Raw genomic sequence first — 288,358 nt, forward strand, 5'->3', positions numbered from 1 at the left:
AAAGTTTTTTTAAATGTTATTGATTTTAGAGAGAGAGGAAGGGAGAGGGAGAGAGAGATAGAAACATCAATAGTAAGAAAGACTCATTGATCAGCTGCCTCCTGCATGTTCCACACTGGGGATTCAGCACGAAACCCAGGCATGTGTCCTGACCAGAATTGAACCATGACCTCTTGGCTCATAGTCAATGCTCAACCACTGAGCCATGCTGGCCAGGCTCTATTTCAATATTTTATTTGATGTCAAAGCATCTTAACTTTGATTTGTATAAGTAAGAGTAATTTCATTAATTTTAGGAGAAATAGTTCTAACAAATATCAGTTATGCTATTAGAATTAAATTGAAAAGGGAGTTAACTCTTGGATTAATTTATTGAAGCACTTATGTAATCTTTTTCATATCCACTTAGGTACAAAACTTTTGTAAGAAAGAATAAGATTTTATTGCATTATATAATTTTGTATTTTACAGTCATAATGCAAACCCATAAGCATAAATATACATGATAAACCAATTAGCAATGTAACTATTAAAAGATTTAAAACATAAAACTAGAATTAACAGGCAAAATACTTAATATGGCTTTTAATGGAAAGTAATTGTTTAGAAATGATTAGTTATTGCCTCATTCTAAGTCATTCCTTATCAAGTGAACATAAAATTATGATCTCCATTTAAAATGGTACTTTATCAAAGCCAACACTACACATTTTGTGACTTTTAGGATGCAATATGATTCCTTGACTTTCTTAAATATATACATATTTATATATACATATATAGGTATACAGTACACACAGTTTTGTTTTAATACTCCCTGAACATGTTGATTAAAACTATTACAATAATTCTATTATAAAACTACTTGGAAAGTTGGCATTACTTCTTGATATTGAAGTTCAATCTTACAGAAATGAAAAAAAGCAACAAAATATTGGTTATAAATACATTCTTTACAAAAAATTGAATAGTGGTCCTGCACTCATACTTCATATTATAGTGAAAATATTTTATTCATTTAATGGTATTTACATCTTGTTGTCCTTGGTTTCTGTTTGAAATTTACAGAACTTAAGAGTGAGAATATTGTAGGCAGGCCTATTTGTTAGATTTTTCCATGTGTTCATTTTGTGTGTAAGTTCCAAATCTTGTTTTTTGAGTTGTTGTTTATTTCTATTTGCCTTGTATTACTGCTGCTGCTGCTTCTTTTGGTGTTCTGGGAACACTGTGTAACTTTACTTCTAGGAACAGGAAGAAAAGATTTAACTCTTAAAACACCCAACTCAGTCTTTGATTTACTGTTGCTGCATTCGGTGGTTTGATGGCTGCTGAGAGGACTGACCTCCTGTCAGAGAAAAGAAACAAAAGAAATTTGTCACATTTGACACTGATACCAACTTTTCTTACCAGGCGGAACACTTTCTCCTGTCTCTCTTTCTGAGGGCCCAGGTAGAAGCTTCTCCCTACACAAAGTTCTCATGGAAAAAGGCGAAGACAACGGACAGAAGCTGAATGATTAGCTTCCTACAGATTTTCATTAGGTCCTTTGTGCTGTCACAAACAAGATACAGGAGTCAGCGAGTCAAGTGCCAGGGTCTGAGATCTCCTCACCAACAGGAGCTTCATAGAAACGGTCAACTGGGACCAACTATTGGTAGGCAGCCGTACAAATCACCTCCCTTTCCCGAGGGAGTCGCCTAACTTTTCTGCTTTCAGATCTGTGAACTGAAACCTGACTACTACTCAATAATCAGCCAACCAGCAAACGTGAAGGGGGTTGCTAAGTGAGCTGCTCCAAAGGCCTCTGAAGCAGTTGACACTGATTATTTTCCCTGTTTTTAAGTTTAAAAGCAATAACACAACCAAACAGCAAGGTCATCTTTAAAAGATTTAACAGGTAAAATACTTAATGGAAAGTACAATTGGGCCTGAGCTGGGAGTTGGATTCTCCTAGGTGTCTTCTGAAATCTGTAAAATGTGACTTAGTTTTGGGCCTAGTTAAGGCTCATCCCAATTTGTAAATTGGTCTAAAACACCAGCAAATTCAGCACACAGAGTATTCAGAAGACAGGGCACATCATAATACAAATAGTGGTTGGTTGGTATACAGAACCCGTGAGGAAGAGAGGCAGGTATAACTATAAATAATTTTGCTACTATCTTTGACCTCCCTCTGGAAGTCCAGAGGTAGTGCCAGGGCCCAGGGAGAGGGAAGGCGCACAGTGTATCCTTGTCTGCCTCTTCAGCTGCATCATGAGGTGGAGGTGGGCTTGGGAGGGGGGTAAGGGTGGGTGTGCATCTTTATGGTCTGAGGCAGGAAATGCCCCCGTGAAATGAAGTACCAAGAAGCACCCACAACAACTAGAAATGTGGTTTGGGTGTTGAAGCTGGGCATAGGAATGTGGGTCTGCGTCAGTCGTTGGAGGTGTGAGGACAGAACAGGAGATGTGATGAGAGCGTGGAGAACCACTGGCTTAGTGAAGCTAATGAATCCATTCAAGCTGAGAGTGTAAGACCAGAACCCAGAGCCTGTTCCTACCACTCTGGCAGCCGAGCACAGGTTTCGAGGTGTTTTCCCCAGAGCTAAGAAGTACCAGAGCCCAGAACTAGGAAAGTTCAGTGTTTAATGCTTCCTGCACTAAAACCCAAGAGTTCTCTGTGTGAAACATATAAAGTTACTGTCAATATTGTGCTCACTAGAAAGGCACTGTCCATAAAGAGCCTTAACGAAATATTGTTAAATCAGAACCATTCATTCCTTCAATACTGAGCATCTGCTGAAAGCAAAAAGGATGCTATAATCTCTGCTTTCTAGAGGGGAAAGTTGGGGGCAGGAAGTAAAGGAAAATACTGTAGGGCAAAGGGCATTGGCGATGGTGCTTCAAGGATGTATAGGGCTGTGACAGGTGAAGAGCAGAGGAAGAGTTCCTGGGTAGAAGGGTAAGCAGATGTGGAGAAGTGTACGTGTGGGAAGAGTAAATTACAGGTAGAAGTAAGTCATGAAGGTATAGCAACCTTCTAAAGATGCATTTCGGAGGAAAGGAATGGAGTGGGAAATAAGGATAACAGATCAGAGCTATGCTTTAGAGCGATGGATCTAACCAAGCGCCCCAGCTGCACGTAAGAATCACCAGGGAGCTTTAAAAAATCCATGTCCAGGTTGTACCTCAGATCAATTACATCAGAACCTTTAGGGAACCTGGTGGGCACTGCGGATTAAAAGCATAGCAAGTGGATTTCCTTATGTAACGGCTGTAAGAACTTTTGCTTTAGGGGGATTTATTTGCATTTTCATGAGAAGAAAGTATTTGTTAATATATGCTTGTTCTATTGATGATTTAAATGTTTGTATGTAAAAAAAAATTTAGAAGGGTGGCCAACATGCCACACAATTAACGAGGCCCACTGCGCTCTCTTTGTTGGAGCAGTAGTGAGTTATATTACAGCAGATGAGGAGTAGGAGGGTGATTCACTCATTCATGTCTTTCAGTGTATAATGGTGGCCACACAGGAGAAACGATTTCAAGCAAGCCAGAGAGCTCTTCTAAAGGGAATTGCTTCCTGATAACAGAAGAAACTGGGCCTCTAACCAAGAAATGCCAGCTGAGGATACAAAGGGAGTGAGCCTGCCAAGCTGTCAGAAGAGCGGCTACTCTGCCCTCTGCTGTCAGGTTCTGAGAAACACATCGTCCAGCCACTGGGGAAGTCCCTCCAAATGTGGTCCTTGGGTCGCTGCCCTAATGCCCACATCAAGTCACATTTAAACAACCACATGGTTCTTTTTTTTTTCTTATGAGTCCAGAGAGTATAAAAGGATACTCTTCAAAACATATTCCTTTTAAAACAAAGCTGTCCTGAGCTGCCCAGAACTTATCCCACTTGCAGTACTATTTTTTATGGATAGTACCTTATTATAGCAACTGAACAGGGTCATGTGACAGAGAGGCAGAGGTACAAAACTGGGTCTCCATTCGACATTTAAACAAAGGCAGCCGGTCACTACCAGTCAACATGTTTATATGGAAAGTGACTTGGCCTGTGGAGAAACAGTGACTCCTTGCTTCTTTTCCTGGACCTGCATGGCTCCTTCCACTAGCTATTTATTGCACAAGGAATCCTAAAGAGTGGGCCTGGAACCCCAAGAAATGTGCTCTCAGCCAAAGCTCAGGGACAGCTCCTGAACACAATATTTTCTAGTTAGAATTCTCAGCAGTGCCTCTGACTACCTCCTCAGATCATCCTTCCTTACGTGCTCTCCAAATCAAGCTTTTGCTGTGCTTCCAAACTGTTCCCAATTGAAGACAAAGAAAAAAGCAGACAGATGATGAGGTGAGTCAGAAAGGACGTGTTCATCTTTACAGGTCACCATGTTTTGCATTTTTATGTGGGACTCAGCCTTGCCAATACCTCCTGGCCCCCTCCTCTTCCCCCAACGCACACAGCTCACATAGTTGCACATATAACTCATCAGGACCGAAGCCTAGTGAAGCAGTGAGAGAACAGGGGCCCAGGCTGCCAGGTGATCAGATAAGGATTCATAATGGAATAGTCTCACCGCCCTCACTTTATAATCCCGCTCTCTGCACTCCCCGACAGGCCTTTGGAAGCCACAGGGGAGTGGATGAGAACTGGGTGTGAGCCACATATTACTAAATGCCTCTGCAAGACCTGAACCCTCACAAAATAGCTACTGGCTAAGAAATAGTTTTATTGTTTCTGTTCACCCAGGAGTACCATGCTGGCCCGCCTCTTGGAATTTATTAACCAATATTGTGGAAGTTATTTAGAGAGCTTAATGATGAAGTCTTTTGGAATCCTGGCTCTTCTATGTCACATTCTGACTTATTTTTAAAGGAAAGTCTCTCAATGAAACATAATGCATGTTCGGGCAAGTTAAGAAACTAAGCTAAAAATAAGATTTTTTAAACATATAAAATATCTTTATATTAATCGCTCAGCCCTTTGCTGTAATTAACTTCAAAATTCCAAAATGCAAGAAATCATAAAAGTTCTCAAATGAAAAGAAAAACAATACATTTTAAAATGAACCCATACACAAATAATAACAAATGAAGACCTTCTCAAAAGACACCCCACATTTTGGAATATAATTTTAGGTAACAAAAAGTACTGCTGCCCTGGCCAGTGTGGCTCAGTTGGTTGGAGTGTCCTCCCATACACTGAAAGGTCAGGGGTTCAATTTCCAGTCAGAGCATAGACCCAGGTTGCTTGTCTAATCCCCAGTCTGGGCAAGTGTGGGAGGCAACCGAGCAATCTTTCACTCTCGCATCGATGTTAAAAAGTCTCTCTCTCTCCTCCCATTTCTCTCTCTCTCCTCCCATTTCTCTCTCTCTGAAGCCAATAAAAAAAGCATGTGCCCTAGTCGGTTTGACTCAGTGGATAGAGTGTCGGCCTGCGGACCAAAGGGTCTCAGGTTTGATTCCGGTCAAGGGCAGATTGCAGATTACAGGGATGATTTAAGGAGACTTGATAGTCTAGGAAACAACCCTACAAGGACAAGGGTATCTGGGTTGCAGGCTCCTCCCTTGCCCAGGTCCTGGTCAGGGCTTGTGCAGGAGGCAACCAATTGATGTACTTCTCTCACATCGATGTTTCTCTCTGTCTTTCCCTCTCTCTTCCACTCTCCCTAAAAAAAATGAATGGAAAAATATCCTCGGGTGAGGATTAATAAAAAAACAAACAAACAAAAACGCATGTTCTCAGGTGAGGATTAAAAGTAATGCTTCTCTGCTCATTCTTTCAAGTTATTATCTAAACAGTAAGCTTTAACAACTTTGCTTAACTAATTAACATATTGACCTCTATCCTATTTCTCACTTCATAGCTGTGCTTTAAAAATAACTTGGTGATTTACATCGAAAGAAGGTTTGTGAAGTCAGTTCCAAAGCTATCCATGTTTGTCTGATTTTGGGGGCAAATGAACACTTACCTTTTGTGACACTGGCATTCTTAGATTATTAACAGTTGGTGAAAATGTAGGGTTGTTTCCTGGACTATCAAATCTCCTTAAATCATCCCTGGAATCTGCAATCTGGAAAATATACTATTAATCAAGCCGTGTTTTCACAGTTATACTGTAACACTCAAGGCACAATTTAAAGTCACTGGAAAAGCAGCAGCAGAAGTGTATCTTTCTCTTCTTTCATCTGCGGACTGGAGCTCTACAGAAAGTACCCTCAAGTCCTATAATGTTCACATGGCAGACTTGAAGCCTTCATGTGAGTTAACAGCAAATGCATGAGAAACATTCCCTAAGGGAAGAGCGCCTATTTAAAAAGTACAAAAATGACCAAATGAGCCCTAAAGAAAAATAAAATCACTTGGCAAAAAAAGAAAGGATATAAAAACTGCAAAATGTTAATCGTTACCTTATTTTTCCAGGGCATAAGTATTTCAGTTCATTTTCAGCAAAGTTAAATAAGAGAGTCAATTCTACTTTGGCCTAGAGATTACAACTCACAAAATATAATATTCTGAGTCTTTCAGTGGAAGCTGCTCAAGTTATGCTCCCCCTCAAATTAAAGGCATTTATCAAGGAACTTTGGTCCAATTTGCTGCAGATAGCATGCCGAAACAGGCTGCACTTTATGCCATTAATGCCTTCTTTCAGATTTTGGGTCACTGATACATACCCATACCTGGATCTCACTTTTCCCAGCATAAAGACTATGACTATGGACATGATACAGGCCAATTATGTTTCTTTGTAAGGAAAGTTGTTGCAGTTGCTCTGCCTCCTGTGATGCTCTTACTGATAGATGACTTGCTGCCAACGTTAGGTAAAAAGCCCAAGGAAACGAACAGACTTAAACCAACGCTGCATGAAGGTGCTGGTGTGATTTGAGCTAATATAACGAACACATGCAATTTTAGCTTCGGGTTTTTCAGAGGAGTTTAGAAAAGCAATCTGTGCTTAAATAGAGATCCCTGTTGCATAAATAATATTTTGGAAAAAAGGGCTTTTCTAAGCAAGGCGAGCGCTGCTCTGATCTAAAGCATTAACCATGCTGTTCCCTAAGGGACGTCTTTCAGGGAAGGAGCATTATAATGTAGCTCCAAGAAGTCTCCACTGCTGGATGGAGTCACTTAACGTCCTCCCTGTTTGTGCTGCTTACCTTGCTTATATCAGACTCAGATTTGCTGGAGCACATACTCTGAAGTTCCTTGACAAGGTCTGCTTCATCATCTGAATCCAGACAGAGTCTTTGATCCAAGTTCAGCCTCAATGACAGATCATTCCCTAAAGACCTAACACAAAGTTCAGAAAAGAGTTTTTAAAGTGAGAGCCACACCCAACCCCTAATATGGAAATCTAGACACCGTACCTGTTTTGAGATTTGGTGTGCGGTAGAAACATTGTTTAAAAAAAATCTTTTAAATGTCATTTAACACAAAAACCCTCTTTCGCAGGATTTTGATACCTCCTCCTCACAATTCTCAGCAGGATCAAATTTTATTCACAAAGAAGTCTTGACTGACAACGTTCCAGTCTCCTTACTCCTCCCTTTCCTTCTTGTCTCCAATGCCGGGTAAAGCTAAGACACTATACACGGTGGCGCAGGGGGCAGTGTGATATAATGGAACAAATCAGAATTTCAAACTTGGCTCTACTACTTACTGGCAATGTAGCTATGGGTCACATTTATTTTCTGCCTTTCCCCCTCATTAACACCTCAGTTTCTGGGTTTCCTTCTGTGATGGATTCCTATGGCTGCGTTACAGAGTTACTGGGAAAATTATACACAACAGGCTAACAGCGGACCTGGCAGGAAGAAGCATGCGATGCCATTCCCTTTATCTCTCTTCTCTCTCTCCACTCTCCTTGCTTCTGTAACCCTGTGAACCAGGGACAGGGTCCTAACTGCTACCTGCAACATTTTAATCGTTACCTTATTTTTCCAGGGCATAAGTATTTCAGTTCATTTTCAGCAAAGTTAAGTAAGAGAGTCAATTCTACTTTGGCCTAGAGATTACAACTCATGAAATATAATAGTTGAGTCTTTATAACATTGTAATTAACTGGTAATAAATGAACAGAAAGGAACAAGGGAAGGCCAGATTTTATAGGCGTGACACTTGTGCAGCTTTGCCAGGAAGCTGCAGTTTAACACACGCCCAGGGAAGTCTGGGTGACTTAGGGAAGTGCTTGCTTGTTAGTCACACCTGGGAACAGGTCATTGGCCTGAGAAGATTTAAGATATTTAATCTCCTAAACCCATTCTCAGCAAACTGCGGCTCGCGAGCCACATGCGGCTCTTTGGCCCCTTGAGTGTGGCTCTTCCACAAAATACCACAGCCTGGGCGAGTCTATTTTGAAGAAGTGGCGTTAGAAGAAGTTTAAGTTTAAAAAATTTGGCTCTCAAAAGAAAGTTCAATCATTGTTCTGTTGATATTTGGCTCTGTTGACTAATGAGTTTGCCGACCCCTGTCCTAAACAAAGGAGTCTGCCCTCTTGCTCTTGGTTTGTAAGCTTTTCCTTGCTTGCGCTTGACTCCTGGCTTGTGGGACTCTCACGCTCCTGCACTTGCCCATGTGGCTCACGGCCATGTGGACCCCGTACAATGGGCTAATGGACTGCAACCAGCCTATTGCTAAACCAGACCCAGCTCCACCACGGAGCGGAAACTCTGGACGCTGGCTTTGCTTCTAGCTCTACTGAATCCCCAGCTGCACCTTTTCCAGGACTAGATTAAGGAAATGGGACTTTGTAAAGACATAACTCTATACAAAGAAAGAACACTCATCCTCCTATGTGAGTCTCAAAGTTCTTTTCTTGAGATGATAAGGGCCCTATTCCTGCTAGCAACAGAGAAAGGCCATCCACGCATTTCTCTGATAACATCAGTGCACACCATTTATTGGGCTACAATGAGGAGCTATTTGCAAACTGCCCAACATTTCTAGTATGTGATTAACCAAATCATTCTTTACCTCAAAATTTGTAAGCTGTAATAATCAACAATTCTCTAAGAGCAATTAAGAAAATAATATTATCACTGTAAACATTTAACATCTGAAAGCAAATGTCATATTATGTTTCTGTAATTCCAGCATTAAAAAAAATCAGTAGGAGATGATATATGTAAATAGTGATTCTGACAAAGGTTTAATCTCCAAGATATAAAAAGAACTCATAAAACTCAATACCAAACAAACAACCCAATCAAAAGTAGGCAGAGGACCTGAAAATACACCTCTCCCAAGAGACATACAAACAGCCAATAGATATATGAAGAGATGTTCAACCTCACTGGCAATTATGGAAATGCAAATCAAAACTACAACTAGATAGCACAGCTGGCATGGCTCAGTGGTTGAGCATCAACCTATGAACAAGGAGGTCATGTTTTGATTCTCAGTCAGGGCACATGCCCAGGTTGCGGGCTTGATCCCCAGTAGGGGATGTGCAGGAGGCAGCTGATCAGTAATTCTCTCTCATCATTGATGTTTCTATCTCTCTCTTTCCCTCTCCTTTCCTCTTGAAATGAATAAAAATATATTTTTAAAAAACTACAATGAGATACCTCCTCATACCTGTTAGAATGGCCATTATCAACAAGACAAGCAATAACAAGTGTTGGAGAGGTTGTGGAAAAAAGGGAACCCTCATTCACTGCTGGTGGGAATGTAGACTAGTACAACCACTATGGAAAGCAGCCTGGTGATTCCTCAAAAAATTAAGAATAGGGCTACCATATGACCCAGCAATCCTTTCCTAGGTATATAACCAAAGAACTTGAAATCATGTATTTGCAAAGATATATGCACCCCTATGTTCATTGCAGCATTATTCACAGTGGCCAAGATATGGAGACAACCAAGGTGTCCCATGCTAGAGGACTGGATAAAGAAGATGTGGTCCATATTCACAAAGGAATAGTACTCAGCCATAAGAAAGGATGAAATAGTGCCATTTGCAACAACATGGATGGACCTTGAGAACATTATGCTAAGTGAAGTAAGTAAGTTAGAAAAAGCTAAGAACCATATGATTTCACTCATATGTGGCATGTAAAACTGAAACTCCTGAATAAGAACAGCAGCGTGGTGGTTGACAGAGGGAAAGGGATAGGGGCTCCTAATATAAGGTGACAGGAGAAGATTTGACTTTGGGGGGACATATGTAATACTTTCAACAATAAAGATTAAAAAAATTCAATAGGTTTCTGAGGGTTGGAGCAATGAAAAAATTAGAAATCAAATGGAAACTGGAGGAAAATGGAGCAATAGGCCTAAAATTCCAAATGAAAATTATTTCCAACCCACAAACATCCTATCTAATAAAAGAGTAATATGCAAATTAACCATCACTCTGCTACACCCACCAGCCATGCCCACCAGCCAATCAGGAGCAAATATGCAAATAAACCCAACCAGAGATGGCTACGGCTACAGAGAGCAGGAGGGAGGCTTGGGTTTCCCAGGCAATGGAGGAAGCCAAGCTTTCTGCCTGCCCTTGCCGGCCTAGGCCTCCACTCAAGGCTACAAAGTTTCAATGATAGAAGATACATAAACCCAAACAGAAATGGCAGCAGCCACGGAGCTGGAAAGAGCAGGAGGCTAGGGTTGCCCCCGGCGATGGAGGAGGCCAAGCTTTCCGCACACCCTGGCCGGCCCAGGCCTCCGCTTAAGGCTACAAAGTTTCAATTATAGAAGATACATAAATCCCAACAGAAATGGCTGCTGCCACGGAGTGAGCAGAAGGCTTGGCTCCGCTCCAGGCTACAAAGTTTCAATTGTAGAAGATAAAAAAACCCCAGATCCCAGGGCCTCCGCTTAGGTTGCCAGGGGGCGTGGCCGGCCTGCAAACCACCACAGGCCCCTTGCCCAGGCCACCCCATGCCCCAAGGGAACCCCCACCCTGACCTGGGACATCCTTCAGGGCAAACCAGCTGGCCCCCACCTGTGCACCAGGCCTCTATCCTATCTAATAAAAGAGTAATATGCAGATTGACCATCACTCCAACACACAAGATGGCTGCCCCATGTGGTCAAAGATCCTGCCCCCATGTGGACACAAGATGGCCACCACAAGATGGCCAGCAGGGGAGGGCAGTTGGGAGGGACCAGGCCTGCAGGGGAGAGCAGTTGTGGGTGATCAGGCCAGCAGGGGAGGGCAGTTGGGAGGGACCAGGCCTGCAAGGGAGGGCAGTTGTAGGCGATCAGGCCAGCAGGGGAGGGCAGTTGGGAGGGACCAGGCCTGCAAGGGAGGGCAGTTGGGGGCAATCAAGCCTGCAGGGGAGTGCAGTTAGGGGTGACCAAGCCGGCAGAGGAGGGAAGTTGGGGGGGACCAGGCCTGCAGGAAAAGACAGTTGGGAGGGACCCAGGCCTGCAGGGGAGAGCAGTTAGGGGTGACCAGGCCTGCAGGGGAGGGCAGTTAGGGGAAAACAGGCTGGCAGGGGAGCAGTTAGGCATCAATCAGGCTGGCAGGGGAGTGGTTAGGGGGTGATCAGGCTGGCAGGCAGAAGCAGTTAGGGGCAATCAGGAAGGCAGGCAGGTGAGCAGTTAGGAGCCAGCAGTCCTGGAATGTGAGAGGGATGTCCAACTGCCCGTTTAGGCCTGATCGCACCGGGATCGGGCTTAAACGGGCAGTCGGACATCCCTCGAGGGGTCCCTGATTGGAGAGGGTGCAGGCTGGGCTGAGGGACACCCCCCCACACAGTGCACGAATTTCGTGCACCGGGCCTCTAGTATACTATATCCTGATAACATAAACTAAGAGTGGAATCATAAAAAAAAAGACATGTCTGGTCTCAAGAAACAATGTACCTCCCAAATTTTTATCTTCAATGATAGCAACAACAGATACTATCTAAAATGGGTAAATGAAGGAACAGCAAGCATATGCATTTTATTCAGAAACAGAAATATATTCCAGGGGAAATAAAACACTATTAATTTAGAAATAGTTTGCTTTTGGGGATAAAACTCAGTGTTTGTTCTTGGGGTCAAACTCAGGTGAGGAAGGTGGGACAGTGGACAGTTGTAAAAAAAAATCAGTCATCTAGAATTTGTTTAAAATGTAAAAATACAGGGTTTTACCATATCTTTATGTCAAAATTTGATAAAAATGAAGCTAATAATATTTCTAACCTTTTCAACTAATTGCTTTAAAATTATATTAATAGTATAATAGTTGCACAACTAAAATGAGAGTGTGTATTGTTTGCTCTGAGTTAATCTGGAAGGGGAACTTACTTTTGTTTTGACAGAGAAGCACTCCTGTTACAATTCAGCTGTGATCTAGCCATATTTTTGATACCTGCAAGGTAAAATGTTATAATTTCAATGGCATGAATCCTTGTCCCTGTGCATCTTGAACTCTGTATTTGAAAGAAACAGACCATGGTCTATGCTGCACTTCTATACTGTTTTTTAACTGAATCCATCTCCTGAGGGGTTTTCCTTCGGGAAGAGTCTGCAGATGTAGCTTCTTGCACAGCCACTGGGGGAAGGTTCCCTAAATTAAGTCCATCTAACACCAGCTGAGGCTCAATTCAGGATCCTGAATTTTGCTTTTATCAATGGTCCTTCTCACTAGTCAAGCCCCTCCCTCTCTATCTTTGCCTTCTAGCACTGACCAGGCAGATCAAGTGCGGTTTCTGATGTGTGGGCCCCCATAATGTATTACAGTGGGTGTGGCATGAGTAGTATACTTGTAGAAACTTAACTTTTAACTGCTATGCATTATTCAGCAAAGAAAGTATGAACTGTGTACAAAAAGATATAAAATAGAAAATATCTGATTGCATTGCTTGCAGTAAATATATTGACAGTATCAGTTATATATACACACAAATGCATAGGTTTGCATATACTGGTAATGTTGTAAAACGTATTTCTTACTGTGGGTTATGGTCAAAAAGTTTGAGAAAATACTGTTAAAAACTATTACAGACTTAAAAAAAAGTCTGTTTTTATAATACACTAAATTTTGTAAGCTTTATAGTTGCTTCTGATTGAATTAAAAGTTGTATGAATATTGCTAGTATACATTATTTCTAAAGCAGTGGTCGCCTACAGGTGGTCCACAGGCCTCTGGTGGTCTGTGAGGTCTGAAAGGTTGGCGATCGCTGCTCTAAAGAATAATTTGGAAAAGTAAATTGAAGATATCCTCATTAAAAGCAAATAATCAAACATAATCTCTGTACTAGTTTCTTTACTCATACTTTTGTCATTGTCAGAAAGCACTGACTAGTGCCTTTCTCTAATGACCAAAAGTGCCCAGACCTGGGCCCTGCAATCCATTAGCCTATGACCTGACATCATGCTTTTCTGTTTGAGGTCAGGAAAGAAAGAGGCATCTCTACTAAACTTTATGACCTTCCATGGTGATCTGCATGGAATGCAGAGTAGTTCCGATTTTGATTTTTTTTTTTAACAATGATGTAAAAACCCCCACCCCAAAGCAATTGCACTATATCAAGTGCAATTATTGGGAAACAAATTTCTGTTATAAAAAAATACAATAAACAGAAAGATATGTCAATCTTTGGTTTATTCATCTAATCATGATGTGTGGTTAAAATTCAAGGCCCATGAATTTCACTCTGTAAAATTAGTTTTTAAAAAATCTTTATTGTTGAGCATATTACAGATGTCCCCTCTGCCATCCATTACCCCCTCCACCCAGATCCTGCCCCATCCCAGGACTTCAGCACCCTATTATCTGTGACCACAGGTAAAGCATATATACATATAAATTCTTTGGTTAATCTCTTCTTGCCCCTCCTACCCCCTTCCCTCTGAGATTCATCAGTCTGTTCCATGTTTCCATGCATCTGATTCTATTTTATTTGTCAGTTTATTTTATTCATTAGATTCCTTGCTCATTTATTTTGATTTTTAGGTTCAATTGTTAATAGATATGTATTTATGGCCACTTTATTGTTCATATTTTTGATCCTCTCTTCCTTCTCTTTCAAGAAGACCCTTTAACATTTTATGTAATATTGGTTTGGTGGAGATGAACTCCTTTAGCTTTTTCTTGTCTGTGAAGCTCTTTATCTGACCTTCAATTCTAAATGATAGCTTTGCTGGCTAGAGTAATCTAGGTTGTAGGTCCTTGCTATTCATCACTTTGAATATTTCTTGCCACTTCCTTCTGGCCTGCATAGTTTCTGTTGAGAAATCAGCTGACAGTTGTATGTATGCTCCCTTGTAGGTAACTAACTGCTTTTCTCTCTCTCTGCCTTTAACCTTTGGCACTTTAATTATGATGTGTCTTGGTGTGGGGGTCTCTTCGGGTTCATCTTGTTTGGGGCTCTCTGTGCTTCCTTGACTTGTATGTTTATTTCTTTCACCAGGTAAGGGATGTTTTCTGTCATTATTTTTTCAAATAAGTTTTCAGTATCTTGCTCTCTCTCTTCTCCTTCTGGCACCCCCATGATGCAAATATTGGTATGCTTGAAGTTGTCCCAGAAGCGCCTTACACTATCTTCATATTTTTGAATTCTTTTTTCTGTTCTGATTGGGTGTTTTATGCTTCCTCATATTACAAATTGCTTATTTGATTCTCAGCGTCTTCTACTCTACTATTGCTTCCCTGTAAATTAGTCTTCATTTTAGTTAGTGTATTCTTCATTTTTGATTGGTCCTTTTTCATGTTGTTGATGTTCTCTCTAAGCTCCTTGAAGTTCTCACTAAGTTCCTTGAAATTGTCTTTAACTTCCTTGAGCATCCATATAACCATTGTTTTGAATTCTGCCTCTGGTAGTTCACTTGCTTCCATTTCATTTAGTTTATCTTCTGGAGATTTCTTCTGTTCTTTCCTTTGCAACATGTTTCTTTGTCTCCTCATTGGTTGCTTCCATATGTTTCTTTGTCTTCTCATTGCTGCTTCCCTATGTTTATTTCTTTTTTTTTTTTAATATATTTTATTGATTTTTTACAGAGAGGAAGGAAGAGGGATAGAGAGTTAGAAACATCGATGAGAGAGAAACATCGATCAGCTGCTTCTTGCACACCTCCCACTGGGGATGTGCCCGCAACCAAGTTACGTGCCCTTGACCGGAATCGAACCTGGGACCCTTCAGTCCGCAGGCTGACGCTCTATCCACTGAGCCAAACCGGTTTTGGCCCTATGTTTATTTCTATGTATTAGGTAGAGATGCTATGTCTCCTGGAATTGGAAGAGAGGCCTTGTGTAGTGGGTGTTCTGTAGGGCCCAGTGGCTCAGCCTTCCCAGTCACCTGAGTTAGGCACTCTAGGTACACCCCTGTGTGGGATGTGTGCACTGTTTTATTGTAGTTGAGCCTTGGTTGCTGTTAGCATCACTAAGAGGAACTGACCCCCAAGCCAACTGGCTATGAGGACCAGCTGCGACTACAATGCGAGCTGCTGTGCAGGAGTCATCCCTATGTAGCAGGACTTGCTTCAGTGGGGCTTTGGTGCTGAGTGTACCCCTTGAGTGTGTCATTCATGGATGTGGTAGGGTTGTCATTTGGTTTAGTCTGAAGCTGACCACTGCGTGCACTGGCTCTGAGGCCTCCTGGGGGGTGCAAAGTCAGCTACTTCTAGTAACCTGCCCTGGGCCACTTGGCAAGAGCTATCAAGCAATCTGTAGATGGCTGCTACTTGTGTTGGGCTTGGAGGTGCCCAGGAGAGGCCAAGCTGTGAACCAAGGCAGACTGCTGCTAGTGCCAGGCCTAGGGTCACTTATCAAGAGGTTTGGGGCATGCTGTCACCAGTTGCTGCTTGTTTGAGAGATTTTATGAAAGTCTGAAGCCTGGGACAGGACAAGCCATTCATGTAGAAATGTCACTGCAAACAACTTGGGTGGGGCTGCAAATTGTGTGACATGGGGTCTCAGGAAATCACCAGGGCAGGATGAATAGTGTGGACCAGGTTGATGGAGACTCAGATATGGTGTCTGCCTATCAGGTCTGTAGCGGGGGGAGGTCTCAGCATAGGAACAATGACCTCTGCCAGTACTTCTGTCTGGGAGAAAGCTGGTCACTAGTTCTTGCCCTGATGCCAGACAATTTAGTTCCTTCCCATATGTCCCTGGATCCTTTCAGCTGCTGCCCCAGTGCTGGAGCTCAGAGGGAGTGAGTCCAAGTAAGTCCATGCAAGGGCCCTTTAGCAGGAACTGCCTGGGACTCCAGCAGTCTTCATGTCATTCAGCCACAATCCCCACTGGATTTTATTGCCCAAAGTTATGAGGATTTCTCTTCCCAGCACTGGAGCCTCCCACAGGGGGGTTGGGGCTGGGACCCCTTGCTCCTCATGTAGATTTCCCCAGTCAAGATATTATTCCTGATTAAAAAAACGCCACATACAGGTGGTGGGCCAGCCCTTTCCACACCTCTGCCCCTCCTACCAGTCTCAATGTGGCTTCTACTTCAATTCTCTACCTCAATCAGCCAGATTTCAGGTAGTTCTGAATGATGGTTCCATAATTTAGTTGTAATTTTGATGTGGTTTTGGGAGGAGGAGAAAACTTTATCTATGCCATCATCTTGACCCTCCATAAAATTAGTTTTCAGATTTTCTAAAACTTTATGTTGAAATCCATGTAAACTATACAATTTTATAAATCTTTCAAATAAGGTTTCATGTTTCAAAGCATATCATATTATGTCAAATACTTTAAAACTATAATCATCGAAAATATAAATAAATTAAAAAATCATTTATAATTCAGTTTTCTGAGTTAGACTTATTTCCATAATATTGCTTTAAATTCATTTTATTGATTTTGTCAATAGCATATACATTGACAATGATTATTGTTTAGGTAATTATTTAGCTCAAGAAAGAAGTTGGTCCTAAATCCTATAGAAATTGTAATAAACTTGGAAATGATAATAAAAAGTCTGAATGGGCCCTAGACAGTTTTCTCAGTGGGTAGAGCATCGGCCTGCGAACTGAAGGGTCCCAGGTTCCATTCCAGTCAAAGGCACATGCCCAGGCTGTGGGCTGAATTCCCAGTAGGGGGCATGCAGGAGGCAGCCAATCAATGATTCCCTCTCATCACTGATGTTTCTCTCTCTCTCTCTTCCTCTCCCTTCCTCTCTGAAATCAATAAAAAAATAAGTTAAAAAAAAAAGTCTGGATACGTGTTTACTTATCTGGGTGCTTATGGATTACACATGTGCCACAGGATTAGATTGTCAGAAAACAGCATTGCACTGGCAAGAAACAAAAACATGGATAGAGAACTCTGTCTCCAGGAGAGGGGATTTTGAGCAGGTAGCCAAGGGTTTCTGAACCTCCTTGTTGTTATCTATAAATGAAGGTAATAATCCTCATCTTAGAACTCTTTTTTATACTATACTGGGATAAACAAGTAAAAGGTATAATTCTTGCTGCAGAAAGTTACTTGGGGAATCTCTGTAGTATACTGGGGGACTGGAATCTAATGAGTTTATTCCCTGACTTAAACATTCTTTGGGAAGTAACAACAGATCTTGGGATCAGAATGTATCCTATAATCAATACATAAAACAAAAAAGTGTAAGTAAAAGTCTCATTTTATTCAGTGACTTTCTATCCAATCACTTTTTTAAATTGTATAAAGCTTTACATAAGTCTCCTTTTTCCCAAATGAGCACCCTCCCCCACCCGCCCCACCACAGCCATTCCCACCCTGGGCAAGCCCCCACCACCCCAGTGTCTGTGTCCATTGGTTTTGCTAATATGCATGCATACAAGTCCTTTGGTTGTTCTCTAACCCCTATCCAATCACTTTTTTAAAAAAAATAATCACAATTTACTAACACACTATTGGGATAAAACTCCAGCATGTATTACCATGGTTAAAAACTGTACTAATTTTTTTTCTTAAAAATCAACAAAATATAAGCTAAACTATGAAAATATATTAATGAACAAAATGTTTTAATTTTAAATTTTAGGTAGTGTATTCTCCTATTTAGCAACCCTGCTACTGTATAGTTGGCACATAATGACACCAAACAGGATAGTTGCAGGTGGCTCCTCAAGACCTAAACTTAATTATATGTGTCAGAAACCCACCATGCCTATGATGTTGGAACATCCTTTCATTCTTTTTCAAATATGGATTTTCTTTAGGGAGGACATTTATAATTTGTGTAATTATTATCTTATTATCAAAACCAAAAGAAAGAGGTCTAACAGCAGAGATAAATGTGTTATCTCTTCTTAGATGAAAACTTAGGTATTTCTTTCTTATATATGACATCCCATTATATAAAGTCTGTTTAATGATTCATTAGAATGTAAACTCAATGAGGGCAGGGATTGTCGCTATGTTTTGTATTCTATTTCCACTGCCTAGAATAGAAGCGGGCAAATGGTACACATTATATATGAAAAAGAAATATGTAAAACAATTCACATATAAAGGTCTTAACTGGCATCAAATATGTCTGCACGCATACTTTTAAAAATTTAAGGTTGGCTTAGAGGTGACATGTAAAAGGAAAGAAATATGCCAAAGTGCAATTATTGCATTACAAAAATTTAAATGTGGACACCACAAATATAAAATAATTTTAAAAAGATCATTAACACAGTAAAGATAAATTTAATATCAGAATTCTAGTATGAAAAATTATTTTCAGGTAAAGGGCTCCAAAATATTTTTGAAAATGTACCTACTACATACTTTTTTATTCTATGAAAATGTGCTTTGAGATACTCAGAATTTTGTTGAATGCACAGTGAATAAAAGAATAAAAACACATTTACATTCAGAAACTAGACCCCAGTGCCCTGGTACCTTTGGACAGCATGCCCGCCCCTCTTACCTTTCTCACTCAGGACCGGCTTCTTCCAGGTGGGTGGAGAGAAGCGGCCAGACTTCTTGTGAGGACCGGTGCTCACCTTTCTCCAGGCACCACTCTCTCCTTTCTTCTTGCTACACTGTTACAACTTGAAACTAGGAACAAAGGGAAACTTCCTCCTTTGAAATCAACTGCATGTTGGTGTAGCTCTGAAACAACACAAATCATGTTTTGCCAAAAGGAAGGTAGTGATAATGCAGTTTCATAGAGTCAAGCAAAATTCTCAAAGGAAGAGACTTTTCAAAATCATGGGCCTGCTTAATACCCAAGCAGGAATTTTGTGAACCAGCACACTTTACTTCGAAGTCTACAATTTAAACATGAGCCAGTAATCGCAAGACAGAGAGACATTCCCGGGGCAATGGTGTGAAATGTTTATTAATGCTGAGATAATTTCTCCATTTACAAGGAGGAAAAACAGAGCTCCCTAGTAACAAAGTAAACAAGTTTACCTAAGAGTGTGAATTTCCTCTCCTCCCAGCAGGAACCCACATACCTGCTCTCTGGAGGGGACAGCCAGGCAGAACAGCTTCATTGAGCAAGATGCTGAGAGTAGCTTTCACCACAGTCTGCAGTCCTTGGCTAAGGTGCTTCTTGGTTGTTTGCACAAGGCCAAGTTGTCTTTTCACCGAGGCTCTTGACAATATTGCTTCTTGAACTCTGGGTGCAATGACAGCATTCCACAGCTTAGACATCCACCTTGCAAGAGAGGGGTGGACTCCTAGTTAGGACCAGGCCTTGCAGGAATTATACACAGCTCTAAAAAGGACAGTTTGAAGGCTATCAAAAAAACATAAGTTTTTCTAAAGACATGCTTCATTTCCCAGGTAAGTTCTGGGACAAGTGTAATGATCTAACCCCAAAGTAGTTGGACTTTGCCTCATAAAAACAATGCATTTCAAATGAAACTGACTGTTTACATGCCCCTCTCCTTTTACTTTGTAAGATCCTGTCATCAGGAATTGATGCCAAGTGTGCACTGGATGAATGCATGAATAAAATACATGGAAAGAGATTTGACTTTAGATTGGGTAAATACACAATGCAATATACAGATGATGTATCATAGAACTGTACACTTGAAAATGACATAATTTTATTAACCAATGTCACCCCAATAAGTTAAATAAAAATATTTTTTTTTTAAAAAAGAAAATAATACATGGAAAGGTAAATTTTTAGACAGAAGAAGTCTGGAAAAAATATGCCTGAAGGTCTGTGTTTAAATGCTAAAACTTATTTGCTTTATTTCCTTAATAAGACACACATATTTTTATATTTTAGTATTTCTGAAACTGGGATCTATCTAATAATCACTGGCAAATTATATCTGCCTGTCCCAAGGCCAGGGCTCAGTCTCTGTGCTAGGGTGGGCTTAGTCCTGCAGAAAGGGGTCAGGTCAACCAGCCTCAGGCAGACCTTTGCATTAATGACTGTAGCAGTGGAACAAGTTTGGAGTAACTAATACCAATTAACATTTCTTCAAAAAAAGATTATATTTTGCTGTAGCCTTAATTGATTAAAGTTATAGAGCCAAAACCACATCTTCCAGAAGAAGAAATTTTTCAAAGCCTTTTAAGACTGTTAAAACTTACCCATGTATCAAGCATCTATCATAAGCTTCTCTGTTACTGCCTGGTGATATGTAATTCAAGGAAAAAAACCCAACAATACAGAATGTAGAAAAAAATCTGGTAGTCAATCACATGAGTCAAACTTGCACAGTTACTTCTAAAAGTGCTAAAGGGGTACAGATGATAAGCTTTTTTTTTTTTTTAAATGAGTTCTTTCATATGGCTGTTGGGAGACATTTCTCCACGACATACCTTCACATTGTATGTCAGCTTTGTTCTGGACTATCTTTCCAAGGATGTTAGTAGAGCACGCAGCCTTGGAAGACAGAGCCAGTGTCTCCTGGAGCAGTTGGCAGGTGTGTGTCCTGGCCAGGATAATAAAAGGAATGCATCCTTCCAGGGCAAAGGGTGGGCCGGGTCTGACAGCACCCCTTTTAGAAGCCTGGGGATTCTCAAGCTGAGAGCTCTGCAGCTGTGACTCCTGCAAAGTCAGAATCCACCTGGGTTACTGTGCACTGCCCAGGGGGACTTGACGAGTAGGGGAACCAGTGAAATATAAAGCCCAGGCTGGGCTGTGTTGTGAGGAATGAAGTCTTTGGCCTCTGACCCCAAACCCTGAACCTGTGGCAGAATAACTTGTTAGCTTGCAAATAGGGTACAAATCTCAGAGCCTCAAAAGTTCTGATAGGAAAGGCCAAAGTTGGCTCCTAAGAATCTCGAGACTCTGGATGTGAAAGGCTTAAATGTAATTGTAATATTGATGAAAAAGGGCATAATTAGAGGAATAAATGTATTTTTGCTCCTTTTTTAAAATCCTCACTTGAGGATATATTTATTGCGTTTTAGAGAGAGAAGAAGGGAGAGAGAGAGAAACATTGATCAGCTGCCTCCTGTACGCACCCGACCAGGGATCAAACCCGAAACCTTTTTGGTGTAACAAGACAGGATGACAAACAGGAAGTACTTTGGCCTCAGAAGTGCTTCAGGTGTGCCAAAGCGGGCCAGGCAGGAGTTGAGCTGGTGCCAGAGGCCAGGGCCCAGTTGAAGGCCTTGCACACGGGGTGGCGGGAGAGAGCACCTGACCTCTGAGCCAGCAGAACATGAGGGCTTGGGTTAGAACGGTGCTGCTTTTCTTACTGAGCTGCCTGGCTGGGGCTGTATTTGTGCTCTTTAGCAAGGGAATGCTGGGTATATATTAAACATGGTAATTCTTCCTTTCCCCCAATTGGCTTTGATTAAATTGACAGTTTCTCTTATAATGAAGAAGATATATTATTTGCATCCCTGCTTTCTAAAACGGGTTTCTGCCCAGGATGCCAGAAATTGCAGAATCAAAGCTGACAGCCAATCACAGAACCCTTACCAAGCTGGAGTGTGACAATTTTTTTCTCCTTTTCAATTTCCTCCTGATTTTCTATTTCATTAACCTTATTATTTATATGTCTGTTCTCATAAGCTGCTACTAAGAAAAGCATGGTAAGTATGTAAGTCTCATTAATATAGCAGGAAGCTTTTAATTCAATAAAATGTAAGGTTTTGGTTTGGTTACAGGATACTTGACTGAATTCCTCATGTGGGCCTTCCCTAGCGAGTCACACGTGACTTTGATGAGAGTTTTATAAAAGAGGGAAACTGCTATCTAGCTCTTAGTAAAAATAGTTTCCTTAGGAGTTAGCCAACGGACAAGTCACAGCTGTCCTCTGACGCTCCATGCTGATGACAGGAGGTAGCACAAGGTAGCACCACCAGCATTCTCACTCTCAAACAAATTAGCCACGGCTCTAGGTTAAAAAGGCAAGTAAGGTGAAATGACACTTACTTCACTGTCACTTGGGCATGTCCTGGGACTACAGGACACGACAGGAAATACTTTGGCCCAAGAAGTGCTTCAGGTGTGCCCAAGCGGGCCAGGCAGGAGTTGAGCTGGCGCCAGACAGCCAGGGCCCAGTCCACTGTCTTGCACATGGGATCGCAGGGAGAGGGCACCCGACCTCGGAGCTAGAGAGGCAGGGAGGGGAAACACGAGGGTTGGGTTAGAACAGTGCTTTTTTTCCTTTATTTAAAAAAAAATGTTTATTGATATCAGAGAGGAAGAGAGGGGGAGAGAAATAGAAACATCAATGATGAGAGAGAATCATTGATTGGCTGCCTCCTGCACATCCCAGACTGGGAATCAAGCCTGCAACCTGGGCATGTGCTCTGAGTGGGAATCAAATTGTGATTTCCTGGTTCATAGGTCGATGCTCAACCACTGAGCCGCGCCTGCTGGGCCTTTTCCTTTTGCTTTTAACAAGTCCAAAATTAAAAATGTAAACATTGAAAACTACTAAGTAAAATTCTACAAAGTATAATTCTATCTTTACTTGGAGTGGTTGAAGAAGGGATCCTACCTAATAAAAGAGTACTATGCAAATTAACCATCACTCCACTACACCCACCAGCCATGCCCACCAGCCAATCAGGAGCGGATATGCAAATAAACCCAACCAAGATGGCTATGGCCACAGAGAGCAGGAGGGAGGCTTGGGTTTCCCAGGCAATGGAGGAAGCCAAGCTTTCCGCCTGCCCTTGCCGGCCTAGGCCTCCACTCAAGGCTACAAAGTTTCAATGATAGAAGATACATAAACCCAAACAGAAATGGCGGCAGCCATGGAGCTGGAAAGAGCAGGAGGCTAGGGTTGCCCCCGGCGATGGAGGAAGCCAAGCTTTCCGCACACCCTGGCCGGCCCAGGCCTCCGCTTAAGGCTACGAAGTTTCAATTATAGAAGATACATAAATCCCAATAGAAATGGCTGCCGCCACGGAGCAAGCAGAAGATTTGGCTCTGCTCCAGGCTACAAAGTTTCAATTGTAGAAGATAAATAAACCCCAGATACCAGGGCGTCCTCTTGGGTCACCAGGGGGCGTGGCCGGCCTGCAAACCACCACAGGCCCCTTGCCCAGGCTGCCCCACGCCCCAAGGGAACTCTCACCCTGATCCAGGACACCCTTCAGGGCAAACCAGCTGGCCCCCACCCGTGCACCAGGCCTCTATCCTATCTAATAAAAGAGTAATATGCAGATTGACCATCACTCCAACATACAAGATGGCTGCCCCCATGTGGACACAAGATGGCCACCACAAGATGGCCAGCAAGGAAGGGCAGTTGGGAGGGACCAGGCCTGCAAGGGAGGACAGTTGTGGGCAATCAGGCCAGCAGGGGAGGGCAGTTGGGAGGGACCAGGCCTGCAAGGGAAGGCAGTTGGGGGTGATCAAGCCTGCAGGGGAGGGCAGTTAGGGGTGACCCGACTGGCAGAGGAGGAAAGTTGGGGGCGACCAGGCCTGCAGGGAAAGGCAGTTGGAAGGGACCCAGGCCTGCAGGGAAAGGCAGTTGGGAGGGACCCAGGCCTGCAGGGGAGGGCAGTTAAGGGTGACCAGGCCTGCAGGGGAGGGCAATTAGGGGCTAATAGGCTGGCAGGGGAGTGGTTAGGGGGTGATCAAGCTGGCAGGCAGAAGCGGTTAGGGGCAACCAGGAAGGCAAGCAGGCAAGCAGTTGGGAGCCAGCAGTCCTGGATTGTGAGAGGGATGTCCAACTGCCCGTTTAGGCCTGATCGCACCGGGATCGGGCTTAAACGGGCAGTCGGACATCCCTCGAGGGGTCTCAGATTGGAGAGGGTGCAGGCTGGACTGAGGGACACCCCTCTCCCCCGTACACGAATTTTGTGCACCGGGCCTCTAGTAGTTAATAACACATTATTATGTGTGTTAGCATGAGAAAGAGACCTGTAGCTTATCATATGAAACAAAAAGGTTCAGACACAATGGAGAAATAAATAGGCTAAGGAGAAACCTTGGATGAATTCATCAACAATTCTGGAAGACATCATTATTCACATGGATATAAAGGACCTCACAGGCCTTGCAAGTAGTAGATATTCATAAAAGGATTTTGAATTAATGAAATAAAAAATGACATTAAATATTTGAATATTTTGGGTGATAAGATCTACATGGTACATCAGGATCTGTCACGTTCACCTTGCATTAATTTAATTTCCCTAACTAAAATGTTAACTTCCTCAAAATGTACAGAGCTTGACTGATATAAAGAAATTTGTTTTCAAATGTTAAAATGTGTAAATTTTAAATACTATGTAACACACATGGTCTGATAAGAAGAATTGTATCTATTCAGGTCCTTTGCCCATTTTTAAATTCAATTGTTTGTCTTCCTGGTGTTGAGATGTATGAGTTCTTTGTATATTTTGGAAATTAAACGCTTACCAGATATATCATTGGCAAATATGTTTTCCCATACAGTAGATTCCCTTTTCATTTTGTTGATGGGTTCTTTTGATGTGTAGAAGCTTTTTAGTTTGATGTAGTCCCATTTGTTATTTTTTCCTTTGTTTCCCTTGCCCTCGTCAGTGGTCGGCAAACTCATTAGTTAACAGAGCCAAATATCAACAGTACAACGATTGAAATTTCTTTTGAGAGCCAAATTTTTTAAACTTAAACTTCTTCTAACGCCACTTCTTCAAAATAGACTCGCTCAGGCCGTGGTATTTTGTGGAAGAGCCACACTCAAGGGGCCAAAGAGCCGCATGTGGCTCGCGAGATGCAGTTTGCTGACCACGGCCCTAGGTGATGTATCAGTGAAAATACTGCTATGTGAGATGTCTCAGATTTTACTGCCTATGTTTTCTTGTAAGATTTATATGGTTTCACAACTTATATTTAAGTCTTTTATCCATTCTGAGTTAATTTTTGTGTATGGTGTAAGTTGGTGGTCTAGTTTCATTTTTTTTGCATGTACCTGTCCAATTTTCCCAACACCATTTATCGAAGAGATTATATTTATTCCATTGTATGCTGTTACCATCTTTGTCAAATATTAATTGGCCATATTGGTGTAGGTTGATTTCTGGGGTCTCTGTTCTGTTCTATCCTACATAATAAAAGCCTAATATGCAAATCGACCGAACGGTGGACTACCAGTAGCTATGATGTGCACTGACCACCAGGGGGCAGACGCTCAATGCAGGAGCTGCTCCCAGCCCTCAGGCCCCAGGCCAGCCAAGGCGGGTGCCAGTGGGGGCCCCCGATCGCCCCACAGATCGGCCCTGATCGCTAGTCAGGCCTAGGGACCCTGCCCGTGCACGAATTTCATGCACCGGGCTTCTAATAGTTCTATACGCCTGTTCTTGTGCCAGTACCAGGCTGTTTTGGTTACAATGGCTTTGTAGTATATGATATCTGGTATTGTGATCCCTCCAACTTTGTTGTTTTTTCTCAATATTGCTGCAGCTATTTGGGATCTTTCTTTGTTCCATATAAATTTTTGGAATATTCTATGTAGATCTGTGAAATATGCCATTGGTATTTTAATAGGGATTGTGTTTAACCTGTAGATTGCTTTGGGTAGTATGGACATTTTAATGATGTTAATTATTCTAGTCCATGCACGCGGTATATGCTTCCACTTTTGTGTGTCCTCCTCTATTTCCTTTTCCAATGTCCTATAGTTTTCTGAGTACTGGTCTTTTACCGCCTTGGTTAAGTTTACTCCCAGGTATCTCTCTTTTTTTTTCATACAATGGTAAATGGGATTGTTTTTTTAGTTTCTCTTTCTAAAGGTTCATTATTGGTGTATAAAAATGCCATCAATTTCCGTTAATTTTGTATCCTGAGGTATCACCTCACACCTGCCAGAGTGCATATCATCAATAAATAACAAACAGCAAGTGCTGACTAATACAGCCACTGGGAAAATAGTATGGAGGTTCCTCAAAAAGTTAAAAATGGATTTGCCATTTGACCCAGCAATCAAACTTCTGGGAATATACCCAAGGAATCTCAAAGCACAAATCAGAAAGAATACATGCACCCCTATGTTCACAGCAGCATTATTTACAATAGCTAAGATCTCAGAACAGCCCAAGTGCCCATCAGAAGATGAGTAGAAGGAGGGAATAATGGCGGCGGAATAGACAGACGTGTTCCGAGCCTTGTCCCGGAGCAGAAAGAAAGAACAGCTGAGGGTCGCACAAGGAGTGTTTGTTGGCTGGTTGGGAGACAGCTGAATTCCAGAAGGAGGTGGGGGACTGCTGAACGGGGTTCCCCTGACTTGGCAGCACCAACTGCGGCTGGGTCCCCTCCCGGAGCTGCGGGCTGGGACGCGGAGTCTGCGCCATCTTGATCCGGAAAGTGGAGCTTATCGGAAGCCTGAGAATCCACAACTGCGGCACCCACGGAACAGCTGCGAGCCCCAGAACAACGCTCCCCAACTGGCGCAAGCACACGGGTTCAGAGGAGCTCTACACTCCACCACGGAAAGGTCAGATTTCGCCTGAGATAAGGTGAGGTCTCTGGTCCCGGCGGGAGAGAGGAACGCGCGTTTTGCGGGAGCTGGAGGACCAGGGAAGTCTGTGCCTAGAAAAATCCGTGGCTGTAGGGGCTGGCGTGATCTGTGATTGTGGAAAGGGGTCCTCAGAGCTGCTAAGAGAAGGGCACTCTAAAAAGCAACCCATTTTGATCTGAAGTGCAGGGACACCCTAAGAATTTCAGGCAGTCCAGACTTACGCGCAGCCCGTGCGCTCCCTGGGTGCCTGGGCTTACTCGCAGTCCTGGAGTTCGCACACTTGGGCTTTTTCCTCTTCAAATCCTTGCTTCTGATTACTAAGCCCAATACATAGGATCACCCAGTTGGGGACACCCTGGGAGACTGCAGGGGAAGGTTGTTTTTCTGGAACCTGGGGATCGGAGCGGGGAATGACCATCAGAGAGTCAGCTCTGAGGCAGACCACTCCCACAGGCCGGTGGCGAGTGCCACAGGGAAAGAAGGCTCTAACACTGCCTAGAGAGGCCATAGATAGACCCGGAAGTCAATCCAGAAACACTGCCACCCAGGGGCTGAATCACAAATTGACTCTTGTGTAATCAAAAATAAAGGAATACGAGAAATTAAGACACACCGCCTGCTTAAAATCAGGACTGGCTTACAACACCGAAGAGCAGTGGATCGCAGGGAACTGCAATACTGTCTGGACTGAGAAACAGGCGTGCCAAACAGAAAAACAGAGGAAGTGAATGACCTTCACTACTTCACATTTTATTTTTACCTTTTATTTTTTTATTTTTTTTTAAATTTTCATTCTTTGCATCTTTTAATCAAGAAACTTTTTTTTCTTTTTTCATCACTTGATTTTACCTTTTTAATGATTACATTTTTATTTTCAATCCGTATTATTACTACTGCTATTTTATCTTTTTTTTTTTTTTTAAAGTGTCATTTTATTTTCTCTTCATTTTATTTTGGGATTAGGGTTCTACATTCTATTTTTTATCTTTCCTTTAGCATCGTTTTACTCTATCTCAACTCTACCTTTAGGCCATCACTCTCTTCCTAACCTCCCCCTTTTCAGTGTCCTGTTTGTCTTACCCTTTTACTGCTTTAGATTTTCCCTATTCTTTCTGTTTACCCCTTGTTAAAATTTCACCCTACTTACATATCTAATCTCCAATCCCCTGCTCCAAGTCCACATACACCTCTCCCTTCGCTGTCTGAGCTATCCATAAACTTGTCCTTCTCTCTGTTCTTTTGTTGTTGTTTGCTTGAATGTAGATTATATCCAATTTTTATGCTTTTTTTGTGAGATTGTTTTGCTTACTCTTCTTTTGTTTATTTTTTTGTTTGTTTTGTGCTTCAGCTTTCCCTTGCCTCACTCCATATTAGTTGGTGTTGTAGTTTGTACTAATCCCCAGGCACTTGTTGCTGGCATTTTCTGGGATTAGTGATTGTTCTATTGGAGTTTTATCCCCAATATATATAGTCTGTTCCCCTTTCTCTCTTAGTCACTTTCTTGTCTCTCTTACTTTTTTTTTTTCTCTTTACTTTCCCTTTTCCCAATTTCATTTTCACACTCCTTTTTTCTTTTTTTCTTTCTTTCTTTCTTTTTTCCTCTTCTTCTTTCTCTCCTATCACCTAATTTGCCTTTCTCTGGTGGTCACCTTTATTGGAGGTTATTAATATCGTGAATACATTCCTGTTCAGTGCCTTGTGAGTTGTACCTGGTAGGGCTGTATTTTGTGCCTTTAAATCAACCCAGGAGAGAGAGAACTACATAACCAGACACCCAGAGAAGAGAGACCATGGGGAGACAAAGAAGCAGCCCGCATATGAAAGAAAAGCAGGCATCACCAGAAAAGGAAGTAAACGAAATGGAGGCAAGCAACCTTCCAGAAAAAGAATTCAGAGAAATGGTCATAAGGTGGCTGAAAAGAATGGAAGACAAATTCGACAATATGAGCAAGAACCAAGAGGAAATGAAGAAGAACCAAGAAGAAATGAAAAATGACATCGCTGCTGTAAAGAACTCAATAGAAAGCATCAAGAGTAGACTAGAAGAAGCAGAGGACCGCAACAGTGAGCTAGAAGACAAGATGGAAAAAAATACCCAAGAAAAACAACTTCTAGAAAAAAAAAATTAAAAGGCAGGAGGAGAGTCTAAGGGAACTTTGGGACAACACGAAACAAAACAACATCCGCATAATAGGGGTTCCAGAAGGAAAGGAAGCTGAGCAAGGAATAGAAAACCTCTTTGAAGAAATAATGACAGAAAATTTCCCAGATATAGGGAAGAAAAAACCCACACAAATCCAAGAAGCTCACAGAGTCCCAAGCAAAATGAACCCCAAAAGACCGACGCCAAGGCACATTATAATTAAATTGGCAAACACCAACGACAAAGTAAGAATCTTAAAAGCAGCAAGAGAGAGACAGAAAGTTACATACAAAGGAACCCCCATCAGACTAGCAACTGATTTCTCAACAGAAACTCATCAGGCCAGAAGGGAATGGAATGAAATATACAAAGTCATGCAAAGGAAGGGGCTGAATCCAAGAATACTATACCCAGCAAGGCTGTCAATCAAAATTGAAGGTGAAATCAGGAGCTTCACAGACAAAAAAGGACTAAGGGAATTTATTACCACCAAACCAGCAATGCAAGAAATGCTAAAGGGTCTACTGTAAAAAAAAAAAAGAAAGAAAGAAAGAAAGAAAGAAACAGGAAGCGAAGAAGTAACACAGGGGTAAAGAATAGGAATGGCGACAAATAAGTACCTATCAATAATAACTTTAAATGTAAATGGATTAAATGCCCCAATCAAAAGACATAGGGTAACAGATTGGATAAGAAAACACGACCCATATATCTGCTGTCTACAAGAAACCCACCTCAGAAAAAAAGACGCACACAGACTGAGGGTGAAGGGATGGAAAAAGGTTTTCCAGGCAAATGGAACTGAAAAAAAAGCTGGGGTAGCAATACTTATTTCTGACAAATTAGATCTCAAACTGAAGGACATAACAAGAGATAAGGAAGGCCATTTCATAATACTAAAGGGAGCAATCCAACAAGAAGAAATAACTCTGGTAAACATGTATGCACCCAATACAGGAGCACCCAAATACATAAAAAAACTCCTGGAGGATATCAAGGGAGACATTGACAGCAATACAATCATAGTAGGAGACTTTAATACCCCACTATCACCATTGGACAAATCCTCTAAACAAAACATCAGCAAAGAAACATCAATCCTAAATGACTCACTAGACCAGATGGAATTAATTGACATCTTCAGAACATTTCACCCCCAAGCCACAGAATATACATTCTTCTCAAGCGCACATGGGTCATTTTCAAAGATAGACCATATGTTGGGACATAGGCAAAGTCTCTTCAAATTCAAGAAGATAGAAATCATATCAAGCATCTTCTCAGACCACAGTGGCATAAAACTGGAAATCAACTACAATAAAAACAACCCAAAGAAATCGAACACATGGAGACTAAACAGCATGCTATTAAACCATGACTGGGTTACCAGAGAGATCAAAGAAGAAATAAAAAACATCATGACAACAAATGACAATGAAAACACTACAATCCAAAATCTATGGGACACAGCGAAAGCAGTCCTAAGAGGGAAGTTCATAGCTCTACAAGCCTACTGCAAAAAACAAGAAACAGGGGTAATAAATTACCTAACCCAACAACTCAAAGAGTTAGAAAAAGAGCAACAAGAAAAGCCCAGTGTAAGCAGAAGGAAGGAAATAATAAAGATCAGAGCACAGATAAACGACATAGAGACCAAAGAAACAATACAAAAGATCAACAAAACCAAGAGCTGGTTCTTTGAAAGGATAAACAAGATTGATGAACCTCTAGCTAGGCTCACCAAGAAGCAAAGAGAGAAGACCCAAATAAACAAGATCAGAAATGAAAGAGGTGAAATAACAACAGATCCCGCCGAAATACAAAGGATTGTTAAAAAATACTACGAACAACTCTATTCCAACAAACTGGACAACCTGGAGGAAATGGACATATTCCTAGAAAAATATAACCTTCCAAAACTCAATCAGGAAGAATCTAAACAGCTCAACATGCCAGTAACTATGGAAGAAATTGAAGCAGTCATCAAAGAGCTTCCGGCAAACAAAAGCCCGGGGCCAGACGGCTTCACAGGAGAGTTCTACCAAACATTCAAGGAAGAACTAAAACCTATCCTCCTCAGACTATTCCAAAAAATTCAAGAGGAAGGAACACTTCCCAGCTCCTTCTATGAAGCCAGCATCACCCTAATACAAAAACCAGATAAAGACAACACAATGAAGGAGAATTACAGGCCAATATCCCTCATGAATGTAGATGCCAAAATCCTCAATAAAATTCTAGCAAATAGGATCCAGCAGTACATCAGAAAGATCATACACCATGACCAAGTAGGATTTATCCCAGGAATGCAAGGATGGTTCAATATCCGCAAATCAATAAATGTGATACATCACATAAACAAATTGAGAGATAAAAATCACATAGTCATATCAATTGATGCAGAAAAAGCATTTGACAAAATCCAACACCCTTTCTTGATAAAAACTCTCAACAAGGTGGGAATAGAAGGATCATACCTCAACATCATAAAAGCTATATATGATAAACCCACAGCTAACATCATACTCAATGGGCAAAAACTAAAACCATTTCCCCTAAGAACAGGAACAAGACAGGGATGCCCACTCTCACCACTCCTGTTTGACATAGTACTGGAAGTATTAGCCACTGCAATTAGACAAGAAGAAGAAATAAAAGGCATCCAAATTGGAAAAGAAGAAGTAAAGCTGTCCTTATTTGCAGATGACATGATATTGTACATAAAAAACCCAAAAGACTCCATCAAAAAACTAACAGACTTAATAAATGAATTCGGCAATGTAGCAGGATACAAAATTAACACCAAGAAATCTATGGCATTTCTATACACCAACAATGAACTTACAGAAAGAGAGACTAAAAAAGCAATCCCATTTTCCATCGCACCAAAAAAATTAAGATACTTAGGAATAAACCTAACCAAGGAAGTAAAAGACCTATATGCGGAAAACTACAGGACACTGAAAAAAGAGATAGAGGAAGATGTAAACAGATGGAAGAACATACCATGTTCATGGATTGGTAGAATCAACATAATTAAAATGTCCATACTACCCAAAGCAATCTATAGATTCAATGCACTCCCCATTAAAATACCAACGGCGTATTTCACAGACCTAGAAAGAACTCTCCAAAAATTCATCTGGAATAAAAAAAGACCCCGAATAGCCACAGCAATCCTGAGAAAGAAGAATAAAGTAGGAGGGATCTCAATACCAGATTTCAAGCTGTATTACAAAGCCACTGTCATCAAAACAGCCTGGTACTGGCACAAGAACAGACATATAGATCAATGGAACAGAATAGAGAATCCAGATATCGACCCAAACCAATATGCGCATTTAATATTTGACAAAGGAGGCATGAGCATACAATGGAGTCAAGACAGTCTCTTTAATAAATGGTGTTGGGAAAATTTGACAGATACATGCAAAAAAATGAAACTAGATCACCAACTTACACCATACACAAAAATAAACTCAAAATGGGTACAGGACTTAAATATAAGACGGGAATCCATAAAAATACTAGAGGAATCCACAGGCAGCAAAATCTCAGACATATGCCAAAAGAACTTTTTCAGTGATACTGCCCCTAGGGCAATGGAAGCCAAACAGAAAATAAACAAATGGGACTACATCAAAATAAAAAGCTTTTGCACAGCAAAAGAAACCATCAACAAAACAACAAGAAACCCCACTGTATGGGAGAACATATTTGCAAATGGTATCACTGATAAAGGTTTAATTTCCAACATCTACAGGCAGCTTATACAACTTAATAAAAGGAAGATAAATGATCCAATAAAAAAATGGGCAACGGACCTAAATAGAATCTTTTCGAAAGAAGACAGAAGGAAGGCCAAGAGACACATGAAAACATGCTCAAAGTCACTAATTATCCGAGAGATGCAAATCAAAACAACAATGCGATACCATCTCACACCTGTCAGAATGGCTATCATCAACAAATCAACAAACGACAAGTGTTGGCGAGGATGTGGAGAAAAAGGAACCCTCGTGCACTGCTGGTGGGAATGCAGACTGGTGCAGCCACTGTGGAGAACAGTATGGAGTTTCCTCAAAAAACTGAAAATGGAACTCCCATTTGACCCAGTAATCCCACTCCTAGGAATATATCCTAAGAAACCAGAAACACCAATCAGAAAGGATATATGCACCCCTATGTTCATAACAGCACAATTTACAATAGCTAAGATTTGGAAACAGCCTAAATGCCCATCAGCAGATGACTGGATCAGAAAACTATGGTACATCTACACAATGGAATACTATGCTGCCGTAAAAAAGAAGGAATTACTACCATTTGTAGGCACTTGGATGGAATTAGAGAACATTATGCTAAGTGAAATAAGCCAGTCAATGAAAGAAAAATACCACATGATCCCACTCATTTGGGGATAATGAAAAACATTATAAACTGATGAACAAAAAGATAGTTACAGAGGCAGTAAAGCATCAAACAGACTGTCAAATTACAGTGGTAAGGTTAGGGAGAGGTGGGGGAAATAAGAGATCAACTGAAGGACTTATATGCATGTATATAAGAGTAACCAACGGATGCAAAACATTGGGGGGTGAGGGCATGTATGGGAGTGGGGTGGGGGTGGGGGGCAATGGTAAGATATGTACACATATAATACCTTAATAAAAATTTGAAAAAAAAAAAAAAAGAAGATGAGTAGATAAAAAAAGCTGTGGTTGTGTGTGTGTTGGGGGAAAAAGGGATTGAAAAAGAGGGGACAGGAAGGGATTAGTCAAAGAACATATGAGCATATATGCATAACCCATGGATACAGACAATAGCATTGGGGAAGACCTGGGGTGGGGAGTGAGGCAAGGGGTTGGGTGGACGGATGGATGAAGGGAGAAAATGGGAGACATCTATAATAATGTCAACAATAAAAATTTTTTTAATATATTTTATTGATATTTTACAGAGTGGAAGGGAGAGGGATAGAGAGCTAGAAACATCGATGAGAGAGAAACATCGATCAGCTGCCTCCTGCACACCCCCTACTGGGGATGTGCCTGCAACCAAGGTACATGCCCTTGACCGGAATCGAACCTGGGACCCTTCAGTCCGCAGGCCGACGCTCTATCCACTGAGCCAAACCAGTTTCGGCTCAACAATAAAATTTTAAAAAAAGGAATTTAAGAAAAAAAACAACAAACAAAATCTAGGCCCTGGCTGGTGTGGTTCAGTTACTTGTGCATCGTCCCATGCACCGAAAGTTTGCCAGTTTGATTCCCGTTCAGGCACATGCCTAGGTTGTGGGCTAGATCCCCTGTAGGGTGAGCTGGATGCGGCTAATCAATGTTTCACTCTCCATTGATGTTTCTCTTTCCCTTTCTCTCTCTCTCTCTCTCTCTCAAAATTAATAAAAAATATTTAAAAAAACAAAAAGAAAAGAACTTGGGTGTCTTGTGATTACTTATGTGATTTTTTCTTGGGAAAAGACTAAGTATTAATAATGTTGAGTTAATAGAAGTATCAGTAATTTGAAAAGCTAATGACTTTTCATGGTCTTTACCTCGCCTTTTTTTCCTACTTGTTGAAGACATACAAGGGTGTGCTTTGGCCAAAAGCATCTATAATAACAAAAGGGTAATAATATGCTAATTAGACCAGACATCTTCTGGACGTCATTCCAGACATCCTTCCTGACAAAGCCGGGGCCCAAGGGAAGCCAGCCTGGGTCCCGGGTGCCTGCAGGAGGCCCGAGGGAAGCCGCCCAGGTGCCGGGTGCCTGTGGGCAGCCGGAGGAGGGAAGCCCAGATCCCGGATGCCACAGGGAAGCTGGTGCCGGCAGCAGGGGGAAGGAAGGCCTATTCTTGCACAAATTTTTGTGCATCGGGCCTCTAATCTATACTAATAAAAGGGTAATATGCAAATTGGTCACGACACCCTCACAGTAACAACCGAACAGCAGGCTGCGTGGGGTGACCAGGCCAGCAGGGGGGTTAGCGAGGGACGACCAAACGACTGACCAGCAGACTGCGTGAGACAACCAGGTCGGCGGGAGGGGGTGGGCAGTGAGGGGCGACCAGGCCAGCAGAGGGGGACAGTGAGGGGCAACCAGCCAGCGGGGGGGGGGGGGGGGGGGAGGGCAGTTAGGGGCAACCAGGCCATTGGGGGGCAGTTAGGGGTGATCAGGCTGACAGGCAGAGGCAGTTAGGGGTGATCAGGCTGGCAGGGGGGGCAGTTAGGGGCGATCAGGCAGGCAGGCAGGTGAGCAATTAGGAACCAGCGGTCCTGGATTGTGAGAGGGATGTCCGACTGCCGGTGTCAGCCTGATCCCTGGGATCAGGCCGAAACCGGCAGTCAGATATCCCCCAAGGGGTCCCGATTGGAGAGGGTCCAGGCTGGGCTGAGGGGACCTCCCTCCCCCCAGGTGCATGAATTTCATGCACCGGGCCTCTAGTCCCATCTAATAAAAGAGTAATATGCAAATTAACCATCACTCCGCTACACCCACCAGCCATGCCCACCAGCCAATCAGGAGAAAATATGCAAATAAACCCAACCAAGATGGCTACGGCCACAGAGAGCAGGAGGGAGGCTTGGGTTTCCCCGGCAATGGAGGAAGCCAAGCTTTCCGCCTGCCCTTGCCGGCCTAGGCCTCCACTCAAGGCTACAAAGTTTCAATGATAGAAGATACATAAACCCAAACAGAAATGGCGGTAGCCACGGAGCTGGAAAGAGCAGGAGGCTAGGGTTGCCCCCGGCGATGGAGGAAGCCGCGCTTTCTGCACACCCTGGCCGGCCCAGGCCTTGCTTAAGGCTACAAAGTTTCAATTATAGAAGATACATAAAACCCAATAGAAATAGCTGCTGCCACGGAGCAAGCAGATTTGGCTCCACTCCAGGCTACAAAGTTTCAATTGTAGAAGATAAATAAACCCCAGATACCAGGGCCTCCGCTTGGGTCGCCAGGGGGCGTGGCCGGCCTGCAAACCACCACAAGCCCCTCGCCCAGGCTGCCCCACACCCCAAGGGAACCCCCACCCTGACCTGGGACATCCTTCAGGGCAAACCAGCTGGCCCCCACCCATGCTCTAGGCCTCTATCCTATCTAATAAAAGAGTAATATGCAGATTGACCATCACTCCAACACACAAGATGGCTGCCCCCATGTGGTCAAAGATCCTGCCCCCATGTGGACACAAGATGGCCACCACAATGGCCAGCAAGGGAGGGAAGTTGGGAGGAACCAGGCCTGCAGGGGAGAGCAGTTAGGGGGGACCCAGGCCTGCAGGGGAGGGCAGTTAGGGGTGACCAGGCCTGCAGGGGAGGGCAGTTGGAGGGGAGCAGGCCTGCAGGGGAGGGCAGTTGGGAGGGACCAGGCCTGCAAGGGAGGGCAGTTGGGGGCGATCAAGCCTGCAGGAGAGGGCAGTTAGAGGTGACCAAGCTGGCAGAGGAGGGAAGTTGAGGGCAACCAGGCCTGTAGGGAAAGGCAGTTGGGAGGGACCCAGGCCTGCAGGGGAGGGCAGTTGGGGGGGGACCCAGGCCTGCAGGGGAGAGCAGTAGCGGGGGACAAGGCCTGCAGGGGAGGGCAGTTAGGGGTCACCAGGCCTGCAGGGGAGGGCAGTTAGGGGAAAACAGGCTGGCAGGGGAGCAGTTAGGCATCAATCAGGCTGGCAGGGGAGTGGTTAGGGGCTGATCAGGCTGGCAGGCAGAAGCAGTTCGGGGCAATCAGGAAGGCAGGCAGGCAAGCAGTTGGGAGCCAGCAGTCCTGGATTGTGAGAGGGATGTCCGACTGCCCGTTTAGGCCCGATCCCAGTGGGTGTCCCAGATTGGAGAGGGTACAGGCTGGGCTGAGGGACACACACCCCCTCTAGTATATTTATAACCAGCCAACTGACTTTAACATAGCTTGGGGTAGAATATTTCTCTGATTAAATTAGGAATTTCAGATGCCAATTCAAATCACTAGTGGTACCCATTGTCCACTGAATTACCATAGTCATTCCCACCCTGCACTTTCCCCCCACCCATCTCCCCTGACCCTCCCACCCACAAATGCATGCTCATTCATATCCTCTAAGACAATAGACACAATTTTGTTCAGAAAAAAGTGCTTTCCTCCCCGAGAAGGAGATTAACAAAACTTTTTATCCGCCACATACCCTGCTTTCTATCTTTGAATATGTTTGAGGGAGTATGTGCCTGAAGTCCTACAGACAGACATCCTGCACTCTTGAAGGGAGATCAGGAGACTCCCCCAGGCCCAGCACGTGACATCATGAGGTGCTTAACTGACATCAGCAAAACCTACCATTTGACATTTGGTTATGGTGAGGGAAAAAAGCCTCTTCTTGTGGAGCAGCTAGCATTGGGGTACTGTGATAGTTACAGCTTAAAAATACTGTGCTGATACAAGGAGACCCAGGGTGCAGGATTAAATGAACAAAATCAGGCTAAATCAAACTTTTATTTAAAATCCACCTGGACACTCAGCTACTGACCAAACTTAAGAATATTAAATTAAATAGTTATGTACTAGATTTGGTTAGCCTTAAGCTATTGGGGTGAATGCAGAATATTTAAATATTCCGAAAAATCACTAAAAGTTATTATTACTCTTAAAAATGTGCCTAAAGAGGCTCTGGTCAAGATGGCAGAGAAGGTAGATGCTGTCCTCACCTCCTCCCAACCATGTCAAAATTACAACCAAATCACAGAACCACACCATTCAGAATGCCTGAAGACTAGCTGAACAGTTCTATAACTAAGGATATACAGAAGCCACATTGACACTGGTAGGAGGGGCGGAGACACAGAATGAGCTGGTCTCACACCCACGTTTGGTGGTGGTAAAAAATCGGGAGGGATAGCTGAGTTGCAAAGGTCTTCCCTGAGGAGTGAGGAATCCCCGCCCCATACCAGGCTCCCCAGCCCTGGGTTCTAGTGCCAGGAAAGGAAGTCCTCATAGCTTCTGGCTGTGAAAACCAGCGGGGATTGTGGCTGAGACCAAGAGCTCCTGGAATCACAGGCGTTCCTCTTAAAGATCCTGCGCACAAACTTACTCACTGACAGACTCACTCACTGTGAGACACAGTGCTGGGGCAGCTCAAAAGGAGCCAGGGACATATGAGGTGGAACTGGCTTGTCTGGCTTTAGCACAATGGCTGGCTTTAACGTAAGTGCTGGCAGAGGCCATTATTCCTCTGCTGAGCCCTCCACCTGCACGAGAAGGTGGGAGCCGTATCTGAGTCTCTATCAACATGGCTAACACTGTTTGCTCTCCTTGGTGACTCCCTGAGACCCCACCCCACCACACCCAACTTGTGGGCCCACCCATGCTCTTTCCAGTGGCTTTTCCATATAAACAGCCGGTTTTGGCTCATGCTCCAGGCTTTCCAAAAATCATTCAAAGGATCACAACCTCAAACAAGTAGCATCTGGTCTCACATACCTCATACTTCTTACTAGTCAACCTCAAGCCCAGCAATAGTGGAAGCCACCTTCAGTTCACAGGTTAGCCTCTCCCAGACACCTCCAATCCCAGAACAAGTGGTAACCATCTCAGAACACCCTATAGCTCATACCAAGTGGCCCTGGGATAGGGCACAGGCAGCGGCTAACCATGTCCTATACCAGAGCCACTCTCAGAAAGTTCTAGAGCTAACACACCTGGTGGCCGGCTTTGGATCATGGCAGAACACCACCCACCACTTCCACAAATGATACACCCAAAGGGCAGACTCAGCATGCACCAGAGCCTGCTAACGCAAATCTTGCTCTGTAAGGTCAGCCCCTGTACAACAGCTCCTCCACTGTGTAGTCACGGGCAGTCCTACTACCAATCAGCCTGAGGATCAATCCCTCTCAACTATGGTCAAACAGCAGTAACAGCTCTATGTCTCTCATATAATCCACATGAGGGACATAGCTGGAGCACCCAGTTCAGGGGACCAAGGTGATTGTGTTACTGGGCCCCACAGGACACCTAATACATAAGGCCACATTTTCAAGACTAAGAGACATAGCAGCTCTACCTAATTCATAGAAACAAACACATGGAGGCAGCCAAAATGAGGAGACAAAGAAACATGTTGCAAATGAAAGAACAGAAAAAAACTCCAGAAAAAGAACTAAATAAAATGGAGACAAGCAATCTACCAGATACAGAGTTCAAAACACTGGTTATAAGGGGGTTCAATGACTCAGTGAGAACTTCAGCAAGGAGTCTGGAAACATAAAAATCTATAATATCAAACGTGTAATATGCTAATTAGACCAGACATCCTTCCAGATGACCTTCCGGGAAGTCCAACAATAGGCTGCAGCTGTGGGTTGTTACCTTATTCACAACTTTCCTTCTTAAGGACCTCTGCAGCAGGCCCTGCATGGGCTCGCCATCCCACCACAGCTGCACCCAGCAGAAATGCTGCTGCACCAGCAAGTCGGAGCCCTGGAGGCAGGCCTTGGCAATGGTGCCCATCAGAAAGCAGTTCTCATGAAAGCAGTAACATTCCGACATTCTGTTTCCTAAAACAAGCCATATTATGGGACACATACAAATTACAATAAGTCAAAGAAAGAATATGAAGTCTAGCATATATTCTGGGGAACAGAAAAAGTAGAATGATCTCATGGGAGCTTGCTTCTCAGCACGCTCTCATCTCACCACAACCTTTACCTTTTGAAAAAGTACAGGGGCTTTCAGTGCTGCGATTTTCCAGAGGTGCCAAGAAATCTCCCAATAACTCAGACAGTGAAGATTTTTCCAAGTTCTCTAAGATGATGATGATTTTCTTATTAACAGGATATTGTTTCACTGGGATCAGATAAGCTGTGGCCAGAAATGAAATGCAGTGATTCAAGCTTTTACAAAAATCTCTATGAATGGGGAAAATTTACCAAGTCTGAAGATTTTATCAATAAAAGGCCCAAGACCCAGCACTAGCACCATCCTGCCTTGCTTCACAGCTGGGCTTTGCCTGGGCACCTCCACACCAAATACAAACAGGAAATAGCAATCTGCAGATCTCTCTGTAGCTCCTGCCAGGTTGCCCCAGAAAGTGGCTAGCTTTGCACCTCCCTGAAGGCCCTAGAGCCAGTGCACCTGGTGGACAGCTTCAGATCATAGCAGATTACAACATTACACATCCACAAGCGACACACTCAAGAGGCAGACTCAGTGAGCACCAAAGCCCAACTGAAGCAAGTCCTGCTCCATGGGGATGTTTCCTGCATAGCAGCTTTTCCACTGTAGTCACAGCTGGTCTTCACAGCCAATTGGTCTGTAAGTTAACTCCTCCCAGTAATGCCAACAGCAATCGAGGCTCAACTACAAAACTGTGTACACAGCCCACATAGGGGCAGACTTACAGTGCCCAGTTCAGATGACTGCAGAGGCTGAGCCACTGGGCCCTGCACGACACCTACTACACACGGCGACTCTACCAATTCCAGGAGACATAGCAGCAGCTCTACCTAATCCACAGAAACAAACTCAGGGAAGCAGACAAAATGCAGAGACAAAGAAACATGTCACAAATGAAAGAAATGGAAGAAAACAAACTACTGGATACAGAGTTCAAAACCATGGTTATAAGGTTACTCAAGGCTCTTCATGAGACTTTCAAGGATTTTAGTGAGAATGTCAAAGACATAAAAAAAATCAGAAACTAAGCATATACTAACTGAAATAAAGAATAATTTACAGGAATTCAACAGTAGAGTAAAAGTTCTGAGAATCAAATCTATGATTTGGAATATGAGGAAGCAAAAAACACCCAATCACAGTAGCAAAAAGGAAAAAGAATCCAAAAATATGAAGATAGTGTAAGGAGTCTCTGGGACAACTTCAAGTGTACCAATATTCACATTATAGGGATGCTAGTAGGAGAAGAGAGAGAGCAAGGTGTTGAAAACCTATTTGAAGAAATAATGACAGAAAACTTCCCCAACCTGGTGAAAGAAATAGACATACATACAAGTCCAGGAAGCACAGAGAATCCCAAACAAGAGGAACCCAAAGAGGCCCACACCAGGACACATCATAATTAAATTGCCAAGGGTTAAATACATAGAATCTTAAAAGCAGCAAGAGAAAAGCAGTTAGTTACCCACAAGGGATGGCCCATAGGACTTTCAGTTGATTTCTTAACAGAAACATATCAGGCCATAAGGGAGTGGCCAGAAATATTCAAAGTGATGAATAGCAAGGACCTATAGCCAAGATTACTCTTCTGAGACTGAAATAGCTTTTCTGTATGCTATGAAACTTTAAAAATTAGACTAGAAACAATAACAGCCACCTCTCAATTTAGTTGTATTTGTGGGAGCTGTTACACTAGTGCCTAGTGTGTGCTGGATTCCCTTCAACAAAGTTATTCAGTAAAAAATGTTAAAATACTGTGTGTCTCAGTGTTTAAATGTTCTCTCAGGAATACATTGATTATGGAAGTATGATAAATCTATAGCTGTTAAAAAGATGAAAAACTAACAAACAAGTAATAAAAAATAGACTAGGTTGAGTGATTTGTTTATCCACTTTCCTGTAACTAAGGAGTAAAGGTTTTTCTTTGATTAGTGTTAGTTGTCTGGCTAGTTCCAGTGGCTCTAAAGCTTCGATATCCAGCAGCCAGAATCCATCTTCAGAAACATGTAACTACATTTCAACAAATGTTTACCCAGTGCTCCCTCACTATATGTCCCATGTTAAGTATTATGTCTTATCAGAGGTGACTAATTCTAATTGGGAACGTGGCATTTTAAACTAAACTATTATGAGGAATGACATCTTAATAGGTTAGGAGAAGGCTTTCTAGCTTTAAGAAATGGCATACATAGGCAGAGAGTGGAGGATGGGCAGGGCTCAGTTCAGGAAAGTGAGAATAGCTGCATGGCAGTGACTAAAAATTGATACTTCTCTCTAGTCAGGACTGGCTGGGAGCTTGGTGTGGTGCCACATTGGTGGAATGGGATGTAACAGCAGCACAGCAGGCTTCCTTCCGGGGCTACACGTGGGACAATCACCTGGGACCCATTCCCAGAGGCTATGATTTAATTGGCCTGTGCTTGGCCTGAGCACTTTGTGTGCAGCCAGGGTGAGACTTGCTGATAAGATCACAACCCGACCACAAATCAAAAGTGGAATGCCATGTTGGGAGGGAGAAACTACCAGCTCTGAGAATCAGTGGAATTCTTTAAGGAGGAAGATAAACAGGATTTGATTCCTGCTTTGAGATCTCAGTTTGTCTTTTTTTTATTTTTATATAATTACTAGAGGCCCAGTGCATGAAATTTGTGCACGGGGGGGGGGGGGGGGTGCGGACGGGAGGGGGATGGTGGGGATGGTCCCCTCCCAATCCAGGACCCCTTGGACATCCCCCTCCTAATCGCTCACCTGCCTGCCTGCCTGGTCGCCCCTAACTGCCCCTCTGCCAGCCTGATCACCCTAACCACCTCTGCCTGCTGGCCTGATTGCCCCTAACTGCACCCCCCCCCCGCCAGCCTGGTCGCTCCCAACTGCCACCCCTGCTAGCCTGGTTGCCCCCAACTGCCCCCCTGCTGTCCTGGTCGCCCCCAACTGCCCCCCTGCTGGCCTGGTTGTCCCCAAATGCCCCCCTGCTGGCCTGGTCGCCCCCAACTGCCCCACCCTGCTGGCCTGGTCGCCCCTCACGGTCCCTCTGCCGGCCTGATTGCCCCTCATTGCCCCCCTCTGCCAGCCTGGTTGCCCCTAATTGCCTCCCCCTGCCGGCCTGGTCACCCCCAACTTCCCCCTTTGCTGGCCTGGTCTCCCCCAACTGGCCCCCCCTGCCGGCCTGGTTGCCCCTCATGGCCCCCCCTGCCAGCCTGATCACCCCCAACTGCCCCCCTGCTGGCCTGGTCACCCCTCACTGCCCCCTCTGTTGGCCTGGTTGCCCCTCACTACCCCCCTCTGCCAGCCTCGTTGCCCCTGCCTTCCTCTGCCTGCCTGGTCACTCCCAACTGCCCCCCCTGCCAGCCTGGTTGCTCTCAACTGACACCCCTGCCGGCCTGGTCATCCCCAACTGGCCCCCCTGCTGGCCTGGTTGCCCCTCACGGCCGCCCCTGCCGGCCTGGTCACCCCCAACTGCCCCGCTGCTGGCATGGCCACCCCTCACTGCCCCCCTCTGCCGGCCTGATTGCCCCTCACTGCCTGCCCCCCTGCCAGCCTGGTTGCCCCTCACTGCCCCCCTCTGCCAGCATGGTTGCCCCTAACTGCCTCCCCCTGCCTGCCTGGTCACTCCCAACTGCCCCCTCCCCACTGGCCTGGTCGCCCCTCACTGCCCCTCCTGCTGGCCTGGTTGCCACCAACTGCCCCCCTTGCCAGCCTGGTTGCCCCTCACTGCTCCCCTCTGCCAGCCTGGACACCCCTCACTGCCCCCCCTGCCGGCCTAGTCGCCCCACACAGCCTGATGTTTAGTTATTTGGTCACCCCTCACTGCCCCCCCTGCCGGCCTGGTCGCCCCACCTAGCCTGCTGTTCAGTTGTTTGGTCATCCCTCACTAACCCCCCTGCTGGCCTGGTTGTCCCTCACTAACCTCCCTGCCAGCCTGGTTGCCCCACGCAGCCTGCTGTTCGGTTGTTACTGTGAGGGTATTCTGACCAATTGCCTATTACCTGTTTATTAGTATAGGTTTTTTTGTTTTCTTTTCAATTATAGTTGACATACAATATTATATATCACTCCAGTGATTAGATATTATAAAACTTGAGTGATTATCCCAAAAAATCTCATACCAAAACACATCATAATTAAAATGCCACAGGTTAAAGACAAAGAGAATCTTAAAAGCAGCAAGAGAAAAGCAGTTAGTTACCTACAAGAGAGCTCCCATACAACTGTCAGCTGATTTCTCAACAGAAACTATACAGGCCAGAAGGGAGTGGCAAGAAATATTCAAAGTGATGAATAGCAAGCAACTACAACCAAGATTACTCTACCCAGCAAAACTATCATTTAGAATTGAAGGCCAGATAAAGAGCTTCACAGACAAGAAAAGCTAAAGGAGTTCATCACCACCAAACAAGTATGACATGAAATGTTAAAGAGATCCTACTTTCACATGAAGAACTGACTGGAGAGGAAAGATACAGGAGAATGCACCTCCAGGCTTTTATTGCTGAAGTGAAGGAAAGAAGAAATGGGCACCTCATCCAAGGCAGAGGATGAAAAGGCATCTGGAGAGAGGTCAACAAGGCTCAGGGGTAGCAGTCTAGAGAGGGGGTTAGAGAGGAAATATCAGTGACAACCGGGGTTCCCACCAGAGAAGAGGTTGTGCAGTGAATGGAGGCAGAGAGCACATGAGCAAGAGTGTACTCGGAGAGGGGGTGGGGGTGCTAATTTATGTTTCAGGCCTGATGTGCTTGAAAAGTACAGAGCCTCTCTGAGATGTCCAGCAGGTGGTGGGACGTGAGGATGGGAGCAGCAAGTGAGGATTCAGGCTGCAAATGAAATAAATGAGTTTACAGGAAAGAGACGGCAAACTCATTCTCTTGGATTCACAAGCAAGAACTGAGTTGCTAATGACTTCATTAATCCCACGTTTAATGTACAATTCATGTCCTAAACAGGATTGCTGTTCATAACAGTTGGGGTGGATTTCGCCCTCATCTTTGTTTACCGTGGTCTCCCAGGAGGTACCAACAAGGGTCAAGCAGACTGGGTTTCTCCAGAAAGCTTTGTTTTTAACACTGCCAGCCTCATTTCCTCCATTTTTCAGTACCACCCATTTCTCCATCTGACCATTTTAGTTCAACATCCTCAAACAACTTAGCCCAGAGGCAAATTTTATTTCAGTTGAGAAACAGCATGCGTCTAATTCAGGTTATTTAGCATAGTTTCAGGTCTATTATTTTAACCAACCACAGAAGCAGGAAGTCATTACAGTTTCCAGTTTGAAGGGTTAAGCCTCTCTCTGATCTGGGTTTATGGAGACAAAAGTCTACGCACTCCGTGTTGGAACTGGAGAGTCCTTCTGGCCTGGTGCCAGAAAGTTAACCGTTTGGAATGCCTTTGCCTTATGCTACTTCAAAGTCCTATTTCAGAATCTTATCTACTTTTTTGCCCCCCTTTTTACTCCCAACATTATAGGCTATGTCAGCCCTGCTCCTCTCCCGCAGGTTGATAATCGTAAACAGACACCCCCTGGGCTAGGTCAGGGATACACTGCAGCTTTGAACACCCTTGTATTAAAAGTTCCAAAGAGTCAGTCCTAGAGCAACACTCATTGGTTTAAAAATATTTGACATATCATTTATAGTTAAACTCAAACTCCTGTGTCTCTAGAGTGACTCTAAGTCTACAATCTCCGCCTTGGGAAGAGAAAGCAGTTGTCTTTTACACTGTCTACTTAAAAGAAGGGTTCGGCAGGAGGAGGCTCTGAGAGTTCAGATGAGGAGCCAGGGACAAGCCTTGGAAAAGCCTTCTGTATGTAATGCAGGATCCAGGGAGGTGAACTCAGTCATAAAGATGCCAGTGAGCACACTCTCCTCCTGTTGTACATTATTCCATCTTCATTACTTCTAAAAAGGAGAGTTCACTTAGGAATTCAAAGTATTATTTTAAAATATTAATCTAGGGCTTAATTTTTTTTAAACTTACTGTCACATGTAATTTGAAGAAATATCTGTCTTGCTAACCTAACTCCATACCTTACACTGAGGCAAATTTTGACCCAAGTCTAGTTCGTGTTCACAGCCTCCTTACCATGCAACAGAGGCATGTGGCATGACTATCTCTCACGAAAGGCAATCTGAGAAGGAAGATGTTATTTTAAAAGAAACACAGAATAGCTCTTGCTAGTATAAGTGCTATGTCATTCTTTTTGAAGTATTCTTTTGTTCTACCTTCTTTTCTTCAATGGTAGCATTTTTAATCTCCATATAAATTTTAAATTCTTTAAAACTAATTATTTACAATACACTTGCTACTTTTCCTTCTTATATTTTTTGCTTGTACACTTTATTCATTCTCTGTCCACTGGCTTTCTTTTTACAGATTCACAGAGAGGAACAAAGAAGGTAATATAAGTGCTGTGCACAGTGGAAGATGAACTTCAGCGTTCTAACCTTAGCCCAATCCAAGTTGCATAAATCTCTTTCATTAAAGAAAAAAATAAGGTTAAAAATCAGGAGTAAGCATAGCATACCTTATGAATAAGTGTATTCCTTACTTGTAGTAATATAATTTGATCAATTTAATTTCTTATTTAAAAAAGCAAGAGAGTAACTGGTAGATAATTCCCATCCCCTCATTATTCTCAAAGCTTGAGTGGAACAGCCCAGGCATATCTTTTTCTTCTCTCCTCTCTGTTCCTTTCCATCACTTCTTGACCACAAGAACACCCTGCTTTGTGCTTTCTGCACTTTAAGAGAAGTGACACCACACCCATTGATGGGTCTTACCCGCCTAGTTCATGAGATTCCCTGGCACTGCTCACAAGCATTTGGTGTCCCCATCTATAGGACCTAAAATGTACGTTCTCTATGAGCTCTTTATTGGTCAACAGAAAATGAAGGTGATGGTGGTAGGAGTTTTAGGAGATGAGGATGGACATCAGCAAGAGCAAGGTCAGACAGAGGGACAGACCACAGTGTTCTTGACAACGTAACATTCAGAGAACTTGAATTTTTACTCTGGAACCACTGGAATATAATAGAAGAGAACTGGAAGCCCATGAAGGGAGGGAGTCTAGAGCAAACAGGAAAGGTTAGTGATGAGGCCTCCTTAGTTTCTTGGGTAAGAAGTGAGAATTGGTAAAGGGAATGTAGAGCAGGAGGAAGAGAGGGGAGATATGAAGCAGATTCAACAGAACTCAGGACCGACCAGATGTGGAAAATGAGGCAAACTGAGGAATCGACGATAATGCTCAGGTTGCTAATTTGGGCAACTGCATTCAAGGTCTTAGCAATGAACGTTATGTCTTAGTTTTGTTATTAAAAAGAGAAGGAAGGTATTTGATGCTTATAAATTACTGATCTTTTACTTATTTATATAATGACTTATCTTCAAATAGAGAACAAAAAACCTTTCATATTTGGAGATGACATACCACTTGCTACATAATAAAGTATTTAGAGTGGAGATTTTTTGGGCCTCAGTCTACTATTCAAAAACTTAATTTTTCATGTATTGTACAGCATGGTGATTATAGTGAATAGTACTGCACTGCATATTTGAAAGTTGCTAAGAAAGTAGATTTTAAAAGTTCTCATCACAAGAAAAATTTTAAACTATGTATGGTGATGGATGTTAACTAACTAAATTTATTGTTGTGATTACTTTGCAATATATACAAATACTGAAATGTTGTATACCTGAAATTAATGTTATATATCAATTATATCTCAATTAAAAATAAAATAAAATTTAAAAAATATGGCATTTTCAAATCTAATTAAACTTTATGTCCTATCATTAACTACTCCCTGATCAACTCCTGTACTCTCTAATCTTACTTCTTTTTGCCTCCACTCCAAGCAAGTTCTTCTAATTGCTGCACCTGAATATGACTAGCATTTTCTTTTTCTTTGACCATGCTATTTCCTGTATTAGGAGATTCACCCATTTATTCCCCATAAGAATTCAAAAAGTGTGCAAGGTGAAGTTAAAAAAAAAAAAAAGCTACATGACTAGTCTTCAAGGAGCTCACAATATAATATGTGTTTGGGCCAAGGCAAAAGCCCAAAGAATACCTTCAGTGCCTTGACCTATAGTTGAGTGGGGCCCAGAGGTATAAATAGAGTCTAATGCTATTCATTAAAGGGAGTTGTCATACTGGAGGGATCAGGTAAGCTTTCATTTGAGATGTCCTTAGAAATTTTAACAGGGACTTTTCCTGTCATTTCCAGAAGGGCAGAGACCATATCTATTTTAATCAGTACTCTATATATAATACTTGGCATAGTACCTGCCATGTGGTAACTGTAGTGTGTGCTGGGGTTGTATGTTCACTCTAAAATTCTAGATGAAAACTGTAGCTTGAACAAAGACACAAAGAGTGGAAAAACAAAAAAGTGTAAGGAATGAACACCATATTTTGCTGGAGCATAGACATCTATTAAAAAGTCAGATATTCCAAAGAAGACTTACAAATGGCCAACAGGTACATGAAAACTCAACTAATCTTCAGAAAAATGCAAATCAAAATCACAATGAGATCTTGACTCATGCCTGTCAGATTAGCTAGCTATTATAAAAATGATAAGAGGCAAATGTTGGCAAGGATGTGGACAAATGGGAAGCCTTGTGCACTGTTGATAGAAGTTCATGTGGCTACTATGGAAAACAGTATGGAGGGTCCTCAAAAAATTTCAAAATAGAACTACCATATGACCCAGCAATTCTACTCCTGGGTATATATCCAAAGGAAATTAAATCAGGATCTTGAAGAGATATCTGCACCCCCTTGTATGCTGCAGCATTGTTTACAATAACCAAGACATGGAAACAACAGAAAATGAAACACACACACACTCACACACAGAAGTATTATTCAGCCATAAAGTAAGAAGAAAATCCTGCCATTTGTGATGACATGGATGAACCTGGAGGGCATTATGCCAAGTGAGATAAGTCAGACAGAGAAAGACAAATACTGTATGATATCACATATGTGGAACCAAAAAAAGCCAAACTCATAGAAACAGAGTAGAATGGTGGTTGGCAGCACCTGAGGGGTGATAGGGGAAATGAGGAGATGTTGGTCAAAGGTACAAACTTTTCAATTATAAAATGAATACATTTTGAGCATCTAATGTATAACATGGTGACTAGGGTTAACAACATTATATATCTGAAAGTTGCTCAAAGGGTAAACTAGTATGTTCTCACCACAAAAAAAGAAAGGGTAATTATATGACATGGTGGCGGTATTAGCAAATGCTATGGTAGTAAGCAAATCAATGCATTACATTATATACCATAATCATACACAATGTTATATCTAAGTAAAAAAATAAATAAAGTTCAAATAAGCAAATCAGGCAGATCAATGTTCTATGATGAAAGGCCTTGAATGGCATTGGCTTAATTCAGTGGGCAATGGAGGGATATGGGAGGCAGGAACCACAGAGAGCTTTTAATTAGGGTCTGGTGGCCTCTGAGGGGCGTTCAGGGAAGAGAAGCAGTAGGCAGAGCAGCCATTTATAGAAAAGAAGATGAGATGTAGGAAAGGAGGCAGAATGTAAGATGATGTCACTGGGGATGGGCACTGAGGCCAACTTGGCAAGATATAACCTTGGACTGGCTATGAGAGAGGGATGAGGGGTCCATGAATGAGAAGACCATGGGGTTCTATGTGGCCCTCATATTGCTTTAAAAATGGAAATAGTTGAGCCCAGCCTGTGTGGTTCGGTGCTTGAGCATTTACCTATGAACTAGGAGGTCGCTGATTCCATTCCCAGTCAGGGCACATGCCTATGTTGCAGGATCGATCCCCAGTAGGGGGCGTGCAGGAGGCAGCCAATCAGTGATTCTTATCATTGATGTTTCTATCTCTCTCTCCCTCTCCCTTCCTCTCTGAAATCAATAAAAATATATTAAGAAAAAACTGAAATGTTGACAACACTGAGAGAAACCCTACATTTTTATATGAATACCTAGACTTCTGGCTTTTTCCTAAAAATTATAAGACTTCAGGACACTGAAGCTACACTTCCATCAGCAACAAGCTGCTGGGCTGAGAGCTGCCCTCAGGTAGATGGCGATGTCCCTCCTCCTCCCCTAGCCCCACCCACCCAGCCAGTTCACCCCTTCCTGTGGCTTGTTGGGGTCATTCAGGTTTTTAAGCTTGTCAATAAAACCTGAGTTTCAAGTCTGAGAGGCCACAGGACTTGTGCCACTCAGCAAATTTGGAAGCCAAGAAGAGGAGCTCTTTTTAAGAAGCAGCTCCCCGGAGATTTAGAAATGCTGAGCCATCCACCTGAGGTCACCGCCTGACCTAATGCACTGCTCTCCTATGTTCTTAGCTCGCTAAGCTTACGCAGAAGTCAGTCTGTAGTTGCTATCTATCTAACAGGGAGAGAACAGAAGATTTTCGCTTCTATCTTTGAGATGAAAAAAGACAAAGTTGAAAAATGTAGGGGGCCTTTGTTACATAACTAAGGGGGAAACAGACATTTTGGCACAGGTGTTTTTAAGGGACAGTGCCTGGCAGTGATTAAGGTAAGATTCAGGAGTCAGATGCTTGGGTTTGAATCCTACTCCTCCTTTGTGTACTAGCTGTGAGATCTTTCGGTCAAAGTATTTACCCTGTTTTGTCATGATTCATGTTTATAAATCAGGATGTTTAGATTAGGGCCTATCAGAGGAAGAGTTTACTCAATGTTAGCTATTATTAGTAGCATCTTCAGAGAAAACAGCTTTCTGTAGCTAACTTTCACTAGTTTCTGACCAAAGGCTAAGCTGGGTACTACAGATTTTAGTGGGAGTTTCTTATGCCCACAATGTGCTTCTAGGTTTGGAAATCATTGGGCCAGCCCCAAAGCTGCTGCTTAATTTTATTTCTTGATTTAGGAACTGTTGGTTATTTCCTTCTTCCTGAGCATGGTCAACAGTTGCCCTAGCCATAAGATCTCACCCTCGATCACGGCTCCAAAGATGAGAACCACCTCTCCTCCAAAAGGGAGATGTGAATTTGCTTTTCAAAGCATCCTCCATGGATCTTGCAACTGCTTCCCTCCTTTACTCCCCAGGGCTCTCTGTAGCTCTAATTGAGTGGAGACTAGTTCTTTCAGTTTTGTGTCATAGTCACTAGACATGCTATGCTATGCAAGGCTATGCTAATTGCACCTGTGGTGAAGCTTAGGGTCTTAAGCTCTGAAACCTAACATAGAAATTCATAAAAATGTTATATTAATAAACACATTTAATCCTGGTTCTGCCACTGTGTAGTTGTGTCAAGTCACTGAACTTCTCTGTGCCTCTTTCCCCACCTTTGAAATGAAGATAATTATACCTACTTGCATCCCATAGCTGTCACAGAGATGAAATACGTGCAATGTGTTTAGCAAAGTGATGGTCAATAGCTTACTAAAGGTGATGTGGAGAAAGTAGTTCACCCCTGGTACAGCAGTAAAGGGTGTTTTGGTTGTAGAAAATTTATAAATAATAAAATTACCATAACTGATGCGTTTTTTCATGATCACTATGCAATTCTAAACAGCAGCAGTGATGTCCTACTCAGTCCCACTAGGGCGGACTGCTCCCACCATCTCCTCCCTTGGTATACCTCTGGTGCCAGTAATACAGTATACTCACATCAGATGAGTTATAAACAAAAGATAAAAAAAAGAAGGAAAGAAAATGCAGGAAATACAATAAGTGCAATGATATAATATATATACACAAAAATAATTTTTTGCGAATATTCATTTGAGTTCCCAATTTTCATCCCATAGCTGTTATTGTTGTTTTTTAATCCTTTTCTGAGGATATTTTTCCATTGATTTTTAGAGAGAGTGGAAGAGAGAGGGAGAGACAGAGAGAAATATGGATGTGAGAGAGACACATTGATTGGTCGCCTCCTGCACACACCCCGATCAGGATCAGGATCAGGGTCTGGGCCGGGGAGGAGCCTGCAACCGAGGAATGTGCTCTTGACCGTAATCGAACCCAGGACCCTTTGTTCCACAGGCCGATGCTCTATCCACTGAGCAAAACCAGCTAGGGCCCCATAGCTGTTGAATAATTGAAAAGTTGACTTAAATTTACCTCCAAGCAACAAAGTTCATTTCCCTTTAATGGCATCATTGAAGAGCATGCCCTTTGGTTATCATAATTCAGTTTGCTGAAATGGTCTTACCGCTACTGATGAACAGGTCTACTAGCTGCTCCTTAGAGAAATCAGCGTCCACTTCAGCTCTCACTATCTCACAAGAGAATCCTGCAGCCATTTGTCTGTGCTGTGGCAAGGGAACAGAATGGTTAGTTCTACGCACATTCAAGTTTTCAAAAAAAGGGAGAGGGTCTGCAAGTCATCGACACCTTCATGCAGAGTGCAAGCTGATGTGCTATGTAATCTTGCAAGCTTTCTTCTGGGCCATGGAAAATGACAGTATGATATTGCTCAACCTATTGATAAACCAAGAAGAGAACTTAGATGGAAATGCTAAGTTCAGAGGAAAAATAAAAGTGGTTTGATTGTCCTCAGCCTTTCAAAAGATTAAAAATCATATTTTAATTAATTAGTTTTATGCATTCAGCACGTCATGTTTTAATGTGAAACACTGGCAAATATTGTATTTATACTCTTATATAGTATTTTACATAGTGTTCATATATTTAAAGCAAGAGATGGCATTTTATGAAAAAGTAAACTCCTTGTTCTATTTTCTACATTAGGTTCAGCATATTAGCTGGGAACAGGATTCCTAGCGTATTTTGTCCCTTGCAGATGTTCTATAATTTTTAGATAATCTTTGAGTTGTCCCAATGCTTATTTTACTTTTCAGTGATTAAAATAGCAATGAATCTCATTAAGGGAATTTTAGAAAATATAAAATAACACCAAAGAGCAAAATAGAAATCACTAAAGTAACCACTGCAAATACCTGCTTCCTTCTCACTTTTTTCTTTGCACAGTTGATGTGTGTATTTGTATGTTTTTTAAGAATCCATGAGTAGCCTGGCTGGTGTGGCTAAGTGGTTGGGCAACCGACCTATGAACCAGGAGGTCACAGTTCAATTCCAGGTCATGGTCCATGCCTGGGTTGTGGGCTTGATCTCCAGCATGGGGCATGCAGGAGGCAGCTGATCAATGATTTTCTCTCATCATTGATGTTTCTATCTCTCTCTCCCTCCCTTCCTCTCTGAAATCAATAAGAATAAAATTAAAAAAAGAATCCATGATTGTAATTTTTATAACCATTGTATATCAGAGAGTATCTTTGACTGTTTATGTAAATGATATCTTGATGAGTATAAATACATTCTTTGATCAACTATCTATATTATTCCATTTTGGAATTCATTGTTTCAAAGAAATTTAGGTAGAGGCTGATCACGTTTACTTGTAAAAAGGAAAATATCCTACCTGGATGCCTACAGGATTAAAAAAAAATCTTTATCCTTACGTATAAGGATCCTTCATCTGAGAACATATAGAGACATAGCATATACTGGAATGGAAAGCCAATGACCTTCTACATAGGGCAAAGGCAGTGAAGTCTGGAGTAAGATGAGGAGAGCAGGTCAGTCTCCCACCTTCATCACCCCAGGGATGAGCTCCCACTCCCAGCCTAATACCTGGGAGAAGCTGTCTTCTTGGAAAGGTCTTACAGTAAAGGATCTGGGCAGGTGAAGTGCCAACCTAACTGATACTACTGGAGGAGCTCATGTATGAAGACTGAGCCACCCACACTTAGAGAAATCCTATCTAATAAAGAGGGAATATGCAAACTGACCATCACTCTGTCACAAAAATGGTGGCGCTCAGTCCCCTCAGCCCCGCTGGAGTCGTCCTTTTAGCCCTCGCCACGGTGAGGGGCAAGCAGGCCCCCGCAGTGAGCAGACAGCAGGGCCCTGCTTATCCCTGGCCACAGCGGCAAGGGGCAAGCAGGCCCCAGCAGAGAGCAGACACCAGGGCCTGCGGCGGCGGCGACAAGCAGGCAGGTCCGCAGAGAGCAGAGAACCATGGGGAGTGGGCCTAAGCTGTCAGTAGGACATCCCCTGAGGGCTCCCAGATTGGAGAGGGTGCAGGTTGGGCTGAGGGACTCCTCCTGCCCCCCGTGCACAAATTTCGTGCACTGGGCCTCTAGTGTTAAACATAAAAGGCTCTGTTTACTCCTTATAATTTGGAATGGAACGATGTAAGGATACACATGCACATGTATCTTTGTGTTGCTGTTCTATTGTGCTCTGATGAAGTTGTCCCTTTGAGATCACTGAAGGCCACATCTTTTGAAGGTGTCTGGGATGGACTTCTGTGAAGACAGTGACTGTGCCCCTGGCTCAGGGAAAGGCAGATTCTGGGATATGAAGGGAAGGCTTGAGGGAAAGGCCTTAGCATGGAAGGAAGAGGGAAGTCCTTCCTACCTAGGGCCTTTAAGACTTGAGCTTTGGCCTCTGAGGAGACCAAGACATGCTTAGAGGAACTCCTGGAAAATGGAGAAAAATGAGGCTTGACTACCAGGTGTCAGACGATGAGCTAAACAGGGAAGTGGTCCTTTAAGGGGCTCCTTATATTGGACTTGGGACTGGGTTTTAGGCTCTGAAAAACAACATATCTGGCAGCCACCACTGATTTTTCTCTAGGTTTGAATACTATTCCACTATTGCCAAACCTTCAATTTTCTAACTAGTATAAATCTTGATTTATTATTTTAATATTAGTAAGATGATAATGGTGTAGTAGGCAGTTAGACAGGCATTAGCACAGCAAGAACAACAGGCCAGGTACCCATGAGTGCCTAGCAATGGACAATTGTAGGGTGGAACCTCGCCCCCAGGGCAATCTTTCCTCCACTAGTATAAAGCTGACCATGTGGTATAGACCCCTGACCTTTCATATCACTGGTCTTGTAGTGTGGACCTCCCTTAACCTGTGGTAGACCTGGCAGGTACCAATCAGTAGAGACCACAACCCTGAAAGGACAGGGACACACCCAGGAAGCTGATGAATATTCTGTTGAGGTCCTCCCTTGGGATCTCCAGATAAATATCCTCAAGACAAGGGACTCAGCACTTGCTCTTGGTCTCCCTTGAACACCCCTCGCCTTTGCCCACCTCCTTCTTTCCCCAAGGTGCTCCCTCTCCCTTTGCCTCCCCAACCCACTCTATCTCTTGTATTTGTCTTGGTTCTGGATTCTTTCTTAGCCAGAACTCAAGTACTGAGGTTGCTGAACTGAGGTTCAATTGCCAGTAACAGTTTCACCAACATTAGAAGGGTATTAAAAGTGTTTTCCTACCTATTTTCCAGTTGGCTGCTAATAAGTAGGCCTAACAGTCTCTTGCCCCTATAATGGTAGGAAAAAGTTTTTCTAGATTCTTGCCAAAGGGAGACTTCAGTTCTATTTTTCTGTTTTTGTGAAGTTTTGTCACTTTTCAAAAGTACTTTAGAGGGAAATAGCATGTTAGGTACTGCTAGCCAGGTCCAATTTTAAACCATAAATCCTGAGCTCTCCAAGTTAATCTCAAACTGCCATGACTTATTGGGTGGAACTTCTCTCACAAGGAACAGACTGTTTTGCACCAGCGAAACTAAATACAGAATTTCAAGATCTACTGAATGTGCTACTCTGAGATTTTCAAGTAGTATTGCTCTTTAATCTTGTCTTATTTCTGAAAACAAGAGTGCTCTCTGTTTATTATAGCTATCCTGTCAAACTGCCTGTACTTTCTTAAGATTGATTTTGAGATCATATAACAGCTAGAGACCCAGCTTCACAGATAAGCTGCCTTCAATCTCAATACCTCATCTGTTCTCAGACTGTGGGGGTTTGACAAATATAAGCAGGAAACATTCCATTTAAAATTTCAGCCATTCACTAGGAGTAAGCATTTTGTGTTCACATAGACTAATATCCTTTCTGGAAAAAGGTAAACTATAAATAAGTGAACTAAGTAAGTAAAAATAAAGGGAAAAACAAATGTATAAACTTCCAGGTCATTCATACTAATACTTTATAATGAATGCCATTAGTAGGTTTCTTCTCATTTCGGGTATTATCAGTTTTTTTTGTTAATGTTCTTTTGTCTATCTCATCAAATGATATAATTGTGTTGGTTACCATATAAGATTTGAACCCCCCCAAAAAATAATTGCTGGGAGCCTATTGTTCTACCGAGACTGGTGAAAACATGCAAAGCTATGCCAAGAAAACATTTATCTATTCTAGCATTATCATTTATATTTCTCTAAATAGCAAGGTCTGAGGTATAATAAGTATACATGCTACGTGCTTCCAGCAGAGGGCACTAAAGATAGACAGTAGGTAGATGGAAAGTAGACAGATTTTTGGGGGTGGGAGTTAAATATTATAATCGTGTTGAAATGAGATATGTTCTTTGAAAAATAAAATCAAAGTTAACTTCTAAAAGGTGAATTGCAGTTGTCAGAATTATCCCTAAGTGCATGCTTACAGTGTGGCCTTTTGGCTTATTCGAAAAGGGACACGCCTTATTATCACAATTGGTACCAATCCCTTTTATTATTGTCTTCACAGCCTATTCAGAAAGCTCTTACCACACATCAATTAGTGCTTTGTGAGGCAAATGAATTCTGGATTAAATGGGAACAATGACCTCAATAAAGGCCCATCCATACTTTTATTTTTTCCCTCCACAGTGTTTTTCTGCAGAAAGGAGTTTACCAGAAGAGCTAGAGTTTCCACTATGGTCAATGTGGCACCTGTAACGTGGCTTCAGACTAGTGGCATAATTTTAAAGCAATAAACTTAACCTTTTATTTGAAGTTTTATTTGTCAGAGTCTGAGGAAAAGCTTCTACTGTCTATTTTAAGCCAGATTGTGGCAAGATGTTGAACTCAAAAAAGAATGAAAAATAAAAGGTCTTCCCCAAGCCAATAAAATTGGAATGGCTATAGCTTAAGGTATCATGCTTTATAGCTAGTGTTGCTGATAACATTGTAATAATCTGCCTATTTTTAGCAGGAAACGAGTAAAGGAAAGACTAGATGATATAGGCATGCTATTTATACAGCTTTGCTAATTTAACACTTTCCAAATCTGTTCCCCACTGATTAATGGGGGAAGGGACTGGACAAGGCCACTGCAAGGGTGCCAAACCTTAATATGTAAACTCCTAGACAAAGGAGCATATGCTCTGGGCTCTTGGTTTTTACCCTCTAGTTCTCTTGGAACTCCTGATGCAGGGGGTACGCTCCTCTGCATTCGCCCATGTGGCTCATGCCCATGGGGGACCCACACAATGGACTGATGGACTTTAATTAGCCTGAATGCTGAACTAGACCCGGCTGCAACATGGAACGAAAGCTCTGGACACTGGCCCTCTTTTTGGCTTTACTGGAATCCCAGCTGCCCCTCTTTCAGGACTGGGTTAAGGGACATGAGACTTTTTAACCCGAGGAATGTAACTCCATGTAAGTAAAGCCTTTCACCACATCTCATTCTCTTGTGAGGGCTTCTGAAAATGCTTACGTCAGTGATACCCCAAGAACCTCACACCTAGTCATGTCAGAAATCTGGCCCATAAATTTCTCCAGCAACATTACCACTGTTATTAGCTAGTTATTAATGATAAGAAAGGAGCAAAGGGGAGGCCGGACATTATAAGCATGGCCACCTGGGCAGCTTCAACAGGAAGCTGCAATTTCATACTCCCCATGGAACCACTGGTCCATTCCCTGCAGACCATGGGGGAAGGGGAAGATGGAGCATGCACAGTGAATCCAGGTGATGTAGGGAAGGTGCCTGTCAGTCTAGCCTGGAACAAAAATAACTGGCCAGAGGGGGTGGAACCATGGCAAGTGTGCAAAATCTTAGAAAGTTAAAATTCTGTGACAAAGGAATTCTCTCACTCTTGGCTCTCTTGTTTCTCAGGCTTTGCTCCTGCCTATGTTCCTAGAAGCCACATGGCAGACCCCACAAAGCAATGGACTGATGGACTGCAGCTGGGAACACAAGTAAGCTAGCTTGATGCTGGATTGGACTATGCAAACATGGGATGAAAACTCTGGGCAATGGCCTTAATGCTAGCTCTGCTAAAAGCAAAGTGGGACTTATTTCATTGGTGGGAGGGAAGGAAATAAGACCTTGGAAACTCAGGGGTCTAACCCATGCAAATAAATATCACTCATTTTCCTGTGCGAGTCTCAAAAAATTCCTTTTTTCTTGTGACATCGCAAGGAGCCCATGGCCCCTAGCAACAGATGGGGACACGGAGAGCTCCCCACCGATAACACTAGGACTGTAATTCTGACATCTTTGACACTCAATTTTAAACAAATAGTTCACATATGACTTTACAGTCCCAGATGACAGTTACTACCAGTTTATTAATATTAAATCCCCCAAACAATATTGGCACATTCAGCATCAGAAATCACAAAACTGGAGTCCTTCTTGTTAGAACAGGTTTTAACCATTTGCTAAGGTTCCTCTTAATAAAATAGGTATAAGAGAATAAAATTCAAGAGAAATTACAGTGCACACATGGGCACACACATATTTTCTGTTTTTAAAACTTACTTAATTGAAACTGTAAAAGCCAAGCTCAGACTTGGCTACTAAAATCAAATAAAGCTAGGCCCTCATTTATTAATACAGTCATAATAATTTGGGTATGTATTATAGCTATTTAAAAAGAACAATCTAGAGATATCTTGAACATAACCCTCCCTTGTCACCCAGGCTCCGCTCTTATGAACTCCTCCTGCTCCAGCCCTCCTCTGGGCTGACACTAGCCCAACTGGCCAGAATCTTCCACTACAACCACAGGAACCTAAAGATCCACTGGTGTTGAAGCCACCTCTTCTTCACATGAAGAAACCAGCTTCCTCCTTCCACTGGGACCTTACCCAGCCTTGCTCTTCTACACCCTGAAAAAAATCAGGCCGGACCTTGCCATTTGCTACAGAGATTGATGGAGCTATGGTGGGCTTAGATACAAAACCATCACTAATGACCTTATTTTTATGGAAAAATAGAAACTTTATCTTGGAATGTATGAAGATTAAGTATAATCTCCCAGCAAAGATTGGAGTGGACAGCCAATAGATGGAAGAATCTCATGGATTATGTCCTGAGGGATTCAGAGCCCTACATGTTAAAATAGGGCTTATATTAGGGTGACCTAATCAAGTATTTTTCTAATATAATCATTAGTAGTCACTGAATTATTAAAATAAAAAATTAAGAATAAGCACAAAAACAAACAAACCATCCAATTGGAAAATGGGCAAAGGACCTGAATAGACACTTCTCCAAAGAGAACACACAGATGGCCAACAGACATATGAAAAGATGCTCAACATCACTAATCATCAGAGAGATGCAAATTTAAACCACAATGAGATATCACCTCATGCCTGTCAGAATGGCTATCATCAATAAATCAACAAACAAAAAGTGTTGGTGAAGATATGGGAGCCTTGTGCACTGTTGGTGGGAATGCAGATTGGTGCAGCCACTGTAGAAAACAGTATGGAGTTTCCTCAAAAAAATTAAAAATGGAACTGCCTTATGACACAGCAATTCTACTTCAGGGTTTTTATCCACAGAAACCCTAAACACTAATTTGAAAGAATATATGTACCCCTCTGTTCATTGCAGTGTTATTTACAATAGCCAAGATTTGGAAGCAGCCCAAGTATCCATCAATAGATGAGTGGATAAAAAAGCTGTGGTACATTTACATAATGGGATACTTCTGGGCTATAAAAAGGAAGAAAATTGTACCCTTTGTGACAGCATGAATGGACCTGGAGAACATTATGCTAAGCGAAATAAGCCAGTCAGAGAAATACAAGTACCATATGATTTCACTCATATGTGCAATTTAATGAACAAAGTGAACTATCAAGCCAAATAGAAACAGACTCATGGATAAAGAGCAGGCAAACAGCTCTGGTAGAGAGGGTGTTGGGGAGGGGGGTTGAGAAAAAAAAAGAGAGAACTCATGGACATGGACAAAAGTATGGTGATTTCCAGGGATGGGGTGCAGGGGGTAGAGGGTAGGTAGAGGTAGAAGAAGGCATAGAGGGGATACATGGTGATGGAAAAAATAAAATAAAATAAAAAATAAAATAAAAATTAAGAATAAGCTAATTAAAATTACAAATTGGTTAAGAGATACATTTGAGCTAATGCAAAAAGTTCAACTGTTATAATTAGTGATTAAAAACTCAAATAAGTTAAATGTGTCCTTATTAATTCAAGCATAGAGATTTAAAATGTATTTGTATTTATTTAACTATTTAATGATTTAAAAATAACATCATTTATTTTAAAAGCCTGACTTAAAGTCTTCACTCCATTTGGTTTTCTGCGTAAGGCTTTAATACATGCATTTTATAGAACACATTTACATACATAGTGAGAACTGGCTACTGCAATTCTTTCTTAACCAACAGGTTAATAACTAGTATAAATTATAATTATATACATGAGAATGGAAGACAGCCTAAGTTCAACTCCTTAGGTTCCACCACTTCCTGAGGTTCTTAAGCAAATTATTTTGCATCTTGGTTTATTCATCTGTAAATGGGAGTAACTGGTATAAGTACTCAGAGAATGGGACAATCTATATACTTAAAACAGAACTTGGCATATAATAAATACTCATTAAAAGTCAGGTATCACTAGGCTTGCTTTTTATTGTACAAATTTTCAACAATTCAAAGACATATCAGTGTGCCTATAATTACTGTGGCACTAAGTGGCTATGTCACTCTCTGGCTCAAATCCGACCAGTGGCTTCCTATCACACCTGGACTAAAATTCAAAGTCCCTGCCATGAACAAAGTGAACTACCAAGCAAAAACAGAGACAGACTCATGGATAAAGAGCAGGCAAACAGCTCTGGCAGAGAGGGTGTTGGGGAAGGGGGGTTGAGGGGAAAAAAAAGAGAGAGAGAACTTACGGATATGGACAAAAGTATGGTCCATGACCTAGCTTCTGGTTCCCTCTCAGAGCTCATTGCCAGGCTAGGTATTTTTGTACCTGCTATTCCCTCTGCTTGAAACACCCTCCACAAGGCCTTCACTTCATGTGGTCTTCCATTTACATGTCACCACAGAAAGGTCTTTCCTACCAACTCCATCCAAAAGCACTTTCTGCCATTCCTTCCACTAGTGCTTTATTTCCTTTCCTGCTTTATTTTCCTCTATAGCTGTAATTTGTGCTGGCCTCACATTATATGTATGTATGCATTTGTTTTTTTAATATGTCTTCCCCACTAGAATGTAAGGTCCATGCATTTAGGGAATGCATCTTATTTACACATAGCTATATCCTACATTCCTAAAACTGCCTGCATTTAGGAGGCTCTCAATAAATAGCCATCAAACAACTGAATTAAATAACTAAATAAGATACAAATATGCATAACATATGGTCTATCTCCTTAAGGGGTTTATACTCTTTTATGGTAGAAGAAACATTGATAACTATTATAATATACTAGTGGCCTGGTGCACGTGCACGGGGGGGTGGGGGGGTGCGGGTCCTCAGCCCGGCCTGCACCCTCTTCAATCTGGGACCCCTTGAAGGATGTCCTACTGCCGGTTTACAGGGATTGGGCCTAAACTGGCAGTTGGACATCCCTCTCACAACCCGGGACTGCTGGCTCCAGCCGCTCACCTGCCTGCCTGCTTGATTGCCCCTAACCACCCTGCCTGCTGGCCTGCTCACCCCCAACTGCCCCCCGCCACCAGCCTGCTCGCCCCCAACTTCCCCTTCTGCTGGCCTGCTCGCCTCCACCTTCCCTCCCCACTGGCCTGCTCACCCCAACTGCCCCCTGCTGGCCTGCTCACTCCAAACTGCCCCCTCTTGTCCTGATCACCTCCAACTGACCCCCACTGAGGGCCTGCTCACCCCCAACTGGCCCCCTGCTGGTCTGCTTACCCCCAATGGCCCCTGCCATCCCATCCTGGCCTGATCACCCCCCGGCAACCCTTTTTTTTTCAGTGCCTCCTTGAGTGGAGGCCAGGGCTGGCTGGAAGCAAGTATTTAGGATTTATTTATCTTCTATAATTAAAATTTTGTAGCCTTGAGCAGAGGCCAGGGCCGGCCAGGGTGGGCAGGAAGCTTGGCTTCCTCCGTCACCGGGGGCAACCAAAGCCTCCTGCTTGCTCCAGCTCCGTGGCTGCTGCCATTTTTGTTGGGATTTATTTATCTTCTATAATTTAAACTTTGTAGCCTTGAGTGGAGGCCAGGGCCGGCCAGGGCAGGTGGGAAGCTTGGCTTCCTCCATTGCTGGGGCAAAAAAGCCTCCTGCTTGCTCCAGCTCCGTGGCCGGCCGCCATCTTGATTGGGTTAATTTGCATACTTGCTCCTGATTGGCTGGTGGGTGTGGCTTGTGGGCATAGTGGAGTGATGGTTAATTTGCATGTTTCTCTTTTATTAGTGTAGATTATTGCCTCACTTTAAATTTTGAAGTGATTGCTAAAATGAATTTAGTTTTTATCTTCATCCAAGAGTTAATTGTTAGATTAAAAAAGCCCTTTCTGTATACTCATTAAATTGAGAACAGAGGTAACAACAGTATTCATCTAGTCTCTGGTTTGTTGGTCACTGATAGTCAAACTATATCTTATGCATCAGGAGGTACATGCTTAATTGCAATTGGAATGTGACTAGCAAATATTTCATTTGACAGCTCTACTCAGACAAGGCTAATATGCACTTGTAATTCAGCTGCATTGCTTTTCTATTCATTTAATCATCTAAACAGGTGAATGAGAAGCTCTGAGTCATAATCTTGTCTGGTACAGAGATGCTGAGGAGGAGGAGGTAGGAGGAAGTGGTTGTAGGAACTGACTCCACGGAGAGCATGAGGCTCACATTCCTGAAACTAGTTGGTGACACAACTCCACCCTTCATTTATACAAAGGAATGAGACAGATCTCCTTCCCATCTGTATAAAACCCAAAGGCTTACTTGTATGCACTAGAGAAAGAAGAACAACTAGCAAAGAAAAAAAGTGAAAGTATCAGATTGAGATGACACCATCTCTCCTAAATTGTAAGGCTTTTGAATGTTTCCATTCGACTGTAGCTGCTTTTACAGGTAATCCCAACCAGATCAATAAATGGCTTTCAATGCTTGTCTTCCTCAGGACTTCTGGCTAGTCCTGATGATCAAACAGCAGGACTTATACCTGCTAATTATGTCAAAATTCTTGGTAAAAAAAAAAAGAGGTAGAAAAACACTGGAATCCATTATGATTTCCAAAGCAGCAACGATCTTTGACCAACACACCACCAATTAAAGGAGCCACAGCTGCTGATTCTTTGGAGGCTGCCTTTGAATCCATTTTTGTTGCAATTAGTAAGGATCCAGTTGCACCTGATGCCAATAGGAAACGTGGAGATAAATAAAATCTTTGATATCTTTCATGTTTGCTTGCACTTGAACTATAATTTTTTGAAAAATTAGAAATTTATAATTTCTTACAAATAAATTATTCTACAATCCAATGAATACATTTAATAATTGCTATTCCAGGTGTTTTGCTGCTAGAAATTGTTAAAGTTGTATGCTAGTATGTTGGCCCAGTGACCTGGTGATATTTTACAAATTACTGGACACAAGAATGTTTGTTTCACCTAGATTTTAAGATTATAAAAACTGGTATAGCTTCATTTTATTTAAAATCCTATGTTTACTGAAAGAGTAAGAGTGATGAACTACAAAATATACTATTTGCTCCAGTAGGGATTATTAATGCTTTTTAAAATTCTATATTAATTGTCTTAGAATCCTCAGAAATTGAGTGCTAACATATGAGAACAGAAAAAAAGGCTAACTTTTTACAACTTCAATTAGCCTATCTAATAAAAGGGCAATATGCAAATTAACTATCACTCCATCACAAAGATGGCGGCACTCAGCCCTGCTGGAGTCCCCCAGTCCCGGGAGGGAGGGGCAGCTGCTGAGAGCGGGCAGCAAGAGCGGCCTAGCGGAATGCTTGCTTCATTGCTGCAGCGACGAGGCAAGCATTCCAGCTGCGGATGGGCCTCTGGGCCACGGAGAGCCTCTCTGGGCAGCGGGTGTGGAGCGGCAAGGCCCTGCAGAGAGCTACTGGTGCACAGATTCGTGTGCAGGGCTACTAGTATTAAATAATAAAAATTTTCTGATGACACACACAATTTCTTTTCATCAGGAGCAAATATACCAATTCATGGTCAATGAACACAATTTTTGTAAAGGGTCATATTCAAACCCATTCATTGTTTTAAAAAAGCCTTCCAAATTAAGGCAGTAAACAAAATGATTGTTTAATGTTTTACACCCATCAATATATCTTAGTTTTAAATAGATCTCACACACACAGACACCACCTATATCAGGGAACACATAATCCTGGCTTCATCACTCACTAGCTATGTGGCCTTGTAGCTATTTTACCTCTTTCTGCTTCAGTTTACTAGTCTATAAAATGGGTGATATTATCTACCTCAGAGGGATGTTTTCCGGAATAAATAAGACATATTGCCTGGCATGTAATGAGCACAGTCAAACCTTGATTCTCAAATGTCTCCCATCCTGAACAATTCAGTTCTCAACCAAGTTGTTTACGGAAAACATGTCTCCGTTTTGGAACACAACTTCAGTTCTTGACCTGACAATCCTTTCATGCTGATGTTATCAAAAAGCTTCTCTCAGGTCACAAATAAAGGGGAGAATGTTTGTCAGTTTACTGCTAAATCTTATGTTGTTAACATCTCAGAAAATTGTGCTATGAATATTTTTGTTTTGTTTTTTCCTTTTGTTGCTGGTGAAATGGATGATTAGCACGATTTTGAAACATAAAAAGCCATCAAGGGTGCTGATATTGGTAAGGGTATGCAAGTGCTTACCAAACAAAGATCACGGGCAATAGAAGAGACAGAAAAACTGTTGATTTGTATAAACAAAAAGCAGTTAGCTGGTGGCAGTATTTCGGAGGCAATGGTATGTGAACAAGTGAAGCTGCTGCACCCTTGGAACGAGGGCTGAAAGTGATTTAAGGCCAGTAGGGAGTCGTTTAATAAATTTCAGAAAAGAAGTGTTTGTTTATAGATTAAATGCTACATTAGACATGTACTGTATATAAGAAAGGTTAAAGCAGGGAATGATTTGGGGGTCTCGAACAGATTAATTCAATTTACTTTATTTCTAATGGGGGAAAAATGATTTGGTTTTTGAACAAACCGCGTCTCAAACAGCCTTCCAGAATGAATTCGAGAACCGAGGTTCCACTGTACTAAACAAAGCGTTACATTTATCCACTTTGTATTGAGAATATGCTACTTCCTCTTGATAACCATACTCCCTACTTCTGCCTTTCAGTACTAGAGCTGCCTAATATTAACAGGGCTGTGCAGCCAAAAACCACATGTGCCAGTCCCACCTGGACATGTGTCTAAGTTCTGGTCCGTGGGTGTGGGCAGGAATCATGTGTGCAACCCCCCTGAAAGGCAGAGGCTTGCCCTCCAGGCTGTCTTCCCTTGTGCATGAGCCTGGTTATGCAGTGGTGACTCTCAGGGGATACAGTAGCCCCAAGAGAAGGTCTCCCAGCACCTTCACCCTCCCCGGATCTGTCACCTGCTAGGCCTTCGGTATTTGAGAAAAATAAACTTCTCACACTGTGTAAGCTGTAATTTTTTGATTTCTGTTAAAGTGGCTACATCAATACACTAACTAATGCTTAGACATTTACTGATTTTTCAATTATAAACGTTTATAGCAAGGCATCTTGATATTTACAGCCATTCTCTTCCATATTGATTAGTTATTTGAAGTCAAGTACTAGTTAGGGACAGACCATTTCCTCTTGCTCTTATTTTAACACTCACAGATGGGGAAATGGAGACAGGACAGATAAAACAAGGCCCAACAGTGTGGGCAATCTGCAGCCAGTTTGTAACTAACATCTTCTCCAGCCAAGGACACAGAATAAATGGTTAAAGAAAACCTCCCTAATGAGAGAATGCAAAAAGGGAGGGGAAAAGGGAAAAAAAAAAATAAATAAATAAAAGAGGAGGCAGTTTTACTCCCTAAGCAGAGAAGCCAGCAGTCTCAAGGCTTGGCAAGATAAAGTTGCCAGGTGCTTCTCATGAATTCTGGGGAGGCCACAACAAAGTTAAAAGGGACCTTGAGAATAATCTGTACCAAAATAGTCAGCAGAGGAATTTTGAGACCTATAGAGAGGAGGGTATATAACGCCTCAGACCCCCACCCAACTTGCTCCGCAGATTAGTTGAGAGCCCGTCTGTGCTTCATAAGCCAGATGTATAGGTTTGTTTGCTTTGCTTTTTCAATTAAGGTACATGTTTAATTGCTTTAATAAATTGGCTTTTCACAACATAGTCATGGTCTCTTGTATAAATTCATTTATATGAGAAGACAAGGATCAAGGTTGAGGACAGCCCTCTCTCACTAGCTCAGGGGGCTGAACTGTCCGGTAATACCTCTCGGGTGTTGGTGAGAGGTGCCTGTAACACATCCACCTACCAGCCTTAGGTAGTTCTGCAGCATCTGAAGAGGGATCATAGATGTGTACGTCACACTACTGAGGCAGCCTTCCTGAGGACCTGCAAGAAGGAAAAACACAGAGGAACATTGGCTCTGATTGCCAGATTCAATATTTTACTATTTATAAGCAAATGTTAGCAGAGCTTAGTTCCAATCCTCAGAAAGTTCTAGCCTTGCCCGACATTAATGCACAGGTCTGGGGTCTCCCTTTATTTATTTATTTTTAAAATGTATTTTTATTGATTTCAGAGAGTAAGGGAGAGAGAGAGAGAGAGAGAGAGAAACATCAATGATGAGAGAGAATCATTGATTAGCTGCCTCCTGTATGCCCCACACTTGGGATCAAGCCTGCAACTCAGGCATGTGCCCTGACCAGGAATAGAACTGTGACCTCCTGGTTCATAGGTTGATGCTCAATCACTGAGCCACACTGGCCAGGCTGGGGTCTCCCTTTAGGTCTCTTCTCTAACTCCCTCCCTCTGAAGACCCTCCTGTAAGTTCTGCTATTCTCTCAATACATTGCTTGAGCCCAAAGGGATTTTTTAGGAGGGTCTCACACTTTTTTTTTTTTAACTTCAATAAGTATAGTTAAAACAACAAAATCAAACTTTATTACTTAAAATTGTAAAGACTCCATTCCCAAGTCTAGGAAGTACATGATGATATCTATAGCCTTCAATCTCTCTAAGCTTCAATTTCCTTGTATATAAAAATGAGGATAAACAGAAATATGTATCCCCTTGGGTTGTTACAATAATTTAGTGAATTTATACTTTTAATGTGCCATACACAACAGGGCTTAACACATAGTAGATACTCACTAAACACTAACGTGTACCATTATAATGATATTAATCATACACTGTACTTGACAGTAACAAACTTCTTTTAACTTTCTGTCACTCTCCTATCAGCATACCAGTTTGGCCTCTGGTTTATTCCTAATGAGATGCAATCAAAATCATAGGAATCAGCAATCAAAACATCACCACAGGTGTCAACATGGCTTTTGATTTTTCCTCTCCTTGTTCCAACAAACACTGATTAGTTAGCAGTCATATACACATGGCTAGAGAATGCAGGATAAAGACATGCAGGTTTAAGAACTGGTACTTGGAAACAATCATAAAGCAAACGCTCAGTCAACGTTATCTCAATTTAGAATATCTGTACCTGACAAAAGCACAGTGACTTGCTCTGCTTTATTCTTTTTCATAAAGTCCCAAAGGGGCAGGGTGACGCTCTGACCCACTGACCATGGCACATTTCCTAGTTCAAAAAAATGAAAATGTCAGGAGAAGATTAAAAGGAATTTTTCTTATAAGGGTTGATGTATGATCTCCTCTGTGAGAACTCTAAGGAATCCAAAGGCACGTAGAGAATTTGTGAACGGTCATAGGGAGTTAACTTTTGTTGAAGGTCAAGAGGAAGACCCTCAAACTACAGGCTTCTCCAAAGCTGCCCTAAGGAGGGACTTTCGTAGTTCTTCCAGTGCCTGCTTCATAAGGTCAAGCACTCTGAACCAGGTTCCTGCCTCCCTCTCCAGCAAATTTTTAGATTCCAGAAAGAACACACATATAACCTCAGGTGCTCAGGATAAGACAAGCCTTCCCAGAGTCTGGGCCCTCTTGAGAACTTGTTTTCATCTCTTCCCTTCCACAGATCAATTCCTAAATACCCATTCTCAGCATGCCCTAACATACAGGTGCCTACCCCACCTGTAACTTTCTGTTATCTGCTGGCCTGGGTCCTTTTAATCTAGCTTGGGTTATCAACACAGTAAAATCACTTATAGACATGTATTAATGACAATAACAATGTAGTTACCAATTATAAGTGTCTATAGCCAGGTGCTCAATTAAGCCCAGTACCCATAAAAATCAATGGTTTTAGACCTGGAATTCTACTGGAGTACCTCACCCTCAATGACGAGTATGAACAGAAACCATTGCTCAGAGGTAAATCTATCCAATGGTTATGAATACCCATTTGCCTTTGTCAGTTTCCAGATTAACTGGATGAGGGCTGATGTAGAGAGGCCCATTGCCTTCAAAACATGGCTGTGCTGACTTCATTTAGACCCCTAAGGCTGACCTACCCCTTGAATAACACTCCGTTTAATGGGCAAACTGTGATCCAGAGAATCATTTCTGACTTATTTTCTTAATGCAATTATTTAACAATATATGTTTTGTGATAGTTATGGTAATTTTAATGATAATGCTAAAGAGCCATAAAATGAAGTTGTGAATAATTTGCTTTATTTCTTCTTTATATATTTTTATTGACTTCAGAGAGGTTGAAGGAGAGATAGAAACATCAATGATGAGAGAGAATCACTGATTGGCTGTCTCCTGCAAGCCCATACTGGGGATCGAGCTCACAGTCCTGGCATGTGCCCTGACCGGGAATCAAACCGTGACCTCCGGGTTCATAGGTTGACGCTCAACCACTGAGCCATGCTGGCCTGGCCATGAGTAATTTGCTTTAAAATCTAGCAGTAATATATGTTTTGAAAGTGCATTAGCATTTATGAGTGAACAGAATAGGACACTTTTTACTATAAGCAGCCTACACATTAATAGCATGGTGAAAAGGACCCTTCCCTCAAACTGGACCATGCTTTTGCAACACGGTGCTGTTGAAAGTGTACAGGCTTTCCTATCAGATAGACTGGGGTTTGAGTCCTGCCTGCTTTGCTTGTTAGCTGTGCCTTCAGGCAGGTCATCGTGTAACTTGTCTAGCTATCTGTAAAACGAGCCTGTTGTAGGGATCCACTGAGGTGCTGATATAAAGCGCCTAGCACAGTTCTAGCATAGTGGCAGCAGGTTCCTGTAGATGTTCGTTCTCCTGGTTTAAGAGGAAAGAAACTAACCAGGGATAACTAGCTTTTACAGAGCCCTTATTATGCTCAGGAGAAAGCAAATGTTACCTTCAGAAGGTCCTCAGAGGCTGTTTCATGGAGCCTATTGAATGGGAATAACCAGTTATCACCCTGATTCATCCCATGTGGGAGCTTTGAATATATCTTCATTAAAATGCTTTTTCCGATTCTAGACTTCATTAAGACTCCTGTCCTTGGAGGTAAGGTGTTAATGGGTTACAGATATCCTGGAATAGCCCAAGCACAAATTGGGAGCTGTGTTCAGAACCTGTGCATTAGCAAGCAGCTGCAGTGTGGTTAGTTTCGTGCATTTATCTAGAAGAGCAAGTGCAATCACAGAACTGCACCAAGGGCTTTCATGTTCTTTACTCTCTGAGTATCATCTGAGGCATTAAAAGCACTTTTATACTAACGTTATGTAATGGCTGCATTGTGAATACTCAAGTGTCAGCACCAGCAGCTGCCACAAGTGAGTTTTTAATGTGTTTAATCAGTAAACTAAGCCTCAGGTTAAGAAGCCCATAAACATAAATGAACCTGAAAATATAACTTTCCCTTCACTGCAGGATTGTTGATACCTAGCATTATGGATTGCACACTGCTTGCACTGAGGCCGATGCTGGAGTTAGTGGTGTTATTGCACATCACATCTTCCAGACTCCACCATTCATCAGAAGAGATGGCTTTGAAATGATTCGTCAGAGCTTGACTCACGGCTTTTGAAAAATCATCCCAGGATGTCTGTTTGCGGATACTTAGAAAACATACTGTGTTTTCACATTCAAAGTCATCGGAACCATAGTTGCCTGGTTGAATCTCACCCACTGAAATCCTTAAGGGTATTTTAAGAGCATCTGTTAGAAGAATAAGAGAATTAGAAATTTTAAAAATCCTGATAAAAAAAAGCAAAATGATTCTATAAAATAAATATGAACATTTTATAAACAAACAGAAGGGCAGCTTCAATACTTCTTTAAATAACGTTAATTCAATGTTCTTAATACTGGAGTAAACTTTGGTCTTTCATCTATATCTTCACACTTTCTTTGGAACCAGGTTGCTTGAACTGATTATCTTTCCTCGTATCTTTAGCCTTTTCTACTTCATTGACTCTTTCCCTTCAGCAAGATTCTCAAGTTCTTTCAAAAAATCTGAGAAAATTAGGGCCCTCTCTGGACCCTGAATTCTCTGTATTGTCCGTTCTCTTCACCTTCATTGAGGCAGGTTATAGAAACATAAACAAACATGTATATAAAAGAAACTATAGCGTGAGTATACAGGGCATAGCAGGGCTGTTGAGGACAGGACATTGTGGATACCACTCATTCATAGGGTTGCCAGGAGTAGGAGCTGACTCAATGGCATGTAACATACACATAGTTCTATAGGTCAGTGTGCTTAGGATGGTGGCTTTGGTCATACAACCTGGTCTCAGCCTCAAGGTCAGCCTTCTATTAGCTGTGAGAGCTTGCCTTGATCTCTCTATACCCCAATTTCTTCTATAAAGTGGAAGGAATGTACAATCAAGGTGTGTACATTTTAAATGAATTTAACATACAATTACATGTTAAGTACTAGTAAGAATTTGATAAATGGCAGACAGTGCTTCTAAAATGATTTTTCTAATCTATGACACCAACTGATTGAGGTCCCACCTAGGTGGGCAGCACTCCCATGGTGGGAAGCACCCCATGCATTTCCATCCTTACGAATTAAAATTATATGCTTAGTCACATGTGATTATTCCCAAACCCTCTATGTCTGCTTACAAATATGTTTAAGTCCTCAAACACTAGACATCATACGTGAAGCATTAAAGGTGCTGTTCAAACAAGAATAGTATGTGGAACTTCAATAGTAGAAACATACTAAAATGAAGACTTCTACCCCCAAATTAGTGAAATATTACTTTATATGCTTTAAATTAAAATAAAATGTACATTTCCCATGATCCCTTTCTTAAACTGGCTTCTTCCATTAACTGACCAACTAGTGGATAATTTTATTTTCAGGTTGTCAATTTTTAGTCCTCATCTTATTTACGACCAACATCTGACACAATTGATGTCTCTGTGCTCACTGATGTACACTCCTACTGGATGTCCTCATGTCATACCTCACTGGTCACTCTTTAACGTTGTCCCTTTATTGGTCCCTCCACTTTTTCCAGATTTCTTAATGACAGAGTGTTGGAAGGCTCATTTCTCTTATTTTTCTCTATCTGTGTTCACTTCCTTGGTGATCTCATGCAGTCCTCTGACTTGAACTATCTATAGACTGCTGACTCTTAGATTCACATATTGAGCTCATACTCATCTCTGCTGACTTGACATCTCCACCAGACAGCTCAGATTCATACACCCCAACCTGAGCTTCTGGTCTTCACTAGCAAAAGCTGCTTCACCTGCAGCCTTCCCCTGGACAGCTGACAGCAGCTCCATCCTGCCAGTTGGTTGCTCAGGCTGAAAACCTAGAGTTTTCCACAAATCCCTTCTCTCATACTTTAAAAAAATAGTTTTCAATTACAGTTTATGTTCACTATCATTTTATATTAGTTTCACTCCCCTTCAATTTCATACTTCAATTTCAACCCAGCAGAAGGTTCTCTTGGCTCTATCTTCAGCTATATCAGAACCAAGCCACTTCTTGCTAACTCGTCGGCTACAATCCTACATTGAGTCCTCATTATTGTCTCTTACCTAAAATGTCCATCAGTGAACTAAGAAGAACCCTGATTCTACCTGTGACTTCTTACAGTCTATTCTCAACACAGTCAGTGAGACTACTAAAACGTACTTTAGATCCTGTCACTTCTATACTCAAACATTGACATGGCTCCTCCTTAAGTCCCTATGATGCTACATTTTCAACAAGATCAGGATCCTAGCCCCACCACATGCTGGAAATTCTCTGGCCTGCTTTCCTTCTTCTCTCCCCTTGCTCATTCTAACCCAGTCACCCTGGCAGTTCTGCAGACATGCCAGTATGACCCTACCTTAGGGCCTCTGTCCACTGGGATGTTTGGAGATGGAAAGTTTCTCATCTCCTTCAAGTGTTTGCTTAGATATCAGTGAGGCAACCCTGTATATCATTTTAAAAACTGAAACTTCCAAACCCTTTTTAAAAACTCGCATTCCCAACCCTCCCAACCCCCTTAATGTTTCCCATAGTGCACAATACCATCTTAAATACCCTAGAATGAATTATTTATGTCTACTGGATTGGGTGATAATCTCAACATAAGAGGTCATATATACTATTTTGTATGTATGAACCCACAAATGAACCTTTCATAAAATGTGCGGAGAGCACATATTCTTCAAGTTGGAAAGAACCAAAAAGATCACCAGTTATCTTCATAGACAGGTAGGCAAATAGATGTAAAGAGACAACCGACTTGCCTGGGTTCATACAACCAGCTAATGGCAAAGTATCCAGCCATGATTTCTCATACCCTGTTAGACTCATGTCTACAAAGACAACCTAAGTCAGAAGAGTAATACCCTAAGTCAGAAGGATGACTTAGAATGCTTTCCTAGGTAAGTAAAACACAAGGAAAATCTTGCATTATTTGAATAGCAACTCATTCTGTAAAAACCCATTCTACATGGAAAAATAATTACCACATTTGTAATCAATAAAGTATTTTTGTAACAGCTTGGGTTCAAAGAAAGCTAAGCAGAGAATGAGAAACTGATTTGCACTAATATTTTTCCCATGGTCCCAGAGGCCCTGCTTTGTGGATGTGGGATGAACAGTAGGGCTGTGAAGGCACTCACTCAGATTCTCCAGCAGATGCTTGCAGTCATCAGTGGCCACATCATGTGCAGTCTGACTGCACTTATCTCTCCTTTCTGTCTCAAGCCCGCCATGCCTACACAGAATTTCTAGGCAATTCTGGAAAGACAAGAGCTCTATTACCTTCCGTCCAAATTAAGAAACTTGATCTAAAACCCCATGGGAAAAGTCATTTGCCCACAGCAAACAAATCAGGAATTCTCCAGCAACCCAAACTAAACAATGTCCCAAAATGAAAAGCAAAGAATGCTTCATTGAACTGTGAATCACAGGACCAAAACAATGTTCCACAGAACAGCCTCTTAGGTTTCAAGAGAAAAAAATCAGTTTACTAATCACTCAATTTGCAGAGTGAAATTAGGAAAGAAATTGACTTCAGCAGACAGTATCCCTCAATGTTAATTTCACAACATAAGCAAAAGGGCTTTTGCTACAACTGGATGCTGCTTGCTAAATACTGGACTATGAACTGCTTTCCTGATCATGCGAGTCTGGGACTACAATTTTAACAATTATGTCCCAGAGTCCTCATAAGCACTTTTTTATTTGAGATTTTTATTTGTGTCTGTTTTGCTTTTTTATTTTTAAATATATAAAGACCATGTTGGTTGAATTTTGAGAAAAACATTCCCAATAGATATTGAAGTTATGTTCCCTCTCTTTTTCAGCTTTTCTTCTTTTGTGCTGCTTAAGGAAATCTTCACTCAAAAAATATCAGTAACCTACAAACTGACAAGTCTTATTTTCCAAACCAAAGTAGAAATAAATGCAAACATTTTCTAATAAATAACTGCCCGGCAGGATGTTACCTTCGGATATTTACCAAGGAACTCTACTAGCTCAACTTTTACCACGTTATGTTTTGTTTCCTGATTTCCCACAAGAACAAGCACAAAACTGAACAGACCAGAATCTATGGCAAGGAACTAACAACCCAAATAAGCAACATCCTTCTCATCCCTTCCCTAAACACACACACACACACACACACACACACACACACACACACACACACACACACACACACACTTTCTGTTTGGCAAAACACACTTTTTTTCTTTTTATGTGAATATTTTACTGAAGCATATAGTATTCGCATAGAAAGTACACACATATGCAGCTTGAAGAATGATCACAAAGTATAATACTTGTGTAAGGAGCACTTTGTAAGTGTCCATCTCAATATCTAGCTCCCTCCCTTCTCTCCCCATCTCCTCCCCCCGCCCCCCCCCCCCGCCACCCCATCCCCCCTAGGTATCTACTATTCTATTCTGATTTCTAGTATTAGAGATTCGCTAGTCTGTTAATGAACTTTATATAAGTGGAATCATACTGCAGGCACACTTATATATTTGGCTTGTTTCAGTCAACATAATGTCTATACAATTTATCCATGTGTTGGGAGTAGTCATTGTTCATCTTTTTGCTTTGCACTTTATAAAATTACCATGTGGCATTCTCTAATGTCAATATACCACAATTTACTTACCTAATCTCTTACTGATGGACATTTGGGTCCTACTATGAACATTCTAGCACAAGTCTTTTGGTAGATACGTGCCCACATTCCTGTTGAGTATATGAACCAGAGTTGGACTGCTGGGTCACAAGGTATGCATATGTTCTATGTTAGTATATACTGCAAAGCGCTTTCGGAAGTGGCTATAGCAATTTCCACTCCCCAGGAGAACATGTACGTTCCAACTGTGTCATATTGCCCCCAAAACATACTTGAAATGCAACCAGAATTCACAAGGAAGTACAGGAAATCCCTAAGGGCTAGAAAGAAAACCAAGGAGTAAGCTGAAACCACCAATTAAGTGAAATTTGAACAGGAAACCAGTGTTGGTTGAAGAGCTAAGCTGATATAGAGACTGCTTTTGGACTCTGTGGGGATGGGAGACTAGGCCTTGGGACCCACAAAATGGAGAAGCTGAACCAGAGGACCCACAAAATGGAGAAGCTGAACCAGAGGACCCCTTGGTAGAGACAATCACCTGCCTGCAAAGGGAATCAGCCAGGACTCCTAATGCCCACCGTCCCTCCCAGGTGGGAAGGATTTCCTCTATGATCGTAATCAAAGTCTGGGGCTGGGGTTCAGATTTAAGAAGTCACTAAGTCAAGAAATTATGTGAAAACAAAGTCAATATATAAATAACAATTCTAATAAAACTGTTTATTAATTTTCACAAAACCTGTGAATGCATAAGATAGCAAGAAATTCAGAAATGCCGATTTAGAGATTAGCTCTAAAATAAGGATTAAGTAGAATGCAGTCTGAGCACTAAACTTTGTGAATTCCCAGATTATAAAAGAGAAAAACAATACATTTCTTATGCAAGTCAGCACCTGCAGCAAAAGCAGGTAAAAGACAATACAGACTTGGATTATAACCCTGCCAATATAAATTATTTCATCTATGTTTTTGGCAAACCAATTAACATTTTTTTGCTTCAGTTTCCTTATCTATGTTTCAAATATTTATATTTCATAGAGTTGTTATGTGACTTATAGGAAAGATGCATAAAAAGCTCTTATATTCTCAGCACTTACTAAACTCTCGATATTTATTAGCTGCTGTTATTATAAGCAACATAACATTACCAATTAGAAAAGAGCCTGAATATTGATCACATCAACAAATGTCTCTGATCTTAATATAATTATGGGTGATGTTATTTTAAATTACAAACAGAAATGATAAAAGATGTAACCCAAATCTGCAAGATTTTTATTTCTGATCCATAAAGAATGTTATATATAATTTGTATTATGACTCAGTTAAGTCAGCGGGCAATATATACAAGCAGTGACTTTCTCTTTAATGAAGTAAAAAATGTCAGAAAGGTAACAGGATATCACATATCCAAAAACTGCTACAGGTGTGAATTCTATAGCAATCCGCTGGGCTCAGTGGGGAACACAACTGCTGGGTGACAACAACTACAACTACTTTACAAGCACCTAGTGCTCATCAATCCACACAACTTGATGAAGAGGTACTAAGCATGTGCCAGGTGCTATGTTGGAGCCACGGACTGTGGCAATGAATAAGATAACAGTTCTCCTTAGGGAGGAACACAAAATGTAGTGAAGTTAGACATGGGGAAATTGTACACAGGAAAGGGGGCTGTTGCAATGATGGACAAAACTTTACTATGTGGAGGGAAGGTGAAGAAAAGAATCTAACGTCTTTCTTAATAGGTGGCATTGTGTGAAGAGGATCAATGTTGTGATGTCAGTCCCTGCTTCTGGAAATGGATTCCCCAGGGGCCTAAATGGGGCAGGGTGTCCTACAGAAGAGCAAGAGATCTAGATGAGTTCAAGCCAAAGTCCTAGTTACCATACAGATACATCTGCAATAACAGGGGCTTAAAAAAGCAGCAGCATAGGCTTCAGCTTTTAATTCCGCTCACATCCCATTTATCCCGACTTAGGTAGGTGGCTACCATTACCTCAGTGGAGGCTGCAGAAGGTAAGTCTTCATTTCAGGTGGTCAGGGGCCCCTCTGAAAACTGCACGATCCATTATTACAGAGGAAACGTAGAAGAGATGGTGAGGGCCAATGAACCAACTCTACCGTGGTCCTTTAAGGAAAGCTGAGAAATAAGGGTTGGTGCCAAGGGACTAAGTAGAAACCCCTAGTCCAAAGAGCTAGAGATAAAGTCAGAGTCATGGCAGAGAGCTGAGAGTCTGAGATCGGACAGAGGGAGCAAACGTGAAAGCAGTTTGCAGATGTCCAGGAGGTAAGGTCCAGTGCAGGTTCTGGGAACAACCTTGAGTGTGAGTGTACCCAGGTTTGCAGGGCAGGGGAGCTGAAGGCTGCAAAAATGGGAAGTGATGGCATAAGCAAAAAAGTAGATTTTTGGGTGAGTGGTCAGAAATGAAGATGGCTGGAGTCAGCTGTGGAGGACTGAGTGCTGAAGAGTTTGGATGCTTCTCTATAGGCATGAGGATATGCTCAGGTAGCCGGTGCGACGGTCGGCTCAGCTCTGAAAACCAGCTGGTGCATTTGGAAGATATATTGGAAAGGAATAGGGTGACAGGAAGAAGACCTGTTAAAAAGAATTAATTGATTCAACAAACATTTAGTACTTTTTAAAAAAAATGTTTTTTATTGATTTTAGAGATAGAGGAAAGGAAATGGAGAGACAAAACTATCGATTGGCTGCCTCCTGGACACCCACTACTGGGGATCGAGCCCACAACCCAGGCATGTGCCCTGACCACAGCCCGAGAATCGAACCAGCAACCTCTTGGTGCATGGGATGACACTCAGTCCACTGAGCCACACTGGCTGGCAAACAATTGGTACTTTGGGGCCAGAAAGTCTGCTAGGCACAGATATACAAAGACGGAAAAGTGATTTGGGGAAGGAGGCAGAAAGGGAGAGAGGCATGCAAACAATTACAGTGTTAAAGTTCAAGCTCTCTAAGTGAAGTGTCAAGAGGTGCCCTGGGAATATCTCACTCCTGGAAGCCAAGACTTCAGCTGAGATGTTTTCCAGGCAGGGATGGGTCAGGACAGGAGAGGAGGCCACTTGAGGTAATGGGAACAGCAGATGCAAAGGCCAGGAGAGAAGAGAAAGCACAGGATGTCTGCACAGCAGCCAGCGGCGCATGGTTAGATCACAGAATGCATTAGGGAAGGAGACAGGAAGTGTGCTCGAGGAGGCAGATTGAGGCCAGGCCAGGAAGGAACCTATCTGTCACGATAAAGGTCTGACATTTATCCTGGAAGTGACAGAGCCTTGTAAAGACGTTAAGCAGGTAAATGACACGACCATGTTCCCTGTTAGAAAGGCCCCTTGCATGGCAGTGTGAAGAGTGGAAGTGACTGGTTGAAGAGACCCCACTAGGCGCCTGCCCAAGTCCAGACAGCAGATATGAGGGCGCTCCAAGGACAGTGCTCATGGGGCAAGGAGGCGGCAACATATTCAAAATTCATTTATCAAAGAATAAAATCTAGAGTTGTATTGATCAATTGAAATCATTAAATTAGGAAGACAGAAGAAGTAAACATAATGGCAGGCGATGTTTTTAGATTCAGAGGAAGAACAAGAGATGCAGCACACTGGCTAAGGAGCATGAACATGGGGGCCCAAGGATTCACCCACTTGGAGCTGTTTGGTGGAAGCAAAAATGAATTTGGTCATCAACAAGGTTACCATATAATTTTCTAACTGGGACACTTTTAAGAGTAAAAACTTAATAATAACAGTTATTAATAACACTGGGATGACAGGCATAATAAAGGACTGTACTGGCCAGACCAGGAAGTCTGTCCCTCTAGTTATTAAGGAAATGCCCTGCAAATTGGCCATCTTGGATAGAACTTTCCTGGATGGATTCAGGGAACAGTAAGTTGGGCCAGAGGTACGATTTTGGAATTTCTAATAGATTGTATCTTGGGGATCAATAAGATCATTCAAGGGAGAAAGTACAGAGTGAGGAGAACAGGGTCAAATTCCAGGTCAATGGAAGGCATGAGGGGAAACACTGGAAAGTCCACGTCCTGGGTGAAGGGTAGAGTATGTTAGAAGTTTATGTTAGAATAAATTAGTTGACTAAGTTTATGTTAGAATCCGTTAGGGGTCTGTCAGTTAACCACTGTTGCTCAAATTAAGCAAGAATACCATTCTCTGCTCTGAACATTGTGGAATGTGTGTTAAAAAAAATAGCCTTCCCTTTGCTTACACAGAGCTAAGTGAGTCTGGTCTTTCAAAAATAATTTTATAAAAATTAAGGAAATAATCATGGAGAATCAAAATCACAAAAAAACAGATTCAAAAGAAGAGATTCTATTTATCATGATTTATCATGGTTCAACTTCATAGGTATCCTGTCTTTCTCCTCTCAGCCAGTTACCCAACTCTATGTGACAAGGAAGAGATTTAGTGACTCATAATCATCATTTTCTCTGTTCAGCCATTTCCTATGAAGAGGGAACAGAAATCTTGGGGCCGCATGTTGGCCTGTGCACTTGAGACACACACTTCTTCCAGACCACCCAGCTGGGTGGATGCCACAGCGTGATAGGAAATGACTGACACTCACCTGATTACAAGAAATAATGCATCAGGCAGACCACCATCCTAACACAATACAAGAATGGCCCGGAGAGGGCAAGAAGAGGGCCACCACCTGACTAGAGGACACTGGCCTGCCCAGAGATGACTTCTAGGATGCTGGAAATAAATGTCCACAAGACAATTAAAAAGCCAGGTGTGGAGATCTGTGTTTGGGACTAGTTATAGCAGAAGCCCAGTTAAAGCTGAAAGACTGGGTGAGTTCTTAAAAAGCAAAACTAGCCAGCTGTGAATGCAGCTTGGAAGCTGCTTATAGTGAAACAAAAGAGAAAAAATCTGGAAAAACAAAGAAAAAGCCTTGTTATCAAAGTCAGAGTGGAAACAAAGAATGGAAGAGTTTTGGGGGAGGAGTTGGCATTATACAGTTAACCCAGAGAGAACACATAAGAGGATGAGTGGTAAGAAGCCACTGCTTTGGCAATACATAAACTATACAATCTACTCCTGCAGTAAAAAAGACACACAGTCCCCCAAATAAAGAATTGCCTGGCTGGTGTGGCTCAGTAGTTGAGCATGAACCTATGAACCAGGAGGTCATTGTTCAATTCCTGGTCAGGACACATGCCCAGTTTTGCAGGCTTGATCCCCATGGGGGGTGTGCAGGAGGCAGCTGATCAATGATTCTCTCTCATCATTGATGTTTCTATCTTTCCCTCTCCCTTACTCTCTGAAATCAATATATATATATATATATATATGTATATATATATATATATATATATGTATGTATATATATATATATTTTTTTTTTTGAAGACTCTCTTTATATGAGAGCTTCAACAGCAAAGATGCACACAATCTCCCTAATATGTTTCTCTGCAGGACCTTGACATGTCAAAGTTCTCATGACAGAACAGTTTTGCTAAGAAACTTTTCTGCCTGCTCACACTAAGTGATGAAAACAAAGGTTCAACCTCAGTGATTCGTTCAGCTCTGGAGTCGTCATCAGCCAGCTTTAGTGTGATGAACTCCTATTACCAAACACTAAATCGTGATCTGCATAAATTGCTTAACCTTTGGGAAAAGGACCAAGGACAAAAATGGAAAAAGTATTGATTTGGGAATCTGATCTTCTATGAATTGACCTTGGAGAATGAGTTATGCTATTTTCCAAGACTTAATTTTTTCATCTGTAAGACGAGGTGATTAGACTGGATGAGCTATGTATCTTTGAACTCTGAAATCCCACGATGCTTTATTGAAAAACAGTGGAAACTGAGGTCATCTTCTTGGGTGATATGTAGTCTGGACACATATACACTACCATAGAGAGGAAAAATATTTGCTTTCTTGAGCCTCAGCTAGTGGTCAGTGCAGAACATTTTTACTCACATGATTACTTCAGACTTTTTTTTCCCCCCCACAGAAAACTGGTCTTTATAACTTAGTTGCAAATGGATTACCTCTATGGAGAGCTACCTCAGTCAGAACATAAACTTTGTATTAGGCAAATGATTCAAGAATATTTTCCAATGCCTTTCACTAGGAAGGAAGGCAGCATGGTAGTGTGAAGAGTAATTAAATTAGGCAATCTGGGCTTCCTTCCCAACTTCTATCTATTAATCTCTCCAGAGTTTAAATGTACATACTTATCATCATAAAATTCATAAAATGAAGTTAGACTGGAAGAGTATGTATCTACTCCAGGGCTAAAATAAATCTATTATTGTAATCTATTATTTTACTTAGAGGTGTGTGAATATTGTCAGTCAATCTCCTTAAAAATCTTTCTTTTCTTATTCAAAATTCATCTTATACTTCTTAAAGTAAGAGAATACAGGGTGAGACATCTTCTAAGTGAGAGGTTACAGTTCCCTTATTCAACAATGACAGAGCACCCACACTTGCCAGGGCCTGGGTAGCTATATGCCATCCTTGATTATCAAAAGCACCAGGCCTAACAAGGAGTCCTAATTAAGGAGCTGAGCTGCAACACTGCGCCCTACACTGCAGGGTGATGCAAGTCGGGGAGCAGGTTCCTCTCTCTGCCTACCACGAGGCTCGTTAGCTGAATATTCTAGATCAGTCATGCTCAGGTTCTGCTTCACTCTTTTGTGTTTGCTTTTTGCCTTTAGGTTGAGCACACGTACACCCCCTCTTATCAGTAACATATTGTTTTATACTCAAAGATTTTCTTTAAGGGGTGAAGACAGGTTGCAAACTATTCCTTTCATGCTCCTTTCTGGCATCCAATGCAATTCACAATAACAGAAGTTATCCAACAAGGAGCTCCAAGTACATATTTTTAGCTATTCTTGATGTCTCCATCTGGATGGACATAACACAGCACTTAAATTCAGCATGTCTAAACTCATTCTATCTTCTTGATCACAATGACGCCTCTTTTCTCTTTCGGGGAACATCACTGTTATCCTTCTATTCAGCACCCTCATTTCCCATATCTAATCTGTCTTCAATCCTTAGGGTATTTCTAGCCTGTAATATCTCTTATTATTTCTACCATTCTCATCATCTTTAACCTAGTTAATTATTTTGCTCCTTTCAATGGCTTTATTCTGACTAGGAGATAAAGCCCAAACTTCTTAATATGTCATTGAAGGTCCATGACATCATATAATATTCCCAGTCCAGTCATTTCTTCTCATTACTCTTCATTAGCTCAATTGGAGCTGTTACCCACGTGCCCTTCCCACTCTCTGTTGCTATTGCTCCCTCCATCTGAACTACTCTTTTCCCCAGTGATTTTGGCAAATCTAACTCACTCTGCAAAGCTCCAAATGATTTCCATCTCCTCTAGAATGAGTCATTTATGAACCCAACATGCCTGCAACTCTGCTCTCTGAAATATATGCATTCTCTCCCTTTTTTCCAAAAAAATAAAAATGTCCATTATTATACTCTTCTAATCACACTTATCCTACTTTTTAAGAAAATTTATTTTCAATTATAGTTGACATTGTATTACCTTGGTTTAATTTTTTGTACTTCTCTTATCCTACAGTTTTCTTGTACCCCACACCCTTATCACTGGTCTAAGCATTACCTAATGGCATAAATGATCCCTATAAATGATAGTACACACAGTGCCCTACACTCAGAAGTTTTCTAATAACTTATTATTGCTAGAGCATATTCTTTCCAAAGTGGCTTAACTAGAAAAAAAAAGCATAAATAGATGGCTCACCATATTATGTTATTTCCTTAATAATCAGAATCCAGAGCTCTCTCTATGAGTAGGCCAGCACATACAGGGTGTAATGAGGCTGTTCTTGTTAGAGGGCATGTATTTGAGACGTAGCCTTCCCTCTAACTAGTATCATGGCCTTGGTACTGAATCAAACAACCCAGCAGACTAAATCAATACCAACCATTTTCCCCCTAATTTTAGATGAGATAAAATATCTAAAATTACTCCCACATTTCTTGTTAACAAACTCCAAACATATTTTTTACAAAAAGTCTCATATACTCTTGACCGTATCTGCTGGACAGAAAAAAGTCAGTTCATGTAGGTAGCTAATCATCTCCTGCAATGGTGCCACTTAGTCTTCTATTATCCACTGACATACACACAAGTCAACAGCAGACAACTTTGCCACTCATCAAATTACAGTTGTGTGATGAGGTCAGCTGCTATCTGACACACCTTAAAACCCTCTGAAGCAGCAATATGGGCAGCAGTCCCGCCTTCTGTGCCGGCATGGTTAATGAGGTCTGCAGAAACAACAGGTTTGGCTGTGCCTCAGGACTCTCTTCTTCTCCATCCAAGTCCAAGACATCTGACTTGGTCTCCTCCTCATGCGAGGATTTTCCACAAGCTGGTGCTCTATGGTACATAAGAAGCTTGAGGCTGTCCACATGACAGTGTCCACAGCTGCGTGAACTGGTGTCCAGCCATCCTGAAAATAAAGTGACCAAGGGAAATAGTTAAATTACAACACTAATATTGAGAACAGCATTACTTGAAGTTCACCTCTAAATGTTTCTGGGCTTGGACCTCTGAGCTGGAAAAGCAGGCGTTTCAATCCTGAATATCACTGATGAGTTGAGTCAAGTTCTCTGACCTGTCAGTTAGTGTATTTCTCATTGCTATGACGCATGTTTGCTATTTTGTAAGAATTTCCACTTAATATTAACCACTTGAAGTGAGTAGATACTACCCAAGCCAGTAATGAAGTATTATGTATGGAAAACCCAAATCTCAATTTAATACTACAAAACAGAAAGAACTTCAGTATAAAACAATTTTTTGAAATGTATATCTAATTACAATGTTGTTAGCAATGTACTAAATGAATTATAAGCCAGAATCCTAATTCTAGAGATCTTAACATTTTATGTCAATGATTCCAGAAGATTCTCAATAATAGGGAAAAGCTAGACATACAGGAAAACAAAGCCAAAGTACTTCCTAGGGTGCCCATAGGCCTCTATCGCAGTGGGTCATCGATACATGCAAACTTACAACATTTCCAACTAAAATGACTGGGCCTATTCTCTAAATGTTACCTGGGAGCCTCAATCATTCACCTAGCTGGCTGCTGGAGTAGACTCAAGTCTTTTCTAGGGCAATGGTTCTCAGTTGTGGTCCCCAAACCAGCAGCATCAGCATCACCCAGAAACTTGTTAGAAATGCAAAATCTTGAGCATCACTCAAAACCTACAGAATCAGAAACTCTTTGCGGGAGGGGGGGGGGGGGAGGGCGGGCAGCAATCTGCGGTTTAACAAGCCCTCCAGGTGATCCTGATGCACTAGAGTGTGACAAGCACTAGTCTAGGGAAAATATGGTCCCCTGTAGAGCAAAACATTTTTTATATAGAGATGGGTCTCCCTTCTACTCATGTACCTATCTTCATTAAAATTTTAAGACTTTCATTACAAAAAATAATACTGAGGTTTATTGTGGTGATCTGTGTTTTAGCTTTATTTTCCTATCTTTATTTTCCCTTGGGCAAGTTTTTTTATATATAGCATTTCATATTGCTAAATATCTCTCAGTGAATTTCAGCACTTAAAAAAAAATAGGATACAAGATAGGGAGAAGAGGAAGAAAAAATGGCAGCCAAATAGGCAGACGTGTAGTGCACCTGTCTCAGGGCCAGACTGGAAATACAACTAAATCAGAGAACATCCACCCGGAAGTAACAAATTAGGCCCAGTTCAGGAGGCAATTTTAAGGTAGGACAGAAAACGCCTGGAGACTGGTAGGAAGCGTGGCGAGGGCTTGAGAGGGGTGGCGGAGAGGCGGGCACAGACTTGAGGTTCCTGAGGAGGGAAGCAGGGCTGGGAGATGTGGCCAGGAGGATGTTCTTAGGTTTCCAAACCTAAATGGCCATTTCTCTCCAAAGGAGGTAGCTGCTCTCAGTAGCCTAAGGGCAGGAGATACAGCCTGCCACACCCTGCAATTTGAACTTTATAGAGGAAACAAAGGCAGAGACCAAGCTGAGGGGTTTGAAGAACCAGACTGATAAAAACTCCAGGTTGCCAGCCAACCGCATTGATTGCCATACAAGGATGGCTGTCCAAACAAGGACAGAGTAATATTTTGGGCCACTTGCGGAGGAGTAGCTCTGGGACAGGAAAAAACATCCATCATATTCCCTAAAAGTGAAACAGCACCAACCCAACCTAAAGCCCTGTCAGAAACAGACAAACAGGGCATATTGGTCCCGCCTACTTGCAGCCTAGGCCTGTGGAGACAGACACAAGCAGAGGACGGTGGATCACCTGGAGCTTCAGACAGGGAGCTAAAAGCCAAAGACAGGACCTGACAGTAGTTGGCACCTAAGTACCTAACAGGAAGCCCAGAACTGGCAGACAGAACAGAAGAGTGGGGACCTAAACCAGCTCCCATGAGGCATTAAAACTCGGTTGAAGCGAAGGCCCCTTCACTTCACTTTTTTATTTTCATTAAAAAAAAAAAATTATTTTTTATTTTTTGCACCTTTTTCCTTCTTCTCTTCACTCCCCCTCCCCCCTCACATTTTCCTTCTTCCTCTGTTTTAGGATTTCTCTTTCCTTCCCCTCCTTTTAAAAATTTATCTTCTTTATCTGCTTTATTGACCTGTTATTATGCTACTCTCTGTTGGTTTATTCATATATAATTTTCTCCTCCCTGCTCCTACTCTGTTTCCCCTTCTCTTTTCTTTTTCTTCACTAGTCAATTTTTTTCTCTCTTCTCTTGCTCTTCTCCTAATTTTTAAACTTGTTTCACTTCCTAAATTCAGGTGTATATGCTCTCTCCTCTATTTCTTTTAAAAAACATACTAATTTTCTTTTTATCTTCTCATTTCTTTTCTCCCTCCTTTACTCTAAACTGTGGTCCTTTCCCTATCCCTCCAATTCCTTAACCTTCTTTTTTTTCCTTCCCCAAATTGGAGATACCATTTTTTTTAACTTTAATTAAATTATTTCAAATCACAAATTCAGAGACTTATAAACATGCAGTTCAATCCCACCCCCAGGCAGGGGGAAAGGGAGGAAAGAGGATTCATTCTGATATTTACGGCTCCAAACACACAGAACAAAGCTATTAACTTCTTGCTACTATAACAAATACTAACAGTTCAGTCCAGGTTACTGTGACCTCTGACAGATCAAGGAAACAAGTTATTTTCTCCTCCTGTGATTATAGCACACTGCCAGATATATTTGCCTTACTATTAAATGTCCTGGAATTCAAGTCATGTAATTTCAACAGTTTGTCAAAAAAGAGCCAATGAACAAATAATGAATTACATTTTGTTGGGTCTTTCAAACCCTCAAGCTTCAGACTATAAAAAGATCTATGTGTCTCCCACCCTGACCACCTGACTACTTTTCCAGATAGCACTGACCACCCACAGATACAAAGCCAAGGGTGAAGCTGACATGGTCTATTGGAGCCAGTAGACAGGAGGGCGATGAGAACTGATGAAGCACTATGGACAGACTATAGTTCACTGTGGGGTTGAAATTCTTCAACATAAAGAAGGATGCAACAATGACCAAGACCAGGAATAGGGTGTTGTTATAAAAGATGGAAAATGTAGCTTCATATTCAGCAATTTCATTCTTCTCCAACAAGAATCTTTCATCTTTTTACTTCGAAGACATCTTTGCATTATCAGCTTCAGAAAGTTTTCAAGTCACTTCTTTGGAAACAGCATCTTCCCTCTTATGTGCTATTTTGTGGTAGAGTACAAATTTCAAATTTTTGTAGGCAAAGGCTACCAAATAAGTGCTTACTAAGGTCATCATGCTATACAGAACAGCAGACTAAATAAGATCCATATGCCATATTTGCCAGTATAACCAGATGGGGATGGTGGATACGATGAAGGCATTCCCAAAGAAGAGTGCAGAGGACTTGGCTAAGAGGATGCAATTGAAATCCTGAAGGAGCAGGTCCTCCTGAGACTGCTGCTTGGAGCTGCCTTTGAGAGCAATGGTGGAGCAGGAGCTGGGCCTTATTTTCTTCATTTAAGCTCTGCATCTATACAGATTCTGCACTCCTCCCCCCTCCGTTTTCCCCCCTCCCCCCCTCATCTTCTGGGTGTTCTCATTTATGCTTTTTGGTTTATTTGTTTTTGGTTTATTTTGTTGTTTTATTCCCATTTTCTCTCTCTCTCTCTCTCTTCTCTCTATCATTCTTGCTCTCTTTTATCTTTTCTAATTCTCTTTTCTCTGGTGGTCACTTTTGTTGGGGTTACAAGTGTCTTGTGTATATTCGTGCACGGTTCCTTCTGTGTCATGTCTTTTCGTGTTACATTTTGTGCTGTTCAGTCAGCACCTCCACAACGGCTAGCACAATGTGGTAGGGAGTGAGCCACATAAACAGACACCCTGAGAGGAGACTCTATCCATGAAAGGGATAATAACATTCAAGACCCAACTACATCAGGAGAACCCAAATATCTCATGTAGGAGGCCTCCCTAGAACACCCAGCACAGGGTGACCTGAGAGACTGCACCACTGGGTCCCACAAAACATCTACTACATAATACCAATCCAAAAAACTCTGAGTGGCCTATCAGTTTGATATAATACATAGAAACAATTACAAAGGAGCAGCAAAAATGGGGAGACAAAGAAACAACCCCCAAATGAAAGAAGGAATCACCAGAAAAGGAACTAAATAAAATGGAGGCAAGCAATTTGTCAGAGAAAGAATTCAAAGTAATGGTTATAAGGATGCTCAAACAACCGGATGAGAAATTCACCATGTGTAAGAATAAAGAGGAAATGAAGAATGACATAGCTACAATAAAGGACACAATGGAATGTTTCAACAGTAGACTAGAAACAGCTGAGGACGGAATCAGTGAGTTAGAAGACAAGGTAGAAAAATTCACCCAAGCAGAGCAGCAACTGGAAAAAAAAAATTAAAAGCAGGAGGAGAGTCTAAGGGAGCTTTGGGACAACATGGAATGAAACAACTTTTACATAATAGGTGTACTAGAAGAAGAGGAAGGTGAGCAAGGAATAGAAAACCTGTTTTAAAAAATAACGACAGAAAACTTCTCTGACTTTGGGAAGAAAAAGGTCACACAATCCAAGAAGCACTGAGAGTCCCAAACAAAATGAACCCAGAAAGACTGACACCAAGACACATAATTAAATTAGCAAAATTAAAAGTCAAAGAAAGAATCTTAAAGGCTGCCAGAGAGAGACAGAAAGTTATCTACAAGGGATCTTCCATTAGACTATCAACGGATTTCTCAACAGAAACACATCAGGCCAGAAGGGAATGAAATTAAGTATACAAAGTGATGAAAAGCAAGTAACTGAATCCAAGAATATTCTATTCATCAAAGCTAGCATTCAAAATTGAAGGTGAAATAAAGAGCTTCACAGACAAAGATAGACTAAGGAAGTTTATTACCACCAAACCAGCAATGCAAGAAATACTAATGGGACTGTTGTAAAAAGAAGGAATAGAAAGACAAGAAGAAATATAGGCATAAAGAATAAAAATGGCAACAAACAAGTACCTATCAATAATAACCTTAAATGTAAATGGATTAAATGCTCCAATCAATAGACATAGGTAGCTGAATGTATAAGGAACATGACGCATATATATATGCTGCCTACAAGAGACCCACCTTAAAGTAAAGTACTCACACAGACTAAAAGTGAAAGGATGGAAAAACATTTTTTAGGCAAATGGAAATGAAAAAAAAGCTGGGGTAGCAATACTTATATCTGACAAAATAGACCTCAAAGTGAGGGCATAACAAGAGAAAAGAAAGCCACTTTATAATACTAAAGGGATAGGTTCAACAAGAGGCTATAACTCTAGTAAACATATATGGACCCAATACAGGGGCATCTAAATATATAAAATAATTTCTGGAGTATATCAAGGGAGAAATCGACAGCAATACAATAATAGTAGGAGACTTTAATACTCCACTGACATCACTGGATAAATCTTCTAGACAAAAAATCAACAAGGAAACAGCAATCCTAAATGATACTCTAGAAAACAGAACTAATTTATATCATCAGAACTTTCCATCACAAAGCTACAGAATATACATTCTTCTCAAGTGCACATGTGACATTTTCAAAAATAGACCACAATGTAGGACACAAGCTAAGTCGCTACAATTTCAAGAAGACTGAAATCATGTCAAGCATCTTCTCAGACCACAATGGCATGAAATTAGATATCAACTACAATAAAAACACTCAAAAACAATCAAATACATGGAGGCTAAATAGCATGCTATTAAACAATGAATGGGTTACCAAAGAGATCAAAGAAGAAATAAAACACATCCTGGAAACAAATGAAAATGAACACAAAACAATGCAACATTTATGGGACACTACAGAGCTACCTAACAAAAAAACAAGGAAAACTGGTAATAAGTTATCTAACACTACAACTTAAAGAATTAGAAAGAGAACAACAAGAAAAGCCCAGAACAAGCAGAAGGAAGGAAATAATAAAGATATGAGTGGAAATAAATGACATAGAGACCAAAAAAAAAAAAAAAAAAAAAACAATACGAAAGATCAATAAAACCAAGAGCTGGTTCTTCAAAAGGATAAACAATATAGATGAACCTCTTGCCAGACTCACAGGCAAACAAATAGAGAGGACCTAAATAAACAAAATCAGAAATGAAAGAGGTGAAGTAACAACTAACCCCATAGAAATACAAAGGATTGTAAAAAAACAAAACAAAAAATACTACGAACGACTTTATTCCAACAAATGGGACAACCTGGACAAAATGGACATATTCCTAGAAAAATACAACCTTCCAAAACTCAATTAGGAAGAATAAGAAAACCTGGTTAAACTGATAACTATTGATGAAATTGAAGCAACAATAAAAAAACTTCCAGCAAATTAAAGCCTTGTCCCAGACAGATTCACAGGGGAGTTTTACCAAATATTCAAAAAAGAACTAACACATCTACTCCTCAAACTATTCAAAAAAATTCAAGAGGAAGTAACACTTCCAAACTCTTTCTATGAGGCCAGCATTACTGTAGTTCCAAAATCAAATAAAGACACAACAAAGTAGAGAACTACAGGACAATATCCCTGATGAATATAGACGCTAAAATCCTCAACAAAATTTTAGCAAATAGGATCCAGCAATACATTAAAAAGATCATACCTCACGACCAAGTGAGATTTATTCCAGGTATGCAAGGTTGGTACAATATTTTCAAATCAATAAAATGGGATACAGCACATAAACAAAACAAGCAAGACAAAATTCACATGATCATATCACTTGATGCAGAAAGAGCATTTGACAAAATCCAACACCCTTTTTTGATAAAAACTCTCAGCAAACTGGGAATAGGGAACATACCTCAACATAATAAAGGCCTTATATGACAAACCTACAGTCAACATCCTACTCAATGGGCAAAAATTAAAACCATTTCCCCTAAGAACAGGAACAAGACAGGAATGACCTCTCTCACCACTCTTGTTCAACGCAGTACTGGAAATCCTGGCCATAGTGATCAGACAAGAAGAAATAAAATGCATCCAAATTGGAAAGGAGTAATTTAAACTCTCATTAATCGCAGATAACATGATACTGTACATGGAAAACCCTAAAGACTCCATCAAAAAACTACTAGGTTTAATAAATGAATTCATAAACAGCAGGATACAAAATTAATATCCAAAAATCCATAGCATTTTTATACACCAATAGTGAATTCTTAGAAAGAGAAACTAAAAAAATCCCATTTACCATTGCAACAAAAATAATCAGATACTTAGGAATAGACATAACTAGGTAGGTAAAAGACCTGTACTCTAAAACTACAGGACTTTGAAAAAAGAGATAGAGGAAGATATAAAAAGTGGAAGAATACAACGTGTCCATGGATTGGTGGAATCAACATCATTTAAATGTCAATATTACCCAAAGCAATCTATAGATTCAATGCAATCCCTATTAAAATACTAATGACATATTTAACAGACCTAGAAGAAACACTCCAAATATGTATATGGAACCAAAAAAGGCTCCGAATAGCTGCAGCAATTTTGAGAAAGAAAACTTTGCAGAATCACAATACCAGATATCAAGTTATACTACAAAGCCACTGTACTCAAAACAAGTTGGAAGGATCACAATACCACATATCAAGTTATACTACAAAGACACTGTAATCAAAACAGCCTGGTACTGGCATATGAACAGGCATATAGATCAATGGAACAGAACAGAGAATCCAGAAATCGACCAAAGCCACTACGCTCAATTAATCATCCGAGAGATGCAAATCAAAACAATGACATACCACCTCACACCTGTCAGAATGACTATCATCAACAAATCAATAAGTGACAAATGTTGATGAGGTTGTGGAGAAAAGGGAACCATAGTACACTGCTGGTGAAATGCAGATTGGTGTAGCCACTGTGGAAAACAGTATGGAGTTTCCTCAAAAAATTAAAAAAGGAACTCCCATTTGACCCAGTCATCCCACTTCTAGGAATATATCCTAAGAAACCCGAAACACTCATCAGAAAGAATATATGCACCCCTATGTTCAAAGTAGTGCAATTTACAATAGCTAACACTTGGAAACAGCTTAAGTGCCCATCAGCAGATGAGTGGATAAAAAAAGTATGGTACATTTACACAATGGAATACTATGTGGGAATAAAAAAGAAAGAACTCTAACCATCTGCAACAGTATGGATGGATCTGGTGAGTATTATGCTGAAAGAAATAAGCCAGTCAGAGAAAGATAAGTATCACATGATTTCACTCATATGTGGAATCTAATGAACCAAATAAAGTGATGATAAAAAATAGACCCAGTCATAGAAGCATGAACAGACTGTTGAACCTCAGAGGGAAGGCAGGGGAGGGTGGGTGGGAAGAGATCAACCAATGAACTTGTATGCATATATGCATAACCCGTGGACACAAACAATGGGGTGATAAGGGCCCCCGGGGAGGGGAAGGGAGTGGGCTGGAAAAGGTTAATGGCGAGTAGAAGGAGGACCAATGTAATACTTTCAACAATAAAATTTTTAAAAAAGAAAAAAAACAAAACTCATATAATTTGTTCTGTCATAAAAAATAAAAATAAAAAAAGACAGGGAGAAAACTAGACCATAAATGGTAACAATCAGATCATTTGTTAATGCTGTCCTTTGATAATGTGGCTTTTTGTCTGGTTCTGCACCACATACCAATGAAGTCAATTTGGCTGAAACAAGACCACGGCTGGGAGGCAACTGAAATAGCATGTAGTCGTCCTATGGTAGGTAGTTAGAGCAAAGACGATGGGCCAGTTATAGACGGTCACCAGGGCAGAACGTCCTGGATAGCTAACAATGGGAGAAATTCGTACAGCAAGTATTGGAGATAAATATTGTTAATGGGGACCTCAACCCTAAGGCATCCTTCTCATCCTCTAGAACAGTGGTTCTCAACCTTCCTAATGCCGCGACCCTTTAATACAGTTCCTCACGTTGTGGTGACCCCCAACCATAAAATTATTTTCGATGCTACTTCATAACTGTAATTTTGCTACTGTTAATGAATCGTAATGTAAATATCTGTGTTTTCCAATGGTCTTAAGCTCTACAGCAGCGGTTCTCAACCGCTAGCAGGGTCGCCTAAGACCACCGGAAAACACAGATACTTACATTACGATTCATAACAGAAGCAAAATTACAGTTATGAAGTAGCAACAAAAATAATTTTATGGTTGGGGGTCACCACAACGTGAGGAACTGTATTAAAGGGTCGCGGCATTAGGAAGGTTGAGAACCACTGCTCTAGAATGTCTCCAGGCATGCAGGTGAGATTGTCCCCCTGGCATATGGCTAAGTCGTGTGGTAGACCTCCACCTTTAGCGGAGAACAAGGGGGCTGAAGGAAAGCCCCATCCAACTTTCATACCAGGACAGCAGATGACCCGACAGGCCGTGATAGGTCAGCTTTAAAAAGAAAGCATTAACCACGCTCCCCTTATGCCCCCAGTTGCCCAGGGGTTAAAAGGAACCCTAGCCCACACCCTAGAGCAGCTCTTTGAGATGCCCACTCAAAATTTCTTTGTGAGTGTACCTTTTCTTTGCTTGTTTAAGAAATTTTCATTCTCAAAAAAAAAAAAAAAGAAAAGAAATTTTCACTCTCGAGTTTGGGTCCTGTCTCTGAATTCTTTTCCTAGCCAGAACTCAAGTACCAAGGCCTACTTTCTCCGTGGCCCTGGAGGGCTCCTGCGAGATAAAGCATTGTAAGGCTTGGCTTGCTCTGTGCTGGGCTGAGGACACCTTTACTTGGGTACCAGCCTCATGCAGGCACCAGAGTGTAAGTGCTCTTACCCATCCCTAATTTACATTACAAAGGTCACACAGCTGTTCCTGAAAACTTTCCATCTTCCATTCTCCTTTGATTTCTTATTAAAAGTCACAAGAAATATTGCCTTAAAATACTCTATCAATTATACTGTTTACCTCTATACTTTCAACAATTTTGTTCAAAAACTTGCTTGAGAGCATGTAGTTCTGGATTCTCCAACTTACAGGATGTGATAAATTTTTATGTGGCACTACTTATTTTTCATTCAGCTTTGTGTTGTAAAATTTATTTTCCACATGTAAGGCAGAATTTCATCACTTCTTAATGAAATCCATGTGTGTAACACCACAGATTTCTTAGATAAAATATATTTCTTAGATAAAATATATAAAATAACATGAATAAATATAACACTGGACTATCTTCTCAGATTTTCAAAAAACAGATTTTTTTTTTAAACTCTAGCAATAGGATTCAATGGAAAATGTTTATACTTAACTTATATCCCTGGTATAACCATTAATTGTTGGTTCTTTGGAAATTACTTAAGAAAGCCCAGGATCTAAGAGTGACCTATAAAATAGGTACTGGACCTCAGTATCCTAAAAAATTTTAAGGATGTTTCCTGTGAAATGGTTGCCCAGTATAGTCAATTCTCTATTAAGAGAAGAGCTCTATGGCACAGAAATTACAATGTCTACACTTGCCTTTCATCAGGACTATGTTGGAGGGTGGTGATTATTACAACTTTAACAAAAATAAAATCCTGCCTAGCTAAGCCCAATGAGGAGTGGATCATGGTGGAAGCCCCTTCACTCCTCCAGCCCTTAGCCAGGCCCCGGTCAGAGAAACTCATGTCAGTGGACACTGAACTGATTTCTCTGTCTTCAAGTGTATCACAATAGCTTGATGAAGACAAATTTCAGAGGATCCATTGGGAAGTTTTATTTCAAATGCATATCCATGTGGCAGAGCCTTTTAGGTCTCCCTTCACCTGTGCAGCTTGTTACAGGGCTGGCAGAACTGAGCCAGGTGAAGTCAATAGTTACATGAGCCTGCTGGGTTCCACAGTGGATTTCCAGAGTGTTTCAAGTTCTGAAGCAAATTAGACAGGGACCCTGAACACTGTGAGGTGCTGCACAGCTTAGCAATAACAAACCTCAGTCCTAGGAGAAATAGTCAACACAAATAACCGGCAAACCTCATCACAAACTCCCTTTCATTTACACATTACAACTCATCAACCATCTGATATAGACAGGCTTATTTCATTTTAATACCCCTAATCATGGCTGCCATTATTTGCCTTATTTTGAAGAGGGATAAATCAAGGAGCAGAGAAGTAAGATAATTTGCCCAAGGTCACAGTGCATCGTGGAGGCAAGGTTCAAGCCACAAGGTCTTATTTTGGAGCCTGACCTCTCAGCCATCATGCACCACTTTTTCTTTCTATTATGGTCATGGCCACCATTGCCATAGTTTATACTTCTACAGAATTTTATAAAATATATAATGCACCTTGAAAATACATCCAGAATTGGAACATTCCTCACTCCACCCCTCAACCTTGATCCAAACCATTACTACTTCCCTGGATTAAAACAACAGATTTCTGACAGGCCTCCATGTATCTGTTCTGCCCCCTTCCCCTTACAATTTCTTATCATTGCAGCCAGAGTGATTCTTATAAAAATGAGTGAACTCATGCCCTGACCAGGTGATTCAGTTGTGTTGAGAGTCATCCCATACACCAAAGGGTTGTGGGTTCAATTCTCGGTCAGGATGCATATGGAAGGCAGCTGATCAATGTTTTTCTCTCATCAATGTTTCCCTTCCTCTCTCTAAAAATCAATGAAAACATATCCTCGGGCAAGAATTAAAAAAAAAATAAAAGAGTTAGTCCATATCCATGTTCTGTTCAAAACCATCCAGTTTCACCCTAAGTCCTCCTCACGGCCCATGCCTCACTGAGGTGTGCTGAGGGTGCCCCACTCTCCCACCTAAGGGCTCTGCACTTCCTCTTTCTCAGGCCTGGCACACAGCTTTCCTCGTCTTTCATGGACTGTGCTCTTGCTTCCTTTAGGTCTGGGTTCAGTTGTCACATTTTCACTGAAGACTTTTCTGATCAATTCTTATGACCCCAGGTACTGTCATCTCCTAAACATCCGACTACTATCTAGTCACTTATTTGTTTATTGTTGCACCCCCTCCACCGCCCCCAATAATGGAATATATATAACATGGATGAGGGCAGGGGCTGTTTTGGCTGCTGCTATCTCTCTAGTCCCTAGGACAGCTGATACTTGGGAAATGTTTGTTAAATGAATAAAAACTTACACCTTCATTATCTCCCCTAATTCTGAAAAAAGTCAGGACATAGGTATTTATTTTCCTGTTTTAAAATGAATAAACGGAGGTTCAGAGGTAAAGGTCTGGTTAGACAAAGCTTTTAGAGACTCTAAGAACAGACACTGTCCTTATCCAATATCCTAAAAGCAAAACAAAGCAAAGCAACCTCCATTTTAACTTACTTTATTTTTCTAGCTATGGAATTTGTAGACAAATTATAAAACAACCCTCCCCCCAAAAACACACACCCCCCCACACACACAAAACATACAACAACAACAAAACAAGACTGGTACTTACTCTGGTTTTTACACTTCAGTCAGTTCCAGCTTCCAACAAGAGTTTAATGCATTCTTTATTTCCATTTTTACAGGCCAGGTATAGAGGTGTCTGTCCTCCATCAGCAGCATGATTAATGTTAGCATCATATGCAATTAGTAATTCTACATACCTAAACACAAGATTATGATTAATTACACAGGAACTGGGTTTGATATCTGAAGTGCCACCTAACCAAGATATTAAATATAGATAATAATGCTAAAGTCATTCTGTATCTATATGTATATAATAAATAAACATATGTCATAAATTATTGTGGATCCTATTATATAGGGTACTGTTTTTTTAACAAGGCTAGAAGATATATTTTAATCACAAACTTAATTACTCCCCTGAAAATTTAAAACAGCAACCTTAGTCAAGTGCTGAAACTTGGGTTATGACACTTCTCTGTAACCATCTTGTAAAAGTGGAGTCCTTGGAATAGTTTAACTTACTGGAATGAATGATTTAACTGTGCTTGACATATATATTATTTGTGGTTTTTTGAACCACAAATAATATATATGTCAAGCACAGTTAAATCATTCATTCCAGTAAGTTAAAAAGTAAGGCTGCTGAGTCATTCTGAGATTTTTCACTTGAGAAAATAATTATAAATAGCACAGACAGCAGGGCACCATGCGCCTCCACTATAAAAAGCAGCAGGGAGGCAGGGAAAATGGCTGCCTGGGGGAAAGGACGGCAGAGGCTTCTTGTCTCCTGAAGGGGTGCTAGTTTGCAATGAAGAAGCCACAGCTAAGCAGAAACTCATTGCCATAAAAATCAAGATGGAAAGAAATGAGGTAAATTCAAGACACAGTGGCTCTTACTAACTAGCTAAATACCAAAAGCTTGAGTTTATAAAATTAGATGAAAATAAACTTAGAAGAGAGGACTAAATAAATCATAGTCAAATTGGGAAGCAATTCACATCATCTTAATTTTTTTTTTACTTCAGATGAATGTTTTCTTTTTTAAAATTGAATTTATTGGGGTGACATTGGATCTGTAATACTTTCAACAATAAAGATAAATTTTAGAAAGTACAGGTTTCAAGTGTACAACTCAACAAAACATCATCTGCATACACCATCATGTGCTCATCGCCCAAAGTAAAGTCTCTTTCTGTCCCCCTTAGCCCACTTCCACATCCCCACCTATCTTTCTCTCTGGCTATCGCTATACTGTTGTCTGTGTCTATGTGTTTTATATATATGGTGGGTGTTTTTGCTTAATCCCTTCACCTTCTCTCATCCAGTCCCCAGGCCTCTCCCCTCTGACAGCCATCTGTTCCATGTATCTTGGCTTTCCTTCAAAACGTTTGGTTTATTTATACATATTTGAAAAATAACTTACATACTGATATGTGTGTGTATCTCATACACATTTAAATTAATCAACCCCAGCATTCTTCCTTTTTGTAAAGCTATCCATGCCTCTACTCCCATGACTGTTATACTACCCAAGTGAGCGGCCCTACAGATTACCTGGTGACAGCAAAGGGAAAGTATAGCCCAGAAGAAATCCCTCTTGGAGGACTCAAGACATGCAAAAAATAATAGCAAGACCTATGGTCCTCAATAATAACTCAGGGTGATAACATGCAGAAAAAATGAAAATTGTATACTTTAAGGATGCATTTTGAAAAGTTTCCATTTATTATGGATAACATTAGTGTGAACCTTAAAACCTCTATTCCAAGAATTCTGAAATTTGTTAAAGAACATTTCTATCAGGATAGTTATGTAAAAAGTTGAAAAGTTGAAAATAGCTTGTAATTATCCACTACCTTTCAGCACAGAGAAAAAACTTAGCTATATTCTATTTTAGTAACATATGACTCAATTTTTAAAATCATTACTATGTTCAACTGCCTTAGTAAGCTAATAAAGGAATCATTGCTGAAGTTATGTACATCTTAATCATTGCTGAAGTTATGGCTATTTTGGTTTTGTGCTCTAATTACTTTCAACATGTAAAGTTTCTGCTTCATTTTTTTAAAAAAAATGATCAGGTAAATAATTGAGATTTAATAATGAATAAATTGCTACTAGAAAGCTAAGACTGTTACAAATAATATAGTTCTATGTTTTACTTTTAATGTGATCTTAAGTAAAAAAGCTTCTTTGTGTTGGGGTGGTGGAAAATAGTGAAGAACAAAGTCTAACGGTTCATTTTATTGTTGATATGTGATCAAAAGATTATCTTCTTCAGAATCAAGTACATTTATGTGAGGTTTGGACACAGCATATTTCTCTTTCTTCACTCCCCTCATTTACAACTCTTTACCAATTATTAAGTAGAGCAAATTTAGGATCCTACTTTGTGTTTAAATCTTAAAAAATATTTATTAAGTTTATTTGCCAATTGATTTTAAGCACTAGTTTGCAACTTCAGCCAGAACTAAGATATGTAAGCAAAATATAAAGAATCTCTTTTCATAGTAAAATAAATTAAGAGGATCTCTTACTTGAAATGTCCCTGAGCAGCTGCAGTACACAAGGGTGTGAAGCCATTTCTATCAGCAGCATTGACTTGGGCTTCTGCATTCAGCAGCAATCTCACACAATCTATGGGTTTTAACAGAAAGCCACTTGAATCCCTCATTTAGAGCATTGGTGAGCCAAATTCTATAAAAGCTGTAGACAGATACTAATTCCAAAGGACCTTTCCCGCGCACAGTTCACCTCCACAGACTGCTTCTGGGGAAAGCAGCCGCTCTTCCTGAAGACTGTAATACCCCAGGCTCACTAAGATGTGGTTTTTATTCCTGTTGGTGCTTTGGGAAGAGTTGCTGAGGAGTGAGAGAACTGTCTGGAGTGTGCCAGAAAACACTTTACCAGATTTTCTTACCAGACTATTCCAGAGAATGTTATTGGATGGAGAACAAAATCCATTTACCAAATTGAAATACCATTCTTTATATTTAGTTAAATTCTTACTTTATGTTTTAATCTTTAAAATGTTTTTGTGTAGCAGTCATCCTACACTTAACTCCATGAATGAGGATACAGGTGAAACCATAGTAACCTGACTCAGGCATAAATAGCACACGGACCTCATGTTCCTCTTATGATTTACCAGATTTCTCTATATTAAAAAAATTCCCACCCTAACCGGTTTGGCTCAGTGGATAGAGCATCGGCCTGCAGACTGAGAGGTCCCAGGTTCTATTCCGGTCAAGGGCATGTACCTTGGTTGCGGGCACATCCCCAGTGGGGGTTGTGCAGGAGGCAGCTGATTGATGTTTCTCTCTCATTGATGTTTCTAACTCTCTATCCCTCTCCCTTCCTCTCTGTAAAAAATCAATAAAATATATTTTTTTAAAAATTCCCATAGTGCTTTTGAAGTAAAAAAAGAAGTCCAAAGTACTTTTAAAATAATGAGCTCCTTTATTAGCTCACTAGAATCTTCCATTTCATCCACCTGAACACAGTAAAGCTCTGTAGACTTCCAAGGAAGCCGCAAGACCTGAATTACTCCACAGCCATACGGCTTCCATAGGCAATGCTGTTTCACTTCGCACATGCAGTCAAATCACCTTGTTCTTCACTACCTTGTGTTTTGGTATATTTGACTATACGATTTGCTTGTTAAGGAACAAAAGTAATTCCTACATTTCATCAATATGTCATTTATAGTTGTACAGTTTCTTAGCTTTAAAAAAAATCCAAATAACTATAAATTGTTTCAACTTCAGAACAATTTCAGACCCTTGATCTTTCCTAACTACTAACACTTTCCCTCTCTGACTTTCACACACATCAGGTATTTTTAACAGACAAATTAGGGTTATTTTGTCCTGACCAAAATGATCACAGATGGAGGGCTTTATTCTAAAATGGCTGAACAGTAACTAAACCTAAATTTCCTATCTACACAACACATTCCATTGTATATAAAACAAAGATTACTTTTTTTTGCTAGCTGCCCAACATTTTATATCGCAGAACTGCACAATTTGGATTTTTACAAATGTTTACAAAATCTTTAAATCATGTTTAAAAAAATTATCCACTACCTGTAAGGGAAAACTGAAACCAAAGTAAACTTTTTGCTCCTGACAGTGGTTCCAAGGGCTTTGACGCTCTATCCTTTTGCAAGTGGGTAGTACAGTGAGGTGATATTATCCCCATGTTTACCTGTATGTCCATTCTTAGCAGCAGAATACAAGGCAGAATGGCCATCTTCACAGGAGTAATTAATGTCCAGTCCTTCTTCATTAAGCAGCATTGATAATAAAGTGACATTTCCCTGGGCAGCAACTTGCTGAAGAAGGGTGGGCCTGCCAGCCAGGGGGGCAGGACCACCACTCATTAGCAAAGGGGTTAGGGAGGGTGACCAGCCTGTGGGTTAAAGTGAGTCTAGTTAGAGAACAGGAGCAAGGACAAGTGATAGACTTACCCACTCCTTCCTGAATGACACAAACACAGACATATGAACATGTATTCCTGGAGGATTATGTGGTTTCTAACATTATCAGTCTGTTAATATTTACTTAGCACAAATCTGTACTGTCATTTCAATTTTATATCTGCTAATTAGGTTAACATGCATGGTCACAAATTATTTTTAGATATCAGTCTTGCACAGATAAGGGTTAAAGTGGGGATTGGATTTAGGAAACTAAGATGGCTGTCTCATTTTAAAAGTTCAAATTCATCTTCAAGGTTTCAAAACAACTTGCTTTTTAAAATTATGTATGAATTTTCTCATTTTCAATATCAATCTAAAAAAGTTAACTGGTATCTTCAGGTATAAGATAGAAATAGTTGTAAGAAATATAAATTTTCCTTTCTTGACAATGTTTCCAAGGTATTTAATTTTACATAAACCATTGAGATGGACCAAATACTGTCAAGGAATCTACTTATACTCCTTGAATTCCCTTATTTAAGAATAAAAATAATGGGACCAACTACTATTCGGTATCAACAGCTAATAGAAGCATTACATATATGATTGGATCTAAAGTATACCACTACAAATAACATAATTTTGAAGACTGTATCATCTGGCCATCTTTATAGCATGTGTTCCAGAAAATTTTAAGCAGCCAACAAGACAGGACACTGTACATATAAGATTTAACAAAAAGTTATCATAGTTAGATATTTTTCATCAGTATTTAGCAGCTTTAGAAGAGAATCTGTTAAGTGTGTGAAGTCGGCTGCATATAGCATGGAAAATTTTCTGAATTCTTCCTTGATCAAAAAGCTGTAAAAACAGTAAAGTAAAAACATTTATTTAATGTGACATATAGGTATTTTGTCTATTTTTGGCTTAAATACAATTCAAAACACATCATTTTATTTTCTTCCTTATGGAGCCTCAAACACCTCTAAGCAATGTTGGTGTGCATATAAAGGCATATGTGCACATTGTCACTCCTCAGGGCATAGTTTCTACAGATATCTGCTAACATCCCATGTAGTAACATAATAGATGAAGCTTTTCTATTCTTTACACAATGGCCTCAGGATAACATTTTAGGTATATGGGTATTACATTATTATGTATGTAATATTCAGTCCTTATAATTGAATCTTAATTATTGGCCTTACATTATTTTAATAAATATTAAAACTACATATCAAAGGATTTCTCAATATTTAAAAAAATTATTTGTAATAGACAAAGCAGTTTATACAAATGAAACTAGAACTGCTCATTAAAAGCTGAGCATTATATCTTCATAATTTATCTGGGTCCATAAATAATTTATTGCTGTTACCCTATTAGATTGCAGTGACATACAGAATTCATAAAATTAAGTATTTATCTAAACTTTGTGATATTTTCCCATTGATACTCATTTTCTCTTCTTACAAAAGTAGTATTTGTACTTCATACTTACAAGAAGGCTCCTCTCTGGTACATTTTACCTTGTGTATTTTCTTAAAAACAAACAAAAAACAAGCCCACAAAAATTAAATCAGTACTTATCGGAAATGGATGACAAACAAAAATTGTAAACACCAAGGTATGAAACCTTGACTGCAAAGCAAACAAAAAGCAATATGAAAGCATTGTACTGTGGTCCTCCATGGAATAGGAGGGAATGTGGCTTACTCTTTCTCCCTCCCTCCAGCCCTCTTTTCCTTCCTTTCCTCCCTTTCTCTTTCCCCTTCCTTCCTTCCTTCCTTCCTTCCTTCCTTCCTTGCTTCCTCCCTCCCTCCCTCCTTCCCTCCCTCTCTCCCTACCTTCTCTCTCTCTCTCTCCTCCCCTCTTCCCTTCCTCTCTGTATTTCCCTCTAACTCATCCAAGGATTCTTGGTTATTGATATCCCTTTAAGAATATCAACAGGTATCTAATAAATTATTTGTTATTCTTTGGGGATTTGTTTTCATTTTTTTCCATACGATTCTAGCCTTGGGGGACAATTTTAATATAACTATATTTTAACTTCTTTATATGGAAATATTCAACTATGGATATAATTTCCTGGGAAACTTTATTTTTACTAAAAAGCTATCCATAAGATAAAATATTTTATTCAAAAATGTTTTCAATCTTTAGACTACTGAAGAGTCTTATAGTTCTATCTCTATTACACAAATCTGCAGGAAAATATACATTAATTACCTTATTTTGTTAGAGGTTTGCAGTACATTTAAAAAGATTTACAAAGAAAAATGCTTTATAAATACCAAGTATTGTTAAAGTTTAAATAAACCTTTTTTGTCTGCACTATCATTTCCAATTTTCTCTAGCACAGACAAACTTAAGTTATTGTAATAAATCCTTCTATAAGCATGGGAAAAATAAAACCTTACCATAATCATTTATTCCTTATTTTAGATTCCCAACAATGATAAAAATGATAACAGTTACCTGACTTTTTAAGTAATGGTGAAGCAATGATAGAACAGATCTGCGGTCATACAGTTACTTTAATGATGTTAGAAAAAGGTCATTCAGCTTCGCAGTGCCATGTGCACACATCAGTAAGGGTGAGCATCTGACAGACATGCAGTGACGAGGGGCAGACATTAGGTGCCATAGCAGAAGGAAGAGTGGAGACCAGCTTCTGGCATCAGCTTCAGGGTGTGGAGAAGGTTAATGTCATAGCTCAGATCAATCTTGTTTTCTGATGTAGCCTTTAAGCCATTCATACACGGGGAATAACTTTTAAAATGTATGCTTAAATAAGAAAAAAAAATCTGAACCAAATTAAATAAAATGTACCAAAATTAAAAATATTTCCAAGGGTATGGAAACTCAGCTGCCTGGGGCGATTTCTGGTTTAGGCTTCTATTCATCTAACAATTAAAATGTGTTCACTTGACAAGTTCATGAGGAACAAAAAAACTAATTTCCTTATAACTTAAAAATATTATTTAAAAATTTAGCATTTGGCCATAGAAATTGTTAATAGGGTTAGAGTAATTTATAATATATTCATTGAAGTGGTATCTTTTGTCACTGTAATCTCCTCAGTGCTTTATTAATCAGAATTCTTTCTCACGGATATAAGCTGACACAGAAACACAGAATTTTAGTTTGAAAGATCATGGGATCTAGTGGTTCTCCACGGAGGGAGTGGTAGTGAACTTTTGTTTGAAAATTCAACAGGCAACTTTAACAAATCTCTTTGGTTTGGAACTACTATTACTTTTTGGTTCAATGCTTTCATTTTTAGATGGAAAAACTAATGGCTCCGAGTAAATGTGCTCTTTAGGGTGATACGTAGAAAGGGACTAACCCTGCCTTCTTATACTCCGTGTTCTTTTCACCCCTGAAACGAGCCCACATCTACCATGCATTTGGCAGGTGTGCTGTCCCCAGGCCCTGCCCTTACCAACCACAATGCATTAGTGGCTGCTTAGAAGATTCATACCCTTCGATGAGCTTCTGCTCTGCAGAGGCAGGAACTCACCCAGGCACAGATGGGTTAAAAAGCAGGATGGAGGGAGCTCTGGTGCTTCCTAGTTGCAATGAGTGGGGGGGGGGGGGGGGGGGGGGCAAAAATAGGAGCAATCTAATTGGAAAACAGAGTCCAAATCCTATACCTCATTTAGAAACTTCAGGCTAAGCTACACCCATGGGGGAGTTATGCACCCCCCCACCCCGCCCAACTGCGTAATATTAACGTTTCCATTCCCTGAATACACTGCAGGATCAGTAAACACTTGCTGAATGACTACCTCCACAGCCTCCATTTCGACTCATAAACCACATCTTCTAATCAAAGTAAATAGAAACCTGTTATCCCACCAAAGGTAAAACTGCAGTTCTGAAAATATTTTGGGCAAATTACAGAATCAGAGAACAGAAATTAAGGGACCAGTTTCATGCATTTTCAGTGGCTGCTATTTCTTTAGTTCCAGTATTTATTCTCTAACTCTCTAGACACAAGCCAAGGGCATTTTTTAGATGGATCTTTTATCTAAAATTCCACTGTATCCTATGCAGGTCATTCTGGTGAATATACAGGGTTGGGTAAGAGTAGTTCTGCAGTTGTTTGCATGGAAATACAATCATCAATAAATGATAATACAAGAATAAGCCCTATTTTGCATACTCACAACTGTAAACCTACTTTTGCCCAGTCCTGTATCATGGACTAGAATTCTCTGTCTTTAAAGGTTAACTTATAATCCTCCATTGTGGATCCTGGCTTTAAAGCTTATCTACTGAAATCAAAGGCCTTTTGCAGTTGAACTCCAAAGCACAGCCATGACAAAAGCAACTACAGGCAAAGCAGCAAGGTACAAAGTAAAGATAGCTTTGCATTTTAAAAAAAACCAAAAAACTGACTAACTTTATATATCCTAGGAAGTGTTTTCTGTTTTACAGTGTGTGCATTTATGTCAGTAACACTCCACTGTCTGAATGTTTTTGGAACTTCTGTTTTGCAACTGCCTTACAACCATGCAGCACATTCTCTGATTCTCCTGAATGGTAGCAAAAATCCCTCCTTTGAGGGCGAGTTTAACTTGTGAGAAACAGCAAACATCATTTCAGGCGAGGAGAAGGCTATCCAGCTCTGTAATACCATTTTGGATAAAATATATATCCAAATATATATCCCCATAAAGACATACGAAGTAATACTGAAGTCAAGGCTAAAGCAAATTTTCAAAAATGCTTTTAGCAACGATATCACCGAAGCAGTAACAGCATCTCTATTTTTCATTCACTCATGCTGTTCTAAGCTCAGTACTATGCTTCTCATACGTTACGTTAAATCCTCCTAATAGCCACCCTCCCCTCATTAGTAGCATAAGTTCCAATAAGAAAACTTGCTCAGTTCAAGAACATGCACCCCAAACATACAACTGTAAATGGCAAAGCCCATATTCCAACACAAATCTGACTGATATCAAAGTCCCTGCTGTTTCCAATTTTGCCCCTGAACATAATTCTGAAGGGAACTTAATTTCAAGGAGACGGTTTGTAATTGTATAGGTAGTGATGTACTGCTCATTCCCTGATGATTACCAACCGACCTGTTTTCCTATTTCCACTCTTCTCCCTAAATTTTAAATAAAACACTACTCAAATCTTCCTTTAACTCTTGAAGTTTCCTCTCATTAGAACAAGTAATCTCTGCTAACCATTAAGATCCTGAGATAGGCAAGACTTCTCCGAAGTTTCAACTGAACTATGAAACATAACAGTATCTTAGATGCTCATTTACTCGTAAAGTAAAAACGAATCCAGTTCATGGCAATAAAAACCCAGTGCTTCCTCTAGTACTGTAAAACAAATGGGGGAATAAGGACACATATGTAATACCTTAATCAATAAATTTTTTAAAAAATGTTAAAAAAAGGGGAAAAAATCCAGATCTTTATCGACTTCTTTGTTCAAGAGTCCCATATTCTGTGACTTCATAAAGCACGTCTGCAGCGGACACCTTCCCTAACATAGGCCACAAAATTTAGAACATACCAGTTACAGAACAAATCTAATCAATTTTATAATCCAAGTTGGATAGCAGTGTTAATAACTACTTGAAGGGATTGCATTTATGTCATCTCAGAAGCGGTAGAACTGAACACACACTGCCTGGTGATGACCCACTGATATTAAAGTCTGTGAGATAAATTTAATAAGAAGGAACAGTCTTTCTTCCCATGGAAATGCTTTCATCTCTCTAAATTTATGGTCTCCTTGTGCTCCAAACCACTACTTTCAGGTTACTAAGAAAAAAAAAGAGAGAGAGAGAGAGAAAGAAAAAGGAAAAAAGAAAGCACTTAGCATAACAACACCTCAAGATGAATCACCATACCCTGGAGTCATTAAAAAAAAGGAGGAAAGAAATATATATTAAAAAGTATCAAATTTAAAAAAAAAGTTCCATGGCAATGCGAAAGAAATTAAGGCAAGTAAGAGAGCAGGCCACATTCTTAAAAAGGGTATAACATGACAATCCCTTTACCTGATGCTGTTACCAGGAGGATGTCTGAGACACCTGTTCTACAGATTGAGGCACTAACAGGGTTTATGGAAGAGCAAAAGGCAATGGTAGTGGGAATGACAAGGGAATGCTCTGCACATGCAGGCTGGTTCAGTCCAGGGGTTTCAGCAGGCCAGGCACCCACCTGAGACGTGGCCAGGGCTGTCGGTGTCACAGTTAAATCTATGGACGGTTTTGGTGGCAGCTGAGGAGAGGAGGATTTAGGGACATTCTCCTCGGTTATGACCCTGCTCCCTTGCGGTAAACTGGAAGGAGGTGAAGCCACAGTTTTGTTATCTACTTTGGCCCCAGCACTGGAGGCCCTGCTGCTATCCATAACAACTTTGAGTTGGGGGTGGGGTGGAGAAGGAGCTTGGGAGAGCCCTGGCTTTTTTGGAGGGATAGGAGGAGGGTTTCCTCTGTCCACTCGTGCTACACCGGGAGTCTTTAAGCTGGTCCGACCAACAGGAGGGTAGGTGCCAACATCCCCTACTGGGGGCGCTCCAGGCCTTGGGGGTGCTCCTGCTTGAGGGCCTGTAAATCTTGACAGTGCTTGGGTCACAGTATTCCGAGCCAGTTGTTTGGCCACTAGGTTTTCACGACTTGTAGGAGAGACATCTCTTGATGGAGGACTCTGGGTAGTATTTCCATTTTGGTCTGGGTCATTAGCATTGCCCTGGAACCTAAATCTAGCTGCTTGGATGCGTGGGTTTAGACTTGGATGCAGGGACGCATTGGCACACGGTGAGTGTAAACTGTGCACAGGCGGAGCTTGTGAATAGCTCTGGGGAGCTGTGCCTAGTGTTTGCAGGGTAGGAGGGACAGCGTTATTGGGATGTGGGGGTGTGCTACTTGTTAAATCTGGTGTCGAACCAGTGCTGGGTCCATTTTCCTCAATTCTATTTGCACTTGGAGATGAGACAGTGGGCAGAGCGGAGCCAATCAAGTCACCTTGGGAAGCCTGCCTGTCAATACCTGGTCTGACCAAGGTGGCATTGCTGCACACATTCCCTTTTGCATTTGCAGAAACTCGGGGGCTCCCTGTGGAAGGCTTTACAGGCACAGTCAAAGACAACTTCTTCATGTGGTCAGCGCCTTCTATCGGTAGGTCTGTCTGGCAAGCAACAGATCTTGTCATAGGTCCTTCTGTTCCCACAGATATAGAGGCCAAATGCCTATCTTTCGCCTTCCGAGGCAGAGAGAGGCTTGGTTTGCTGTCAGTTCCCCTTTTCAGTTGCTCAATCATTTTCTTCATCTTGTCTATCTCCTCTTTGAGGTCAGTAGTGTGTGCTTCTTCTCGGTGCAGCTTGGCACGAAGCTGTTCCCGTTCAGTGTCAAACTCAGAGAGCTGTTTTTCCATCTGAGCTTCCATTTCTGTGCTTCTTCGTTTCTCAGCAGAGAGTTCCTCTTCCAATGCACTGGTCTTTTTCTTTTCCTCGTCCAGTTTGGCCATTACTTCTTCTAGCTTTTGGGCCTCATCTATGACTTTGCCCGAGAGCTGTTTGCACTCCTTGACCAGCATCAGGACCACATGCTTATTCTTGCCGCGTTCTTCCTCCAGGCGGGAGGCCAGATTCTTGTGCTCTTGCTCAAGGGCTTGCAGCTGAAGCTTTTCCATCTCCAGCTGAAAGACATTCACAGGACAGCTCTATTAATATGCAGAAAGTTCTTTTAGCCAAAGAAGTGCTTCTTGTGAGATTTTTCTTACAATTACATGATTTGGGTTAGCTAAAATGCCACATTTCCATTAAGAAAATTCTCTGTTGGTATAATTTAGATGTTTTTCATAAAATTAGTTACATCTATTTTCTTATTTTAATGAGTCTAAAGTAAGTTACACCAACAGAGAATTTTCTTAATCTACTAAAGTTAACTATAGAAGAGAATAGTAATCTTGTCCTTCTATTCACAGCACAGAGTTCAGTACATTCTATTTTTGTAAAATCAGAGCTCTGTAAAGGAACTACTTTTTTTAAGGTTTAATGCTTTAAAATTACTAACTAATCTTTGCGGTACAGTATAATAAAAAGTGCCAGTAAATAAACACTAAGTTCCTCTATTTGCCAATTGTATTAGATAGCATGTTTTTAACTTTGAGGTTCTTGCGATGGGTTGCTATAGAAATCACATAAAATTATATATGAAAGTTCTTTGAAAACTACAAAGAGCTAAAGAAATACCTTATTAGAATTATAATCAATGTCAGTGAACCCAAAAGTCTGACCCCATCTCCTACGTCAGCCTCACTTGCTCACTTAGCTCCCACTCTATTGGCTTCCTTTAAGTTTCTTGAACACTCATAAACGTGGTCTTGTCTCAGGGTCTTTGACTTTGCTATTCTCTCTGCCTAGAATGCCAATGCACACCTTTATGTGGGGCTCCTGCACTAGGCAGTGACCAAAAGGAGAGAATGGTTCACTGCCCAGCGAGGGCTCTGGCATGTTATTTATTTACTTTGGATGTTTCCTGCTTTGAAGAAGTTGTTAAGTAACATTGCAATGGGTCCTATAAATAGGTGAAATAGGTGATTGGGAATACACATAATACTCCAAGAATAATTAGAGACTATTGTTTATTCATACACACTCTATTCTACTGTATAAAATTTGTAGGGGTGACTTTATAAGTAGATTAGGTAAGATTTGGAGAACAATAGTACTGTCATTATATTTACAGGCATATTTTAGCCATCATAAAAAACATTTATAGTTAAAGCTATGGTGTAGCATTTAACTTTTTTAAATACATCAAATAATAGGTTGCTATGGAAGGCATACACAAAATTAGTTTAAAATATATTTTATATTAGCATCCTCCCCCATTATAACAATGTAGAAAAAAGCAGAAACTAGGTCAGTTTTCAGCTTATATTTAAAATATGAGTTTCATAATTTAGCTCTGAAGGTAGAAAAATGATGTCTTGCAGAACTCTAAGGACTACCTTCATTTTACAAAACAACTACCTACAGGCTAAATTAGTGATTTTTCTGTTGGTATCCAGTTAATCAGTGTCAGAATCAAGACATTCACTCAGGGTTCCACTTGTCTCAAGCTTTTCTCACCATATCACACATCTTGCCCATAGAATTTCCTTACTATGGGTCATCACACTTCATTTTTTAAATAACTTTCATCTTATAATTCAGAATCCAAGTGAAAACTGACTTCCAACAGAAGATTAACTCAACTTATCTCAAATATTTATACAGAAAACTATACTACTATATGTCTCCCATAATTCATTTGTATCTTTGTCCTGCCATCATTCATGTCTATGAATCCTATCTCAGCCTAACATGGGTCTTTTAAAATCTCATCACAGATAGCAGAATACAGAGTAAACCACATAAATGAGGTACCTGCAGAGACATGACTCCAAACTCATTTGCACTTTGAACCCAAATCATCAATCATTCTATCTACCTTTGTTTAGCTTCCTCTACAATTTACCTCATTCATGGGATAAACTTCTGCAACTCTCCCCGAAACTTTAACCAATGACCACTTAGCTGACTCTCAGTCTATCCTAATAGATTCTTTTAACAAGAAAATTCAGACTAACATACCTCTTCTGTATTTGTTTTTTAAAATATATTGTTGAGAGTATTACAGATTTCCCCTTGTCTCTCTCCATTGCCCTCCTCCACCCGAATCCTCGATCTTCTTCCTTCCTCTTCCCCTTCCCCTTCTTCTTCTGCTTAATGAAGACCCTTCAACATTTCATGTAATACTGGTTTGGTGATGATGAACTCCTTTAGCTTTTTCTTGTCTATGAAGCTCTTTATCTGACCTTTAATTCTAAATGGTAGCTTTGCTGGGTAATCTTGGTTGTTGGTCCTTGCTTTTCATCACTGAATATTTCTTACCACTTAATTCTGGCCTCCAATGTTTCTGTTGAGAAACAAGCTAACAGTCGTATGGGCGCTCCCTTGTAAGTAAATAACTGCTTTTCTCTTGCCGCTCTTAAGATTCTCTGTCTTTAACCTTTGGAATTTTAATAATGATGTGTCTTCGTGTGGGGTCTCTTTGGGTTCATCTTGTTTGGAACTCTCTGTACTTCCTGGACTTGTAAATATATTTTTATCATCATGTAGGGAAAGTTTTCTGTCATTATTTCTTCAAATAGATGTTCAACTTTTTACTCTCTCTCTCTTCTCCTTCTGGCACCCAAATGATGTGAATGTTGGTATGCCTGAAGTTGTCCTAGAGGCTCCTTACGCTATCTTTATATTTTTGGATTCTATTTAATTTTTGCTATTCTGATTGGGTGTTTTTTGCTTCCTTATATTCCAAATTGCTTATTTGATTCTTAGCATCCACTACTCTACCATTGATTTCCTATAAATTATTCTTCATTTCAGCTAGTGAATCCTTAATTTCTGACTGGTCCCTTTTCATGTCTTTGATGTCATGACATTCTCACTAAGTTCCCTGACATTCTCAGTAAGTTCCTTGAAGCTCTCATTAAGTTCCTTGAACATCACTATAACCATTGTTTTGAATTCTATATGTAGTAGTTTGTTTGCTTCCAATTCACTCAGTTCTTTTTCTGGATTTTTTTTTTTTTTCATTTTTCTTTGTTTTTACATTTTGGCTGCTTCTCTGTGTTTGTTTCTATGTATTAGGTAGCTGCTACATCTCCAGGATTTTGTAGAGTGGCCTTGTGTAGAAGGTGTCCTATAGGGCCCAATGGCTCAGCCTCCTCAGTCTCCTGAGCTAGGCACTCTAGGTGTGCCCCTATATGGGCTATGTGCACTATCCTGTTGTAGTTGAGCCTTGATTGCTGTTGGCATCACTGGGAGGGATTGACCCCCAGGCCAACTGGCTGTGAAGACTAGCTGTGGCTACAGCAGAAGACACCCTATGGCACAGGACTTGCTTCAGTGGGGCTTGGGTGTTCACTAAGTCCTCCCCTTGAGTGTGTCACTCATGAATGTGGTAGAGTTGTAATCTGGCATTGTCTGAAGCTGTCCACCAGGTGGACTGGCTCTGCGGTCTCCTGTGAGGTGCAAAGTCAGCCACTGCCAGTGCTCTCATTGGGGCCACCTGGCTTGAGCTACTGAATGATCTGCAGATGGCTGTTACTTGTGTGGGGCCGTGGCTGCATGGGCCGAGGCAGCTGGGGCTGCAGAGGCCTACTCTTGCATGAATTTTGTGCATAGGGCCTCTAGTCAATAATAATCTTAATATAAAAGGCTTAAATGCTCCAATCAAAAGACATAGGGTACCTGAATGGATAAGAAAACATGACCCATATATATGCTGTCTACAGGAGAACCACCTCAGAACAAAAGACTCACACAGGATGAAAGTGAAGGGATGGGGGAAAAATGTCCATGCAAATGGAAATGAAGAAAAAAGAAGGCAGCAATACTTATATCTGACAAAACAGACTTCAAAATGAAGGCCATAATAAGAGACAATGAAGGCCAGGCCACTTCGTAATACTAAAGGGATAAATACAGCAGGGTAAACATATATGCACTCAATATGGAAGCACCCAAATATATAAATAAAACTTCTGGAGGATTTTAAGAGAGAGGAGGAGAGCAATACAATCATAGTAGGTATAGTAGGGGACTTAAACACCCAACTAACATCACTGGATAGATTTTCTAAACAAAAATCAACAAAGAAACAGTGACCCTAAATGACACACTGGATAAAATGGATTATACTGACATTTAAGGAACATTTCACCCCAAAGCTGCAGAATATACATTCTTCTCAAGTATACATGGGACACTGTCAAAGATAGACCACATGTTAGGACACAAACTAAGTCTATACATGGTCAAGAAGACTGAAATCATATCAGTAATCTTCTCCGATCATAATGGCATGAAACTAGAAATCCATAACATTCAAATACATGGAGGCCAAAAAGCATGTTATTAAACACCAAATGAGTTAACAATGAAATCAAGGAAGAAACCCAAAACTTCCTGGGAACAAATGAAAATGAACACACAACAACCCCAAATCTATGAGACACAGCAAAAGCAGTCCTGAGAGGGAAGTTCATATCACTACAGGCCTACTTCAAAAAAAATTTTAATAAACCTTAAAATTTAAGGAATTAGAAAGAGAACAACAAGAAAAGCCAGGGATAAGTAGATGGAAGGAAAAAAATAAAGATCAGAGTGGAAATAATTAACATAGAGATGAATAAAACAATACAAAAGATCAATGAAACCAAGAGCTGGTTCTTTGAAAAGATAAACAAGATTTATGAAACTTTAGGCAGACTCATCAAGAAACAAAGAGAGAGGACCCAAATAAATAGACTCAGAAACAAAAGAGATGAAGTAACAACTGACAGACAGAAATACAAAAGATTGTAAGAAAATACTATGAATAACTATATATGAACAAGCTGGACAACTTGGATGAAATGGAAAATTCCTAGAAAAATACAACCTTCCAAAACTGAATCAGGAAGAATCAGAAAACCTGAATAGGCCAATCACAACTGATGAAATTGAAGCAGCAAACAACAATAACAACAACAAAAAACACACAAAAAACTTCACAGCAAACAAAAACCATGGTCCAGAAGGCTTTACAGGGGAGTTTTCCCAAATATTCAAAGAACTATCATCTATCCTCCTCAAACTATTCCAAAATATTCAAGAGGAAGGAACACTTCCAAGCTCTTTCCACAAGGCCAGTATTATCCTAATTCTAAAACCAGGTAAAGACACTACAAAGAAAGAGAATTACAGGCCAATATTCCTGATGAACATACATGTTAAAATCCTCAACAAAATATTAGGAAATCAGATTCAGCAATACATTAAAAAGACCATACAACAAGAACAAGTGGGATTAATCCAGGGATGCAAGGCTGGTATAATATTCGCAAATCAATAAATGTGATACATCACATAAACAAATTGAAAGACAAAAACCCCATGATTTTATCAACAGATGCAGAGACAGCATTTGACAAATTCCAACCCCCATTTTTGATAAAACTCTCAGCAAAGTGAGAATAGAGAGATCATATCTCAACAAAATAAAGGCCATAAATCACAAACCTACAGCCCACATTATACTCAATGGGAAAAAATTAAAACCATGTCTAGCTGGTTTGGCTCAGTGGATAAGAGCATCGGCCTGTGAACTGAAAGGTCCCAGGTTCGATTCCAGTCAAGGGCACATTCCCGGGTTTTGGTCTCGATCCTTAGTAGGGGACTTGCAGGAGGCAGCTGATCAATGATTCTCTCTCATCCTAGATGTTTCTCTCTCTCCCTCTTCCTTCCTCTCTGAAATCAATAAAAATATTTTTTTTAAAAAACAAACCACAAATGCATATAAAAAAACAATTAAAACCATTTTCCCTAAGAACAGGAATAAGACAGGGTTGTCTGCTTTCACCACTTTTAGTCAACATAGTACAGGAAGTGCTAGCCACAGTTATTTATGAGAAGAAAAAAAATAATAGGCATACATATTGGAAAGGAGGATGTAAAACTATCATTATTCTGAGATGACATGATATTGTACATAGAAAACCCTAAAGACCCCCAAAAAAGTGCTAGATTCAATAAACGAATTCAGCAATGTAGCAGGATACAAAATTAACACCCAGAACTCAATGGCATTTTTATACACCAATAATGCTCTCTTAGAAAGAAAAACTAAAAAAAAAAAAAAAAACTAAAAAAAAAAAAAAACTAAAAAAAAAAAATCCCATTTACCATTGTAACAAAAAAATTAAGATACTTAGAAATAAACTTAACCAATGAGGTAAAAACCTGTACTCAGAAAACTACAGTACATTAAAAAAAAGAGAGATTTAAGAAGATATAGACAAGTGGGAGAAAATACCATGTTAATGGATTAGAATTATTAAAATATCTATACTACCAAAAGCAATCTGTAGATTCAATGCCATCCCTATCAAAATACCAATGGCATATTTCACAGATCTAGAAAAAATACTCCAAAAATTTATATGGAACCAATAAAGACCCTGAATAGACTCAGCAATCTTGAGAATAAAGAACAAAGTTGGAGGGATCACAATACCATATATCAAATTAAACTACAAAGCCATGGTAATCAAAACAGCCTACTACTGGCACAAGAACAGGCATATAGATCAGTGGAACAGACCAGAGAAGCCAGATATCAACCCAAGCCATTATGCTCAATTAATATTTGACAAAGAAGGCAAGACAGTCTCTTCATTAAATGGTGTTGGGAAAATTGGACAGATAAATGCAAAAAAATGAAAGTAGACCACCAACTTATACCATACCCAAGAATAAACTCAAAATGGATTAAAGACTTAAATGTAAGTCATGAAACCATAAAAATTCTAGAAACAAATGTAAGCAGGAAAATATCAGACATCTAACGTAGTAAAGTTTTCTCTGATACAAATTGAGGGCCAGAGAAACAAAGAAAAAGAATAAACAAATGGGACTACATCAAAATACGAAGTTTCTGCACATCAAAATGAATCAGCATCAAAATGAAAAAATACTCAATGTCACTAGTCATCAGAGAGATGCAAAACAACAAGGTACCAACTCACACCTGCCAGAATGGCTATTGTCATGTCAATAAATGAACAAGCAACAAGTGCTGGAGAGGATGTGGAGAAAAAGGAACTCTAGTACACTGCTGGTCGGAATGCAGACTAGTACAACCACTATGTCAAACAGTGTGGAGTTTCCTCAAAAATTAAAAATGGAACTGCCATCTGACCAGGTGATCCCACTTCTAGGAATATATTCTAAGAAGCCAGAAACACTATATGCACCCCTATGTTCAGAGCAGAGCAATTTACAATAGCTAAGATCTGGAAACAGCGTATTAATCAGTAAATGAATGAATGAAAAAACGGTGGTGCATTTATTTACATAATGGAATACTATCCGATCTAATAAAAGAGTAATATGCAAAATGACCATACCTCCACTACACCCACAAGCCACACCCACCAGCCAATCAGGAGCAAGTATGCAAATTAACCCAACCAAGATGGCTGCGGCCACAGAGAGAGCAGGAGGCTTGGGCTTCCCTGGTGATGGAAGAAGCCAAGCTTTCCACCTGCCCTGGCCTGCCTTGGCCTTCACTTAAGGCTACAAAGTTTCAATTATAGAAGATAAATAAATCCCAACAAAAATGATGGCAGCCACGGAGCTGGAAAGAGCAGGAGGCTTGAGTTGCCCCCAGCGATGGAGGAAGCCAAGTTTCCACAGCCCTGGCCTGCCTTGGCCTCCGCTTCAGGCTACAAAGTTTCAATTATAGAAGATAAATAAATCCCAACAAAAATGGCTGCAGCCACGGAGTGAGCAGGAGGCTTGGCTCCACTCAAGGCTACAAAGTTTCAATTATAGAAGATAAATAAATCCCAGATACCAGGGCCTCCACTTGGGTCGCCAGGGGCGTGGCCAGCCTGTAAACCACCACAGGCCCCTCACCCAGGCCGCCCCATGCCCCAGGGGAACCCCCACCCTGATCCGGGACACCCTTCAGGGCAAACCAGCTGGCCCCCACCCATGCACCAGGCCTCTATCCTCTCTAGTCCTATCTAATAAAAGAATAATATGCAAATTGACTGCCATTCCAACACACAAGATGGCTACTTCCATGTGATCAAAGATAGCTGTCCTCATGTAGACACAAGATGGCCGCCACAAGATGGCCAGCAGGGGAGGGACCAGGCCTGCAAGGGAGGGAAGTTGGGACCAGGTCTGCAAGGGAGGGCAGTTGTAGGTGATCAGGCCAGCAGGGGAGGGCAGTTGGGAGGGACCAGGCCTGCAAGGGAGGGCAGCTGGGGGCGATCAAGCCTGTATGGGAGGGCAGTTAGGGGTGACCAGGCTGGCAGAGGAGGGAAGTTGGGGGCAACCGGGCCTGCAGGGGAGAGCAGTTGGAGAGGACCAGGCCTGCAGGGGAGGGCAGTTAGGGGTGACCAGGCCTGCAGGGGGGTATTTAGGGGCAAACAGGCTGGCAGGGGAGCAGTTAGGCATCAATCAGGCTGGCAGGGTAGTGGTTAGGGGGTGATCAGGCTGGTAGGCAGAAGCGGTTAGGGGCAATCAGGAAGGCAGGCAGGCTAGCAGTTGGGAGCCAGCAGTCCTGGATTGGAGAGGGTGCAGGCTGGGCTGAGGGACACCCCCTCCCATGCACGAATTTCATGCACCGGGTCTCTAGTGTGTCTATAAAAAGATGGCTCTCTTACAGTTTGAGATAGCATAGAGGGACCTGGAGAGTATTATGCTAAGCGAAATAAGCCAGTCAGAGGAAGAAAAGTATTACATGATCTTACTTATATGCGGAATCGAATAAACAAAATGAAATGAGGAACAAAGTAGATTCAGAGATACTGAAGCATGCAACAGACTGATATATTTCAGAGGGAAGCGGGGGGTGCAAGAAGAGAATAACCAAATAACTTATATACATACTAGAGGCCCAGTGCACAAAATATGTGCACTCGGGGGGGTGGTCCCTTATCCCAATCTGCGCCCTCTCGCAGTCTGGGAGCCCTTGGGGGATGTCCGACTGATGGCTTAGGTCCGCTCCCCACGGAGAGCGGGCCTAAGCTGGCAGTCGTACATCCTTAGTGCTGCCACGGAGGCAGCAGAGGCTCCTACCAGTGCTGCTGTGCTTGCCAGCCATGAGCCCAGCTTCTGGCTGAGCAGCGTTCCCCCTGTGGTAGAGCACTGACCACCAGGGGCAGCTCCTGCGTTGAGCCTCTGCCCCCGGTGGTCAGTGCATGTCATAGCGACTGGTCATTCCACCAGTCGATTTGCATATTAGCCTTTTATTTTATAGGATATGCATAACCCATAGACAGACAGTAGCAGGGAAGGCCTGTGGAGGGGGTGGTAGAGCAGTAGACAGTCCATTGGGGGGAGGGCTGGAATGGAGGGATCTATAATACTTTCAATAATAAAGATAAAATTTTAAAAATGTAAGAGATATAGTAATAAGTTCTGATCCCAAAGTTCTTAGTTGTGTGACTTTGGTATGTTTTGTCTCTAAAGATCAGTTCTCTTTGGTTCCTTATCTGCACAAAGAGGAATATCAATGATTATAATATTAAATGAGGCAGCACATATAAAGCATGCACCCTTGTGCCTAGCACTAAAAAAATGTTCAATTTATAATATAATAACAATTTGTGCTATTTAACAATGTGTCACTTTGGCACAATGTTCTTCCTCTGAAGATAAATATCTATATACTAGAGGCCCGGTGCACGAAATTCGTGCACGGTGTGTGTGGGGGGGTGTCCCTCAGCCCAGCCTGCACACTCTCCAATCTGGGACCCCTTGAGGGATGTCCGACTGCCCATTTAGGCCCGATCCCAATAGGATCGGGCCTAAAAGGGCGGTCAGACATCCCTCTCCCAATCCAGGACTGCTGGCTCCCAACTGCTCGCCTGCCTACCTTCCTGATTGCCCCTAACCACTTCTGCCTGCCAGCCTGATCACCCCCTAACCACTACCCTGCCAGCCTGATTGATGCCTAACTGCTCCCCTGCCAGCCTGATTGCCCCTAACTGCCCTCCCCTGCAGGCCTGGTCCCCCCAAACTGCTCTCCCCTGCAGGCCTGGGTCCCCCCCAACTGCCCTTCCCTGCAGGCCCGGTTGCCCCCTCCCTCCTCTGCCGGCTTGGTCACCCCTAACTGCCCTCCCCTGCAGGCTTGATCGCTCCCAACTGCCCTCCCTTGCAGCCTGGTCCCTCTCAACTGCCCTCCCCTGCTGGCCATCTTGTGGCGGCCATCTTGTGTCCACATGGGGCAGCCATCTTTGTCCACATGGGGGCAGCCATCTTGTGTTGGAGTGATGGTCAATTTGCATATTAATCTTTTATTAGATAGGATAGAGGCCTGGTGCATGGGTGGGGGCCAGCTGGTTTGCCCTGAAGGGTGTCCCGGATCCGGGTGGAGGTTCCCTTGGGGGGCGTGGGGCGGCCTGGGTGAGGGGCCTGTGGTGGTTTACAGGCCGGCCACGCCCCCCGGCAACCCAAGCGGAGGCTCTGGTATCTGGGGTTTATTTATCTTCTACAATTGAAACTTTGTATCCTTGAGCAGAGGCCTGGGCCGGCCAGGGTGTGCAGGAAGCTTGGCTTCCTCCATTGCCAGGGAAACCCAAGCCTCCTGTTCGCTCCATGGCCGCAGCCATTTTTGTTGGGATTTATTTATCTTCTATAATTGAAACTTTGTAGCCTTGAGTGGAGGCCTGGGCCAGCCAGGGTGTGCAGGAAGCTTGGCTTCCTCCATTTCCAGGGAAACCCAAGCCTCCTGTTCGCTCCATGGCTGCAGCCATCTTGGTTGGGTTAATTTGCATACTCACTCCTGATTGGCTGGTGGGCGTGGCTTGTGGGTGTAGTGGAGGTACAGCCGATTTGCATATTACTCTTTTATTAGATAGGATATAAAAGGCTAAGCGACCAGCCGACTGGCCGGTAGGTATGACATGCACTGACCACCAGGGGGCAAATGCTCAAAGCAGGAGCTGCCAAGTGACAGCAACTTGCAGAGTGTCCTCTCGCACTCGGGGACCCCTCGGGGGATATCGGACTGCCGGTTTCGGCCTAATCCCTGCAGACCAGGCTGAGGAACCCCACCTGCCCGCAGATACCTTTTGAGCCCTGGCGCCGCCCAGGTGCGGCCAGCCGGGGAGGGACTGCGGGAAGTTGGCTCCAGGGCATGTCCAGCCCGTCTCTCCCAGTCCCGCCCCGCCAGCCACCTTCTAATTAATTTCCTTTCAATGTGCACGAATCTATGCACCAGGTCTCTAGTATATAGATATAGGTATCTATCTATCTATCTATCTATCTATCTATATACGGACAAATTTGGATCTAGAGAATTGACCATATTTAACATATAGATGGATGTTTTTATTAGTTAGACAGCAGTTGTAATTCAACAATTGCCAAGTACATCAGAGAACGTTCCGCTACTAATAATGGTGAAATAACTTTTATTAGACTATCTCTCCTGCAGATAATAATTATGAGTCTTTGAAAAAAATGTAAAATATAAAACCTAACTATTTGAAGGCTCTCAAGAGTAATAAAAGTAGTAGGAATGAGAGGAGTATATCTTCCCATTAGAAAGGAGTCAACGGCATAACATGAGATTTGCCCTGGTGTAGCTTTTCAAGCGAGGGCAATTCTCTGTCCTGACAGTACTGGCAGCAGGAGCTCAAGCACAGAGCACCCCTTGTATTGTATTGAGAAGGCAGAGGATGAAACTGGGGATGCCACAATGAACCCACCAGTATCTTTGATCCTTATATTACACATTCATCAGGGAGACTCCACACTGAATGACAGGTGGGTGCTGAATGGGTGAGAGAACTCAACAAATATTTTAGTTATTGCCAACTGCAAGGACAGAGTATGGAGTATGAATCTAACCAGGTTAACTGCTTACTAAAAAAATACAATACATTCTTCAGAAGATAACAGAATCTAGGTTCTCTGTGCCATAATGTCTACTATACAATAAAAAATTACAAGACAGGCAAAGAATTTATTTTTTAAAGTGATCCATTGTCAAAAAAAATGTTTTCAAATATAAACTATGTCCAAGGTGATCCATATTAGCATTAGCAGACAAGGACCCTAAAGCAGCCATTGTCAAAGAAAAATATGGTCACAATGATAGAACAGAAGGGGAATCTTGGCATAGAAATAAAAACTAAAAAAAAAAAAAAAAAAAAAAAAAAAATCAAATGAAAATCTAGAACTAAAAAGCATAATAAATAAAATGAAAAGATGTTGCTCAGCTGGCATGCCTCAGTGGTTGAGCGTAAATCTATGAACCAGGAGGTCACAGTTCGTTTCTCGATCAGGGCACATGCCCAAGGTTTTGGGCTTGGTCCCCAGTGTGGGGTGTGCAGGAAGCAGCCTATCAATGATTCTCTCTCATCATTGATGTTTCTGTATCTCTCTCACTATCCCTTCCTCTCTGAAATAAGTAAAAACTTTAAACAATAAAAGTAAAATAAAAATAAAATGAAAAAAAGTTCATTGAATGGGCTTAAATAGCAGACTTGAGAGAGTAGAATTATAAAGGACAATGAATTTGAAAATAGAGCAAAAGAAAATATCCCATCTGAGAGGGAGCATAAGACACGTCTCCAACTCCCTCTTAACACTCACTGCAATGTGCCTGGGAAGTCAAATACATGTTGAAATGGAACAATGAATCATACAAAAAAAAAAAAAAAAGACTCAGGAATGAGCTAAAAACAATCACTAATTTACAAAATGTCCTAAATACTCTTTCTAAAAATGTTATTTTAGATGGTTCTCAACTATGTTGTCCTTGAATGAAAGTCTAGGAAGCAATTTAAAATTAAATTGTATGTTATAAACCGTTATGTAATGAAATAGAGAGCACTGAATACAAGTGGCAGTACAGTACAATTAGCTATAATAGGAAGACGAAGCATATGAAAGAAATTAAAACAACTTGATTATTCTTTTCTGGCTCAACTGTTATTTCTTTGGTTGTCTAGCACCTGAAACTGCTTCCTGTTAGGAGAATTCTCCACCATATTATTCTCCCCCACGGAAGTGAAATATGTCCAATGTCTGGGAGCTTTCCCAGTCTTCCTTGTAGCTGAGGAGAGGGTGTGGAGCTTAAGTTTGACCAATGAAATGCACCTGTTCTTAGGCTTCCAGTGGGAAATTAGGGATGCAAAGAAGCAGGGCCATGGAGGCATCCCTCAAGACCCAGAGCAGTGATGGCAGTGGTGCTGTCTGGAGTCAGCAAGGTGCAGTATCCAGCTCTCATGAGCAAAAACACCCACTTCAGACTGGATCTATAATGAGCATTTGTTGGTGATGCTGGCTGGTAAGAGCTGGTCCCCTAACTGTCCTGGCCAGGCTTTACCATAATGTAAAACAACCAATAAACACTTTTTCTGCTTAACTCAATAAATATTGGCTCCATTTGCTCACAACTAAAACCCTGCATGATACATCTATTGCCATACAACTGACTTCATTATGCTGAGCTACCACCTAGAAGAAGCTATACCCGATACACAGAGCTACTTTTAGTTTTTCACTGGTGGAAAAAATATTGCTCCCTTCAGAATTTCCGAGTTATTATCTTGGCTTCTTACTTTTAAAGGCTCTGCTCAAGTTATAAGGTCCCTCCTATTTTAGGGTTAGAAATTATACTTTCTAGTGTGAGTAAAATGATTGAAAATAAATTAAGATAGAAACTCTATTAACAGATGATGTACACGATAAGTAATAAAAAACCCAAATATCATTCTAACCTACCTAGGTTACAGGCTCTAAATGCGGAGTAGATTACTGGAGGCAAAGTTTCCCATGATGATTACTTATTAGCTTATTCAAAACGGCTTTAAGCGCTCAGTCTGTTACCAAATTTATTCTTGCCCAAATTTTCCTGGCACGCAAATGACCAGTTAACCCTCCTATCAGGAGTCTCAGCAGGAACTAATGCTTGAATGAGCAAGCAGCCACCTCCTCTCCTCTGGAGAGGCCAACCAGAGCAGCGTTCAGGCCAAATGTGTTAGACTCACTCACAAATTGTGCCTGGTGTCTGGTAATAAACACTTGAATTGTAGATAATAGGGCCTTTAATTTCCCTGGCTTTTGTTCTGACAGTAATTTAAAGAACCGGACTGATTGAGAGTAATGGATTTTTTTGTCTTACTGATTTTAGATTTCTAAAGCTGCAATTTACTTTATATGCAAGGGTACTGAAAACGCCTGGTTAAAATACTTTCGGGCCCTGGCCAGGTGGCTCAGTTAAGAGCATCATCCAATACGCTAAGGTTGTGGGTTTGATTCTGGCCAGAGCACATACAAGAATCAACCAATGAATGCATAAATAAGTAGAGCAACAAATCTCTCTCTCTCTCTCTCAATTCAATATATAAAAATTTAAAAAAAACTTTCAAAACTAAAGGTGACAGGTAGTTTTGTTGCTAAAAAGATGACTGCTTTGTTTTGTGGCCTCATCACTTGATGTGATATTTTCTTTGTAAGATTCAGGATAAGAGTAGAAACTGTAACTCTTTTTACATGCTACAATCTACCAGAACAGAATATCCTTTAGGGACAGAAGATAGCGCTGCCTGTCAGAGCAACCCTTCACTGAGACTACACAGCCAGTGAATTCAGCCATAAAGAACTCCTGTATCCCCGTTATATGTGAGCGACAGATCACTGGCTCATTTCATATTAGCCTGTCAGGACTCACAAGACAGAAACAATTTCCTTTCACTACCAGCCAGGTTGGAAATGACCCAGTCATTCAGAAACAAACAGGATGTAAGCTGATTTAAAAAAGTAAGCTAGATAATAAAATCTTTGATTGATCTCAAAATGAGTTTCTTCTTCGTTTTCTACAAGAGAAATGATAAGATGCAAAACTGATGTAAAATTTAGGAAAGCATGCATTTTTTGTATATTAAGTGCAAACTACAATGAAAACAAAATATTTTGACTTCTGATAACACAGCAGAAAAAATTTATTATGAAATAGCTCATTTGACATGTTAAGAACAAAACTGAAATGTGTCTCATCCAAGAAATACAAATGAGCTTCAGTGACATCAGCTTAAATACATTAACTCTTGCTTATGTGGTTTATGGGGATTTTTGACAATTTCTGGAGGTCTCAGTGGTTGTCTGCTGGGCTTTGTAGAGGGTTTGCAAAGTCATAAGTAAAACTGTTTGACTCCATCTCACATCCATGGAAAGCCTTCAATTCTTTCTTCTTTACTAATTTACCCAGTGCTTTATTTTCTTACCATTTGACATTCTGATGAAAATGTTTGCTTTTACTCAACACCCACTCCATAACACTGGCATGCATATGTTAATGCAAAGATATAACTACAGAGAAAAGACATACACATCAATGACAGTATCATAAATATTTACAATATGGCACATTCAGGCTGATTATCAAGCAGGTGTTACATGTAAGCTATAACAAGTTCTCTGAAAAGGACAAACAGAAAAATTTTAATTTATATTTTAATGATGGTTAAGAGAACATATTGCTCTTAATTCTAATTATACTAGACATCATTAGCTTCTACAATTTCCTCACTCTCTTTTCTAAAGGGAATTCGTAGCTTGTCTGTATACTGGAAGGACAAAATTTAAACTTCTATTTCCGCATGGCTGATGATAGTAAGCTTTTATCACTCAGGACTCTGAAGCATCTACTCATGCACAATAAATACGTGTGTGCTGGTGGGGGAGGCACAGGGTGGGGAGGAAGTTGGTTTAAATGAAACACATGTGAGTGAGCAGGAGCCTGGAGGTCTGCAGCATACACAGCTATCAGACCCCAGAGGCGAGCCTGAGACTAACCAGGCCTGCACGATGACACGTAGTGAGATTGCACGCAAACTTTCATTCTACTTCTCCTCATGCTAGTTTCACTTTCCAAAGAAATAATTTAAGCGGTTTTTAATTTTAAAGAAATATTTGAGACAGAAGCTGGATAAAGTAAGTCGGGGATACCACATATGATCAGAGTCCTGGTTGCATTACTGGTTCACCTCCCTAGCAGTTAAGCATGTCTCGTAGCTATAGAAAAGAGAAATTCAAAGAAGGAAAATTATTATTTTAAAGAAAGTATTAAAGTCACCTTAATGAGAAACATAACTTCTTTATCAAACATCCTTTCTGGTTTAGTGTTTTGTGTCTGTTTGTTTGTTTGTTTGTTTGTTAATTTTGAGTGACATTTCAAAAAAACCACCAGAATCAGTCACAATTTTGCATTTCTAAGTACTTATTCCAACTCTTCATGAAAATACAATATTTAAGAACAAAGGATAACCTCAGAGATCGTTTCTGCCCTCTACACTGCATTATGGGGTAATGACCATTTGAAAGTCTCAATACCTTCTTTTGTCTGCTCTCAGCAGCAGCCAGCTGCGCGGACATCCTTTCCTGCATTTTTCTGCAGTGGCCCATGACTGCCTCCAGGATGGAGAGGGGGTTGGTACAGACTGGCTTCTTCTCTTTATCGGCAGCACCTGCTTCGTAGTCTCTCTGCAGTGCCAGGAATGGGTCATTTAAGTTAAATCTTCCATAGCGTTCCTGGACAAACACCTCCTTCCTGCGAGCCTAAAACAAAATCAGAGGAATGCACTGAAGAAAGGAATAAAAAGGTAAGATATGGATAAGAAGGTTTTGTGATTGCTTTTCCAAATGGTATCACAACTGTTCTGAGTAGTGGCTAAAGTGTGATGTCAGGTGGTGAGCAAGATGGGAGGGGAATGTGTCGCCAATCCCTGATAGCCTGGCATGCCATTGCATCTATAATACTTTTAAATTGTCTTTTAAATTACAAATGATACAAATATATATTTTCCCATGACGTCCACTGCTTCAATGAACTGAATTTTAGGTTCAGCCTTCCCTAATTTAAAGTAAAATCAGAAAGATCAACAGTTAAAATAAGTTTTAGCAAAAGTTCAAAACTAATATTATCTCTACATGCATATAAGTAATACTTCACATAATATTTACCAAGTCAAAAATATAAATCTCCTACAAGTTTTGTATAGCCAGAAGAATTGATAAGGATATCTGCCAAAGAAGAAATCATGTCATGAAATTTTTTAAGTCAAAAATCCATTCACATTTTGTAAAGTTTGAACAACTACAAAAAACCTCCAGAGCCAGGCTGGTGTGGGTCAGTGGTTGAGCACTGACCTATGAAACAAGAGGTCACCAGGACAATTTCTGGTCAGGGCACATGCCCAAGTTGCAGGTTTGACCCCCAGTAGGGAGCGTGCAGGAGGCAACCAATCAATGTTTCTCTCTCATTGATGTTTCTCTCTATAATATCCCTCTCCCTTATTTTCTCTCTAAAACAAATCAATGAAAACATATTTTAAAAAATAAAAATAAAAAGACTCTAGAAAATTTAAGAAGATGTAAATATCTTGCTCTGGCCAGGTACCTCAGTTGATTAGACTCTCAGCATCCCGATACGCCAAGGTTCTAGGTTTGCTCGCTGGTCAGGGCACGATTAAGAAGTAACCAATGGGGGGGAAATGGTAGCGGAATAGACAGACGTGTCCTGAGCCTTGTCCCGGAGCAGATAGAAAGAACAACTGAAGGTCGCACAGGGAGTGTCTGTTGGTGAGTTAAGGGACAGCTATACTCCAGGAGAAGGTGGGGGACTGCTGGACGGGGCTCCCCTGATCGGGCAGTACCCACTGCTGCTGGGTTCTGTCCCGGAGCCACTGGCTCGGATGTGGAGACTGCGCCATCTTTAAGGGGAAAGTGGATGTTATCGGAAGCCTGAAAATCTACAACTGCGGCACCCACCAAAGAGCTGTGAACCCCAGAGCACCGGTCCCCAACTGGTGCAAACACGCGGATTCAGAGGAGCTCTACACTCCACCACGGAAAGGAGAGTGAGAACTACATAACCAGACACTCGGAGAAGAGAGACCATGGGGAGACAAAGAAACAGCCCACATATGAAAGAAAAGCAGGCATCACCAGAAAAGGAAGTAAACGAAATGGAGGCAAGCAACTTGTCAGAGAAAGAATTCAGAGAAATGGTCATAAGGTGGATGAAAAGAATGGAAGACAAATTTGACGATATGAGTAAGAACCAAGAAGAAATGAAGAAGAAACAAGAAGAAATGAAAAATAACATTGCTGCTGTAAAGAACTCAATAGAAAACATCAAGAGTAGACTAGAAGAAGCAGAGGACCGCATCAGTGAGCTAGAAGACAAGGTAGGAAAAAATACCCAAGTAGAGCAGCTGCTAGGAAAAAAAAATTAAAAAGCAGGAGGAGAGCCTAAGGGAACTTTGGGACAACATGAAACAAAACAACATCCACATATTAAGGGTTCCAGAAGGAAGGAAACTGAGCAAGGAATAGAAAACCTGTTTGAAGAAATAATGACAGAAAACTTCCCTGATATAGGGAAGAAAAACCCCACACAAATCCAAGAAGCTCACAGTGTCCCAAGCAAAATGAACCCCAAAAGACTGACACCAAGGCACATTATAATTAAATTGGCAAACAGCAATGACAAAGTAAGAATCTTAAAAGCGGCAAGAGAGAGACAGAAAGTTACATAAAAAGGAACCCCCATCAGACTAGCAACTGATTTCTCAACAGAAACTCATCAGGCCAGAAGGGAATGGAATGAAATATACAAAGTCATACAAAGGAAGGTTCTGAATCCAAGAATACTGTACCCAGCAAGGCCATCAATCAAAATTGAAGGTGAAATCAGGAGCTTCACAGACAAAAAAAGGACTAAGGGAATTTATTACCACCAAACCAGCAATGCAAGAAATGCTAAAGGGTCTGCTGTAAAAAAAAAAAAAAAAGAAATAGGAAGCGAAGAAGGAATACAGGGGTAAAGAATAAAAATGGCAAAAAATAAGTACCTATTAATAATAACTTTAGCCAAAACCAGTTTGGCTCAGTTGATAGAGCGTCGGCCTGCGGACTAAAAGGTCCCGGGTTCGATTCCGGTCAAGGGCATGTACCTTGGTTGCGGGCACATCCTCAGTGGGAGGTGTGCAGGAGGCAGCTGATCGATGTTTCTCTCTCATCGATGTTTCTAGCTCTCTATCCCTCTCCCTTCTTCTCTGTGAAATATCAATAAAATATATTTAAAGCAAAAAAAAATAATAACTTTAAATGTAAATGGATTAAATGCCCCAATCAAAAGACATAGGGTAACGGATTGGATAAGAAAACATGACCCATATATCTGCTATCTACAAGAAACCCACCTCAGAAAAAAAGACGCACACAAACTGAGGGTGAAGGAATGAAAAAAAGGTTTTTCAGGCCAATGGAAATAAAAAAAAAAGCTGGGGTAGCAATACTTATATCTGACAAATTAGATCTCAAAGTGAAGGACATAACAAGAGATAAGGAAGGCCACTTCATAATACTAAAGGGAGCAATCCAACAAGAAGAGATAACTCTGGTAAACATGTATGCACCCAATACAGGAGCACCCAAATACATAAAAAAAAAAAACTCCTGGAAAATATCAAAGGAGATATTTACAGCAATGTAATCATCGTAGGAGACTTTAATACCCCACTATCACCATTGGACAAATCCTCTAAACAAAAAATCAGCAAAGAAACATGAATCCTAAATGATTCACTAGACCATATGGAATTAATTGACATCTTCAGAACATTTCACCCCAAAGCTACAGAATATACATTCTTCTCCAGCACACATGGAACATTTTCAAGGATAGACCACATATTAGGACAGAGGCAAAGTCTCTTCAAATTCAAGAAGATATAAATCATATCAAGCATCTTCTCAGATCACATTGGCATAAAACTGGAAATCAACTACAATAAAAACAATCCAAAAAAATCAAACACATGTAGTCTAAACAGCATGCTATTAAACAATGACTGGGTTACCAGAGAGATCAAGGAAGAAATAAAAAACATCATGGCAACAAATGACAATGAAAACACAACAATCCAAAATCTATGAGACACAGCAAAAGCAGTCTTGAGAGGGAAGTTCATAGCACTACAAGCCTACTGCAAAAAAAAAAAAAAGAAAAGAAAAGAAAAGAAACAATGGTAATAAATTACCTAACCCTACAACTCAAAGAGTTAGAAAGAGAGCAACAAGAAAAGCCCAGTGTAAGCAGAAGGAAGGAAATAATAAAGATCAGAGTGGAGATAAACAACATTGAGACCAAAAAAACAATACAAAAGGATCAACAAAACCAAGAGCTGGTTCTTTGAAAGGATAAACAAGATTGATGAACCTCTAGCCAGGCTCACCAAGAAGCAAAGAGAGAGGACCCAAATAAACAAAATCAGAAATGAAAGAGGAGAAATAAGAACAGACCCCACAGAAATACAAAGGATAGTTAAAAAATACTATGAACAACTCTAATCCAACAAACTGGACAACCTGGAGGAAATGGACATATTCCTAGAAAAACATAACCTTCCAAAACTCAATCAGGAAGAATCTAAACAACTCAATAGGCCAATAATTATGGAAGAAATTGAAGCAGTCATCAAAAAGCTTCCAGCAAACAAAAGCCCAGGACCAGATGGCTTCACAGGGGAGTTTTACCAAACATTCAAGGAAGAACTAAAACCTATTATCCTCAGACTATTCCAAAAAATTCAAGAGGAAGAAACACTTCCAAGCTCATTCTATGAAGCCAGCATCACCCTAATACCAAAACCAGATAAAGACAACACAATGAAAGAGAATTACAGGCCAATATTCCTCATGAACATAGATGCCAAAATCCTCAACAAAATTCTAGCAAATCGGATCCAGCACTACATCAGAAAGATCATACACCATGACCAAGTAGGATTTATCCTGGGGATGCAAGGATGATACAATATCCTCAAATCAATAAACGTGATACATCACATAAACAAATTGAGAGATAAAAATCACATAGTCATATCAATTGATGCAGAAAAAGCATTTGACAAAATCCAACACCCTTTCTTGATAAAAACTCTCAACAAGGTGTTAATAGAAGGATCATACCTCACCATAATAAAAGCTATATATGATAAACCCACAGCTAACATCATACTCAATGGGCAAAAACTAAAACCATTTCCCCTAAGAACAGGAACAAGACAGGGATGCCCACTCTCACCACTCTTGTTCGACATAGTACTGGAAGTATTAGCCATTGCAATTAGACAAGAAGAAGAGATAAAAGGCATCCAAATTGGAAAAGAAGAAGTAAACCTGTCCTTACTTGCAGATGACATGATATTGTACATAAAAACCCCAAAAGACTCCATCAAAAAACTAAGACTTAATAAATGAATTTGGCAATGTAGCAGGATACAAAATTAACGCCAAGAAATCTATGGCATTTCTATACACCAATAGTAAACTTACAGAAAGAGAGACAAAAAAGCAATCCCATTTACTGTTGCACCAAAAAAATTAAGATACCTAGCAATAAACTTAACTAAGGAGATAAAAGACCTATAAGCGGAAAACTACACGACACTGAAAAAAGAGATAGAGGAAGACATAAACAGATGGAAGAACATACCATGTTCATGGATTGGGAGAATCAACATCATCAAAATGTCCACACTACCCAAAGCAATCTATAGATTCAATGCACTCCCCTTTAAAATACCAACGGCATATTTCACAGACCTAGAAAGAACTCTCCAAAAATTCATCTGGAATAAAAAAAGACCCTGAATAGCCACAGCAATCCTGAGAAAGAAGAACAAAGTAGGTGGGATCTCAATACCGGATTTCAAGCTGTATTACAAAGCCACTGTTCTCAAAACTGCCTGGTATTGGCACAAGAACAGACATATAGATCAATGGAATAGAATAGAGAACCCAGAAATCGACCCAAATCACTATGCTCAATTAATATTTGACAAAGGAGGCATGAACATACAATGGAGTCAAGACAGTCTCTTTAATAAATGGTGTTGGGAAAATTGGACAGATACATGCAAAAAAAATGAAACTAGACCACAAACTTACACCATACACAAAAATAAACTCAAAATGGATCAAGGACTTAAACATACGACGAGAAACCATAAAAATACTAGAGGAAACCACAGCCAGAAAAATCTCTGACATATGCCGAAGCAATTTCTTCACTGATATTGCTCCTAGGGCAATGGAAACTAAAGAGAAAAATAAACAAATGGGACTACATCAAAATAAAAAGCTTTGCACAGCAAAGGAGACCATCAATAAAACAACAAGAAAGCCCACTGCATGGGAGAACATATTTGCCAATGATATCAATGATAAGGGTTTAATCTCAAACATTTACAGGGAACTCATGCAGCTTAACAAAAAGAAGATAAACAACCCAATCAAAAAATGGGCAACTGATCTAAATAGACACTTTTTGAAAGAAGATAGAAGGAAGGCCAAGAGACATATGAAAACCTGCTCAAAGTCACTAATCATCAGAGAGATGCAAATCAAAACAATGAGGTACCATCTCACACCTGTCAGAATGGCTATTATTAACAAGTCAACAAATGACAAGTGCTGGTGAGGATGCGGAGAAAAAGGAACCCTCGTCCACTGCTGGTGGGAATGCAGACTGGTGCAGCTAGCCACTGTGGAGAACCGTAAAAATGGAACTCCCATTTGACCCAGTGATCCCACTTCTAGGAATATATCCCAAGAAACTAGAAACACCAATTAGAAAGGATATATGCACCCCTATGTTCATAGCAGCACAATTCACCATAGCTAAGATTTGGAAACAGCCTAAGTGCACATCAGCAGATGAGTGGATTAAAAAACTGTGGTACATCTACACAATGGAATACTATGCTGCGGTAAAAAAGAAGGAGTTCTTACCATTTGCAACAACATGGATGGAGATGGACAGCATTATGCTAAGTAAAATAAGCCAGTCAGAGAAAGATAAATATCACATGATCTCACTCATTTGTGGAATATAATGAACAATATAAACTGATGAACAAAAATAGATCCAGAGACAGAGAAACATCAATCAGAACATCAAACCTCAGGGAAGGTAGGGGAGGGTGGGGGTAAGGAGGAGAGATCAACCAAAGGATTTATATGCATGCATATAAGCCTAATCAATGGACACAGACAACAGGGGGGTGGGGGCATGAATGGGAGGTGGGGGGTAATGGGGTAATAAGGACACATATGTAATACCTTAATCAATAATGAAATTAAAAAAAAATGATGTAACCAATGAATTCATAAATAACTGGAAAAACAAATCATTGTTTCTCTCTGTTTCTGTCTCTTTTTCCTTCTCTCTCTCTCTCTCCCTTCCTCTCAATTCAATTCTAAAAAGTACATATTTTTTTAAAAAAAAAAAAAGATGTAAAAATCTCATCATTGAAGAGTATTAAAATATAGTTCATAGAATCCCAGGAAAGAATGCAACCTCATTTTACTCTGTCAGTCTATCAGCGTCAAAGTTAATTGCACATCCACATGGCACTAAATGCAATTTTAGATAATTAGCCTACAACAGACTTCAAATAAAACTGGAAATAGCAGTAGAAATATATTGAGAACTAGCCACATTTCCCCAACGCAGGTCATTTAGAAGAGCCCCTAGAAAAAAATTATTCTATGTCACTGCTAGTGGGAAATGAAATTACTTTATTATAAAGCAAGCTTAATGTCCAAAATGTTACGCGTGTTTTCTAAAGATATAGTACATACATTTCTCCACGTTGGAAGCAACCACTTTGAACTAAACTCTTCCATTTTCAGACCACTGTCAGAGAGCCAACAACTAGACAAACACAAGTCCAATGACCTTGTTTTTTCCTATTACCAAATTAGATCAGTTAGGAGATGTTGTTTACAAGAAGTCCAATTTCACCATTAAATCTAAGCTAGCTTTCAGAGCATCATTTGCAATTTAAAAGTTAACATGGTTTATGAATCAAAAAACATTTGATATTTCTAGATTCTTATGTAATCAATACACCGATTAAGTATCACTTCAGAGATGCAATTTCAAAAGCAGTTTCATTTTGTCTTTCACTTGTTTCTTAATTTGTATTAATGTAAGTAACTCATCCCTCAGCCCTGGATGAAAACCTGAGAAAGCCCCATGGTTTTTCTAATTACTTTTATCAAATACAAGTCTTATAGTCACTTTAAGACACAAAACAGTCTCCACTTGGTTATTAGAATATCCAGCTTAGTGCTATGCCAGCTTCCCTTCCCCAGCCAGCTAGGCTGTGCAGCAGGTTTAACATGCACCACTTGGGAAGGAAGAGTTTATGAAAACGGCTCTCTTTTTATCCAAATCTTCTCACCCTTTCTAAGTGTTTTAGCCCTTTCTGGGTTGGAAGGGACTGGAGGTAGATTGTGAAGATGGAGGTGAGAGGAGCAGGAACATTCCACCTGACTGGTTTGCTAGCCTTACTAAGGAGGGTGCTGAATATTTAAAGACTGCTCTTTCCCTTTGGAGCGCTTGGTAACTTTAGAGGACCATGCCTTCTCCCACTGCTGAGGTCCCTTCATCCATAGTTTCCTAATGTACGTCATACATTTAGGACAGGAAACATAATCTGTGGGGGTCCAGTAAAAAATTAAAACACAAAGTTGTTTGTTTAAAAAATAAAGAATTTCAAGATGGTGACAGCACACCATTTAACCAACCAAACATGTAACCCTTTGCCATGACATAGGCTGCACACCCATGAAGCTAGCCTTGCACACACTCCTTATGTATAACGTCTAGAAAGCAGTTTTAGTGGGCTGAGGTCTCCATGTTCTCTAACAACCAATTACATTTACTTGATGTCTCTCTATGAAGTAGGACCTGAATCAATCTCATTTCAACTTTTTGGTGTCCATGGCCCAACATAGTCTATAGGTAACACTCATGAATCTTCATCTAAACAAAATCTGCCAGTTCAAGATGACGTTGAAATCAACATTCTATCATTTTCACAGGATTCCTGCTTTTCATCTCCACCCCCATTCAGCCTACCAAGGCCTTTAGGAAAAACTTAAGTCATAAATTTGTGTCCTTGAAGCCCTTTTCTCTCAACTTGAAATGAAGGGAGAAGCAACTGGATGGGGCAGGACTCAGCACAATTCTCTCCAAAGAAAAGCTCTTTCATAAGAACCTTTCTCTTTAATCTCCAACAACTAGATTCTTTTATTCCCTCAACTAGAGGCCCAGTGCACGAAATACGTGCACTGGTAGGGTCCCTATCAGCTGGTGGCAGCTGGCCAGGGCCTCCCTCCCATCCCCCAGCTAGCCCCGCCCCCTGGTCAAACTCCTGGAAGAACTCCCAGTAGAGGGGACAATTTGCATACTACACTTTTATTATATAGGATGTGGGCAAGGACTTTAAAAAGCAAACCTAGATTTCAAAATTTCTTCTGAAAATTTTGTGTCTTTGTCCTCAATTAGTATCCGATATTTATCATTATGGGTCCCCTGCTGAAACTTATATTTTAACAACCAATTATAATTACTGATGTCTACTCACACATCCAACCTATTTTATGATGTACAATACTTTTAACACATTCAATCCATTTCTTGATCACATACGCTCTTCTTAAATCAGAGCAAACTTTTGATAAGTAGGTTAAATCATGGACCTATTTCCAATTTAAATAAATTTTATGGTCAGAACATATTTAATACTTTTTTTTTAACCAGTGTGAAACAGTTGTGTGTTATGTTTTGTTGGGTTTTGTTTTGTTTTAACTTTAACTGATAGTCCCAATGTGAGACTGTCAAATGTGGGCAAATTTTTTTTCTGCTGGAAATGCTGAATTGTGTTCAGGATCATCAACACAAAACTGTCAATGATTTTCTTTGCAAATATAGATTGACATTTAACTTTTACTACAAAGTGCAAGATACACACATTTGTCTCTTTTAAGAGAAGTAGTGGCTCTGTATTTGCTGCCATTCAGTTCAAATTATTTTCTGAGTTCCTTGTGATTTTGTGTTTGACATATGAATTACAGAGAAATGTTTTTCAAAAATGTCCAGATATTTAGAGTTTTCCTAAATAGCTTATTGTTATTGATTTCTCATTTAATTCTGTTGAGGTCACTGAATACATTATTCAAATACAAATGTCAATTATTTAAGATGATTGATAATGTTATTCATACTTTTTTACTATCAACTACTAGTTGTTTATGAACTGATGGAGATATTAAATTTTATGCTTATGAAATTGTCTGTTTCTCCCTTCAATTCTGTTTCATACATTTTGAGGTTTTGTTACTACTCACATAAGCAATTATGTCTTTGTGATGAGTTCTCTTTTTTATTTCTGTAATATGGGGTCTGTTTTCTATCTGTTTCCTTTATGTTTCTATTCATAATTCATTAGTACAAATACTTTGTGTTATTAAATGCTACCAACCGGTAGGACAAGCCTCCTTCACATTATCAGTTCCAAAACTTTCTTTGCTAAGTTACCAGCTCATTATTTTAGATAAAATTTCAATTCATTTTATCAACTTCTAAAAATAAGCAATTATAACTTTGATTGGAATTATGTATAAATTAGACACACATTGGTAGAAAGAAGACATTTTCATAAGATTGAGTCCTACTATTGGGAAATAATCATTTTTAATTATTAGAATTTGCTTTTATATCTTATAAAGGTTTGATATTTTCAAATCTGTTAGCATAAATTTAAGAATAAAGGGATCCTTTTTACATATCCTTGGCAACATCCTCACTTTCCTAGTCATCTGTGTACAGTACATATTTTATTAAAGTTGGTAGAGCAGTGGTTCCCAATCCTGCCTGCTCATCAGGATCACCTGTGTAACTGCACACACTCAGCTCTGTCCAACACTCAATCGCTAAATCTACCAAGTCTCCTAAGCACTTAGATGCCCCAGCCAATGATAAGAATAACCAATTTCTTGCTCCTCTTTGCATTTTTATACCATTATTTTTATGCTGATTTCTAACTAGGTAAGTCTTTAGATCATTTATTTTCAAGCAGCTTTTGAATGCAAATATTTTATACCTTTGTCAATCTGAGGATGATTTTTTTTTCCTTCTTACATGAACGCCACTTTGTCTGGGTAAAAACATTTTGAGGTGGTATCCTTCCATAGAAATATGTATTGTTCAATCACCTGTGTCTGGCATTTTACATAGTGCACAGGAGCAAGGAAGTCTGAGGCCAGGCAGACTTTTCTTGCTTTCAGGTAAGCCTTCTGCTTTTCCGCCTGATTAAATCAATTCTTTTTCTACCCTTAAAATTAATATATAACATTTAAGGTTATTCCTAGTGTTGGCTGGTATTGTCCTGGCCTGTAGCCTTTTTAATCTAAAGATTCTGCTACATTTTGTTTGCAGCATCCATCATTCCATTTGTTCTAGTCTCTTTCAAAAACATCAATTTCTCTCCTAGTGGATCTCCATTTTCTCTTGTCCACACACACACACACACACACACACACACACACTAGTGGCCTAGTGCACGAAATTCATACACATTAAAAGGGAATTAAGTAGAGGAAAAATTTTAATATTACTATTTGCCCTTTCTCTAAAATAGAAGTGTCAGAGATGAAAGAAAATTAGTAAAATGTATATGAAAATCTCCCTCCTGTCAGAGTCTGGAGCGCACAGTGGGACCCAGAGTCAAGTCCCCGCCCACCGCATGTGCTTCAAAATCGCATGAGACCCAGGCCTGGCCGGCCCCCGCCCCCATTGGGCAAGACCCAGATCTGGCTGGCCCTATCCCAGTCAAGACCCGCCGGGCAGGGGGCGTAGCCTCAGGTCCCCCGTCAAGCCCCGCTGGGCAGGGAGCACAGCTTCAGGTCCCCCGGTGCAGCCTCAAGTCCCCCGGCCCGGCGCCAGAGCAGGAGGTGCGGCCTGAGGTCCCCCAGCCCAGTGCCAGGGCGGGGGGTGTGGCCTGAGGTCCCCCGTCAAGCCCCACTGAGCAGGGGGCATGGCCTGAGGTCCCCCGCCCTAGCCAGGCACCACGCAGCCTCAAGTCCCCGCTGATCGGTCGTTACGCATCATGGCGTGATGACCATTTGCATATTAGCCTTTTATTATTAGGATCTTATTTCCTACTCTATCACTTTATGCCAGAAGCCAATTCCAGCATGTCAGCAGGGCTGAATCATCTGGAAATGGCTGAGGGCATTTCCCCAAACCTGAAAAGGATGCATAAATTGATTGCTTGCTGCCAGACAGCTAAGGGCATTTCAATCTACATGTTATTGCCTCCTCCTGGCCAAACACCTGGACAGCTGGAGGTAATTTCACCAATCTGACAATGGATTTGTGTACCAAACCCTGGCCTTTGAAATGTATATCGACCTTGCCTTAGGGCAATGTGGGTTAATAAAAAGCAAGGGGTCCTGAGACAAGGAGAACTTGGTTTCTTTAGCCAAGCTCCTCTGGCTCCCCATAATGCCTTCCAAAATTATGTTTTGTCTCTGGACTCTTATTTAATTTACACACAGAGCTTCTCCAGATTCCTGAACCCTTCTAGATGCTGGATCAAGAACCCCAGAAACTTTATTCCTTTCCTTTCGGTTCTGGGAGATCTTAATTTTGTTATGGATTCAATTTTTTAATGGTGTTGATTTTTCATTGTTACTTTAATATATGCTTGAATTCTCCTAGTTCATTTTAAATTCTTACAATAACCCTATTAGGTAGGCAGGCTCATACTATAGAGAAGGAAACTGAAGTACTGAGAGGGCAAGGGTTTGTCCCAGGTTGTACGGCTAGAAGTGGTGGACCTAGGAGGCACTCCAGCACTCTGCCCCCAAGCTCTCGCCCCCTTCTCTGCTTTCTTTCCTCAGTATTGCAGATAGTCCTCTCTCTTCATCACGATATGGCTTACTCGGTCACTTCAAAGTCTGTTTCCTTGAATTTTAAGGCACAAAACAGATGCTATCTAAAAATTACTTTCTAAAATTTACTTGTTTCTCATAATTTCGTCAGATGTAGGTTGTTTCCTTGCATCTTAAGTGTTATGTCATTTTCCTTTTTCTAGGCTGTAAAATCTTTCAGATGCCTTTTTTTTATTCTTTTTTTTTTTTTTTTCTGTTTACTCCATCTTTGGACCAGTAAGAGCCAACCCATATCTGGTGTTTACCCATAAGCAGGGCAGGTAGAGTCTCCTCAAATATATTTAACTTTTCACCTGGTTGCCATTAATATGCAAGGTATTTAGTGGGCTGACTGATGCCAATTTACATGGCTATGTTCCTTTCAGCTGAGAGTAAGAGGAAGTTAGAGCCACAGTCCCTGCAAAGGATTTGAATATAGACTCTGCCACTTCCAAATTATGTAAATTTAGGCTGATTACTGTATTCTCCTGGGTCTTCACTGGTTCCATGAAGATAACAGCTACCTAACCCAAGGTTTTGTTGTTCTTGTTGTTCTGAAGGATTAAAGAAATAATGCATGTAAGGCACTTGGCTGTGCCTGAACAACCATGAACATGTAGTGATCATTTCCATAATGATGACACTCTTTCTAGCTTGTCTTTGCCTATTTTTATATCCTTTTGATTATCTCACAGAAATGGGAAGTTGGGGATCAGAGGCCAGTGCCAAAGTCTCCATGTTATTTAGAGCTCCCAGAAGTCTGTCAAGCCTGTAGTGTGCTGGGAGATGATTTTCAGGTGTGTGCCCACATGTGTACTACTCTTCTGTCTCTCCTATTGCATCACATCCCTTAAGGGAAAAGGCTGTGCTTCTAAGGTCCATTATTCTAGAGCCCCCTCTGTGTATGTGGGAGGCCAAGCCCTGGGGGTGCATGCATGAATCGCTACACAAGAGAAGAATCAACATGCCTGTGGGTGGAAATGAACTCATTATCATCCAACAGTTACAGAAACATGCGTGAATATGACACTCCATGGGTAGAGAAAATATAAATAAATTATTTTGAGAGATTTTTTTAAAAAAAGATTACAGAGCAAAAAGCAAAGACTTAGAACAAAATAATACAGAATCCTATTTCAACACCACCCTTTAATACATAAAATCAATTCTAATGTAAATCAAATGATGTGCTCTGAAGCACCACATGTAGAGAAAGAAGATACTGTTATGCCATTAACTTTAGAACCTTTGCCATTAATAATGGGTGTAATTTGGAGCTTTCAGGGTGAATTTTCAGGATAAATATTCTGTTTGTGGCTCTAACAAAAATGTACTTCATTTGCTTAAGTTCTAAGTCATATGCTTCATGCTAAGTTTTCTAAAGCTTCTAGATACTGAGTAAATTGGTAGACTTTTCCAACAAAATAAGTAACCCCATCAAAAAGATATCAAATTTTATGACATTCTAGTGAACCAGCAAAGTAACAGCTCCCGGTAAAAAGATGACTTAGAACATGTGAAAGAAAACTTGTTTCCAATTATTAAAAAGAGAGTAGAATTTGACTTGCTCATCGATTTGTAAAATAAATGTTTGAAATAAGAGGCTTTTGTTGAGTGGTCACATATTGTGTAGAGAAGCAGTGACCACTTCTGGGGGCTGAAGAGTCCTGTGCCAAGCACACTCAGAGGGATTCTGCAGGCACCCCTTCACAGGTGCTGGACCGAAGTCATGTTCTAACAATCCCCAGACAGGTTCTCCCCCACCTGCATGTTATTCACATCATCATGACTACACAGAACTATTTTCTTATTTGGCTTTAATCACCTAGGACTTTGAAGCCATAACAAGAAAGAAAAAACAGCACTAAACATCTTTCCTAAAAATGAACATATAAACGATTATCCAAACAACCAACCAACCAAACCTCAAAAAAAAAAAAAAATGCCAGGTAGCTTCCTTGAAATGTTTCAATATTTCAGGAATAATGTAGTTAGCTAATATAATTTCAGAAATATCTACTTATTTGTGACTTGAAAAAAAAATGTGTGAACAGTTTTAACATAAGCATCCCCACACGCTAATTAAAAAGTGAAAAACAAAGAATTAAAGGTAGTCTCTTGTCCAGTGGGGATAAAATAACATAATTTGTGGGGGCAGAGGTTGTAATGAAAAATTTTAAATATGCTCCCTTTTATAGCAGCAGGAAACGTAAGTTCTCTTAATTAAAATTGAAAGTTCCCAGGACACAAAGAGAGAATGATGGAGACAGTTTTGCTCTTGGTGTTGTGCCCTCCCCCAAACCCCTACCACCCCTCCAACCTTGGACACTGAGGAGTAACTCACCAGTCACAAGAACTGCTGAGCATCTGGAAAACATAGAAAGACCTTACCACTCTCACCTTCCACCAGCTGAAATGATTTACTTGCTATCACCAGCAATCAAGGGAAAAGGAATGCCAATAGTTTGAAAGCAGTCTTTATTCAAACCCTGCCAGCAATTTTTACCACCATGAAATGTTCCCCAGTTCTTGAATGCCTACCTGCTGCTATGCCCCACAGCAAACCAGAAAATGGCTGCAGTTGCTAAGAGAGATTTGCTACACAGACCACAGGGAATCCCTGGGAAGCACAGTCCCTGGAGGGTAACTTCATCAAATGCCTGCAATAAAGATGTGTGCCCCTGGGACAGGATGCAGATGTGTGAAACGGGGGTTGGAAGCTCCTAAGCTATTCTTAAGTCAGAGGCACAGGGACCTCTAAGGCAAAAGGTGAGAGCTGATCTTTTTCAAGGAACAGACAGATCTCAACAAGACAAGTGTCATTAGCAGGAACAGGGTAAGAAGCTATTTCAGATCATGCAAATTTGTCTTCCTTTATTGTATTTGATGCAAGGATAGTTGTGAAAATGCTTTGTAAACCATCAACTGTGGTGCACAGGTTAGCTGGTATCTATATATATAAAAGCCTAAGCGACTGTTACGACCGGTCAACCAGTCGCTATGACACACACTGACAACCAGGGGGCAGACGCTCAACGCAGGAGCTGCCCCCTGGTGGTAAGTGCGCTCCCACAGCCAACCTCCCGCAGTCCCTCCCCCTGGCCGGCCCCCCAACAGGCCTTGATCACCGGCCAGACCGAGGGACCCCATCTGTGCACAAATTCGTGCACCGGGCCTCTAGTTATTAGTATAAAACTGGTCATTTATCAAGGCCTGTTTGTGTTGGTTCACATCAGTAAAAATGCTCAACTACTTGTGTTTCTGCTAGACTTCCTTTTTACATTTCATCATTTATTCAAGAGAGGTCTACACATGGGCCATTTTTCAGCAACCAGCTGCCTTGTCTTCTTTATTCTGCTGGGCATTTGTGAGCAGAATGCGAAGGGAGTACTTGACTAGTCTGTAATAGAGGATACATTATAGAACACTGTAAACATGTGTTATGCATTATGAAACAGTGAAAAGTGGCATATTCTCCGAAGGAGTTTAGGCCCAGATGAATGATAATCATTTCCTGAGTCTCCAGCATGATTTATGACTGGCTGTGATCAATTTCTGAAGCGTAAACCTGAACTATAGTTTTAAATCTATCCTTGTAAGAATCCAAATTCTATTGGTCCAAGCAATGCCACCCACTTTCACACTAAAAGATTCCATGGCCTCAGACCAAATGACACCGCTCTTCTGTGTAGGCGGCACATGACAGCGCTCCCTGGAATTTACTGCAGGAAGGAGATCAGCACCCTGCCATTTCCACCCCCGCTATTCTGGAGCAGCTCCTGAAGACATCTGCTTTTGTCCTCTAATATCCTTAGGCTCCCGTTAATATTCCTGGAGAACACAAGGGCAATGAAATAACAAATTTAGTTAGGATGGGACTAAGGTCATCAGCCTTTGCCAAAACCAGGTAAGCTCTCAAACACTGATCAGTTCCAAAGAAGGGTTACACAGAACTAAAGCCTGTGGTCACAGTCCCTCAGCCAGGTAGATAATGCTACCATTCGACATGTCCTTTTCATCCTAACGCCTTCGTTTTGTCCACAAGATCAGATGATGCTCTGAAATGTCTCAGAGGACATACATCCCCAGGAGCCACAGGACTAGGAATGGGGTATCCAGACATGCTTGTCACCCATTCCTATGAGTGACTGTCCCCTGGGGCTAGCCAGCAGGAAAGGACTCAAGTGCAATTTTACTGCCTCTGTGCTAAAGCAAATGCTTCAAATGGGAATCACATCCAGAGCCCAGGTCACAGCTCCACACTCATACCCACTGACCTAACTGCACATCAGAATTCCTAAAAGAGGATCTGTCAGGGTGCATATGAGGCATCATGAGAGTTGTCCGAGCTGATGCAGTACAGCCATGCACTCAGAAGATCCCTCTAAAACTAATCCTGTGCTTGGAAGTCAATGCACAGACTGTTTTGCCTGTATAGTCTATTTTTAAATACTGGTACCAGGCACATGGATACTTGCAGCTGTGTTTGAGAAGTAAAGAATAACATGTACTTTCTTGACATTAAGCCTGGCATCCATAGAAACTATTCCTACTCCATTACATAGAAATAGAAGTATCAACAGAAAAATCCCCCAAAATGACCCCAAAAAATCAATTTATTGAAGGAAAAAATCTTAATAGCCCATTTTCAAAATAATTCTTTCTTTAAAAAATTTTTAAATTTAATTTACTATTTTTCCATCACAAATTCCTTCTATTCCCTCTTCCACCTCTACCCACCTTCTTCCCCCTGCAATTACCACGCTGTTGTTCATGAGTTATCTCTCTTTCTTTTTTGCTTAATCCCTCCATTCCCCTAACACACCCACCCCCACCCATCACCACCACCCAGCAGTCTGCCTGCTCTATCTATGAGTCTGTCTCTATTTTGTTTGGTGGTTCAGTTTGTTCATTAAATTCCACATATAAGTGAAATCATATGATATTTGTCTTTCTCTGACTGGCTGATTTCACTTAGCACACTGTTCTCCAGGTCCATTCAAGCTGTTACTAAGGGTAAAATTTACTGATGGGCACTTGGGCTGCTGCCAAATCTTGGCTATTGTAAATAATGCTGCAATGAACATAGGGGTACACATATTCTTTTGAATTAGTGTTTCTGGTTTCTTCAGATAAATTTTTGTAAGTGGAATTGCTGGGTCATGAGTTTTTGCACAGCAAAAGAAACCATCAACATAATGAAAAGACAACTCACTGAATGGGAGAACAGATTCACATTAGGAGTTAATATCCAAAATTTATAAAGAACTTATAAAACTCAACACACAAAAAAATACCCCACAAACACTGTAATTTAAAAATGGGCAAAAGAGTAGAATAGACACTTTTCCAAAGAGGACATACAGATGGACAATGAACATATGAACAGATGCTCAACTTCGCGAATCATCAAAGAAATGCAAATTAAAACCACAACGAGGTATTGCCTCACACCTGTCAGAATGGCTATCATCAATAAATCAACAAACTAGTGTTAGTGAGAATGTGGAGAAAAGTGAATCCTCATGCACTGTTGGTGGAAATGCAGATTGGTGCAGCCACTGTGGAAATCAATATGGAGTTACCTCAAAAAATTAAAAATAGAACTGCCAAAGTATTTCTTTCTGAAGCTAATTTAATATTAGTAACAGTCTTTATTTTATTATTATTTCCCAGTGTTAAAATGATCCTAACAAACAAAAGGCTTTTTTTTTAACACACACAACCCACATGAAGTGTACAACAGGAATCAAATGCTCTTTATGTCATAAAGGGTAATAATCAAATCAATTACTCCTGAAAGTGATCTGTGTTACAGTGTTTTTGCTATGATGCCATTCAGCCACAAAATCACACTAGGAGACCAGCATCAAGGGCTCCATGGGTATCTTTTAAGGTCAAGAAATTCACCAGCACCTTGACATACTAAGAATCTCCCCTACGATTCATAAGCCCATCAGCCCATGTCTGAGTGAAAGGACCACAGATACGTTGGAACACACTATGCATGGCATCCCTATTTCGTTTCTCTCACTCTTCAAGCGTGAGAACTAGGAAGTAAGAATTGGAAATGAGAGTGAAAAATTGGAAATCCAAACTTACAGCCCCTGGGAGAAACGTTGTCCCCAAAGCTGAAACATTACTTGGTGGGAGAAGAGTCCCAGGAAGAAATGAAAGCCACTAAACAGCTATGGTTTTGCAACAGCATTGGACTGTTTTTCCTTCATTACAAAGAACTCATCAGTAGAATGAATACCCTTGTCCCTGGATATATGGCCCTGGAGGCTGCCTGCTCCTCATAGGAAATAAACAGCTTTCGGTCTGAATTAATTGAAAAAGTAATGATTGTTTTTGTTTCACAAGGTCATAACTGAAATTTATATTTGAACTACCCTTTGGGGATTAATAGCCTAGATTACCAAATGGTCAAAGAAAAAGGCTAATGATGTTTCCACATGTAAGCTTTTTTTTTTTAAAGTAATGAATGTTTAGGTAAGGTAAGGTATAATTCTAACTGTGGATAAAATATTTACTGGTTATTGTATTTTCATTTTAAATTCAAACACTTGTAGAAAAAGAAAACAAAATGGCTTATCTAAGAGTTTGGTTATCCGGGAGGCTTTGAATTGCATGGATAAGCAAAATTATCAGAGTTCACTATTTCTTAAATTCCTTGGCTCCCACTGCCTTCACTAGAACTCTCCTCAACATCCACATGTCCTCAGACTTCATCAGAACTACCCAAATATCTCAGTGCCTTCCTTTCCCCCAGTGCATCTCCCACTGAAACACTTTTCATTGCCATCCAGTGTAGAGCTCACATTTCTCCAGATGCTATTTTTTCAAACCATTATTTCTCAACTAGAGGCCTGGTGCACAAAATTCATGCACTTTGAGGGGGGCGGGGTCCCTCAGCCTGGATTGCAAGAGGGTGTAGGCCAGGCTGAGGGACCACACCGGTGCACGATTGGGGCTGGGGAGGGATGCGTTAGGTTGGCCAGCTGGGGAGGGACCGCAGGAGGGCTCCAGGGCATGTCTGGCCCATCTCGCTCAGTCCTGATCGGCTGGACCCCAGCAGCAAGGTAACCTACCAGTCGGAACATCTGCCCCCTGGTGATCAGTGCACGTCATAGTGACTGGTCAACCGGTCAACTGTCTGCCCCCTGGTGATCAGTGCACATCATAGTGAGCAGTTAGGCTGCCTTAGCATATCATGAGCATGTTATGCTTTGATTGGTTGAACCAACCAGATGACCAGACACTTAGCATATCAGGTTTTTATTATATAGGATTATATAGGATACTGTAAGCTTGGGTCAATCTAGAACAGGGGTGGGCAAACTTTTTGACTCAAGGGCCACAATGGGTTCTTAAACTGGACCAGAGGGCCGGAACAAAAGCATGGATGGAGTGTTTGTGTGAACTAATATAAATTCAAAGTAAAGGAGCGGAGGGGAGAGCAAGAGAACCCTCCGCTCTTTCGGCTCCGTGGGCCGGATAGAACAGCCAAATGGGCCAGATCCAGCCCGCGGGCCGTAGTTTGCCCACGGCTGATCTAGAATCTTCCATCTGTGCTTTCTTAGGAGGCTGAGCAGTGTTAAAGCACAGAACAGTATATTTTAAAGCCAATACACTTTTGAAGTCTATAGACTCATCTGGGCTCATGGAACCAAGACTTCTACAGGTCTAGTGAATCCTATTGGCTAGGAGGAGTCCAATCCTCCTACATGTCCCTAGTTACACAGTGGACATTCCAAACTTCGTAATGCTCATAACCCATCCTTGTCCTCCTCGTAACATGCAACCTTGCTTTCCTCCTCCTGCTGGTAATCTTTTTTTATTCCAGCACTCTCAAAATTCTGTTCCTTCCCTTATCTTTCTCACAGGAAACTGTTTGTCTCTAAGGTTAATTAATTCTATCTATGCTTTCTCTTCTCTCCCGACTTCCTTTTATCTTTAAGCTGCTACAAACAGTACTCTGACCAAAACTACTTCTTCCAGCTATGAGGACCACATTCTGCCCAGTGGCTTTGTGTTCGGGTTTCTAATTTTTCACTCTCATTTCCAATTCTTACTTCCTAGTTCTCACGCTTGAAGAGAGAAACGAAATAGGGATGCCATGCATAGTGTGTTCCAACGTATCTGTGGTCCTTTCACTCAGACATGGGCTGATGGGCTTATGAATCGTAGGGGAGATTCTTAGTATGTCAAGGTGCTGGTGAATTTCTTGACCTTAAAAGATACCCATGGAGCCCTTGATGCTGGTCTCCTAGTGTGATTTTGTGGCTCAATCGCAAAAACACCCTCCAGGGCCAGCTGATGGTTAGATGGCAAATGACTTTCTGGGGAATGTGGGAATGTGACTTCATATACAAACCAACCAATCTAGAGCCCAAGTTCCCCTTTATAAAACTCTCACACTTCAAGCCACTGTCCCTGGCCCTAACCACCCCAGGGCCACTCCCTATATCCTGGAGCCTTCTGAAATTATTCAACCTAGCCAAGCTAAGCCTGCTTACCTTGAGTTACCCATTCCTTCACTGGGAAACCACAATAAAGGCTTTGCCTCACTCGCTCTACCTCCTGACTGGCCCTGGTGCTTCCCCCGATGGCCCTGTGTGGCAATGCTATACTTGCTGTTTCTAGGGATCCGAGTATAAAAACATCTTCCTTCATAACAGTCATTTTCGTGTTTGTGTGTCTTACCATATCTGATTAAAAGAATCCTAGGTACATTTTAAAACATGCTCAAACTACAAAACTACTTACAAGGCCCCGAGTCCACCATGCCCTTGTATACCTCTGAGCAGCTGTTAAGTTGTATTCTTCCTATGAGACCCACTTTCTCATTTGTTTTCTCTGTGCAGCCTTTTCTGACCACCCCAACGCTGACCCCATTCTCTTTGTGCCACCACTGTACTTTGCATACAGCTTTGGCTGAACACTGGCTATTCCACCACAACTTAGTTATTTGCTTGCAAGTCTCTCTACTCTGTTCCAAAAATCTAGGCTGCAAACTACAAAAAAGATACCAGGCCATACTCATGCTTATTATGAGTACGGAGCCCAGTACACAATAAAAATCTCAATGAATTCTTTATAAATTAAGTTAAATGTACATAAATAGTGTTAGTATTAAATGCTAATGACCAGCTTTGCTGCTTTGAAATAGACTGTTCTGATTAAGAATTTCTAGCTGGAAGAAAAAGTTGACTAGCCATAACCTTATAAAGCTTACTTTCAATCATTTAAACTATCAAAAAAGTATAGATAGGTAAGTAGATAGATAGGGATAACATTTTCTGGTGGCTCAACCAGTCAAATATAGTGACTTCATACAGATACTTGGCTACGGGTATGTGATATGACCTTAGAATCCACAATACCTTCAAAAATCAGAGAAGACAATCTGATTCTGACCTAACTGGAAACTTAAATTAATTGCCTTTTTATCTCACTGCTTAAGATTTTTTTTTGTAATTCACTCCGTTTAGGAAACTATATAAAACACACATCTAAACAAACTGATGTCTCCTTTCTTCCTCAGGAAAAGCAATTTAAAAGTTCAATGTTAAGTTGTTAGACTTCAAGGTAAGTACATAGTTTGGGGAAAATAATATTTACCTATGTCAATTTATTAAATAACTATAATAAATTTAACATTAAAAATGAACAAACATTACTTCTTAAAACCATAAATTTATCCATCTTAACATTTGGAGAAATCTCATCTAGGGCATTCAATGTACTGCTTTAAAGAAGTGACGAGCTTTTATAATTTGATCTGTGTTGTTTTGAACACAGGAAAAGGAAGGTGCTAGGCTGGGTTTACTTATGTTCTCAAAACAAAAGAATTCTGGTCCTTCCAAAGCTGCACAAGCCAAAGGATGCTGGTTTTACTTGTTTATTTAGAGGTGACTCCAAGTTATGCAATAGTGTTCTAATTTTCCTACTCTCCTTAGATAATTGCTAGCATCAATAAAAGGAAAACAGCTTATGATGCTCATGTCCTTTGGTGCAGTTCTGAACCCAAGTAGGCCAGCTGCCATGTGTGGATGGATGCTCTGACCACCAAGTTTCCCACAGGGGCTGCTAAGGTTGCCCTGGAAAGTGTTTGCAGGAGCATTCCTCTCTCTGAGCCCCGAGCAGGGCACAGTGAATTATCGGTGCGTCTTTGTCCATGTTAAAAGTAAGTACACGGATGCACATGGCTCGTCTTGCTTAAAGCTAGAGGGTCTGGCTGAGCATCTGGAAAGGGACTGGAGATTCTGGAGATGCAAAACGAAAGAATTCATTCCAGAATGAAGACCCTAGTTGCCAACTGCCTGGATTTGGATTGTGGCTCCAAAATTTCCTAGCTTTCTGTCCTCTGCCAAGTTGCTAACCACTCTTAGCCTCGGTTTCTCATGTGTAAAACAGAGATAATAATACCTAACTCAGAGTGCTGGAAACAATGATTAATATAAATGTGAGAAGTCCTGCAGAAGGCTGTTTGGACTCCTTCGAAATTCACAGGGTGAATTTCCATTTTATGACCTACTGCTGATTCAATGGCCTAAGCAAACACCCCCAAAACCTGATAATATTACTGTTTACTATAAACATTACCATTGATATGTCTGTTTGCATTCCTAAAAGGCAATTGTGTATTCTAGTAAATAAAAGCAGCTGGGTAAAGGAGCTCAGTGGAACTTGACTGCCCTAGTCAAGTTCGCCCTGGCCTTTCCCCATAATAATTAAAATTAATCTTGTCCTGTGTGTATCATTTGTACGTCAGCTCTTTCTCCAAGCCTTTGAACCCAAAAGCCACGCTGGCCATGGCCTTTCACATCATAGGATTGCTGTAAGGCTGAAAGAAATAATTAATGGACAGTGCATACATAGTATGTTGTCTGACACAACAAGTGTTCAGTTCTGTTGCTCTCGGTAAGAGAGGATGAGATAGCTTATACACCAGTTATAAACTACCCAGGCTAAGTTTGGGCTGAAAGATAGGTTACAGGAGGCATTACCAAGACCGACGTCCCTACGTCCTCCTGCTTCTTTCCCGTTTTAAATACAAGCAATGTTCTTGGATTAGCAAGCAAAGACCTGCTGCTAAATTTACTCAGAATCTTTTCTTAGAACAGTTTTAGAGCCACACTAAAATTGAGAGGAAGGTATAGAGATTTCCCATACACCTCCTGCCCCTACACCTGCACAGCTTCCCCCATTATCAACACCCACCAACAGAGTGGTACATTTGTTACAACCGATAAACCTACATTGGCACATCATAATCACCCAAAGTCCACTGTTTATCTTAGGGTTCACTCTTGGTCTTGTACATTCTATGGGTTTGGACAAATGTTATGACATATATCCATTTTTATAGCAGCAGACAGAGTAGATCTGCTGCCCTGAAAATACTCTGCGCTCCACCTGTTCATCCTTCCCCCTCCTTCTCTCCTGCCATAACCACGGGTCCTTGGACTGTGCCTGTTTTGCCTACATCAGAATGCCACATAGTTGGAACCATGCAGTAGGCAGCCTTTGCAGTTTGGCCTCTTTTACTTAGCAATATGCACTTACGGTTCCCCATGTCTTTTCATAGCTTGACACCTCATTTCTTTTTAGCACTGCTTAATATTCCATTGTCTGGTTAATATTCCACCTACTGAGGGACAAGTTGGTAGTGTCCAAGTTCGGCAATTATGAAAAAAGCTTCTAGAAACATCTGCATACAGGTGTGTTTTTTTGTGTGTGGACATAAGTTCTCAACTCCTCTGGGTAAATATCAAGGAGCATGACGGCGGGATTTAATGGTGAGAGTATGTTTAGTTCTGTAAAAAACCTCCAAACTGCCTCCCAAAGTGGCTGTGCCATTTTGTATTCTATCAGTAATGAGTGAGATCTCCTGTTGCTCTACACCCTCACCAGCATTTAGTATTGTCAGTGTTTGGATGTTGGCATTCTCATAGGTGTGTAGCGCTGCTAAATATTATATAATGGTCATAATTAGCTAGTTATTAGTATTAATAATAGGAAGAGAGCAAAGGGGAGGCCAGACATGATAAGCATGGTCATCTGGGCAGCTTCACCAGGTAGCTACAGCTTCACACTCCCCAGGGAACCACGGGTCCCTTCCCTCAGATCACTAGGGGAAGGGATCAAACAAAGGGGGAGTGAAGTCAGAGTGATGTAGTGAAAATGCCTGCCTGTCAGTCTAGCCTGGGAACAACGGATTGGCTAGGGGGTGGACCCCCATCAGAAGTGCATGAAATCTTGGAAGGTTAAAACCCTCAAAGAGTCCTCTGCTTCTTGTGCTCTTGTTCGTGTTTGCTCTCTCTTGCTCCATGACCTGCACTTGCCAGTGCGCTCCCCGGTTCTCTCCACAGCCACGTGGCCGTAAGCAGCTGCATGGCACCCAGCCTTGTGGACTCCACACGCAATGGACTGCGGCTGGGAACACAAGCTAAGCTAGCCAGATGCTGGACTAGACTATACTTTAATATGGAACATAAATTCTGGTCCGTGGCCTTGATTCTGGCCCTGTTGAAGACAAGATGCACAGAGATGGGACCTTGGAGGGACCCCCCTTAATTTTACATCATCAATAAAGCTTTCCACAAAAGCCATTCCTCCTGTGGGAACCTCAGGAAATTCTTTTCCTCGTGGCACCCCAAGACCTCCAGATTCACCAATAACAGTTCCATGTCCCCGCCCCCCCGCCCCTGCTTATATGATTCTCTTTAAGAATGATCTTTATGAATATGGGCTGAGAGGATTAATAAATGTAAGTCTTGTAGAAGATACTGTTAGGACAAGGGTCTCAAGGTCTGGGCCATTCTTACTAATGCTATTCATGCTACATGTTAAAATGTAGCAAACCAGCTATAAACAGGATGAGTCTGACAGAACCTGACCCTGTAAATGTAGCCAACTGAAATCAATGTTCAGTTGACTAAATAGTGAATATAAGCATGGCTAAGCCCCCTTTCAGGGAAGCAGAGCTTTGGATATGAATCCTATTGTTACAGAAGACCGGAGAAGAACCAAGCAATGCTTAGAGAGATGGAGTTACACATTATTATTATTATTACGCACAGGCCGAGAGAAAACTGTATTTCAAATTCTGGGCCCAACATGGAGGAAGTTTCCCTATTTATATCTTTTTACCTTCTTTGTCTCCCAAATATGGGGTTTTCTGGTCCCCTTTGCAAGTTCTTAAAGAGCCCCTATGTGCTGGGGCTTTGAGACCTCAACCAAAGGCTTGGCCCGGCGCCAGCACTGATAACTTCATCTGGGGAAGGTTTATGGTCTCTCTGGAATGGGAGTGGTCTTATTTTCCTTATTATTTAAGCAAGGAAGCATTTACAGAAGCCAAAATAGCAGGGTTAACAGCAGTTTTTATATAAGATGGATGCTTCACTATCTCCTTTACTAGTAGTTGCTGCAAGAAAATAAAACTATATGCAGCAACCATGTCTTGATTTTGAATAGAGCACTCCAAGTGGTGAACCCCTTGAGTTCAGTAATGCTCCAATTTTACCACTGTACTTTTCAGAGAAACCAGGGCCTACTGTGGTGAGACTAAGATCTCACCGACATCACTTAAGTCCTTGTGTTTAGCTACACCTAAAAGCTAGACTTATCCCTGTGATTTTTCAGTTACATGAGCCATTATATTCCTTGGAGGGGGGGGGGGCATGGGGCGCATTTGGCTTCTGTCAACTGCAACCAAAAACTTTCTTGGTAACAGTGATGCTTAATTCCACACGTTTGTAACAACAATAACACCAATCACAACAAATGTTCACTAATATACACCCACCAGCTCAAGAAACTTTAGCTGCTTTCTCACCACCACTTACCCTCACTGGCAGCATCCTTTTCAGATTCTTTCTGATTTCCACTTCTCTCTTGATACACCTTGGCTACCTTCTTTGCTCTTAATATTCTTCCTATTACTTACCCTAACCAATCTCTCCCAGTTAAGGAAATACAAACTACCTATATTTAAAGAATGGCCTAGAAGCCCCAGAAAGTTGGCATCCACTTGAAGCTGTGGCCCACAAGGTCCTCCATCATCTGACTTTTGTCAGTCTTCTCAGCCTCACCTCCTACTACCCTGTCCCTCCCACTAGTACATTTGAGCCCAGCCAACCCACAAATACCATGACAGGAACAAATCATTGTTTAAAAACAAAATGTGGGGTATTGTTTATGTGGCAATAGATCACTAAAATATCAGTCTAATGGATACAATCACCTGAGGGGAGATACACAGACCTTCCTTCCCAAGCATCGGAGCCCATCTTTCGTGTTAGCAGCCACCAGGGTAAAATGGAAAAAAACCTGGACTCTGAGCCCAAAGATCAGAGTTCTACCACTACAACCAATGTCGTGTTGACCTGCTGAGTAGCAGTTTCCCACTGTAAAATGGGCACATCATACAGAATGCAGTGCACAAAACATCAGCATAGTCTCTATTGCAAGTATTACCATTAAAGAGTCTAACATAGTATATGACGCCTTGTTTGGGGACATGACTTAGAAAACCATAAGTAATTCTTTTCTTGAGACACTAATCATTATACAAGCAAAGAAAGAAGAATTTTAAAAATTCATTAACATATATTAACTCTGCAAAATTATAGGCCCAATCTTTGAAAACTATCCTAGCTATTAAACAAATTTATAGATCTGAAATTCAGTCTTTTTTACAAATGATCAGCTAAGTGATCCAATTTGGAAGACTGGGGACAGAAATTCTCCAAAATCTACTCTTTCATTTCCAGGGTCCAATTCTTACATATCACCCTTGATTGTGCCTTTACAAAATATGTAATGAAAAGAGTGGCATATAAAAAAATGAAAGAAACCTGCATGAAAATAAAGACTTTAGGACTAACTATAGTTTCTCTAGGCTTATTCTTATAATAAGTCTCTTTCTTTTCCTTCCTTCCTTCCTTCCTTCCTTCCTCCCTCCCTCCCTCCCTCCCTCCCTCCCTCCCTCCCTCCCTCCCTCCCTCCCTCCCTCCCTCCCTCCCTTCCTTCCTTCCTTCCTTCCTTCCTTCCTTCCCTTTCTTTCCTCACAAGGACATGCTGAGAGAGGGAGAGAGAAAGATTGCGGGGAGAGGAAAAAAAGAAACATCGATGTGAGAGTGCCCTGACCAGGAATTAAACCGGCAACCCTTTGGTGTACAGGACAATGCTCAACCAACTGAGCCACTCTGGCCGGGTGATAAGCCTTTTCAATAGTAAACATAATGTAGCATCTGGCAACCACTGCACCATTTTATTATTTAGAATTTCTTCATTTATTTAAAGTGTTTTCCACACATTTGTTTAATAATGTATATGGATGTTCCAAATGAGGCTTTAAAAAAAACCTCCGAGCCAAAACCGGTTTGGCTCAGTGGATAGAGCGTCAGCCTGCGGACTGAAGGGTCCCAGGTTCGATTCCAGTCAAGGGCACGTAACTTGGTTGCGGGCACATCCCCAGTAGGAGGTGTGCAGGAGGCGGCTGATCGATGTTTCTCTCTCATCGATGTTTCTATCTCTCTATCCCTCTTCCTTCCTCTCTGTAAAAAATCAATAAAATATATTTTAAAAAAAAACAACCTCCGAAATGCAATTTCTACAAGTTCATGATCACTTCCCAGAGAAACATATTAAAATTCATTTTAAGTGTTCTCTATCCACTCGATTTAAATTAGGAACCTACCTATTATTTTCTTAGTACAAAATCTTGTCACAATTACTAATATTTTTCCACATTTTGTTCCCATCTCCCTATCTGGCACATCACAAGGGCCAGAAAACTGTTAGCTATTACTACTAGAGTTTGCATATGCAGCCTCATTAAATCCTGACAACCACTTTAAGATAGCTATTTACACCCCATTTGTCAAAATGGTAAACTGATATTTAAAAATAGGAGAATAATTTTCCTAATAGTCACAGAGCTAATATGAGCAAAATCTGGACTTATTTCCAAAGCCCTAATTAGTACCCCAGAACTGCCTTAAAAATGCATCTGGTAGTTGGTGAAATACTCTAGTAATGACTAAAGGGATCACAATAAATGAGAAACTTCAATACACTTATAATGGGACAAATCATATTTATTATGCTAGATCAGTGGTCGGCAAACTGCGGCTCGCAAGCCACATGCGGCTCTTTGACCCCTTGACTGTGGCTCTTCCACAAGATACCACGGCCTGGGTGAGTCTATTTTGAAGAAGTGGCGTTAGAAGAAGTTTAAGTTTAAAAAATCTGGCTCTCAAAAGAAATTTCAATCGTTGTACTGTTGATATTTGGCTCTGTTGACTAATGAGTTTGCCGACCACTGTAAGATTATTAATTGTAGTTGTATCCAAGCATATGATTCTTGCTGATGCCTTCTTTTTTATTTTTATTAGGATGACATTGGTTAAAAAAATCCATACAGGTTTCAAGTGTACCACTCAAAACAACATCATTTGCACACTGCCTTGTGCACCCTTGCCCAAAGCAAAGTCTCTTTCCATCCCCCTTTATGCCCCCTTTGCGAACTTCCACTTACCCCTTCCCCCCTTTCCCTCTGGCTAATACCACCCTGTTGCCTGTGTCTATTTGTCTATGGTTTAGTTTTTTTGTTTTCTTAATCCTTTCACCTTCTTTTATCCAGCCCCACAACCCCCTCCCCGCTCACAGCGGTCAGTCCGTTCCATGTGTCCATGCCTCTGTTCCTATTTTGTTCGTCAGTTTATTTTGTTCATTAGATTCAACATATAAGTGAGATCACATGGTATTTGTCTTTCTCTGACTGGCTTATTTAGCGTAATAATTTCCAGGTCCATCCATGCTGCTACAAAAGGTAAGATTTCCTTCTCTTTTATGGCCAAGTAGTATTCCATTGTTTAAATGTACCACTGCTTTTTTTTGTTTGTTTTAATTGATTTTTTACAGAGAGGAAGGGAGAGGGATAGAGAGTTAGAAACATCGATGAGAGAGAAACACCGATCAACTGCCTCCTACACACCTCCTACTGGGGATGTGCCCGCAACCAAGGTACATGCCCTTGACCGGAATCGAACCTGGGACTCTTGAGTCCGCAGGCCGAAGCTCTATCCACTGAGCCAAACCGGTTAGGCCTACCACTGCTTTTTTATCCATTCATCTATTGATAGGCACTTGGGCCAGTTCCAGACCTTGGCTATTGTAAGTAACACTGCAATGTACAAAGGGGTAGGTATATACTTTCCAATTAGTGTTTCAGGTTTCTTCGGATAAATTCCCAGAATTGGGATTTGCTGGGTTAAAAGGCAGTTCCATTTTTAATTTTTTGAGGAAACTTCATACCGCTTTCCACAGTGGCTGCACTAATCTGCATTCCCACCCATAGAGCATGAGGATTCACTTTTCTCCACATTCTCGTCAACACTAGTTTGTTGATTTATAGATAACTGCCATTCTGATACCTCACTGTGGTTTTAATTAGCATCTTTTCATATGTCTATTGACCATCTGTATGTCCTTTGTGGAGAAGTATCTATTCAGGTCCTCTGACCATTTTTAAAATTGGATTATCTTGTTGCGTTTTTGTTTTGGTGTTAAGTTCTTTATAAATTTTGGATATTAACTTCTTATCAGCTGTATCAGTGAATATGTTCTCCCATTCAGTGGGTTGTCTTTTCATTTTATTGATGGTTTCTTTTGCTGTGCAATAACATTTTAGTTCGATGTAGTCCCATTTTTTATTGTTTCTTTTGTTTCCCTTGCCCAAAGAGATATATTAGCAAAAAATATTACCATAAGAAATGTCCACGATATTACTGCCTATGTTTTCCCCTGAGATTTTTTTTATGGTTTCAGCCTTAACATTTAAGTCTTTAACCCACTTTGAGTTTATTCTTATCTATCGTATAAGAAGACGACCTAGTTTTAATTTTTTTGCATGTATCTGTCCAATATTCCCAATACCATTTATTGAATAGTCTATCTGTACCCTATTGTATGTTTTTGCCTCCTTTCTCGAGTATTAATTGACCAAAAAGTGGGGGTTTATTTCTTTGCTCTCTATCCTGTTCCATTGATCTATATATCTATTTTTATGCCAGTACAATGCTGTTTTGATTACAATGGTTTATTAGGTAGTTTGATATCATGTAGTGTGGTTCCTCCAAATTTATTCTTCTTTCTCAAGATTGCTGTGCCTGTAGAGTCTTTTGTGGTACTATATAAATTTTTTTGCAATATTTTAGTTCTGTGAAATACACCATTGGTATCTTGATAGGAATTGTGCTGAATCTGCAGATTGTTTTGGGTGGTATGGATAATTCAATGATGTTAAGTTTTCCAATCCACGAACAAGGCATATGCTTCTGCTTATTTGTTTCCTCTTCATTTCTTCCTTCAGTGTCTTATAATTTTCCAAGTACAGGTGTTTTACACACTTAGTTAAATTTATCTCTAGGTATTTTATTCTTTTTGAAGCAATTGTGTATTGGATTGCTTTCTTAGTTTCCCTTTATAATAGTTAATTACTGGCGTATAAAAATACAACTGGATATTTATTTTGCATCCTTCTAATTTGCTGAATTCATTTGTCAGTTCTAGTAGTATTTTTTTTGGTGGAATCTTTAGGGTTTTCTATAAAGTATAATACCATCTGCAAATAATGACAGTTTTACTTGTTCCTTTCCAATTTGGATGCTTTTTATTTATTCTCCTTCATGTCTGATTGCTGTGACTAGGACTTCCAGTGCTATCCTATATAATAAAAGCTTAATATGCAAATAGACCAAAACTGCCAAAGGACCAGTGGAACGACTGATCGCTATGACGTGCACTGACCTCCAGAGGGCAGATGCTCAATTTAGGAGCTGCCCCCAGCCCACAGGTCCCAGACCAGCCAAGGCGGGTGCCAGTGGGGGCCCCCTGATCACCCCACCGGTCACCCTGCAGAGGGAGGCAACCCGCAGTTGCAGCAGGGGGCAGGGCCGGCTGGCCAGCAGGCGGTGCTGGGGGATGGGGCTGGCCGACGAGCGGGTTGCCCCCAATCACCCTGCTGGTCACCTCCCGGCAGTGGCGGCAGGGGCAGGGCTGGCGCCAGGCTGGCCAAGGCGGGTGCCAACGGGGGGCCCTCCAATTGCCCCACCGGTCGCCCCACAGATCAGCTTGATCACCGGCCAGGCCTAGGGACCCTACCCATGCACAAATTTCATGCATCGGGCCTCTAGTGTTGAATAAGAGTGAGGAAAGCAGACATCCTTGTCTTGATCCCAATCATAAAATATTCAAAGCAACAAAAAGCAAGAACCTAAAACCTGCAAGGCTATAATTTAAAATTGCAGGAGAAATAAAAAGCTGCTCAGATAAGAAAAACCTAAATGAGTTTGTGCCACCAAACCAGTATTACAAGAAATGTTAAAGGGTAAAGAAGAAAGAAGGAAAAGAGAAGAAAGAGGAACAGGGGGGATATAGTAAAAAAAATAAAATGGCAATAAATACATACCTACCAAAAATCACTTTAAGGGTAATGGCTTAAATGCTAATATATGTTGTCTACAAGAGACCCACTCAGAACAAAAGGTACATATAAACTAAAAGTAAAGGGATGGAAATAGATATTTCATGCAAATGAAAATGAAATGAAAAGAAAAGCTGGGATAGCAATACTTATACTTGACAAAATAGATTTCCCTTTTCATTTTGTTGATGGTTTCTTTTACTGTACAACAAGCTTTTAGTTGATGTAGTGCTGTATGTTTATTTTTCCCTTTGTTTCTCTTGCCCAAGGAGATATACCAGAAAAATATTTCTAAGCAAGAGCCTTTCAGGGAGACACTCTCCGAAGGCCTGTTCCAAGCAGCTGTCCACTCCCCGCGTGGGACTGAGCTCAGAGGGGCAGGGCCCCTGGCTGTAGAAAAGACAGGTCAAAAGAGTCTTCCATTGGGGGGAGTACAGCAAGCTGAGCTTGCTGGGGAGATAGCAGTGGTTCCCCCTGTGATGTAGCCACACAATCCAGCACCTGCCCATCTGATTCTCTGACAAAAGCTTCCTAGCGAGGCGAGTTCCAAAGGTCACTGCTCTGCGCAGAACTTGGATTCCCCAGGTGACTGAACTCAGCAGGGTGGGGCCACAGGGAGTGAGCGGCAGACTCGGAGATTCAATAGGTGTGTGTGTGGGGGGGGCGGGTGCGGGGGGAGGCGCCAGTTGCATTCAAGGTGGGGAAGAATGGCCCCCTTTCCAAAACTATACAGTTTAATCACTGAGTTTCCACTAAGAGCTTCTCTAGAAAAAGAGCACCTCACAGGTCCCTGCGGAGTGCGGTCATCAGACCCCTCTTGCAGGATTTGAGCATGGCCCCTTGGTGTCCTCAGAAGTGGGCACAAGAGCAGTGTACTGCCCAGGCTGGTGCTGTAATTAATAACAGGAGTGCTGGACCCTGGGAAGGTGGCATCTGGGTCTCCAGCAGACTCCCTTCTCTCCCAGGTGGACTGACTCGCAACTGGTTTTTACCACCAGATGCTAAGTGGGCTCCTCTTCCCACCTCTGCTGCTGTCGGTCAGGGATCCCTGCAGGGGGCTGAGCCCGCATGCTCCTGGGGGAAGGGCGTTTTGCAGTTGCGATATCCCTCCGGCTCTGAGTCACTGCATGTGTGTGCTGGAGCAGTCCTTTCCATGTCTTCACGCTTTCTACCAGTCTCTATGAGGCTTCTCTGCAAATTCTTGGCTACTAATACTTCAGTTTAGCTAGTCTTCAGTTGGTTATTCAGGTCGATTGCTCTATAATTTAGCTGTAAGTCCAGTCTGGCACCAGGAGGAGGTGAGTGCAGCTTCCACCTGTTCTGCAGCCATCTTCACTAATGTGTTTTTATGAGCATTTTGGCTACAATTTAATAAAAATGCTACTTCTATTTAAAGAAGAAACAAGATCAAACCTCTGATTTCAGGAGCAACATGTAGAGTGGCAGGATCCCAGACCCGTGTCCCAGATCTACATCTTGCGCCAGTCCTGGCCAGCTGCGGGACTCTGACCTGCAGCCCTGCCCTCCACCCTCAGCTTTATCGTACCATGGAGTAACACAGTTACATCTATAAAATCCCCGCAAAATGGTTTTTAAAACAGGCTTTAGCTATTAAATTTTTTTAATAACCATTAACTACTCTCTATAATAATTTTAAAAATCACCAACTAATAAAATTTGATTAACCTGAACTTCTAAAGTTATGACTCAAATTATTTTCCTGACTAAAAGATTCACTAATTGATGTGGGGTGTAGAAATTAGTAACAAATGCAATTGCATAATTATATTTGTATATGCGCTATATACACAATACATACACACATACACATATAAACACCTGTTCATAGATTCCATAAATATTTAGGGTATATTTTAAAGGTTTTTGAAGGCTGAAAAGTACAAAACCATAACTAAATATCACAGCTTTACTGAACCCATGGCTTTTGAAAGGTTTCTAGTCCCAGAAATAAGCTAGAAAGGGGGGGGTGGGGACTGTCTTTTGAGCAAAGCAGGACACTCAGCAGCAACTAGCCCCTCTGTCAAGAGTCAGAGCAGGGGCTATTTCTAATTCTTGTCAGCATCTCCAGCATCAAATTGAAGCAGGCACATCACAGGATCAAAAAGAAACACACAAATGCATTTTCCCTGCCCCCTAACAGCCTTCCCACATACGTAAAATATTATCACAGAGGTGCATCATTTATAAGCACAGCCAGGTGCTACACAGACATTTAATAGAATTAGCTTTTGCAGCTGCAAGGAGTATGGTTCTATCTCTTTGGAAAGGAGTCTGGGCTTCTCCTGCAGGTAATTATTTCTAGTATCACTGGGAAAAGCTATGTTTCCCATCAGAAAACCTAAATTGTGAAGGTAACCGAGAGACTGTTTGGCATTGGCTCCAGAGGAGGAGGTCACAGCTGAACATGAGTACAGTGTATTTCAAAAGCCAAATTACCTGACCAGTGGTTCTCCGACTTTTTGGTCTCAAGACCCTTTATAATCTAATTATTAAAGGCCCAAAGAACTTTTGTCTATGTGGGTTATAGCTATTTATCTTATTAGAATTAAAACAATGTAAATCTACTCATTTTAAAAAAACTATAAAAAATCCATTGCATATTAACATAAATGTTTTTATCGCTATATTTTCCAAACCAAACAAAGTTAAGTGAGAAGAATGGCACTGTTTTATATTTCTGCACATTTCTTTAACGTCTGGCTTAATACAAAACAGATTTTCATATCTGCTTCTTCATTTGATCTGTTGCAAAGTCGTACATCATGCAGGCTCTGGAAAACTCCAATGTATACTCATGACAGAAAGGGATGAAATAAGAAAATAATGTCTACAATTAAGAAAATTGTTTTGATCTCCTGGATTGGGGATTCTGAGGATGCTGGACAGCTCTCAAGATGGTCTAGAGTGGTCCCCAACCTTTTTGGCCATGCCCCACCTAAGCAACTCTAAATCCTTATGCGCCCCCCACCCCCGGTGACATATAATTCTTATTTTTCAAAAAGTGAACTCCTACTCATGTGGAGGTAGTCTAAAAGGCCATTAACTTGGTCTAAACAAGCTTCCAAAGCACATGGCATCCATGAAAGAGAAAAGTAAAAGAACGAAAGGACAGTTGAAGTACTGTGGAAGAAGTCACTAAGAAATTGTTAAAAAATAATTATTATGTGGAGTGTTATGAAAAAAATAGCAAATAAAGTTTCAAAACATATGAGAAAACTGAAATGCATAAATATGTCACAATATACATTTATATACTGTATATGAGGCCCCTAGAACCATAAGAAATGCAAAAAATTCACTGTTAATAACTCATTCTCAAATTGCCTCCCTTAAAAATCAAATTGCCCCCCTGTGGGGCATGTGGGAACCACTGGTCTAGACTCTACCGCTCTCTGTCTCTATTTTCCTTTTATCCCTACACTTTCATTAAGTCTTCTGGAACACTTCAAACATGGACCAGTTTTGCTACAGAGAATGAAAAGCCCTCTGTACACACTTGTGCTAGAAAGTTAGAACAGCAAGCCTCAAACATCCAAGGTCAATGTGGTGGTAGCCTCAGGATGCTAAAAGTACCTGCCCCACACCTCTCCAAGAATAAAGTCTCAAATACACAGCTATGGGCTTTTGGTGGAAACCCTTCTTCCCACCGGAAGTCGCATGCATACGAATGCATAAGAAGGGGGAAGGGCCAGGTGAGTCATAATTATATGGCACATGCAGAAAGCTAGACACTAACTGGTGGGGTCAGATAAAAGATTACTTTTTCCCCCTACGATGGCTGAAAAATAATGGGGGTCCTAAAGAGAATATAGAAAGTCCAAGCATTAAAACCAGAACAGGAACCAAGAGAAGTGTTGTTGGTGGAAAACAGGCTCCCCGACAGGATCTCAAGAAAGGCATTGCAATGACCCACACATGGGAGAGTGTGGTGTGGCAAGATTTATTTGTGATGCAAAATAAAAGAGTGTCCCTCCTGGTTTCCCAACGTCCCATCTCTGCCCTTCCTGCCATGAAAATCAGGGCCAGAAACAGAGTCAATGTCCAGAGATCTTGTGTCATATTAACGCTTAGTCCAGTCCAGTGTTCAGCCAGCTTAGCTTGTTGTCCTGGCTGCAATCCCTTGCTTTGCTGCTGTACCCAGTCTCCTGTGCTTTGAGGGGTCCGGGAAAAGGAAAATACTTTGACATTCCAACGGTATGTTATCATAGATGCAAAAAGACACAGACAGGCTCAATGAAGGTAAAGGGAAGGTACTGGCCTAGTACATGACTACCCACCATCGACTGCTTTTAGTTAAAAATTTTTAATTTCAGACCATCCTTTGTGGTTACTTTTGTTCTCTGAGTTTGCGAGGCACTGCACAGGCCTTCCCGGAGCTAGTCAGGTTAGCAGGTGGGTCCTTTCCTCCACAGCATCTCCTTCCAAGGAGACTGGTGAGGATGAAATGAGCCAATCCACATAAAGTGCGAAACAGCTTTCCTGGCAGACAGAGCTCAGTAAACAAGAGCAGCCATTTTCTAGAGTTTGAAACACATTATCCCCAAATCCTTTGACACTCCTCCCAGGTGATGAGGCCTATGTCTCTTCCCCTTGAATCTGAGCCCTGTGACTACTTAACAGATGGAATATAATGGAAAGTAACTTTGTGGCCGAGACTTTAAAGAACTGGAAGATTATTCTATTTCCTGAGTCTTGAGATGCTCACAAAGTGACTGTGATCCATCCGTGAACATCCCAAGCAGTCCAAGGAAAAGAACCCAAGCCCACAGCCCACAGCCCACAGCCCCCGCTGAACTCCCGAGAAGAGCCAACAACGAGGGAGCCAGCATTTGGAAGTAGCTCCTCCAACACCCTCACCACTCCCTCAACCACATGAGGTGTAGATCATGAGCTGGCCCCACCAGGCCCAGCCTAAATTGCAGATTTGTGAGCAAAATGACTGACCGTTGTTGTTTAAAACCATTATGTCGTGGGGTGGTTTGTGGCAAAGCAATAGATGACAAGCAGGAACATGTCATTATCTTTGCAGACTTTCTTCTCTCTAGCAGAGAGGATCACACGTTAGGATCTGTAAGAGTGTTCATAATAAGATTCAGACATTTCCAGAGGGAAAATCCTCCCAGGAGATTTCTTCCTGTGAGTAAACACAGAACTCCCTGGGAAAGAATTCATTTTAACCTGAGAAAAACACAACATCCGTCCTCATCTCACCTAACCCTAACGAACTGAAGCTTTGATAAACATAATGGAGATTTATTAAAAAATCTCTATAAAGTCAGGGGTACAAATAGCAGTTCTGCTTTGTAAAAATCTCAAATAACCCAATGAATGCTAAATAGGGGAGCCTAACATCCATTTTGCAAAGCAAGGAATCAGGAGGCCACCATCTGCAGCTAAGGAAAGAGAAGGAGACAGCATAGCAATTGGTAGACACACACAAACAACTTTTGGGTTGTTGCACAAAATCTAGGGACTAAAACAGAGGAACATGGTTATTTTCCTTTTTTGTTGTTGCTGTTGTTAATCCTCACCCAAGGATGTTTTTCCATTTATTTTCAGAGTGGAAGAGAACGGGGAGACAGAGAGAGAGAGAAACATCAATGTGAGAGAGGCACATCGACTGGTTGCCTCCCATACATGCCCTGACAAAGGGCCAGGGATCAAGCCTGCAACTGAGGTATGTGCCCTTGACCAGAATCGAACCAGAGACCTTTCAGTCCGCAGGCCAACGCTGCAACCACTGAGACACACCGGCTAGGGCATTATTTTCCTTTCATTAAATGTATTTAAAATGTTAACATTTTGCTAATTTACTAGCATTCTTCCTAATATGTTTTTACACAGCCCTTCACAGTGGGTCTTAGAGACATATCAGTTATGGTACTTAATGATAATGCAGAAGAGCATCATTGATCTTTTAATTATGGTACATCTCATAATGCCCGGTACTTCTCTGCTGCACTTACCACGAATGGGACTTGTTAGCCATGGTCAGGCTCCTTCCCTAGACAGTAAGTCCCATGACTATGATAAAGGGAAGGGTATCCACAGTTGTTTAATGATTGTTTGCCTTACTAACTATAGATAAGAGGTGTTTTTACAGACCCTGGGAAACTGGAGGATGTACTGCAAGGAGAAAAACAGGGCTGCAAAAAGATAAGAGATGCCTCAGAGTCCAGATGGGTCCATTACTCAGAAAAGGAAATACATTTTGAGAACAGACAAAGGACAGGACATGCTTTGATTTGCTTGCTGTGCCTGGACCCTGACCCACTCTGGGAGTTTGCCTCAGGAATGTTGGTCATACTCCAGTCACAGGTATGGGAGGGGCTGTTTTTAACACCACTGAAAATTAACTACCTTGTTATCGAACTTCAAGATCCTAGAAGGAGACATACAGACCACAGAGTATGCAGTCCTTATCCTGCCCCTCCTCCTCCTTGCATGTAGCCTTACTTCCTTATCCATATACAATCAGCCAGCTAGTAGGGGAGATTAGAGCAGAATTTGCAGGTTGACCTGTTGCTCTCTCTACACTGCCAGCACTTTTGGAATAAATGCTCGTATATGATTCAACCCCGTCTCTACTTAATTTGGCTCAAGAGTGACAGGTGGCCCGGACCTGTTTTGTGTCCAGTTTCAACTACAGGGAATGTCTAGTTTAAGGGCCCAGCAAATGGCATGACAGAATATACTCAATAAATATTTGTTGGGTGAATGTTGAATGACTAGCACTAAAAAGGCTATTGAAAGAACTGAAGTTTATGATTCCGAGATTAAGTATGAATTCACATGAAGCAGAAACACAACATCCTAAAAAAAAGGTATATACCTCAACACTGAAATTGCTTTAGAAATAACTGGTTGCTGTCACAAGTTAGAAAATAATGTGCTCTTATGCTGAAGGAATTAGTTTTATTCACAATCTCCTCTCCATCTATTCAAGTCCTTTTAATACTCCCCAACAGGATGTCACCTACATTTAGATTTATCTCCCACAATTCAGAGTTTTACAAAACCCATACAGTAATGTCAATTGCAATTGCTTCCTCAGATCTATTCTCTCCCTTTTTATGTCAATCTCCTTCCAAAGTGGTTAATATACTAGTAATCTCCCTTAAACACTGTTTTTTATCACATCCTTTCCCACCTCAGAGCCTACGTGAATCTCAGTTGTCAACTGTTTAAAATTTAAATTCATTAAGAGTTTGACACATTAACAATTCCCATTAAGGGTTTCCAAAGCTCTTCCATTAATTGTCCTACCTGCCTGTGGGGAAGCACGGGACTTGGTTGCAAAGTCTATAAGGAGGAATCTCCAAAAGGTTGGGGGCCTCTAGGGGGACCTTGCTGAAGGTGGCAGCCCCTGCCTTGACTTCTCCAAACAAGTCTGAGCCCCCGGATGTTTTACTAGACTCTTTATATTGAGACTTCAAAACGTCCTTGCTTAAAGGACACTGCAGACACACGTGTCTTCTCAAGGATGCTTACCCTGATGATAGTATATAATAGTTAATTTTAGTTCAAGCTGTTGTTACAAGAAAAGCCTAAGGAGGCAGGCGAACAGGGCTGTTTGGTTGCTATAGCCAAGCAGTCCCTTAGCTCTCTCTTTCACAGAAACATGTGTCAGAGTAATCCATTCATTTGTTGCTCAGGGTCTGCTGGTCAGTCCCAGCACCTACCATCTTTCCAATCCAAACTCATATCTTATTCCCATCTGCCAAATGGGCACAAAAATGCATAGAACCTCTGATGTAGCTAAGCAGAGATGATGGAATATGTCTTCTCAATCACAACAGTGAAGTCTCATTATTTTGTCAAGACACTCAAGAAGGAGGCCCAATGTACTTTTCAGAGTGGCTATGAAAGATTTACCCCCACTCATGGAAAGAGACTCATCAATAGAAAATCATTATCAACTCTAAGTTAACTTTTAGGGATTACTTAGGTATTTATAGGAAATAATCTTACCTAAGACTACTAGAGGCCTGGTGCACGAATTCGTGCACATCAAAAGGAAATTAATTAGAATATTGTAATATCGCCATTCGCCCTTCCTCTATAATAGAAGTGCCAACCAAATTCACGATCTACAATGACAGATTGAAACACACATGTGCGATTGGCGCCAGCAAGTGCTTTATATGTATTGCACATGCACGAGTCAACTTAGCCTTTTATAGATATAGAATAAACTTGCTTAATTAGACCTGCTTTCTGATTTAGCTAAACTTTTTCCAGCCCAGTGAAGCACCCCAACTTCTCTTTCAGGTAATTGTCAGAACACAGCAGTAAAGATCAACATGAAGCAGATTATTATTGTAGATCACGCAGGGAGAACAAAGGGTAAAATATTTAACTGCAGCAGTGTTTGACTATATTCTGTGTAGTGAGAAAACCTAAAGTCATTTTCAAGGTCCACCATTTCTTACTTCTTTTCAGTCGGGTCAAATTTCTAAGCTTTCTAAATCTCTGTTTTCTGGCTAATGAAAAGAAAATAGGATTCCACCAAGTCTCCTATCTACCTACTCTAGGACTTCTGTGAGGATCAAATGAGATGAGGCATGGGAAAATGCTTCACAGACATTAGGTTACAGTGTGAAATGTTTCCATCTGGCTATAGCAAGTCATGTTCCTGTGCTAAAGAAACCACAATAAGGCTAGTCGCTAGGGAGAGGATGTTAGGCGTTGCTATGTGATGTCATTACCCAGATGGTCAGACACTTAGCATATTAGCCTTTTATATATATAGATTATATACATAGATTAGATTCTATTGATTTTGCCTTAATGAAGGGAAATCTGAACTTTCTTACAAAACCAATGACATATCTGCATTTTACTACACTAATTATTAGGAATATTAAATTCTTCATTGGTAGTGAATCTACCATTAGCCTGACTATATAATCTGATTTCCTAAATTTTCTGCATCCTCTATTGATTGGAAGGATCAAAGGATTACATACCTCAAGAAAATCAGTACAACAGCCTTTTATGCAAACCTAACTAAATTCCTGTTTGATGACTCAATTTACCACCTGCCATTTTTTGGATGCAGGTGAAAACAGAAAAACAAGTTGATCAAATACCAAAAAAAAAACTAAAAAAAAACAAAATAGGAAATGTAACTAATAAGAGATAGCTCTAATAATGACTGAAATGTAGGAAGATAATCAGGATATAAAACAGCAGTTCCTTAACTACTGTATCCTTGTCCGTTTCATAAATCTTCATTTCCTTAAACTTGGGTCATGCAGCATTCACACATGCTCCAACATGTCTGTATCCAGAAGAGAGAATAACCTAAGAACAGAAAAGCACAAACTTCTCTGTACTTTGTGTGATAGAAGAAAACATTAAAAGATCAATGATGTTCTTCTAATATCATAATAATCTTTCAATAAGATCTTAGCAGTCTTTGAGGATTTACTTCTGTTTATAATTAGCTGTAGTCAATGGGAGGGAAGAACAAATGAATGATTAAACATAGAAGACTGTCAAATAAACAAGTGCTGGGTCACTTCCATTTCTGTGTAGCTTTTGATATTTACAACAGATTACAGGCGTGTGGGAAATGTTCTGGGAGTTTACAGCATTTAAAGTAAAATAAAGAATCTATGAATGACAATCTCCAAATCTAGAAAAGTGCTTAACTTCATTACCATTGCCTTTGAAGCAGAGGCATGGTAAGAGCCAAGCTTAGGAGTCAGACAGAAAATGGCTTATTATTCTGAGCCTGTTTCTCTATTCCTAAAAGTCAGGTACTATCACTGATCTCAAGGTATTTCATAGAGATGCCAAGAGATAATGCATGCAAAGTGCCTGGCACATAACATAAACCCAACCATGTTGAGTCCCAGGCCATCTCCATGAACTGCTCCAACATCAGCCTATTGAAAACAGCAGATAACCTCAGGATGGTCCTAAGCACACGGGACAAATGGAATCACCCCTTTTCTTGATTTTGGTTTGTCTGCCTAACCCAGTGGTCGGCAAACTGTGGCTCGCGAGCCACATGCGGCTCTTTGGCCCCTTGAGTGTGGCTCTTCCACAAAATACCATGGCCTGGGCGAGTCTATTTTGAAGAAGTGGCGTTAGAAGAAGTTTAAGTTTAAAAAATTTGGCTCTCAAAAGAAATTTCAATCGTTGTACTGTTGATATTTGGCTCTGTTGACTAATGAGTTTGCCAACCACTGGCCTAACCCATAATCATGGGGTGGAGGGAGGAGGCTGAAGAAAAAAATTGTTTTAGTTTGAAAGGTTTGAATCACCTCCCTTTTAGAGATGGCTGTCAACAGAGATCACTGTTAACAGCATTATTCATGCAAAATTTAAAATAATTCCACTGGAAATCAAAGGTTGAGCAGAATAAAGAATATGCTACCTAAATATGGAGATGTGGGGAATGGATTGGCATGCTGAGCATAAATGTTTATAGTAATTCGTAGGTCTAATTTTTATGCCATTCCTACACACATAAAGTCAGTTTTAAAAATAATGCCTATCATATTCACAATACACTTTAGAAGTTTCCAAAATTCCTAAGCCCTCCTTGGCTGGCGGGGGGCAGGGTGGGGGAATCAGGTAGTTTTGCTTTAGAGAATGTTGTTATCTGGACAACACCTGACAAGTCACTCTCTCTCCTGAGCCCATGAAAATAATGCTAACCCCAGCTCTTTCCAGCCCACTGTCTTACCATCTGATTTCATGTTCCTGCTTATTTTCCCACTCGCCGTGGGCTTGCTGTGAGGGTAAATTAATAGAGGAGCTTAGCCTTCGTTTCCATCTGGCAGCCTCCAACTTGAGGAGTATGGCATCTACCCTGAGGAATAAGAGGTAATGCTCACTTCCTGAGACGGGAAGCAGGAGGCCAAGATCTGTCCTACAGTTTTCAACGTGTGAGACGGAGGAAGTTCAAGGGGAAATCTTTCCACTAAGACAGACTAGGATTCAACTACAAATATTTTCTCAAGCACCTACTTGTACCAGATCCTGGGCTAGGTGCTGTGTAGCACATTATCTCATTTGATCCTTACAATTCAAACAAAACTATGGCTCTGTATTGAGGCCAGAGAGTTGAGATAATAAAGCATCTGTCGAACCTCATGTATGCAGGGATTTAAAGGCCACCTTAAAGGCAGAATGGCTGCAATGCCAGACATCAGCAAATGGAGGTGTCATTTCCCCCTAACTTGAGTCTCGAGTTCTATTGTTCATAAAAATTATTACCTCAAGATACAAAACCATGTTTAAAGTACTTTATGGGTAAGTTCAGAGCTTCCCAAGGGTTTACCATCTGCAATGTTTTAACCATTAAAACCCAATGCCATCGGAGCCACATCTCCACTGTGATACAGGTAAGGTTTCTAGTACAGCACCTGACCCCATGACAGGACCCTGTCCATTGTCTGTTTTCCACAGAAGAATTTCATGAGAAGAGTTCAGGGCTACTGAAGAGCTTGTCAGCTTTAGCATTTTTTAATTCTGCAGGGGGTAATTATGTGAACGTAACCCCTGCAATTTTCCACTTAAAAATAGGCCGCATGCCTATGTTTGCGTATACCAAAGTCAGACACTGTTGAAATATATTTCACATTCTTGTCAGGTCACCGTTAGCACTATGTGAAGCAATGTTCTGCTACTTTACCTAACCATATGTGAAAAAGCTTTTAAAAATTGATTTTATAACAGATAAGCCTTTAGAAATATATAGTAATCCTAAGATCTGAACGAAGAGAGCTTTTGACAATAAAATTCATTTAACTTAAATATCTAAATTGAAATGAGGTGAACTGGACTGGAAAAATAAAACTGAAGATACAAATTTTCCTTTTTAATAAAATCCATAGTCAGCTAGGTGACAAAAGTGATGAATGAGGAAGCACATTTTCCATGCCTTCTTAAAGGGCAATAATTATAAGCATTGGAGATATTCACATTCCTTAGACAACTGCTATGACAGTCTGTCTTCGCTCTGGCTCTCCTGCAAATTTTGTCCACCCAGCAGTTAGGGTGATCTTTGTAAATGTTCCCTTGAAAGTGGTGATACATTTTACATATTTACACTTAATAAGTTAAAAAGTTTAATGCAAAAAATACAACACAATGTAACTGTGCTATGATAGTGATCTTTTAGAAAACGCATGTCAAATCCCTGGCATTATCAAGCTTAAAGACGTCAGTGGCTACCCACCTGATACAGGATGAAATCCAGCCTTACCTTTACCATCCACATGGTCTGCTCCCAGCCTAGCTCTGCACCTTACATTGCGCTATTCTCTCTCTCAACTGACTTCTCACAGTTCCTATAAGTTGCCAACTCCTTCCTCTCTCAGGGTCTTTGCATATGTGCTCCCTTTGCTTCTAAGCCCTCTCACAGCATTCTTTCCTTTTATTCCACGAACATGATTTGTACCTAAATGGTTTGTTTATCAGTTTAATGTCAGCCTCTCCCACTAGATTCTAAGATCCCTGAGAAAGAAAAGAAATGCCCCATGTTCCCCACCCCTGAAGGCCAAGACATGCCTAGAGACAGGAAACATCAGCTGAATAAATGAATGCATAGATCCCCATCCTGTTCAAATACCATTGGAAATACGGGGTATAATCTTCCCTTTCTTATTTCATTTGTTCAACAATTATTTACATTTTGACTCAGAAAACTAGAGAGGAAGAAAATGAATGCTCTTGATTTTTCTTTCCAAAACAGCAACCAAAGACAAGAAAGTTAAGTAGGCTTTTGAGAGAACTACTTCAGACCCTTGTTTCCTCTTATAATCAAGACATAGAATCAGCAATATGGCAAAGGAAATTCTGACCAGGAGGTTAAAATGTTATCAGAATGCCTCAAAGGAACACTCTGTTTTCAGATCAGAAGGAGCTAATTCTAAAAAGGAACTATTAATTAAAACTGACAGTACCCTTTTCAAAGGGTCCAAAAATATATTCCTGATTTGTAACCCTGAATCTATCTATCACTGGGTGTGGGTCAAATAGTGCATCCTTGAGCTGGGAAAACCTCATCTTTAGTTTGTTCTCAAAGATACCCTGATTTATTAATAAAAATAAGCATGAAAAAGTTGCTCAAGTAACTTCAGTTGCTTATTAAATAATAGTGACAAATATTTTGCTTTCACGGCACATCACCTTCATTTCTTAATATATGAAAAAGCATTTTGCCTGGTATTCTATTTTTTCCCTTCACTAATAGTAAATGTTCATCAGGAAAAAGAACATTTCTTAGAGAATCAAACTTGACACTTCCTGTGTTTGCCCTACTGGACAAAATACAATGCTATTTCAAAATCATCAGCTGTTTATATTTCACTAGAGGCCCAGTGCACGAAATTCGTGCATGGGTAGAGTCCCTAGCGTCTGCTGTCTGCTGGCCGGGGCCTCGGTTTGCCAGCTGTGGCCAGGGCCTCCCTTCCCTGGCTGCTGGCTGCCGGCTGCGGGCTGGGGCCTTCCTTCATTCCACGCCGGCCCCTGGTGGTCAGTGCACGTCATAGCGAGCAATCAAACTCCCGGTCGGTCGAACTCCTGAGAGGACACTTTGAATATTAGGCTTTTATATATATAGATGGATACAAATTTGTTCATAGAAACAACACAATGTCTGGTTAACTCTTCTCTTCCTTTCTCTAGACATGGAACAAAGGCGTAATCTTGGCAGACAGGGATAGAAATAACCCAGCTGGGGTGGGGGTGGGAGGTAACCAATTGATGTGTCTCTCACATGGATGTCTCTCTCTCTCTCTCTCTCTCTCTCTCTCTTTTCTCTCTCTCTCTCTCTCTTTCCCTCCCTCCCTCCCTCCCTCCCTTTCCCCCTCCATCCCTCCCTTCCACTCTGTCTTTAAAAAAATGGAAAAAAATATCTTCAGGTGAGGATAAAATAAATTTTTTAAAGGTGTTTGGGTCAATCAATTGCCTGCAATCATAGGAGAATTTTGAAATGCAAGAGGCTATGCATTTTATTTAGCTGAAACCAGAATATTATTTATCATTATTTAGCAAACATGCCATATGAGGAATACCCTCACAATACTCTATACTATACCAGTAGTTGTTTTCAAAACTAGAGTAGAAACATTACTGTACTTAATGCTTGTATTTTAGTTAAAGATATTTCCTTTGTTCTATGTAAAAATTCTAGCACGACACCATAAAGGTTTTTTAATTTGAAAAATAAAGCATTTAAGTTCTGCCTAAAAAAATGAATGCAATTTAAATCTGTGGAATGTTTTGAAAGAGTCAAGAAAGGAAAAATATTTCACAAAAAATTACTGTATCATAATAATATGTATTTGAATAGAGTTCTTATATTATGTTAGCAAATATAGTTTCAAAAGTGGGATTTTTCTTGACCATTATTACTTTACATCAGTGTTTCCCAAGTGGGGGCTATTGTGTTCCATGTGGGAGAGACCTTTCTGGCCATCACAGCAGAATAGGTGCTAAGTCTCCTACAATGAGCAAGGCAGCTCCTTTTCCCACAACAACAACAACAACAACAAATATCCCCCAAATGTCAATAGTGCATATCTGCTTTAAAACAGCACCATTAAAAATATTTTTTAAAAAACATGAGTTTTGAACCCAATAAACAGATCAGATTTTCAAAAAGGAAAATAATTTTAGGCAAAATCTGAACATACCGAGTTACAGTCTGAGAAAAGTAAATACCGAGTTACTGTCTGAGAAAAGTAAATACAAAGTCAAGATATACAATTTTCTACACAGGCACAATTTTGGAATAAGAATAAACCTCCATTTGGACTCACTTCAAACTTTTCTGCATGCCTGGTACATAATAGGTATTCATCAAACACATCTGAGAAGAGGAGGAAGGAAAGGATCTATCTACGTATACCATACTCCAGAACATTTTATAAGAGAACGTGAAACCAAGATAATGGGCCGCACTAGATTGTTAGAAGTCTTCTAGAGCCCCACAGCATTAGCATGTACCCAGCTGGCCAGAGCCCGTTCCCAGTCTCCTATGCAACAAGGTGTGTCCACAAAAGTTTTTATAATGCATGTGTGTGCACCGCTTAGGAGAAGCTGCTGGTCCTTCATTTCTCCTCTTGCCCCCTTTACCAGAGGTTGGCAGATGGAGGTGGCATTGACCCAACTTCAACCTTGCAGATGAGGGAATTTCCTAAGGAGAGCAGTCAGATAGATATAACCTAGGGTGCTGAAGAACCACTTGGCATAGAGCTGCCTCATGAGCAGATGTCACTCACCTCCAGAATGGTATGTGAGAAATAAACTTCTTACTTCTTAAGCTACCATACTTTGGGTCTCTTTGTTGCAGCCACTTATACAAGGCAATTCTATAATCTGATGTTTCCTATGATATAAATGCATTCTATCTGATATCTCCTGTGATATAAATGCATTCTAACTTAAGAAATGTTAAACTGGCTATTTTTTTTAAAACTTTCAATGTATTATGTAGTCACTGTATAGTGACTATATGTTAGGACGAAGAATGGCCATGTCTACAATACTGTTAATTCTCAATTATCCAGTCTAAAAGAACAAAGGGATAAAAGAAATCTAGAGCTGCCCAGCTGGTGTTGCTCAGTGGTTAAGCATTGACCGATGAACCAGGAGGTCACAGTTCGATTACCGGTTAGGGCATATGCCTGGGTTGTGGGCTCGATCCCTAGTGTGGGGTGTGCAAGAGGCAGCCAATCAATGATTCTCTCTCATCATTGCATGTTTCTATCTCTCTCCCTCTCCCTTCCTCTCTGAAATCAATAAAAATATTTAAGGAAAAGAAATCTAGAGCTAATTGTCCAAACAATTCATTTATTCAATGATATAAGATTTACATAAACTCATGCTAATAATAGCAGGCTGGACTGTGCAATGTAGGCTAAAACACAATTTTGACTAAAAAACTTATGATTATAGCATTTTCATATCCTTGCTCTTTTTTCCCTCAACTAAGATACTAATAAGAAATACTAGTATCAAGAGGGAAAAAGAAGTGAAGGCCAGAAGATTCGACAAACAAGCATTGAATAAATGACTTCTGGATAAATTGTATATTCAAATTTTGAATAAGCAATTAAATTTAATTCATAATACTGAGGGTCTATCTTGGATTTCAGAATGTGTAACTGCTTCTCCAAAGTACTTTCCTCTAGACTTCATTTGAACATATATGCTTATTCAAAGATTTACTCCTACTTTGTGTCAATGAGGGAAATCATTGAGAAACATAATATTTTTTATGCAATAAAATGAAAATATAATTCAGTTAAGCAGCTTTAATGTAGTTCACATGTCCACTAACATTGCTCTTTTTTAAATATAGCCCCCCATAAAAATTAATGTCTTGAATATTATATCTGGTATAAAATCATGGACTTGTTTTACTGGAAATTTTTTTATTGATTTTATAGAGACAAATGAGGGAGAGAGAGAGAGGGGGAAAGAGAAGGAGAGAGGGAGAGAGGGAGAGAGGGAGAGAGGGAGAGAGAAACATCAATGTGAAAGAGAAACATCAATGGGTTTCCTCCTGAACCTGCCCCGGCCATGGGCTGGCCTGTAACCTGGATGTGTGCCTTTACCTGGAATTGAACCCACCATTTTTTGGTGTATGTGAAGATGTTCCAACCAGCTGAGCCACAGGGGCCAGGACTTACTGAGAAATATTTTTATAAAAATTGTAAAAGTACCCATTAGATCTGATCAAATAATTGAATCGATAACCCCTCCCCTGAGAACTGACCTTTAGGCCACTTCACAATGGACATTCCACTTCCTTAGACCACATTCCACTGCTAAGACCATTCTCTCTCCCCTCCAGAGTTTCCCAGAATCCGGACCTGCACAGAGAATTCTCTGCCCAAAAAAGCCCCCCTAGAGTCCTTTAAAAACCTCTGAGCCATTTTGGGGCTCAGCCCATCTGTTTTCCAGATGACCTAATAAATTCATAATTCTTCACCCCTTTTGGCCTCGTGTGTTCCTCCTTCAGCAACCATAACACTGTACCAAGATACACACTGTAATTTCATAACACCTGTTAGGGTCGCCAAAAGAGATACACACAAGGCCAAAAGTGGTAAAGAATTACAAATTTATTAAATCATCTGGAAATCAGATGGGCTATCCCCAAATGCCATCAGCACCCAGGAACCTGGAGTGGGAGTTTTTAAAGGACTCTAGGTGGGCTTTTTTGGCAGGGAATTATCTGGGCAGGTCTGGATCCTGGGCTAGTCAGGAGAGGACAGTGACTAGTCCTAGTAAATGGAATGTGATCTAAAGCAAAAGAATGTCAGTTGTGAATGATCTAAAGGTCTGTTTCCCAGGGGAAGGTATACTGATTCGATTATTTGATCAGACCTAACAACACCCTCCTCCAAAAAAATCACATTTATGGATTGAACTAAAATGTGTATTGCCATCAATTCAATGATCTATGCAATTTTTGTGATAATTTGAAAATCAAAAGCATCAAGATAACATGATTAAAAAAGTAAAATAGCTTGGTATAAAGTATCTTTTTAAACTTTCTAAAAGGTGGCTCAGTTGGTTGGAGTGTCATCTCATACACCAGGAGAATCATGCCTGAGCACTTATATAATGAAATGCACAATGTTATGCTATAAATTTCTTTCCTCTTACTTTCTATCACAATTAGGGCAATATATTGGTTACTTTTAACACAACCTACTTACACATGCAATTATCCACGAAGTTCACTGCAGGATAGCAAGAGTAATACAAAGTATTTCATGAAAATGAAACACTAAATCTGATGGGGATGCAAAATATTGACCTAAAATATCATGTAAGGCTCCTTGCATCTCCAACATTCCTTGATTCTGTGAAAAACTTTCACTTTGGCAAGCCCTGATCCAAAGTAACTCTTTACCTCTACTGTTACATTTGAAAGTATTGCAATTAAGTTAAAAAGAGAAATACATGTGGTTGCTAAGGTGATACATAAAAGCACAGACTCCACTAAACTCTTACACATTTGTGGGAGCAGTGGAAACTGTCATAGCGATGATGCCTTTTACAGGTTAATAGAGAGCGACAGAAAAATAACTAAGGCAGCCCTGGCCCGTATGGCTCAGATGGTTGAGCGTCGTCCTGTGCACCGAAAGGTTGCTGGTTCAATCGATGTGATGTTTCTCTCTCACACTGATGCTTCTCTCTCTCAAATCAACTTTAAGAAAATCACATATTTGAAAAAAGAAAAGAAAGAAAATACCTAAAGCAGAACTGGAACCTTCACATCCGTTTGGTCTCAAGAGACTACCTAGTGGCCTTACAGGTGATGGTGCCCTGTTCTCTCCTAGACTGAGGGTCATACATTTTAGTGATAGACTGCCTTAGCATTTCTCTCACAAAGTTCATTCAAGAAAATATACATTGGCAAGCAATGCAAACACTCCAAATGTGGAGCAGGACGAAAACCTCTCATAACCAACTGCCCACGTCTACTTAGCAAAGCCTGTCATTCAAAAAGCAACACCTTCAACTGAAACACTGGCTTGCAGATGAAATAACTATACTCCCATTTTTCTGAGGCAATCATTCTCTGTCATCAGACAGAGGAATAATCAATATCCCCATTGTATTAATTTTCAGTTTGTGAAAATGTATTGAAGTCTTTTTCAGAAACTGTATCTCTCCTTCCCCACACAGCTGGATTCTCAGCATATCCACCTTCTCCATTATGTCTGACCACCCTCCATTATTACCTCTTCCTCCCCGCCCCCACCATATTAGTGCCCCAAAAGTAATAAAACCATTTAAAGATAGATATATATATATATATATATATATATATATATATATATATATATATATAAACATTTAGTTTTTAACTCTTCTGAGTTTCTGGAAAATAAGAAATAATGTATAATTTATATAGGAAGGAAAAGGCTCTATTATCAGCAATATCTTTTACAAATGATGCTCTTAATTTTTCTTTACTGATCTCATAATACATGTAGGATACCAAATTAGCAATATTCTGAAAACTTATGTCCTTAACCAAATAAATGCATGAAACATAAAAGGACTGGAGAACCAAAAAGCACTTAATTTTCAAGTTTCCCATAACTTCAGTGTTTGGATTTACAAAGATTATGGGTTGATGTCTGAAGTGAGTGCACATTTTAACATGATGAAACATTTTAAATCTACATGACTGAAAAATTACGAAAAAGAAGCTTCACCATTGGCCTTTTGAAAGAAGAAACTGCCATGGCAATGGGACTCGGCGCTGGGAAGTTCTTACCCGCAGGGCCTCGATGACGAGGTCTCTGGCCTCCAGCTCCCCTTCCATCACGCTAAGGAGCATACGGAGTTCTGATTTACTGAGGGTGTCCACGTCAAACTCTTTTTTCTGTAACACAAATTTTTAAAAAGCGGTGAAAAAACTATTTTTAGGAACAACACACATGTCCATGTATGCAGCCCCTTTAGAAGGAACATGCTCTTTACTTTGCTACCCCTACCCTAACCCCCCACACACAGAGATCTACAGACACACACATGGGACAGGTATGCAATAGATCATCTTTTATCCCAGGGGCTCAGTAAATTCAAGAAGCACTGGGGCCTGTTTGGCAGCAGACAATCTATTCCCTGACCTTCAGAAAGGAGGGGTATAAACCATTCACACCAACATAGTGAATCTCTCCGTTAGGGAGGTCTATTTTCCCAGCCTGCCTGCACATCTAGATTCAGAACGTCTTCAAATTGAGACACAAATTGAAAATCCCTGGAATTTGTAACAAAACAGGCCCAGAGTATATTGGGGGGGGGGGGCATTGCAAGGATAGCCAAGAGAACACAAGAAAATATTCCTAGAAGGGCCCTAATGTAAAGGCTCCTAGAAGTTTATTATAAATTCTAGAACATCCAATAACAACAGGTCATGTTTACAGAACACTGCAGCAGAGGCCATCAGCTGGCAGCCTACAGCCAAATCTGGCCCACAGATGTGTGTTACTTGGGCCACAAAGTATTTTATCTTTTTATTCAGCCAACATTAAAAAATCCTGAAGGTCCTGGCCAGTGTGACTGAGTGGTTACAGTGTTGGCTCGTGCACCGAAGGGTCTCTTCACATTTGTATGGCACCCAGTGGTTTCCAAAGTATTCTCAAAGAACCAAATCTATTCTGTAAGAAATCATCCTGTCTATGTATCAGTTAAGAAAACCACAGCTCAGAGAAGTTGGATAATGTGCTCAGATCAGGCAACCAGGAAATGGCAGAACTACAGCTAAGGGCCTGACTTGTCTACACATTTAGTGGCACAGTGAAAACATTCCAGATGAACAATACCACCATTCTATCAATCAGCTAATAAGAAGCACTTATACACCTGACCTTACACCATCCCTTTAACATAGAAGTAAACACGGAAAGCCCATAAATGATTCCAGGGGTTTTCAAACAGGCATGATCAGAAACTGGTCATTTCTCAATTTCAAAGGAACCTTCTGGAAGGTTATAATAATTTAAGGGGAAAGAAACCAGAAGTAGCTGGTTCTTCAAAGGAAGATTTTAAGATTTTCCTCTTAAAATTGTTTCCTTTTGCACATACATTAGACCAGTGGTTCCCAACCTATTTTTGGCCATGCCCCACCTAAGCATCTCTAAAATCCTGATGCCCCCCTGTGACATTAATTCTTACTATTCAAAAAGTAAACTCCTATTCACATGGAGGAAGCCTGAAAGGCCATTAACTTGGTCTAAACAAGCTTCCAAAGAACATGGCACCCATGAAAGAGAAAAATAAAAGAATGAAAGGACAGTTGAAGTACTGAGGAAGAAGTCACTAAGAAATTGTTAAAAAAAATTATGAAGTGATATGAAGAAATAGCAAATAAAGTTTCAAAACATATAATAGAGAACTGAAATGCATAAATATATCACAATATATATTTATATACTATACATGAGGCCCCTAGAACAATAAGAAATGCAAAAAATTTATTGATAATAACTTATTCTTGAATTGCCCCCCTTAAAAATCCAATTGCCCCCTGTGGGGCCTGTGTCCCATGTTGGTAACCACTGCATTAGACAGAGCAGTTGTTTGGAAAGACAGGTGCTAAGGATAAAAAAGAAAAGAAAGAGCTGTAGTAAACCCAAAGCATGGGTAATTCTGGGAAACTTAGAAGGTTAACTTAGAGATGTTCCTTATATATAGCAAAATTTAATATGATAGGGCTCAAATTTGGCTCCCACTATATAGTGGTGTCACATAGATCTTATAAGCCAACTAGAGGCCCAGTGGACAAAAATTCGTGCACTCGGGGGTGGAGGGGGTCCCTCAGCCCAGCCTGCACCCTCTCGCAGTCCAGGACCCCTCGGGGGATGTCCACCTGGCAACTTAGGCCCGCTCCCCAGGGGATTGGACCTAAGCCGCAGTCGGACATCCTTAGCGCTGCCGAGGAGGCAGGAGAGGCTCCCACCACCACTGCTGCACTCGCAGCTGTCAGCCCGGCTTGTGGCTGAGCAGAGCTCCCCCTGTGGGAGCACACTGACCACCAGGGGGCAGCTCCGGCGTTGAGCGTCTGCCCCCTGGTGGTCAGTGCGCATCACAGTGACTCGTCATTCTGCCATTAGGGTCAATTTGCATATTACCCTTTTATTATATACGATAGTTCTCAAATTCAGACACACAAAAGAATCACCTGGAGACCTTGTTAACAAAGACTGCTTGGGCTCCACCCTTGGAGTGAGTTATGTCTGAGGTGGGGCCCTGAATTTGCCTTTCTAACAAGTTCCTGCTGCTGGTCCAAGGACTACGCTTAGAGAACAATTTCTGCAACTTATCCTAACCTCTGTTTTCTCATCTTATATAACAGAAAACCTAAGATCTACCCCATAAAGTTCTTGTGAGGATTAAAAGGAACATAAGTATAAATAAAGGTGGGTGATTGTTATTAATAAAGGCAGATGATTATTATTAAAGCTGAGAGCACCAGGTGTTTTATGTACGGAGGAGTGGGATATTGGCTATAAACCTATTTCTTTGAAAATCCACCAGCACAAGTCCAAAAAACTAAGTTTATTGACTACGATGAAAGACAGGCTATTTTATCCTGGTTTTTCTCACTGAGTTGGGAAAGTACCATAAGTTGCAATTATTTTGTGCTTTAGGGCAGCAATTTTTAGTCGGTGTGCCACAGAAATTTTAAAACATGCAATATCTGACTATTTGGAGGCACTGACCTCTTTTCCCTTGTCAAATAAAAAAAAATGACAACAGCCAATACAATAGCTGTCCGGAGTGAATGAATCAAAATTACACCTATTTTTTTTTTAAAATATATTTTATTGATTTTTTACAGAGAGGGAGAGGGATAGAGAGTTGGAAACATTGATAAGAGAGAAACATCGATCAGCTGCCTCCTGCACACCTCCCACTGGGGATGTGCCCGCAACCAAGGTACATGCCCTTGACTAGAATCGAACCTGGGACCCTTCAGTCTGCAGGCTGACGCTCTATCCACTGAGCCAAACCGGTTATGGCTACACCTATTTTTTGTCAAACAGGCAAAACATATTTTTTTGGTGTGCTGCAGAATTTTAGTAATTACTTTATGTGTGCCATGAGATGAAAAAGGTTGAAAATCACTGCATTAGAGGATGTTTATTAATGCTGGGGCTAGCTGTTCTAAACAATTTAATTAATTATATATGTTATTGCTCCTGTTCCCCTTAAGCTTCATAAGCAAAGCACTCCATTTTAAAAACTAATAAATTATGGGTGGAGTCCCATTGGACCCTGTGAGACGAGCAGAGTGGACTAGATCCTTCCCTCTGATGGCTCACCTGGGTTGAGGGAAAGTGGTGGCCAAATAGGCAGACCTGTTATGCACCTCCTCCCAGGGCCAGAATGCAAATACAACTAAATTGGAGAACATTCACCTGGAATTACCAACTGAGGTCCAGCTGAGGAGACTTCTATCAAGGAAGGACAGAAAACATCTGGAGACCACACCTCCACAACAGTTTGCACGATGTGGTCAGGGGTGAACCATATCGTCAACCAGCCTGAGAGGAGATTCCATCCACAATTCAGACAATAACATTCAAGACACCACTACAACAGGAGAATCCAAATAACTTAAGCAAGGGGCCTTGCTAGAGCACCCAGATCAGGAGATCTAAGAGACTGCACCACTGGGTCCCACAAAACCCCTACTACAGATGACCATCCCACAAAGTCTGGGGCGCATAGTAGTTTGATCTAATACATAGAAACAATTACAAAAGGACAGCAAAAAATGGGGAGACAAAGAAACAGTCCCCAAATGAAATAAAAGGAGGAATCACCAGAAAAGAAACTAAGTGAAATGAAAGCAAGCAATATGTCAGATAAAGAATTCAGAGTAATGGTATTAAGGGTGCTCAAACAATTCAATAAAAAGTGCAAGCAACTAATCTACACTAATAAAAGAGAAAGATGCAAATTGACCATACCTTCATGATGCCCACCAGCCAATCAGGGGTGAGTATGCAAATTAACCCAACAAAGATGGTGGTTTAATTTGCATACACAGGCACCAAGCGGCCGGGGGCAGGACACAGGTGTTCCGCACCGTCCCAGCCGCTCCGGGCCTCTGGGCAGTGTGGGAATGTGGAAAGGGAGCTCTGGGCTAAAGCGAAGGCCGAAAGGCAGCTCCAGGCCGGAGCAAAGGCTGTGCTGGCATCCAGGAGAAGGAAGGCCCATTCTTGAATGAATCTTCATGCATCGGGCCTCTAGTGAGAATTATAAGATACTTAATGAGAATACTAAGGACTTTTTGAGAGCTACACCAACATGAAAAGTGATATTGAATCAATGAAAAACAATGAATTAGAAATGAGGAATGACATAGCTGAAATGAAGAACACCCTGAAAGGATTCAACAGTAGACTAGAGGAAGCTGAAGACCTAATCAGTGAATTAGAGAGAAGCTAGGAAAAACATCCATTCAGAGCAGCAAATGGAAAAAAGAAAATTAAAAAGTAGGAGAAGAATTTAAGGGAGCTTTGGGATAACATGAAACATAATGATATTCGCATCATAGAGTACCAAAAGGAGAAGAATATGAGATAGGAGTAGAGAGCCTGCTTGAAGAAATAATGACAGAAAACTTCCCTGACTTAGGGAAGGAGAAAGTCACTCAAGTTCAGGAAACACAGAGAGTCCTAGCCAAGATGAACCCCAAAAGACCCACACCTAGGCACATAATAATTAAAAAGGCAAACATTAAAGACAAAGGGAGAATTTAAAGGCTGCAAGAGAGAGACAGAAAGTTACCTACCAGGGAGCTCCCATTAGATTGCCAGGTAATATCACAATAAAAAAACTTCAGGCCAGAAGGGAGTGGCATGAAGTACACAAAGTAATGAAAACTAAGGGACTGAATTCAACACTACTCTAGCCAGCAAGGCTATCATTCAAAATTGAAGGTGAAATAAAGAGCTTCACAGACAAAAAAAAAAAAAAAAAAAAGGTTAAAAGAATTTATTATTACTAAACCAGCAGTGTAAGAAATGCTCAAGGGACTGGTGTAAGGAGAAGAAACAGAGAGAAAAGGAAGAAGAGAGGCATAAAGAGTAAGAATGGAAACACATAAGTACCTATAAATAACAACCTTATAATAAGTACCTATAAATAACAACCTTATAAATGACTTAAATGCTCCAATCAAAATACATAGAGTAGCTGAAAGGATAAGAAAATATGACCCACATATATGTTGTCTACAAGAAATTCACCTCAGAACAAAAGACTCACACAGAATGAAAGTGAAGGGAATTGAAAAAAAATTTCCAGACAAAAGGAAATGAAAAAAAAGCTAGGATAGTAGACTCATATCTGACAAAATAGACTTCAAAGTGAAGGCCATAACAAGAGACAATGAAGGCCACTTCATAATGCTAAAGTGACTGATATAACAAGAGGATATAACTCTGATAAACATATATGCACTCAATATAAGAGAATCCAAATATATACAAAAAACCTTCTAGATGATTTTAAGGGGGAGATTAACAGCAATACAATCACAGTAGGGGACTTTAACACCCCACTGACATCACTGGGTAGATCTTTTAGACAAAAAAAAACAAAAAACAAAAAAACAAGGAAATAGTGATCCTAAAGGACACACTAGATCAGACGGAATTAATTGACATTTACAGCACATTTCACCCCAAAGCTGAATATACATTCTTCTCAAGTGTACATGGGACATTTTCAAAGACAGACCACACGTTAAGACACAAACTAAGTCGTTACAAGTTCAAGAAAACTGAAATCATATCAAGCATCTTATCAGATCACAATGGCATAAAATTAGAAATCAATTACAATAAAAACATTCAAAAACATTCAAATACATGGAGGCTAAATAACATGTTATTAAACAGTGAATGGGTTACCAAAGAGATCAAGAAATAAATAAAAAAAATCCTGGAAACAAATGAAAATGAACACACAAAAACACAAAATCTCTGGGACAGAGGAAATGTAGTCCTGAGAGGGAAGTTCATAGCACTCCAGGCCTACCTCAAAAAATAAGAAAAACTTTTAATGTTATCTAACCCTACAACTTAAAGAATTAGAAGGAGAACAACAAGAAAAGCACACAGTAGAAGGAAGGAAATAATAAAGATCAGGGCAGAAATAAATGACATAGAAACAAACAAAAATACAAAAGATCAATAAAACCAAGAGCTGGTTCTTTGAAAAAATAAACAAGATTGATGAAGCTCTAACCAGATTCACCAGGAAACAAATAAAAAGGATTCAAATAAACAAAAGAAACAAAGTAATACAAAATACAGAAATACAAAGGATGGTAAAAAAAAAAAAAACTACGAACAAATATATTCCAACAAGCTGGACAACGTGGATGAAATAGATATATTCCTAGAAAAATACAATCTTCCAAAACTCAATCAGGAAGAATCAAAAACCAGAATAGGCCCATAACTACTGATGAAATTGAAGCAGTAATAAAAACTCCCACCAAACAAAAGCCCTGGTCCAGATGGGTTCACAGGGGAGTTTTACCAAACATTCAAAGAAAAACTAACACCTATTCTCCTCAAACTATTAAAAAAAAATTCAAAAGAAGAAAACAGTTCCAACCTCTTTTTATGAGGCCAGCATTATCCTAATTCAAAAACCAGATAAAGACACTCCTGTGAAAAAGAATTATAGACCAATATCCCTGATGAACATGGATGCTAAAATCCTCAACAAAATATTAGCAAATCGGATCCAGCAATACATTTAAAAAGTCATACACCATGACCAAGTGGGATTTATTCCAGGGATGCAAGACTGGTACAATATTTGCAAATCAACAAATGTGATACATCATATAAAAAAACTGGAAGACAAAAATCTCATGATCATATCAATTGATGCAGAAAAAGCATTTGACACAATCCAACACCATTTTGCCATTTTTGTTAAAAACTCTTAACAAAGTGGAAATAGAGGGATCATACCTCAACATAATAAAATCCATACATGACACATCTACAGCCAACATATTACTCGATGGGCAAAAACAAAAACAATTTCCACTAAGAACAGGCATCTCTACTTTCATCACTATTACTCAACATAATACTGGAAGTCCTAGCCACAGCAATCAGACAAGAAGAAGAAATAAAAGGCATCCAAATTGGAAAGGAGGGAGTAAAACTCTCTTTATGCACAGATGACATGATATTTGTACATAGAAAACCCTAAAAACTCCACCAAAAGTGACTAGATTTAATAAATGAATTTGGCAATGTAGCAGGATACAAAATCAACACCCAAAAATCAATGGCTTTTTTTATATACCAATAATGAATTCTCAGAAAGAGAAACTAAAAAAATAATTCCACTTATCATTAAAACAAAAACATTAAGATACTTAGAAATAAACTTAACCAAGGAGGTAAAATATCTATACTCAGAAAACTACAGAATGTTGAAAAAAAAAAAAGAGAGACAGAAGAAGATATAAACAAGTGAAAGAATATACCATGTTTAAGGATTGGTAGAATCAACATAATTAAAATGTCTGTATTACCCAAAGCAATCTATAGTTTCACTGGAATCACTATGAAAAAACCAACAGTATATTTCACAGATCTCAAACATTCCAAACATTCCAAAAATATACAAGGAACCACAAACACACACACACACACACACACACACAAATAGCCACAGTAATCTTGAGAAAGAAGAACAAAGTTGGAGGGATCATAAAACCAGATATCGTTATACTACAAAGCACTGTACTCAGAACAACCTGGTACTGGCATAAGAACAGGTATATAGATAAATGAACAGAACAGAGACCCCAGAAGTCGACCCAAGCCATTACATTCAATTAATATTTCACAAAAAAGACAAAAGCATACAATGGAGTCAAGACAGTCTCTTCAATAAATGGTGTTGGGAAAACTGGACAGGTACATGCAAAAAAATGAAACTAGACCAACAATTTACACCATACACAAGAATAACTCAAAATGGATAAAAGACCTAAATGTAAGTCGTGAAATCATAAAAATCTTAGAAGAAACCACGGGCATCAAAATCTCAAACATCTTTTGTAGCAATATGTTTAACAATACATCTCCTACCTAGTGCAAAGGAAACTAAGGAGAAAATAAACAAATGGGTCTACATCAAAATAGAAAGCTTCTTCACAGCAAAAGTAACCATCAACAAAGTTCAAAGAGAGCCCACTAAATGGGAGAACATATTTGCCAAGGATTCATCAGATAAGGGATTAATTTCCAAAATATATAAGAAACTCAAACAACTTAACAAAAGAAAGACAACCCAATTAAAAAATGGGCAAAGGACCTAAATAGGCACTTCTCCAAAGTGGACATACAGATGACCAAGAGATATATGAAAAAATGCTCAAAGTCATTCATCATCTGAGAGATGCAAATCAAAATGACAATAAGGTATCACCTCACACCTGTCAGAATGGCTACCATCAACAAATCAACCAATGACAAGTATTGGTGAGGTTGTGGAGAAAAGGGAACTCTAGTACACTGCTGGTGGGAATGCAGACTGGTGCAGCCACTGTGGAAAACAGTATGGAGTGTCCTCAAAAAATTAAAAATGGAACTCCCATTTGACCCAGTGATCCCACTTGTGGGACTATATCCTAAGAAACTTGAAACGCCAATCAGAAAGAATATATGCACCCCTATGTTCATAGCAGCTCAATTTATAATAGCTAAGATTTGGAATCATCTCAAGTGCCCATCAGCAGGTGAGTGGATAAAAACACTCTGGTACATTTACACCATGGAATACTTTGTGGTTGTAAAAAAGAAGGAACTCTTACCATTTGCAACAGCCTGGATGGACCTGGAGAGCCTTATGCTAAACTAAATAAGCCAGTCAGAGAAAATAACACCTTTCACTCATATGTGGAATCTAATGAACATAATAAACTGATGAACAAAACAGATCCACAGACATAGAAGCCTGGAACAGACTGATGAAGTTCCGAGAGAAGGTGAGGTTTAGGGAAGGCGGTCATGGAGGGGAGAGATTAACAGGTGAACGTATATGCATATATGCATAGCCAAGGGACACAGACAATAGTGTAGTGAAGGTTTGGTAGGGGCAGGTTTGGGGAGGTAGGGGTCAATGGGAAAAAAACAAAGAGAACAAAGGGGACATCTATAATACTTTCAACAATAAAGATAATTTTTTAAAATTATTTTTTCAATTCCATTAAATTCCATATTATTTTGTATTGTGACTTGTATACTTTAATATGGTGGCTTAGGTGATATGTGAGTAGCATTTCAATAATAAAAATGTAAACCAGAAATAAAACACTTATAAATTATGCAAGATATTGCCAAGATTCTTATTCATGTTAGAGTCAGGAAAACTTGCCCTGGTTCCATTATCATCAACATCACAGCAAGTGAACTGCAACCAACACTTCTGTTGTTTAATATATCAATAAAAAGGGAAATTCATTAAAATAAAAAACACTGTTTCAAGGGTAATGCTAAACAGAGATGTTTATTTTTAAAAATCTGACTCATCACAATATACTAAGTGATGTGCTATTTTTACTAAAAAGCTACTACTTCCTGCAATAATAAAAATATTATAATATTTTCAAATTGTCATTTTCCAATGCTTAATGTTTCCATCCCCTATTCTGCCAAAACACAGTAAAAGCAAAAATCCCAATAAAAATGTTATTATTTCATAAGGAGTGGCATTTATCTGTTGGACACACATATGGTACAAAAGTACTTAGATATGGAAAAGGTAATTAGGTTTTCTTGATTTATGAGCAAAGTAATTATTTTAAATTTTATAATATTTTAAACCACCTTATTGAGGTATGGATGACATATAAAATGCTTTACAACTTGATGAGTATGGAGATAAGTATGCAACCATGAAACCATCACTATAATCTATGCCATAAACAAATTCATCACTGAAAGTTTCTTTCCATCCTCTTTTTTTTAGTAAATTTTATATATTAAAAAACTTACTTGATAATCTAATTTGCTAAAGCAAGATACAAGACAATATAGATCCAAATGCCACACTGATAGAAAAAATTAGGATCTGCATCAGGGCACCCTGAAAACATGATACCCCTCCCTCTTAAGAAAAAGAAGTCACAGCAAACATATTCAAAGACTAAGCTTTCTTATTACTGTACTTGCTTGTCCTAGTTAACAAAGGATATTACAGATGTCACATTTTAGTGATGGCAAGGCACTAAAAAGAACATTTCAACTCTGCAGGCAACTCCTCTGCCTATCATGTTTGATTTTTTGCCAGCAAAAGTGCTTTATAATACCGAATTTTATAAATCTGGCATGGGAAGCTTAAACTAATAGAGAGTCTAGTCATCACATAAAGAGAAATCCTTCTTTGGGATATAAACAAATTACCCCAAACTCTTACTGTTCAACACAGATGTTTTCAACAGCTCTGAATTACTTCCAGTGGGTGTGGGAGGGCATTCTTCTCTAATTTCTCACAGACGCAAAGAGAGAGAAAAGACAAAATAGAACCAGACTGAATTGTCATCTTAAATTGTCAAAACTGAACAGAGACCAATACCAAGTTTCCTCCACGACCACTCTTCAACCCACCACCAAATTAAAAAATGCTGGGTTTATGTATGCAATCCGACAGTCACAGCCAAATTGAGCCTGAAGACCCTTATACCAGTGGTCGGCAAACCGCGGCTCATGAGCTACATGCGGCTTTTTGGCCCCTTGAGTGTGGCTCTTCTACAAAATACCATGGCCTGGGCTAGTCTATTTTGAAGAAGTGGCGTTAGAAGAAGTTTAAGTTTTAAAAATTTGGCTCTCAAAAGAAATTTCAATCGTTGTACTGTTGATATTTGGCTCTGTTGACTAATGAGTTTGCCGACCACTGCCTTATACATATTCCTTAAGAATTAATGGAGTATATTGGCTTGCAGTAGAACTTGATATCTGGTATTGTGATTCCTCCAACTTTGTTCTTCTTTCTCAAGATTGCTGCAGCTATTCTGGGTCTTTTTTGGTTCCATATAAATTTTTGGAGTGTTTGTTCTAGGTCTGTGTGTTACAGAAGACCGGAGAAAAACCAAGCAATGCTTAGAGAGATGGAGTTCCACTTTATTATTATTACACCGGCGGGATCAGAGAAAAAAAAATGTCTTTCAAATTCTGAGCAAAAACATGGAGGAAGCTTTCCCTATTTATATCTTTCCACCCCCTTTGTCTCCCAAATAAGGGCTTTTCCGGACTTTACGTCAGATGACTAGCCTACAAGGTCAGACAGTCAAGTTTATCTTTCCTATTATTCAAGCAGCTAGAAAGCAAAATTAATTTACAGAGGAAGGGGCTGTCTAAAAATAATAGAGTTGACTCACAGAATAAGGGATCATCTAATATCAGAGAATTTCAAACAGTAGTTTTTACAAAAATAGGGGTTAGCCTTCTCATGTGAAATATGCCATTGGTATTTTAATAGGAATTGCACTGAATCTATAGATTGCTTTGGGTAGTATGGACATTTTAATGATGTTGATTCTACTAATCCATGAACATGGTATATTCTTCCACTTGTTTATATCTTCCTCTATCTCTTTTTTAAACATCCTATAATTTTCAGAGTACAGATCTTTTACCTCCTTGGCTAATTGTATTCCTAAGTATCTTAATTTTTTTTATTGCAATGGTAAATGGGATTTGGCAAAATAACAGGCATATAGGTCAATGGAACAGAACAGAAAACCCAGAAATTGACCCAAGCCACTATGCTCAATTAATATTTGACAAAGGAAGCAAGAGTATACATTGGAGCAAAGTCTCTTCAATAAATGGTGGTGAGAAAAATGGACAGGTACATGCAAAAAAATGAAACTAGACCACCAACTTACACCATACACAAGAATAAACTCAAAATTGATAAAAGACTTAAACATAAGACATGAAACCATAAAAGTCCTAGAAGAAACCATAGCCAGCAACACCTCAGACATCTCCCACAGCGATATGTTTACTGATACATCTCCTAGGACAGTGGTCGGCAAACTCATTAGTCAACAGAGCCAAATATCAACAGTACAACGATTGAAATTTCTTTAGAGAGCCAAGTTTTTTAAACTTAAACTTCTTCTAACGCCACTTCTTCAAAATAGACTCGCCCAGGCCATGGTATTTTGTGGAAGAGCCACACTCAAGGGGCCAAAGAGCTGCATGTGGCTCGCGAGCCGCAGTTTGCCGACCACTGTCCTAGGACAATGGAAACTAAGGAGAAAATAAACAAATGGGACTACATGAAAATAAAAAGCTTCTGCATGGCAAAGGAAACCATCATCAAAATAACAAGAGACCCCCACTACATGGGAGAACATATTTGACAATGAAACATCTGATAAGGGATTAATCTCCAAATTATACAGGGAACTCATACAACTTAACCAAAGGAAGACAAACAATCCAATTAAAAAATGGGCAAAGGACCTAAATACGCACTTTTCCAAAGTGGACATACAGAAAGCCAAAAGGCATATGAAAAAATGCTTGAAGTCACTAATCATCTGAGAGATGCAAATCAAAATGACAATGAGATATCACCTCACACCTGTCAGAATAGCTATCATCAACAAATCAACCAATGACAAGTATTGGTGAGGTTGTGGAGAAAAGGGAACCCTCATGCAATGCTGGTGGGAATGCAGACTGGTGCAGCCACTGTGGAAAACAGTATGGAGAGTCCTCAAAAAATTAAAAATGGAACTGCCATTTGACTCAGTGATCCCACTTCTAGGAATACATCCTAAGAAACCTGAAACACTCATCAGAAAGAACATATGCACCCCTTTGTTCATAACAGTGCAATTTACAATAGCTAAGATTTGGAAACAGCCCAAGTGCCCATCTGTAGATGAGTGGATAAAAAAAACTGTGGTACATTTACACAATGGAATACTACGTGGCAATAGAAAAGAAATCTTACCATTTGCAATGGCATGGATGGTCCTAGAGAATGTTATGCTGAGCAAGATAAGCCAGTCAGAGAAAGGTAAGTATTACATGATCTCACTCATATATGGAATCTAATGAACCAAATAAACTGATGATGAAAAATAGACCCAGAGTCACAGAAGCATGAACAGACTGTTGAACCTCATTGGGAAGGCAGGGGATGGTGGGTGGGAAGAGATCAACCAATGAACTTGTATGTATGTATACATAACCCATGGACACAGACAATGGGGTGGTAAGGGCCTGGGGCTGCGGGGAGGACAAGAATGGGCTGGAAGAGGTTAATAGGGGAGCGGGGGAGAAAGGAGGACCTATGTAATAGTTTCAACATCAAAGATTAAAAAAGAAGAATTAATGGAGTTAGCACATTGATGTTTGTCAAAAAGCTTTAGAAAATATTTATGAGCTACAGTGGCAGAAGTGATCCTCACAGGTCTTCGCCCAAACCTATCAGTTAAGATGAAACACTAGTGACCAAACACAGAGCCAGACATGTCCTCTGGCTCTTTCCAAAAACACCAAGAACATGTCCTCCAATTTCAAATCTAGTGAGTTGTACCTACGTTTCAACAATGAATATACCACATGGGAGGGAGGGAGGTGGGCCTGAGAAGCAGATGGGCCTGCTCTGTGGATCTGAGGTCTCTCAGCAGTAAAATGAGAATGTACTGAGTGATCTCTAAAATCTCTTCCAGCCTCTATGTGTCCTGACTTCACATACCAGCAGGGTAGCTGCATTACTGGACTGAGGACATTTAGGTCATTCCCTCAAACCTTTGAGAAATATTTGAGGAAAATTATTTTTACTTTTTTGCTCAGAAGTTACAGAAATGCATTTTCTTCCCAGTTTAATAGTGCATTCTAATAAGTAACAATGTATTTAGAACTTTCTGTGTACCCAAGATTTATGCTTTTGGGGATGAATAAGAAAGGCTGTAAAGGAGGGGAAAGCAAGCAAACTTATCCTGAGATTTGAAAACTGCATCATAAACATTAAAAAATTAAATCCAACTTTCTAGGTACAGAGAACATTTACAATATTAACAAAATCTGAATTTAGACAATTATGAAGATTTTCATGAAGAAAAAGTACATGTGTGCACACTCTAAAACTATTTCAAATCTCTGAAGCTACGTTTTAGTTGGAGATTATTTTTCCTGATTTTTCTCTACACAGAAGAACGTGTGTCCCTGACAGGGTTTGCATATTCCTGATTTCATTCTCCCTAAAACAACTTTCTCCTCTAATTCATTTTCAGGACGTAGCTCGAATCCCACTTTCATATGTCTTTCCACATTCCAGAAAGCTCTCAATTCAGACTCAGAGTCTGTTCCATTACTTCATTTGGCAATTAATCATGTCCTGCATTGTGTATTTCCTCATTATATTAAACTTATCCGTATTAACTCTCCATTTTCTCATTTCTTCTAGATGTGTCAGGACAAGAGCATTACATCTTTACATGATTTTACTTAACGTGTATGCCTCCCCTTTTGGTATAAAATGCCTACTATTTACAAAGCATGTAAATGATAGAGGCAACTAAATAACTTATAATTCAATCATTTCCTTTCATTGCTTCAAAACCCATTCAGAACAATATAAACAGGGCAACTTGATGGGTGCCTTTAAAGCAACATACTGAAAACTCTATGATCACAGACTTCAAATCTGCATGGGGTCTTTCGAGCAAGAGAATAACTCAGTATACTGGAAGAAGGTGAAACTGACAAATAAATATAATACCAGGACGGAAACCTGGTAATGGATGTAACTAATTTTAAGTACTATCAGAAAACTGGAGTGAAACGCAGGAAACTGGCTTAGTCAGGGATGGCAGACTCAATTCTTAAGGACAACGACCACTCTTTTCCTCCTTTCAGATCTCCACTGTCTCTGACTGAAAGGACCAGAGTTCAGAAAAAAACAAATGTTTACTTCCATCCTAACTCAGCCTCTCAATGTTACCTCCGTCCTATATGCAACATGGATCATCTCCACGTGCGAGCTGGCATCCAGATCCAGCAATAGTCCCTTAAGAAGCTTATAATGCCCCGAAGAAGATCATCTAGGATTATCTGCAAGTGGCAAATGTCAGCATGCCAACTTTCAAATAACGAGGCTGAGACATGGATAGCTAAAGTATGGTCTTACAGTTACAAAGCCCTTCCGAATCATCTTGTCTTCGGAATCATCTTGTTGCCTTTTCAATGAAATACAAAAAGGTCAAAACCAAATCATTTACAAAAAAGCATTCACTCCACAGAGCAAAGTCACCTTGACAAATAATAACGTTGTAATCATCCTCAACCTATTTGGTTATTTACTAACAATTTATTCCCAGACAACATTTTTTCCCTTAAAATCACGATTTCTACAGGGATGGCATCATATTGTGCGTGGCACTAATACCAGGATCTCTTTTCTGTATAAGTTATTTACAATTAATTAAAACAAAAATTTAAAAATCCTTTGCTATCGATGTCATCATCACCATCATCATCTTGTAACCGGTCTCCATTTCATTATGTAATTGTCAAAGACAAAAGACGAGTTGCCTTTTCCAGGTTATATAAGTCTTACAAAGGAGCTCCAATAGAGAATACAATTAAATACATTCAAATGAAGTCTTCTAAAGCGATACTCAGATGTGCTTAGTGCTTAGATGGCAAAGGATGTGGGGGTGGAAGGGAGAGACACTGCCCCATCCTTCCCAGGCACATTCAAAGTGGAATTCTCATTCCATATTTCTGGGCATTTGAAGATGATTCCAACGCCTTACCAACTCCTTCTTCCAGCCCTTTTTTTTTTTTTTTCATTTCATTACCTCTTCCTGTTTCCAAACTTCCCTGTATTTCTGTCTTGACACTATGAGAGTGGTTGGGCTTTGATTCTATTACAAGAAGAATTCAGGATGGGAGGACTGCATCCCACCACATTTCCAGCCTCAATCAGTATTTTGAAAAGGAAAAAAATATAAATGAAAAACTAATAGTTTTGGATATTAAATTAAATTTAAAAAAAATAAGTAAAATATCTGAAATGTTATTGACAAAAGCAGCTCAGAAAGGGACCACATACAAATGAAAATTAAAAAAGAATCAGGTTCATCCTTCTGAAACAAGAAAAGATCTATGATATCTATAATGTTAATTATTACAAATCACAGGCCAATCGTTTCATTGCAATCTGGAAACACACAAATTTTCCACTTTGCCAATCAACGCTAATTGTTATGACACAGCTCCTTGGTGAGTGTACATTTTCTTCATTCAATAAATACACCTACCATGTTCCTGACTGTGTTAAGCAACCTCTGCTTTCTTCTAAAAACAAAACCCACACAGGTCTTCTTGAAGGAAGAAGCTGTCCCCTCCCAGCCACAGACTCGCTCTCCATATGATAAACAGCAGATATTTGTAAATGGCTAAGTACTAAGTCTGTGAAACTTTTCTCACCTCGCAAAATCACCTGAAACACGAGAGAACAGAACCAACTGGCAATCTAGGTTAGGTGTGAATTCAAGCACAGAAAGGATAAATTAACTGCTTTTCTCTAAACAAAATTGCCTCTGTGAGAAATATAATAATAGCAATGATACCAACAATAATAAAGTCTAAACAACAGGTGCAAACAGATATGTACAACCTATTACGTAAGAAGAAGAAAAAAAAAGAGTGAAAAGCATCGCACTGAAAGCAATTATAGTCTAATCTTGGGGGAGTATTTTAGTCTACTTCCTCAACTTCTAGGCTATTTTTCTAAAGCACATAATTGATACTAAAATTAAAATTTACATGATCATCTTTGAAAGCCCCTCACATGTGGTCCAGGTTCACCTTTCAAGGAATCCTAAAAAAAATAAAATCCCAACCCTGTGGTCTCCCTGTCCAAGGCCCAGTTCAAATGCCATCCTGATGTGAAACGTTTCCCGATTCTCCCACTGGGAATTCTCTCCATAATTCTTTCTCCAGTCTCCTAATGAAAATTATTTGCACCTCTCCTGACACCATCATCTCTGATTTGACTCCTTGGTATATGTCAGTTTCTATCGTTGGAATGTCACTTCACGGACAGCAAAAATGTTACTCAGGATGCCTCCATCTCAGTAAATGTTCAGTAATATGTGTTAAATCTAGATTATTTTCTACTTGAAAATTATGCTGTGAAACTTTCAATGTTCGAAAGCTGCCATATTACTTCAATTGAGTTTGTTTAAAGAAAGCTTAGCAAAACTGGCTGAGAAGGTTCTTTTCACTGCATTTGCATTCAATACTGTGTCTGAAAACAAAAAATTTAAAGGTGCTGGCTGTGTATTTGTTTAAGATCACTGTGGTACATTTTTTTTAAAAATCATCACTGAAGCTTTTTTCTTATCACAATCACCATGACAATAACATTTATATCTACTTTTTGCACAGTAGCTGCTCCAGGAAAGCCTATGATGGCAAGAATGCTGGTCAGCTTCCTAAACATAGCTCTAAAAAGATCGCCCTTTTCATTTCACTCTTAAATTCTCTGGTGATAATAAAAAGCAAAAAGATTTCTGTTTTCCATACTGCCTTACCCACTAGGAGTTATTTTCAGAGTAGAAAGAGCAATATAGCCTATAAAAGTCATCACATTTGGCTAAGGCAATGAAAATAACCCAGGTCTCTAGGCATGGCTCACAGCAAAAAACACTATTATTATGATCCTACTGAATAATGTAGCTGCTATCCAGCTTTAAACTCGGGATGCTTTCAGGATTTAAACAGCTAAGAATAAAAATCACAAACTAAATTTAAGACACTCCACTGAAAATCATATTATGCTGAAAACTTGTCTCTAAGCAACAATCTAAATGGTCAAAACTTAGTAAAAACACTTTCAAAAATAGCCTACTGCCTCGGAGTCTCCATTGGCTCATTCCTGTCAAATGCACGTATAAAAATCCATTGTACGTAAACTGAAATACATTTGAAGTGAAATAAATCTCTTAAATGCAAAAAAAAAAGTAAGCCCACAGTTGCCACAAACCCAAAATGCACTGAAATGTCTTTGATTTTTAATCATTAGATAAGGAACAGTTATAATGACAAATAATGACAAATAGCATTCCTCAACCTAGATTTTCTTTAAAAATCAGTCTACTGGACAAGTGGCTGACATGGGGAGACCTGTTAAGTGAAAAAATAGCATAGAAGGCATCATCAAAATTTTACTATAAAGTCAAAAGTTATTTTTAAAAAATAAAAGACCATTAGATTAAGAATCCTTACTGCATCTCCTCAGAACCCTAAAGAATTCTATGGAAATAACAGAGGACTTTACTTTCACACATTTCCCATGGCTATTCCAACTAAACCAGGGTGAAATGATCAAATCCCTACCTATACACAGTCTGAAAATCAGACTCCTGCACATGTTCAATATCAGAAAGAGAACACTGACCTTGTTAGCACAAAAATCCATGATTCTGTTTACAATCTAACCAAATAAAACTATAGGCCATAAATCAGATGCTTTTATTTGGTTTAATTGTCAAGTGATTAAAATACTGATAGTAGAAAGAAAGCCTGTTCTAAGTCGACCAAACAGACAAATTCAACCTTCCTGAAAAACTAGAAACATACACACATCACCTCTTTTTCCTCCCACTCCCTCCCCTTTACCATCTCTTGGGGATGAAGCTACTCAATCATTTCAACTTCCCAGCGACCCAGACAGGCTTGTATTGATAGCAAGCTTCCTCACTGCACTTCACAGAGGGGATTGAGTCACTGCATCACAAGGGGGCAGATTTCATCAGAAACCTTAAGAAAGCTCGCATTTTTTTTCAGGGGAAAAAAAAATCAATTTTCCTTAAAGTTTCAAGTCAAAACTTGCCAGTTTCACAAATGGAAATCAGCAGCCCTCCTCCCCCTCCTCCGTTCTCCCTTCTTTCCCTCCCTCTGCTTCAATTTTCCTTCCAGGATTGGCTCCTCTCACGTCCAAGTGGCTTCCTCCAGATCTCTCCTCTCCCGCTCCAGAAAGCCTCACCTCCAAACGGAGAGGGAGGAAGTTAAAGCAGCTCTGGCAGGACACACCTGGCCCTGCCCTCTGCTGCTTGGGGACCGGTTATGCTCAGGTCACCAGAAAAAACGAGGGACGTCCACGCTCCTGTCGCTCCATCCACCCGGAACCTGGCGGAACCCGGCGGGTGGGATCGCGCCCCGGGGGGGAGGCGCACCCAAGCTGCCTTTAATTTGCAGAGCTCGCCGCTCCTGCAAAGCTCCTTCCCAAATCCCGAGAACGTCGTTTTCCTAGGAAATGCGGGTCCAGCCCTCAAGGTAGAGCTGGAAACCGCCACTGAGCCTGTGCGCGCGGACATTCCGGAGTGAAAGTGTGGACCAGTGATGAGCCGAAGCTCATTTGGTTCCTGGACTCCAAAGAAGACCGCTGCGCTGGTACCAGGTGCTGAGCTTGCACCTCTGCCGCGCGGGCGCCTTCTCAGGAAGAACGAGGGCCCTCCCCCCAGCCACTGCCAGCCAGTGATGGGGCGAGCGGTCATCGATGCCCATAGCTGGGCACCGGGCCTCGCCCGGGCACCCCACACCTGCTTCGCGATGCCCCGCCTCGTCTCCCTGCTTTCCTGGGTCCGCAGAGAGATGCCAAACACGCTCGAGACACGCGCCACAGCCACCCGAGAGGCGAGAGAAGAACAATGGGGAGGGGGTCGAGTTTGCCAGGAAACCCACGCCCACCTCAGCCGGGCCGAAGCCGACCGCGGCCGACCGAGTGGGCGCAGGGGTCGCCGGACGCACGTAGGAAGCCCCAGACCCGGGCGGCCCCGACTGCTGCCCGCCAGGCTCGGAAAGCACTGGGGGGACCCCCAGCCCAGGCGGCCGCCTCGCCCCCGGGGACCCGGCCACTGACCAGGAGGACACCCCAAGGCAGAGGCGCGTCGGGCAAGGGGCGCCCCGGGGAACCCGGCTCACGCAGAGCCCGGGGAGCGAGCCGGCTTCCCCCGGGACCCCGGCCCGCGCCCACACTCCCCCCGCGTCCGCCCCGGGACCTCGGTTACCGTCGCCTCCGCCGTGGCCCCCGCCGCGTCCTCCGGGCCGCGGAAGAAGCCGGCCTCGCAGCTCGCGCCGTCTGTCGCCATCTTCCAGCTCTCGGGGTCCCGGCGCGAGCTCGGAGCGGCGGCTCCAGGTTCAGCCTCTCGGCGCGGGCGGCGCTTCCCCCGCCGCGGTCCCGGGCGCGGGCTCTCGCAGCCCCGCCGCCGCAGCCGCCGCCGCGCTCTCCCCGCCCCTCGCGGCCGCCCCCACCGCCTTAACCCGCTGCGCGCCGGAGCGCCGCCCGGCTGCAGGGCCCGCGGGCTGTCCTGTAGATGCCAGCCCTGGGCGCGCGCCCAAGGCCCCGCTGGCCCCGCGTGCAGATGGGGAAGCACAGCCCTCGGCGGTGAAGGAAGGAGAGCCGAGACCGTCCCCACCTGGCCGAGGTGCGCAGACAGGCCGGATGCAATGCCAGGCCTCCGGATCGGAATTCTCTGAGAAATAAGGAAAATCCTTCACTGCCCTTTCCCACCGCTGGGAACCACATAAGGCACGCTGTTCTTTTTTAAGTTTTTTGTTTGATTTTTGCAAGACTGCGGCTTTTTTTTTTTTTTTTTTTTTTTTTTTTTACCTTCTTGGTATATCTATCTGGCTTTGTTTTATTGTATTGTTGCATCTTGTCCTCTAAAAACCATCAATTCCCAAATCAAAATGTGTCCTGCTACACTTTATTTCATTGCACCTGCTCACTCGGCCCATACCTTTCTATACAATCTCTTTTTCAAGAAAGGTGAAGCAGGGCCCCCTTTGACTTCAATCCGAGTTATTTTATGAAGAGTTAATTAAGAAATGCTAAATGCAATTGCTTATAAAAGGAGGGTCTCTACTTTTAAGACAATTAAAAAGATTATCTCTGTGCGATGGGCGCGCACACACACATACACCCAAAACAAAAACTTTACTAAAAATCGATTTAGCGAGAATTAGAGGTCTTAAAAGACATATCATGAGCTTAATGAGTTAAGCCCAAATTCTCAGTTTTCCCCTTCTCACTTCTCATCAGTTCCTACCCCTTCCTGCCAATTCCCAAGATATGAAATCTATCACCTTATGTAGACCAGATGGTACAGGCCTTCCCAATCACCAGATCGCAAAAATGTGTTGAAAGCACAAAATCAAATGGAGGCATTCAAGCTGTGTCTCAAAAAAGTAAAATCAAACTACAACCAACTCCTGGACTTGAAATTCTGGAAGATGAATGTCTGGAAAATTCGGTGCAACGGTTACAGATCAAAGCTGAGTTTCAAAAATGGCAGACTTCTATTGAATGTTTTGGGCACTTGAATTTCTTCACTTCCCAAACTGATCTAAATATGGCACAAACCAGGGCAGACAAAATATTTTCTGCAAAGGTTCTGAAAGGGTGGATCAATAAATTGTAAAAGGTTCCCTCCCAGAAAGGTCTACATCAGGAAAAAATTTTCACCTGGAACTCCGGAGGTAAGGGTCACAGGTTTAGAAATCTCCTCAGGGGTATCCTATTAGCAGAGGTGCTCAGTGATTTATATTCTTTGGCTTTAAAGCTGCTCCCTCTCTTAACCCTATGGTTTTCATCCTTGTTCATTATACCACTTTCTTTTATATAACATTTTCTCTTCTATTGCTCAATATTGGAATAACTAGATTCCTTATAAGATGAAAGAAAAGTACTTGACATTTAAACTTAGATGCTGAACTTACAGCAAAAATTTAAAGTTGGAACCAAACGCATTCCTTGTTGTTTTCAAAATGTATATTCACACATAACAAGGCAATGGATATTTTTGATACTGATTCTTGATCCTGGTGTTGAATTGCTACCCAAGAAATTAACCGACTCACTTCTGGGGGGGGGGGGGTAAAAGAATAAAATAATCAACTTCACTTGGGGTTAAGAACTAAGAATGTAATATGGCAATATTTATTGGAAGCAAATTATTTCATACATGCAGCTCAATTTTTAAAAATCGTTGGGAAGAAATAGCTTCTATTAATCCAAATAAAATTAAAGCAGAATCACAACACAAAGGAATCAATTAACCAGTTCCTGAGTGGTTGGTTTCTTCCCTCTAATCTCTTTCAAATATTTTATTTATGTATTTATTGTGAAATAAAAAATAAACAGGTGGGGGAAAATCAGAGGATGGTACATTTTTTAACTGCCAAAATCCAGGACCTTGGAAGGAAAATAAACAGTGTTTGGTCTCCACCTTACAGCTGCCACTGCCCATCGCCCAGGGTAGAAGGGATGTCCCACCCTACTGTAAGAAGTGGCATACGAGGAGTTTACTCTAAAGCGGGGGGACACTTGCTGCTAATTTCAATTCTCTCCTGAGAATTAGCCTCTGTTGAGGCTGAGATCGCAAATTAACTCTTTCTGAAAGACTTTCTTTGCCCAAAGACATGGGCACTGTTAAAGTTAAACCAAATAGATCTAAGAGAGTAGAGACTTGATGGTTCTATGGTTCTAGAAATTAAATCTTTTGAAGTTTCATTAAATAGTTAAAAAAAAAAAAAAAAGACATCCCAGGACTAGAGTGAAAACTTCTGAAAGGCAGGGGAAAAGATGAAAGTATAAGCAGGAAGAAATCACTGTAGCAAAAATAAAAAATGATTTTTAATCAGTATATTACCTTCAGCTTTAAAATGGAAGGAGAGATGGTGAATATATTGCAAGCAGAGAAAACAAGTTACATTTTTTTCAACTTTAAACATAATGAAGTAGATGACCTGACAAATGAATTTACACAAATTATTTTCTGACCCCTGTTTGTGCTCAGCCAGAGCACACTCTTCAAAGTTCTCTTTAACACCAATGAAATGGGTTGCTGCGGCTAGGAATGCAGGCTGCAAACATTGGGGCGAGGCGGGGTGGGGGTGGGGGGCCGCGGCGGCGCGGGCTCAGCCACATCCTCCAATCCACTAAACCCCAAACTCAGAGAGTTATGCATAACGATGCAATGAGATGCTTCCTCTCACGTGAAAAGATAAATGAACGTGCACATATCCTGAAACAGTTTCCCTTGTGGAATAAGAGAATTCTGTATTTCAGTCAAATAACAACATTTACATTAACTCCAAAGAGCAAACCATATGTTATCATGTCTTAGTATTGCCAAATGACAAAATTACATAGGGAGTAGCAAATAATTTCTGACTCTATCTACAAGGCTGTAGTTAGGTAATTTAAATATTCCAGACTACGCTTATCCCTGTCTGCACCACTGCCACCAATTTGAGAAGTCCCAAAGCTTGACATCGGGAACTCTAAAAAAGAGCACAGATGAGCTTGAGTGCTATGTCTCTATCACATGTTTTTGAAACCAAGACGTTGCCAGAAACGAGTTTTCATATGACCAAACTACATTCCCTCATAGTCACCTAGTCATTATCTACATATGCTTAGCTCTTTGTGGATTTTACTCAGTACTTTTAGTCCTAATTTAGTTAGCCACTCTTGTCAACAACCTATGGTTTGGAAGGCCTCCTCCACCACTGTAGCTGGTTTGTGCCAAGAGAATGCAAGCTAATTTTACCTAAGCTAAAGAAAAACATAATGAGGAAATGAAATCTGCTGGGTAGGAAGTAAGCCAAAGCTTAACATCAATATGTCATTATAATCACTCCCAGCCCCTTTTAATACCACCTCTAGCTGGGATCTGCATTTGGCCATTCAATGCTAAAGTGATGTCCAAATATGAGATCTTATTGAAGACTTAAAATACAGTAATAACATTTTTCTCCAGTCTAGCCACTCTAAGAACAGAAACTGGGACGAGTGCAGAACAATAAAGCAGTGTTGGTTCTGTTCTATTAAATATTTTTTAAAACCATTACTTTTAGACTATTATCTGTAGAAGTCATTTACAAGAGTAAGTGTTAGTGCAGAAGTGTGTTTTAGTGAAAAACCATTATGGAAAATCGATTTTAATAAAGGAATCTGGCCCACTGCTGCCCCTCATCCACATGAATTAGAAAGGAATCTGAATATTTCTATGTATTCAGCCTCTTTGGCAACCCCACAAGCCTGCAGTATGTAGTTACTAGGCAACCACTAATGCAGGGGTGTTTATGCCATTAGGCATTAATTATAGCAAGCTTTATTTTTCTTAGAAAGTTTTAAAACTATATAAATGGGTTGTGAGATCAGACCTTTTTCTCCTTTAAGAGTGTAGAGGTAGCTATAAAACCAAAGCTGAGGTTTTCTTTTCACTGTGGGTATGTATTGTTCAGTTCAAAAGGAAATGTGGTATTTGAAGCATTAGTAAGGAACTAAAGATTATGCCTTTCAATTTTAGTAAATATACAGATGACATTTATGATTGAGTCAGTGATGATTTACTTATGATACAAAAAGCCGGAGAAAAGTCATAAATGTATAGCTCTCCCACGTAAAATTGTGAAATAAACCAATACATCAACATTTCCCAGATAATCGTCATCATTAGGCATATACCAAGTTAATGCAGTTTTAAATATCTTTGGAATTTTTTGGAATAAATTCTACCTTACACTGCCCAACAGCCCATTTGATGACCATAGTTTTTTGTCCATCCAAGACATTTTTGATTGATCCACATCAGTTGGGTTCATTTAAAATCACCTGGAAATGTGATGTCATTATTTGAAAAGAAATAACATAAATGCACATAGCAAAAGTTATTCAATTAATCAACAAATAAAAATAAAGTTTAATTCATAATATTTATAAAAATGTCATGGCTAGACTTGAAGGATTAATTATATTTGTGATTTAAGAACTGAAAAAAAATCATTGGTGTTGTTATTTTCATTCTAGCGAAGGTGAAGTCATTTAAAGAATAACAAAGATAAGTCTGACAAATCAACATTAAGGTTTAATGGAATGGAATGTTTTATTCTGGCAAACATTTAACCACTGAAGTAGTTTTATGCTAGCAATACAATATATTTTCCTTATGGACAAACAGAACTAGCCCATACTAACCATTACTGTCAGAATCAACATCTCTTTGTCATTACATCATCACTTGATGCTCACAACTTTTCACTTTAGCATTCACATCTTCTTTGTTAAGAATCAATTCAGCCTGGCTGGTGTGGCTCAGTGATTGAGGTCCACCTATGAACCAGAAGATCATGGTTCAATTCCTGGTCAGGGCACATTCCTGGGTTGTGGGCTTGATCCCCAGTAGGGGGCATGCAGGAGGCAGCCAATCAATGATTCTCATCATTGATGTTTCTATCTCTCTCTCCCTCTCCCTTCCTCTCTGAAATCGATAAAAATGTTTTTTAAAAAAGAATCAATTCAGTTGAGATGTAATTATCACTACTTTTTCCTCCCTTCCATATCTGCAAAGGACATCACTTTATCAGCTTTCAGCCTTCACCTCCTGGCCATTGGCCATCCAAAGGCGTAATGCCATCTGGCTCATAAGACACCTCTGCTTGACATTTTCTGCTTAGATAGCCCTGCACCTCTCCCCAATGTGGCCATTTGTACCCATTGGAATGGTGGTGGGAACCCCATTCTCAGAATTTAAAATATGAGGTGGTGGCAGGAAAGGAGTTGAACTGAATCTACTCAAGACCCCCTGAGCTTGAGCAATGGGTAAAAGCACCTCGTTTACAAATATCACATTGTATGGTTCTATTTCCTATAAGAAATCATTTTTAGAGATATAGAAACAAACAAACAAAAAAATAGAATCATAGATTCATATGTGAGTGATAAAGCAACAACCCTTCTAGAAAAATATTTTCACGAACCTGTAAATCAGAGCATAAAGTCTCACTTATAATGCGATCCAACTTATCGATCTTTTTCTTGTGTGGTTAGTGTTTGGTGTCCTGTTTGTGAAGTCTTTGCTCAGCACCTTGCTTTCCTAGATGCTGTTTTCTATTGGCTTTCTTGGATTCTCATCCTGCACATGTTTGGCTTAGAATTCAGCCTAAAATTTGATAGGAAATTGTGTACAGAGTTTTTGGACTCTTTCTCTTAAATTTCTTCCTATATGGCACTTTGTCCTTCAAATCCCAGGCACTTTGGTAACCCTGAAGTCCTGACCTCTATCTCCTTAGCTCAGTAAATTCATCTTTATTCCCCAACTGTCCCTACCCCCTCCTAGGCCTTCTCTCCAGCATCATAGCTCCCCAAGTCCTGCCTGATTTCATGGCTTGCCAGTTTCTTCTAACAGTTGTTTTGTATATATTGTTTCACTTTTTTATTTTTTTTTATTTTGTTTCTTTCAGTAGAAGGGTTGGCCCAATATGACAAGAACTACAGTTGAAAACCACATGTGTTTACTTTTAGAAAGAGTGTTTACAACCAATGAAACTTCCTAATGTTCCCTTGTCTAAATGGATTGTATCCAGGGGCCTGTATTGTTTGATTTTGCAGAGTGGGGATGGGAATAAACACACCCAGACTCTCCAGTTGCCACTGGCAAACAAAGTCAAGGCACTGATCAGCTAACTCATCTATAGTAAGACATGAAAAACCATCCTATCTAATAAAGAGGTAATATGCAAATTGACCATCACTCCAACACACAAGATGGCTGCCCCCATGTGGTCTAAGATGGCCACCCCCATGTGGACACAAGATGGCTGCCACAAGATGGCCAGCAGGGGAGGGCAGTTGTGAGCAATCAGGCCAGCAGGGGAGGGCAGTTGGGAGAACCAGGCCTGCAAGGGAGGGCAGTTGGGGGTGATCAGGCCTGCAGGGGAGGGCAGTTGGGGGGGACCAAGCCTGCAGGGTAGGGCAGTTGAGGGGAACCAGGTCTGCAGGGGAGGGCAGTTAGGGGCGACCAGGCTGGCAAGGGAGGGCAGTTAGGGGTGACCGGGACAGCAGCAGAGGACAGTTGGGGGCAACCAGGCCTGCAGGGGAGGGCAGTTAGGGGTGACCAGGCTGGCAGGGGAGGGCAGTTAGGGGTGACCGGGCTGGCAGAGGAGGGCAGTTGGGAGCAACCAGGCCTGCAGGGGAAGGCAGTTAGAGGCAATCGGGCTGGCAGGGGAGCAATTAGGCGTTGATCAGGCTGGAAGGGGAGTGGTTAGGGGGTGATCAGGCTGGCAGGCAGAAGCAGTTAGGGGCAATCAGACAGGCAGGCAGGCAAGCAGTTGGGAGCCAGCAGTCCTGGATTGTGAGAAGGATGTCTGACTGCCCGTTTAGGCCCGATCCCAGTGGACATCTCTCAAGGGGTCCCAGATTGGAGAGGGTGCAGGCTGGGCTGAGGGATACCCCCCGCCCCGTGCATGAATTTTATGAACCAGGCCTCTAGTATTGACAATAAAATATGTCATTGCAGCAGTAGAATATAATGCCGTGATGGACAAACTATAACCAGTCTTAAAAATGTAGCAATATTCCTCTTATTTCTAGGGAGTGGCATGCCTGTATAGTTTTTAGAAAATGAGAGAATAGTTAGAGATTGAAAAGCAGAGGAGAGGAAATAGTGTGAGGGTGGTCTTGGGTTTTCCTCAGTGAAGAGGCTGATGATCAAATGGATGTCTTTCAAAGAAAAAAGGTATCTTGATTGTGAAGATTCTTGATTGTGAAGATTCTGGTACATTTTGGAAACCTTTGGCAGATTTTCTGGACTTAAAGGTCAATGAAGTTAGGTAGGTCCATAAGAACATTAACTCCACCCAAATTGGTAGTCAATAAATATGTAATCAACTTAATTCAATGGAACTGATGAATGGATAGTAGGAAAGATAGATGAATAAATGGTTGAAGTAAATATTATTACTTACTTTTTTATGACATTGGCCCCTTTGGAATTGTAGTGAAACTTATGGATTCTTTTTCAGAAAAAAAACCCCCACATAAATGCATAAAGGATCATAAAGAAAACAGTTATATTCAAATCCAATTATCAAAATTCTGCATATAAAAATTTCCTCATGTAGTAATAGATGTATTTTTATTATCTCAATAACTAACATGATATAATGGTGGACCCCATAATTAATGTAATTATGAAGTTTATATAACTGTAAATGATATTTTGAGATTATATTGAGATTTTAAAATATCTATGATTTCCATGTGACAAATCATATGTACTTCCAGGTCTGTTATGGTCTGTTACCTAAATTCATAATTGAAGTAAATTCTGTCGAAGGTTAGTGAACCTGCAAATATAATTTATTCATTTCTTATTGTCAAGGAGTTTCTATGGAATTCTATCCATGAACCCCATTGTTTAAGAACCTTACACTGTAGATATTAGGGAGGTGTCATATTAATTAAAATTAAAATTTTAAATATTTAGTGACATATATAAATTATGTATATTATATGTAATATATATTTATGTAAAAGGTGTGTATAGATATATGTATATATATAAATACATTATCATTTTTAGGGTGGAGATTAAAATTTAGATGTGATTGGCAAAGTAGGGTATGCAGAGGAGAGAGATGAAAGATTCTCAAATGCTATCCCTCCTTCACTCTAAACAAAACAACTCAGGTCCCATACTGAGAGTAATGGCTTAGTACAGGGTTACATGATTAAGATCCTATTTCTAACTGTGTGATCTTGGGCAAGTGCTTCTCTCAGTTATCACTTAAGTGGTCATCATAATGGCTCTTGCCTCTATGGTTGTTGAGAGGATTTAATTAATAAATTCATTTAAAGCACTTACAACAGTGTCTGGCCACTGTGAAGTTTCAGCTTACTTAACACACCCTATTAAGAAAAGGAATAGTCACCCTAAAAGACATGGAATTTCAGAAATAATTTATCAAATTATTTCCTTTTAAACCAAAGATTCCAAGATTTTAGAGTAAGTAATAAAAACTCTTGCAAAAGTCATAATAGAGAAGTGTTCGATAGATCTTAGAAACCAGTTTCAGTCAAATTGATTGTTGTGACATTTAGGGCATGCCTGTTTTTATCAAATGAGAACATAAATCTTAATTAATACATAGTATTTGTTCTAAAATATAACTAGGGTTTATGTAGAGCCAGGATCACAAACTCTGATCTAGCCCAGGGCATTAGTTTCAAATCTAACTAGCCTAATTCAAGCCAACAGGCTAAATCATGGAAGCAGGAATGTTTTGTTGGACTCATATAATGTTTTTCTTTAAAAAAAGAAAAAGGAATCCTAAATCCAACATTTAAAAAATGAGGAATGTCATTCACATAAAATTTCAACTTTCCAACCTCTCAAAAATTCCGAGGACGATATACCACTGGGCTCACCCTGATACCTTTTGAGATTGAGCCATGCCCTCTCCAGCTAGCTGGAATTTATATCTGACCTGTTATATTTTACTTGACTTTAGTGTTTCCCATTATACATTACTTGCTTGTCTTCCATAAGTTTTTCATTTATAATCCCTAATGCAAAACATTGTTGTTTATGTGACTACTAAGACTTATTACATCTTATTCATTTAAATAAGAAAAAAATTGAAGGAAGTTGGACATAAGAACATGTTTAAGTGCTGGTGATGCCAGTATCTTGCCATTTACCATCAAAATGCATGCTAACAATTCCTAATTCCTCTGAAAAAGGTCAATATATGCTTCTATTATGGACTGAATTGTGTCCCCCTCAAAATTCATGTGTTGAAATCCTAACACCCAGTACCTCAGAATGTGACTGTATTTGGAGATAGAAACATTACAAAGGTAATTATGGTGCAATGAGGTCTTTAAGGTGGGCCCTAAGCCAATATGATTAGTGTCTTTATGAAAAGAGATTAGGACACAGAGGGAAAACCATCTGTGAGAGGAGAACATGGCCATATACAAACAGAGTAGAGAAACCAACCTGCCAACACCTTGATTTTGGACTTCTAGCCTCCAAAACTGTGAGAAAACATATTTTCTGTTGTTTGAGCCTCCCAGTCTGTGGTTCTTGTTATGGCAGCCTGAGCAAACTAATGTAGCATCTGTTCTGAATGAACTCATTTCTCCTCTACTCTCCCACAAGAGACTTTTTATATCAACCAGCTCGGTTAAGAAGTTATGGGTAGATTTGAGGCAGCATGGGGTGCCTTGGTGCTTCTAGTGCAAGTGTTCTGACACACGGGCTTGTTATGTGCAAGTTTGTCACAAGTAATTTGTCCTTCATGATGGACATACTGAACTTGGCTCATTTCTATATCATCTCATTTTCTTGATTTTGAATATATTTTCATGAGTCTGAGAAAAACAGGATTTACAGCCAGCCCTCCGTGAATTGCATAAGACTTGTCACGTGTCTTATTTATGACTGCAGTGTACCCCCACATACAGATATTTTTCACCAATGTGCCAGGGTTCAGAACCACCCACATTGTACAACTCCACTTGTCTGGTGGTCTGTGTCAATAGCAACCCACCCATAATCCACAGAAGACTGTGAAGGCTGAATAACATAAGAAAACACAGGCTGTAGTTTAAAAGCATAGGGATTAGGTATTAGAAGACCTCTTCAACCTGAAGCAAGTGAATAATCTTCAGTAAATATCTTTTCATTTCTCTCTCTAAAATGGGAATGATGGGTTGTTGAGAGGATTAAATAAGATTTACATGCAGAAGTGCCTCAAATACTGAAAACAGCTACACAAGGAGTATTAATGACCTTGAGTTACGTTCCAGCCCTCAGATTCAAGGATTCTTTCAGCTGGACACCTGAAAGAATCATCATAAAGAGACACCACCAGCCGAAACCGGTTTGGCTCAGTGGATAGAGCGTCGGCCTGCGGACTGAAGGGTCCCGGGTTCGATTCCGGTCAAGGGCATGTACCTTGGTTGCGGGCACATCCCCAGTGGGGGATGTGCAGGAGGCAGCTGATCGATGTTTCTCTCTCATCGATGTTTCTAGCTCTCTATCCCTCTCCCTTCTTCTCTGTAATAAATCAATAAAATAAAAATAAACTTAAAAAAAAAAAAAAAGAGAGACACCACCAGCCCTTGGGTAGGTCAGACCATGGCGGAGCGTCTGTCCTAAATACACACATATTCTGAGTTCTCCCTTAAGGAACTGCCTCTGGGGTTAAAGCATGGAAGGAGTTTCTCATTCTCTCATTACCACCTGGTTGTTTTGTAAATATATATATGTCAAATTTCCCCTTTCAGAGTACTTCAAGATACCATGGTGACAATTGCTATAGAAATGCTGGATTTAGAAAGGAATGAGGTGATTTCCATTGTTTCCTGCTACCCATGTTCAACAGCATAAGCCAAGCCAATGTCAGCCAGATGACTGAAAGTGACCACCTGCCTTAAATATCTTCACCACTCTCTGTGCTAGAATATAAAATTCCCACTTCTCAAGATCACTCAAGAGGTTGTGCATAGAATTAAGTCCCAGCTCAACGTTACCTGGAACACAGGTAAATTGGGATAACACTAAAGAGCTGATTCTTTAAAAATGTGTAGTTATCCACTTGAATCTAAATCACAGGTTATTAAATCAAATGATTACAGTATGTAAGATATCTGAGTAACTGGCCAGATGTGTAAGACAATAGAGAATGGTAGGGTCTTGAGCCATCAGGAACACACAGTGTCTGTCCAACTAAAGTTGAAAATTCCTGGAGTGGAGTCAAGAGATGAAATCCAGTGATATCAGAGCTTCTAATTTTCAAGAGAAGGGAGAAAACAAATGTTTACTTGAAATTTCCCAATTTTTAAAACATAACTGCAAGTCAAATTTGACCACGGCTACCAGTATTCTGATTGATGGATGCCCTTATTCCACTCATCATCTCCCCCTGGCCTTAAAGTACAGAAAGAGGCAGCATGCTACAAATGTGGATTCCAGGTCGCCTCCCCAGATAGCCCCACTGAGTAAGCCCCGTTTGCAGCCTAAGCAGTGGCATCCTATCTAATAAAGAGGGAATATGCTAATTGACCATCACTCTGTCACAAAGATGGCTGCACCCACAGCTGAGGCCAAGTTCCCTTAAGGAGCCTTAACGAGCAATCAGCAGGGACCTGAGGCCACGCCCTCCCCATCCCCATGGGGCTTGACAGGGGACTTCAGGCTGTGCCCCCACCCAGGCACCAGGCCAGGGGACCTCAGGCCGCACCCCCTGCCCCAACACCTGGCCAGGGGACCTGAGGCTGCGCCCCCCTGCCTGGCAGGGCTTGACAGGGGACCTCAGGCCATGCCCCCCACCTGGCAGGGCTTTATGGGGAACCTCAAGGCACACCTCCCACCCCATCTGGAGGACCTCAGGCCATGACCCCATCCTGGCGCCAGGCCAAGGGAGCTGAGGCTACGCCTTCTGCCTGGCGGGGCTTGACAAGGGTGGGACTGGCTGGGTCTGGATCTAGCCCAATGTGGGGGGCCAGTGGCCGGGTCTGGGTCTCACGTGATTTTCAGGCACATGGGGGTGGGTGGGGATTTGACTCTGGGTCCCATGGTGCGCCCCAGACTCTGACAGGAGAAAGGTTTTCATATACATTTTACTAATCTTCTTTCATTTCTGACACTTCTATTATAGAGAAAGGGCAAATAGGAATATTAAATTATTTCCCCTAATTAATGCCCTTTTAATGTGCATGAATTTTGTGCACTGGGCTACTAGTATTTTAATAAGCAGCCTAGCAGATACAGCTGGAGATCACCAAAGAACCACCTTTTGGGGCACACTGCTGAAGATAGAAGGCTACCAAAAAAGCTCATTATTTATCTTTGTGACCCTGGGTTTAGCACATTACCAAGCACAAGGAAGCTTTAGGAGTGAATGGAATTTTCCATATCCTAGGGCTGCATCCTAACCCTAGAAGATGTTTGCTAAAAGTTGTATTAACTCATTTTCATCTAATTGTCTTTAAGTAGCTATAGCAAGGTCCCCAAGATACAAGATACTAAACAAATACAGGAAAATAAATTTGAATTGGAGCAGGAGAAAAGAGCAAGGAAAATTCTGGAACAGGGCATTGTCTAGGGAAGACAGGCCTGCATGAGTGGCCTTTAGTATGTTACCTCACAACATTTAAAGCGCTTGAGGCACTGAGAAATATTTAAAGGCACCAAAAGAAACATAACTGTTTTTCCACAATAGCAGTTTGACACAGTGGAAAATAATTAGGCCCTGAATCTGTAGCAATTACCATTTATCTTCAGATATTTTTATTTGTCAAAATTATGATGGTTAATAAAATAGATCTACAAACTAGGACAGATAGTAATAGAATTTTTAATCAAAATACAATACATATTGATATTTGATCTAGAACTCCAGATTTTTCTATCTTAATTTCCCTTGAAACTTATTTATATATTCCTCTAATTATCTTTAGAGTGAATCACAAATTTTCAGTTATTAAAAACATCTATGTAGCAATATTTCTTGCTTCCCAGGAGAGGGGTGGTGAATTTTTAATCAAAGTTGATTTTGGAACAGCATTGTGAAGAATTTTAAAAGGATTAGATTTTTCCAAATTATTTTGAGGGCTAGCAGGGTAAATAATAATAATAAAAGGGTATAATAAGAACAATATGCAGCCTGGCTGGTGTTGCTCAGTGGTTGAGCATTCACCTATGAACCAGGAAGTTACCATTCAATTCCTGGTCGGGGCACATGCAGATTTGATCCCCAGTAGGAGGCATGCAGGTGGCAAACTATCTATGATTCTCTCTCACCATTGATGTTTCTATCTCTCTCCCCCTCTCTCTGAAATAAATAAAAACATATTTAAAACAAATAAAAAAACCCACAATATGCAGTTATACAGCATTTTCCTACTAATTATAAGGATCCTCCTATTCCACCTTCTTTTTTCTCCAGAAACTACCTGGAGTCTCCATGCTCTCCTCTCTGATTCAAGGATCTGGCTGCCTGGACTCTTTCAGAGGCTGGGCCTCCTCTCTCATTTCCAATAGCTCTGTCCTATTAGCCACTTGGAATCAATCCTACTTTGCCCTGTGACATTATTTGATTATCCTAATATAAGTATTGGCAGTTTTTTTCTGGTGGGCCATATAGTCTCTGACACAGTGACTCAACTCTACTGCATGCAATGTGAGAACAGCAATAGGTATTGGGCCAGATTTGTCTCCCAAGCCATATTTTGCTTACCCCTATTCTAACAGAAAAGTATGTAGGTTTTGCTTTATTTACAATTAAATCTTGTATCCCCAAATATATTGTAAATTCCCTGTAGACAGAAAAGTCTATGTCCTATTTTGCAACACCGATAAGACTTTGGCCTACAACATTTTGATCATTATATGGATTTGAAGAATGCTTGTTTTGTTGACTATTGGCTAATTGTTTGATTTTGTATATGTGATGGTAGGAGGTGGGGGTGTTTCTCAGAAAATGACAGAACCTTTAAATGGAAGAGACCTTGGCTGTCATCCGTCCTCTAACTTTATAGGTGAAACTAAGGCCCAGATGGGCTTGTGATTTGGCTCACAGGAGGTCACCTTTTATGTTTCAAACATAAATGCAGTTCTAGTGCTCACAACTTGAACAGCCTTCTTTTAACATCCAAATGAAATAATGTGAGCTCTCATCCCACACCACTCTGGTATGTCTAGTGCCCTCCTTTTTATTTCTAAGGATTTCCTAGAGGTGTTTTCAGTCCCCTGATGTTAGTCCCTTCCCTGCTGCTCAAAATCCTTACCTTTGACCCCCTTGTCCTCAGATTTCCCAATCATGCCATGGTTTTCTTTTTTTCTGCACAGCAGAGGATCTATTCTTAGCGTTTTCCACCATAAAAAAATTCCCCACATTCTCCCAATGCGCCTTTTAATAAATATAAAACTCTGATTCCCTGCTGATTCAGAAACACATTCTCCAAACCTGCTGAAAGTCACCGACATTTGTGTATTTCCAGCACCAAGGAGATGGTTAAAGTTTACTTCCAGGACTTTGAATCCTAAAAATAATTGTTTTTCACCCGGCCAGCGTGGCTCATGGGTTGAGCGATGACCTATGAATCAGGAGGTCGCAAGTTCAATTTCCGGTCAGGGCACATGCCTGGGTTGCGGGCTCAATCCCGAGTGGGGGGTGTGCAGGAGGCAGCCCATCCATGATTCTCTTTCATTGATGTTTCTATCTCTCTCCCTCTCCCTTCTTCTCTGAAATCAATAAAAATATTTTTAAAAAAACCCAAAAAACTGTTTTTTAAAACAAAAAAAATTGCATTCTTATGCTAAATATGCTTTTTCTGACTACACACACTGCATTTACCTCCAGAGATTCTAATTTCCACCTTGAAACCCAGAAATCCATGCCTCCCTGGTGAGAATCACTGTTCCTAAAAGAACTGAATCTAGCACCAGCCCTGACTTGAAAACCTGAGGTCTGCTTATAGAGTAACAGGCTCAGATTTAGAGAACAGGTAAATATGGTAACTCTGCCACTTTGGAGTCATATGCAAAGCAGACAGCGGTTTCACTTAGTTCACTAGAGGGAAGTAAGGCATCCTTGGCGCCCGCCCCCTACTGACAGCAATTTTATGCTTAAAAGTGACCTCAGACTGTAAGCATAATCAAAGACTTAAGCTATCCAGAAAATAGAAATGTGGGGCTCTCATCTAAAGAAACAGGACTAGAGTACAGATCAGTGATAACAATAACCATGTGAGACTCCTGACGGGATTAATGGAGTGTGTATGGGGGTGTGTAAAACAGAAAGATGGTGCAGAACAAAGGGTATTCTCTTAACTATGCCTGGCTAAGGATGATCATTAAATCCTTGTAGGGAATGAAATGGAATAAGTATTAGTACCCTACCACATATCATTTGTGCTTGTCAAGTAACATGACATCTGAATAGAAATCTCACTCTACAGTATAATTCTCAACAAATCCTTCTGGTGATTCATCAAGGAATTCCATTTAAACTGGGGAACAAAACTGGGTAATGACCTTTGACTTTTTACAGGGTTATATTATGTCTTCATATGCTGTTCTATGTTATGTTGGGTATTTAGCCTAAATTTTAAAACTTCACCGAATCACTATAACTTTTTATGGCCTTTTATACGATAGAATAAAAATGTGGCAGGGGCAATGCTGTGTGTTTGCTAAGGCCATTCTATTACACAGGAAGATGGCATTTCTCAGCTTTCCAGGGACTTTGTTTGGGGTCAAGTGACTAGTCTGTAAACAGAAGGGACACATATAACCTCCAGGCCAAAGCACAGAGAATGGCTGTGACCTCTTTCCCTTGCTCTGGGACCTAGAAGCAGACAATCCCACATGGCAGAGCTACAAGGCGTATCCTTGAGTCACTACCTGGATGACACAAGCCTCAGAGATCTGCTGGGTGTGAAAAACAAGGCTCATCACGTTACACCACTGAGATGTGGGCAGTAATTACAACCACAGCGTCACCTATCCCCTCCTGACTTTGATCTTTAAATTACAAGGGAAATTATAAAATTAAAAGTTTGAATTAGAAAATAATTTAAAGTAAATACAGTTTTGTGGAATTCTATGCTATTCATTACCTGGAGATAGTGAACTATGTTAATGAGAAAAATCACAACCTTAGATGGCATAAAAAGTATACAAACAATAAATTTTTAGAAGTTGGATGTAGATTTGCCTAATCTAAGATTTTTAAAAAAATATATTTTATTGATTTTTTACAGAGAGGAAGGGAGAGGGATAGAGAGTTAGAAACATCGATTAGCTGCCTCTTGCACACCCCCTAACTGGGGATGTGCCTGCAACCAAGGTACATGCCCTTGACTGGACTCGAACCTGGGACCCTTCAGTCCACAGGCCGACCTCTATCCACTGAGCCAAGCTCTACATTATACAAAGTAGAATTGATTTTCATGTACATTTATATTATGCAAATTAAATTATATAGCCTCCACCATTAATTTATTCATGGCCCTTCTCCACTTTAAAGAAGACCAGTTCCCAATGCTCCAGGTCAGGTATTGTCAAACTATGACTTGCAGCCTAAATCCAGCCTAAAAAACCCTTTCCTGGATCACGGCCACAGTCGCTAATTTATATACTACCTATGACTGCTTTTTCTCTGAAATAGCTGAATCAAGTAGTTGCAATGGAGACTGTACGGTCTGCAAAGCCTAAAATCTTTACTCTCTAGGCCCATTTTAGAAAGTTTGCTGAGCACTACACTAGGAAAGCAAGACCACAGGAAAAAAATGTAAAAATAAACACAAAAAGTTTTGTCCTTTGAATCTTAAGAGATTCTCCAGGGTGTTTTTAACTATATGCAATTTTTATCTTAACACACTGACTTTAGAACTTATACTATGCTGCAATAGACTGAATGTGTCCTCCCCCCTCTCCCAAATTCATATGTTGAGACACGTATCCCAATGTGATGATGCAAGGAATTCTAGGGACAAAATAGGCAGGTTTAGGGAGTCTTAGGAATAAAGAGGGTCCATGGGGGAGGAATGCATAGGTGAGGGCTTGGAGCCGCCGGAAGGTATACATTCACAGAGAATAGAAAGGTGCCACAGGATAAGGGGGGAGGAAGACATACTTTCACAGAGGACAGAGAAATGTTGACAGATGCTGGAAAGAGGGAAACATACTAGTATGTTCACAAGAGATAGAGAAATGACACAAGATAAGGGGGATATAAGAAGTGGGGGACACTATGTGGGTTTTGGACTCTGAAGCTGATATTCTGCAAAAGAGGGACCAATGAGAAAAGCACAGGGTCATAAAATGGGGAAGGGGTCCAATGAGAAGGGAGCATGAAGAGACAAAGAACTACAGCCTTTATAAACCTTAGAAAAAGGGGCTTTGTTGGTTACCCCCTTGGGAACCCCTCCCTACATGGGAGTCTATTTGCTTCCAATAAATTTCCACCCTTTTACTAACAAGTCCTTTTAGTCCGCGGATTTTATTCTTAAAACTTCATGAGGCAAGAACTCCCAAGGGGGAGATCCACTCCCCGCACCCTACATTTCAATGGTATTTGGAATTGGGGTCTTTGGGGAGTAATTAGGTCATGAGAGGGGCAGGCCCTCATGAATGGTATTGATGCTCTTATAAGAAGAGGCCAGAGAGCTAGCTCGCTCTTTTTCTGCCAGGTGAGAACACAGAGAGAAGACAGCCATCTGTAAGTCAGAAAGAGGGCACTCACCAAGCACCTGACCATGCTGGTTCCCTGATCTTAAGCTTCTGGCTTCCAGGACTGTGAGAAGTACATTTCTGTTGTTTATAAGTCACCCAGTCTTTGGTACCTTGTTCTAGCAGCCGGAACTGACTAAGACACATGCATGGGATGTAGAAATCACAATAACTTGTTTGGTTATCTCAAATTCTGAATGAGAGGAGTGAAAAAGTAGTTTAAATGTATACTGTATGGGGTTCATCTTCAGTATATTGTACTTTTAATTCTTTTTCCAAATAATCTTGTATGTTATTGTTAGAATAATCTATTTATTGGTAAGATTCCCAATAAGTAACTCTTCTATATTCTCTCTTCCTTTTTATAATATTCAATGGCTTCCTAACACCCACAGTATCAAATTGACTCTTCGGTACTCCATAACCTAGCCCTCCTCTTCAAGACAATCTTGTTTTCTATTAGTCCATACATTCTTTTTGTGTCATTCAGATAATTTTTTTTTACTCCTTCTCTCATATACTATATCAGGGAGGAGAGCATTTGCTAATAAGTGATATTGACTACATGACTTAAGCAAATAAGTGTTAATTTTTCCTCCCTTACAGTAAAGAATTGGGAGGTGAATGTCTACTGATGTTGAATTAATTCAAAGCTTGTGTTTCTTGAATTCTCTAGGTTTCCCCTCATGGTCATTCTCTAGGCTTTTGCCTCCTGGTTACAGGATGGCTACTACAGAACCAGCCGTCATATTCATATTCAAGGCAGAAAGGAAAGAAAAGGGGGAAGATTAATAAACCATAGTTGTTCCTCTTAAAAAGAAAGCAAGAACTTGGGCAGAAACTCCAAGCAGAATTTTATTCATATACTTCTCATCCAGAACGAAGTCTCCAGATGGCCACCCCTGGCTGCAAACACTGGGACAGTATTTAGCTTTTCTGGATCCTAAGCAGAAGCAGACAAGGACAAATGGGCTAGAAAAGTGTGTTGGGGAAGCATTCCAACAGCTGCCATACACACAGTAAGCTCATTTCTGCCTCGATGTTCTTTTGCTGTGTAAATGCTTCCTCCATCTCCTCTTCTTCCAAACCCTGTTCTGTTTTTTTTCAATGTTCAGCTCTACATTTCACCTCCTTCATTAGACATACTCTGAAACTTCCAACCACCAACATCTTTCCATTCACTGAACAAGTTTTTCACACACAAAACACATAAAAATCGCAGTTTTCAAAAAAACCAAATTATGCTCTACAGATGTCACATCCATTCCTTGTTGTCCTCCTAATAGGATACTCAAATTCAAAACTCTCTTCAGTATCTTCTCTTCAGTATCTCCTCCAAGAGACAGCCTCTTTTAGGTAAGAGTAGATAATCTACAAAAGGCTCACTCTTTTTGTTTAACTATTTAGTGGTTATGTTTCAAAGGACCTCATAGAGTTTATTAATGATGGTTTTTTAAAACCATTACATAAATTGTGTCTTTACAATAATGAGACTGAGCCTTTAAGTCAAACAAAAGTGTAACTTTAAAATGACAACTTTTGCATATTGATACTTTTAGCATTATTAATAAGATAAAGATACCAACTTCAAAATGCAATGTATTTTTACATAATAAAAATTATTGTGGGGGTTATTTGAAGGCAGATTACTTTGCTTATGGAGCTGTGAATAAGAACTCTAATTCACCTATATTACATAGGAGGCCACCTTACTGATACTTTCTAAAAAGATAGATTAGCCAGAAATTTAAGCAGGGGTTCTTAAGTAATGCAAGAGGTTAGAACATGTTTTAAAAAACCTTTTCAGTTTCCCTAAGCAACTTTTTAAAAATCTCTAGTCTTTTTTTAGCACCTAATTCCTCACAAGTTAACCCTTATTTTTCTGAACTATTTTTAGAGTTGCCATTTTATGTGAAATACATGCCTTTCCTCACAATGGAATAATTCTCCAAACAAACTACCAAATTATCTGGAAATTTTTTTAATTCTTGGCTGGAGGTTTAGATGATTGCATATAAATTTATGATAACTTACATGATTGCAAATGTGGGGACACTTTTGGAAAAGAAAAGTAAAGTGGGTATTAATGGAAGGAATCTCTAGCTGATTTAAAGTGAATCTAAGTACAGGCATAGCTCATTTTGTTGTGCCTCACTTTATTGCACTTCACATATGTTGCATTTTTTACAAATTGAAGGCAAGACCCTCCACCAGCAACAAGATTATGACTGGCTTTATTGTGGAGGTCTGGAACTGAACCGCAATTTAGCCGAGGTTTACCAGTCATGGGTGCCAACTTCACCTTAGAACAAGCTGCCCCACCAATACAAACATGCTCTAAAGAGGACACTGAGCATCTGAAGTAGGGAAAGCTATCTATAATAATAAAAGGTTAATATGTTAATTAGACCTGGAGACCTTCCGGACAAAGCCATGGTGTCGGGGCTGAGGCAGAGGCGGTTAGGGATGATCAGGCCAGTATGGGAGGGAAGTTGGGGGTGATCAGGCTGGCAGGGGTGGGGGCAGTTGGGGGTGAGCAGGCTGGCAAAGGGGGCCAGTTGGGGGCAAGCAGGCTGGCGGGGGGGGGCAGTTGGGGGTGAGCAGGCCAGCAGTAGGGGGGCAGTTGGGGGCAATCAGGCTGGCGGGGGGGGGGCAGTTGGAGGTGAGCAGGCCAGTGGGGGGGCAGTTGGGGGCTAGTAGGCCGGAAAGGGAGGCCAGTTGGGGGCGAGCAGGCCAGTGGGGGGCAGTTGGGGGCTAGCAGGCTGGTAGGCAGAATGGTTAGGGGCGATCAGGCAGGCAGGCAGGTGAGCGGTTAGGAGCCAGCGGTCCCGTATTGTGAGGGGATTGGGCCTAAACCAGCAGTTGGACATCCCTCAAGGGGCCCCAAGATTGGAGAAGGTGCAGGCCAGGCTGAGGGACAACCCCCCCCCCATGCACGAATTTCGTGCACCGGGCCACTAGTCTATAATAATAAAAGTGTAATATGTAAATTAGACCGGACAGCTGAATGACCTTCCAGACATCCTTCTGGAAGACCTTCTGGATGAAGCCAGGGCTGCGAGGGCCGAGTCCCTTACATGAATTTCATGCATCGGGCCTGTAGTAGGGCAATAAAGGTACAGATGATTTGACATTAAAGAACCAGGCAGGTCCTGGAAGAGATGAGAGAAGGTAATCTTCACGGAGCCCCACTCTTGGCCTGCTTCTCAGGGAGTAGGCCTTTACATTGAGAAGTAAGCCATGCACCTTTTTATGTTATGCCACATCAACCACATATCTTTGCATACTGATTAACTGTCTCTCACAGCAAGAGGATGAGCCAGCCAGCTTTCTCGGCACAAAAGAAACCAGTTTTGCAGCTCATGAATTAACCTTTTATTTCCAGGTAAACTATTCTTCAGGATAATGAAAACCAAGAAGTAACACGTTTTAAATGACTGGATGGCAAATATAAATAGTGATTACCTTCTGGCCACACTCATGCTGGAACCTCCAAGATCATTACCTAGAAATCTAGAATGGCTGCTAAAACCCCAAAGGTGGCCAAAGATATAAGAATGAACAGATTGAGAGCATGCTGTCGGCAACAGTCTGAATCCATTTGAGAAGTGCAAGGGATCAAAATAAACATGGATTCACAGAGGATGAGTGCGTACTTGATGTTTGGGAGAACTGAGTTGTCTAATTTCCCATGTAGGATTTTTTAGAGTAATGCTTCTATAACCAAGGTGTATCTACAAAACAAAAACAAAACAAAACAAAGTGTATCTACAAATCACCTGGGGAGCTTATAAAAATATAGATATTGATTGATTCAATACATCTGGATGGGTCTTGAAACTCTGCATTTAACAATCTCCCAGTTGTGGCTGCCACTGGTCTATGGACCACATTGGGAAGTAACGGATACTAGAGGACTCTTAGCATTAACTCATCAATTTCAATCCATGATCCAAGCAGGGGTCCTCAAACTTTTTAAACAGGGGGCCAGTTCACTGTCCCTCAGACCGTTGGAGGGCCGGACTATAGTTTAAAAAAACAAACTATGAACAAATTCCTATGCGCACTGCGGGCCCGGGACTAGTCGGCTGCTAAGCAGGACAGGCAGTGGCACCCGGCGGGCCGGATAAATGTCCTTGGCGGGCCGCATGTGGCCCGTGGGTCGTAGTTTGAGGACTCCTGATCCAAAGCAATGGTGTAACCTTTATTCTCCTTAAATAAGTGGGAAATATGTACATTTACAGCCTCTTCTACTCTAAGCCCCTACCTTAGCTAGACAAGATTAGTGGTAGCCTTTTCAGCTATAGTCTATCACTGAATATAGGTTGATAGCTGGTGGACTGCAGGTCCAACTGTATTTTTTTTTCAAACGTCGTAGGGTTTGCTTTATTAAAACCTTATATAAACTCAAACATATGTAATAGAATAAGTAGAGAGAGGGGGAGGAAACTTTTCAGTACATAAAATAATTTACCTATGCACATGAGTTTTCTGACTTCTTTGATATATGGAAAACATATTTTAGGCAAAAATACAAGAATAAGTTTACATTCAAGAATGCATTTGTGGTATTAAGCAAGTAATTTACCCACTTCTGCCATTGGATCATGATACCCTACTTTTGTATATTTAGTTACAGGGCACTTTCATTTGCATTATCTCTTTAATCCCTATAATAACACTGTGATGTAGGTGTTATTATTATTTTATAGTTCTCTTTTCAATATCCTATACTTTTCTCAGTACAGGTCTTTTACATCCTTGGTTAAGTTTATTCCTATGTATCTTTTATTGTTGTTGCAATGGTAAATGGGATTTTTTTTTTAGTTTCTCTTTCAGAGAGATCATTATTGGTATATAAAAATGCCATCAATTATTGAAGGTTAATTTTGTATCCTCCTACTTTTCCAAATCCATTTAATAAAGCTAAAAGTTTTTTGGTGGAATCTTTAGGGTTTTCTATGTACAATATCATGTCATCTGCGAATAATGACAATTTGACTTCCTTCTTTCCAATTTGGATGCCTTTTATTTTTTCTTCTTTTCTGGTCGCTGTGACTAGAACTTCTAGTGCTATGTTGAATAACATTGGTGAGAGCATACATTCCTGCCTTGTTCCTGTTCTTAAGGGAAACAATTTTAGTTTTGGCCCATTGACTGTGATGCTGGCTATGGGTTTGTCATATATGGCCTTTATGATGTTGAAATATGATCCCTCTATTCCCACTTTGCTGAGAGTTTTTATCAAAAATGGGTGCTGGAGCCCTGGCTGGTTTGGCTCAGTTAGTTGAGTGCAGTCCTCTGCACCAAAAGGTCACCAGTTTAATTCCTGGTCAGGGCACATACCCAGGTTGCGGTTTGATCCCCAGTTGGGATGTGTACAGGAGGGAACCAATTGTCCCTCTTCCTTCTTCTCTAAATGTCAATATTTTTAAAAATGGGTGCTATATTTTGTCAATTTTTTCTGCATTTATTGATCTGATCATGTGATTTTTATCTTTCATTATGTTTATGTGATGTATAACATTTATTTATTTGTGAATATTGTACCAGCCTTGCATCCCCAGAACTGGTAAATCCCACTTGTCATTATGTATGATCCTTTTAATGTATTGCTGGATTTGATTTGCTAATATTTGTTTAAGATTTTAGTATGTGTATTCATCAGAGATATTGAACTGTAGTTCTCTTTCTTTGTAGTGTTTTTATCTGTTTTTGGAATTAGGATAATGTTGGCCTCATAAAAAAAGCTTAAAGTCTTCTTTCCTGTTGAATTTTTTGGGAAAGTCTGAGAAAGATAGGTGTTAGTTCTTCTTTGAATGTTTGGTAAAACTTGTCTGTGAAGCCATTTGGTCCAGGATTTTTGTTTACTGGGAGTTTTTTAATTTTTATTACTGCTTCAATTTCATTAGTTGTTATTGGTCTATTCAGGTTTTCTGATTCTTCCTGATTTAGTTTTGGAAGAGTGTATGTTTCTAGGAATTCGTCCATTTCACCAAGGTTGTCAAATTTGTTGGCATAGTTTTTCACAGTATTTCTTACATTCCTTTGTATTTCTGTGATGTCAGTTGTTACTTCATCTCTTTCATTTCTGATTTTATTTATTTGTATCCTCTGACTTTGTTTCTTGATGAATCTGGCTAAAAGTTCATCAGCCTTATTTATCTTTTCAAAGAACCAGCTCTTGGTTTCATTGATCTTTTGTATTTTTAGTCTCTATGCCATTTATTTTCACTCTGACATTTGTTATCTCCTTCCTTCTACTTACTCTGGGCTTTTCTTGTTGTTCTCTTTCCAGTTCTTTTAATTGTAGGGTTAGATAGATTATTTGAGGTTTTTCTTGTTTTGTGAGGTAGGCCTGTAATGCTATTAACTTCTCTCTCATGACCGCTTTCACTGAGTCCTATATATTTTCTGTTTTTGTGTGTTCATTTTCAAAGAATTTCAAAAATTTTCCCATGATTTCATTGGTGCCCCATTCATTGTTTAATAACATGCTATTTAGCCTCCATGTGTTTGAATTTTTAGAGTGTTTTTATTGTAGTTAATTTCTTATTTCATGCCATTGTGACACAAGAAGATGTTTGATTTCAATCCTCTTGAACTTGTAAAGGCTTATTTTGTTTCCTAACATGTGGTCTATCTTTGACGATGTCCCATGTGCACTTGAGGGGAATGTATATTCTGCAGCTTTGGGATGAAATGTTCTGTAAATATTAATTAAATCCATCTGCTCTAGTGTGTCATTTAAGGTCACTGTTTCCTTGTTGATTTTTTTTTTTTTGAAATATATCCAGTGATGTCAGTGGGGTGTTAAAATCCTCTACTCTGACTGTATGGCTGTTGATTTTTTCCCTTAAAGTCCTCCAAGAGTTTTTTAAATATATTTTGGTGCTCCTATATTGGGTGCATATATGTTTACCAGGGTTATATTCTCTTGTTGATTTAATCCATTTAGTATTATGACGTGACATTATGTGTCTCTTGTTATGGCCTTTGTTTTAAAGTCTGTTTTGTCAAATATAATTATTACTACCCCCACTTTTTTTCATCTCCATTTGCATGGAATATTTTTTCCATCCCCTCACTTTCATCCTTTGTGAGTCTTTTGTTTTGAGGTGCATCTCTTATAGACATTTTATATATATATATATATATATATATATATATATATATATATATATATATATATATATAATGTCTTTTGATTGGAGCATTTAATCCATTTACATTTAAGTTTATTATTGATATGTACTTATGTATTGCCATTTTTATTCTTTATTCCTTTGTTTTCTTCTTCTTCTTCTTCTTCTTCTTCTTCTTCTTCTTCTTCTTCTTCTTCTTCTTCCCATCCCTTTAGCATTTATTGCAATGCTAGTTTGGTGGTATTTTGGTCTGGGAAGCTCATTATTTCACCTTCAATTATTTCACCTTGCTGGATAGAATACTTCAGTTTTCAGATCCTTGCTTTTCATGACTTTGAATATTTCATGTCATTCCTTTATGGCCTATAGCAGCCGTGGACAAACTATGGCCCGCGGGCCGGATCCGGCTGTTCTATCCGGTTCTCTTGCTCTCCCCTCTGCTCCTTTACCTTGAATTTATATTAGTTCACACAAACACTCCATCCATGCTTTTGTTCTGGCCCTCCGGTCAAGTTTAAGAACCCATTGTGGCCCTCGAGTCAAAAAGTTTGCCCACCCCTGGCCTATAGTGTATCTGTTGAGAAATCAGCTGACAGCCTTATGGGAGCACCCGTGTAGTTTACTATCTCTCTCTTGCTGCCTTTAAGATGCTCTCTTTGTCTTTAATGTTTTCCATTTTAATTATTATGTGTCTTGGTTTGGTCTGTTTTGGTTCATCTTGATTTGGTCTCTCTTTGCTTCCTGAACTTGTTTGACTTTTTTCCTTCCCCAGGTTAGATAATTTTTCTGTCATTATTTCCTCAAACTGATCTTCTATCTCTTGCTCACTTTCTTACCCCTATGCTACAGATGTTGTTCCATTCCATGTTGTTCCAAAGACCCTTACACTATTCTCATGATTTTGAAGTTTTTTTTTTTCTTTTCGATGCTCTAATCAAGTGATTTTTTTTCTGTCTTCTCTCCTAATTTGCTGATTTGATCCTCTACTTCTTGTAATCTACTCTTAATTTTTTCCAGGGTATTCTTTTTTAAAACTATATATATATATTATTTCAGAGAAATGGAGAGGGAGAGAGAGATACAAACAACAATGTTTAGAGAGAATCATCTATCGGCTCCTCCTGCACCCCCCCCACAGGGAATTGAACCATGACTTCCTATTTCATAGGTCAATGCTCAACCACTGATCCACACCAACCAGGCTCTTCCAGGGTATTCTTTATTTCAGCTATGTCATTCTTCATTTCTGACTGGTTATTATTTATGCTTTCTATGTTCTTTTTCATGTTGTTGAGAGGTCTAAAAACCATTACTTTATATTCTGTTTCTGATAAATTGCTTGCCTGCATTTCACTTAGCTCTTTTTCTGGAGAATCCTCCTGTTCTTTCATTTGGGTCCTGTTTCTTTGTTTCCCTATGTTTGCTTTTTCTTTGTACTTGTTTCTCTGTGTTGGATAAGACTGCTGTGCTTCCCAGTCTTGGTGACTTATTTATCTGTTTATTTGTTGTTTCTCTTTCCCATATTAGATTGCAAATGTCATCAGGTTACATTTTGCTAGTCTTTTTCACTGTAGAATTCCCAGCACTTAAAAAGTGTTCCTCATACATAGTGTGCACTCATTAAAGAACTGTTGAATACTGAATAGGTTTGTATTCATCTAGAATCTTGGTTTTGTCCTTTGTAGACTCAAGATGATTGTCATTGGTTGTCAAAGTCTAACTCTTTATGTAGTCTGTAACATTCATTATGGCAGGAATAGTGACTATTTTCTTCTCTATTAATTCCCTGGGCCCAGCATATAGTAGATGCTTAATAACTATATATTGAATTAATAGATCAATGAATTATAAGAGAATCAATATAGAACTCCAGCTCTATGGCTTTAATCTCATGAGCTCCATTTCTCCAACAGCACACTCACTACCAGCTTCAGCAAATCCAGGAATGAACAGCCCTGATTATTATAACAGTTAGCTCTTCCTGTGACAGTAGTAAGACTAGAGCAGATGAAAAGGCTAATAAGCAATAATCATGACACCTTTAGGTAATAAGAAAAAGTTCAAAGAATAAATTTTTATACATTAGTGAAAGGGAAGCTGTTTGAAATATTTGATCAACATAGGTAAAACGCAGGACATTGCAATTCAAGAAATGTTGGTGGCCAATGAAGAGATAAAGGTATGGGAGTCAACTGTAAGGGTTCAGAGTAAACTCTGAAAGCCCAATGAAAACCGTGGATCAGGTCCTATCTCCTGAGTTCATGTTTACTATCAGTAGTAGATCTTGTACTCTAGGAAGTCACTTACAACCTAAAAATAGATTCCATATTAAAAGTAGGCTATCTATTGACATCATCTTCAAACTAAAACCCGCTTCATGCTCAGTATAGGATTGTGTTCTTGGCTCTCAAAAGAGGGGCCCTGATTTTTGCAGGGTAGTCATTGTTGATGTCCTCAAATACTAGTACACCTTACAAAATCCTTTATCTGTTATGCCACACATAGAACACAATATTATTTGAATGGCACACTTGGATAAATAGACATGGCTGCCAGGCTGTTGTTGAGTGTTGACTATGACCTAGGAGGTCATGGTTCAATTCCCAGTCAAGGAATATGCCTGAGTTGCAGGCTCGGTCTTCAGTGGGGGACATGCAGGAGGCAGCTGATCAATAATTCTCTCTTATCATTGATGTTTCTATCTCTCTATCTCTCTCCCTTCCTCTCTGATATCAATAAAGAGGGCCTAGCGGAGCAGTATGTCAGGCACACCTGGGATTCCTTTAAGAGGTAGCAATCAGCCTGCAGCTCACTGGTTAACAGTTCTTCACTGGCAGATGTGTTATCAATTTCTAAAATTTATGGAGGGATTATTTCATGCTAGGTTCTTTATTCATCCAAAAATATTTATGTTCCAGGCACTTCTCAAATTAAGGGAGGAAAGAATGAATAAAGCAAAGACTGTTCTCTCATTAATGTCACATTCTAGTAAGGTGAGACACAACACAGAAAAATAAACCTTTGTCAGGTGGTGGCCAAGTCTTATGAAAGTAAATCCAGCAGGGTAAATAGACTAGAACATAATGGGTGTGGGGGCAGAGATGTGAAACATTTTTATGTAGACAGTGCGAGAACATCTATTAGTTCTCTGTTGCTGCTGTAACAAGAAACCACAAATGGTGCAAATAACACAAATTAGTTATCTTTCAGTTTTGGAGGTCAGTAGTCTTAAATGGCTCCGCAGGGCTGTGTTCTTTCTAGATGCTCTAAGGGAAAATCCTTTTCCTTATATTTTTTAGCTTCTAGAGGATGCCTGCATTCATCTTCAAAGCCAGCAGTGTAACATCTTCAAGTTTCCCTCCTCTCTCTTTAACTGTTTTTACTTGTAAAGCCTCAGTGATTACATTGGGTCCAACTAGATAGTCCAGGATAATCTCCCCAACATGACATTCTTAATTTAATCACAGCTACAAAGTTTATTTTACCATGTAAGTTAATAAACTCACAGGTTTCAAGGAGTAGGACATCAACATCTTTGGGGGCGGTGGGAGGGGGGCATTTTCTACCTTCCACAGTAGGATTCTTTGATAAGATGACATTTGAGCAATGAGTCTTGAAAGAGGTGGAGTAAAGCCAGGTAGACATCAGGAGATGGGGGACCCAGGCACTGGGAGCAGCAAGTACAAAGGCCCTGTAGGAGAGTTGACTTGGCATGCTAAGGTTTAGTAAGGAGCTGAGGGGAGAGAGAGAGTGAAGGGAGAGAGGGGAATTAGCATGAGAGAGCAGATCAGAGTGGTGGCAGCAGAATAAGTCAGGGGTGCAGGGCCTGGTGGGCTGTCTCATGACCACATGGATAACCTCATTCAATCTTCACCACAACCAGATAAAGCAGCAGCTGTTACTTGTTTTCTTTTTACAGTTTAGAAACCAAGGGTTAGGAAACAGCTTCCAAGTGTTTTTTTCCCTGGACTATCTGATTCCAGAGCTTTCTTCACCCAGGACCCCTCTACCATGCTGCCACATCATATTGGGAAATTTGAGGAGCTCGCGACTGGAGCTGGCAATCCTGGTTTACAGGAGCGAGAAGATGCACCAATGTGGGGAAAATATCCATGTCTTCTGAGTCACAACTTCAACTCTGACTCAGAAGCCATCTCAGAGGGACAGAAAGCACAGGAGCAAGGCCCAAATAGATGGCCTCCTACCAATTCCCCATGTGACAACAAAATTAAGGGCTGAGGTTGCTGGTATGTAATTAAAATTAAGCCAGGTAACCTTTTTGTCTTCAGGTTTGCTACATGTAAAATGATAATACAGAACTGCAAATGTATTTGCTACTAAAATATAAAAGAGAGACTCAGACTAATATGAACTTTCAAAATAGAAAAATGGGGCTTTGTGCCATCAGAAGACATTGCATTAACAAAGAGATTATCCAAGCTTTCCCTCTAATAGTAAGTTATTCTAGTGCATGAATACTCTCTCCTCCTCCCTCCTCCCCTCCCCTCCCTTCCCCCTCCCTCTCCTTTCCTCTTCTTCTTCTTCTTCTTCTTCTTCCTCTCTCTCTCTCTCTCTCTCTCTCTCTCTCTCTCTCTCTCTCTCTCTCATATTTGATTGAAAACATTTTTTTAAAAGCACTGATTACCAGAAGTGCCTTTATTTTACATTGCATATATCTCTTCCTTTAACTCAAAGTTTTGCCATACTCTCTGGTAAAAGATGAGGAATCTTGGGGTGATTTTGCAGGTTGTGTGCCTGAGGAACTCTTGGAAAGAATAAAAAGCTTCTGGGAGATTTTCAGCCACAGAGAAGTGTTCCTTCCTCCTTCCCTGAGTTCCGTGCCTAGTGACCACGGAACTTCAAGAAGAGAGCCAGGCCCAGTGTGGTTGGCATTGTTGCTAGAACAATGTAGCCATGAGGGTGATTAATAAAATTATATGTTTATAAGAAAACTGAGCCATTTAAAAGCAGAGCTATGTGTTCCTTTTCAAACACTTCCTTGGTTGTTTAGAATAGAATTATTAAGCATGTCATTTGATTCTTTAATTTCCTCTATTCATAGCTTCCACTCACAGCTTTGAAATTCCTTTATGGCATCTACTTATAGCAGTTCAATTGCAAAAGTTAAATGATATACATTAAGACAAAAGGGGCCCATGTGGCTGTTTGTGCTTTTGTCATCCTGTCAGGAAGGGATCCTGGAGGGACCTGCATTATTCATGTACTCTGAACCTGCAGAAACAACACATGGCCCAGAGTGTTAGGCATCATAAAACATCCCCCTTAATGTGATCCATAGCACAGCTCTCTGCTCCGCCCCATGGTGCTTCCCAAGGGCTCCTGCCACCGCGCCTCCCCGCTGTTTTATTACCTCCGGTAGCTTTGGAGAAGGAGGTCCGAGTCACTACATGTGACTTCCACCTCCCACATCTTTCTTCCCCAACCTCATTCTGCCCCAGGTGAGTGTTTTCTGAACCACAAAGCTGCCAACAAAGAGCAATAGACCTGAACAACCAGGACAAGTTCAGGTGAGGTCTCAGAAGTGTCCCAACGTGAAAGTGTTGCCTCATAGCCTTGTGGTGAACTTGTACAATGGAGTAAAAAAGCACCACAATGTAGGACCCAGAGAAAAATGGCCTTTTGTGCAAGTGGAAATGCAGGGTGGGGCCAGAGTAGGTTTACTGTTGTTCATGGAAAATAATGCAGTCATGAATAAATAATAATACAATAATAAATTGTGTTTTGTGTACTCAACAACTGTAAACCTACTTTTGCCCTGCTCTGTATATTCAGGTGTAGTCTTTCCACATTTAAAGATATTCATTGATGGGGTTATTATAAATACAGTGCCTCGATTTTTAGACTCTAAGGATCCCTGAAGTGAGAAAGCATGCTTCTGTGACTTCAAGGACTTATCTGACTCATGCCAAGCCTCATCTAGTTACCTGGCTTCAGCATTCGGTGGAGCCAGCTCTGCTGGGAGGGAGAAAGACCTGGGAACAGAAGTAGAAAGAAATACATTTGAGCTTAGTTTTTTCCACTTAATAATTCTATAAACTTGGGCAGCTTATATAGCTTTTTGAACCTCAATGTCTACATAAGAAAAATGGGCATAATGTTTCTCTCACTGGATTGTTGTGAGGCACAAATAGATCATGCATGGAGTTACTTCATAGGCTGTGAAATGTTACAAAAATGTAATTTATAAATATCATTCATGGGAAAAGCAAAATTAATTCATTGGCCTTGTGCTTATTCAATTTCTTTCTTCATTTGAAGTGTGGTAACCTTTTTTCAGAAGAGGTATAGATATCTTGTCCATAATTGATGTCATTAGAAACCAACTCATTGTTAACATTATTTTCAACTGACTGGTAATAATGTAATAAGACAGAATTGCAGTAGGTATACTGAAAAACATGCACCTATTTGAAGTAGTTATGAAATACGTCATGTTTCAGAATTATGGGGCTACTCTGGACAGCTGACCAAGGAGGAGGGTTGGTTGAAGCTGAGCTGGGGTCTTCCTACCACAATCACAGCTAGACATTTCTGTCTACATAAGGGTTGGTTTCCTCACATGGAAACCAATTTCTTTTAGACCATGACAGACAACTGTGTAGTTTTCTACTAACCATGATTTAAATGCAGCACAAAATATGGCACATGGCATGAATAATATGCTAACTCAAAATGTCTGATGTCCATGATAATACCCGCAGGTATTCATGCTATAAAGCCAATTTCAATATTTTTAGGCATTGCCACTCTGTGGGCATGGCCTTACTCTTGTCTTTATTCTTTCTCTCATTTCCACTGTTTCTTTCTTTTGCTTGCTATTCTTTCCACTTTCCTCTTAAAAAAAAAAAGCCAGCTCTTTCTCTTTTAAAGACCATTGAATGTGACCATTCAATCCAATAGATAGCTTCAGTCAGTGTATCAGATCAAACCAATATACTTTGGTTGAACCCCTTGCTCTTGAAATGCTGATGTCCAATATTAGAGAGTCTCTAATGATGGACCTGGAATATACTATTGTGTGCTTTAAAGGGACAGGTACACACATACAGGCATGTTTGGGAAAACACCAAGCATCCCTGTTAAGAAAAAATGAGGCAAGTGTAGTTAAATATTCAGTTCACTCTGAGCTGAACGAGAAAAAACAGCAAGGCTGTTTGACATACTAGGAATACGCATAGGTACTCTGGAAAACAAGATGCACTGGCATTGTCAATTGGTTGAGTGATCTTTGAGGAGAATTAAAATGCTACACATCGCTCTAATTGAATATTTTTCATTTTGTCTTCTTAGTCTAATAAAACTATGAGAAGATAGAGGCATATACATGTAATCTACATCCTCACCCTTAATATCATTGTGACTTTCTGAGTTTTCCCATTTATTACAGTGATTTTCTCCACATACTCAAATTGTCAGAGTATGAATAAGCAAAAAGTCTTAATGATATGATTTATTGCAGCAGCACAGAATGTTCAGAAGTAGATAGCAAATACCTCATTTTTTTTATGACCAAGGCTTCAGAAAAATGGATGTGCACAATTCAAACTAGTTTCTCTAGGACCGGGAAACCTTAGTTGCCATTTTAGTCGTTTCTGCAGTTCTAGCTCCTGAGTAGCATATGCTATTTGCCCTCCAAAAATACCAAACTGGTATATAAATTTGATTCTTATATTGCTTGGGACCCAGCCTTAACATCAAAGACTTTTTCATATTCTCATCATATTCTTGAATTCAATTTTTTAACAAATGGAATTCTTTCAGCCTTAAAAAGAAACATAGTAGAGTCTTTGCTTTGGTTGATATTTTACATTTTTGCTCCTGCCATGGAGTATATTATCAAGTAGATTGCAATTCAAAAATCCTTCTTAATCTTTTCTGAATTTCTCATAAATAACATACATATAAAGGGATTTTAGTAGAAAATGTTTATTCTCCTTGATTTAAAATAAAAGCAGATTCCATTATTTATGGTGAATTATTTTTGAAATGACTAATGGAAGGCATCAAGTAATGTAAATACATTTTAACAGAAAGATTAAGTTTATAAAGAATATTTTAAAATACATATAGTCCTTCATTTAATATGAAAATCTGGTGGTTTTTTTTTTTTTTTTTGGTTGGGTTGATCATATATTGAGCAAATAAATGGAATAGTACTTACAATTTTAGATATATTTTCTTAGTGTAGATTGTTTGTAGTAGGAACTGTGCCTTAGGCATTTGCACTTACTTAGTATCAGACAAAGCACCTCGCTCATTTAGTTTCTGGGAACTAATGAATAGGCTCTGTTTGATCTCTATCCTCCCCTAATTTTTGCTATAGCTTCTGCCCTCCTCCCCCTAATTCCAGAAATCCCAGGTTTGTTCCTCTCTATTGATCTCCTTTTAGCATCTACTACAGTGCTCAATCAAACTTGTCTGAGGGTCTTGGAACTCCCCAAGCCAGGCACAGGGGAGGTGCTGGCTGTGGCTCATCACCATCAGTCCCTCTGCTTGGGGACTGAGACCAGTTCTGAGCTGCTGGAGGCAGTAAGAGCAACAGTAGCATATCTGAGAAACCAGGTTCCAAGAACCTTTTAATGCTGTGGCTTAACTGAACAGCCCTGCACATTGAGCAACACGCTGCATCGAAAGCAACTCATTACTCAAAAGCAAGTTTTTCATGTACTGACAAGGTTATGCTGGATTTTTTTTTAATTTAATAAAACTTTATTGTTCAGATTATTATAATTGTTCCTCTTTTTTCCCCCCATAGTTCCCCTCCACCTGGTTCCCACCCCACCCTCTGCCCTTACCTCACCCCCATTGTCCTCATCCACAGGTGTACGATTTTTGTCCAGTCTCTTCCCACACCCCCCACACCTTTTTCCCCTGAGAATTGTCAGTCCACTCTCTTTCTATGCCCCTGATTCTATTATATTCACCAGTTTATTCTGTTCATCAGATTTTTAATTCACTTGATTTTTAGATTCACTTGTTGATAGATATGTATTTGTTGTTCATAATTTTTATCTTTACTTTTTTCTTCTTCTTCCTCTTCTTAAAGAATACCTTTCAGCATTTCATATAATACTGGTTTGGCGGTGATGAAAACTCCTTTAGCTTTTTCTTATATGTGAAGCTCTTTATCTGACCTTCAATTCTGAATGATAGCTTTGCTGGGTAGAGTAATCTTGGTTGTAGGTTCTTGCTATTCATCACTTTGAATATTTCTTGCCACTCCTGCCTGGCCTGCATAGTTTCTGTTGAGAAATCAGCTGACAGTCGTATGGGTGCTCCCTTATAGGTAATTAACTGTTTTTCTCTTGCTGCTTTTAATATTCTCTTTTTGTCTTTTGCTCTTGGCATTTTAATTATGATGTGTCTTGGTGTGGTCCTCTTTGGATTCCTTTTGTTTGGGGTTCTGTGCACTTCCTGGACTTGTAAGTCTATTTCTTTCACCAGGTGGGGGAAGTTTTCAGTCATTATTTCTTCAAATAAGTTTTCAGTAACTTGCTCTCTCTCCTTTCCTGGCACCCCCATAATTTGGATGTTGGTATGCTTGAAGTTGTCCCAGAGGCTCCTTACACTATCTTCAAATTTTTGGGTTCTTTTTTCTTTTTGCTTTTCCAGCTGAGTGTCTTTTGCTTCTTTGTATTTCAAATCTTTGACTTGATTCTTGCGGTCCTCTAGTCTGCTGTTAGGTCTCTGTATAATATTTTTTATTTCAGTCAGTGTATGTTTAATTTCTAGTTGGTTCTTTTTCATATCCTCGAGGGTCTTGCTAAATTTATCGGCCTTTTCTAGAAAATTCTTGAAAAACCTTATAACCGTGGTTTTGAACTCTATATTCAGTCATTTGCTTTCCTCCATTTCTTTCATTTGTGATCTGTTTCTTTGTCTCTGCATTTTCGTTGTTTCCCTGAGTTGGTAGAGTAGCTTTGTGTGGTAGGTGTCCTACAGGGCCCAGTGGCTCAGCCTGCCCAGTTACCTGAGGTGGACACTCTTGGTGCACCCCTTTGTGGACTGTGTGCACAGACTTGTTGTAGTTAAGCCTTGATTGTTGTTGGTATCACTGGGAGGAATTGATCTCCAGGCCAATTGGCTGTGAGGATCAGCTGTGTCTATGCTGGGAGAACTTCTGTGCTGGAGACACCCTTATGAGACAAGACTTGCAAAATTGCAAAAGCCTCTGTGCTCATCTTGGATGGGGCGGAGTCTCGGCGGAGCAGACAGCCTTGGTTTCCCGTCAGCCCTGCCCTATGAGGCCCCTGGGTCTCAGTGTCCCTCGGTAATCGCTGCAAGCACCTCTGAGAGAAAGCCACCCTTGAGTTTCGCCAGCTGCCAGACAGTCCAGTTTCTCCCCAAATGAGTCTGGGTTCCCAGATTCTTGCCCGGAACTGGAGTTCAGCACAGTCGGGAGCTTCCGTCTCCCTCCCACTTGAGAAAGCCAGTGGCGCACTCAGTAGTCAGTCCTCTCCGCTCGCATTCACGCGTGCACCTCCAGACCTCTGCCTTTCGCAGCTCCCCTGAGTCTCCATGTGCTTTTCTTTTTTCCTGACAGTCCAGATTCCCCCCGTCTGAGTCTGGGTCCCCAGGGTCTCGCCTGGAACTGGGGTTCAGTGCAGTCGGGAGCTCCCATCTCCCTCCCGCTTGAGAATGCCAGCCAGGCACTCAGCCGCCAGTGCTCTCCGCGCGTGCGTTTCTGTACCTCAGCCTTTTGCAGCTCCTCTGAGTCTCCATGTGCTTTTCTCTTTCCTTCTAGTTGTAGAATTTCCACTCAGCCAGCTTTCCTGTGGTTCTGGATGATGTCCTTTTTGTCTTTTAGTTGTAGTTTTGAAATTGTTGTGCGAGGCAGCAATTTAGGTGTTTACCTATGCCGCCATCTTGGTTTCTCCTGGATCTTGTGTTACATAAAAAATATGGGGAAACAGTATGGAGTTTCCTCAAAAAGTTAAAAATGGAGCCCTATCCAGTTTGGCTCAGTGGATAGAGCATCGGCCTGAGGACTGAAGGGTCCCAGGTTCGATTCCGGTGAAGGGCATGTACCTTGGTTGCATGCACATCCCCAGTAGGCAGCGTGCAGGAGGCAGCTGATCGATGTGTCTCTCTCATCGATGTTTCTAACTCTCCGTCCCTCTCCCTTCCTCTCTGTAAAAAATCAATAAAATATATATACATATATATATATTTTTAATTATATTTTATTGATTTTTTTTACAGAGAGGAAGGGAAAGGGATAGAGAGTTAGAAACATCAATTAGAGAGAAACATTGATCAGCTGCCTCCTGCACACCTCCCACTGGGGATGTGCCCGCAACCAAGGTACGTGCCCCCGACCGGAATCGAACCTGGGACCCTTCAGTCCGCAGGCCGACGCTCTATCCACTGAGCAAAACCGGTTTCGGCAAAATATATTTTTTTAAAAAATGGAACTCCCATTTGACCCAGTAATCCCACTTCTAGGAATATATCCCAAGAAATGAGAAACACCAATCAGAAAGGACATATGCACCCCTATGTTCATAGCAGCACAATTTACAATAGCTAAGATTTAGAAACAGCCTAAGTGCCCATCGGCAGATGAGTGGATTAAAAAACTCTGGTACATCTACACAGTGGAATACTACCCTGCTATAAAAAAGAAAGAACTTTTACCATTTGCAACATCATGGTTGGACCTGGAGAGCATTATGCTAAGCGAAATAAGCCAGTCGGAAAAAGATAAATATCACATCATCTCACTTATTACGCTTCTCATGTTTGGCAAATCCACTCTTTACACCAAAATTAACTTTAAGGCACTTCTTATATGAGGTGAAAATTTCATTTTAAAATGAAAATATTAAATATGATTAATATCAGCTAGAATTACCCATTATTTTTCCATGAAATGGTTTATTTTAAAATTGAATTCATCTATTTTTTAAAAAAAAAGTCAAATAAAATACATGAGATTTGACATAATAAATACTATTTACTCATTCCAAATTTTCATTCCACCTCCCCCTGTTCACACTGGCCTTTTCTCTTGCATCCAAAACAACCTTTTGTACGTTCTTTGTCCTCTTCGATCTTTTCTTCACAGTCAAGCTTCTTGCTCTTGCCTCCATCCTGCAACCACTCTCCACCTCCCACATTCTGACTACCTCAAATTAAACCCTTTCTCTGGAAAGCCAGTAGTGGTATCCCAGTTACCATCATTCAGGTAATTTATTTTATTTCATTATTTTTTCTGAAGCATTTTAGGATTCCATTTTAGTTCTTCTTCTCTCCTTATGCTATATTTTCCTTGCTTGCTTTAATTCATACCCAAGCATCTGTATTAGCCAGGGTTCTCCAGAGAAACAGAACCAATAGAATATATAGAGATAATATGAGATTTATTATAGGGCTTGGCTCACATGGTTATGCAAGTCTACAGGCTCCATCTGGCCAATGCAAGCTGTAGTGCCAAGAGAGACAGTGGTATAACTCAGTCTGTGTCTGAAAGCCCCAGAACCAGGAGTGCCAGTGTCCAAGGGGAGGAGAAGATGGCTGTCTCAGCTCAATCAGAGAGAGCAAATTCACCTTTCTTCCACCTTTTTATTTTCTTCAGACCCCTCAACGGATGAGCTGATGCTCACTTGCATTGGTGAAGATGATCTTCTTTATTCAGTCAATCAATTAAAATGCTAATCTCTTACAGAAACACCCTCAGGAGCACACCTAGAATGTTTTACCAGCTATCTGACATCCCTTAGCTCAGCCAAGCTGACACAAAAGTGACAATCACATTATAAAGTAGAACCTAAAAGCCCATGACTCATAGACTTGTAGCTTTGATTCAGACCTCCTTCCTGAACCTCATACTTTCATTTATATTTGCCTTTTAGGCATATCTGCTTAGATATTCTATAGTGACGATGTCCTAAACAGAATTCACCATCTTCTACAATGTTCCTACAACCTGTCCCATGAATCCTTTCCTGAATTTCTTATCTGTAAATGACACTTTCTTAACCCAGCTCTCTAGAGACTAAACCAAAGAGGAGGGTATCATTTCAGATTATTATTTCTCCTGTAAAGCCCACATCTGGTCAGTACCTGTGTTCCATTGATCCCACTTCCTAAATAATTCTCATTTTGGTCGCCATCTCTATTACCATGGTCACCCTGAGGTTCATGTCCTTGACATCACTTGTCTATTTATCATAACAGACTACCTGTGTGAAAATCTGATCCCTCCCTCTACAGCTAAAATTATGCAATGGCTTCTGGTTGCCTTCAGATAAAAATCTGGAGTGTTTTGCTTAACAAAGTCTTCCATGATCAGGTTCCTATCCAATCGCCTTGTACCTTCAGCCCCTGTCCCCACTTAACACTTTACATTCTGGGAGTATTGAACACTTCTAGTTTCCCCAAACACTCCATTGTCTACACACTGCTATACTTGGGGCATGCTGTTTTGCCTGGCATGCTTTTCACATTTGTCTGCTCATTTTTCAAGGCTCAGTTAGGCACTGCTTTTATGTGAAGCTTACCTTTTCTTCCCTGGACATGCATGCTTCCAATGGTTTTAGGCCTTATTTTATCATAATCTGAAGGATCATTTTTTTGACCTGTCTCTCTATTAGGTAGTAACTTCTTGGGAAGCTAAGTTATATGTTTTCATCTATGTATTTTTGTCAGATACACATAGTGTCTAACACATAGTAGGGACTCAGTAAATACAGGGTGGGCAAAAGTAGGTTAATAATACTAATAAATGATACAATAATAAATAAATACATAATAATACAGGAACAAATTGTGTTTGTGTACTCACAACTGTAAACCTATGTTTGTCCACCCCTCTATTTGTTAAAGCAATGAATAACTGAATGAATAAATGAGTGAAATTGCTAAAACAATAAGAGCTTTGAAGCTAAGTGCAGAATCAAGCTATCTTGATTCTGTGCAGACACATCATTAATTAAATTCTGGGTGCATGACAAGTCTTATGGAGCATGATTATATTTCTATCTAAGATGATGATAAAAATATTTGCATGAAAATGAGACAATTACTCCGTTTTAGTGCTATCTCTCAATACTCCAAATAAATTCCATTACCTGTTGGAATATAAATGAAAATGAATCCGCTGCAGTAATGGGTTTTCAGACCAATTTTCCAAGCAAGAGCTCATTTCCTGCTGAAAGTAAATATGCTCCCCGAGCTTAGGAAATCAGCTATTGCTTATGTGTACACATGCACTGAGGATGAGCTCACATCTCATTCAGGATCCGTGAGCTTTGAAATGAGCCCTGAGTGCGAGCAAGACATCTGTAGGTTCCACAAATTCCACTTGCTCAAATTAACAAGCAAACCCTTGAGTTTCTAAATAATTGAGTTATGAAGGCACCTCATATTTGAAGCATTTGCTCTTGTCTCTAAATAGAAAACTATTTCTTACCTCTAGAAATCGAAGTGTAAGGCAATATATCAGGAAAATGCCCCAATCTTTTGGTGGTTTTAATGCTATCTTCCTTCCCCTTTTCATTCATTCCCTTATTAAATCTCATTAAGGCCCTTCTTAAGTTGCCAATGGAAGGATGTATAATTTACTATGTGTCAGCATTAGGCTAAATACAGTCATTTTAATAGATTTTAATCCTTTTAACAATCGAATGAGATGGGTACTATAATTATTATCTCTATGTAACAGAGGAGGTACCTGATTCAGGCAGAGGACAAGTCATACAGCTCACAAATGGTAAAACCAAGGCTCAAACCCAAATCTGATTCCAGAATTTTGCTTGTCACCCTTTGTGGCCCACCTCATCTAAAGCATGCTTAAAATTTGTGAGATGGAAAATTACTCCATCTTCTTTTAAACCACTTCACACTCTATTTAACAAGAATTGCACACATCCCATTATTATTTCATTATCTTTCACCGTGTACTTTATAAAGCAGGTAGGTTTACACCTAGTGGTGCTGATTCTAGTTTGTTAGATGTGATAACTGGTTCAAAGGAGCTAATTACTCCAAAGAAAATGGAGGGATTAGGGAGGAAACTTACCTATTTCCTGATCACATTATTGAGAAATAGCAAAACAAAACAAAATCTAAGAAAATGGAGAAATTTCAGTGAAAGTAGCAGTGGCAATTTTTTTTTAAAGGATGAGATAATAAATAATTTGGATGTTGTAGAGGCTTTGCAGTCTGTCACAACTATTCAACTCTGCTCTTGTAACATGAAAGCAGCCATAGGTAATATGTAAACGAATGAGTGTGACTGTGTTCCAATAAAACTTTATTTGCAAAAAGAGGTGTGGACCAGATTTGCCCCATGGGCCATAGTTTGTTGAGCCTTACTTTAAAGTGTCCAAATATATTCTTTACGTTGTGTTATCAACCCAGGTATTTTGAAATATCTAGGTAATTAGGAGAATGATGATAAATGATAGAAGACTGATAGCATTTTAGTTCCATGAAGATTATTTTTGTGCTACATAGCTGTAGCCCCACTGTTTTATTGGATGTTATCAGAGTTCAAATAGAGGTGATCTATTTAAACTCTAGACGCAGGCTGTCTGGCAATTTTTGGAATCAAACTGTGAAGTCTTAAAAAGGCTTTTGACAGCTATGGAACTGTGCTCATACAATTAAACTGAGAGGATTCAGCTTAAAATACAGATAATGCAAACAAAAATGCTATATCTTTGCAGTAAAACCTACAAGAGATGCTGGACATAGAGGTGTCATTGTCCAAACTGACAAATTACAACCTTTTTCCTACAAAAAAACCCAACCCATTAGAAACAAAAAGAATGAGAGTTGTGTATGCAAATTTAAATTTTATGGCACTGTGTTAACCTTCTGCTTTATTTAAAAATGGCAAGCCTATTTTAAGATGTTGTTGTTATCTTCAGATGGATTTGAATTGTAGAGCAGTCTATAGAAATGGAGTTTTTGAGTTAAGAGCTCCACTCTGCCACTTACTGAGTTCTCAGTCTTCTCTTAGCCTGCACGAAGGCCTGGCACATGCTACCTTCTTAGCAAATGTTTGCAAAAATGTTGGTGTCATACTTCTTCATTTCATTCCTCTGACTAGAGGCGTGGATTTCTGCTTTACTAGAAATAAAAAGGAAAACCGAATCAGGTTAGATTCTAACACTGGCTTGAATACTAAGGTGAAATGAAAGGCTTATAGCTATCCCAAGTAAAATGATCCAAGTTTACAAACAGCTTCCTCATCATTACAATAATTATTTACCAGTTAATCTTTCACCACAGCCTTTCAGGAATAATTATCTTCCTATGGCTTTTTGGTACCATTAAAAATAATTTGCACATAAACCTGTTGTATATATTTGGTACTTTGTTTAGAGAAAAGATATTGCCCTTCTCTCTCTCTCTCTCTCTCTCTCTCTCTCTCACACACACACACACACACACACACACACACACACACACACACACACACACTGAGACAGAGAGAGAGAGAGGGCTAATGTATCTCCTTTGGGTAATATATACAATGCAGAAGCAGGGATGGGGAGAATCACTAACATTTCTTCCAAATTGATCACTTTACTGATATTTCAGGAGGAGGAACTATTGATGTACAACAGAAACCTGTGCACATCTCACTCACTTTATCTCTGCCCTAGGTTTGGGGCAGAAGTTTCCCAAACCTTTACACCCTACCTCTAACTTCCATAGGTTTGAGGGAAAGATTTGAAGGAAAGATCCAGAGAGATAAATTAAAAAGCAACTACAGGTAGTGAAAGGGCAGTTTAGGAAAGAGGGTGATCTGACCAGGAATATGCTTGTAATTCTCTTTGCCACTCCCACCCCAATCCAATCTCTGCCTTTCTCTTGCTATCCGGTTTCAGCTTGGGTTCAACCAATGGGAAGCAATAACAGAAGGTCAAAGGGTGGGAGGAGAGAGAGACAGGGGTATTTATTCCCCAGTCCTCTGCTTTGGCCCTCAAACTGTAGCAGGAGCCACCTCCCTCTGTGACTGCAGCTCCTGGCAATAGTTTTCCCTCCCTATTTCCCCACACCCAGTGGTGGGAAGGGGACTTCAAGTGCTTCACCAAATTGTAAGGAGTCCCTTCCTTTAAAATTTTCTCATTTGAACTTTTTAGAAGCAAATCTGTTTCCTGCTATGTTCTTGATTGACATAAGGAATAATTTGAAGGAGGCTTAATATGAGCAAAGTATTTGGAATATCATTCTACATCCCCAAACCCTCTAGATTACTTCAGCTACATTCAATATTCTCAAATCTTTCTCCCCACCAATTATACTATTGTCATTTTTATTTCGTGTTCTAAAAAGCTAATGTCTGCAAATACCTGCCCTCCTTAGAGAGCAATTAGGTTGCGCTTCCACATCGTCAACCAATCTAAGCAGTCCTCTGCATGAACTAATTCTGATGTGAATAATGCTCTAGGAATTAACTTCCTCATACAATCATCTCAGAAAGAGAAGCTGCAGTGAACAAAAAAACCCACCTTTTTCCTTTTGTCCAGTGCAATCATTCGTATTCAAATGTGGCTCTCAGAATTTATATATACACATGTATATGTATATGTATATGTATATGTATATGTATATGTATATGTATATGTATGTGTATGTGTATATGTACGTGTATATGTATGTGTATTTCATGGATGGAGACTTAGTGACTCTTCAGGGGCACCACCCATCCTCCTAGGCCTTGTCCTAGTGCATCTCATCTTGGTCTTTGCCTCTGCCTGGTGGATGCAGTGATGGGGTAGAGCTCAATGTTCCTCTGCCCCAGGAGCTCCCAATACCCTTTGTAACATGGGGGAGGAGAATGACTTCATCAGTTAGCAGTGCTTTGTGGCCACTTAGGAGATCGGGCTTCTTCACTCTGGCTGCACACTGGCTGGATTTTGGTGCAGTGAGCTGCCTTTTTAATATCCAGAGCATGCCCAGTGGCACAGTGGCCTCTCTTTAGACAATTATGCTGGGCTGCTACTCCTCCTCCACTTTCAGACAGTTCTGTTTGGATCACATTTCCCCCCTCTTGCAGAACCTTCCTAATGAAGGTGGCAAAAAGCAGCCAACACCTCCAAAATCCTGATTTTTCTAACAAGTCCTGTAATCTAAGTCTAAGCTCAGGAAGGGTAGGCACATGATCTGAATAACAATAATAACCTATAAAGATCAACTAACTGCTTTGCTAATAAGTTTCCTAACTCAGGATGGAGAAAACCTCTCTTGCCCCATCTGCACCTGAACTTAGCTGCTTCTATATTCTGAATCAGTCCCTCTCAATGCCACTTTTCCAGCTACTAATTTCAGCATTAATTAGGGCTCTATTGGTTGCCAATGGCACAAACCCCACCTAAAGAAGCTAAAGAAATGAAGGAACAAACAAACAACAACAACAACAACAAAACAACACAGATTCACCAGAGAGCAGGGCTGTTTCAATAAAAGTATTATTTGAGGTTTATATGTAATATAAAAATTTCTAGAAACCTTACTAGAAAATAAAAAGATGAAATAAATACAAAGAGATGAAATTAATTTTAAAATTTATTTTATTTAAACTAATATATACAACATGTTATAATTTCACATGTATGCATTATAAAAATCATTAATGAGGTATTTTACATTCTTCTTTAATTCATGCCAAGTTTTAGAAATCCATGTTATGTTTGGCATATAGAGCAATTAATTTGAACTAGCCACATTTCAAGTGTCACTAGTTTCATGTGGCTAGTGGCTACCGCGTTAGCTAGCATAACACTGAAGCACATTATAGTGGATCTTGGACTCCAAGGAGTTGCTTAAAAACACCTTTCTTTTGTATGATGGCTTCATTTTGTTTGCTTCTGATCTGCTTTCTTATTGTGCCTGGGCAATTGGCTACCAGCTTCTCTGGACTCACACACTTAGCTTCATTATCAGAGAGAAGATAACTTTTTTAAATCTCTCTATCAATCAGTATTCTCCTAAAGACCCCAACTCCAGTTCAAAAATATCTGGAAAGAACTCTGACTGTGCCCATATCCAGGCCAATCAGGTAGCTCTTGATGAGGTGAGGTCATGACTGGTCTAGCTTGGGATGGGGGTGGAGTTCTGTGATTGACAACTCCCAAATGAAACCTTATGACTAGAGTAGGAAAGGGAGAACTTTCCAAAAGAAGAGGAGTTGCTATAACGAGAAGAAGAGGAAAAAAGGTGCAATAACTATATACTACCATACCTAAGGAATAATAAAAATGGAGCTATTTGTGCAAATACTATCAGTCTTTATTATCAGATAAACTGAACACTTGAGGATAAATAGTATATGTGCTTACTAGTGAATATTCTATAACAGGTTTGGAACATTAGGGAAATGAAAATGGCAGCTTCATTTAACAACTCTTTAATTAACCTATTATTCACACTTATTTTTATTCCTTTCTTCAACAATAATCAGGAAGTATAATACATTGATTTGGTAGTTTAATATTAAATCATAAAATATTGTGTTCCTCAGTAGAAATGAATGTGTGGATTGTCTGAATAAAAAAAAACAACACACCTTTCAGGAATTAACAGCATTTTTGAGAATACAGTTATGGTAACTGATTTACAAAAAGAAAAAGATGTCAGACTCTCATAAAACTCTGATAAGCAACAGACCCTACTGATTTCAGAACCTTTCCAATTACTGTCATTTTTCAAAATCCTTCTTGGAAAGATTGACTGATGTACAAGTAAAACCTTGGATCTCTTTAGATCAAAGACAGAATAGAAACTACTCTGGCTGCTATGGCAGGTGATCATTTTAACATCATGACTGCTTATCTTAATCCACTGGGACACATCAGTAGCTTTCAATACTGTGTGTGTGAGATGCTAATGTTCATCTAAAACTAGAGGCCCGATGCACAAAATTCATGCATGGGGGTGGGGGGGGGAGGTGTCCTTCAGCCCGGCCTGCACCCTCTCCAATCTGGGACCCCTCGAAGGATGTCCTACTGCCAGTTTACAGGGATCGGGCCTAAACCAGCAATCAGACATCCCTCTCACAATCCGGGACTGCTAGCTCCTAACCGCTCACCTGCCTGCCTGCCTGCCTGATTGCCTCTAACCACTCTGCCTGCCAGCCTGCTCGCCCCCACCTGCCCCCCGCTGCCAGCCTGCTCGCCCCCAAATGCCCCCCACCAGCCTGATCACCCCCAACTGCCCCCTGTGCCAGTGTGCTTGCCCCCAACTGCCTCCCCTGCTGGCCTGCTCACCCCAACTGCCCCCCCTGCTGGCCTGCTCACCTCAACTGCCCCCTCGCTGGCCTGCTCACCTCCACCTTCCCTCCCCACTGGCCTACTCACCCCCAACTGACCCCCTGCTGGCCTGCTCACTCCAAACTGCCCCCCCGTCCTGATCACCCTTAACTGACCCCCCACTGGTGGCCTTCTTGCCCCCAACTGGCCCCCCTGCTGGTCTGCTTACCCCCAATGGCCCCAGCCCCCACCAGCCTGATCACCCACAACTGCCATCCCATCCTGGCCTGATCACCCACAACTGCCCTCCCCTCTTGGCCTCTAACCACCTTTACCTTGGCCCCACCACCATGGCTTTGTCCAGAAGAATGTCCGGAAGGTCTCCTGGAAGGTCTCCCAGTCTAATTAGCATATTACCCTTTTATTAGTATAGATATAGGCTTGGTGCACGGGTGGGGGCCAGCTGGTTTGCCCTGAAGGGTGTCCCGGATCAGGGTGGGGGTTCCCTTGGGGTGTGGGATGGCCTGGGTGAGGGGCCTTTGGTGGTTTGCAGGCCAGCCATGCCCCCATGGGGTGAGGGTCCCTGCTGGGGTGTCTGGCCAGCCTGGGTGAGGGGCTGATGGCTGTTTGCAGGCTGGCCACAGTCCCTTCAGGGTGGGGGGGTCCCACTGGAGTGCCTGGCTAGCCTGGGTGAGAAGCTGAAAGTTGTTTTCAGGCTGGCCACACCCCCCTGGTGATCCAGGCTCCCAGCCCCTCCTTTATTCCTTTTCTTTTTTTTTTTCTCAGTGCCCCCTTGAGCAGAGGCCAGGGCCAGCTGGAAGCAGGTATCTGGGATTTATTTATCTTCTATAATTGAAACTTTGTAGCCTTGAGCAGAGGCCAGGGCCAGCCAGGGCAGGTGGGAAGCTTGGCTTCCTCCATCACTAGGGGCAACCCAAGCCTCCTGCTCGCTCCAGCTCCATGGCCACCACCGTCTTTGTTGGGCTAATTTGCATACTCGCTCCTGATTGGCTGGTGGGTGTAGCGGAATGATGGTCAGTTTTCATGTTTCTCTTTTATTAGTGTAGATTAGTGTAGATGTTCTAGCTAGCCCTAGCAGGTTTTGCTGAGTGGATAGAGTGTCGGCCTGCAGACTGAAGGGTCCCAGATTCAATTCCAGTCAAGGGCACATACCCAGTTTGCTGGCTCGACCCCCAGGAGAGGGTGTGCAGGAAGCAGCCTATCAATGATTCTCTCTCGTCATTGATGTTTCTATCTCTCTCTCCCTCTCCCTCTTCCTTCCTCTTTGAAATCAATAAAAATATTTTAAAAATAAAATAAAATGTTCTGGCTAAAGGAATACCTTTCTCCAGGTTATATGCCATCCTAACACACTGTAGCTGAAGATGCTTCTAGGCTGAGCTTAAATTAGTACTGACTGCAGAAAATATCTTGAGAATTGGTAGAGTTGAAAAAAATATTCTAGAATTTCTCCTTGAGTATTGTCTCTTCCAGGCTTTGCTGGAAAGTCAAAAGCAAACAATGTCCATCACAATACCCACTTCATCACTAGATTGGTTGTTCTATAAGCAAAAGGGGCATCACAGTCAGCTAGGTATTGGTTACAAATGTATCTCTCCTGGTCCTACCATTAGAGACCTGAGTATATCTGGGTGGGACTTAGGGATATGGATGTTTTATAAGCCCCACAGGTGGTTCTAATATAGATCACACTTTAAGGAAACCTATTTTAGTCCATAAGTTGTATCAATCTAATTCTCCATTCTGATCATGTATGGAGGAATAACCTAAAATAATATGAAATGAAAATTCCCTTTATATGAGGCTCCTTGAAACTTCTTTAATCTAGAGGTTCCTGGGTAACAAAGGCCCTGGAGGAGTGCCAGCTGTCTGGAAATTCTGAGGTAGTACACAGAAAAGTGCACCTGGGCACTTTTCTGGAGAAATGCATCCATAGCTTTTATCAGATACTCAAAATTCTCAAGCACTGCATTCATAGCTCCCACTGACCACTGAGTTAAGTACAAATCCCCCGTTTGGCATTTAAGGCATGCATGGAACTATCCTAAATCCCATTTCTAGTTTTTCTCCCACCCTCTGCATGTACTCCAGTTCTAGCCAGAGACTACTGACTGTTCCTTGAGTTTACTCATATTTCTACACTATCTTAATTCAGGTTGTGATAGCAGATTGCCATAGACTGGGTGGCTTCAACAATAAACTCATCTCTCACAGTTCTTGAGGAAGTCCAAGACCAAAGTGCAGATAGATTCTGGCTTGCAGACGTTAGTTTTCTCATTGTGTCCTCATATGGTGGAGAGCAATATGGGAGATCCTCTGTCTCCCCTTTCTTTAAAGGGCAATAATCCCATTCACAAGGTTCCACCCTCATGATCTAATTACCTTCCAAAGACCCCCAACTCCTAATCCCATCACATTGAGGATTGACTTCAACATATGCATTGGGGTCGGGGGGGAAGACACAAATTTTCAGTCCATTGCATGTGCCTTTGCCCATGTTTCTTCCACTGGGAGTCCCCTTTTTTTTTAAATCCACAATCATCCATTTCCTATTTTTAATTTCATCTCATCTATTTTAGAAAGGTCCTCCCATTTGGGTATGGTTGCTTCTTCTTCTAAGATCCCTTCTTCTAAGCATTTGGGTTGAATCTGTTTTGTATTAGAATTACTTGCTTCTTACTTTATACTTCTTTCTAACTATATAATAATTGTTTTGTAATCATCTCTGTAACCACTCCTAGAACCAGCCCTGCAAATAGCATAGTATCTTCCACATAGGATACTAATACTAACTAACTATTTGTTAAGTTAAACTAAACAAATAATTCACTTTGGGATGTTATACACTTTTGAACAAGTAAAACACTTTTTCAACTCTTCTTTAGAAACTACAGAGAGAACATTTAGTGTTTTTTCTCTTTTTATCATTTTTCTATAGAGGGGATATACTTTCAACAGTGAGTCATTGTCCTTTCAGAATTATTGGATCTCAGAAAACAGTAAAAAAAAAATCATATAAAACCAAGTCAGTTGTAGGTGTAAATAAATACCAGTATAAGACTGATACTCAAATGTTTCCAAAAGACTTGCACCAAACATTTTAAAGCAAGACTTACATAACCTATAGCATTGTAAGGTAGGACTTTTTAAAGTCAAGATTGTTAAGATATAATTTACATACAATAAAATGCACACTTTTTAGGTGCAGGGTTTAAGTTTTGACAAATGTTTAAATTGTGTAACTACCACAATAGTCAAGATACTGATTACATCCATCATCCTCAATAGTTCCCCTGTGTCCATTGAAGAATACTCCATCCCCACCCCCAGCCCCTGAACAATCATGGATCTGTCTCTGGCTTTTAGTTTTGCCACCTTTTTCCAGGGTAGATGGAATTATACAGTATGTCATGAAAGCGCCTTGCTTCTTTTACTTAGCATAATGTTGTTGAGAATGAAGGTGACTTTTAAAAAGAGGACATCACTATCCTGTGCATTCTCTTGCACACACAGTATTAAAAAATTGCATCAGGGAATCCTGACACACATTTTTTACTACTTGGTGACTCTATTTTTTCTTTTTATCATCTTTTATAGAGTGGATATACTTTCATATACTTGTGGCTAAAACAACAACAACAAAATTTCTCTCATAATTATAGCGGCAAGAATTCTAAAATCAAAGTGACAGCAGGGCTGTGATCCCTCCTGAGGGCTCTAGGGGAAATTCCATTCCCTGCCTCTTTATGCTTCTGGTGGTTCTTGGCAATCCTGGGCTTGTGAGTACATCACTCAACTCTGTCCCCATCTTCACATGACCTTCTCCTTTCTGTGTGTTTCTCCTTCGTGTGTCTTTTATAAGGATGCTTGTTAATGAATTTCCAGGCCCACATTGATAATCCAGGATGATCTCATCTCAAAAATTCTTAACTTAATTATATGTACAAAGCTCTTTTTTAAAAAATAAGGTCACATTTACAGGTTCCAGGTATTAAAATGTAAAAGCAAATCTTTTGGATGGGCCACTATTAAACCACTATGGAGCACTCTCTATTCCTCCATAATACACATTTGTCCTATATGCAAATTACATTCACCCCATCTCAAGGCTCCCAAATATAAAGCGTCAAGTAGGTTCAAAATCTCATCTAATTATCATCAGCTCAAAAGTTCAAAATCTCATGATCTGAATTAAATCAACCCAATCAGGTATAGATGAGAGTCTGGGTTTCATTGATCCTGAGATAAAATTCCTTCTCATCTATAGACCTATGAAATTAGAACACAAGTTATCTGCTTCCAAAATACAATGGTGGGATAGGCATAGAATAGATATTCCCATTCCAAAGGGGAAAAAGGGAAGGAATAAAGGAGTAACAAGACCCAAGCAAGGTCAAAATCCAATGGAGCAAATTCCATTCAGTTCTGTGGCTCCAGACTCCACTCTCCGGTTCCACCACAGCTCTGTATGTCCTGTGCCTGCAGCTCCAGCCCCTGCCTCTGCACTCATGCTACTGCTGTAGAGTCATTTTTCCTTTCTTTTAGAAGGGTAGCACATGCTTGCAGGTGAATAGCTCTATCAGCTCATTTCCTACGGGTAGAATTTTGAAGTCAAACAGTTCGCTTTCATGTTGTCCTCTCTCTATTGCCATCTGTCCAAGCTGGCAGTGTTTCTGCTTTTACATGGTCTCAAAGATCTTGTAGGTTTTTGTAAATGTGATTAATGTGTATAATCAGTTTGTTATAGGAGGGAAGCATTCCTTGTCTCCCCCAGTTGCTGCTGCTTGGGGTGGAGTTCTTGTGCTATCCTAAGAAAAGCAACTTTCTGAGACTCGCACAGGAAGATATAATGTAGTAGACAGCTTTATTTATGTGGTATTATATCCCGGGTTTCCAAAGTCCCTTTCCCCTCAGTCCAGTCTTAGAAGAGGTGTAACTGGAGTTTCAGTAGAGCTAAAATCAGAGCCAGTGTCCAGAGTTTCCATTCCATATTTGCACAGTCCAATATAGCATCAAGCTAGCTGCAGTCCTTCAGTCCATTGTGTGTGGGTCTGCATGGCCATGGGTCATATAGGCAAATATCAGGAAGCCAAGCTAGAGCCAGGAGCACATAAGCAACAAGAGTCCCAAGAGCCCAAGAGAGCGCACTCCTTTGTTTAAAGAGGTTTATGTATTTCCAAATGTTTTGGTGCTTCCAATTGCCACGCCCATTCTGGCCAGTCATCTCTGTCCCCAGGTTTGATTGATAGGCAAGTACCTTCCCTAGTCTCCCCAACTTTACTCGGCATGAATCTATCTTCCCTATGTGAAGTGCAACATTGCTGCTTCCTGGTGAAGCTGCTCAAATGACATGCCTATAATGTCTGCCTGTCCCTTTGTTTCTGTCCTATTATTAACTAGAGGCCCAGTGCACGGATTCGTGCACATTGAAAGCAAATTAATTAGAAGGTGGCCGGTGGGGTGGGACTGGGCCAGACAGGCTGGACATGCCCTGGAGCCAACCTGCCCTAGTTCCTCCCTGCCGGCCACACCTGGGGCGGCGCTGGGGCTCGAAGAGCGTCTGCAGAGTGAGCAGGGTCCCTCTGGTAGGTGGGGTCCCTTGCCTGGCCTGAAGGGATTGGGCTGAAACTGGCAGTCTGACATCCCTCAAGGGGTCCCAGAGTGTGAGAGGGCACTCTGCAAAGTTGCTGTCGCTTGGCAGCTCCTGTATTAAGCATCTGCCCCTGGTGGTCAGTGTGTGTCATAGCTACCGGCTGGTTGGCTAGTCACTTAGCCTTTTATATCCTATCTAATAAAGAGGGAATATGCTAATTGACCATCACTCCATCACAAAGATGGCTGCACCCACAGCTGAGGCCAAGTTCCCATAAGGAGCCTTAATGAGCAATCAGCAGGGACCTGAGGCTATGCCCTCCCCGACTCGGCAGGGTTTGACAGGGGACCTCAGGCCGCACCCCCCACCCAGCAGGACTTGACAGGGGACCTCAGGCCGTGCCCCCCACCTGGCGGGGCTTGATGGGGGACCTCAAGGTGAGCTTCCCACCCCGGTGCTGGGCTAGTGTAACTCAGGCTGCTCCCCCCGCCCCAGCGCCAGGCCGGGGGACCTCAGGCCACCCCCCCACCTGGCAGGGCTTGACAGGGGACTTCAGGCCATGCCCCCCACCCTGGCACCAGGCCCGGGGACCTCAGACCACACCCCCAGCCCAGCGGGGCTTAATGGGGACTTCAGGCCATGCCCCCTGCCCCAGCACCAGGCCAGGGGACCTGAGGCTGCGCCCCCTTGCCTGGCTGGGCTTGATAGGGGGCCTCAGGCCATGCTCCCCACCCAGCGGGGCTTGCCGGGGGACCTCAAGGTGCACCCCCAGTGCTGGGTTGGGGGAACTCAGGCCACACACCCCACCAGGTGGGGCTTGACAGGGGACTTCAGGCCGTGCCCCCACCCCAGCACCAGGTCAGGGGACCTCAGACCATAGCCCTCGCCCAGCGGGGCTTGACAGGGGACCTCAGGCCATGCCCCCTGCCCCAGCACTAGGCCAGGGGACCTGAGGCTGCACCCCGCTGCCTGGCTGGGCTTGACAGGGGACTTCAGGCTGTGCCACCCACCCAGCGGGGCTTGACAGAGGACCTCAAGGTGCACCCCCAGTGCTGGGTCAGGGGAACTCAGGCCGTGCCCCTGCCCAGCAGGGCTTTATGAGGGACCTGAGGCTGCGCCCCCCTCCCGGTGCTGGGCCTGGGGACCTGAAGCTGCGCCTCGCACCCCCCCCCCCCCCGCCTGGCGGGGCTTGACAGGGGACCTCAGGCCATGCCCCCTACCCAGTGGGGCTTGACAGGGGATCTCAGGCTGTGTCCCCTACTTGGCGTGGCTTGATGGAGGACCTAAAGGCACACCCCCAGCCTTGGTCTGGGCTGGGCCAGGGGACCTGAGGCTATGCCCCCTGCCTGGCAGGGCTTGACAAGGGTGGGACTGGCCGGGTGTGGATCTAGCCCAATGGGTGTGGGGGGGGGGGGGAGCGGCGGCTGGGTCTGGGTCTCACGTGATTTTGAGGTGCATGTGGGTGGGTGGAGACTTGATTCTGGGTCCCGTGGTGTGCCCCAGACTCTGACAGGAGGAAGGTTTTCATATACATTTTACTAATTTTCTTTCATCTCTGATACTTCTATTATAGAGAAAGGGCAAATAGCAATATTAAATTATTTCCTCTAATTAATCCCCTTTTAATGTGCACAAATTTTGTGCACCAGGTCACTAGTATATAGATAACTAGCTAATCACAATGGTATCAAGTTGGCTGTAAATAAAGAAGATTGTCCTCAATAATCCAGGTGAGCCTGATCCAATCAATTGCCTTGGGAGCAGAACTGAGGCTTCCCTAAGGAAGAAGAAACCCTGCCTGTGGAAGCAGCATCAGACCCTGCTTTAGAGTTTCCCCTCTGCCTTCCTGATAGCTTGCCCGACAGGTTTTTGTCATCTGTTCCTTCCTCACCATCATAGTAGCTTCCACCACATGCTCTTTATTTGAGGTTCTTCTATCGCCCTCTACTTTCCCACCTGGTTTTAAGAGTTTTACTATAAATCAGAATAAAAAACAAACAGATGACAAATGTAACCAACAGAGATTTTACAAACATTCCTAGAGAGCTACAAAATGTTAACAATCATGGTTCAGTTCCTACCTCTATATGAAAAAAGGAATCTTCAATACTTTTACTTATTTGAGGAAGGGACTCATTAAACACCCCTTCTATTCATCTTTCCTTTCTCTAGGGCTTTTCTTATTAATTTGAAGTTTGACCAGAGTAGAGCAATGGATTCCTCTTTGTCTAGTGTGGCCAGCCCTCTTCCTGCCAAGACATGACTGAGTCCCTGACTATTATCTCTCATGTCTTCAGATGACAGGTAAAATTATATGGATTTTAAATGACAACCAGCTCAATACTGCTAATCAGCATCATTTTCTAGTCCAATAATATGAATATTTTAAAAATATCAATATTCAAAGCATGGCTCTTTATTACATCCAAGCTCATCATCACCGATTGGATTTCTAATGATTCATTTGTTTAGGGTGACTGACAGGAACTTTTCAAAATGAATTATGTTGCTTTCATGAATGCTAAGGCTGATTAAAATGACCATAGAAAGAACGGTAAAGCATCTGCTTTATTTCCTATTTCCATATCAAGGAAGATAATTTCATTGAAAATAAATGGATACCAGGAAGACTTTGTTAAACAGAAATGCAGTAGTTCTATTTCCTCATGATATCTTCTCTATATGAGACTCAGAGCTTTTACTGAAAATTTTAAGATCAGAGTATTTCAGACAAATTTAATATCATAGTATCAATAGCCTTTAACATGTTCATATTTTGTCTTTCCACACTCAAGCTCAACAAGCAGAAGAGTACATAATAAGCTGGTAAATTCTGAGATTTAAAAAATAATTTAAAATATATTTTTATTGATTTCAGAGAGGAAGGGAGAAGAAGAGAGAGATAGAAACATCAATGATGAGAGAGAATCATTGATTGGCTGCCTCCTGCACACCCCCTACTGGGGTTAGAGCCTGCAACCTGGGCATGTGCCTTTGGCCAGAATTGAACCTGGGACCCTTCAGTCTGCAGGCAGAGGCTCTATCAACTGAGTCAAACCGGCTAGGGCAAATTCTGAGATTTTTGTAACACAGACAAGTTGGATAAATTAAAGTGTGAATATTTTTCATCAAACTTCTCTGTTAACTATGAAAATGAACTACAGTATTCATTGATTTTCCAAGATCCAGTGAGTGCCAGCTATGTGGTCACAGATGTGGAATACTGTGCTATGGAAGGGAAGGACATACTGCATGATGAAAAAAAATTGCAACTTTCTATTTTTAAGTCTCATGACTGCCCTTACATCTCTTGCCTCATTTCCTTCTAACAGCTGTCTTTGAAATTGGAGAAAATATGTGTCCAAGAGAAAATAAAGGCAAATGCTTTCAAATGTTCCTCTAGAAATTGTGTGCACCAGAATTCCTTCATTTATTCTTTACTTAAAAATCATTTACCTCATTCAGATTCAAAGGACTCAATATGTAACTGGATTTTGCTGCTATGAGGATGACAATGATCAACATCCCTCAAATTTTTAAAAATGTTTTGAGCAGATGCTTATGCCTTATGACTATGTGACTTTTAAGGATGAGTTCATAGGCACCACGTTCTTTATAAAATAAAAAATATTCATTCATCAGATATTTATCTCATTAGCTTTTTGACTTTGGGTGAACCATATAACTTCTATGGGTCTCAGTTTTCTTATTTATAAAATGGAGATAGTAATAAAATACATAACTCAAAGGACTGTTTTGAATTCACTCATTTAACAGAGTACCTGGCACATTGTTGGCACTTGAAGCTTGTGTCATTGTGGTTGATAATGTTATTATAGTTCAGCTCCACTTACATTCAGGTGATCTCCTAGGCACATGGAAGGAACAAACCATGTTTTCTTCTCTTGAGAAGCTCCTTGTCTAGTGGGGGAAAAGGCATCTAAACATTTAATTACATTTCAGTGTTATTACACCTGCAGAACTGAGGCCCAATGCAGAGTTTATGGCAATCCAGAGGAGAGAATGTTAACATCTCCTGGGAAAAGCAGGACAGGTTTGAAGGAGAGGCTAATTTTTTGCTGAGCCTGGATGGGAGGGAACCTTGTAAATCAAACCAGAAAGTGGAGGAAATTTTAGTAAGTAAGGTAACAACATCTGAGAGAGATGAATGGAAATGGCTCATATATGGAATAGCTGGTAGTTCAGGAGGGATGCAATATGGAAAAATAAGGGTTGGTTAGGAAGTGAGGTATATGGTGACATTACCCCCTTGTTTATTATTGATTTATCCTACTAGACTTTAATGTCATCAGTGCAAAGACTTATCTTGTTCTGTTCCCCCCCCCCCCCTGTATCTCAAACAACTACCAACATTTCTGAAATATGGGATAAATATTTATTGCTTGAACAGAGAAATTAATCATTTATCTATTACATGATTTACTTGCCTCTAACATATTTTTATCCATTTCTTATTCACCTGTGTGCTACGTTTTTAGTAACTTAGAAACTGTACTTTTCCGTGTAGGTCTTTTATCTCTCTTACAGATTAGAAACTCTTTATGAAATGTAGTCAGTATTACGGCTGCTGATATATAATAGGTATGCATAAAATGTTTGCTGAATTTAAGTACAGAAGTATAAAATGCTTCTATCAGATTATTTCCTATTTCATTATAGGACATGAATATGGAAGATGCTGGAAATAGAGCAGAGGAAAAGATGCAGAAGGCCTTCCCTCACAATTGTCCTGTAGAGACTGCTTGCTCCCACTGTTACAGAGAAATGCAAACCACATGGCATTTGCAGGTGTTTTATACCATGTGCGGCCACAGTGCAGCATACGAGTATCTTCAGGTAGCCATTGCCAAATAGCTCTGTCTGAGTAACTCAAATGTTTTGTTCAAGCAATGTTGATGGACCCAAACACATTTTGAATGCTCAACTCCCCAACATTTTTGTGTGTGGACCTTTTACATAAAGAAAACATATGAATCCAGTGGAGCCGGATGGAGTGATTGAGGGAGGTCAAAACTAACAGTACAGCCAATGGCCGTCAACTTCCTTCACAGAGAGCTATCCCTGGAATTTTTCACACATTGTCCTCCCTTCTCCTCCTTTGAGTTGTGACATGCTGATTATAAATATGTGTGATCTTTGCTCTCTAGGATTTATAACCAGCTAGAGAAGAGAATGTTAATAAACAACCAAGAGCATAAACCTTAGCTACTAAAATGATCAACAGTCCTTATTCTTTTTATTATTATTATTATCGTCTAAAGTTTTACATATGTCTTCTTTTTCCCCAATTGCCCTCCCCCCTCAGCCATTCCCATCCTGGGCAAGCCCCTACTGCCCCAGTGTCTGTGTCCACTGGTTATGCTAATATGCATGCATACAAGTTCTTTGGTTGCTCTCTAACCTCCAGGAGGGCCAGGGCTCTATAAAACCTATGTACTGTTGTAACCCAGTGCCTAATCCAGTACCCAGCACACAGTAGGCAATATTTGTGGGGTGAAGGAAGAGATTTGTTGTTTTACCAACCCATTGTGATGCTTTTGGCTCCTTTAAATGTGTTTTTTTGCATAAGGGCTAATTCAGTACACACCAACCTCTTGTGTGTGTGTGTGTGTGTGTGTGTGTGTGTGTGTCTGTGTGTGTGTGCATGCGCGCGTGCATGTGTGTGTCCTCTGTGGGGGAGGCATGAGGAAGACTGGGATATAATCAGTTTGAGTCCCTTCTCTAGCATCCCTAGATGTGTCACCTAAGTAACTCCCTGTACTCTGACACCCATCTATCAAGTAGGAACAGTTCTTCTCCTGCTATTCTCCCAAAGCTGCTGCATATGAAAGTGTTTGCAGATTATCAGGCAATACAACAACTGTAAAAAAACCCTTATTCCCAACCTAGAGTCAGTATGGGTAATGTGGCTGTGCTCATGAAGCTGTTCGGTGAGCCTTCTTGGCCCCTGAGTGTTCCACTGACCTACCAATGCTAGCTGCCAGAGCACTCCTGAAGGCAAATGCTCCTTGCAGCAGGTTCAGTACCTACAGGAGGCCAACAGCATCACAGTGATGGGGCATCCTGACTGTGTACAACAATGGCATAGCACACAGGCATAAGAACAACTTCTTAGACCTGCTTTTATTTTTTTTAAATTCTTTATTGTTGAAAGTACTATACTAGTATATGTCTCCTTTTCCCCCCATTGAACTCTCCCAGCCTGCCCACACTCCCCAGCCCAGGCTACTTGATGCTTGATGCTAGAATTTCCATCACTGCTTCTCTGCAAGCCAGATGTCTCTGTGATTATTCTTCTAGAAAATTGACTCCCTTTGGTACTTATTTCTACATGTTGCCTTCTTTCTATATAGTAATCTCATGTAGTATATCTTACTGTTTTTACATTACCTTCAAGAAAGGCTGGAAAAGAGTTTCTAATTTCTACTAATAAGGGAAATACTCCAAATAGTAGAAGGGCAATTAAAATGATACTGGTAATATCCATGACAAAAGTCCATAACAAATACAGTTTTTTTCACTTGCTATTTCCCTTCAGCTAATGCAGGATTTCATCCCTCAGCAAAGACATCTTTTTTTTTGGTAAATATATTTTATTGATTTTTTACAGAGAGGAAGGGAGAGGGATAGAGAGCTAGAAACATTGATGAGAGAGAAACATCGATCAGCTGCCTCCTGCACAACTCCTACTGGAGATGTGCCTGCAACCAAGGTACATGCCCTTGACCAGAGTCAAACCCGGGACCTTTCAGTCCGCAGGCTGATGCCCTATCCACTGAGCCAAACTGGTTAGGGCAGCAAAGACATCTTTAATATTATGTGGGACTTTCAGATGAGCCTCATCTATGCTCAGAAAGAAATCTAGACCATTACCAATTAGAGCAAATTTGAACATAATGTTCCTCAACATTTCTGGTGGTATATTCTGTTAAAAGTGTGTCAGCATGGTCTCCATTACTCCCCAAAACCTCAGAGAACTTATATGAAAACATATCTTTCCATTTTTAATTATAGCCATGTCTGTGTCTTTATCACTGGCTCAGACATGAATCCCATGTATGCAAAACCTAAGTGACTGCACGCTGCACTTATAGCAGACTGTTCCTGGCACCCAGTATCACAAACTTCACTGCTCGGTAATTATGCCTCCATTTTTCTAAAAGATGCTTTTTCTACCCAAAGTTGCCTCAGTTCCTCCTGCAAATAGACATTTGGATGACTTGCCCCTAAATTTGCCAAACTCACCAGGACATTTATAAATCCTCCTTAGTATTTTTTCTCAGGATTTGTACATCTGAAGTCTTTATTTCACTTCATTTTTTGAAAGACATTTTGGCTATATATAAAATTTTAGATTGATGGTTTATTTCTTTCAGTAATTTAAAGATGTCACACTATTTTCCTCTGACTTGCAATATTTTGGTGAGAAATCTACTCTCATTCTATATTTGGTTCTCTGTATACAATGTCTTTTTTTTTCCTTTGGAAGCTCTTAAGATTTTCTTTTATCACCAGTTTTTAGTTACCTAAGTATAATGTACAGAGCTGCTATTATGTTTATATGTATCCTTTTTGGGGTCATGAGATTCTTTTAAAAAATTAAAATGAAATAAAGACATTTTCAGACATATAAAAGCTGAGAGAGTTTATTGCCAACCATGCCTGCACTAAGGTGTTTGATGGCAAATGTTTAACATATAGTTTGCCAGTGAAATGGCACTAGATCTGTTGCATTTTCCAATTTCATTGTATAACCCTACTATGGCCACTTTCAAGGTATCAACCAGTCATCTCTGGACACAGAGTAAGGAAGGAATGCACATAAGTGACTCTTGCAAACCTATGTGAGTTGGCTCCAGCACACTATTGTCTACACTATAAGAAATATTAAAGGGAGTCTTTCAGGTGGAAGAGAAATGATACCAGATGGAATTTGGGATCTACATAAAGAAGTAAAAGCATTAAAATTAAAAATATATGGGTAAATACAAAATGCTTTTTTTCTAATTAAGTGTATTGCTTTAAGAGATAATTGACTGCCTAATTTAAAAAAATAACAATGTGGACCTTAAATCATGGAGTAACCACTAAAAAGCAATGACAACATCAAGAGGTGCAGCTAATAAAATATAACATTATACATAAGTTTATTAATTAACCTACCCCCCCAAGGCAGGAAGATAGTGCAAATTGAATATGTAAGCCCAACCCTATTGATAATTACATGAACTTTAAATAGTCTAATCACTCCAATTTTAATGTAGAGTTTATCAGATTAAATTAAAAGGAAGACCTAACTACATGCCACTTTTAAGAAAACCACTAATATATATGTAACCATCTCATAAGAAGTCAAAAGAGATACTTGTACAAATCCCACTGAGGGAAGCCATTGATTATCTGTGCATATAAAATCTTAACATTTGAAGAAGCTTTACAATCCATGTTTTCAAATTAATAGTCAATTCATACTACCTATAAGTTAATTTAGGCAACTGAAGTGAAGGATTATATCATGGATCTCTAAGTTTAACAGCAGCTTAATCATATTCTAAGAAGGATGAAGTAAATTTATAGTGCTCTGACTTTGGAATCAGTACATCTAGATGGGTCGTCCAAGTCCTACATTTTATTAGCTATGTGGCTTTTGCTAAAGCCTACCTCTCTGGGACTCAATTTCTTTTCCTGTAAAACAGTGTGTTCTCTAGGGAGGTGGGAGTCATTTATCAAAGCTCTAAAATATTTGTGAGACCGCCTAACAGACTCTAATATGCACTCAGGATGAGTTGAGAGGTTCTGCCTAACCTGAGTATATATTTTGAGCAAGCTCCCCAGTAATTCCAATGAACAGCTCCTCCCCAACCCCATAGCCTACCCACCAGTTGAAGATCACTGAACTAGATCATTCCCATGACTCCTTCCATCTATGACATTTAATAATTCTTTATTTTGTGCAGAATTAATGTTTGAGTGTTCTTCAAACTGCCTCACATTTGCAGGGACCCATTAGGCCAGCACTGACAAGCCCCAGGCTTGGCTCCTTGGCATTGTGCCATTTCCTTTCAATTGATGGATTCGCAATGTCAGTCTGTAACTCTGTTGTTTTATCTATAGATATTTTATTTCAGAATGAATGCATAGATCCAATTAAGAATACACTGCAGGTGCTCATAGTTAGTTGTCTATGCAGCTCAGTTCACCACAGCAGAACTGCTCAGGGACTGTTCGATCCTGCCTTGTCTAGGGTGGCTGGCATTGATCTGTTGAAAAATCAATGAAGTCTGTGCTTTGGAAGAGAAAGCACTACATTAGTTTTACTGGTTCACAAAACTGGAAAGTAGGTCATTGCCCTACATTCCGGTAATTGCTGCCAGCTCTTCAGCAGGCTCAGTGGCAGATACTGAGGGCAGGATAGTCACCAAAGCCCTGGGGTCAGAGGGACGAGCCCTATAATCCCAAGAGGGGCTAGCTAAGGCTGAGTCTTCACAAAGGAGAGGGGGAAGTCCTCATTCAGCTTTCATCCAGTGTGACAGGAAATTGTTTTCTGACACAGCATATGGTTTGTTTTAGTTCTAATATGTCAGGGATGTTTTCTTTAATTACTTTCCCATTATTTTTGCTTTTTAAAAAACTACTTTTACCCATGCCTCCCCTGAGAGTGCTTGAGGATTCTGTGCTATTTCGTTTCTAACATGTTACATTTCAAAAGACTTGCAGAGTTAAATCTTGGTAGAAATGATGGGGCTAATTAAGTAAGAGTGGGTCATGTTCTAATTTCACATTCTTAGAATGAAGACTGTGCTAATTGTAAGAATTAAGCTAAGGGATTAAACATTTTATTCTAATAATTATGAACGTCACCCTCTCATACACAGGTCAAAAGAGAAACCTGTGCAAATCCCACCCATAGAAGCCATCGATGATTTCAGAGGAAAGGAGATGGAAGGGGACATAGGCAGGAGTGATACAGCTCTGGTGTTAGTTATCCTAGAGCATATAGTGTGTTACTCCTGTGGCCCTCGGCGTAGATTTAGACTATATTTAACCAGGGCTACACCTTATAGAAATCAAGAAGCAGGAGAACTATTTTCCCACTGACTTCACATTTCAGTTCCTCTTTTGATTGTCCTGACTCCCAATGCCTCCCCTCCCATTCTTCTCTTCTTCCCACAGTGAAGGTGCCTGTCTTGCTCTCAGGTACCTATTGACAAGGCCATAACATAGCATAGCTGCAGGAGGCCCCATTTAGAGGTTCAACTGGCAACAGTGCCTGGGCTTGGGCAATATGCTGTAGCTTTCACTGAAAAATCAAAAGGGATCTAAGAAGAACCTCAATCTCCAGTGGTAGAGTGTTGGGAAACTTGGCAAGGGACAAGAGAAACATTTGAATGGGTAGCTTCCTAGTGTTCTGGTATCACTGTATTTGTAAGGGGTTGTGCACCACATGGCCCTGCCATCCATTCTTAAAGGATGGCATCATTGTTTCATTGCTCAGTACATTTTCTAGAGAGTGTAATGGGGAGAATAATTTGATCCTGGAGATCTGGTGATATCTGCAAAGTGCTCCGACTTACATTATATTGTTTCAGACTCTTGACATCATTAGGGAGATGGAGAAATCAGACATTATTATGTCCACTATATCAAACTGGAAACTAAATATGAAAGACCAAGTTGTATTCCTAATATTCACAAGTTGAGCTTCTCTAGAAATTAAATTTTCTGCCTCTAGAAGTCAAGTGTCCTTCCCCTTAATCCCCCTTGTTCTAAGCCTTTTTTTTTTTTTGGTGTGTGATATTAGTTATATACATCCTCTTTATAGTAGAGAGTTCCATTTTGGAGCAGGTTCATGTAGGGCTATAAAATAGAAGCCAAAGCAAACATGTATAGCTTTTTGGTTTTTCAGCCCAGCTTCTCTAGAAAGCAGAGCCTGAAGCAATAGCTTACCTGCTAATACTTTATTAGGGGTGCATATCAGGAAATTAAGAGTAAAAGGAAGAAGGAAATAGGGCAGGGGAAGAAGTAAAGTTTAGTGGAAGCTGTGACACACCCAGATCTCACTTCAAGGATGATGGGGTTATTTCCCCCACTGCAGAAACTGCTGCTGGGAGACACTCTCAGCTATCAGCCCTCGTCAGGAATCGCCTTGGCTGAAGAGAGAGGGGCCTCATCCTAGCAACACCATCTTCCCAGAGAAAGCCACAACCAACGACTGCTCAATGCAGCAGCGAAAAGGCCTGACCCTCTTGCTTCAATTCAAGCAACTCTGCATGACCACTTTAGTCCAGAGTTCTCCGTGAACGCAGATGAGGCCTGTGCTGTGATTCATCATAAGGCAGCTTTCCCTTCGCTCACCTCTGTTTCCATCCCTTCCCAAGATCACTCCCTAATAAACTTCCTGTGTGTCAATCTCTGTCTCATTATTCTTCCCAGGGATCCTAACTTGCAAAATACGTGTTATGTTTTGTATTCGGGCTCTGTTGACTCTCCTGCCTTCTCTCTGTCTGAGACTTCCCTGTCTTCTTATAATCTTTTCCCTTTAGGAGGCATGTGGCTGAATATGTGGGAGTAGGCACAATGTGTTTGTATTACGTGCAATATCCACTGGAGAACACCTATCCCAGAAGAGGCACTAAACCACCACGTACACAAAGCTTAGGCAGTTCAGTTGACATCAGCTACACTCTGTCCCCAGCTACTTATTGCTTACTCTCTCTTTTAACCAAAGGAAGAATTTTATGGCTGGATAAACTGGATTTTCCTAGGCCAAAGGAAAGCTGGGAAGAAGCCCCGAAGCTCAGATATGGAAGGACATTGAGGCAAAGCATAATCCAACCACCTCACTTTACAAAGGAAGAAACAGATCTGGAGAGGGAAAATAAGCTCGGTGTCAACTTTTGATGTAGGAGGAAATTATTAGGAAAGAAGTGATTGTATTCATGCTAAAATTAAACGGTGTCCTCATTAAAACCCCATCTCTCAGGAACGGACAGGCATCGGTGGAGACTTGCATTTCCTAAATCCCTATTGTCTTCCATGGATTTCACCTTTATTATGTCCTCTCATTAACTGATTCATCTTCACAGAATCCCGGGAGGTATATATTATCACTCTTGTTAATTAAGAAGTTTAGTGGCCTGTACAGGGCCAGATTACAAAGTGCTAGCTCCTTGAATCAGACCCTAAATATCATGTTCATACAAGAGCACCACACTGACTCCAGAAATGAAGCAACTAAAGATTAATGAAGCCAGAAACAATAAATCATATTTCATTTTAACACACTATTTCTACTTTCTTTTCATTTTTGAGTTAAAACATCAAAGATTATATAGGACAACGGTTTGCTGCAAGTTAATAAAAGCTTAACTTTCTGTTTCAATCAAGAAAACACTGACATAAATTAGAGCAAAAACATTCAGGAAAGACACATTTCCAAGTCTTGTAACCACAGCCTGCAGTTTATTAGGCAGACCAAAGTCCTCCCACCCTAGTATCTCGTTGTCTAAAATGAGGGCATTCTGCTCCTGGGTCTTCATTCTACTCCTTCTAGCTCTTAAACAAACAAAACAACACAGACACAACCACTACAGGCCTGCATACTTCTTCTGTTTTGATTTGTTGTAATTAAAATCTTTACAAGAACAGACCCCTGTTGGGCGGCTCAGTTGGTTGGAGTCCTCCTGTACACCAAAAGGTTGTGGGTTTCATTCCTGGCCAGGGCACGTACCCCGGTTGTGGGTTGAATTCCTGGTCAGGGTATGTACGGGAGGCAACCAATTGATGTTTTCCTCTCTTTCTCTCCCTTCCTCTCTCTCTAAAATCAATAAACATATCCTCGAGTGAGGATGAAAAAAAATATTCAAAAAATAAGAATACTGATGAGGAGGGGGAGGACCTACTGAAATTCTGACTGCTGCCTCTGGTGGTTTAGACTCACTGGCTTGTACTGTCTGGGTGCACAGTCCATGGGGAGCCTGGATGCTCTCATTACAACACAGTCATAGCTCAGGTATAACTTGGAAAAAGAATAAAGTGATTTATTTAGACCCAACCAGCTGATCACTCATAGGGAATATTTAATTTTTCTCTTAACCTAGTTATTGGCTTTTCCCTCTCCCTTTCCCTGCATTCTGCTTTTTCCTTCTCTCATGCTTACTATGCACCATGCACAGTTCTAACTACTTTATATATATATATTAATTTATTTAATTCTCACAACAACCCTGAGAAAGGTATATTTGCTATTATTATTTTATAGATGAACAGATGGATACCTAATTAAGTTAAATATCTTTGGTCACACAGTAAGTACATTTAGTGGCCAGGACTCGAACCTAAACAGCCTGTCTTAGGAGTCTATGTCCAGAACCATAATGCTATTTTGGTATCAGTTGAAGTCATAAACAACACATGCTTCCTACTTCTGTCTTGGTTAACTATGTACTTATTTTTTTCACAGAGATCATGGAAATTTCTTTTTTTTTAAAAAAATATGTTTTTATTGATTTTAGAGAGAGAGGAAGGGAGAGGGAGGGAGGGACAGAGGGAGGAAGACAGAGAGAAAAATATCCATCAGCTGTCTCCTGCACACCCCCTACTGGGAAGCCCACAATCTGGGCATGTGGCCTGACTGGAATCAAACCTTCAACCTCTCAGTGCATGGGAGGACGCTCGGCCAGCTGAGCCACACCGACCAGGGCTCACTGAAAATTCTTGGCTCAACCCAAAGCACCTTAAGGAGCTAAAGCTGTGAAATTGCTAGTTCTTAACAGCATTACTTTTCTTGGGACTGCTTGTGGTTAAACTTGTCGCCTATTTTATTCACTCTTCTATTCTTCATCTCCAGCTTCAAGGTCACCTGCAGCCTTCCAACACTCTGGTCCGAGCCAACCCTGATGTCCTCTGCACTTCTCCGCCTCCATGCTTTGCCTGCAATGCCTTTCCTTGCCTTCCGTACCCGGGGAACGTATTCCGTCCTCGGAGCCCTACCATTCTCGTTCTTAGGAAGATATATCAAGATGACCTACTTACGTGTCCTTTGCCCTCTCTAGATTGAACATCTGAGGACTATAACAATATTTTATTCTTCTATGTGTCATTTTCTGTAAAACATGATACAACAAATACACAAAGTTAACTTATAAATATTTTACCAAGAAAAATGTAAATGTGAGGAAAACTCTTTTAAATGTACCTGGTATTTAAAATGTTAATAACTCTTTTTAGGGGAGAGTTGTTTTGAGCAAATTTCATAATCCTCTTACTTTTTCTCTAAGACTTCAACCAGCAAGGCCCAAATGTATATATATGTCATATAATTAAAAATGCACAATAAAAATAAACTTATGCTATTGTGTGTACCCCAATGTGATTTGTCACAAACTTCCCAGTACCTAAGGGTCATTCCCTTCCATTTACATGATGCCTGGCTGCCCAAGATGCCCATTTCCTGCTACAAGAGTTCTGGAATTTAAGGGTGTTCTCTGTACAAGGTACTTTGCATTTATCTAGGACCTAGGAGAGATTACTCAAAACATACAGAGAGAAGGATCCACTTGATCTTATGCTCTTCTTGGAGAGAAAAACTATGGGAGATCCTTTCAGTGCAGATAGGACTGGACTGAGGATGGTCTGGTTGGGGTACTCTCACTACCTTGTAACACAGGAACTACAGTTCAGAGAAACACATGATGAGGATCTAGTGGACTTTGGCTGGGATAGGATAAGCTCCTCGATATTCTCCCCCTCAACAAGTAGAGGGAAACTAACACAGGAAGCAGACCAGAAGAGCACACAGCAAATAATGTGGACAACTGAATGTATAGCTTAGTGGAAGAGGCAGGTTAATACCAACATTTAATTTTCTTGTATTTTGTTCATTAGAAATCAGTAAGAATAAAACTAACATGTGATTCATGGCTAGGATAATAAAAATGATAAAATAGACAAAAATAGCATCATTAAACTATTGAATGACTTTTAGACTCCACTAAAGCCTCCTAGAATACATTTAGAGCCTATTTTAAGAAAAGAAGAATTAATATTCTATGATAGGAAATTCAATGACTAATTTTGTTCATAATGAACACTTTGAGAACTCTAATCAGCTACCTGTTTTTTAAGATAATACAGAGTCACAATGCTTTATTCACTATTTTGAAAGTTTTTCATTTGGTGGCACAATCTGATCTGAACTCAGCAGTAAAACCAGACCTGTTTATAGTCTTTACTTATTCCACTCAGTGTGAATTATACACTAGAGGCCCGATGCACAAAAATTCGTGCAAGAGTAGGCCTTCCTTTCCCCGGCTGCTGGCACCAGCTTCCCTCCAGCACCCCGGCTGCTTCCCTCCTCCAGCCGCCAGCAGGCACTCAGGACCCGGGCTGGCTTCCCTCCGGCCCGGCTTCGTCAGGAAGGATGTCCGGAATGATGTCTGGACAACATCTTGTCTAATTAGCATATTACCCTTTTATAATTATAGATTTCTTAGCAGAAATAGGAATGTATGTAATTTAGGGATGCTGGCCCAGATTTGGAAGGTTTCTGCTACCTGCCCCTTTTGCCTTTCCAATATTGACAAACTCTGAATTCCATAACATATCTGGTTCCAAGGGCTTCAGATATTAGACTGTGAGCTTGTAAATGGATAACAGTTTCTCGCTGGATGCAAGTCTTTTTGTCACCCCAGAGACCAAAATAAATTTCGAGTGGCAACCAACCACCAACTTAATGCTTTATTTCCTATAATCTGCACATGAAAAAAAGATGTTAAATTTCTTGTTGGATTCCAAAATGCATTAGGGGAGATTATCATCATGCTGTCCCCAGCCACCACACACACACACAAAGATTTGTCATTTTTAATTGCTAAAATCATTCCGGTTTACAAAAAAGTTATTCTCTTTTATACCTGGGATGATGTGCATTTTATCCAATGATGATTAAAAAAATAGAGGTGTTTATTTTGCATTTTTCAAGCCAACCAATCAATTTTAGGGATAGAGCATGTGGTTCTCAGAGATAGTGCTAGACTCTAGTAAGATATAGCTCTCTTTGATAGACAATTCAAGACAAAGAATAGATTTCCTTCCTAGACGCTGGTGGTGATCGAGTCACATGCAGAGGATCGCAGATGTATTTCTTTTTATTTGTTTTTTATTTCTTATTTGTTTTAGTCCAGTGTCTGCACATAGCAGGTAAACTGTGGAATGTCAGTTATAAACCACAAGTTGGTTAATTTGCTATAGGTGGGGTGAGGGTGGAAGAGCAGGAAGCCATTTGGAACAAAGTAAGGTTAAAAGGAAAAGGGTAGTAATACTTCCTTAGGAAGCAAACAAGTTTCAAAAGGGTCAGTAGTGTTCTGGAATTTCCACATAACCCTATTTTGATAGGCTTTTTCTTTTTCTTAGAACAACTTTCTCTCCTCAAGTCTGCCTCCTGCTTTTCTCTATGGTTCAACACTAAGTTCAAATATTACCAACTCCAAGAAGCTTGTGTACATGTACAGTGCCGAACTTTCACACAGAATAGTTATTTTTTCATTTTATGCCAATAAATCATTATAACTAAGCTAGGGGCCCAGTGCACGAATTCATGCACCTTGAAAGGAACTGTGGGCCACAAGGCTGCGGTGGGCACAAGGGCGGGTCTCGGCCCATCCTCTGCACCCCCACCCTGCCCCTCCCGCTGTGGCTCCCCAGTCCCTTGTCTGCTGACAGCCCTGCTGCCACACCCACACAGACAGCACTAGCAGAGCAACTGGGGCTGGCGCCAGCAGTGGGTGTGAGTGGGGCCAGCACCATCAGCAGGTGTGAGTGGTGGCTGCTGCCCCAATTGCCCCTCAGGAGCAGGGAGAGGTGGAGAAGCCCTCAGGGGCGATTGGGGCCAGCAGCCACTGCTTGCACTTGCTGACAGCGCAGAGTGATTGGGGCCAGTGCTGGGCGCCGGCAGTGGGTGCGAGCGCCAGGTGGAAGCAAAGAATTTTCAGTAACCACCAGAGGCTCACCCCGATGACAACGACTGGCACCCCGCCTTGGTCTGGCACCCCCCACTCACCTGCTCCACCTTCCCACCACCGCCAGCGATCTGCTATCTGCTGCTGATACCTGCCATATTCTGCGTGCGCCCCCTGGTGGTCAGCGCACATCATAGCGACCATTGTTCTGTTGTTCCACTATTGGGTCTATTTGCATATTAACCTTTTATTATATAGGGTTTGCACCTAGAAATAAATTTTAATACAAGTTTGGTTATCACTTCATATATATCCTGATTGACTAATTTCTGTTCCATGTTAGAAGATAACTCATTTAATAAATATTTAAAACATAACGCCAACCTGTGAACCTGGAAAATTCAGAAGAAAATTGAATAATGAGATGTTCTGTATTTGTACCTCAACAGATAACCCACTTTCTGTGAATTAACTGTTTCTTTCACTTGGAAAAGTATTACTGTTTTCTAAAGGAAAACATAAGTACTTTTAGAAATGAGAAAAATCTATTTCTTCAAAAGAAAACACATGGTGAGACAGTAAAGATTTACTTGCCCCAGATCTCCTTGCTTACCATCTATCCTTGCCTTATTTCAGCCAGACAGCTTGAAAGACAGCTTCTGAGAATTCTCTTCCTAATAATCACTGTCAGCAAGTCTCTCATCCTGACCAAGACCTGAAATCTCTCATGCCCTTGACTCAAATTATACTATTTGCTTGTTATTATGCATTTCCAATAAAACTACAATCCTACCTAATTGTTATAGAAGCCATGTGATGAAAGAGCAAAAATTCCTGGCATGCAGTGGGTTTTCAATACTTCTTCATGAATCAATGAATTAGTTAAAATTTCATTCTACTCTCAGTTCTAAATGTTCCTGGGGAAGTCACTTAACATTCTAAAAAATAATGGGTTAAGATAATTATCAAGTCTAAAAATGCCTATTGGTTCAATGTGTAAAGATTCATATCAAAAGAGAAAGAGCTGAAAGGATAGTAAGGGCTTATTTCCAGTAAGTTTTTGCTCTGCTTTTGAAAGACAACATGCAAGCTATTGGAATAGGAAAAGTTCCATAAATACAATTTCTTGATTTCCAGTACATACTCAATATATGTATCTATAGCTTCCACATTAATACATTCACAGTTGCATTATTTATTCATTCTACATGGTCAAATCTCCCACTGTGTTATTTCCTATGTGGAAGATATAGCTAAGGAGGTTAGAGTGTGACCTTACCTACTTGCACTTCCAGACTATTAATTGGATAATAATTGAAATAAAGCTTTATACGTCTATATGTTGGTCTTTGGGAAGACCAAAATTGGTTGCCCTCATAAGCTATCTCTTGAAGTACAATGTGCACCCCAAAGCATATAACTTGCTGTTATTTCCAAGAGAGCAAATATCATCTTTATTTTGTACTAGAGGCCCGATGCACGAACATAATGTATTATAGGATCGTACACCTGAAACCTATGTAATTTTATTAACCAATGACACCCCAATAAATTCAATTAAAAATAAATAAATAAATATATTGCAAGTAAAAACATAAAAGAGCTTAACAGATAATTTAGAATGCTAGTTTGTAGAGTCAGATTAAATATAATTAATAGACTTCATATTGAACATGATTTTTAACTTTTCTCTTTCTTAGTTATCAATGAAATTGATGATTTGAAGAAGAGAATTTTGTCTGGGAAAATTAATTGTAGTGATAAAAACCTGGAAAATTCAGTGAGGTTATAAAAAAACTTACTTCAGCAGGAAAGTAAAATAAATACAAAGCCAATTATGAAATAGTAGAAAGTCAATGGGATTTAAAGTTTTAAAGATTTAAATTGTAGATTTGCCACTTATTGAGTTGAGGCTTTACACAAATTTGAAAACTACCACAAGCCTCATTTCCTCCATATCCTATATAATAAATGCGTAAGATGCTAAATGTCCAACCATTCATGAGACCGTTCTTTCGACCATTCCACCAGTCGCTATGATGCACACTGACCTCCAGATGCTCTGACCGGTAGATTAGCTTGCTGCTGGGGTCTGGCCAATCGGGACTGGGCAGATGGGCCGGACATGCCCAGGAGCCCTCCTGAAATCCCTCCCAGCCAACCTCCCACAGTCCCTCTGGGGCTGGATTGCGAGAGGGTGTAGGCCAGGCCGAGGGACCCCACTGGTGCATGATTTTGTGCACCAGGCCTCTAGTTGGGATATATAATCTGTGGCTATCAAGGGATGTTTTGAAATTCAGATGGTGGAATAGCATCATGTTCGCAAGTATGTTATGCAAATAATGTGTATTCTCCCATGAAATTAAAATGCATAACTATGGGCCCTCTTTTATGCAATTAATATTTTCAGAAAGAATTTTGTACACTAATTTTATTTTATACCCTATAAATATTACCTTCATACATATGCATAATAACATGCATGCTATTCCTTATGGATTAAGGTATTTTCATGAGTAATTTTATTCATATGAGATTTTCAACATATGAAATGACTTTAAAACATAATCCCCACATAAATTGTAACTCCACTGTCTATGAAAGTATTTTGAATAGCATAAAGACCATGCAGGTATAAAATGTTATTAATATTTTTGTTTTTATTGGAGACAGCCAAAATACAATTTTAAAAAAGAAGAAAAGAGACAGAGGATCCAAGATAGTGGCGTAGGTAAACACCTAAACTGCTGCCTCACACAACAATTTCAAAACTACAACTAAAAGACAAAAGGTCTATCACCCAGAACCACGGGAAAGCTGGCTGAGTGGAAGTTCTACAACTAGAAGGAAAGAGAAAAGAGCAGTGAGACGTTTACAAGTGCTGAAAAGCTGAGGTACGGAGGCGCGCATATTGGGCTGGCGGCGGGCGACTGGGAACGCTGCTTTTTTCAACCCGAAGGGAGACAAGCTCCCGATTACTCCAAACTCCAGTTTCTGGGGAGACGTGGGGGACCCAAACTCCTACGGGGAGAAGCTGGACTGTCTGCCATCAGGTCGGAAAGTGAGAGTGGCTGTGTGCAGGAATAATTGTTTACTGCACTGGGGCGCGAGGCGCGGGGACGCAGTCGGAGACACAGAGCCGGCTTACTGGCAGCCATTGCTGTTTGCCATGCCCTAGCCTAGTGACGCTCTGAGACCCCGCCCTGCCCAATCTACAAACCCACCCAAGCTCCAAGCAGTGGTTTTAGCATATGAATGGCCTGCCCTATCGCAGCTTAACCTAGCAAACTTGCAGCCCAGGTCAGACAGCTCCAAAACCTCCAAACCCCAAGCAAAGAGGAGAAAACTGTAGTTCTCACTGTAGCTCCTGCTGGGTGGCCTCAGACAGTACCTGACCTCCACCCCATTGAAGATTCAGAAGCCAGTGTACCTAGTGGTCAGTGTGAGACAACAGATTTCAACTCCTCACATCCATAAGTGACACATTCAAGAGGCAGACTCAGTGAGCACCAAAGCGCCACTGAAACAAGTCCTGCATCATAAGCGTGTCTCCAGTGCAGCAGTTCTTCCATTATAGACACAGCGGGTCCTCACAGCCAACTGGCCTGGAGGTCAATTCCTCCCAGTGTACCAACAGCAATCAAGGCTTAACTACACCAAGACTTTGCACTCAGCCCACAAAGGGGTGTACCAAGAGTGTCCACCGCAGGTGATTGAGGAGGCTGAGCTACTGGCCCCTATAGATCACCTACCACACAAAGCCACTCCATCAACACAGGGAAGCAGCAAAATGTGGAGACAAAGAAACATGTCACGAATGAAAGAAATGGAGGAAAGCAAACTACTGGACGACATAGAGTTCAGAACCACATTTATAAGGTTACTCAAGAATCTTCTAAAAACCGCTGAGGAACTTAGTGAGACCTTCAAGGACCTTAATGAGAATGCCAAAAAAATGGAAAAGGACCAGTCAGAAATTAAGCATACACTGACTGAAATAAAGAATATACAGAAATTCAACTGTAGACCAAAGGACCCCAAGAATCAAACCAAAGATCTGAAATATGAGAAAACAAAAAACACCCAACCAGAAAAACAAAAAGAAAAAAGAATCCAAAAGTATGAAGATAGTGTAAGGAGCTTCTGGGACAACTTTAAGTGTACCAACATCCAAATTTTTGGGGTGCCAGAAGAAGAGAGAGAGCAAAATATTGAAAACCTATTAGAAGAAATAATGACAGAAAACTTTCCCTACCTGGTGGAAGAAATAGACTTACAAGTCCAGGAAGCGCACAGAACCCCATACAAGAGGAATCCAAAGAGGACCACACCAAGACACATCATAATTAAAATGCCAAGGGCAAAAGACAAAAAGAGAATCTTGAAAGCAGCAAGAGAAAAACGGTTAGTTACCTACAAGGGAGTACTCATACGACTGTCAGCTGATTTCTCAACAGAAACTATGCAGGCCAGAAGGGAGTGGCAAGAAATATTCAAAGTGATGAACAGCAAGAACCTACAACCAAGATTACTCTACCCAGCAAAGCTATCATTCAGAGTTGAAGGTCAGATAAAGAGCTTCACAGACAAGAAAAAGCTAAAGGAGTTCATTACCACCAAACCAGGATTACATGAAATGCTGAAAGGTATTCTTTAAGAAGAGGAAGAAGAAGAAAAAGGTAAAGATAAAAATTATGAACAACAAAATGACATCAAATACATACCTACCAACAAGTCAATCTAAAAATCAAGTGAATAAAAAAATCTGAAGAACAGAATGGACTGGTGAATATAATAGAATCAGGGACATAGAAAGGAAGTGGACTGACAATTCTCGGGGGCAAGGGGGTGTGAGGGGTGCGGGAAGAGATTGGACAAAAATCTTACACCTATGGATGAAGACAGTGGCGGGGGATAAGAGCATGGGGTGGGGTGGGGTGGGGAATCAGGTGGAGGGGAGCTATGGGGGAAAAAAAAAAGAGGAACACCTGTAATAATCTGAACAATAAAGATTTATTTAAAAAAAATAAAAAAGAAGAAAGGAAAAACAAACATTTTACATAAAGGTTTTCTTATATTATTTTGCTTAACTATCACAATTTTATATTTACATGAAATAATACTGCAGTTTACAGTGTGATGTCTTTAATTCTTAAAAAGTAGATTTTTATTCAGTGATTCTCATGGGTTTAATAACAGTAACTGATTTTAACACAATAATATGTATTTAATAATCATTAGAAGTTAGTTCTTAAATAATAAACTGAGCTTAAATGCATGGAATAATCACATTTTTTGATATTAGATGAGTAACCAATTTGAGAATCTTCATTTTTGTTCCATGGCTGCTGGAATTTCACTAATAATTTTCAAAATAACTGGTTATTCAACCAAAATAATATGCAAATTATGTTTTGTAAAAATAAAAAGAGTACTTTAAGTTTTAATTTACCAAATGTTAGAGTTATTGAAGCTTTAAAGATGAATTCCATTCTCTTTTATAATTTAGAAGAAAATTGTAAAAGGTGAAGTGACTTGGGTAAAGTCAAGTGTATACCTTGGAGAAGATGGAACCTGAGGCAGGAAAGTTGAAGGCCAGTGAGAATAAGGCAGCACAGCAAGGACAGTGCTGCTCCTGGCCTCTAGCCTTGCTAACTTCTCAGAAAAAAACAGAGCTTTCTGGGTCCTGGGAGGGCTCCAGAATAAATACATCAGACCACAGGAAAGCATAGGAGGATGTCAACTTCAACATTTTCAACAGCATTTAGAAAAATGCTGCAAATAGATTAATTAGCATCAAATTATAATTATATGCACGCAAGTCATTCTCTGTTTTATTTCTGCTTTTGGTAGACTGAATGATTTTCCTTGATTCTTAAATGCATGTTCCTCTATGATCACATCATACTCCCAAATGTTTAGGTCTAGTCATTATCCTGAAGGGCTTTTGTGGCATTATGGCCCACTTTTTAATGGGACAGTCTTGGATGTGAATTCTGCCTCCAGTGCTTGTTAGATACCCCAAATCAAGACACTCATTCCCTTGTAACTGAGGGAAATATTGCACAATAGATGGAAAGGTTAATGAAGTATAAAGTGCTTAGTATAAAGTAGGCTCTTTATCTCCAATAAATCAAGTTTCTCATTTTCCTCAAAGTGAAGGAACACTGACTCCAGAAAGAAAAGGAATGCTTCTTCCATGAAAAAAATATCCTGCTTGAAGAGAGTGATGGGCCTTGTTTCATTTTCTCTTTCTAGCATTTTGGCAGTAACTTTCAGATCACATTGTAAACACATTTTTCCTAGGTTTATTGAAGTATGATTGGCAAATGAAAATGTTATAGATTTATGTTGTACAATGTGTTTTTAAAGGTACAATGTAATGATTTAATATGCACATACATTGTGAAATTATTACCACAATCAAGTTAGTTAATACACCCATTGCCTCACAGTTACCATTTGTGTGTATGTGGTGAGAACACTTAATATCTATTTTCTTAGCAAATTTAAAGTATACAATGCAATATTATTATCTGTAGTTATCATGCTGTACATTAGATAAAGCCTTAGAACTTATTCAGCTTATAATTGGAAGTTTGTACACTTTGACCAAACTTTCCCCATTTCTCCCATCCCCAGCTCCCATCACCATTCTGCCCTCTAGTTCTATAAGTTCAACTTTTTGGGGTCCCACATATAAGTGAGATAATAAAATACTTATATTTTTGTGTATGTTTTATTTTACTTAGCTTAATGCCCTGCAGGCTTATCTATTTATTTCTATATCTGTATCTACACTGAGTGGCCAGATTATTATGATCTCTAAACGCATAATAATCTGGCCACTCATTGTATATCCTATGTAATAAAAAGCTAATATGCAAATTGTTTCCTCTACCAGGAGTTCGACCAGCAGGTGGGCCGGCCAACTGCCCACGTCCCCTGCCCCTGGGCAGGCTGCCCAGACCCCACCCATGCACAAATTCATGCAGTGGGCCTCTAATATATATATACATATATACAATGAGTGGCCAGATTATTATGCGTTTAGAGATCATAATAATCTGGCCATTCAGTGTATATCTATATCTATATCATCTATCTAAATATATTTGAATGTATATATTTCATTTTCATTATCCATTTATCTGTCATTGGACACTTAGGCATGTCTTGGATATTGTGAACAGTGCTGCATTGACTAGATAGTGCAGACATCTCTTCAAGGTAGTGATTTCACTTCTTTCTGATCTATACCCAGAAGTGGAATTGCTGGGTAATATGGTAGTTCTATTTCTTAATTTTTTGAGGAATCTCCATAATATTTTCCATTCTGACTATGCCAATTTATATTCTCACTAGAAGTGTACAGTTTTTTCTCCATATTCTTACCAAAACTTATCTCTTTGTTTTTTTAATAGTCATCTTAATAGGTGTGAGGTGGTTTCTCATTGTGGTTTTGTTTTGTATTTTCCTAATGATTACTGATGTGAACATCTTTTCATAAACCTGTTGGCTATTTGTTGTTTTGAAAAATGTCTATTCAGATACTTTGCCCATTTTTTAATTGAATTATTTGACTTTTTTTTTGCTATTGAATTGTGTGAGATCCTTATGTATTTTATATATTAACCCCTGATCATATAAATGATTTGCAAACATCTTCTCCCATTGTATAGATTGCTGATTACTTTGCTGTGCACAAGTTTTTAGTACAATAGTCCTACTTGATTATTATTTTTTTGTCTGCAACTTTTGTTGTCATAAATTGGCAAAGAAAAGTCATTGCCAAGACCAATGTCAAGAAATTTTTTTCCGGAGAGACAAAACGGCAGCGGAATAGACAGACGTGTCCCGAGCCTTGTCCCGGAGCAGATAGAAAGAACAGCTGAAACGAATAACATCCAACCTGAACTGGTGAAGGAGACTCAGAGGGTGAGACAGTTTGCAGCTGGGAAGGGCATAGGATCCCTGGAAAAAGGTAGAATCAAGGATCTGGGCAGAAGAGTCTGCCAGACCTCTGAGTCCAGAGTGTCAGAGGGAACCCACACAGCACCAAGCCAAGTCCCTGGGGACAGGCACAGCGTGTGACTGTGGAAAGAAGGGCCACAGGACTGCTGGACCGCAGGGGATTCTAGAACTGGGTCCATAGTCACAAAAGGCTGAACCCAGAGGGTGCAGCATGAGGGGCTGGCCAGATCGTGCAGCACCAGCAGGAGAGGAGCATGCAGAGACCCAGTCTCTCCCCTTTCTGTGGCCTGAGCCTTTCTCCATTGAGCCTGGTTCACAGGACATTTCGGATACAGTTACTTACCCGTGGCTGAGGTGAGGGAGAAGGTGCAGACTCTTGGAGTCTAGGGATAGGAGGGGTTCCAGGAGAAGTGGCAGCGAGTCTGGCACTGAGTCATACCTGAGCCCAGCACCTGGGCAGCCATTTTGTCCTAAAGAGAGAGCCCTTCCCTCCAGTATCCAGGCAACCAATACAGCCACACCCAGATCCCACCCTGAATAGTACAAAGGATTTGAAAAAAAAAAAATCTAAATAGTCCCTGAGAGTCCAAAGGGACTGGCCTAAAGACAGTACAGAAGACTGGGATCTTAAGCCAGCCAAAGGAACGACACTTCACTTTTTCATTTTTATTTTTTTGTTGTTATTATTTTATCTCTCTTTCTTCTTTTTTTCCCTGTTTTTATTTGTTGCTTTATTTTCTATTTCTTTTTGCATTATTTTTCCATCACTCTATTTTATTTTATTTTTATTTGCTATTTTTTATTTTTTATACCATTTTTGAAATCAATTTTTTGGTAAATTTCTTATTATTATTATAATTTTCTTCTTGTTCTCTTTCTTCTTATCCACCCATCCCCTTTCTATTTCCTCTACACTGAACTGAGGACCTCCCCATATTCATCCAATTCTTAACCTTATTTTCTGTATATAAGCTCGGCCTCTACAGATTCTGCCCCCACCCTCTTTGCTGGGTGTTTGGTGTTTGTATTTTTTTTTTTTGGTTGGTTTATCTATTGGTTCTGTGGTGTGAGATAAGTGAGAAAAGAAAAAGGAGAATATATATATTCTCCTTTTTCTTTTCTCACTTATCTTTTTCTCTCCCTTTGATATCATTTGTGCTTTCTTTTCTCTTCCCTAATTCTCTTTTCTCAGGTGGTTACTTATAGTGGGGTCATTGGTGTTGTGAGTATATTCGTGCTTTGTTCCCCTTGTGTTGTGTCTTGTTGAGGTGAATTTTATCCTGTCTGGCCAGGAGCTAGAGAGCGAGCCACATTAACCAGACGCCTGGAGAGGAAACTCCATCCATGGATGGGTCAATAACACCCCAGATGCAACTACAGAGGCAGGAAGAAGGCGGCAGTGAGGGAGAGAGCATGAGTGAGGGAGGGAGCAAAAGAGGTGTGTGTGGTAATGTGGGATATGTGTGTGTGAGTAAGGCACAGTTAGATCCTGCAGGACCTTCTGGGGCAGGCTAACCGGGCTCGCCTAACTAGGCAGCCTCTGCTACCATTGCAAACAGTACCGGGAGGCCGGCTTGTCCTCAGAAGCCTAGCCTTTTTGAAGGGGAGAGCTGTTGTAACTGGGAGCTCAGCCTCACCTCCACCCAGGGTGACCTTAGAGAATACCTGGGACTCTATAGCCATCCCTGCCAGGGAGCTGATACTTCAGCTGTGATCCCACAGTCAAACAAGTATCCAGCTACCCTCGGTGCAGGCTCCTGTGAGTTCTGAAGCATGATCCCCTCTGACAGGCCCAACACTTTAGCCCAGGGCACTGCAACAACGCGAGCAGCAGACATGTGAGCAGCCCGCTCCTGTCCAAGGAGCAGCAGCCCCGCAAGCAACCCGCCCCAGGCCTAAAAGCAGAAGCCTCAGTGGCCTGCCCCTGTCCAAAGAGCTGTAGCTGTATGAGCAGCCTACTCCCCAGTCCGAGGAGCAGCAGCCCCGCAAGCAGCCCACCCCAGGCCTAAAAGCAGCAGCTGCAAGAGCAGCCTGCCCATGATTGAGGAGTGGCAGCCCCACGCAGCCCACCCCCATTCAAGGAGCAGCAGCTGCACGCAGCCCACACCCTGTACCTGTCCGAGGAGCAGCAGCTGCGTGAGCAACCTTTTCCTGTCTGAGGAGCAGCAGCTGCATGAGCAGCCTGCCCCCATCTGAGAAGCAGCAGCTGTGTGAGCAGCCGCCCCCGTATGAGGAACAGCAGCGCCTCAAGCAGCCCACCCTGGACCGAGGAGCAGCAGCCACAGGAGCAGACCACCCATGTCCGAGGAGCAGCAGTCCTGCACAGCCCGTACTGGTCCAAGGAGCAGCAGCAACACACAGCCTGAACCTGTCCAAGGAGCAGCATCTGGGTGAGCGGCCCGCCCCCAGCTGAGGAGCAGCAGCCACACAAGCAGCCCATCCCCTGTCCAAGGAGCAGCAGCTGTGTGAGCAGCCCGCCCCCGTACAAGGAGCACCAGCCTGGCAAGCAACCAGCCCCTGTCCAAGGAGTGGCAGCCTCATGAGCAGCCCATCCCATCTGAGGAACAGCAGTAGTGTGCAGCCAGCCCTGATTTGAGGAGCAGCAGCCACATGAGCAGCCCACCCCCATTCAAGGAACAGCAGCTATGCAAGCAGCCTCCCCCACCAGCCAGAGGAGACACCACTACTGCGAAAAGCACCCACCAGAGGAGCCGCTGCCAACTGAGAAGCAGCTGCTACCATAACCGCCCGAGGAGCAACCACAGCCTGAGGAGCCACTGCCACCCAAGGAGCAGCCCCTGCACGACTCGACATCTAGATCAGTTGGTGAGACCAAAAATGGGTAGACAAAGAAACACCAGAAGGAAACAAAAGGAGGAATCGCCAGAAAAACAGCTAAGCGAAACAGAGGCAAGCAATATGTCAGAAAAAGAATTCAGAATAAGGGTCATACAGTTCATAAACTGGATGGAGGAAAAAATGAACAACTTATGTAAGAATCAAGAAGAATTGGGTGAAAAAATCAATAACTTATGTAAGAACTAAGAAGAAATGAAGAGTGATATAGCTGCAATAAAAAAACACTGTGGAACGTTTCAACAGTAGACTACGAGAAGCGGAGGACCGAATTAGTGAATTACAAGACAGGGAAGCAAAACACACCCAAACTGAACTGCAATTGGAGAAAAAAAATTAAAAGACAGGAGGAGAGCCTAAGAGAGCTATGGGACAACATGAAACGAAGTAATATACGAATAATAGGGGTGCCAGAACTACAGGAAGAGGAACAAGGGTTAGAAAATCTATTTGAAGAAATAATGTCAGAAAACTTCCCTGATGTGGCAAAGAAAAAAGTCACACAAGCACAGAGAGTCCCAAACAAGATGAACCTGAAAAGACCTGATTAAGACATCACTGGATAAATTCTCTAGACAAAAAATCAGCAAAGAAACAGCAATCCTAAATGACTCACTAGATCAGATGGACTTAATTGACATCTTCAGAACATTTCACCCTAAAGCCACGGAATATATGTTCTTCTCAAGTGCACATCAGACATTTCCAAAAATAGACCACATATCGGGTCACAAGCAAAGTTGCCCCAAATTCAAGAAGATTGAAATCATATCAAGCATTTTCTCGGACCACAATGGCATAATATTAGAAATAAACTACAATAAAAACAGCCCCCCAAAAATCAAACACTTGGAAGCTGAATAGCATGCTATTAAACAGTGAATGGGTTACCAAAGAGATCAAAGCAGAAATTAAAAACAATCTGGAAACTAATGACAATAAAACATAACAATCCAAAATCTATGGGACACAATGAAAGCAGTCCTGAGAGGGAAGTTTATAGCTCTACAGGCCTACCTCAAAAAACAAGAAAAAATGGTAATAAATGATCTAACTCTACAGCTCAAAGAATTAGAAAGAGAGCAATAAGAAAAGCCCAGAGTGAGCAGAAGGAAGGAGATAATAAAGATCAGAGCAGAAATGAATGATATAGAGACAAAACAACAACAACAACAACAACAACAAAAAACAAACAATACAAAAAATCAATGAAACCAAGAGCTGGATCTTTGAAAGGATAAACAAGATTGATGAACCTCTCGCCAGGCTCACCAAGAAGCAAAGAGAGAGGACCCAAATAAACAAAATCAGAAATGAAAGAGGAGAAATAACAACAGACCCCACAGAAATACAAAGGATTGTTAAAAAATACTATGAACAACTCTATTCTAACAAACTAGACAACCTGGAGGAAATGGACATATTCCTAGAAAAATACAACCTCCCAAAACTCACTCAGGAAGATTCTAAAAATCTAAATAGGCCAATAACTATGGACGAAATTGAAGCAGTCATCAAAAAGCTTCCAGCAAACAAAAGCCCAGGACCAGACGGCTTCACAGGGGAGTTTTACCAAACATTCAAGGAAGAACTAAAACCTATCCTCCTCAGACTATTCCAGAAAATTCAAGAGGAAGGAACACTTCCAAGCTCCTTCTATGAAGCCAGCATCACCCTAATACCAAAACCAGATAAAGACAACACAATGAAAGAGAATTACAGGCCAGTATCCCTCATGAACTTAGATGCCAAAATCCTCAACAAAATTCTAGCAAATTGGATCCAGCAGTACATCAGAAAGATCATACACCATGACCAAGTAGGATTTATCCTGGGGATGCAAGGATGGTACAATATCCGCAAATCAATAAAAGTGATACATCACATAAACAAATTGAGAGATAAAAATCACATAGTCATATCAATTGATGCAGAAAAAGCATGTGACAAAATCCAACACCCATTTTTGATAAAAACTCTCAGCAAGGTGGGAGTAGAAGGATCATACCTCAACATAATAAAAGCCATATATGACAAACCCACAGCCAACATCATACTCAATGGGCAAAAACTAAAACCATTTCCCCTAAGAACAGGAACAAGACAGGGATGTCTACTCTCACCACTCCTGTTCAACATAGTACTGGAAGTATTAGCCATTGCGATCAGACAAGAAGAAATAAAAGGCATCCAAATTGGAAAAGAAGAAGTAAAACTGTCCTTATTCACAGAAGACATGATACTGTACATAGAAAACCCTAAAGACTCCATCAAAAAATTATTAGACTTAATACATAAATTTGGCAATGTAGCAGGATACAAAATTAGTGCCAAGAAATCTATGGCATTTCTATACACCAACAGTGAACTTACAGAAAGAGAGACTAAGAAAACAATCCCATTTACCATCGCACCAAAAAAATTAAGATACATAGGAATAAACTTAACTAAGGAGGTAAAAGACCTATCAGCGGAAAACTACAGGACACTGAAAAAAGAGATAGAGGAAGACATAAAGAGATGGAAGAACATACCATGTTCATGGATTGGTAGAATCAACATCATTAAAATGTCCATACTACTCAAAGCAACCTATAGATTCAATGCAGTCCCCATTAAAATACCAACGGCATATTTCACAGACCTAGAAAGAACTCTCCAAAAATTCATCTGGAATAAAAAAAGACCCCGTATAGCTGCAGCAATCCTGAGAAAGAACAAAGTAGGTGGGATCTCAATACCAGAAATCAAGCTGTATTACAAAGCCACTGTTCTCAAAACTGCCTGGTACTGGCACAAAAACAGACATATAGATCAATAGAATAGAATAGAGAACCCAGAAATTGACCCAAGCCACTATGCTCAATTATATTTGACAAAAGAGGCATGAACATACAATGGAGTCAAGATAGTCTCTTCAATAAATGGTGTTGGGAAAATTGGACAGATACATGCAAAAAAATAAAACTAGACCACCGACTTACACCATACACAAAAATAAACTCAAAATGAATAAAGGACTTAAACATAAGGCAGGACCATAAAAATACTAGAGGAATACACAGGCAGCCAAATATCAGACATATGCTGAAGCAATTTCTTCACTGATACTGCTCCTAGGGCAATGGAAACTAAAGAGAAAATAAACAAATGGGACTACATCAAAATAAAAAGCTTTTTCACAGCAAAAGAAACCATCAACAAAATAATAAGAATGCCCACTGCATGGGAGAACATATTTGCCAATGTTATCACCAATAAGGGCTTAATCTCCAACATTTACAGGGAGCTCATACAACTTAACAAAAGGAAGATAAACAACCCAATCAAAAAAGGGGCAATGGCCGAAACCGATTTGGCTCAGTGGATAGAGCATCGGCCTGCGGACTGAGGGATCCCGGGTTCGATTCCGGTCAAGGGCATGTACCTCGGTTGCGGGAACATCCCCAGTGGGAGGTGTGCAGGAGGCAGCTGATTGATGTTTCTCTCTCATTGATGTTTCTAGCTCTCTATCCCTCTCCCTTCCTCTCTGTAAAATATCAATAAAATATATTTTTTTAAAAAATGGGCAATGGACCTAAATAGATAATTTTCAAAAGAAGACAGAAGGAAGGCCAAGAAACATATGAAAACATGCTCAAAGTCACTAATTATCCGAGAGATGCAAATCAAAACAACAATGAGGTACCATCTCACAGCTGTCAGAATGGCTATCATCAACAAATCAACAAACGACAAGTTCTGGCAAGGATACGGAGAAAAAGGAACCCTCGTGCACTGCTGGTGGGAATGCAGACTGGTGCAGCTACTGTGGAGAACAGTATGGAGTTTCCTCAAAAAACTAAAAATGGAACTCCCATTTGACCCTGTGATCCCACTTCTAGGAATATATCCCAAGAAACTAGAATCACCAATTAGAATGGATATATGCACCCCTATGTTCATAGCAGCACAATTTACAATAGCTTAGATTTGGAAACAGCCTAAGTGCCCATCAGCAGATGAGTGGATTAAAAAACTGTGGTATATCTACACAATGGAATACTACACTGTGATAAAAAAGGAGTTCTTACCATTTGTAGCAGCATGGATGGAACTGGAAAGCATTATGCTAAGTGAAATAAGCCAGTCAGAGAAAGATAAATATCACATAATCTCAGTCATTTATGGAATACTAGAGGCCCGTTGCACGAAATTTGTGTTTCTCAGGCCGGTCTGCACCCTCTCCAATCTGGGACCCCTCGGGGGGATAACCGGCAGTCAGATATTCCTCTCACAATCCAGAACTGCTGGCTCCTAACCACTCGCCTGCCAGCCTGATCGTCCCTAACTGCTCCCCTGCTAACTTGATTACCCCTAACCACCTCTGCCTCGGCCCCGCACCTGAAACCCAGGATTCCCTCCTCCAGCCAACCACAGGCACCTGGGATCCGGGCTTCCCTCCCTCTGGTCAGCCATAGGCGCCCAGGCCGGCTGTAGCCGCAGGGGATGGTGGGCAAGTGGCTTCACCTGGGCTGCAGCTGCAAGTGCTGGTGCCTGGTCCACGGGGTGGGCAGCTTCTCCTTCTCCCAGGTCACTGCCAGCCACAGGTACTGGTGCCCAGGACTGCAGGGTGGGCAGCTTCTCCGTCTACCAGGTTGTAGCCAGCCGCAGGTGCTGGCGCCTAGGCCGCAGGCGGGCGGCTTCTCCATCTTCCCTGTGATGCAGTGTGGGCGACTTCTCCAGCTGGCTGCACCTGGGATCACAGGGCAGGCAGCTTCTTTATCTCCTGGGCTGCAGCCAGCCTCAGGCACTGGCACTCGGTTTCTCTGTCTTCCCCAGGATGTGGGGTGGGCAGCTTCTCCAGCTGGCTGCAGCCTGGGATCACGGGGCAGGCAGCTTCTTCTTCTCCAGGGCTCCAGCTAACCTCAGGCACTGGGGCCTGGTTTCTCCATCTCCCCTAGGATGTGGGGCAGGCGGACCTGAGGCTTCTGCAGCTGGCTGTGGCCTGGGATCACGGGGCAGGCGGCTTCTTGGTTTCCCTGGCCACAGCCAGCCTCAGGCGCTGGCGCCCGACTTCTCCGACTCCCAGCCTGGAGGGGCTGGGGGCAGGGCCGCTGCCATCTTTTCAGGTTAATTTGCATACTCACTCCTGATTGGCTGGTGCGTGTAGCGGAGGTATGGTCAATTTGCATCTTTCTCTTTTATTAGGGTATATAATGAACAACATAAACTTATGAACAAAAATAGATCCAGAGACAGAGAAACATCGATCAGACCATTAAACCTCAGAGGGAAAGTAGGGGAGGGTGGGGGGAAGGGGGAGAGATCAACCAAAGGACTTGTATGCATGCATATAAGCCTAACCAATGGACACAGACAACAGGGGGGTGATGGCATGAGTGGGGGGGGGGATGGGGAAGTAATGGGGGAATAAGGACACATATGTAACACCTTAATAAAGAAATTTAAAATTTTTTTCCCTATATTTTCTTCTAGTAGTTTTATCATTTCAAGTCTTATATTTATAGTTCAATTTTGTGTAAGATAAGAGTCCAATTTCGCCCTAACCGGTTTTGCTCAGTGGTTAGAATGTCGTCCTGTGGACTGAAAGGTCCCAGGTTCTATTCCGGTCAAAGGCATGTACCTTGGTTGTAGGCACATCTCCAGTAGGAGGTGTGCAGGAGGCAGCTGATTGATGTGTCTCTCTCATTGATGTTTCTAACTCTCTATCCCTCTCCCTTCCTCTCTGTAAAAAATCAATAAAATATATTTTTAAAAAAAGAGTCCAATTTCATTCTTTTGCATGTGGCTATCAAGTTTTCCCAACACCATTTATTGAAGGAACTACACTTTCCCCATACTTTTGGTGCCCTTGTCAAAAATTAGTTGATTATATATGTGTGGGCTTATTTCTCAGCACATTGTATATTTTGTATGAATGCCCTCTGTCTCTCAGTTTATTGACATAAGTGTTCATTGAGAACAAGAACAAGGTCCAAAGAAAGCATGTTATAGTTATTCTGAAAAAAAAAAATTATTGGATTATTTCTGTTGCCATTTCTTCCTGTTAAAAAGGAGTAAGAAAATTTTTTCTTAAAGGAAAAAATTATAATCACTAGATATTTGATAGTCTGAGTCACCATTCTTTGGGGGATCTTATCAAGTCCTACCCTCATCCAGATGCTTAGTGACTAAATAATTTCCTTTGTCGCTGCCATGATTATAGGCAAAATTGGACTTGGTCATTTAAGGGTTCCAATGCAGCCCTGAGTAATGATAAATGCTGATGACAAGTAACACTAACCTTTTATGTTAGTTCTCAAACAAGATCTAGTGTGGAGCAAGAAGTCATTAAAATGTCTAGGTCTAAAAGGGTAATAACCTGACCCAATGTGACAGAAGCGACACTTGTTTACTGTGAAGAGTGACTTCACAAAATACAGACAAGCTATCAGGACAGAATGTTTTTGCTGCTAACAGTTGGTGTTGTCCTACCAATTTATCTTCATTTCAGCATTACTCACTTTATCTGTGTAAGAGGTAATGAGTTTTTCAGTCGTGATGGGAAGGAATCTGTCAGATGGAAACAACTCTCTTCAAAGGCTTTCCTGATCACACTAGTTTGAAGTGGAGCCTCTCCCCTCCCCTTCTCTGTTGTATTAGGTGTGTTTTTTTCTTCATCATATTCCCTTAAATAGGAGTGATTTTTGTCTATACCTAGCATATATAGTGTATAATAAAAATGTATGAAATGAATACATAAATGGAAAAGTGAAAGCAGTGGTTTGGGCCCAATCATAAGAGTGAGCATGGGATAAAAGTATCCGAGAGAAAACTAGCATAGAGTTGCTTGACTTTGTCCCCAAACATGAAATCATTACAAACCAATTTTACTAGTTCAGTCTTAATTGTCCACTTTTTTTTGGTCAAATATTTTATTTTATTTTTTTTTTACTTTTTCCTATGCATATATTTTTTCTTCTTTATCATCTTTACCTCTAATTTTTGAGTACCTTATAATTTAGCTCTTTGAAGTTAAAAATTCTGTGAAGTTGAGCAACTGTTATTTCCTTTAAATTGGATCATAAGATTATTACGGTCAGTAATTTTTTTTTTCTGAATTCTGTGTAGACATCTGGCTCCCTGTCAACCCTCAGTCATCATTAATATTTTTAATGCTAATCGCATTTCCTTGTGGAGTCCTGGTTGACAACACACGATGCAATTAATCAAAAGCAAAATGAAAGCAAACTGTGGACAGGTTCATTCTTTTTCATAATCAAATATATATTGATACATAATTTTGTCAATAAGGAGTTCAGTTACTTTATAAATGGGAACTTCCTCTCCTTGTAAGCAACTGGGTAAGGATTAGTTTCCCTATCTTTGGAGAATTTGAGACTCAAATTGCTCAGAGGTAGTCAGGACAGGGTCAAGCTTGCTCCTAAATTAATACCATCAATCTCCTGAGTCATAGAGAAATCTATTAAGCGCCTCTGATATGAAGACAGACACTCATTAATCACATGACAAATGCGATAACAAGCTTTCAGTGTAGTTATGGAAAAATAGAGAGACAAAATGAATCCACAGCTTTGCTCTCAGGCTGTAAGGTCGACCCATGTAATCTTTAGAAAGACCCAGACTCTCCTTCTCTCCCCACGCCCCCCCCCCCCGCCCACTTCCTGTATTTTGCCAGAGCAGTACAGTTTACAAAGAAGAGGGTTACTAAAGGGGGTTCTGACTGACTTCAAGTGCCACTTAAGACTCATTGGGAGCTACAAACATCACTGACTTCTTTTTAATAATTTTCTGCTTTAAAAATAAAAAGAGAGTATAATGTATATTGTTAATGGCATAACAGGGACTAGGAGATATTGTCATGTTAAAAGGTATTGTCATCTTCTTTATTCTTGGGCCAGTAATCTGAACAATGCCATGAAGGACTTACAAACAAGACTAGTAGCCAAACAATGGACTCTCAAAACAGAGTATTGTTTCCCATAAATATTCCAGAAGTATGTGAAACAACATTATGTCAGTGGAGAAGAGCCTTTACAGTTTTCATTTGGTTGTTAGGGTTTTTATTTTTTGTTATAAAATAAATACCCTTTTCAACGGATATTGGAAATCACACTGCTTTGAGTTGGGGAAGAAGGCCTACTGATTTATTTGTTTCATACAAGTATTCGTAAAAATTGTTGATTCTGCAAGCGGGGATCTCAAAATAACTCTTATTTTGCTAGGAAAAGATTTAGTCTTAAACCATGTTTATGTAGCCTCTCTCAGGACTGACATGTAACATTCCCCTTCTCCTTTTTGTGGACCCAATGAAGATCCTGAAAGAAAACTTATGGTGCCCTCACGCTACCACTATCAGATTAAAAAATTGTTCTTTATTTTGAAAGCTGACCATGGTGTTATCTCTATTGATGTCTGAAGTAATATTCAGGCTTTAACACTGAGTTATTTTCTCTTAAGTCAATAAATGAAAAATGCACTAATCCACAACCAATTTAGTGCTACTATAATAACAGGAGTGCTATGTCTTACAATGGCATTGCACAGGCAGTTTGCTAAGAAGGCTAACTCCCCAAGTTCTGCTATCAGAAAAGGAAAGTATATGAGCATAGAAACAAATGTTCTGTCAGCTGAAATCCCAAATAAGCTATGTTTGCTATGGATGAGATAAATGTTCCCTTTAGATCCAGGCAATGTGAGAAAAACAAGGAAATTTCAAAGGCTGGTTTTAATGTTAATAAGATAGGAGGTTAGGAGGCATGAAGAAAGTTTACAAACATCTCCAGTAAACCCCCCTGAACAGCGGGGCCTACATCTTCACCACCAGGATGTTTCAGAGGCTGGTATCTTAGACCTGGAACAAGAGAGGCAGGCTGCAAGTTCCTCCAGCAATACATTTAGAGACATTTCCGAAATAAGGCAGACTGCTTTCCTTCTTTTTCCTAGCAGGTGAATTTATACAAATAGGATACTATTCTGAAAATAAGCCATTTCTTTTTGGAATGACATTTTGACTAAACACAGAGCTATAAATAAGTCTTCTATACAAAGGGTTACATAATCCTCCTATGAATATAGAAGCAATACTTATAGAAGCAGAAAATCCATAAATCCTGTATATTTTAACCTTGCTCTAAAAACTGTAATTATATTACTAATATCAATGAAGAAGGGAGGCACTTCTTTTCTGTCTTTAAATAATATAAATATGTGATGTAATAGCTCTAGGGTTCATCTTTTCCAGTAGAGAGTCTTTGATGCTAGCATAAAGCCTCATATTCAACCATCTTCTCCATTTAGTCCATGAATTATATTTATACATATGTAGACAGTTATGCATCTGTCTTTATATTATACATATTTATCATTATATATTTATTTGTGTGCTTATATCCCTGCTTATTCCATGAAAGCTTTAGGTGTTAATAGTAAATACATGCAATAAATTTTCAAAGCAAAAATTTAAAAATAAGACAACGAAACAGGGGAAATCTAAATTAGCATAAGAAATGTAAGCAGGCTAGGGGAATGTGTTAGGGAGAATATATACCTAAGCAGGCTACAAATTTCTCTTTAGTTGCTAGAGCTGAGCCATGAACTTAGTTCTGAACTTTAAGAATGACAAAATAATAATGTAAACAGAGACAATTAAATTGTATTCATTATACATTGAGTTAAGAAAAGGACACAGAAGGTCCTCAGTAGGATCACAGCTTCTGCTTAGCAGTTAACTCTTGTGAATGGATTCTTCATGGGTTTTTGGGTTGGGGACATTGGTGGAAGTTGTGGACAATGTCCTCAGAAGCAATCACAACATAACCATGCCCAGCAGCATGTCCTGAAGAAAGTTAACAGCATAGTCTTTTATTTCAATCAAGTTCTTGACATGTTCCTGGGAAGGGAAGATAATATAGCCCATGCACTGTGAGTTTTGATGGGTGGTTTGATCCAGGGATAAAACATACTGTACCTATAGTTAAAAAGATGGATTGCATTGAACATAACTGTAGATAATTCTAGTGTTGAAAGTGGCCTTATTGAAAGTAATAGCTATTACCTATTGAGCAGTTACTATGGACCTGTTTTAATGTACATATATTAATCATTAAAACTTTCATTCTGGAAAAAATATTTTTAGTGAATGAAGGCTTTTGGTAATAAACTGGCTTCCATTATCTGTCTGTTGATGTCTCCTGAAAGGAAATACCTGACATTTACCATAAAACGGTTATTTAAATTTAATTTAATACTCCTCGTTATTCTTAATATCCCCTTGGGTCATTTTTGAAACAATAGATTTAGTTAATTTGGTTGACACAAGAAATTGGGAATAATTTTATATGTACATTTCTTTTTATGAAAAGGCAAATTTTTATTCATTAGCTCCTCAATTCCCTAGAAGAAATTTTGACCTAAGTATAATGTTATTGAAAACTTTGAAAAAGAATTAAGATTGAGAGTTTCTTCTAGAAATTTTTGGGATTTTTTACAAAAAGATTTCAAAGGACATCACTGGTGTTTTAACAGTGTCAATTCACTTATTTAATGATAAGGACATTAATATGTAGGTTGGATGTATATAACATTCAACATGACTGAGCTATTTTCCTGTCTGCTTTGGTTTTGTTTTTAATAAATATTAGCCAATTAATGATATGGCAGTCACTAGTTTGTGTCATCGATTAGCTAAAATAATAAGATCAAATTACATTGCTTGATTTCCATGAAGACTAAGCTGGCTGGGCAAAATTCCATCATTTGCTGGAAAGGAAATGATTTTCTGGTTGTGTCCTATTGTAATAATTGGCACAACTTTGTGACGAATTTATATCCAACCAATTTTATTTCTTGTTACAACTCAGTGATGAGCCATTGAGTCTGCAAATAATTTAATTCAATCCCTGTGACCTTCAAATCAGTTAGTAGATATGGTCTACCTAGGTGTTTATCAAACTGTGAGGCTGGAAGTGCTCAACAATCTTTTCTTATTTAACATCTGAATTTCTTCTTCACTGATTAATTTTAACTCTCTGTCCATGTGAGCACATCATTCTTTATCCTTTGTTTCCAGGCATCATACTATTGCCTTCTCTCAAATAAAATTTAGTTTTTGAAAGAAAAAAATATAACTTTAGTTTGAGTACCTGTATATTAGGAAATAAGGTGAAGATACATTTCACTTGTTTACAAAATGAAAATCTAAATGGTTTGGGTTTTGTAGTTCAATGATATGAAGCATTGCACCAAGAATATTAAAACTATTGAAATATTTAAAACATTTGAATCAAAGTAGATGAAAAGCTAACTGAAGGATTTAAACTGAAGCTGATAAATTCCTTAAAAAGATTATGACTGGAGGCTTTTTGAGGATAGAATAATTAGTTTTATTCTGTGAAAGAATTGTGAATTTGACCCACCACAAAGTCATGCATCTTATGTCAGCTGGGCTGTCTCTGCTATTTGGAAGTCCTCTCGGGCCTCTCTCAGAGATTGCTTGTGCTCTCAGCGGTAAAAGCTATGCCAGATCTTCTCTGGTCTCAAACCTAAATCCCGCCTACTTCTTCAAATTTTTGGCCACTGGCATCTCCTCTTGTTTTTCTGACCAGATGAAAGATGAAAGCTCTGAACTTTTCTACTCTTGCTCTTCTGACTTCATCTGTTTCCCCCTCTAAGCTCCTGAAGGATCATGTGACCCCAGCTCAGCCCTACTTGAAGCTCTGGAATAGATCCTGATTCAAGTCAGAGGCTATAGCTCAAGCAATAGTGCACCAAGGGCAAATGTGCTGCTAACCCTACTCTGACTTTAAGGCTGGCTTTACTAGTGGAGCTTCTGCTTTGTTCTTTTGACCCATGGTGGACATTGCCTTACTCAGCAATCATTTCTCCTACTAGCATACCCTGATCATAGTCCAATCTCCAATCTCTTGATAAGGCCAAGTCTCATTGAGGTGATGAGCTCTGTTTTGAAGTATTATATGCTATAAGCTCATTCTTTTATCTTTTCATCATGTATCAGAGGAAAAAGGTGTTTTCATATTTCCAAAGCCAACTCTTAGAACCTTTGGAACCTGTGCTTTTATTCTTCTCTAATCCTACCACTTTCAACTTGTTCAGGGTTTTGACTTACCAGTTATTCACTCTCTAATTCTTACTTTTTCTGTAGGGTCTTTGGACACTGACTTCAAATATGCACTAGTTTCCAGGGCTTGTGAGAAAAGAAATCATCTCTTGATCCTGCTGGTAGCACTTGATTACTGTCCTGTTTTTTCTCCTTCTTTACCCAAATAAACTTTTCGAACAAATGGCCTACAGTAGCTACTTAACATATATTCCTTCTTTCAATTTTCTATGGTGACCTATTCCTCTTCCCTATTCATATTGCTGAAGTGTTTGGTGCTCTAATCAATAAATTTGGTTGTATATTATTAATTCTCATTATTCCTGATCTCCCTTTGCAATATTGTCACTATTGAGTAGCTAATGTGTGCTAAGAAAAGTCCCAGTTTAATGAACATTTGCAGAATATGCTTTCCCAAAAGTGTCAACTTTCACTACTTATGGGATAAATGAACATTTTAATGTGGAATTCCTCATGGAAATGGGTCCAACAAGACATTTAAATTTGGATTTAGCTTCTGCTCTGTTCTTTTTACCCATTTATTTTCCATAATTTTTCTTTTTTACAAATATATGCTACTCTGTATACTGGGAATCAACTTCTGTGGCACTTAGGGAGACTTTCCTGCTCAACATCATATCCTCATTTGGAAATGTGACTTTTTCTGATAATCTGTGCAGAGCAGTTAAATGTGCAAACAGACCTTTGTGTGTCCAAATTATAGAGGCCCCCTGTCTTATGTGAATTCTCAAGTCTCACATATGCTAGGCTCTCTTTCTCTCCAGTGCAAAGTGGAAATGTACTTAACCAGAAGGTTTTCTTTTCAGAACTTCATGTATTATCAATACTTAACGAATAAAAAATAAAATACAGAGTAAAAAATAATTGTATCACCAACTATCAACTTCTCAGTTCCTTCACCTTTTTTTGCCCCGTCCCGCAAATCCCCTCTCCTCTGGTAACCATCAGTCTGTTCCCTGTATTTATTTATGAGTCTTTATTTATGAGTCTTTCTCTCTCTCTCTCTCTCTCTCTCTCTCTCTCTCTCTCTCTCTTTCTTCCTTTGCCCATGAGTCTGTTTCTGTTTTGATTACTCATTTATTTAGTTCTTTAGATTCCACATACAGATGAAATCATATGGTATTTTTCTTTCTCTGACTTATTTCACTTACCATAATACCCTCTAGGTATACCCATGCTGTCACAAATGGTAAGATTTTGTTCTTTTCCACAACTGAGTAATATTCCATTGTATATATGTATCACAACTTTTTATCCACATGTCTATTGATGGGCACTTGGGTTGCTTTTATAGCTTTGTTACTATAAATAATGCTGCAATGAACATAGGGGTGCATGGATTCTTTTGAATTAGTTTTGAATTTTTTTGGATATATACGCAGAAGTGGAATCACAGCATCATAAGGCAGTTCCATTTTTATAATATTGCTCTCTCTTAACATTATGTCCACTACATCGAAATTTTATATCAGCTTTTTTTTTTTCTTGTACTCCTCAGGGGATACAAAAGTTGATGTTGCATTTTCTCAATGTTTTAACTTATTATCATGCTTTTACTCAGGGCCATCTTATCATTGGCCCACACTTCCCTTTCTCATTTGTCAATATGTCCTCTTTTTCTAAGCTAGCCATAAAGATCAGTGCTTTGGATGTTAGCTTTATTTAAGTCATTCAAGCTAGGGTCAACTTTTTATTCAATAAATGAGCCATTACATTCAGGGGATAAACAATATTTATTTGGTGCCTCCAGTCTACAGTTCTGTAGCACATGCTAGGGAAAGGTAGAGATGAAGGACCATAAAGCCCCTCTTAGTGGCTGGAGAGAAGAAGGCCATTTGACCTTCAATGGACAAAGATACAGAAAGACATCCTATCTAATAAAAGAGTAATATGCAAATTAACATCGCTCCGCTAACCCACAAGCCATGCCCACTAACCATGCCCACTAGCCAATCAGGAGCAAGTATGCAAATTAATCCCAACCAAGATGGCTGCGGCCACAGAGATAGCAGGAGGGAGGCTTGGGTTTCCCCGGCAATGGAGGAAGCCAAGCTTTCCGCACACCCTGGCCGGCCCAGGCCTCCGCTTAAGGCTACAAAGTTTCAATTATAGAAGTTAAATAAATTCCAACAGAAATGGCTGCTGCCACAGAGGGAGCAGAAGGCTTGGCTCCGCTCCAAGCTACAAAGTTTCAATTGTAGAAGATAAATAAATCCCAGATACCAGGGCCTCTGCTTGGGTCGCCGGGGGGCATGGCCAGCCTGCAAACCACCACAGGCCCCTCGCCCAGGCCGCCCCACACCCCAAAGGAACCCCCACCCTGATCCAGGACACCCTTCAGGG

At 40.6% G+C, this 288,358-nt stretch overlaps 1 protein-coding gene and 1 pseudogene across 2 annotated transcripts; both read right to left on the minus strand.

Moving 5' to 3' along the window:
• Window positions 1-469: 469 nt before the first annotated feature.
• On the minus strand, window positions 470-195,275 carry CTTNBP2 (cortactin binding protein 2). Its single transcript, XM_080666006.1, is given in 27 exon segments — window positions 470-1,131; window positions 1,133-1,345; window positions 5,951-6,052; window positions 7,137-7,269; window positions 12,220-12,283; window positions 18,756-18,872; window positions 18,875-18,940; window positions 19,288-19,490; window positions 22,185-22,363; window positions 39,177-39,364; window positions 39,516-39,668; window positions 51,655-51,754; window positions 65,987-66,066; window positions 67,181-67,276; window positions 69,470-69,745; window positions 72,671-72,788; window positions 82,385-82,482; window positions 82,485-82,601; window positions 82,604-82,637; window positions 95,176-95,190; window positions 95,194-95,326; window positions 97,670-97,769; window positions 99,342-99,545; window positions 105,587-107,228; window positions 123,484-123,708; window positions 174,732-174,839; window positions 195,057-195,275. Coding segments are annotated over 27 exon segments (4,878 nt in total). The 5' UTR covers window positions 195,138-195,275; the 3' UTR covers window positions 470-1,098.
• LOC308245950 (translocon-associated protein subunit gamma-like) lies at window positions 84,413-86,200 on the minus strand (annotated as a pseudogene). The gene is made up of 2 exons: window positions 85,610-86,200; window positions 84,413-84,429 (listed from the first exon to the last, which is right to left on the minus strand). The product of its transcript is annotated as a translocon-associated protein subunit gamma-like (transcript).
• Window positions 195,276-288,358: the final 93,083 nt, after the last annotated feature.

The sequence above is a fragment of the Plecotus auritus genome (genome assembly GCF_963455305.1).
Source record: "Plecotus auritus genome assembly, chromosome: 4".
Classification (NCBI taxonomy): domain Eukaryota; kingdom Metazoa; phylum Chordata; class Mammalia; order Chiroptera; family Vespertilionidae; genus Plecotus; species Plecotus auritus.